At 40.8% G+C, this 288358-nt stretch overlaps 1 protein-coding gene across 1 annotated transcript; it reads right to left on the minus strand.

Moving 5' to 3' along the window:
* Window positions 1-53403: 53403 nt before the first annotated feature.
* On the minus strand, window positions 53404-192688 carry SPTLC3 (serine palmitoyltransferase long chain base subunit 3; the record flags this gene model as incomplete). Its single annotated transcript, XM_079720221.1, has 12 exons — window positions 53404-53719; window positions 59072-59201; window positions 64491-64626; window positions 87723-87849; window positions 96186-96405; window positions 104996-105101; window positions 134649-134742; window positions 137216-137340; window positions 157715-157863; window positions 158503-158657; window positions 168327-168509; window positions 192581-192688. 12 exons carry the CDS (start codon window positions 192686-192688, stop codon window positions 53606-53608), a joined length of 1647 nt encoding a protein of 548 aa, XP_079576347.1. The 3' UTR covers window positions 53404-53605.
* Between the last annotated feature and the right edge of the window lie 95670 nt (window positions 192689-288358).

Genomic DNA, 288358 nt, shown 5'->3' on the forward strand with positions numbered 1-288358 from the left:
GCGCCGCAGCTGGAGCGGGAGCGGCCGCCAGAGGAGCGCGGGGAGGAGGAGGAGGAGGAGAAGGAGGAGGAGGAGGAGAAGGAGGAGGAGGAGGGCTTCAGTGGCGGCCCAGAGTTACCTCCACGCTGGGCTCCCCCGCCCTTGCCGCCCGGAGCCACTCACCCGACGAACCACCTCCCCTCCTCCCTGCGCTCCTTCGGGCCGCGGGCCGCGCCGCCCCGCCGCCGAGTCCTAGGGTGAGCCGGCTCCGGATGGGGGCTCCGGGACCCGGGGGCTGTCACTGTCTGGAGGTGACCTGCGCGCCTCTCCAGAGTCCGCGTCCGCCTGCCGGGCTGTGCGCCACCGCTGCCGAGGTCGCTGTGGGCGGCGAGGGCCGAGCCCTGTGCGCACTGCGCCTCGGGGCTGTGGGTAGCGGGGCGGGGGGTGGGGGTGCCTGGGCGAGTTTAGAAACCTTTATTGACAAGGTGGAGTTGGGAGTTGTGGTGTTGGAGACGGAGAGGGTGCCGGACCAGCCAGGTGTCTGTCTGCGACTGTGCGCCCCTCCCTCAAGCTGGCGTGCGTATGTATGAGGGGGGAAGATAGAGTTTCGTTCCAGAAAGGTCTTGACAGTCGCTCCCGCACGGTGGGCCGCCCGCTCTCTGAGCACCTCTGCTCAGGCGCCCGCGGCGCGTGGTAGAGCCTGGGAAGGCAGGCGAGTCCGATTCGCTGGGCGTCCGTCTGGTCCAGGGCGCAGGTGTCTCGGCGGGAAGCTGCAGGGGCCGAGTGCCCGCGGGCTCAGGCGCGCCGAACGGAGGTGGGGCACTGGGGCTAAATCTCAGCTCAGGCAGTCGCGTGTCGGGGGGCTCATCCCGGAGGCGCCGCGCCCGGAGGGGACCTGGGGGCTGCCGTCGCACAGCCGCCGCTCCCGGGCCAGCGCCTCATGACCGCGCTGAAGCCTCGGGCTCCCGAGCGCAACTCATGCCTTGCAGGGGGCAGCCGGCGAGTGGAAGGGCTCGAGGGTCGAGCAGAGGGCAAGGGATCCTCGCCTCGGATGCAAGAGAGTGCCGGGCTCAGATCACCGCAGCGGCACTGGCGCGTCCTGCTCGGGCTCCCGCTTTCTCCAGGAGGCTCGGAGTGGCTGGCGCTCGCTCTGGCTGGAGCCTTTTATACTGCTGTTCCTCCGCCTCCCCCTCGGTTTCCTCCTTCCCTCCTCCCCTGTGCCCGCCCAGTCCTTTCCTCCCCGTGAGCGGAGCCTTCAGCCTGGGCATTCACAAATTTCGCAAATTTCCAAGCCCATCTCGCATTCTGGAATCCAGTGTCCCCGGAATGGATCCTCTCCATTCTCCCTTGGGGACTGAAATTAAATAAATAAACAAAACTTTCTCTCCGGCACGCCCCCTCCCCCCGTCCCCATCCCTACAAACTGAAGTAAGATTTTTAAGTCAACTACCTTCCGAGTTCACGTCTTTACTCAAGGCACCTCACCCAAGTCTTACCCAGATTAAGACAAAAATACACTTTCATCGTTCCGAAAGTTCCTCGGGCCACCGTGGCGGTGGTTAAGGTATGGTATGCAGGTTGGTTTTATTTGTGTCAGGGTCAAGAAGGGCTAGTTGCTGCTCTAGAGATGCGTTGTGAGCATCTTTAAAATCCCAACCAACCCAAGCATCTTATTAAGAAATTGACAGCTTTTTAAAGCATTCGATTTCTTTCCTTTTCAGTAATTTTTTTTTTGTGGGAGACGTTGGGAAGGGGGAGATGTCTGGAGGGAGGGAGTGCTTTAAATGTTTAGGCAGCCGGTCCTGTCAGGCATCTTACTGCAATCCCCAGGCTTTAAGATGCCAATAGTTGTCAACTGCAGCGCTGGGGAAGAATTTGAAACAATACGCGGTCCTTGGTTCAGATGGCAGATCAAAGGGGAGATCGCAGCGGTTTTGCGATCCCACAAGGTTCCTCCAGCGTGTTTTCTAATTAGAATCACTTAGAAAAGGGTGGGGGAGTGCAGGATAATCAGCACATGGATGGAATATATAAATTAAGATGGCAAACTAGAATCCTGTATGCAGAGAGAGTTTAACGCTGGCTCTAACCCCCAGTTGTGCCAGATTGTGATGTGGGCACACAGGGACAAATGACTTTCCTATTGCCTGAGGCAGGCTGGTCTAAATTAGAATCCAGGCGCTGCTGCTGTTATCCTGCATTTCCATCACACACAGTCCCCACATGTGAGCCTCAACGACCTCTACTCTCATCTAAAATTAACATTTTTCTATCCCAAGGAAAAATAACTTTTAAAAAAACCTTGGAAAGAAATCCTTGCAGCGAGTGTAAATTCTTGTAAATTTATCAAAGGAGGGTTGGAGATCAAAGTCTTTGTAAAACGTTGTAAAAATTGTAAATTGAATTTTGGGGACAGAAGTCTTTATAAAATGTTGAACAAATGTATGAATGAATCCTATTAAAATTCTTACATGCTGTGAGATCCAAATTCCAGGTGAGTTTATGTTCTAGTAAGTACACATAACTAGTATTGATAAACCTCCATGCTCTGTGACTACCATTGCCAAACAGGCTGCCAGCAGTGCTTGCTTTTGAGGAGTTAGGGAAAACTAGATTGTAATTTTTGGGAAAAAAGAATTACAAATTTAGTAGCCCAAGCAAATTAAGTTTCAAGCACATTTAGGAAATCATACCAATAGCTGATGAAAGTTTTTAAAATTCCTACCTCCTTCTACAGAGTTCCCACAGCACCTTATTCATATCTTTATTATTGATCTTACTATGCCTTAGTAGAATGGGTCTGTTTGCATGTCTGTGTTTTCACTAAACCTGTGTCACCTTTATGGTAGAACATTCCAGAGTACATCCCCCTTACCCCAGTATCCAGTTTTCTTCTTCCTGTGTTCACAGCTAGAGAACATTTTCCAGCAACACTGGGTCTAGGTGGGACTGTGGAGAGTTCTGTCACTTTCAGGTCTGGCCATAAAACATCCCGAGCGATCATCTATCACACTCTCTCTTTGCTTTCTACATGGCAGAGGACTCAGGTGGAGGGAGCCCAAATCTCTGAGTTACTGCTCAAAAGAGAGCTACCAGGAATACCTGCATTTAACTTTGCACAGTGAATAATACGCTTTGTTGTTCAAGGCCACTGTGAGTTGGGGATGTTTGTTATGCAGCTAGTTCAGCCCGTCCTGACAAGTACAATCCTCAAGACAGGGACAGCTGCCTCCTCATCATTATATTTCTAGAGCTGAGCACAGTGCCTTGCATGGAGTAGATGTTCAATCCATGTTTATTTAATGCATGTAACAAATGTGGTTTTTATACAGACCCTACCCAGTAAATTAACTCTTCTTAAACTGTTCCTACTATAAGTAGCTGACCTATGAATATTAACTCTTCTGTCTTGATTATACTATTATCTCACAGATGTTATCTTTTATTATCGGTCCATTTCTTTTGCAGACAAGCTTATTTGACTGGAATAGTTGGGTAAAGCAAGAGAAATTAATAAGCCAGTGTACCTATAGTAAATGTCACTGAAGAGAATCTTGTAGTCTATTATGGTCAGGATTTTATTGTTTTTACTATGTATTTTTTCTAAAAACTGTTGGAAGACAGCAAAGAGTAGTTTTAGTGTACTCTTTAAAAAAAACCTTTTTATTATGGAAAAATTTTTAAATATATACAAAACTAAAGAGAATATAATAAATAACCCAGCTTCAACAAAACTCATGACCATTCTTGTCTCATTTGTATTCTCACTTTCTATTCCCAGATTATTTTGAAGCACATCCATGACATCATATCATTTCACTGGTACATATTTCAGTATGTATCCCAAAAAGATAAGGACTGAATCAAAAAAATGTTAAACACATGCATACTCTAGGGATTGTGGTGGAGGCTGCTAGGTGTTCACCAAAACCTGTTTCCTCTTCTTCCTCGACCTAACAGTAGACCACATTGCCCAATATCCTCTGCAGTTCGATACAGCCATGTGACTGGGTTCAGGCCAATAGGATGTGAGTGGAAGTGATGGATGCCACTTTCATATCTAGCCCATAAAAATCTCCTGTGTGTGAGCCTCTCTTTTTTCCCTTGTCTGCCGGCTGGATGTTTCTGTCTGGGATGACCTGAGAGGAATGATCAGTTGGAACAGGCATCCCATTCCAACTCTGCCCAGAACACCCTAGCTAGGCTATTTTGTGGTTAGAAATACGCTGTTTTTTTTTTTTTTTTTAAACTGAAGTATAGTTGATTTACAATGTTGTGTTAGTTTCTGGTGTACAGCAAAGGATTCAGTTATACATATATACATATTCTTTGTCATATTCTTTTCCATTATGGTTTATTACAGGATATTGAATATAGTTCCCTTTTCTATACAGTAGGACCTTCTTGGTTATTTTATATACAGTAGTTTGTATCTGCTAATCCCAAACTCCTATCCCCTACCCCCTTTCCCCTTTGGTAATCATAAGTTTGTTTTCTATGTCTGTGAGTCTGTTTCTGTTTTGTAAATAAGTTCATTTGTATCATATTTTAGATTTTACATATAAGTGATATAGTATTTGTCTTTCTCTTTCTGACTTACTTTGCTCAATATGATAATCTCTAGATCCATCCATGTTGCTGCAAATGGCATTCTTTCTTTCTTTTTTATGGCTGAGAAGTATTCCATTGTATATATGTACCACATCTTCTTTTTCCATTCATCTGTTGATGGACATTTAGGTTGCTTCCATGTCTTGGCTATTATGAATAGTGCTGCTATGAACATTGGGGTGCAAGTATCCTTTCAAATTAGAGTTTTCTCCAGATATATGCCTAGGAATGGGACTGTGGGATCATATGGCAACTGTATTTTTAGTTTTTTAAGGAGAAATAAACTTTTTGAAAAATATGTTAAGCCACTAAAATTGGAGGGTTTGCCCCAGGTGCTTACATTGCCCTGACTAATACGTTCTGTGAAGGAGGGGTGACACATCTTTTCTTTGGAGGGCCAGATAGCAAATATTTTTGTCTTTGTGGGTGGTCAGGTCTCTGTTGCCACTACTCAGCTCTGCTGTTGCAGTGGGAAAGCAGTCAAAGAAAATGTGTGAACGAGTGGGTGTGGCTGTGTTTTAATAAGACTTTGTGTACACAAACAGACAGCTGGACCCCATGACTTAGTTCACCAGTGCCTGTTCTAAGAGATGGGCGTATTTTACCACCTCCTCTCAGGGGCCATACATGGAGGAATTGTAGCAAAATGGGGTTGAATGGATTCTACTTACTAGCCGTGTAACGTCTCAGGAAAGTTATTTTAGCTCTCTGAGTCTCAGTTTCCTCATCTGTAAATTGGAGCTAAGAATGCCTCCTCTACGGCTTTTGTGAACTTCCACTATTACTCCCACAGAAGACAAGATGAGTGGTTCCAGGTCACTCTGTCCAATAGACAAAGGACATGAGGGCAGGGAGCTGGTCTGTCTCATTCACTTCTGAAGTCACGTCACTTCATAAATATTTGTTCCATGGAGGCAACTTTTAGAAAACTGCTGAAAAATGTAGCTGTAAGGAGCCCAAGAGGTAAACTCTAAGCCCTAGAGGAAACACAAACAAAAACTCCAAAATGTTCCATTAGAGTCCTTTGAACTGTGCAGGGGTCACAGTGCTCACAAGTGAGAAAATCACCACCCTCAGAGGCTCAGAGGTGCTCCTGGGGACTCTACCCACTAAAGCAACAGCTAGGCTGGTGGGACACCTGGACCTCCAACATCGTTCCAATTTCTGAGGCTCTAACACACACACACACGCACACACACACACACACACACACAACATGTGAGAACCAAGGGGATGCTTGTGTCTCTCTTCACTTCATTATAAGATCCCCTGTATACAAAGGACCCATGACTCCCCTGAGTGTATGACTTAGGAGGTGGAGAAGCTGCATTCCCGGGTGAGGACTGTCCTTCCCAGGCACAGACAGGAGTGGTGGCAAAACAGGGTTGTTTTTTGAAAGGGTTCATGTTGGTTCTTCCTTATGTGGCAGGGTCCTTTACTGCATTTCCAGCGTGATATTAAAATGTGATGTCCTGCCTGTCCACTGACTTCTTCTGCAAATAGCTAGCCCTTGTAGCTCTCATTTGTACTGAAAAGAGACCCCTTTAATACTTCTGCTTTGCTATAATTATTTCTGTGCAAATTCTGGAAAGCAAAATAAAATCTCAGGGACATGTTATAGCTGGAGGAGAAAATGTATAATTTGTATAATTATGATGTTATATATTATATATCCTGACAAATAATTTCCAGGCAAAAAGAGAGCAAACTATTAGTCAGAGTTGAGTCTCAGAGTCTAGAGGATGGAAGGGGCCAACCAGAGTTCATCCAGCTTCCTTTTACAGATGAGGAAACTGAGGCCCAGGGAATTAAATCAACATTTTCAGTATTGCAGAGGGACTTGGTGGCAGCATCAGGTTTCCCAGCTCCAAGGCCATTGCTCTTTCTATTTTCCAAAGTAAAGTTTAAAAAATGAAAGTATGACACACATACAGAAAAGGGTGCATATCCTAAGTGTATGTAGCTCCATGGAATTTTTACTGTTCAGATCAAGAAACAGTATAATACCAGCACCCCAGAAGCCCAAATGTTACCAGTATTCTGACTTCCATCACCATACCTTTGAATTGACTTAGATAATTAATATAAATTTAGTTTTACAGGATATTCTCTTGGTATCTGGCTTCTTGTACTATGTTCCGTCCCTCTCTCCAACTTTTTATGTTGCAAACTTTCAAACCTATAGGAACATTGAAGGGACAACTGGTCCATCCTTGTGGTAGATGGCACAAACAACCACAGTTTTCCCTTCATCATATCCAGGCCCTTTACAATGTGACTTCTCGGCTTTTCCCACTCTGCTGTGAAGGCGTCCACCCCTTGACGCTGTGCTGGCCTTGTGATTGGCTTTGACTAAGAAAACGCAGCACGAGTGAGGCTATGTCTGTTCTGCCATCAGGCCTCAAGAAGCCTTGCAGGCTTCCTCTCTCTCTCTCTCTACCTGTCTTGGAATTTGCCTCTGCCATGTGAATAAGCCAGGACCAGCCTGCTGGAGGGACAGGGACAGGGTCCTAGTCACTGCAGCCAATGACCAGCCTAGTCCCAGAAGGAGAGCCACCCAACTGCTGATCACATAAGGGACCCCAATAGAGATCACAGAACCCCCCAGGGGAGGTGAGTCTAAATGGAAAAATAAACTAAATACATGTTTGCTCTTGTGGTGGTTTGTCACACACAAAGGTGCTCAATACAACCCTTTACCACAAATATTTCAGTGCATATCTCCTAAGAATAGAGATCCTCCTACATCGTTGTGATGTAATTATGCTCAGGACATTTACCATTCATGCAATTATACTATCTAATTCACATCCATATTCAAAATTTTCTAACTGTTCCTACAATAACCTATATAGCTCATGTTTTTCTATTCAGGACTCAGGTGAGAATTCCTTATTCCATTTCGTCTCATTATCTCTGTCTTGAACAATCCCCATTTCCTCCCCACCCCCTTTTTCTTTTGGTCTTTTGTGTCATTAACATTTTTTAAAATTAATTAATTAATTAATTTTTGGCTGTGTTGGATCTTCATTGCTGTGCGCAGGCTTTCTCTAGTTGTGGCTAGCGGGGGCTACTCTTTTTATTTTATTTTATTTTATGTATTTATGTATTTATTTTTTGCTTTATAACAAATTTGATCAGTTATACATATACATATGTTCCCACATCCTCTCACTTTTGCATCTCCCTCCCATCCTCCCTATCCCACCCCTCCAGGTGGTCACAAAGCACCGAGCTGATCTCCCTGTGCTATGCGGCTGCTTCCCACTAGCTATCTACCTTATGTTTGGTAGTGTATATATGTCCATGCCGCTCTTTCACTTTGTCACAGCTTACCCTTCCCCCTCCCCATATCCTCAAGTCCATTCTCTAGTAGGTCTGTGTCTTTATTCCTGTCTTACCCCTATGTTCTTCATGACATTTTTTTTTCTTAAATTCCATATATATGTGTCAGCATACAGTATTTGTCTTTCTCTTTCTGACTTACTTCACTCTGTATGACAGACTCTAGGTCCATCCACCTCATTACAAATAGCTCAATTTCTTTTTATGGCTGAGTAATATTCCATTGTATATATGTGCCACATCTTCTTTACCCATTCATCCGATGATGGACACTTAGGTTGTTTCCATCTCTGGGCTATTGTAAATAGGGCTGCTATGAACATTTTGGTACATGTCTCTTTTTGAATTATGGTTTTCTCAGGGTATATGCCCAGTAGTGGGATTGCTGGGTCATATGGTAGTTCTATTTGTAGTTTTTTAAGGAACCTCCATACCGTTCTCCATAGTGGCTGTACCAATTCACATTCCCACCAGCAGTGCAAGAGTGTTCCCTTTTTTCCACACCCTCTCCAGCATTTATTCTTTCTAGATTTTTTGATGATGGCCATTCTGACTGGTGTGAGATGATATCTCATTGTAGTTTTGATTTGCATTTCTCTAATGAGTAAAGATGTTGAGCATCCTTTCATGTGTTTGTTGGCAGTCTGTATATCTTCTGTGGAGAAATGTCTATTTAGGTCTTCTGCCCATTTTTGGATTGGGCTGTTTGTTTTTTTGTTATTGAGCTGCATGAGCTGCTTATAAATTTTGGAGATTAATCCTTTGTCAGTTGCTTCATTTACAAATATTTTCTCCCATTCTGAGGGTTGTCTTTTGGTCTTGTTGATGGTTTCCTTTGCTGTGCAAAAGCTTTGAAGTTTCATTAGGTCCCATGTGTTTATTTTTGTCTTTATTTCCATTTCTCTAGGAGGTGGGTCAAAAAGGATCTTGCTGTGATTTATGTCATAGAGTGTTCTGCCTATGTTTTCCTCTAAGAGTTTGATAGTGTCTGGCCTTACATTTAGGTCTTTAATCCATTTTGAGCTTATTTTTGTGTATGGTGTTAGGGAGTGATCTAATATCCTACTTTTACATGTCCCTATCCAGTTTTCCCAGCACCACTTATTGAAGAGACTGTCCTTTCTCCACTGTATATTCCGGCCTCCTTTATCAAAGATAAGGTGACCATATGTCCGTGGGTTTATCTCTGGGCTTTCTATCCTGTTCCATTGATCTATCTTTCTGTTTTTGTGCCAGTACCATACTGTCTTGATTACTGTAGCTTTGTAGTATAGTCTGAAGTCAGGGAGCCTGATTCCTCCAGCTCCATTTTTCGTTCTCAAGATTGCTTTGGCTATTTGGGGTCTTTTGTGTTTCCATACAAATTGTGAAATTTTTTGCTCTAGTTCTGTGAAAAATGCCAGTGGTAGTTTGATAGGGATTGCATTGAATCTGTAGATTGCTTTGGGTAGTAGAGTTATTTTCACAATGTTGATTCTTCCAATCCAAGAACATGGTACATCTCTCCATCTATTTGTATCATCTTTAATTTCTTTCATCAGTGTCTTATAATTTTCTGCATACAGGCCTTTTGTCTCCTTAGGTAGGTTTATTCCTAGATATTTTATTCTTTTTGTTGCAATGGTGAATGGGAGTGTTTCCTTGATTTCACTTTCAGATTTTTCATCATTAGTATATAGGAATGCCAGAGATTTCTGTGCATTAATTTTGTATCCTGCAACTTTACCAAATTCATTGATTAGCTCTAGTAGTTTTCTGGTAGCATCTTTAGGAGTCTCTATGTATAGTATCATGTCATCTGCAAACAGTGACAGCTTTACTTCTTCTTTTCCGATTTGGATTCATTTCCTTTTCTTCTCTGATTGCTGTGGCTAAAACTTCCAAAACTATGTTGAATAAGAGTGGTGAGAGTGGGCAGCCTTGTCTTGTTCCTGATCTTAGTGGAAATGGTTTAGTTTTTCACCATTGAGGACGATGCTGGCTGTGGGTTTGTCATATATGGCCTTTATTATGTTGAGGAAAGTTCCCTCTATGTCTACTTTCTGCAGGGTTTTTATCATAAATGTGTGTTGAATTTTGTCGAAAGCTTTCTCTGCATCTATTGAGATGATCATATGATTTTTCTCCTTCAATTTGTTAATATGGTGTATCACATTGATTGATTTGCATATATTGAAGAATCCTTGCATTCCTGGAATAAACCCCACTTGATCATGGTGTATGATCCTTTTAATGTGCTGTTGGATTCTGTTTGCTAGTATTTTGTTGAGGATTTTTGCATCTATGTTCATCAGTGATATTGGCCTGTAGTTTTCTTTCTTTGTGACATCCTTGTCTGGTTTTGGTATCAAGGTGATGGTGGCCTCGTAGAATGAGTTTGGGAGTGTTCCTCCCTCTGCTATATTTTGGAAGAGTTTGAGAAGGATAGGTGTTAGCTCTTCTCTAAATGCTTGATAGAATTCGCCTGTGAAGCCATCTGGTCCTGGGCTTTTGTTTGTTGGAAGATTTTTTATCACAGTTTCAATTTCAGTGCTTGTGATTGGTCTGTTCATATTTTCTATTTCCTCCTGATTCAGTCTTGGCAGGTTGTGCATTTCTAAGAATTTGTCCATTTCTTCCAGGTTGTCCATTTTATTGGCATAGAGTTCCTTATAGTAATCTCTCATGATCTTTTGTATTTCTGCAGTGTCCATTGTTACTTCTCCTTTTTCATTTCTAATTCTATTGATTTGAGTCTTCTCCCTTTTTTTCTTGATGAGTCTGGCTAATGGTTTATCAATTTTGTTTATCTTCTCAAAGAACCAGCTTTTAGTTTTATTGATCTTTGCTATCGTTTCCTTCATTTCTTTTTCATTTATTTCTGATCTGATTTTTATGATTTCTTTCCTTCTGCTAACTTTGGGATGTTTTTGTTCTTCTTTCTCTAATTGCTTTAGGTGCAAGGTTAGGTTGTTTATTCGAGATGTTTCCTGTTTCTTAAGGTGGGATTTTATTGCTATAAACTTCCGTCTTAGAACTGCTTTTGCTGCATCCCATAGGTTTTGGGTCGTCGTGTCTCCATTGTCATTTGTTTCTAGGTATTTTTTAATTTCCTCTTTGATTTCTTCAGTGATCACTTCGTTATTAAGTAGTGTATTGTTTAGCCTCCATGTGTTTGTACTTTTTACAGCTCTTTTCCTGTAATTGATATCTAGTCTCATAGCACTGTGGTCGGAAAAGATACTTGATACAATTTCAATTTTCTTAAATTTACCAAGGCTTGATTTGTGACCCAAGATATGATCTATCCTGGAGAATGTTCCATGAGCACTTGAGAAAAATGTGTATTCTGTTGTTTTTGGATGGAATGTCCTATAAATATCAATGAAGTCCATCTTGTTTAATGTATCATTTAAAGCTTGTGTTTCCTTATTTATTTTCATTTTGGATGATCTGTCCATTGGTGAAAGTGGGGTGTTAAAGTCCCCTACTATGATTGTGTTACTGTCAATTTCTCCTTTTATGGCTGTTAGTATTTGCCTTATGTATTGAGGTGCTCCTATGTTTGGTGCATAAATATTTACAATTGTTATATCTTCTTCTTGGATCGATCCCTTGATCATTATGTAGTGTCCTTCTTTGTCTCTTCTAGTAGTCTTTATTTTAAAGTCTATTTTGTCTGATATGAGAATTGCTACTCCAGCTTTCTTTTGGTTTCCATTTGCATGGAATATCTTTTTCCATCCCCTTACTTTCAGTCTGTATGTGTCTCTAGGTCTGAAGTGGGTCTCTTGTAGACAGCATATATATGGGTCTTGTTTTTGTATCCATTCAGCCAATCTGTGTCTTTTGGTGGGAGCATTTAGTCCATTTACATTTAAGGTAATTATCGATATGTATGTTCCTATTCCCATTTTCTTAATTGTTTTGGGTTCGTTATTGTAGGTCTTTTCCTTCTGTTGTGTTTCTTGCCTAGAGAAGTTCCTTTAGCATTTGTTGTAAAGCTGGTTTGGTGGTGCTGAACTGTCTCAGCTTTTGCTTGTCTGTAAACGTTTTAATTTCTCCATCAAATCTGAATGAGATCCTTGCTGGGTAGAGTAGTCTTGGTTGCAGGTTTTTCTCCTTCATCACTTTAATTATGTCCTGCCACTCCCTTCTGGCTTGTAGAGTTTCTGCTGAGAGATCAGCTGTTATCCTGATGGGGATTCCCTTGTGTGTTATTTGTTGTTTTTGCCTTGCTGCTTTTAATATGATTTCTTTGTGTTTAATTTTTGACAGTTTGATTAATATGTGTCTTCGTGTATTTCTCCTTGGATTTATTCTGTATGGGACTCTCTGTGCCTCCTGGACTTGATTAACTATTTCCTTTCCCATATTAGGGAAGTTTTCAACTATAATCTCTTCAAATATTTTCTCAGTCCCTTTCTTTTTCTCTTCTTCTTCTGGAACTCCTATAATTCGAATGTTGGTGCGTTTAATGTTGTCCCAGAGGTCTCTGAGACTGTCCTCTGTTCTTTTCATTCTTTTTTCTTTACTTTGCTCCGCAGCAGTTATTTCCACTATTTTATCTTCCACCTCACTTATCCGTTCTTCTGCCTCAGTTATTCTGCTATTGATCCCATCTAGAGTATTTTTTATTTCATTTATTGTGTTTTTAATTGATGCTTGATTCATCTTTAGTTCTTCTAGGTCCTTGTTAACTGTTTCTTGCATTTTGTCTATTCTATTTCCAAGATTTTGGATCTGGGAAATAGAATCTTGGATCATCTTTACCATCATTATTCTGAATTCTTTTTCAGGTAGACTGCCTATTACCTCTTCATTTGTTAGGACTGGTGGGTTTTTATCTTGCTCCTTCTCCTGCTGTGTGTTTTTCTGTCTTCTCATTTTGCTTATGTTACTGTGTTTGGGGTCTCCTTTTTGCAGCCTGCAGGTTCGTAGTTCCCATTGTTTTTGGTGTCTGTCCCCATTGGCTAAGGTTGGTTTAGTGGGTTGTGTAGGCTTCCTGGTGGAGGGGACTAGTGCCTGTGTTCTGGTGGATGAGGCTGGATCTTGTCTTTCTGGTGGGCAGGTCCACGTCTGGTGGTGTGTTTTGGGGTGTCTGCAGACTTTTTATGATTTTCGGCCACCTCTCTGCTAATGGGTGGCGTTGTGTTCCTGTCTTGCTAATTGTTTGGCATAGGGTGTCCAGCACTGTAGCTTGTTGGTCATTGAGTGAAGCTGGGTGCTGGTGTTGAGATGGAGATCTCTGGAAGATTTTCGCCGTTTGATATTATGTGGAGCTGGGAGGTCTCTTGTGGACCAGTGTCCTGAGGTTGGCTCTCCCACCTCAGAGGCACAGCACTGACTCCTGGCTCCTGAATTTGTGATGATTTGTTGTCTATTCATGTATTCCACAGATGCAGGGTACATCAAGTTGATTATGGAGCTTTAATCCGCTGCTTCTGAGGCTGCTGGGAGAGGTTTCCCTTTCTCTTCTTTGTTCTCACAGCTCCTGGGTCTCAGCTTTGGATTTGGCCCCGCCCCTGCGTGTAGGTCGCCGGAGGGCGTCTGTTCTTCGCTCAGACAGGACAGGGTTAAAGGAGCAGCCTCTTCGGGGACTCTGGCTCACTCAGGCCGGGCGGGAGGGAGGGGCACGGAGTGCGGGGCGAGCCTGCAGCGTCAGAGGTCGGCGTGACGTTGCACCAGCCCGAGGCGCGCCGTGCGTTCTCCCAGGGAAGCCGCCCCTGGATCCCGGGACCCCGGCAGTGGCGGGCTGCACAGGCTCCCGGAAGGGCGGTGTGGACAGTGACCTGCGCTTGCACACAGGCTTCTTGGCGGCGGCAGCAGCAGCCCCAGCGTCCCACGCCCGTCACTGGGCTCCGCGCTTTCAGTCGTGACTCGCGCCCGTCTGTGGAGCCCCTTTAAGCAGCGCTCTTAATCCCCTCTCCTCGCGCACCAGGAAACCAAGAGGGAAGAAAAAGTCTCTTGCCTCTTCGGCAGCTCCAGAGTTTTCCCGGACTCCCTTCCGGCTATCTGTGGCACATTAGCCCCCTTCAGGCTGTGTTCACGCCGCCAGCCCCAGTCCTCTCCCCTGCGCTCTGACCGAAGCCCGAGCCTCAGCTTCCAGCGCCGCCCGCCCCGGCGGGCGAGCAGACAAGCCTCTCGGGCTGGTGAGTGCCGCTCGGCACCGATCCTCTGTGCGGGAATCTCTCCGCTTTGCCCACCCAGGTATGTGGGGAGTTTCTTGCCTTTTGGGAGGTCTGGGGTCTTCTGCCAGTGTTCAGTAGGTGTTCTGTAGGAGTTGTTCCACGTGTAGCTGTATTTCTGGTGTATCCGTGGGGAGGAAGGTAATCTCCGCGTCTTACTCTTCCGCCATCTTACCCGTAAGTCCCGGGGGCTACTCTTCATTGCGGTGCGCGGGCTTCTCACTGCAGTGGCTTCTCTCGTTGAGGGCACAGGCTCTAGGCACGTGGGCTCAGTAGTTGTGGCTCGTGGGCTCTAGAGTGCAGCCTCAGTAGTTGAGGCACACAGCGGCTTAGTTGCTCGGCGGCATGTGGGATCTTCCCAGACCAGGGCTCAAACCCGTGTCCCCTGCAATGGCAGGCAGATTCTTAAGCCCTGCGCCATCAGGGCTTAACGTGTCATTAACATTTTAAAAAGTCTAGGTCAGTTGATTTTGCAGAATGGCCTTCAGTTTATACGTGTGTGGTTGTTTCCTCAGGATTAATTTCTGATTCTGCACTTTGGGCAGGAATACTGTCCTCTTCTCTGTACATCACATCACAGGGTCCACGTCCTAATTGCCTGGTTGTTAGGGAATCCCTCTCAAGATGCAGAGGTCTTGATTAAATGGGAAGAGGTCCTGACTGAGAATCTGTTGGTGTGTTACTTGTGTTATATATGTCCTATGTGGAAAGAGAGTTCATCTAATTTCCCGGGAACCTACTCCACTTTGTTTTAAATTGTTTGTTAACCTTGTCCAGCCCCCTTGTAACCATATTAGAAGCTGACTTTCCTATATCACTCAGTTATTTATGTATTTGTTTATTTAGTCAAAATATGCCCTTTAACAGTCATAATCAAACATCTTTAAAATTCCGTGGAATATAAAGACACTTGTTTGGAAACTACATAAAATAAGAACTTCTTCATGTAGTAATGTTGACTGGGTTTTTTTGCAGGGAGGGGTACAGGTTTGATTTTTTTAATTGAGATATAGTTGATTTATAGTTGTGTTAGTTGCAGGTGTACAGCACAGTGATTCCGTTATACATATATATATATATATATATAGACAGATAGATATCTATTTGTGAATCAGTTATTTTTTGTTTGCTCTGATCAAAAGTCATTATCAATTAATTCTTAATAGTTTAGCTTCAATCTCTCTCTCTTTCTCTCTCTTCTCTCTCTCTCTCTCCCTCTCTCTCCTTTTCTTTTTGTTAGTAAGCCAGACTTGATATAAGGCAAAAGAGAAATAAACTTATCACCCTTGACTTCAGTGATGACTTAGCTTTATGATGCATCTTTTAAAAAATTGCAGGGAATCTAAAAATACCTAGGGAAGTTTAAAAGAAATGAAGAAAATACCAACAGATTGGTCATGTTAACTCTTTTTTAACAACTAAAGAGTAGTTGAAATATTTTTTCAACAACTCCAGGTGAGGTTATATCTGCAAGAAAGCTAAAACTGGTTAATTTGCATTTAGAAATGAATTTAATGACAGCAGTTCTTCAGCAGAGAAAGATCAAGCTGACACCTCTAAGAAGCCACATCAGAGGCCTCTCCACTCAAAACAGCTTTGCAACCGACTGGTTCTCACATCTTTACTAATAAACACAAGAGCTCATCACTAATGCTTGTGGCCAGGATTTCACAATGACTGGGGATGTTGTGGCTCATTTGTGAACCAGATGTGTCTAAACTGAAATCTGAAAATTCTCACTTGGTAAACAGGATGATGAAAGCTAGATATGAAATGGCCCTGTGGAGGAATAAGCATGGAAAAACTGTTTACACATTTTTGGAGCTCAAATTTGGGGCGGTTGTTATTTTACAAAGATCAGGATTTTTCCTTTATTTACCTGGTGTCTAATTTGGTTCTCAAATTGTAGTTCGGTTTCATCCATGTGACAAAAGTAGCATTTGGGAATAAAGCTTTTATTTGTTGGGGATATGAAAGCCAAATAATCTTTTCAAGGGATGTTTTGGTTACTCACAAAGACTGATGGATAAACTATTCTCACATTTGTGTGTATGTGTATGTGAGTAAATACGGTGATATCAGGCCCAGCAATATTGAAAAACAAAAAAAAATCTACGTATACCAGCTAGGTATAACCAGCCAAAGTAACATTGGCTGCTGTAAGAAACACTCCCCCAAAGCTCAATGACTTAACACAATAAAATTTATTTTCTTGCTTGTACTGTAATACTATGAATACCTTGGTATTCAATACTATGAACACTATGAATACCTTCCTTTGATTAAAGGGCCCAGGCTCCTTTTATTTGGTGGCTATGCGTTTTTTAGAACCTTACTTTGTCCGCCTGCCGATGCAGGGGACACGGGTTTATGCCCCGGTCCGGGAAGATCCCACATGCCATGGAGTGGCTGGGCCCGTGGGCCATGGCTGCTGAGCCTGCGCGTCCGGAGCCTGTGCTCTGCAACAGGAGAGGCCACAACAGTGAGAGGCCCACTTACCTAAAAAAAAAAAATTTTTTTTGAATAAACAAATTATATGTAAAATTGTATAGCTGGAAGATAATGGTATCCCATCTTTACAATTTGTCACATCTACATAACTCCTCCATTAGTATTAACCTAATCCCTTTCTTTGACTTAGTTTTAAATCAGTCATTTAGATCAGTATTTCCACCTACCCATATCCAAGCAATAACATTCATGAAATTAAAGTTTGATGTGTTAAATTTTTCGTATCTATATCGGTACCTGTATCTATATGTTTCTATTGATACATGCTGTGGCAGTTATCATTCTATGTGTGCATTCATAAAAGCTCATTTGTTATTTTCCTGGGCACATAGAAAGATTGCACTTCCAAGCTAGCTGGGGCCATGTGATTGAATTCTGGCCAAGAATGCTTAGATCAAGAATAGTCAGGATCAGCGGTACTGATTTATTCATTTCTAGACTCAGTTCCCGAAATCTCCTGCACTATCTCTCTCTCTTTTCTTGTGTACTGCCCGGATGCAAAGAAGGTAGTTTAGGACTCTAGGGTCCTTGAAAATGGCAGAGTCAGTAGAGGGAAGGAACCCTGATTTTTAAACCACCTTGTAGGTCAGAGGTCTTCCCACATCCCTTCCACCTCTCCTCCAACCCCACCAGCCTGCTCTGGACCATCCAGGAGTGAGAAATGAGTGCTTACTCTGTTAAGTTACTGGGAATTCAGGAGGTATTTGTTTAAGCAGTTAGAGGTACCTATCTAATAAAAATACATAACCCTTAAAATGAGAACATATCCATCCATTTATCGCCTAAGCTTACCTCTGTGCCACCTGTGATCCAAATACCCCACTTTAGAAGCACCGCTTTGATCCAAATCCCCCTTTGACGGTCAAAGAAACTGAGCCCCTGAGAGGGAAGGTGCCACCCAAGAATGCACAGTGAGTTAGAGATGGAGCTCAAGTCGCAGACTGGATATATTCCAGGAACGCTGTCCATGGATTTAGTTTCCTCAGGATTAGGGAAGCGTCGGTCACTGACACTGCCAAAGCCCCGTATTTCCTTGGTGCCACTGATAGATGCCGGGGACTCCCAGCTTTGATCCCCTGTGTCTCTGGGAGCTGCCTTCCAGCAAAGCACACACAGGAGGTGGTGGGCAAATACCACCACTTCCTTCAAGGCCTCTTCTACACAGTGTCCCAGTGGGTGTTCAGAGGGGCTGAGCCCTCACGGCCCCCAGGGGTACCTGCCCTCTGACACCACTCTCCACGCCCTCCCCTCACTCTCACTCCCCCCTTCCCCACAGGCCATGGCAGACAGCATGAAGGAAGGCACCTCACAGGAGGTGATTTTTGAACAGAGTCGAGAATTTGAGGAGATACAGTGTCAGGCACTTAAAAAATGGTCCTGGAGGTGGGAAGGGCCTGGCACACCCAAGGCCTAGCAAGGAGGCCTGTATGGCGGAAGCAAGCAGGTGGACGGTGCGGGGAGCTCTGAGAGAGGTGGGTATGGGCTAGACTGCTGCGCAGAGGTTTAAATGTGCCCTAAGAAAGATGGGAAGCCAGCAAAGCTCCTCAGGTCAAGCAGAGGAGCCATTTAACTTGATTTACATTTCCGAAGTTCAGTGACAGACTTTCCAGAAGACGTGGGACCCAAGGCATGGGCCCTTTTGATGGGAGGCAGCCCTCACTTGCAGCTCCACACATGCTGACCAGCCCCCGCCCCCTGTTCCTTGTCTGCCACACTCACCGCGATCTGTCTGGGGCTCCTTCCAGCCAGAATAGGCAGTAAAAGTGGCCCTGGATGGGCAAAGACACCCCAACTGCTTTCTAACTTGATACCTTGGGCCCTCTTCTGTCTTAAGCCCCTTGAACTGCAAGCTACCTCATAACAAATCCAAAGTGGGCTCAATTCAATGGGGAAGAAAATATGAGCCATGATTAAAAAGGCATTTCCCCCATGCTAGGCCTCACAAGACATAATTATCTTTTTGTACCACACCCTATTAAAATTATTAAAGGAGGCTCCGGCCATATTTCCATGCCCAGGGGAAGAATTCTATTACAAAGGTAGACAGAATGGGCCCCTGAAAACTCCAACAAGGGATCCTGGAGATGGTGGGGGTAGAGGGGGAGGGGGGAATTGTGAGCTGTAGATGTAAAATAATTGACTAAAAGTGGCTCAGACTGACTTAGTGCTCTGAGGGGAGCCTCTGTCACCCCACTCCCTTCCAAGGCGGGGGATTCTGTTATGAAAGCAATTAGGTTGTTCAAGACTTGGAAATAAGACGTCTCAAAATTAAAATAAAACTATGGAAATCCAAAACCAATCAGTACTCAAAAGATAGATTAAATCTGTCTTTAAACGTATAGATGCTGGGGTAATATTATTTGAGTTATTATATTCATGAGGATTCTGAGAAGCCTTACGACGCTGTTAAGGTTTATGCGAAATGATTTTGCAAAGCTGTTTTTGGTGTGAGCCAAAGTGACAAGCCCTTGGATAAACACTATGTTTCCCTCTGAGAGACCCATTTATTGTCGTTTCAAAATGGGTTTAAAGAGTTGGGTCAGAAATTGTTTTAAAAGGTGAGCTTATCCTTGTAGTTCTTGCATTTCTTAGTCTGAAGCTCCCAGCCCCCAGCCCTACTCTGAAGTTTAAAAGGATGGTTTGACAGTACAAATTACTTTCTTTGTTTTCCATGGAAAAGAGCTTCTGGTTTTTATAGGCATATAAACTATTTTTATAACCTAAATCTCTACAAGTTGTGGCATGAAGAGAAATAGTCAAAGGCTATAAAAAATGTATGATAAATCGCTGCTGATTAAAAATGCAAGTATTGGCCATGTTAACTGAATCCAATAATTGGTTTTTCATATTGTCATTTAACTAAATTCTTTTTTTCAATCCGTAAAGGCACATTTTATGAAAAGAGACCACTATTTCAAGAGCACTGAGGCAGTTAAAAATGCAAAAACACTTCCAGTATCTGAACAAGATAGGAAAGTTTGATCTGTGGACATTAAGATGAGTGTTTACATATGAAATAGATACATATGCACATGGATCATCCTGAGACTGCTGAAGGAGAGATTTTGCTTCATTTTTATTTATTTATTTTAACTTTAGAGAAAGGGTTCAAACTGTCATGTTTTCAATCTACTGACATCTGTGCTCCAATTTTCCTCATAAAATGGGGACAGTAATAGTATCTGCTTGTAGTTACTATGGTTGCAGGTATTAATTTGGTTAAAAATCTATGCACAGTAACATTCAATATATGCCACTTATATTCTCCATCCCCTAGTTATTGAGCATGTAGCTAATGCTTAGTAATTGCTTATTAATGAATATTCAGTTAGGATAGATATTTTCTAGAATTCGAATGAGAAGATAGTGAGATGTTTTCTTAGTCCAGGGAGGCCAGTGGTCATTCAACACACATTCATTGGTATGTGTCATGAGTTACAGTGAACGATCAGTGCTGTGTTGGAGAAAGACAGACTGACATGTGACAGTCAAGTGTTAAACTTTCAGGAATTTTATAAGCTTGCTTTTAAACAGGGCCATTTTTAAGAATTTAATTACATAAATGAACAATTAAATAAGTTATATTAAAAGCAAAGGTAATGCTCAAAATTTATTTCCTCATTATTTTCCATTTTACAATTACCTATGGTCTTGAATTTATTCCTACCTGTTGCAGCTATACGGTGGAAATACTACATAACGGTGTGCTTTTGTACATCTCCTCCCAAATCTGTGTTCAGTGACATTATTTATGTCGGTAACTGAAATCAGCCATGGAAGGCATATTTATACCATAGAAATCAGCAAATATACAAGTCAGGGCTCCCCCCATTCTCTACTCTCCCCACCAAGCCTCCCTCCCTCCAAAATAAATATTTATCAGCACACCACTGACTCTGTCTGGGCTGCAGGGGGAATTGGGAGAGGTGGATATCTTCAAAAAGTTTATCATCTAAAAGAGTCTACAATGTTTTATTGCTTCATCCCTAATTTTTCTTCACATTAAGTTTTCACGGGTCATTACATCAGGGAAAACTGAACTCATATCGTGATATTTCTGATAACTCAGAGTGAAATCTGCATGTATTTTCCCTTATTTTCTTTCTTTGCACATAAACATTTAGATAGTTAGCTTTTGGAAGCATGTGAGTAGCATTTTAGGAATTCAGAGGAGAATTGGATATTACATTTCTTTCTTTTTAAATTGATTGATAATGTTTAAAGCTGTGTACTAATACAGGGAGCTATGGCATGGAAAATACAAAATAACATCGAATTAAGCACCACCATCCACCCAGGTACTCACATTTATCCTTCCCCTCACCCTCCACAGCCTATCCATCAGCAAGCCTTGCTGGTTCTTTACCTCCAAAAATACATCTGAAATCCACTGACTTCTCACCCCCAATGCCAGACCCTCAGCCAGACCTCCATCAGCTCTCATCCAGGCTCCTCCAACAGTCTTGACCTCATTTTCATTCTTCCCCTTCTCCAATCCCCTTCTCTCATAGTAGTAGGAATGACCTTTTATTTTTTTCAGAATACATTAATCCTATTTTTTCCATTAAAAATCACTTTATTGAGTAATCACTGACATACAAAAAAGCATAAGTATGCATTTGTAAAACCATCACCACAATCTATGCCATAAACATATTCATCATCTCCAAAAGTTTCCTCCCACCCTCTTTATTTATTATTATTATTTTTTTGTGTGTATGTCTGATACGAACACTCTTGTGATCTACCCTCTTAGCAAACTTTAAAGTCTACAATACAGTATTGGTAACTAAAGGCACTATGCTATATAGTAGATCTCTAGGACTTAGTTATAGGCATGCCAATCAGGTCATGTCACTCCCCTCTTAAAACCCACTGGGGTTGTGAATTGCACTTAGAATAAAATGCAAATTCCCTGTCGTGGCCCACAAGACTCTACAAGATCTGAACTTTGCCTGTTTGCCCCACCTCATCTTAGGCCATTCTCCCCCTGGCTTTCTAACCTCCAGGGTCATTGTTCTTCTGACAGTTCCTGGAACACATCCATTCTCTTCTGCCTTGGGGCTGTAAAAATTAATAAACAGAAACTTCAATTAAAATAGAGTTGGAGGCCAGAAGGGGGAGCTCTCATGCCCTAGGACAACAGTAACCAAGCCCAAGAGAAAGAAGAAAGACTTCCTTTCCTTGCCTGGCAAGAGCTCAGCCAATGAGAGACTGTCACAACCCAGCCAATGAAAAGCCACTATACTTCAAACTTTCAATTCTGAAGTCCTGAAGATCTTAGCTGAAATGTCACCTCCTTGGAGTGGTCTTCCTTGATCATTCTGTATAAAATATGTCCCTCCTCTGATATGTCTTCACCAGAAGTCTATATCTCCTTCATTTACAGCAGATTTAATCATTTGTCAATGTGTATTAGTTTACTTACTTGTCTTTTGTATGGTTCCCTAACTAGTCTGTAAGCCCCATGAGCTCAGGGGCCACGTCCGTTCCATCCGAGCCCACCCAAAGCTGAGCACAGTGCCGGAAGCACGGTGGGCACTTAGAAACACTTCTTGAATGAAAGATGGAAGTGTGGCCACGTGTGAAGATTTTTTAAGCCCAAAGTTACATGTTACTGTAACTACCACTTTCAAATGAAAATAACCCTCATTTTGCTTTTTTCTCTTCTGACAAGATAACAAGAATTTGTTTCCCAACACTTGCATGCATGTCTTCCCACTTTTATATCTCTACTTATCGGCTGCCGCTCCACCCCCTGCTGTCCACAAGGTCCCCTCTCAAAGGCTTTCCCGTGAGCCCACCTCCATGAGCTTTCCCCTGGTCTTCCCTGATGGTGTGCCCTTTATCGAACCTTCCTCCTCCCTCTGGTGCCTTCTTAAAGGCTCTTACCTTGCTGAATGCAATTGTAAAGTGGACCTGAAACTTTTCCAGAGCCCAAATAACCCTACATCCCTGAGGAACCTAGCAGCACGCTTTGTAAATAACCCCGCTCTCAGTAAAAGTTGATCAATTAATTTGTTTATGATGAAAAACTGAAAAACTGAGTTAATTACCCAAATGTTTCCAAATATCCAGGTGTTTATCTTCATGGAAGAAAAAAAGAAAACTCTGAATGAATGATTAGATGTCTTCCTTTTCATCTTGGTGGTTTAGAGCTGTTTAAACACAGTCCCCTGGTTTGTTTCTTTTCAGTTTCTCTTGCTCCAGGAGCACAAATTTGCCTCAGTCTAGAGCTTCCTCTTTAAAAACCATCTTTAAAAAATTTAGGGCTTCCTCTTTAAGGAAAGGCTGAGAAACACTACAAATACTGATATTGAATAATAAATGTCATGAAGTGAAACTCCTTTTGCACATTTTGTAGGAAGAGCCAAGGCAGACCCGCTCAAAGGACTGGCAGTCTCTCTATGTCAGGATCAAAGGGCAGGTGACCTAGATTCCAGCCTGATGTTTGCAGCATAATGTGTTCACTGCTCTGCCTCCAAATTCCAAAGAAGGTCACCGTGAAATGAGTGGGGTTGTGTGACTCCATTTTCTTAACTTAAAATGCTTGGAAAAGTAACTTGCCTCTCATTTTAGAAGTTCCAATATCCCTTTTTATTTTGACCTTTTACAGAAATATCCTATACCTTGGCTACAAAGAGGGGGGCTATGAACTTCCTGGGGTGATGGCAATGATCTCCATCCTGATAGGACTGTGGATCACCTAGGTGCATGTGTTTGTTAGAACTCATAGAATCAAGTACTTCAAGACCTATGTACTTCCTCCTTCAAATATCATACAGCAATTTTAAAAGGAAAAAAAAAAAAAGATAACACATGGGTACTGAAAATAGTCAAGTAGTACAGAACGGGATGAAGAAAAAAAACTTAACAATTAAAAAACCCCCCAAAAACTACAGAGGCAATTATCACACGATGTGGTCCAAGGCCAGCAGCATCCATCGGCATTCCCTGAGAGCTTGTTTAGGCGCGAAGACACTCAGGCCTCACCAGGGACCTGCTGCATCGGGATCCATAGGTTAGCAAGGTGCCCCAGGAGATTTGTCTGCACATTAAATTTAGAGAAGCCCCACCTTACAAAAATGAGGGCTAGTGGTCTAAATGCTGATGTCCATCTGATCAGCTGAGCTGCACGGCTTACCTGTGACTTTGGTTAAAATTTAGCTGTTTCCTCACTTTCCCTGATTTTGCTGAATCTCTCCTACCTCCCCGCCCCCTCTCGCCGCGAGCCTCCCTTGCCTGAGACTGGCTTGGGAGGTCGCCCTTCAGACCCGATTTTGTTCACAGCTATGCAACGGGCTGGCCCTGGCCAAAGGAGCCTAGTGAAACCACTTAACTCCCTGCACTTCTGTTTACTCTTCTTTACAAAAGACATAATGGCACTGAGCTACCAGGAGCTTAAATTAATTAATGTTTATAGAGCACTTCAAGCTTTGGGGATAAAAGCCTCTTTGAAAGTGCATGTAATTATCATTATGGCTAATGAAGCTCCATGCCAACCCCTCCCCCTCACTGGGGGCGTGGAGAGCTGCCGTGGTAACATCCAGAGAAGGTGGCAATTTAACTCAAATGTCACTTTCCTTCTTTGGTCACTCTATTCGTATTTTCAGGGTTTTTTTTTTCTTCTTTTTTTAAGTACACATTGGATGTAGCTGGACTAACTGGGTTTATGGTAAAATAAGCAAAACATGTTTTAAAGGCAGTGCTTTTCTCCAGGCTCAGATGCTGTGATTCCACTGTTTCCTTGGTTGGGAAATGAGATCCGAAGAGCCAGAGAGAGAGAAAGAGAAGGGGGGGTGGGGAGAGAGAGAGAGACAGACAGAGAGAGAGAGAGAGAGAGAGAGAGAGAGAGAGAGAGAGAGAAGCTTTTACTAGAAGGTGACTTGGAGTTTATAGTGATGGTTCTCATCATATTGAGGTTTATTGCTTAGTCTTGGGGTTGACCAACTTCTGGGAGCGTATTTAGTGCTCACTGCACTAGAGGAGACACCCTCAGTAGGTCTCTACTCTGGGAAGATTACAGTTTAACGGAAAAAATGCATCATCTCCAAGTGGGAAACTCAACAACCAACAGCATTCACAGAGAGCCCTGTTTCCTTAACACAGATTATGGTGCAAATGACAATTTTAAATTACCCTCTTCATTTTTTCTCTTTATGTCTCAGCTCCTTTGCTTGATTTTGGAGATCAGGAAGGATGCAACTGCAAAAACGTCAGTGAAGGAGCCACCGTGCCTTTGTGAAATTATTTTAAAATGATTTATTATTTGAGTTTTGGGAAATCAACTCATATTTGAACAAGTTGGAGAAACTTGCTGCTTTCTCTATTTGCAATCATTTTGAAGAGGGACAGTGGAGTTTAAAAGGATCTTGTAAGGATAAATTCACATGCTTGTGAAACTGGGTTTTATCACTGCCGGTAAAGCTACCTAAGTGTAAGAGTTCTCGAATTGGGCCTCGGGACTGGGCCGTGCACAGAGTGGCCTTTAACACCTTTGGTTAAAGGAGTTAATCTACAGCAAGGCCACCCTCGCTCGGAAGAGGAAGAATCTCTGAAACTGGAGTGCAAGCAATGTCTTGACTTGTGAATCCCTAGACTGGGCACCATCTTGGCGGCTTCTTGAGGACAGTCTCTCCCCTCTTCACTTCCTTTGTATCCCCCAGAAAGGTTGAGGACGCTGCCTCGGGGATGGTGGGCTACCGTTCACTGAAAACCAGAGTTAGAGTTATAGGGGCAAATACACATGTCAGTTCTCAACATAAATATCAAATTCACTTACAGGATCTCAGTGAATTTAAGAGGCATTCCTCAGAATCTCCTCTGTCCCACAGAAAGAAAAGGATTTAAGAGGCATTCCTCAGGATCTCCTCTGTCCCACAGCATGAAAAGCGTTCCTCGCCTCAAGGGGCTGGTGAGTGAGCTATGGAGTTGAGATAAATATGTTCATGTTTGTCTCTTCCACTAGAGGAGCTTTAGGAAGGCAGGAACCAGGTCTGTTTCACTCACTGTTTGGGTCTTAGTGAATAGTAGAAGCTCAATACATGTGTTTTTGAATGCATGGAGGAAGGGAGCAAGGAAAGAAGGAAGGAAGGAGGAAAGGAAGGAAGGAAGGAAGAAAATGAATTAAACTATCCATTCCATGCTGTTGTTATTCAAATAGAAACCAGTTAACATGGGCAGGCTTCTAAGGGGGAAGGCGATGAATAAGCATCTAATGGCAGGATGGAGAAACAGATGGGAAAAGGAAGAACATTCTAGTGGAGGAAAATGACAAGAAAAAGAATGAAAATTAATACGTAGGTTTGTGGATTTGTAGATGAGGTGGAGTTATTGCCCCCCAAAAAAGAGAGCATGGGGCCAAGTTCCAGTCATTTAGGTATGACGTAGGAGGAGAGAGTTACACTTTATTAGGTCACGTCTACTTAATAATGAGAATCTAATTAAAACCGAAAAATTAAAAAATTCAGACATTCCCAAGCAACTGAATATTTGTGATATATGGAGAATAATATCAAAATATTAATTAGGCTGAAATTTTCCAGGCTTTACTATTTATATATTCACGCCAGATGGTATTTTCAATCAATTTTTTGGAAATAATTTGTATCTTAGGAAAGGCATAATTATTACATGAAAATCAAATTCTTGTTTTTTTTTTTTTTTTCCCCACGACAACTAAAGTAAGGTCTTATGCAAAAACCCTAACGAACTTTTTGGCCAACGCAAATTTTGGTGTGGGCTTATCCAAAATCAGGAAAGAGAAACAGAAAGGGGTTAAAAATGTGTTTAAAACCTTCCTGTAAATCATTGGCCAGGATAAAATTTGAACCCTAGACTCTCTGGATCTGAGCTGAAAACTACGTACCTTCTCTGTTCTTTGAATATAGAAATCTCTATTCTAGGGTAATAAGGAGAAAAAGTTCAATTTATCACGTAACCTGTAGAGCATGATGGTTGCCTAACTCTTGACTTTCTGTACAGGACAGAGCCAATTCAGTGAACAAAGGATAAGTAGGTTTGACTTGGTCTGGACAAAGTCTTTGAGTCTTTAGACAGGTAAATCTAAAAATAATAGTACTGAGTAAAATGTGAACTTTCCCATTCATCCTAATGGGGTTGTCAACTATGAAGTTTAATTATATCACTGGTAGCCATTTGATGGCAGTTATGGGACTTAGAGGCCAGCAATTAACGGTGACTTCTAGCCCAACGAAGTACCTCCAGTTTCTTGATTGTTGTAATGATTGTTCGCTAAGCAGAAGGTCAGTTAAAGTCTTTTTGATCCCAGTCAATAGCCTTAGTTACTGAGTCATTAGTTTCCTAATAACCAGCAAATCCTCTGCTCAGCTAGGTCTGTCTTGGGTGTGTTGGTCATTCTTACCAGATGAGCCAAATGGTCTTGTATTTCTGATTGCGATTTTATAAAGAAAACCACAAAATAGAATTGAGAAATGGCCAGCGAGCAGGTTCTGTTTCTTTTGTGTGCCTGCCCTTTCTCTCTCTCCAGGGGGATCTGGTCTAGCTCATCAACCTGGTAGGGACTGAATGAAGTTGGGTTGCTATTGACAGGGGAGCTCTCAGGACAACAGAGTGCTTGGTCCATTCATTCCTTTATTCCTTCATCTATTTATTTCATAAAGTATGTTTTCAACTCTCTTGTGTTCTAGGCACTGGTGTAGGGTAAGCTTGGCTGACAAAAATCCTCGGAGCTTACAGTATACAAGTAAACAATTTAGAATGTACTTGTATAATTCTAGTATACAAGCAAATAGTTTATTTTTCAAATTGAAGTGTAGATGATTTACAGTGCTTCAGGTATACAGCAAAATGATTCAGTTATATATATATATATATATATATACACACACACATATAACTTTATATAGTACATATATAACTATACATATATAGTTATATATATATATATATATATATATATATATAATTTTTTCAGATTCTTTACCATTATGGGTTATTACAAGATATTGAATATAGTTCCCTGTGCTATACAGTAGGTCCTTGTTGGTTACCTATTTTTTTTTTTTTTTTTTGTGGTACGCGGGCCTCTCACTGTTGTGGCCTCTCCCGTTGCGGAGCACAGGCTCCGGACGCGCAGGCTCAGCAGCCATGGCTCACGGGCCCAGCCGCTCCGCGGCATATGGGATCCTCCCAGACCGGGGCACGAACCCGCATCCCCTGCATCGGCAGGCGGACTCTCAACCACTGCGCCACCAGGGAGGCCCGGTTACCTATTTTTTATACAGTAGTAAGTATCAGTTAATCCCAAGCTCCTAATTTATCTCTCCCCCCCCTCCCCTTTGGTAACCATAAGTTTGTTTTCTATGTCTGTGAGTCTATTTCTGTTTTGTAAATACGTTCATTTGTATCACCTTTCTAGATTCCACATATAAGTGATATCATGGTGGTATGCCTTTCTCTGTCTGACTTACTTCACTTAGTATGATGATCTCTTGGTCCATCCATGTTGCTGCAAATGGCATCATTTACAAGTAACTAGTTTAGAATTGGCTTGTGTAAGAGTGATAAAGTGCTGTGATGACAATAAAGCAGAGTGCTGAGGCTGGTGTGGGCCTGACTTTAGGTCATCACTGAACAGCAGAAATATCATATGGGCCAAAATGTAAGCCGCATATGACATTTAAAATTTTCTGGTCACGTTAAGAAAAGTAGAAAGAAACAGGCAAAATTAATTTTAATAATATACATTTAACACAATATATCCAAAATAGCATTTCAACAAGTAATCAATATAAAAATTATTAATGAGATGTTTTATAGATTTTTTTTCATACTAAGTCTTTAAAATCCAGTATATGTTTTATGTATATGGCATGTATATGGCACCTATGAAGTGCTCAGCATCCACATATGGCTAGTGGCTACTATATGGGACAGCATAGTATTAGATAGTGGGTGAAGAGGGACTTTCTACCACCTAAATAAGGAGAAAGAGCCAGCCATGCAGAGATATGCACTCCAGATAGAGAGGGATCAGAAAGTGCAAAGGGGCTTCCCTAGTGGCGCAGTGGTTGAGAGTCTGCCTGCCGATGCAGGGGACGCGGGTTCATGCCCCGGTCCGGGAGGATCCCACATGCCACGGAGCGGCTGGGCCCGTGAGCCATGGCCGCTGAGCCTGTGCGTCCGGAGCCTGTGCTCCGCAACGCGAGAGGCTACAACAGTGAGAGGGCTGCGTACCGCAAAAAAAAAAAAAAAAAAAAAAAAAGTGCAAAGGCCCTGAGGCAGGGTTAAGTTTTGAAACAAATTTGAATTCAACTGGAAAATGAGAAAACAAATATAGCTAGACATTCAATTTATAACACTCGTATGCAGCCCTGCTAAATGGTTTAAAACCAAGTTATTTTTTCAAAATGCTCACATAACACAACAGGCCATCATTTCTTATGAGCCTAAATGAAATGGTCTGTTCAGCTCAGTTTAATCACTTGATTATAATAAAAATGAACTCAGTGCAAAACAAAACTTTTTAAAAAAAAAGTAATGGGTAAGTGGATGCATATTGAACATATTTTTTTTTTCTTTTGCCTTCAAACATGCAAATTCATCACAGTCTAGTGTGTCTTTTACTGATAAATATACTAATTATAGATTCTGGGTTCTAATAGCATTATCTATCTTCAGGACAGGACTTTGTAAAAAATACATCTGGGGACCATTGCTTGTGTTTCATCTTTCTCTGGAGTCAGGCCATGTTTGACCCCTCAGTGAGCCTAGCAACATAATGAATTCATTAGTAACAAGGGTACACTATACATAGAAAATGAAAACTCACACAGAAATCACTTTAAAAGAATCATTGAATGTATTTTAAAATACAATGCCTGGAATATACTTTTCATGGCAAATAAGCATTCTCGTATTTGCGTGATACGAATTTGATATATGTCTTCATTTGGATTCCTCTAGAAGGTATCTCTGAGAAAAGGATATGAGTGCATGGAGTTTATTTGGGAGGTGATCCCAGGAAGCAGGGGTTCGTGGGAGGAGTGAGATAGGGAAGGAAGAAACCCAATACAAGGTGCATTAGCAAGCCAGTTACAAGAGCAGACAACTGGAGACACCACTCTGGGATTTGTGCAGAACACGCCCCAGAATATTCCTTCCCCAGGAGCAAGGAATTTATTCCCCAGCTTCGTCAGCCACAGGCTGGGCTGCTTCTGGGCTGAAGAAAAGGATGTTAGTTCCCCAGCGCTTGTGACCTGACAACCATATGGACAGAGTGGGCTCTGGTGCCCAGAGAAAAACCTCAGGCAAAGGTGTGGCCAGTCGGAAGGTGGATGGTGTGAACAGGAATGGGAAGGGCCAAAAGAAGCAGGTCAGTTACAGTAGCTGCTCAACGTGTATAATGGAAATTCATCCAGAAGCTTACCTTTAGCGCTTCATAATTTATGTATGTTGTAGCATTGAATACTTTACTGCTTACAAAGACCTCCATTTATGTTATCTTATTCAATCTTTACAAGGACTCTGAGGGGTGGGTTGAGCTGGTGAGCAGGTTTTACTAGTCATATATTATAGAGGAGGGATCTAAGGTTCGTGAAGGCCCATGTTCACAGATGGTAAGGAAGCAGTGCAGGGATCTGGCTCTAGTGGAACTTGTGGTTCCTCCTCCTCAGCAACCACAAGTTGGCTCCCCCCTCTTCTCTCTTCTCTCTCTCCCACTGTGCAACTATGCACTTTGCACTTTGTGTGGGATTGACCCCAACCCCAGCTGTGGAGATGGGCCTTGATTGGCTGAAGCCAACCAGATCTTTGTGTTCTTAATCGATACAGTGACTGGTTCAGTTTCAGTCAGAGCAAAGTGAAGGACTGTAGCAAACTAAATGGCCAGGATAAGAGAAAGATATCTTTAACTCTATCTTTTTTATATTTTACATATGTATCAGAAAATATGTTGCCCTGTAGTTCTTGGCAGCCATTATGTGAGCATGAGGCAACTCAGCCTGAGGGTAAAGCCAATGGAATCAATGGTAGAAAAGACATTAAAAAAAAAAAAAACCCAAAAGTGAAAAACAAAAACAGCGTCCTTGGTGACATTCTTGATTCAGTGGATAAAACTGCTGAAGCTGAGAAACTCCATGTATTTTTTAAGAAAGCCATCTGAGTTGGATTTTCAAACACTTACAGTTGAGACTATTCTGAGAACACCTGGTTCGGTGCTCCACACCAAATGCCCCATGTCATCTTAGGATGAAATAAGTTAAACCTCATGTATGCAGAACCTAGAGACATTTTACTTATCATTTGCACAACATGTTCACCTAAATTATATCTTTTCACTAGAAGTGTATATTATAACCCATGGAAGTATTAATACAGTCCAGGTTAGAGCTTGGAGATCAGCTCTATGTCAGAGAATGAAGGGCACAAGAGTTAAACAGATGAAAAAGAAAGATGTTTTAGTTTTAAGTGAAGTTGTGACTCATATGGTGAATATTCAATGCAACCATTTTTTTTCAAGAAATCCTAAGTTCAAGAAAACAAAAGAAGAAAAAGTAAACCTAATGATAGCTAGAAAATCAGATTTTCTCTTTTTATTTGGATATGCAATGGTAGCCACTATAAGGGAGTTTGTTTACCTTCTTTTTCCTCACCTACCTCACTTATATACCTTGGAAAAACAAAATTCTCATTTTCTTAACCTCTTGCAGCAACAGGTGGTTATGTGATACAGTTCCAGCCAAAAAGATGTAAACAGGTTCTCCTGAGAGAATTTCAGGGAAAACATTTTCTTTCCTTTTAAAATGGGCCATAGACTACCAGCATGCCTCTTTCCTCTGTTCCCTGCCTTGAATGATGATGTGAAATCCAGAACTATGGCTACCATTTTGTGTTAATTAGGCAACAGACACGAGGACAAAAGCCAAGGGAAGTGAGTTGAAAGGACAGGAATAATCTGGCTCCCAGATGGCACTGTTGAGCATGCTAGAAACTACCTGTCTCCTGACTTTCTTTTAGGTGAGAAATCTAAACCCTATTTGTTTAAGCCAGTAATTATTGGGTATTTTTTTACTTTCAGCCTAATGCATTCTTAACTAGTACATGCAGTCACTTTAACAACTTTTTGAATATCTAGGTTTATTTCAGATTTCTACTCTTTTTTTTTTTTAATGTTTTGGTGGACGTAACTTAACTCAGGAGATATTTGTATATCAAATGTGTCAGTGCTGAAATTTTTTTTTTTTTTTTTTTGTAAAAGAAACACCCACTCTGATAAAGCAGAAAGAACCTCTATTGTGGATTCAGTCTTGGGAGCATATCTGATCTCTTCCACTTACCACCTCTTTGATCTTTCAAATACTGTGACAATCTCTGTCTTTTAATTGATGTATTAGAGCATTCACATTTAAAGTGATTATTGGTATAATTGGATTAACATCTACCATGTTTGTTTTCTTTTCATTGTATTGTTTTTTGCCTCTTTCCCCTTCTCTTTTTCTTCCTTCTCTGTTTTAATTGAGCATTTTACATGTTTAATCCTATTTTATCTTCTTTCTTAGCATATCAGTTATACTTAAAACATTTTTTGTGGTTTCCCTGTAGTGTAAAATACACCTTTTAAAAAAGAGCTAATCTAAATCCACCTTCAAATAACTCTATAACACTTCACATGAAGTGCAAGTACCTTTTAGCAGAATGTTCCCAATTCACCTCTCCTATTCTTTGTGACATTGTTGTTATTAATTTCACTTATCCATATGCTATACTCACTGCAATACATTGTTACTATTATTACTTTAAAAAGTTATCATTCAAACTGGTTTCAGAATAATAAGAGTAAAATATTTTATTTTATGTCTACTTATTCCTTGTCCAACACTCTTCTGTTTTATGCAGATCCAAGTTTCCTACCTGTATTATTTTCCTTCTGTCTGAAGAACTTTTAACATTTCTTGCAGATCAGGTCCACTGGTGATGAATCCCCTCAATTTTTGTTTGTCAGAGAAAGTCTTTATTTCTCTTTCATTTTTGAAGGATAATTTCACTGGACAGAATTCTAAGTTGGTGGTATGTTTTCTTTCAACACTTCAAATATTTCATATCACTCTCCTTTTGTTTGCATAGTTCCTGATGAGAAGTCCACTGTAATCCTTATGCTAGTTCTTCTCTAGGAAAGGTGTTTTTTTTTTCCTTTTTTTCCCTCTAGCTTCTTCAAGACCTTTTCTTTGTCTTTTTCTGCAGTTTGAATACATACATACATAAGATTTTAATTTGTTTTGTTTGTTTTGTATTTATTCTTTACCTCTGAGCTTCCTGGATCTGTGGTGTTTTACTGTTTGTCATTAGTTTTGGAAAGTTCTCAGCCACCCTTACTTCAAATATTTCTTGTGCTTCATCATTTCTTTCTACTTCTGGTACTCTAATTACCTGTATGTTACCCTTTCAAAGTTGCCCTGCAGTTTTTGGATGTTCTGCTCTGGGAAGTTTCTATCTTCAAGCTCACTCATTCTTTCCTCAGTCATGTCAAATCTACTGATGAGCCCATCAAAGTTGTTCTTTATTTGTGTTACAATTTTTTCCCTAACATTTCCTTTTGATGCTTTCTTAGAGTTTTCATCTCTCTGCTTATATTACCCATCTGTTCTTGCCTATTTTCTACTTTTTCCATTAGAACCTTTAATATATTAATCACAGTTATTTTAAATTCCCTGTCCTATCATTCAAATATCTATGTTATATCTGGGTCTGGTTCTGATGATTGCTTTGTTTCTTCAGACTGTGGGGTTTGTTGTTTGTGTTTTTTTGTATGTTTTATTGGATTATTGGACCTGAGGTAAATAAGGCTTTACTGTGAGGATTTACATTTTTCTGGTTAGGAGTTTGAATTTGTTTAAGGCTTGCTGTAGCTATAGGTTCAAGAGGTTTTAAATTCCTCTGGTGTCCTTGTTTTTGTCTTGACTTTGGGTTTCCCTAAGTGTTCCTTCTCAGAGAAATTCTGGGTCTGCACTTTCAGCTGTAACCCACTGTTGTTATACGGGAGTCTTATCGGTGTGCTGATAATGTGTTGAGAAGGGGGAATGTTTTATAACCTTGCAATTACATCTCAATGTTTTAGTCATCCTGTGTCTTTGGGCTGTGACCTTCACAAGTGAGTTACTAGTGGTACAGCTACTTTTTCCTCTGCCCTCTACTTCCTTCCCTGGCTGTGGCATTCCCAATCTATTTCTTCAGAGCCCTGACCTCTGTTGACCTTGCCTCTCCCCCACATTAGATAGAACAGGAAGGCTAGAGGGGACTGGATTGGCAGACATGCCCCTTCTCCAGATGGGACAAGGCTCTTGCAATATTTTTTCCCATGGAGAGTTCATCTTTGTGGTGGAAAATGTTCTGGACATATTTTCACAAGGATTCCTCTTTCTCTCCCTGGCTAGAGCCAGGAGGAGATCCTTCTCAGATCTTCATTGTGAGGACTTGGTGGACTTCATGGGGGTAAAAAGCCATGAAAATTGCCCCCTGCAATACTGGGGACCTCAGAAGTTTCTCATTCCCTTGTTAGTCCACACTCAGCTTCAAGTAATTCATCAAAATTACCATTTGAATGTTCCTACTGCTTTATGGCTCCAGCAGCTTGTGATTCAGGTAAGCAGATTTGACCGTGACTTTCTGGATTCCCTTGTCTCTTCAGATTTCAGACTGGCTTTTTGCCCTGCCACCTCAGTTCTCTGATGGGTCCAAAAAAAATCAAGTAATTTTCGATCTGCTTAGCTATCTCCTGTTGCAAGGGTGGGAGTGACAACTTCCAAGTTCTTTACATATCTGAGCCAAACCAGAAGTCCTCCTATCTATTCTTTGAATCTCACTTTCTTCATCTATAAAAATGAGTACTTTTTTTTTTTTTTTTTTTTTGGTGGTACGCGGGCCTCTCCTGTTGTGGCCTCTCCCGTTGCGGAGCACAGGCTCTGGACGCACAGGCTCAGCGGCCATGGCTCATGGGCCCAGCCACTCCGCAGCATGTGGGATCTTCCCAGACTGGGGCACGAACCCATGTCCCCTGCCTCGGCAGGCGGACTCTCAACCACTGCGCCACCTGGGAAGCCCAAAAATGAGTACATTTATGGCTACCTTGCAATGTTATTGCCATGATTTTATGAGACAATAATCTACAAGAAAGTAATGGAGCACCCAGAGGAGATGATCAATAAAATGACATTCCATACTTAAATTTTAGAGAGGATTCCAATGTCATAAAGAAACAAAGTGGAGTTGAACCATGCATACACTTAATATTACATGAAATCAACTAGACATGCTCAAAACAAAAATTAACAAGTAGAGAGAAAATAATTTAAATAATGTGGTCATTTCTGTCAATCATAGTACACTTGTGTCAATTAGAAGAAAGGAGCAGTGAAGAGCTGGGGAGTAGGAGTGAGGAGGAAGAGGAAGGAAAATTTCCAGGCAGAAGGAGCAATGTATTGTGGGGGTGGGGGGCGTGGCTGCCTGAGACAGGAAGAAGCTAAGAACATTTAAGAAATATGGCAGTGGAGCTGGAAGGGGACAGAGGTGGTCAGAGGGGAGGACTTGTGATCACTGTGGAGTGCTTGGACTCTGTTTTAAGAGCAGTGGACTAGTATCTTCAAAACTCAATTTCTATCATCCTCATATTTAATAGGTAGAAACTGGAAATGGTGCCTTCCTATGAATTTATTTTATATTTCTTTTTATTGCTGTCCAAATTCAGTACTTTATTTATTTATGTGAAATTATTATCTCATGTTTTTTATATATTAGTTCTTTTTGATATTATTACCGTTTGAGGGAAAAAAAATCTTCCTCAATTAAAAAAAAATTAGTTCTTACCATTCAGTTATTTTAAATGTATAGGTCTTTCCATCTGATGGTGTGACAACTCAGTGGCTTAAGCATTTATTTCTCATTCATCTGTCTGGGGGTGAGCTGAGATACAGCTGACCTAGCCTGGGCAGATGTAGTTGGTGGCATCTCTAGAAAGATGGTCCTCTGGAAAGGCCAATGTTTGGTTTCTTGGGGAAGGTTGTAACAATGTCATACTCAACTGGGCAAGTTCTTGTGACTCCAATAAGATCATAGACCTCAAGATTAGGTGTTGGTGGGTCAAAGGGAAGAGGTGTCTTGCTTGGGTTCATCCAACAGCAGACACAGGGACAAGGATTTGGGTGCTAGGAGTTTATTTGGGAGATGATTCCAGAAATATGGTGAGAGAGTGGGGAAGGGAGATGTGGAAAAGAAGACAGTGAATAAAGGGTTCGTTGATCAGCAGGTTACCACTGTGGGCAGCTGGAGTTCTAGCCTGTTGAGGACAGTCTGAGAGACTGTGTAGAACATGTCTTCAAATTACGCCCCCAGATGGTGAACAGCTCAAGGTTCTCATCTGCCAACTCCCATCACTCACTGAGGAGGGTTGCTCCTGGGGTATCAACTCTCGCTTCCTGTAGGTGGGGACTCCTGGGTCCACAGAAAAACCTTAGACAGAAAGATGCAGACACTTGTAATAGAAAGCTGTCAGTGTGCCTGGTTACTTAGACCATAATGTTGCCAGGACTAAAGTTTGTCCTCACTGGGATATCTTATAATTCAAGAACACAATAATGAACACAGGATAGCTTTTAAATAATTTCTTAGCTCTTCGGTTTACTGAATCTGTGTTCAACTTTCCTGTCTCTCCTTTTAAGCATCTTTTTATTAAAACTTTAATTTTTTTCCCAGAGGCAAAAAAAGCAAGTTTCAAAACGTGAAGCTCACTGTTAGATTTTTGTTTCTAGTACCTTCCCCTTTTCATAGAACATCTGTCTCATCATGAACTTTGGAAGTATAAATTTAAAAGAACTGAACATGAATGCTCTTGGAATTCTGATGAACAAGTGTTTTCTGAAAGTCTGTCACCCCACCCTTACTTCTGCAAGGTGAGGACCTACCACATACAAATTCCATTTTCACATCACTCACATATATTCATATTTAAGGCTGAATGGTGAACATGGAGGAGGATACTGCATAGAGATGGGGGCAGGAATGAATTGCTGTGCATGCTGTTATTTTTAGTGGCTACCTCTCATCGTCCTTAAACTGTCACTGAAGAATAGCTTTTAACAAGCTGCAAAACCCTGAAAGGTCATAACCCAGGAGCGAAGAGACCCCAGGAACGTGCACCAGGGAAGATGCAGTTGGATAAACAAGCCATAAAGTGCACCATATTTTCTCGTTTCCAGCATTTCACTGAAGAGCTGACCCCAGGCTATTCCCCTGTGAAAGTGGGATTTTAAAAGAACCATCCCCAAACAAACCTATACTAATCCCCAGTTGGCTGGCTTTCCCCATCACTAATGAAACCCAGGAGGGTCCCTAAGTGAGGTGTGACAGTTTGAGAGGCAGAGTGAAGATCACAGAGGTGAGAAACCTACCACCTCTCTTTTCATAGCCTGAGGAGCATATGGGCCAGACTTAGCACGCTCGAAGTTCTGGTGGCCAGGACAAAGTTCCCACTGCCTGAGAGCTTCGTGTAGATGGACACCCACCGCTGCGACGCCCCCTCCTCCAGCCCGGCCCAGCCCAGCCATTTCAAAGATGCCTTAGCTGAGAGTGTTGCACATATTGTTTTCTGAGGAGTGAGGTGAATGTGTCCACATGAGACGAAATTATGGGAATGAGACATGGGATAAGGGACTGGCTGACCTTCTCACCAGGGGCTGGGGGGACAGGGCTCTGGACTCTAGGACCAGAGTATGGATAGAGCTTATAATGTCTCATCTATCAGGCAGAAGTAAAGGGGGTTAGTGTTGGAGCAGGGTTGGGGGAGGAGGGCTGGATCTCTAGGAACTGAGATATCAGGGTGCTATCTGCAGCAATTCTGCTTCTTAGAGATCTCTGGATGCTCCTTTTGGGATCGTGGAATCAGGGCCTGTCATCCTCCTTGGAAGGTGTCCAAAGGGTCAGAGTTAAGTCTAGCATCAGACAGGGCTAAGAGGTGGGCCTCCTCCACACTCACCTTTCCTTTCTCACAGGTTGAAATCTGGAGCCTCAACCACACATGACATGACAAGGTCCTAGGGCTTGGTGGAGCCATAGGTGGGTGGCTGAGAATAGCCTGGGTCCTTGAAGTACCATGTGGAGGAGGGTGCTTGCCACCCAGAGACATGACTTTTGACTTCCCTATGAGCAAAAAAACAGCCCATCGCCTTTTCTTACAAATGTTTAATTTACTTTAACTAATAAATTACCATTTTGGGATTTTTAAAATTATTCCTGGGTTAATTCTGCTCTTTTCTGGATAATATGTCTTTCTTTTCCTTGGATGTGTTTATTGGAGTATTGGGTAAGGAATTTTTTAAAGAAAGGGTACTGAGGAAGTAAACCTTGTGAACATTTTATGTTAAAAAAAAAAAGTCCCGGACTTCCCTGGTGGCGCAGTGGTTGAGAATCTGCCTGCCAATGCAGGGGACACGGGTTCGAGCCCTGGTCTGGGAAGATCCCACATGCTGCGTATCAACTGGGCCCGTGAACTACAACTACTGAGCCTGTGCCTCCGGAGCCTGTGCTCCGCAAGAGAGGCCGCGATAGTGAGAGGCCCGCGCACCGCGATGAAGAGTAGCCCCCGCTTGCCACAACTAGAGAAAGCCCTCGCACAGAAACGAAGACCCAACACAGCCATAAATAAATAAAAAAAGCAAACTGTCAACAATAAAAAAAAAAGTCCCTATTTTTCCCTCCCTTGATTAGACATATTTTTCTGGATATAGGATTTTAGACTCAAAACTATTTTCCCTCTGAATTCGAAGGCATTGCTTCATTGTCTTCTAGCATCCGGAAATGCTAATGAGACATTCATGATAGAAAAAGCAGCAGGGGATACAAACAAAAAAATGCACAAAAGACCAATACATACAGCCGTACACACATGAAAAAATTGTATCACTCGTACGTTAATAAGAACCCATTTTCTTCTCCTTCAGGTTGACAAAGATTATAAAAATGGTAATATTCGGCATTGGCACAGATGGGGGAAATGAATATTTTTATACACTGCTTGATGGGTGTGAAAATTGGAACTAACTTTTTGGAGGACACGTTTGTAGTATTCAGAAGTAAAATCTGGTACTTTTACTTTTGTAGGTGAGATTGTTTTGTTTTTCTAGTTGGAAAGTTTTTAGTTTTCTTTATTCTTGGTGTAGCAAAGTTTCATGAAGATGCTTTTAGGTGAAAATCTATTTTTATTCATCAACTCAGTACTTACTGGGCCTTTCTTACCCTCTGTTTTGTTTCAGCCTCAGGGAACCAGTTCTTTTATGTTATTTCTTAGATTATTTTTCCTGCCTTCAGTTTTCCTTATTCTTTCTTTCTCAACTTTCTGTTAGATGGATATTGGTCCTCCTGTATGGCTCTGCTATATCTTTAAAATTTTCTCTCATGTTTTCTATCTCTTTTGTCCTTTGCTTTATATTCTGAGAGAGATTTAAAATTTTGTTATTATTTGCTTTCTATTGATTTATTTTCACCAAACATTTAAATAGTATTTTTAATTTTCATGAACTCTGGTTCCTTTTCATATCAACCCAGTTTTGTTTTGTGGGTGTGATATCTTCAAGCAATCAGCTTGACCCACAAGAATAATAATTAGAATATTTTAAAAGTTCCCTTTTCTATGACTGTTGCTGTTGGTGAAAGTTTTTCTCTGTTTTCATCTTTGCTACTCATTTTGGTGTTGTTGGGTTTCTTCATATATTTGGTAATCCCTATCTTCCATCTATATTCACAGTTGAGGTACATGTTAACAGTTTGAATAGCTGGCATGTTTCTTCTCTACTTGGCTACTATAAGTAATAAATGCATAGTAAAAAATGCAATTTTCAAAAGAGTTAGTGTTCATTTTATTAGAAATAGACCCACTTCAATAAAATATTTTAACTTTTATGTATAATGTGCCTGTGACATTAACTCTCCATAGGACTTATAGAAGTGTCTATGTAGGAAATCTTTAACATTTGGTTCATCCTATTTAGTTGATCCAACTTAATGAGTTGTCTCATTAATATAAAATCTTACATATATATACTTTGAAGTTTTGTCTAAGATTTTTTTGAGTTAAAAACTCTTAGATATTTAGTTGAAAATGTTTTAGGGGACCTGGATTATATTTTTTAATATCAACACACTACTTTATGTGTAAAGAAAAACCCCTTTTGTCATAGGTGTCTATAATTTATGACCGAGATTTATTGATGTTTTATGTGTGCAGAGATGCTTTTAAAAGACTAGCATAAAGTATATGAAATTGATATGAACATTATTAAAATAGTTGCATGACACTACAGTTATGTACAAACTAGATGAATTATGAGGAAATCATGTATTGTTGGCAAAAGAAATTATTTTTCCCTTTAAAAAAACTCAAAGTCTGATTGGCTGCATCACCCTGGTGAAACACCAGATGCCAAGATCTTTTTCCACGATCTCACATGGCTACCCGTTCATTTTTCACACACAGAGCCTTATTCATGGTGGGGATCACTAGTTAAGTAGGCTAGATTGATCTCACCTCACTGAAGCCATTACACTTCTTTTGGTCTTCCTTGCACATTTGGTCCATGCAAGCTTCAAATCTGGAAAAAAAACAGACTCATGGGCTGGAGAAACAAAGAAGCAGCAATTTCCTTGCCTTTTTCCTTGGCCGGTGATGAAGTGGAGAGCATGTGGTGATTGGAGCCAGACCTAACCCTGGCCACGGGCAGTGCACCCAAACCTAATTAAGAAAGATCCTGAATAAACTTGGGTGCGAGCCAAAATCACTAGTCCCTTCAATCAATGTTTTTGATATAGAAATTAGCATCTGGGCTGAATAAAAGAGAGCACTGTTTCATGCCAGAGGGGGGAAAAAAAATCTCTTTCTTCTACTCTGACTCCTCATGTTCGATATTTCATTGATTTGTATCAGTGATAACTTTTCTGAGCAGTTGACTTGCAACGATCAGATTTAAGCCTCTCATCTGGACAAAGGGGTACAACAAGAATGAGTGTGACAGGTTCTACCTTAAACCCTCACAGGCATCACCGTTTTTCAAATGGGTAAGCTGGTCTCACTAGTTCTTATTCCTGCTTGAATCACCCCTGCTGATATATAAAATTTAGCTGAAATAACTTTTTAAGAAACTTGATTCAATAAGGAAGGGGGCATCCTCAGCAAAAAGCAATGCCCCATCAGAGTCTTGGAAGTCCTCTTCAGTCACTGCTAATCCCCTGACGTCTTCAACACTGCTGCTGTCCAAGATGAGTCCATTATTCGTCTCCACGGGAGTCCCCCGAAGATAATGTACGTCAGAGTTCTTGGTACAGTGTCTGGCACATGATAAATGTCCCAAAAGGATTGATTTATTATCGTTCAAGACACCATATACCTACTTTAGAAATAATTCCTACTCTTACTCCAGGAAATAAGAGTGCATGGTATGAGACTGAGAAAGAAAATTTGACTCATTTTGGTGCCTTCGTGATCCTGAAGACTTACCTTTTAATGAGGTTGAAACAAACTAAGACATCTCTACCTTTTAGAGAGACTCAGTGAAATATATACTGATGAAATCATAAGACTTCCAGGGCTCACCTCAAAGCAATCTGGTGGGAGGGGAGTGAAGTGGGGAGAAGGGAAATAGATGAAAATGATTGTCCATGAATTGATAATGTTTGAAGCTAGGTGATAGGCACATGTGGGTTCATTATACTCTTCTATTTTATCATATGTTTAGGTTTTTCCATTATAAATTTCTTTAAGTGTGTAGATTAGAAATAAATTTTTTAAGAGGATGGACTGCTGTCAGCTCAAAGCTGAGTCCCTTCCCAAGAACTGAATTGCCTTCAACTGATCAGAATTGTCTTGCCCAACGTAACACTCTCCCCAACACCTCTACCCTGGTAGCTTGCATCCCGTGAATAGTCGATGGGGAGAAAAGACCTGGCTCTCATGCCTCCTTTTGAGATAACTCTAAAGGCCCATCTCGGTTGCATAGCTTCCCTGGGGCTTACTGAAGTCTTCCTTATTATGACATCACAGTGCAACTTCTCCTGTTTCCAATCCTGTTCCCTCACTCCAACCTAGATATTGCACCATTGTATGTGGTCTCAGTGGTGTGCTGGTAAATGTCTAACCGCCAGCTCTCCAGATCACTGATTTGCAGTGTTTGCCAGTTTCTGTGGTGTAAATACTCCCAATATGGCCAATTTCAAGCCACCTATGTGATGTCACTGAAAACAGAATTGGGAAGAGATGAGCACAACTGGTTCTTGTGACACAGTGCAAACCAGGGCTCTCCACCCTGCGCCAATTTTTCTCAATGAAATTCTTGAAAGCAAATCTCCACCTCAGTCTTTTTTTTAGGGCAACCCAAACTAAATCAACACAAAAACCATCAATTATTTTCTATATTGCCAATTTTGGTGATTTGTTTATTAGAGAAATTAACACATCGCAGGCAGAATGAAATGAAGTTGGTCACCTCATATCTTTCAGTGAAACACACACACACAACATACCACAACACCATAAGACAACGTCCCACAATAACTGCCTAGAAACATTTAAAATACAGTCTCCTTTAAATTTCCTAAACATTACACAGCTGCGTATGGCATTCTGAGAAAACAGACTTCAAATATGTTGTTCTTACTGAGACCAGGAAAAATTGCCAAGAAAGCATCAGATAAGTTCAGATTACAATTGTTATTATTGCCATAAATCAGAGGGTGTATTTAAGAGAGCTAAGGTTTTCTCATCGGAACTTTGAAGTCAGAGCAACCCATTTATAATATTTATCTCTGATGAAAAATACAGAGGAGCATTGCATGTTTGAAGAACTGTTAAGACTTTCACCCAACTCAAGAGCTATTATTGGAATAAATAAATAATCAGAGGTTGAAGATTTTTTTAAGGGGTAGGAAGAAAAAACAGAAACAAGGTATCACATTCAAAGGAACAAGGGCATGAAAAGGAAAAGGAACATCTCGTAGGAAATGACACAGAGGGAGAACTAGAGAAGAGATAATTTTGCTCAAATGAATGGCAGATTATTCTTCAATATTGGGTCCCTTTTTGTAGAAAGAGAAGGTACCTGGAAATGGGAACAAATGTCCCATTAAGGTGAAAAGTTTGAAATAATTCATTTTATTTTAGTAAAATAAACACTCAACCATCAACAGAGAATCAGAACAAAGTTCCTGGTATGTTATTAGCACTGACCAATCTACCAAAACAAAAGTTCCAATAGTGGTTCTCAAACTATGACCTGGATGAGAATCCCCTGGGAAGCCTGGCTGAAATGAAAGATTCCTGGGCACTGTAGCTGTTCTGATTCAGTGGAGGTCTGGTCTGGGGCCCAGGGATCTGCGTTTTAACAAGCTTACTAGTATGTTCTGAAGTCCATGGCCTCTGCCAAACCAAAACATGCTGAAAGGGGAGATAGCCAAACACCCAGGATATTGCATTCCATAAGATTAGGAAGGTGTCTACACTATTTTGCTATTATGCAAATGTATCCTCCTTACAAATATCAGTCTGGATCTTTTATCTTCTGCTTCCCTGAAGGTCATTTTCAGAGAGAGCATCTTCCATCTATCTATCAGCCAACCAAATTCTCATCTCTGTATCTTTATACTCTTGCTTGATCTGTTAAGGAAGGGGAAAGTGTGTGTGTGTGTGTGCGTGCACGCACACGTGTGCACACCACAACTGGGAGGGTTGGGGGTGCATAACATTATGTTCTGTTAGAAAATTACCTTTCCAAACAGAACCAACCAATGGGACATTTTTGGCTCTGGTATCGTTTTTGAGGCCCAATAATCCCTATTGAATTGAAATCATGGTTTTACTAACCTAGCAGTAGATTTTTTCTTATAAAAAATTCTCACAAGCACCCTCTTGACCAACCCTACTCTACATGACATACACTCTTATATTACCAGCCCTTTGGGACCTGAGCCCCTCTAATATGCTCAGGAAACATTCCACTTGGATTAAAGTTGTTCTCCTAAGTGTATATTCAACACAGACTTTCTGACAGAGGTATGTCCTTGATCTTGTATTGGAGAATGTAATCAATTTCCCAGGACTCTGGGATCTTGATGAAGATGCATTTTGGACAATTAACTGAGATCAATTTCATTTAAATGTACATTTTCAAGAGAAAAGATCTATGTGTCTTGCTTTTCTTGGCACATTTAGACAACATACATTTTCTTTGCACAAGGAAAGCTGCAGTTCACTGAGAAGAGTGGGAATTTAGTCTCTGTTGGAATTTAGTTATCAAAATCAGTCACTGGATTGGGCAACTGCATTTTTAGGACCCCCTTCCTCTCCTCTTCTGCTTATAGGACTCCTTGCAAATGTCCAGGAGGAGCTTTACTATGTGATCCACTTTTAAACTGATGTACCTACTGGGGGTTATAATCTCCCCATAAAAATCTTTCCAAAAGCTGATCACCTTTATATATATATATATATACATATATATATATATATATATATACACATATATATATATATATATATATATATTCCAGCTTTATTGAGATATAATTGACATACAGCACTTCATAAGTTTAAGGTGTACAGCATAATAATTTGACTTACATACATCATGAAATGATTATCACTATAAGTTTAGTGAACATCCATCATCTCATACAGATACAGATTTAAAGGAATAGAAAAAAAATTTTTCCTTGTTGTTAGAACCCTTAGTGTTTCCTCTCTTAACAACTTTTATATGTAACATTCAGCAGTGTTCATTTATTTATCATGTTGTACGTGACATCCCTAGTACTTATTTATCTTTTAACTGGAAGTTGATACCTTTAACTGCCTTCATCCAATTTCCCCTCCTCCACCCCCACCTCTGGTAACCACAAATGTGATCTCTTTTTCTGTGAGGTTGTTTGTTTGCTTGTTCCTAGTATACAGCATAGTGATCCAATATTTCTATACATTTCAAAATGACCACCAAACGTCTAGTTACCATCTGTCACCGAATATATTATATAAGAATTGACTATATTCTCCACATTCTGCATTTCATACCAGTGACTCATTTATTTTGCAACTGGAAGTTTGTACCTCTTACCCTCCCTCACCTATTTCTCTCCTCCCCCTATCTCCCTCCCCTCTGGCAACTACCTGTTTGTTCTCTGTATCTATGACTCTGTTCCTGTTTTGTTATTTGTTCATTTGTTTTGTTTTTTAGATTCCACATATAAGTGCAATCATACGGTATTTGTCTTTCTCTGTCTGACTTATTTCACTTAGCATAAAATGTCTAGGTGCATCCAAGTTGTCATAAATGGCAAGATTTCATTATTTTTATGGCTGGGTAATATTCAATTGTATATATATACCACATCTTCTTTATCCATTTATCTATTGATGCACACTTGGGTTGCTTCCATATCTTGGCTATTGTAAATAATGTTGCAATGAACATAGGGGTGCAGATGTCTTTTTGAATTGGTATTTTTGTTTCCTTTGGATAAATACCCAGGATTGGAATTTCTGGAGCATATGTTTGTTCTATTTTTAATTTTTTGAGGTATCTCCAAACTGTTTTCCATCGTGGCTGCACCAATTTACTTTCCCACCAGCAGTGCATAGGGGTTACCTTTTCTCCATATCCTTGCCAATATTTGTTATTTCTTGTCTTTTTGACAATAGCCATTCTGACAGGTGTGAGGTGATATCTCATTGTGGTTTTGATTGGGATTTCCCTAATGATTAGTGATTTTGAGCATCTTTGCATGTGTCTGTTGGCCTTCTGTATGTCTTCTTTGAAAGAATGATTTAAACTTTTTTCCTTAACTGACACACCTGAGGGACAGAACGTTTTCCAATTAGTGGCTCTTTACTGTAGTGATTTAGAACCAGGAGGAACCCCACCTAGACAGGATATATATAAATGTTGGAGGCACGTGAATCTCCTGCAAGTGCCCCTGATGCCTCTTGGTGATGTTTGTATTTCTTCTCCCCCAAGTTGACAAGTGATGAAGACATAGTGATTAGGAGGACACAGGCTATTCTAAATCTCAGAGGAGACCTCAGTGCCCTCATCTCTACTGTGGGGATACAAATAAAACAAAATTACAGAGTTATTTTGAAGATTAAAGAAGTTAATTTATCTAAAGTTTCTAGCATAGTACATTATACATGGTAAACATGCAATATGTGCTATCTATTGTGATTATTATTTTATAGTTAGTATTATTTAAAACTTTAGCTCAGTATATCTGTGTTGTTTTAGAAATACTATTATTGAACTCTTTGGTCTTATTATCTCAGCTTGAAATGAATAGTATAGGAGTGTAACATTTGTTTCTATATTTTTCTTCTTTTAAATTTAATTTAATTAATTTAATTTTTGTACATAGTGATCCAGGTTCTTATTAGTTATCTATTTTATACATATTAGTATATATATGTCAATCCTAATCTCTCAATTCATCCCACCACCACCACCACCATCTCCCCGCCCCCCGCTTTTCCCCCTTAGTGTCCATACGTATGTTCTCTACATCTGTGTCTCTATTTCTGCCTTGCAGACTGGTTCATCTGTACAATTTTCCTAGATTCCACATATATGCGTTAATATACTATATTTGTTTTTCTCTTTCTGACTTACTTCACTCTGTATGACAGTCTCTAATTCCATTCACATATCTACAAATGACCCAATTTCTTTCCTTTTTATGGTTAATATTCCATTGTATGTATGTACAACACCTTCTTTATCCATTCATCTGTCGATAGACATTTAGGTTGCTTCCATGACCTGGCTATTGTATTTTTTTTTTTTTTTTTTTTTTGCGGTATGTGGGCCTCTCACTGCTGTGGCCTCTCCCGTTGCAGAGCACAGGCTCCGGATGCGCAGGCTCAGCAGCCATGGCTCACGGACCCAGCCACTCCGCGGCACGTGGGATCCTCCCGGACCGGGGCACGAACCCGTGTCCCCTGCATCGGCAGGCGGACTCTCAACCACTGCGCCACCAGGGAAGCCCCCTGGCTATTGTAAATAGTGCTGCAATGAACATTGGGGTGCATGTGTCTTTTTGAATTATGGTTTTCTCTGGATATATGCCCAGTAGTTGGATTGCTGGGTCATATGGTAATTCTATTTTTAGTTTTTTAAGGAACCTCCATACTGTTCTCCATAGTGGCTGTATCAATTTACATTCCCACCAACAGTGCAAGAGGGTTCCCTTTTCTCCACACCCTCTCCAGCATTTGTTGTTTGTAGATTTTCCAATGATGCCTATTCTAACAGGTGTGAGGTGATACCTCATTGTAGTTTTGATTTGAATTTCTCTAATAATTAGTGATGTTGAACAGCTTTTCATGTGCCTCTTGGCCATCTGTATATCTTCTTTAGTGAGATGTCTATTTAGGTCTTCTGCCCACATTTTGACTGGGTTGTTTTTTTAATACTGAGCTGCATGAGCTGCTTATATATTTTGGAGATTAATCCTTTGTCCGTTGATTCATTTGCAAATATTTTCTCCCATTCTGAGGGTTGTCTTTTCGTCTTGTTTATGGTTTCCTTTGCTGTGCAAAAGCTTTTAATTTTCACTAGGTCCCATTTGTTTATTTTTGTTTTTATTTCCATTACTCTAGGAGGTGGGTCAAAAAAGATCTTGCTGTGATTTATGTCAAAGAGTGTTATTCCTATGTTTTTCTCTAAGAGTTTTATAGGGTCCAGTCTTACATTTAGATCTTTAATCCATTTTGAGCTTATTTTTGTGTATGGTATTAGGGAGTGTTCTAATTTCATTCTTTTACATGTAGTTGCCCAGTTTTCCCAGCACCACTTATTGAAGAGACTGTCTTTTCTCCATTGTATATCCTTGCCTCTTTTGTCACAGATTAGTTGACCATAGGTGCATGGGTTTATCTCTGGGCTTTCTATCCTGTTCCATTGATCTATATTTCTGTTTTTGTGCCGGTACCATATTATCTTGATTACTGTAGCTTTGTAGTATAGTCTGAAGTCAGGGAGGCTGATTCCTCCAACTCTGTTTTTTTCCCCTCAAGGTTACTTTGGCTATTCGGGGTCTTTTGTGTCTCCATACAAATTTTAAGATTTTTTTTGTTCTAGTTCTGTAAAAAATGACATTGGTAATTTGATAGGGATTGCCTTGAATCTGTACATTGCTTTGGGTAGTATAGTCATTATCACACTATTGATTCTTCCAATCCAAGAACATGTTATATCTCTCCATCTGTTTTTGTCATCTTTGATTTCTTTCATCAGTGTTTTATAGTTCTGAGTACAGGTCTTTTACCTCCTCAGGTAGGTTTATTCCTAGGTATTGGGGATTGTTTCCTTAATTTCTCTTTCTGATCTTTCATTGTTAGTGTATAGGAATGCAAGAGATTTCTGTGCATTAATTTTGTATCCTGCAACTTTACCAAATTCATTCATTAGCTTTAGTAGTTTTCTGGTGGCATCTTTAGGATTATCAATGTATAGTATCATGTCATCTGCAAACAGTGACAGTTTTACTTCTTTTCCAATTTGTATTCCTTTTATTTCTTTTTCTTCTCTGATTTCTGTGGCTAAGACTTCCAAAACTATGTTGAATAATAGTGGTGAGAGTGGACATCCTTGTCTCGTTTCTGATCTTAAAGGAAATGCTTTCAGTTTTTCACATTTGAGAATGATGTTTGCTGTGGGTTTGTCCTATATGGCCTTTATTATGTTGAGGTCGTTTCCCTCTATGCCCACTTTCTGGAGAGTTTTTATCATAAATTGGTGTTGAATTTTGACAAAAGCTTTCTCTGCATCTATTGAGATGATCATATGGTTTTTATTCTTCAGTTTGTTAATATGGTGCATCACATTGAGTGATTTGCATATTTTGAAGAATCTTTGCGTCCCTGGGATAAATCCCACTTGATTGTGGTGCATGATTCTTTTAATGTGTTGTTGGCTTCTGTTTGCTAGTATTTTTTGAGGATTTTTGCATCTATATTCATCAGTAATATTGGTCTGTAATTTTCTTTTTCTGTGGTATCTTTGTCTGGTTTTGGTATCAGGGTGATGGTGGACTCGTAGGACTTCCAAGTTTGGGAGTGTTCCTTCCTCTGCAATTTTTTGGAAGAGTTTGAGAAGGATGGGTGTTAGCTCATCTCTATATGTTTGATAGAATTCACCTGTGATGTGATCTCGTCCTGGGCTTTTGTTTGTTGGAAGATTTTAAATCACAGTTTCAATTTCATTGCTCGTGATTTCTCTGTTCATATTTTCTATTTCTTCCTGGTTCAGTATTAGAAGGTTAAACCTTTCTAAGAATTGTCCAGTTCTTCCAGGTTGTCCATTTTATTGGCATAGAATTGCTTGTAGTAGTCTCTTATGATGCTTTGTATTTCTGTGGTGTCCGTTGTAACTTCTCCTTTTTCATTTGTAATTTTATTGATTTCAGTCCTCTCCCTCTTTTCCTTGATGAGTCTGGCTAAAGGTTTATCAATTTTGTTCATCTTCTCAAAGAACCAGCTTTTAGTTTTATTGATCTTTGCAATTGTTTTCTTTGTTTCTATTTCATTTATTTCTGCTCTGATCTTTATGATTTCTTTCCTTCTACTAACTTTGGGTTTTGTTTGTTCTTCTTTCTCTAGTTCCTCTAGGTGTAAGGTTTGATTGTTTATTTGAGATTTTTCTTATTTCTTGAGGTAGGATTGTATTGCTATAAACTTCCCTTTTAGAACTGCTTTTGCTGCATCCCATAGGTTTTGGATCATTGTGTTTTCATTGTCATTTGTCTCTAGGTATTTTTAATTTCCTCTTTGATTTCTCTTGGTTATTTAGTAACATATTGTTTAGTCTCCATGTGTTTGTGCTTTTACGTTTTCTTCCCCTGTAATTGATTTCTAATCTCATAGCATTTTGGTTGGAAAAGATGCTTGATATGATTTCAATTTTCTTAAATTTACTGAGGTTTGATTTGTGACCCATGATGTGATCTATCCTGGAGAATTTTCCGTGTGCACTTGAGAAGAAAGTGTAATCTGCTGTTTTCAGATGGAATGTCCTATAAATATCAATTGAATCTATCTTGCCTATTGTGTCATTTAAAGCTTGAGTTTCCTTATTAATTTTCTGTCTGGATGATCTGTCCTTTGGTGTAAGTAAGGTGTTAAAGTCCCCCACTATGATTGTGTTACTGTCGGTCTCCTCTTTTATAGCTGTTAGCAGTTGCCTTATGTATTGAGGTGCTCCTATGTTGGGTGCATATATATTTATAAGTGTTTTATCATCTTCTTGGACTGATCCCTTGATCATTATGTAGTGTCCTTCCTTGTCTCTTGGAACATTCTTTATTTTAAAGTTTATTTTATCTGATATGAGTATTACTCCTCCAGCTTTCTTTTGATTTCCGTTTGCATGGAATAACTTTTTCCATCCCCTCACTTTCAGTCTGTATGTGTCTGTAGGTCTGAAGTGGGTCTCTAGTAGACAGCATATATATGGTCTTGCTTTTGTATCTGTTCAATGAGTCTATATCTTTTGGTTGGAGCATTTAATCCATTCACATTTAAGGTAATTATCGATATGTATGTTCCTATTACCATTTTCTTAACTGTTTTGGGTATGTTTTTGTAGGTCCTTTTCTTCTCTTGTGTTTGCCACTTAGAGAAGTTCCTTTAGCATTTGTTGTAGAGCTGGTTTGGTGGTGGTGAATTCTCTTAGCTTTTGCTTGTCTGTAAACCTTTTCATTTCTCCATCGAACCTGAATGAGATCCTTGCTGGGTAGAGTAATCTTGGTTGTAGCTTCTTCCCTTTTATCTTTTTAAATATATTGTGCCACTCCCTTCTGGCTTGTAGAGTTTCTGCTGTTAACCTTATGGGAGGTCCCTTGTATGTTACTTATCATTTTTCCCTTGTTGATTTTAATACTTTTTCTTTGTCTTTATTTTTTGTCACATTGATTACTATGTGTCTCAGCATATTTCTCCTTGGGTTTATCCTGCCTGGGACTCTGTGCTTCCTGGACTTTGGTGGCTATTTCCTTTCCCATGTTAGGGAAGCTTTTGACTATAATCTCTTCAAATATTTTCTCGGTATCTTTCTCTCTCTCTTCTCCTTCTGGAACCGCTATAATGCGAATGTCAGTGTGTCTAATGTTGTCCCAGAGGTCTCTTAGGCCGTCTTCATTTCTTTTCATTCTTTTTTCTTTATTCTGATCTGTGGCAGTCAATTCCACCATTTTGTCTTCCAGGTCACTTATCTGTTCTTCTGCCTCAGTTATTCTGCTATTGATTCCTTCTAGTGTATTTTTCATTTCAATTATTGTATTGTTCATTTCTTTTTGTTTGTTCTTTAATTCTTCTAGGTGTTTTTTCTTTCATTCTTCTAGGTCTTTGTTAAACATTTCTTCCTTCTTCTTGATCTTTGCCTCCATTCTCTTTCTGGGGTTCTGGATCATCTTCACTATCATTATTCTAAATTCTTTTTCTGGAAGGTTCCCTATCTCCACTTCATTTAGTTGTTTTTCTGGGATTTTATCTTGTTCCTTCATGTGGTACATAGTCCTCTGCCTTTTCATTTTGTCTTTCTTTCTGTGAATGTGGTTTTCGTTCCACAGCCTGCACAATTGTAGTTTTTCTTGCTTCTGCTGTCTGCCCTCTGGTGGATGAGGCTATCTAAGAGGCTTGTGCAAGCTTCCTGATGGGAGGGACTGGTGGTGGGTAGAGCTGGGTGTTGCGTAGAGCTGGGTGTTGCTCTGGGTGTAGAGCTCAGTAAAACTTTAATCTGCTTCCCTGCTGATGGGTGGGGCTGAGTTCCATCCCTGTTGGTTGTTTGGCCTGAAGCGACCCAACACTGGAAGCTACAGGTTCTTTGGTGGGGCTATTGGTGGACTCTGGGAGGGCTCATGCCAAGGAGAACTTCCTAGAACTTCTGCTGCCAATGTCCTTGTCTTCACAGTGAGCCACAGCCACCCCCCCCACACTTCTGCAGGAGACCTCCTACACTAGCAGGTAGGTCTGGTTTAGTCTCCTATAGGGTCACTGCTCCTTCCCCCTGGGTCCTGATGCCTATATACTACTTTGTGTGTGCTCTCCAAGAGTGGAGTCTCTGTTTCCCCCAGTCCTGTCAAAGTCCTACAATCAAATCCCGCTAGCCTTCAAAGTCTGATTCTCTGGGAATTCCTCCTCCTGCTGCCGGACCCCCAGGTTGGGAAGCCTGACATGGGGCTCAGAACCTTCACTCCAGTGGGTTGACTTCTGTGGTATATGTGTTCTCCAGTTTGTGAGTCACCCACCCAACAGTTATGGGATTTGATTTTATTGTGATTGCTCCCCTCCTACCATCTCATTGCAGCTTCTCCTTTGTCTTTGGATGTGAGGTATCTTTTTATGGTGAGTTCCAGTGTCTTCCTGTTGATGATTGTTCAGGAGTTAGTTGTGATTGCAGTGCTCTCACAAGAGGGAGTGAGTGCACGTCCTTCTATTCCACCATCTTGAACCAATCTCCATGCTTCTCCATCCAACACAGGAGCTGTGGGTGGAGTTTCTATCCCAACTCACAGCATGAAAGCCTTGGTCCATCTGTGTCATGCAAAGTCAAACCTCTCTTGAAGTGATTTGTTTATAGTGTCATTTGATGGAGTGGAATGTTCTGTAACTCATTCGAACTATTACAGAAGCTTTGCTAAAAGGTCACCACTGCTTTTTAGCGTTTCCCAATCTGGGCACCATCTGGAAGCTTGATAAAGATAAGGTTTTCCCCTGGCTTCTTCCATACCAACTAGATCCAATTAGCAAAGTGCTACTTTTGCAGAGAAGTTTGTGTTCACATTTGGAGAGAGAGAGACAGACAGGCAGACATACAGAGACAGACAGAGAGATAAAGAGAGACAGAGACAACTCAAGTAAATTCCAGTTAGTTGCCCCATAGTGTGCAAGCCCACTTAGCACCAAATTGGAGTGCTTATGCCAGAGGAGAGTAGTATTTAATAGGCCTGAATGGGGAAGGGGGTCAGAATTGAAAAGTGGAATAGCATTTACTTTTAAATGTCATTTTTGAATCAATATGTTCTTCAAGTGTAGTCTTGAGAGGCAACTCTAAAGGAACTTGAATTTCCCCATGTACCCCAAATTTAATAGAAAAATGACCACTCAGTCATTAAAGTAGTAAAAGCGATGCTAAACATTCAGTCTGCATGGCACCAACAACATTCAAGTTGTTATAACTTTACAGTTTTAGTCTAGGCCTACTATTGGCTTGCTTGCTTTCTGCCCTCTTCCTGATGAAACAAAAGTCTTGCATTTTCCAAACCTCAAAACTCAGCTGTAAAACTGCAGGAGACCAGCAAGCGGAAAAGGAAAATTTCCTTTAAAGATGTTTGGTCGCTGCTGGCCAGGCCTGCACTCTCCCTTGAAACATTAACTATGGCTTTTGACACTTGTCCTTGGAAAAAGTCCAAATGTGGCAAATGGTAAAGGCAACATTTCTTTACCCTCCTGCCTGGAACTCTCCGTGATACGGATGAGTTCTAGCTGGTGTTTCATGGGTAACAAGGAGTCCAGCTACTGCACACCGCCCTTGCCCCCATCTGCAGATGAAATTAGCAAACACATAATAAGATCTACTGAGCTAAAAAATTAAAACCCTCTTATTTGGTTGGAACTCCTGAAAGGGTCTGGATGAAAGAGACTGCACAGTAGCAACTAAAATACAGGCTCTTTGTTATTAAAAATATTCTAAGAAGTGTGTGTGTGTATCTGCAGCAGGATACTTAGGGGAAGAGAAAATTAAACTCTGGAACCATAGTTTTGTCTCTGCAGAGATATTAAAAGCACAACAATCGTGTCTCCCTTGGCTCAATGAAATTGGTTTGGAAACCAAAACTGTCCTTAGAAAGGAGAAGAGATCTATTCATATTTCTTTGGAGGCAAGGAGGGAAGTCTTTCTGGCAAAGTCTTTAGGCTCCATTCAGGTCCAGGAAACTCAATCCTCAAGTTCAAAGCTCGTCTCGTCGTAGAGTTCGGGGCGTGCTGACTTCCTGTTCCGGGAATATTTCACATGCAGGAGGTCACCCATCTCATCCAGGGCTTCCAAAACCTGCAAAGAGATTCCTTCCATCAGTCGTCTTTAAACCCCCAAGTGGCCTTGCTCTCTGGGGGGTTCACAGAGAACCACACTCTTCTTTTGCCAGCTTATTCGATTTTAAAGAAAAAGAGAAAGATCCAAATCATTAAGCTGTGGTACATAAGCCAGCCCTAGAGGAATGTTAGAGGCTAATGCATTTTATTTTCATATTCTTTAATAGTCTAACTCCACATTATGAATCTTTAGTTTATTTTGGGGGTGAGAGGAGAGGAATAAAATCATCTGATCCATGCTTACCCTTGAAGGATTTATTTTAAAGTTTAATGACATATATAAACTTGTGGAAGAAAAAGAAAACTTTGCAGATTACATTTGTGTTAATTCTTCATGACACAGCAAACCAACCTGGCCAGGAAGAAAATGGAACATTATGGGAGCTAATTAGGTTCCTCCTCTCTCTCCCATTCTTCTGCTGCCCCCCTCCTCCCACACCCAACTTTTAAATACTCATCTCTATGCTCCATAGAATAATAGAATTTAAAACCACAAGAGACCAAGAACTCATCTATTTCAATTCTCTCAATCCAGGCAGGTAAATGTATTCCCAATTTTACAAATGAAACAACTGAGATCCAGAATATACAAAATGTAAGTTTTTCCTTCCAGTCTATCACTAATCCTACTGAATTGGGCATGCCTTTTCAACATTTTGGGCCTGTTTTTCTCAACAAGTCAAAAGAAAAGGGAAATGATATTAGAGTCCAATGTTTTGAAAAAGGTAAAGTGAGAATCGTTACCATCAGAATGAATGACTCATGGGGCATATGGATTTTCTCCATTGGGAAATCTTGCAAACTGACATTAGTTAAGATCCCTACCAAGATGTTAAGAATAGTTTATTTCTGGGTGGTAGGATTATGGGTAATTAAAATTTTCTTTTTACTTCAATTTATTTTCTTAATTTTTATACCAAATATAAGCCCTAGGAAAAAGTATCAGGCTTTACATTTTAAGTGGCATCAATCTGGGATAGTTTCTGTTGCTTTTCCTAAAGGTGGGGGATGGAGTAGCTCTGTGACTTTGAAAGTGAAGGACCCACACACCTGGGGGAGAAGTACCACAATTCATGAAGGATGTGGGAGGAAATCATAGGATTTTGATTCATTTTAATCTCAACCTTTAAAAAAATTTTTTATACAATTTTAAAGGTTACTTTCCATTTACAGTTATTACAATGTATCAGCTATATTCCCTGTGTTGTGTACAATACATCCTTGAGCCTATCTTATACCCAATAGTTTGTGCCTCTTGCTGCCCAACCCTTATGTTACCCCTCCCACTCTCCCCACTGGTAACAAGTAGTTTGCTCTCTATGTATGTGTCTGCTTCTTTTTTATTATATTCACTAGTTTGTTGTATTTTTTATATTGTACACATAAGCAATGTCATACAGTACGTGTCTTTCTCTGTCTGACTTATTTTACTTAGCATAATGCCCTCCAAGTCCATCCATGTTGCTGCAAATGGCAAAATTTCATTCTTTTTTATGGTTGAGTTACATTCCATTGCAAATACATACCACATCTTCTTTATCCATTCATCTATTGATGGACACTTAAGTTGCTTCCATATCTTGGCTATGGTAAGTAACACTGCTATGAACATTGGGGTGCATGTATCTTTTTGAATTAGTGTTTTTGTTTTTTTCATATGTATACCCAGGAATGGAATTGCTGGATCATATGGCAGTTCTATTTTTAGTTTTTTGAGAAACCTCCATACTGTTTTCCACAGTGGCTGCACCAATATACATTCCCACCCACAGTGTACGAGGGTTCCCTTTTCTCCACATCCTTGCCAACATTTGTAATTTGTGTTCTTTTTGATGATAGCCATTCTGACAGGTGTGAGGTGGTATCTCAACATTTTTAACTTCTTTTTTTGTGTCTGTTATAAAATGTACATAATATATTGGTAATGCATGTATTATTTCTAAATGGATTTATGTTGAGGCCCACTAATCAACTACCTGAAACACACCAGTACTCAAACAAAGTCGGGTTTATTCAGCTTGCTGCAGCAGGGAATATGCACTCCAGAAGAGCCATCTTTGTAACAGGGAGTTGAGAACGGCTACGTATCACATCTGGACTTATGCACGAGATGATTCTAAGGAAGCAGGGACCAGTTCTGGCTTGGATGCTGTCAAGAAGCTGGAGCAGTTCAGTGTTGTTTATATTTAGACTTCTTATCTGGAAGGCGGGAGGATTATAGCAAAGCTAGAGCTGTCCTTGGTAACAGAGCAGCTGCCACTCATGTTAGAAGAGGGACCTTTTAAGTCATTTTGCATTTGTAAAGTGTCCTCCTTTTTGACTTGTTCCAAACATGGTCACTGAATAGACTTCTCTAATATTGTATATTTTCTGCGACTGTCATTTATGTTCAGTTGCTACCTTAATGCCCTGACTGTTCAAGGGGTCATTTTTCACTTCTCTTAGAGTAAGAAACTTGCTCAAATTTTTGTATTGATTTGATGATCTCAAAAGTTTAGAGGCATTTGTCTAGATGAGGTTTCCGTGCTCCTTCCAAACCAAGTAATCCACAGGAATTAACTCATGAAAACAATCACAAGGTATGATATCTATTGAATTGGGTATTCATGAGTGCCTCCATGCCCTTTGGATCAGAAAAAAGATGCAAATCGACCCAAGCTGTCCATCCCCTCCTGCCGTCTCTGGAGCGTGTTTCTGGGCACATCCTCTTCTCCCCATGCCTGCAGTGTCCCTCTCTTCACTCCCTTTTCCCTTGATGTGTAAACATGCTCAAGTCTTCCCCCACTTTCAAGGGCTTTTTCTAAACTTAATTTTTGCCTTTACACACTTCTCAAAAGACTTGCCTACCATTTCTTACCACCCACTCATTACATTTAGAAGAAACAATTTGTTAAAATTAATATTCTCTAAAATATACTCATTTTAGAGAATCTGGACAATATATAGAACAAAAACAGCAAAGTTCTCCCATCATCTCAAAATCTAGAGTTAGCTCAGTTATTAACATGTTATCTAATAAATTGTTATTGGGTACCTACTATGTTCTATACATTGGTTTAAGTCCTAGAATATAATGGTGATGCAGAAAGATATGGACCCGTGTGTGTGTGTCTGTGTGTGTGTGTAATTTGAGCTCAAAGTATCCCTTTCATTTTTAAATTCTTTGTATTCTTATTTCTGTTCCCTGCACTCCCCTAAAACTCTCTGTTCTGAGCAACAGCAAGATCCTACTAACTAACTGCTAAACCAATGGTTTCTTCTCATCTCTCACCCCACTTGGATGTTCTGCTGTTTTGTAGAGACATTTTTAAAAATTAATTTTTATCAGAGTATAGTTGATTTACAATGTTATGTTTGTTTCAGGTGTACAGCAAAGTGAATCAGTTATACATGTACATATATTCACTCTTTATTAGATTCTGTTCTCATATAGGTCATATAGTATTGAGTAAAGTTCCCTGTCCTATACAGTAGGTTATTATTAGTTATATATTTTATATATAGTAGTGTGTATATGTCAATCCCAATCTCCCAATTTATCTCTCCCCCCACTTTCCCCCTTGGTAACCATAACTTTGTTTTCTACATCTGTGACTCTATTTCTGTTTTGTAAATAGGTTCATCAATAGAATATTACTTAGCCATAAAAAGAACAAAATAATGCCATCTGCAGTGACATGAATGGACCTAGAGATTGTCATACTGAGTGAAGTAAGTCAGACAAGAAAGACAAATATCATATGATATCGCTTACACGTGGAATCTAAAAAAATCGCAGGGACATTTGATCCTCCCCCTCCTTGAAGCTTTTTCCTTTTTACTCTGTTGAGCACTACACTAGCTTATGACTTTTCCAATTGATCTAGCTCCATCTAAGCCCAGTTCCTCATCTGTGATTCCTATATCCAACCAGGGATGTAAGGGGAGTCTGTGCTTGGCCCATTCACTTATATTTGGACAATTATATCTTCTACCATTGACTTTAATGATCCCTTCGTTCCTCAGATTACAGCAGCTCCAGCCTTGCATACTCTCCTAAGCTCCAGAATTGGATTTTATTTTCTTTAAATTTTATCAAAGTATAAATGACTCAGTTACACACATACACACACACACACACACACATATTCTTTTTCATATTCTTTTCCATTATGGTTTGTCACAGGATATTGAATATAGTTCCCTGTGCTATACAGTAGGACCTTGATGTTTATCCATCCTATATATAATAGTTCGCTTTTTCACAGATGGCCCATAGATTTGTAATCCCAACATGTCTAGAAGTGAGCTCGTTTTATTCCCCCAGTCCTGTTGATGTTATGTTCTTCCTTGCCATATACCTTATCTCATATATGTGCTTAGTTTTGCTGTTTTTTATTTGCTAGAGGGCTAGAGACCTCGGATTATTCTTGATTCCCTCACCCCATATGTGCCCTGCATCCAATATTTGTCAAGTCTTGGCAGCTTCATGCATACATAACGTCTATTCCTAGATCCATTTCTTTTGTTTCCGTTGCCCTTGACCTTGTCATCTCTTGTTTTGTTTAAATAGCTCCATAATAACCCACTCCACCTTCATGCAGTTGTCTATATTTCTTTTTTGAGATGAATTTATTCTGTCTGATATTATTATGAAGTGCTTATTTATAGTATGTTCTCTTAGACTTTTTGCCCCAGGGTTTTGCATAGAGCAGACACCTGATAGTGTTTGCTAAACTGCATTGATTTTATAAGACAGTTTCATCAACCCTAAACTGACTGACCTGGCTTGGTTCTCTGATATTATTCATTCACACAGAGATTGAAATCTAAGGACAATGAAATGTGGCTTTGAAGTCCTTTACACCTCATGTAGGATGAGCTTATATGATAGATCTGTCTTTGTTGTTGGTTTTCCAATATGTGGCTTATTTGGGTCATATTTTCTTATGATGGACGTGGTGACTGTGAGCAGTGCCAGGATGCAGGCAGTTACTGCTAAAATAGCACGTGAGATCAGTGTCTGCATTTAAGAACAAGCAAAGAGCAGGATGTCTGGCTACTCAGTGGGTCTTTGCTATGAAACCAAAACACCGACTTGACTCATGTCTTCACTGAGCTGATTTTCTTTTCTATCTGCCGAGTTGATCACATTGTTGGGCATTGTTAGGATACCCTTATTATTATTATTTTTAGCAGTGAGTGTTATTAGTGTTGTTTTCTCAAACCATCCAAGAGAAACCCAGGGAAACCCAAGCGAGCTCAGTAAAAGAACGTGCTCGGAATCCAAGGACCCCATCCTGTTGCTTCTGCTGGGCTGTGGAGTACTTACTGCGTCTAACATCTCCCGGGTATGTGCTGCTGAAACACAGAACCGAGCCCGGGCTTCTGCAAGGGGAGTAGCTGGAAATCCAACGACCACCACGCCGATTTTTCTCTTTAACAGATGCCTTGCAAAAGCCCTAAGGGAAATGTTAAAAAGGAGGTTAACTGAGAGATGACAAAATTACACTGCAAAAAAAAAAAAGAAAAAAAAAAAGGAATGTGGCTAATTGACTTTTTTTTTTTTTAATTTATATTTATTTTGGCTCCACTGGGTCTTAGTTGTGGCATGCGGGATCTTTAGTTGCAGCATGCATGCTTCTTAGTTGTGGCATGCGGGATCTATTGGGTTGGCCAAAAAGTTCTTTAGGGTTTTTCCATAAGATGTAACAGAGAAGCGCGAACAGATTTTTTGGCCAACTCAATAATTCCCCGACCAGGGCTGAACTCTGGCCCCCTGCATTGGGAGCACAGAGTCTTACCCACTGGACCAACAGGGAAGTCCCTACTTTTTTTTTTTTTTTGAGGTACGCGGGCCTCTCACTGTTGTGGCCTCTCCTGTTGCGGAGCACAGGCTCCAGACGCGCAGGCTCAGCAGCCATGGCTGACGGGCCCAGCCGCTCCGCGGCATGTGGGATCTTCCTGGACCCGGGAACGAACCCGCGTCCCCTGCATCGGCAGGCGGACTCTCAACCATTGTGCCACCAGGGAAGCCCGTCCCTACTTTTTTAAAGTAAGTAGAAGATGACTGAAGTAATGAAATTTCCCTTAGATACAACCGATAAGGAAATGTGGCAGCCAGTCACTTGATGTTACCCATAACTGAGTGTGTATACTGTGGGGTATGGTGCACTCATTAGACAGTTACGTGTACAGAGTCTTTGACATTGAGCAGAAAATCCTGGTGCATGTGACCCTGGTTTAACAAGCCTGCACATATGTAAAATCTTCTGTCTGCAGGGTTCCTAAGGAATAAAAACCATTACTCAATGCAATTACCTGAAGAAAGAATATGTTAGATTCATACCTATATGCTTTAAAAACTTAATACTGTAGGGAGGGTGGGAGGGAGACGCAAGAGGGAGGGGATATGGGAACATATAACAAAAAAAAATTAATACTGATAATACAGTGTGGAAATTTTAAGAAGCCTCTACTTCGTGACTATAATTTCAGGATCCGGATCAGAGGGTCTGCGGGAGCCAATCCCAAGCCATGTTATCTTTCCAGTGACAAAGATTTTATTTTCCATCAAGCCAAAGATAGGAAATAGCAAGGGTCTCCTCATTTGTTATGTGTATGTTCAGGGATAATAAACCCATTGGCTGGATTAAGGGGGGATGGGGAAGGAGGGAGGGAGAGAAATGCGCACACACAGAGGCTGGTTGGTAGAAGCAGCCTGGAAGCTGTAGGTCATAGAATTACAAAGCTCTTTCATACTGAGTAAAACCTTTTTAAGCTATGATTCCTTCCCCTTAACTGCTTCTAGCCTCTTTTTATTTCAGAGCTAATCTCAGTAACCGTTCTAGAATACCCAGCTCTCAAAGTCTGTAAACTTCTTGCTCTGAGATCCAATGTCAGACACAGGCATGTGCACCCAAGTGAGCCTTTTCCCCTTTGTGCTCCATCGCTCCCCGCAGGAATCCTTAATCACTAAGATGCTTTGCCCTCAAGTGGGGTAAACGTCTCAGATCTGTTCTTAGCATTAAGAGGTTGCTGGTGTCTTATGTTAGGCTGGAAGCTGACAGCACCACAGAAACCTTGAGTCGTAACTCAGGAAGAATCTGCGACGCAGGGGTCTTTCATTCTCCTCCCGTTTAGCTGTCTGCCTTTTGGTTTCCTCGTGCAGAATGCAGGTTATCAAAGAAAGCGATGGAGATTGCAAGAAATACCAACCACACAGCCTCTCTGCGCCCCTGGCTTGGCCATGGCAAGATATAGCCTTTGATTTGGATTGGGAAGTTTACAAGGAGATGGAGCTTTCTAACTGAGGAAGCTTGAAAACAGCCATTCTTTCTTCTTCTTGATCACCCTATGGAAGGCTGCCCACGGAACTGCACAGGATGAGAGCTCGTAATTGTCTGAGAAACAAGTCAAGTGCTTTTATTGCTAGAGTACAAACCACCTGACCCATGATCGGGCCGGTTTTTGGGACTCCCCAAAGACCATTTTCACTGTCTGCACTCTTCTCTTTGTACCAGAGGAAGTAAGTTTTGCCAAAGAATGTAGAGCGAAATATATGACTGTTGATTCATTAGGCTAACCTGAGGCCTCCCCGGAGCAGTTCTAAGTTTAAAAGTTACACTACTAAACCTAGCCTCCTTCAGCTAATGCATACGGTTGCCTCTGGGTTTGTATTCCCCAAAGCAAACTAGAGCTGGCATAGTCTGAAAGAAACTAAACTATGTGAATAATAATAATAATAATAATACAACATTAGCATTGCATTGCACGCAGCATCACTGCATTTTCTGCACCACCATCCTCCAAGTGTATGATGAGGCCTGAGGACAGAAAATGTCAACCCTGTACCAAATAGTAAATACAATATATTCTTGATTATTTAAGTGAATGTTTTATGGGTGAAATCGCATTATACTAAACTCCATAGAAGATTCCAGTGGTAGAATTGCAACAGGACTTTATCCAAAAGGATACCTGGCTGGAGATAATGTCTCCATTCTGTGGTAGGTGGAAATGTGGAGAAATCACAGTTCTTTGAGAAAGATCAAAAGTTTTTAAATGAGCAAATGAAACAAGTGCTCATACACTGGCTTAGCCAATTAACTCCGTTTCAAAAGGTTCTCTGCCTTCAACTTTCCATTGAAGAAATATCAGCGCAGGAAACAAGATTGGGCAGCAGTAACTCCTGCCAACATTAGATAATATTACCTTTTGTAACTAACCTGTTCTAAGTTTTCTTAACAACCCAAATAATTAGATTTTTTTCCCATTGTCATAATGGATGCCTTTTGCTTCACCAATGATGACATTAAAGAGGGTTAAATTATACTCTGCATTGCTTTAAAGAGATGTGTATTTTTCCCCTATGGGCTGTGCTGTGCGTTGAAAAGAGCACTGGTTTAGGAGGCAAATGCAACTGGTTTGAATTCTGGCCTCTAGTACCTACAATGTGAGTGACCCTGAGAAAGTAGGTTGACTTTGCGGTGTCTAGGTGTCTTCATTTGTAAACCAGGGCTAAGCACCCCACCTTCAGTGGGTGATCACTGGTTTTAAGAGCCTTCCTTAGCATATAAGTAACATCCAGCAATGTTAGCACCTCCTTAGCCATGCAACCACGATGACTCAATCTTATACTTACATACTTATATACTTATATAGTTATATACTTATATAGTTTCAACAAAACTAACAATTATCATCACTGTAGCTATAGTAAAAGTAGTAGTAATAATGGTGTCTACCACTGAATGAGTGCTTACTCAATTACTATATGAAGTGCTTTATATACATTATTAATACTATTAATAATAACAGCCAACACTGAGTAGCTCCTATGTAAGACACGACATGCCAAATGCTGATAGACTTCATCTTGTTTAATCTTCAAATGATCTTAGGAAATAGGTCCTATTCTATCCCATTTTCAATATGAGAAAAGTGGGGCTTCAGAAAGTTGGTTAACTTGTCCTAGATCCTCCAGCTAGAAAGAGGCAGGGTCCAATTTCTTTTTCACTCCAAACATCTCATTATACCTTAGAACATAACTTTTCCAGGAAACTCCCTCTCAGTTTAATTTTCCTTTTTCACATTAGCTTTGTCTAGTCGGGACTCCTGGCATATAAAGGAGGAGGGGAACTCCCTCTTTCGTTCTGTCATCGTGCACTTGAATTCTTGCATAGAAATGCATTTGTTTTTATTCTTCATGGACTCTTCTCATTGGATGGATTCATGTTCCCAGCCTGTTGAGGTTCTAATTCCAGCTTCCATCATCAAAGTCAGAAGTATCCAGCACACTCCCTACCGCCACCCTCTGGTGTTGACACTCTCTAAAATGAAACAAGTTTACTTTTGGTGTCTTCATTTGAGCTAATCATAAAATATTAGATAGGCATGGGCTACGTGTGGGGTCAGAACGTACCGTTTCCCCAACCACTCAGAGTAAACGTGGGTTTTCTTTCCTGTCATCTAAGATCAGATGGTAAAGGGTTTTGGGTTATCTGCCAGTTGGAATCACCATTGTCACTCCTTCCTGCCATTAGCACAGAGCAGTATCCTATGACATTTCTGAAGCACACTGTCTTCTTGGCTACTCCAGGCATTGATTTCCTGATCCAGATCCATGAACAAAGTGTTGAGTGTTGGACGGCTGTGGTGCATGAGGCAACTCATGTGTGTGTTTTAACTGCTTATTATTTTGCTGTGGTGAAATGACACAAAAGTGTACTCTAAAAAATCCATCTTTTAGGAACATATAACTCAGTCCTATCCACCATGAGTTTTCAACTAATAGCTCCAGAACTTCTTTTCTATACTACATCTAATACTCTGCCAATCTACTTCGACTGTTAAGAGAATCAAATGGAAAGTTCCAACAATGGGGCTGTGTTAAAGGAGTGTCAGGATGTCTAGAATCTGATAAACATTTGTTGAGAATTACTTTCTACCATGTGCTTCATCAGACACACAAACATTTTATATTAGAAAGGAGTTTAATTAACTTCCTTTTAACAACAGAGTTAATTATTCTCTAGCAGATTGGAGATGGCTCACGTATAAATTCATCTGTGCCATACTGAGAAAAAGTCATTTTTCCTCTTTATGCAGTTTTTACTAATGCTCAACCTCAGAGTTGCAATTGATGGAAAACAGCCCCAAATAAGCTTACAGGAGTGGTGTTAACATTTTTTGTTAAGAGCAAGAGCTTTGGAGTAAGCCTAGGTTTGGGTTTGCCTCTCGGTTTTACTACTGCTTGACCAGTATGGCTTTGGGAAGCTATTTAACTGCTCTCAGCCTCAGTTTCCCCACACATGAGGGTGACTTCTTTTGAGAATGGCCGTGAGAGTGCAATGGGAGAAAGCACAGAACCTGGTAATGTTGCTTTTGAATGTTGGGAGAGATGGTTTTTTGAGGTTCTCCCTGAGAAAGATCTTGGGAGAGGAGGAAGTGCAGGATCATCATCAATTTACAGCTGAGGCCTGAGATAAGTGACTCCACCCAATTCACAGAGCTTGGAAAGGATGGTCCACAGTACCTGGCTCCCTTCCCACAAGATCTGTGAAAAGGTCTTGCTGATGGGCAAGGCAGGTAGCTTCTGTGAACCTGGACAAGTGAATTCTGAATTCGGTGTCCCGCTCAAAGTGCAAAGCAATACCTATGCTGAAAGAGCCCCCTGGTGTCAAAAGCACCATCTCTGTCCGATCACCTTGGAGCTTAGGTGTTATTCTGGGAGTCCGCTGGATACTCACGCTACTTTAGCAGGCATGTAAAGGAGCAGGGGAACAACGGGAGATTCCTCATTGCCATAGATAATGAATCCCATTTCACTCAGTCTCTGTCTGAAGTATCTTGTGTTTTCTGCAAGTTGCTGTACTCTCTGCAACCCTGAAAGGAAACAGGCATGAAATCCATCAATTGCCACCTGGCAGAGGGAAGCAAAGGTCAGCCTGTCTTGGCAAGTGTTCCTAAGTCTTTCTGCAGTCCTGCATTAAGAGTTGGAAGGGGGTCCAAGTAGGGTAGGGAAATATCTCCTGGTGAGCAGGTGTGAGCACTGATGCCTGGGATCTGCCCTGAGCCTAGAAGGCAGGATCCTGGGGAATGGTGCTGCTGGGTACTGCTGGCAACCAAAGCCAGGCTAGGCTGCAGGGCAGTAGAGGAGCAGGAAGGGTGTCTAGCAAGAAGGAAGAAGATGAACTATCATTGACTAGACACCTACTGTGTGTGGATTCTGCTAAGTACTATAGGCACATTAGTTCAGGGGAAGAGAGTGGGACAAGAAGTCACACATACACACACACACACACTCCACCCCATACCAGTTGTTGGTTGCGGCATTTTAGCCAAGCTGAACTGGCCCATTAAGTAACCCTTCATCTAGGTCTCTAATCAAAGAACACTTCATCCAATCTGAATTAGAAGGGGTAGCATATCCTTGGACAGATAGATCCATTGGAGACGGGAACTATTTTGTGAGGCACCCAGTGGTGATAGAGTAATAGAGGAAAGGGAAGAGGGGGCCCTCTGCTTTCTCCAGACAGAAAAAATGACAGGGTTGGCCCCCAACAGAAGGTCAAGCAAGGTACACATGCCCATTTCAAGGTTATTGGTACTTCAGCTCAAAAGCTTGTCTTCTGTCTTAAGTGCATATCCCAGTGGGAAGGTCACACACATTATGAGATGACCAAAGGGAACTGAAGAGTAGAAAGAGTTCTGGAGATATCTGTCTACTCACTTCTGCCTCTAATCAGGTAAGTGAGTAAACTAGCCAAAGCCAGAGAGTGTTTGCTCAATGAGGAAGCTTGAATAGGATTGGATATTTAAGTCCCTGAGAAATCAGTCCAATGCTTGCATTTGATGCAGTGTTGCCATTCATCAGGAATTTGCTGACACAGCTGACCTCCATTCTGATTGGTCAGGCATCCATTCAACCTGATCAACTCTTACTTTACCAGTTATTCAATTTTTTTTTTTTTTTTTTTTTTTTTGCGGTACGCGGGCCTCTCACTGTTGTGGCCTCTCCCGTTGTGGAGCACAGGCTCCGGACGCGCAGGCTCAGTGGCCAGGGCTCACGGGCCTAGCCGCTCCGTGGCATGTGGGATCTTCCTGGACCGGGGCACGAACCCATGTCCCCTGCATCGGCAGGCAGACTCTCAACCACTACGCCACCAAGGAAGCCCTTATTCAATATTTTGAACATCACTCCTGAGTGTGTTTGTAACTCTTTAGATGGAAAATGGATAAAAATTTCAATAAACATGTCATCACGATCTTCTAGTTTCTTCTTGGAGACATGGCCCCAGACCGTGCTTTGACAAAGGGTTGAGCAGTGGGTATCTCCTGCTCAGCATCCTTCCTCCAGGGGACCATGATGTTCAGGTAGAGTTGGCTCCACCTTTCCTCTTGGCTACAGGGGTATTGTGTGACCCAGGCCTGGCCTATTGGAATACTCCACCCCCCTGATAATTGGGTCATTGATGGAACACAACCAGGGCCTACCAGTCTTTCAGATCTACTGAGGAAGAAATGTAAAAACAAGGTCAGCTTCAAGCTACATCCTTGCCACCATGGAGGAAACCTGCTTGAGAATGATGCTGATTCAGAAGAAAGCCAAGGCACAAGACAGCAAGAGTCTTGATGGGATCATTAGAACTCTTGGATCTAGCAGTGCCTAAGTGAGTCCATCCTTTGGACTCTCCCTGTTGTGTGAACCATTACATTTCTTTTTCTTACTGAAGCTACTTTGAGCTGAATTTCTACTACCTACAACCTGATACGTCCTGATTAATACAGGTGGCCAATAATTGGATGAGGGGACTTCTTAAGGACAATAGTAATATCAACAGCAATAATTATTTTAGCTTACAGATATGTAATGTCAACTTTGTTATAAGCACTTGGCATTTAATGATTTATTTAGTCCTCACAACAACTCTGTTGAGGTAGATGCTATAATCTCATGTCATACACGAGGAGGAGACAAGTAACTTACCCAAGTTCACATAGTTGGTAGGTAGCAGGGCCAGAATTTGAACCCAGGCAGTTCATCCCACCCCCCAACCTCCCATTTGCATAAATTTTGTTGCATAGACACCGCCTCTTTTGTGCTTAAAAGGAAAAAAGAACAGTTTTGTAACATGCTGAAGTGTCCCTTGAAAACTTGTATTTGTACAGAGAGCAACCTATTTGAAGGACAGAACTAGCAATGAGGAAGGAAAATATTTGTCATTACTTAAAAATAAAAATATCATCCATACACTTTGAAACTGTGTGTATTTAGGAAGATGAGAACATAAGGAGTAGGGAGAGATTGGGGACTGGAGAAGGAAAAGAAAAGAGGGGATGTGTGTAGGCATAAGGCTGATTCACTTCGCTGTGCAGCAGAAACTAACACAGCATTGCAAAGCAATTATACTCCAATTTAAAAATAAAAAGCCCAAAAAACAGAAGAGGGGCTAGAGTATGACTTGTTTTAAAGAAGGTGATTCAGATAAAAATGAACGTATTTACAATACAGAAACAGACGTACAGATATTGAAAACAGACTTAGGGTTACCAAAGAGGAAATGTGTGTGGGGGGGATAAGTCAGGAGCTTGGGGTGAACATGCACACACCACGGTATATAAGAAAAATAACCAACAAGGGCCTACTGGATAGCACAGGAAACTCTACTCAGTATTCTGTGATAACCTATACAAGAACAAAATCTAAAAATAATGAATATATGTAGAACGGAATCACTTTGCTGTACACCTGAAACTAGCACAACACTGTAAATCAACTATACTCCAATAAAATTAAAAACAAACAAACAAAAGTAAAGAAGGTGATTCAAATGAAGGCACAGATATACATCCCAGCTACCAAAATGTATTCCATATGGCTTGTCCCCTTGTGTGTTCAGCTCTTCTGTTGATTGTTAGTTGCACAATGAATAGATGAGTTCATCAGGCTGAGTCTGATGATTCCTAAATGATCCCCCTCACAGACTAGAAGGATTTCCTGGCCTGGAAGTGCATGAGTGACTTAAATTGCTTTTCCCAATGGCATTATCTTTGCACTTGCCCATAATGACTCATCCATCATTGGGCTGCGCAGCTACTTAATTGGCCCCGTCTGTCCTCTCTGCCTTGATTAACCCAAGTAACTGGATCACGAACTAATGTCATCATTTTACTGCTTCTAGATCCCTTGGAGAGTTGACCAAACAGATCAGAATATCGATTGCAGGGGCAGCTGACTCTTGAGAACTGAATGTTTTATTCTTGCCCTGTCTTCTCCCTCTTTGAACGATTTAGCACAGCATGGCTGACAAGCCATTATGACACACTTCGTGGTCACCATGTTTTCTCACATAGGGTCACTATAAATGCCTTGAGGTCTTTTGAGTTGGCAAAGACACAGCTCCTTTCAATTACTCTATTGCTCACTCTGGAAAATTGGAAACATTCTCCTCCTCTTGGAGGGCCTGGGGGCAGAGAGAAATTTGTACATATAAAATGCTATTCACCTACAGGATGTGGGTGATTTTATTAATTATGTTGTGCTTTGAGATCCTTGTTTGAAGAGGGCTTTATAAAAGTAGAAGGAATTTTTAGCACTTGTTCTTTCGTACAGGGATGGCCACGCCAGGATGGCATGGGGACTGGGCATGGCAGTGACCTTCCCTTTGCAATACACAAAGTCCCTAATTAAATAGTTCCTGATTCTTCTTCCACTTATTGTAATACGTAGAAGTCAGGGAAGGCTCCGCACCGATAAATAAGTGAAGGATCAGATCTCTTATGTAGAGTGCTGGAGAGTTTATACGAGTGTCTTATTTTGCTGTATTCTGGGTTCTCTGGAAAAGGAATAAGCTTTGGAGTTAAATGGACTAGGAACCAAACTCCACCTGGACAATGTAAGGCTTTGAAACCTCAGTTTCACCTAGCGATACATAAGCTTATCTCACAGGAAGATTGGGAGAAATAAAGGGTTAATGCAGGAACATGCTTAATACTGTGTCTGGGAAAAAGGTACTTGAAAGGTTAGTTACATTTTTCTGTTAGCAATAGTTCTGGGTAGCCTCAGTGGCACCTCGAAATCATTTGGAGAGCTTGGCAAAATCCCATGCCCAGACTGTACCCCAGACCAATGAAATCAGCATCTCTGGTAATGAGATCAAGCATGAGTTTCGGATTTCACCAGGTGCAGCCAAGGAGACTCAGATGTCTCAGAAACAATGGCCATTACCAGTTCACCCCCGAGGCCATGCATGGCTGTGTTAGGTGCCTGACTGTGTCTTGGCTGAGTCATGCTCCTTGTTTGGACATGGAAAGTAAAAGATGGGCATATGTCTTAGCCTCTTGTTTGGCAAGATGACATCCCAGCATTTACTGAATGCTCGAGGTCTCCAATGGTATGTTTGTGGGATCACTTGCTCCCCTGACAGTTATCGGCTCCAAAGTGCTCACTCGACTTGAGACCAACCTCACTGTCAACCTTGCCCCTCTCATGAGGCTGGATAAAATCAGGGATGGACCCAGCTGGGCAGATGACCTGTAGGTTGCCATTCTACCCACTTGGATTTCTAGCTCTGCCAGTTTGAGAGATGGACTAGGTTTAACCTTCTCTCCAATGTTGTTAAAACAAAAACAGCTGGGGCAGGGGAAGGTAAACAAATAAAACCCAAAGTGTCACCACTACAAAGCCATGCCATCCCCAAATAAAAACAATCATCTGTGGCATTTCCAAAAATATGCTCAGGTCAACTCAATCTCCAGAGGGCCAGAAGGAATTGTGGACAGTAGACACTCCCAGAATGACCTGTCAAAAGCTAAAGAAGGAAAATATCTTCTCTGTCGAACCATCGAACGATCATCTGCTGGCAAAAGAGGACAAAGGCATTTCCCCCTGTAAGACTGAGTGAAAGAGGCGGATTTGATGAGTTTGCAAGACAATACCAATGACACTATTTTCTGCAGACTTTGCAAGCTTGCTCTCTAACAGAGGAAACGTTCATAGACCCAGATGGCACGGAGCGGGGGGGGAGGACTTATTTTATTATTCCCCAGGCTGAAAAAGGCACATACAGAAATACACACCACCCTCCTTGCACCAGTGCGGAATACAGGCTGGGCAACCTGGAACATGCTCCTAAGCAGTGACGCTTGGGAAATGCGGTTCTCTTCTTTAGCGATAGGAAGAATCTGTCCCTAAAACGTATCTCACAACTTAAGAAGTCGATCTTTCTGAACAACCAGTTTGATCCTCAAGAGTGCCCGCAGTGGTCTGAGAAGGGCTCCCTCCCCCCCACCCCTGCCCCCTTGCCTCCTTCCCCTTCTTTGTCTGGTGCTCACACTAGGCTTCTGCTCCGGACATGGGGAGGGGCCGGGAGCAGGGGTGCCGGGGAGAGACCTTGGAGTAAAGTTTCAATGTGGCAGCAGGAACCCAGCATCTGTTATTTTAAGCCCTGGACAGCAGACAGGACATTTTGTTTCCTACACACTCGGGGCAGAGAGATCTCAGGAAAGATCAAGAGGCTACCGAGCAGCAAGAATCATAAGAATCACATTAGCAGTGACAAGCTTCCCAGTGGGATGGAGAAGACAGCGTTTGGAGTGGTTTGCTGAGAGGAACACATATTTTTATCAGGCACTGAAGCGCTCCCTTTTGATGTCTGGATTCCAAGGTTACAGCATGCTTTATAGTCACATACTCGTGTGCCAAGGACGGTCCAGGCTGCTCAGTCCAGCCCCTGTGGAATGCACACAGGAGCGGAGTGGGCAGGCCAGACGTCAGCGTGGACGGCTGTCTACACGACAGGATTTCATGCCCCTGTTGCCACCTCCCCACCCACTGCTCAGATACATCGTCAGGGGCTTAATCCACAAGGAGAGGTGACAATGGACATGTCTTGTGCACCTACTATGAGCCAGGAGCTGTGCTTTTGGGCCCCCTTCACAGATGAGGAAACCAAGGCTGGGAGACTGTTCATGCATTGCACAGCTGACCCGGAAATCGGCGGTGCCTAAGAGTCTATCAAAGTCTGCTCCTTGTAAGAAGCTCGTAAACTCATTTCTGATGAGGTGTGAGTCCCATGATTCATGGATTCATACATTTCACAAATGAAAAGCACTCACTATGTACAAGAGCCAGCTGCTAAGATGGCGGAGAAGATGAAAAAATTCTGGGGCTATTTGGCAAGAAATAACCTAACAGTAGAGAGAGCAGATATCAGATAATATACACATGAGAAGAGCCATAAGACGGATATAGACAGAGTCAGCTGGCCTGTCACATAGTAGTACTTCTTGAATCCTTACAGAATGAGTGATAAGATTTCACATTAACTTGCATTTAAGTAGAGAGCAGTATCTTAGCAAGTCTCGAATGATGGAGTTTTACACATCCAATGGGGTAATTTGGGAGGCTGGGGCCTTTGGGAGCCTTGCGAATTGGTGATTCTTAAACAGGGGAACACACCAGAGTCTTCAGGGAATAATTTTTTTTTCTGGGATACTCACAGGTAAGCCTCTTCTGCAGAGATTCTGCTCCAGAAGGACTGGTGTGGACCTTTTACAAAACCTCCCCCTGGGTAACTGCAGTGTGCACCCCACTTCTGAACTATCACTTGTAGTCATAAACTGTTGTGGTTGTTGATTCTATGGAGATAATAAGGCTGATTCTAACTGAAGCCTCCAGAGAGCAATTTGTCTCCAAGTATTTTTGCATTTTTCCCCTCCAACAACAGGTCCGTGTGTCAGCTCCCATCTGCCCTTTTCTTTTTTCTATGGAGATGAGGAAGTCACTCGTATCTGAGCCTTAATTTACTGATCTGTTAAATGGGGATGATAACAATCTACTTCCCAGGACTTTGGGGAGAATGTTATTTCATACTTTTCTGTGTGAGTGGCGGTTGTGTTCAGGGGAGAATTAAAAGATGAATATGTCTATTATTTTCAAGGAGCTTATAGCCTAGATAAAGTATGTAATAATCACAGACGGTAGAAAATTGAATGCCCTGTGGAAGAAATGCTCTGGGAGTTTGGAACCAAGACCTAGAGGTGGTAAGTGAACACCTTGTGCGCCAGGAGGGATGGTTAGCTCACTTGCCTAGAACGTTTGGTTTACAGTCATGAGAAAGATCAGTGGAATCAGACCCAGAGGGCTGCAGATGCCATCCTAAGAGGTGGTGGACACTAGGGAGCCAGGGCAGCATCACGAGCAGGATATGCCAAGTTCTGAGGGGGTTTAGGAATAGGGAGTTATAGTGTATAGTACGTGGAGTAGGATAAGGAGAAAACCAGAGGTGGCCAGACACGTAAGGAGGCCAGAGTGGCAGCAGAAGTGGGTGAGATGTGCTTCAGCAAAGATTGTGGCAAGAAGGCAAAGGAGAGGTCCTGGCTGAGGAGTTGGGTTAATGGGGTCCCCTGAAAGCGCTCTGAGAAACAGTGCAAATGAAAGTAGCCTCTAGGAAGCCCCATCGAGGCAGCGTGTGCATGATTCAAACCTCTGGTTTTCAAAGTGTCTGCTGGGCAGGGTGTGTACTGAGGAAGCCTCAGGGAGTGGGTGCAGGGAGAAACTGAGGGAGGGGCTCAGCGGCTAGGAGATTGGACCACTCCACCCTCCAAGCTGTCTCCATGACAACAGCATCTCTGCCAAGTGCTCAAGGACGGTGAGCCTAATTTTCCTGGGTTCAAAATCCTCTCTGCCATCTTGGGCAAGGCATTTCATCTTTCTGCAGCTCAAGTTTTTCACCTGTAAAATGTGAATAATGACAATGACAATAATAATAAGAAGGATTGGGGCTTCCCTGGTGGCGCAGTGGTTGAGAGTCCGCCTGCCGATGCAGGGGACACGGGTTCGTGCCCCGGTCCAGGAAGATCCCACTTGCCGCAGAGCGGCTGGGCCCGTGAGCCATGGCCACTGAGCCTGCGCGTCCGGAGCCTGTGCTCCGCAACGGGAGAGGCCACAACAGTGAGAGGCCCGCGTACCGCAAAAAAAAAAAATAATAAAAATAATAATAATAATAATAATAAGGATGCCCATTTCATACTGTTATGAGGATTTGATTTTAACCACTTTGGACAGTGTCTGGCACACAATAAGTCCTATAAGAGTGTTGTAAAATTTTAAAAATTTGTATAAAATGGACTTCCACATACATTTCATTTGAAAAAAAAAATTCTGTGGTTCAAAAAAATATTGAAAACTATTCATTTCCAGTCTTCACCAAAGGCTGAACTGACTTGCTGGGATTTGCCCTCTAAGGCTGGGCCTCTGTGATCAATGGAAGTGACCTGTGGTGTCTACAGCCAATCTGGTTGTTCCTGTACCCTCCTCAGTTTCTTTGGTTTTTTTGTTTTGGTACCTAGGACATGCCTTCTGATATTTTCTTAACCCCCAGAATTAAATATTCACCAGAATAATGTTCATTCTCAGTATTCAAGTTGAAGCATATGACCACTGGAAATCTAACTACATAAAGTCCTATTTTACAAAAACGAAATACATTTTAGTGACATTAACCAGTACTTAAGGCGTAATCACGTGAGCTCTTAGAAAGGACTGGGCTCTTTCTGAAGAAGGAGATTCTCCACTGCTGGCTTTGAAGATGGAGGGGGTCACATGGTAAGAAATTCAAGTCTCCAGGAGCTGAGAGGGGCCCCAGTTGACAGCTGACAAGCAAACAGGGACTTCAGTCCTGCAACCCCCAGAAACTGAGTTCTGCCACCACCACATGGGAGCCTGGGAGAGGAGTGTGAACTGCAGAAAAAAGCTGCTGACACCTTGATTTCTGCCTTGCCAGGGCCTGAGCAGAGAAGAAACTTCCCAGACTCCCGACCCCAGGAGACTGTGAGATAATAAACGGATGTCATTTGAAGCCCGAAGTTTGTCGTCATCTGTGACGTAGAAATAGAGAACTAATACATTCTGTCTAGCCTAGAGCACACGCTGGCCTTCTCCAGCCACAAATCCACCTGCTTAATCCTCCCTGGCTGTGGCTGACCTGATTTTCTCCCCAGACTTCTCCAAGACAAGAGTTGGGCTGGGGTACGGCACTCCCCCGCTTTTGGGGTTTTTGCTGCTGAGCTGAAAATGAACCCGTGATGGAGAAAACAAAGATCAATGGGGAACAGTAACTCCCCTTCCCCCTCAAAGATCCTGCAGTTGGGGCTTCCCTGGTGGCGCAGTGGTTGAGAGTCTGACTGCTGATGCAGGGGACACGGGTTCGTGCCCCGGTCTGGGAAGATCCCACATGCTGCGGAGCGGCTGGGCCCATGAGCCATGGCCGCTGAGCCTGTGCGTCCGGAGCCTGTGCTCCACAACGAGAGAGGCTACAACAGTGAGAGGCCCGTGTACCGCAAAAAAAAAAAAAAAAAAAAAAAAAAAAAAGATCCTGCAGCTGGAATCAAGTTCTTCTCCAGTTGGACTGAACCAGCAGAGAATTCCATGTGTGCTACATCACAACTCCCCCATCTCCGACTCCATCCACCCAGAGGAAACAAGAGTGAAGAGGTAACTTCTGTAGGACTCAGGGTGTAAAAGGATATCTTGTTTGTAGGATGGGAGGAAGGAAGTGGCCATGTTATCCTTTTGCCCCAGTGCCATCTAAAAGACAAACAGATTCTCTTTACACTCTTGCTGGGGAAATCTTTTAAGGCCTCAAAGCAAGTGCGGAATTTACTGAACTGCCATAAAATTCTGCCCTTGGCTAACTCTTAAGGCGAAGTATATGAAGGGATAGAACGTTGTGGAACATTTTTCAAGCCATTTCTGCACAACCAGACAAACGTCCCCTCCTAGCTGGGGCTCCACAGGTTGGCTAATTCTGCGTTTATTGGATGCCCACCCCCTTCCCTGCAGCATGGTCCTACAAGCACGTGAGCAGCGATAGGGCAGAGAGGCAACACCTGTCATTTTGCTTGCTGACCCCAACCTTAGGTCCCCCCCCTCCCACAAACAAAAACCAGGTAGAACTTTCTTACCCCCCAGCACAGGTGATTAATCATGGACAGAGGCAGCCCCTCAGTTGAAAGCCAGCCGAGCGTAGCACCGCCATCTGTTCTGCGTTAGCTCTTGTTGAAAGGCCAGTGGCTTGAAACCATTTAGAAAACGCAGCCCTCCGTGCCTTCTGTCTCTTTCTCTGCCTCTCCTTGCATCTCCAGCTGGTAACCAAGTGGCAAATATATTTAGGAAGCAGCGGCTGGGTCCCCCCTCAATAATGCCATGGGCCTTGGATGCCAGGGGCCTCAGACGGCCCATTATGGGTGGGATTCTCTATGGGCTCCTCTGCATTCACGGAGGGACTTCAGAGGGAGAGAACCAACGATGTGTGACTGGGTTTAGGGGGAGAAAAGAACTTGGAGGAAGTCAATTTTGTATTCGCTGAACTCTGTGCCAAGGTAGATGCTGAGATGACCTTTAAAAACGCCGTGTCTAATTATCACAGTATCATCTCCCTAATCACAGTCCTTTCTGGTTCTCACTGTCTCTTCCTCACAGAGATTCTGGGTGAAGAGTAAGTCAGTAAGAACAGCCACGAGATAAGCTTGATAGTTTGGATGGATAAGTGTAGTTTGCAGCCCCCAAAGAGCTTGCCCTGCAGGGAAGCAACATCTTACGAGAGATGTTTGTGAATGGATCTCGTGTCAAATATAAACAGTAGGAAAGTGAGAAAATTCCACTCTGGAGAGTGAACTGCTGCCACCCAGTGCACTCCTTTCCTTCCCCCCTCAAAGCATTAAATCTTCCCAGTTAGTCACTCCCGTTTTTAAACCTATCAAACTCAAGTGTAAAAATATGTGTGCCCTGGTCCAGGGACCAGAGCAAAGGTCCAAGGTCACAGCTGGAAGGCGCGGGGGCCACTTTCTCCAAGTCCATGTCGGGTTAGAAGCAGGGTCAGTACCTCACCTGCCAATCTCATGATAAAATTTCACAAATGATCAGGATGAATGAAATAATCCAGACAAAATAATTTAAAAATGAGGCATGGTTGTATTTTCCAGTGCGAATGCATTACATTTTAAGTCTCACTCATTTTTCTTTTATCTTCAGTTTCCTCTCCAGAGGGTAAAGAAAAGAAAAATGATTGAGGTTCATAAATTAATGAAGTTATTTGAAAGACCTTGCCATTTTATTCAATTCCTTCTCCTAAGAACTGAATACAAAACAGAAATTTAAGCCTTTGGAAAACATTTTTATAAAATCCCAGATATGGTACAGAATGAATTATGTGGAGTGCATTTGCCCACATGTACATAACAGAAGCACACAGCTTTTAGTGCTTCCTAAAGTAGATGGAATGCTTAAGGCAATGTTGAGTAGAATCATATTTTCATATAAATTCAATCTCGATATGAAGTTGCTAGTCCTATTTTTCTACGTGGGCTTAGAATTCAGTTTTCCCTTGTGACTAGTTTACCTTGATTAGTCACATGCTGGGTGCTGATGTGATGAACATCAAAAGGTTGATACTTTTTAAAGCCTCTTAGCCTCCTTTTAGTCCATGGTCTCAAAAGAACCAAAGTGTGGCTGAATAAGAGAGCTGGGGTGGGGGCTTCCCTGGTGGCGCAGTGGTTGAGAGTCTGCCTGCCGACGCAGGGGACACGGGTTCGTGCCCCGGTCTGGGGGGGTTCCGCATGCTGCGGAGCAGCTGGGCCCGTGAGCCATGGCTGCTGAGCCTGCACGTCCGGAGCCTGTGCTCCGCCATGGGAGAGGCCACAGCAAAAGAGAGTTGGGGTGACTCAAAATAAACCCATCTGATTCAGATAATTAACCTAAATGTCCATGTGTTTAAATTGTATGTTTTCAATTGCAATTTATAATTTTCTGATAATGATGCAACTTATAATTTTCTGCCTCATCACATCCTCTCTTTCAGAAAAATGGCCTGATTTTCTGAGAGTGTGTTACTACTTCCAAAATATACATTCTCTCCTGTTCTGGCCTGACTTCCAGAGCTGTTCCAATTTCATGTCTTTTTAGCTTCTTCGGGAAAGCACTATGCCCAGGGTCCATTTGCTGCCTCCAAAAAGTACACAGCATTGGGGAATTGAGCACCATCATAATGATAATGATCTCAATATCTGCCATGGCCTGGGACTCTGTTCTACGAGAAAGAAGCAGAAGTGGTTATGTAAAAGCCAGACTAGAAGCCCCGAGAGTCCCTATAAAAGGAAGAGATTTGTCTTCAGTCTTTTGGACTTTGTTTTTCTTTTTCCTTGAGCTACTTTTATTCCACTCCAGGTCAAGAGTTTATTTTTTAAGTCAATAGAGAAAGATTGGGAAACTGTCTAAAATATACAATGTCTTCCCACAGTATACGTCCATCAGAAAGACTGGGGAAAGAATGTCCTGGGCTGAGGTTAAGTCCTGTGGCAAAGACTGGCTGGCTATTCACCAATCCCATTTCCCCCTCCTAGGCAGGCGGTTAACTTCATTTCCCAGGATGCTTTGTGGTTAGGCAAGGTCCTGTGACTGAGTCCCAGCAATAGGATGTAGGCAGAAACGAAACATACCATTCCAGTTATGGCCCCTGAAAGCTTCACACACACAATCCTCTTTGCTCCTCACCCCTTTGATGGCAACCTTGGAAGCCATAAGTTGGAGGAGCCACAAGATGGAAGGAGGCTGTGCTGACACCAAATTTGGGCTCTATATGAGCAACAAAAAAATGTCTATTGTGTTATATGTTGGAGTTTGTTACAACAACTAATTAACCTTAACTAATACTGACCTTGTAAGAAAGATACCATGAAAAATTTTCAAGGATTCAAAATCCTAATGCCCTTTTACTTTTCATTGGCTAAATGGTGCCCTGGTAAAGGGAAACTCTAATTTTTCAGTGTTAATTTTATTTTTTTCAACCTCTCATTACTAGTCACCAAACAATGTCATGAAAACCTGAAGTCTCTTGATTGGAAAAGACCCTAAGTGCAAATCATCATTAAGATGGAGAAGAGGAAGGGAGGAGGTCCCTCCAACATACTCAGTGGAAGATGCCATTTTGGATGCTTAAGAACACCTGCGCGCCTCTGTTTTGGAAATGTACCTCAACTCGGACAGAGAGGATTAGTTGGTGCCCAGTCTTTGCTGATGACTGTGTGAGTCAAATGCATTTATGAGATTGGGATGGTGTCTCCCTAGGAAACCTTAAGTGAGGGATTCAGCTAACTGCTTGGATAATTAAAGGAAAAACTCCATTTTTGCTTCTGCTATTTGGTAGTAATGGCTTGAATTATCTGACTTACTCACCTCTATATTAGATGGTGTCTAGACAAAGCCTTAGCATATGTAATCATGTAAAACCATTCATTTCTCAAAAGAATAGGAAAGGAACTCTACATTTTGGCTTATGCATGTATCTACCAAGGAAGTGATTATAACTCCAGTATTTGAACCAAAATAATTCCATAAGTAACCTCTAAAGAAATGATATTGTAGTTGTTTATAGAGAGTGATTAGAATTCAAGCCTTGTCCAGGAAATCTGCTTAGCCCCAAATTCGGTCATTCCGTTTTCATTCCTTCACATATTTGATGTTTAAGGCACAATTAATTAATTAATCACTACCCATTTGGAGGACTAGGATTAGGGTATGTGTGACTAACATAAGAGCCAAAGATTTCATGAGACAGAGGAAGGAAGGATTATTTCTTGACTGTGGCCACTGTGAGAGGACTTAGAAGGCTGAACAGAGATCCAGGAGATAAAGAATGGGTGTAGTGGGTTTGTGGAGAAAGATGAGAATCTTCTAGATAGAGGGAATACCAATTGGTGGTACCAATGCCTTATGAATAGTTGCTGGGATACGGCCAAACCTTACACTGAATGGGATCATTCATTCAGCCAACATATACTGTTTGAAGTTGGGGGCAGTGTCCCTGCCCTCATGTCACTTGTATTCTCCTGGGGAGACCGAAAATAACCAAGGAAACAAGTACATAATTCCAGGTGGTGGTAAGTGCTATGAAGGAAAATGGTGCAGAACAAGGGAGTAGATAGAGTCACCCACAAGGGAGGGGGTGATAGTTTAGAAAGGGTGGTTAGGGATGGTCTCTCTGGGTTGGTGGCAGGTGCTAGAAGGCTCACTCCAGCAGGAACCCCCATTCCAAGCTGTCCTGAGTGCAGATTTCACCTGGTCTCCAAGTTTGGGTCTGAGCCTGTTCTGAGAGGTGAGCTGGAGTAGCAGAAAATACAAGGGCATCTGTGTCCGGGGTCGGGAACAAAGAAGGTCTGGGTGGTGGTCAAGGGGTGAAAAATGCGGGAAGGTGGAAGCTGCAGGAAATCATAGAGGACTCCAATTGTTTTCTTTCATTTTGACTTATCTGTGTTTTTGAACATGATCTGAATTTCATCCACTAACAGAATGCACTTTTCCACTGCTGTTCCTTTTTGCACAGAAACCACAGTGGTCTTTAACTCCTCAGATATTCTCAGGGACTAGAACCAGGGATTTTGCAGTGGAGCGACAGAATACTCAGTTTTAATTTTAGAATGGGCAGTGTCACCATAAAGTAGTGACACTGTAATATAACCAAATGCACATTTAAAAGACATCACCTCCCCAGTTCAGGAATGGAGAGCCTCACTACCCCAGAGGCCGATACTCAGAAGAAAAAGAAGAACGATCCCATTAGCTGAGGGTCTTCACTCCTCAGTCTCGCCAAAGGCAGCATGAGATGTGCAAGCAGAATTCTAGGGCCAAAGTAACAGCTTCTTCACAGATGGAATGTTTTGAATACCTCTCAAGTCATGCAAGAAATAAAAAAACCTCACAAAGTTAGTGTGAGGAGGCCCTCTGTTGGGGAGCATGTCTATTTAATACTTCCTCCTCAGATCTTGGGCTCATCACAATTCTGATTTTCTAAAGGGCAAAGGAAGCTCAGCTTGAGGCAAAATTCCTGTACTGGCACAATGGCTGGGGTACTTAGCTCTAATTTTCGAGTCAGTTTCCCCATCCTTCTCTTATTGGCCTTCCTGCTATAGTTCACCAAAGCCTGTGTCTCCATATTGAAATATTGAAAGTGGAGAATTGAGGAAATTATTTGGATAATATCTAATATGACTGAGGAAGGATGATGGTAATACTATTTGTCTCATCTTTTTGTAGCAATAATCCCAGAATACTATATTCAGAAAATATATTAAATTAAAAAGGAAAAACAGCCTATTGTATTCCATCCTGTCAAATTCCTATATTTTTTTTGAGGATCCTGTATAGCTAATTCCTTTATTTCCAGGAAGAACACAATTCATTATTCCATCTTGATTTTACCTTTAGTTTTTCTCTACCTATACAACATCCAGACACGTCCCCCACCCTGCCACCCAGAAACTCCTTCTGTTTACAGGCAAAGAGGGACAAGTGTGACTTTGAAGAAAAATAGAAAATTCTATTTTTCTTAACTTTATTGTTTAAGCATAGGAGATTTTATTAGCAATGATGAAGGTGTGTTCAACTGAAGTTGGATATTATATGTTAGGAATTGGAACTCTGTATTTGTTTTCACTTGTAAGTAAATTTCCACTACTCTTTTCCCCTCTAGGGAAACACTACTGACCACTCAATTATAAACAAATCAAATATTTCCATGTATATGATAGCAAAAAAGGGTTTTGTGATTCACAGCATTGGTGATTATCCCATCAGCCTAGCACTGAAGTAACAGTAGGAAAAGTTGATGAAATCACAGAGATTCTTTTTCCTAGAGCCATTTTGGCCAGATAAGGAATGCCTTAGCCAATGGAGTGATCTATTGTCTGTTCTGAAGTGGAGAAGTTTTCATCACCTTTTCATGAGACACTGATACAGGCTCAAGTTTGAGAAGCACGTTTCTACATCACAGAAAAGAAAAAGGGGGGCATACATGTGCAGAGGGGAATGTAAAGAGAGCAGAGGATGGAATTCTGGCAAATGCAAATGGGAAAGAAGAACTAGCGGAGAAAGGGAGGAAGAACAGACAAATAAATAAAAGAGAACCAGAAAAGAACAGCGTCTTCCACAACCAAGGGAAGACTGTTCTCAAGGAGGGAGGATGAGGCGGAAAGGTCAGTCAAGTTCAGCTGGAGAAGGACTAACAGGGTCGGTGGGCAGCGGCGGCCTCTGAGGGAACAGAGTCCATGGAAATGGGCAGAGGATGAGGGCTGATGGCTGAGGGGGAGGAGTGGGGGGGCAGGCAGACGGCCATTCTTCTGAGACGATCTGCAGCAATGGAAGGTGTGCGACTTGACGGCTATTGAAACAGAAGGGGTGAGGGGAGGCTTTTTACGATGAAGGAGATGAACAGGTTCCTGGGTGAGAAAAGGGGCCGGTGCCTTTAGAAGGTGGGAAGGGAGAGAATCAAGCACAGAGATGTGGAAGAGATAAGGGTCGTTTATTTGCTGAGCTAAGAGGGAAAGAGAGAAGGATTCAACAAATATTTGTTGAGAACTTGTCATTGCCAGGCACTGTTCTCGGTGTCAGGAACAAGACAGCAAAATGCTTGCTCTCCTGGAGTTTACATCCTAGTGGGAAACCAGAAAATAAGCAGATACGTGTGTAATTTGTCAGGTGCTCATAAATGCTACTAAGAATGAAGCAAGGTGAGGAGAATTAGAGGGACAAGAAGGGGTGTGCAGGGCTTCCCTGGTGGTGCAGTGGTTGAGAGTCCGCCTGCCGATGCAGGGGACACGGGTTCGTGCCCCAGTCCGGGAAGATCCCACATGCCGCAGAGCGTCTGGGCCCATGAGCCACGGCCGCCGAGCCTGCGCGTCCGGAGCCTGTGTTCCACAACGGGAGAGGCCACAAGAGTGAGAGGCCTGTGTACCACCAAAAAAAAAAAAAAAAGAAGGGGTGTGCAATTAAGGATACAGCTGCTCCTCTCATGAGGCTGATTTTGAGCAAAGATGTGAAGAAAGTGAGGGAACAGGCTATGCATGTGTTAGCTGGACATGATGTTCTAGAAAGGCCAGCAAGTGCAAAGGCCCTTTGTGAGAGCTGTTCCCTGCGTTCTAGGAAAAACAAGTATGCCAGCTACTTGGAGTGGACCAAGCAAGGGAAAGTGTGGTGGGAAATATGGAAGACCACATCAGGAGAAGCCCGGAAGGTCAAAGTCTGGACTTTACACTGAGAAAGATGGAAAACAATGAAAAGTTCTGAGTGAAGGGGTGATATGGTCTGGGTTACATTGTTTTAAAAGATAATTTTGGCTTCTGTGTGGAGAACAAGTCATAAAAAGGCAAGAGTGGGGAGTGGAGATCATTCCAGTGATCCAGGTGAGAGGTGATGGAGGCGATGGTGGAGGGGGTGAGAAGGGACCTGATTCCTGGGATATGTCAAAGGAAGTGCTGCAGGATGTGCTGATGGAGTAAGTGTAAGGCCTGAGAGACAGGAAGATTCCAGGGTGCATAAAAACGATTGGAAAAATTAGAGAAGGAAAGGGAGAAAGCAGCTGAGTTAAAAATAATAGAATTTTCACCTTTATTGGGTGCTTACTATGCATCAAGTATCATGCTAAGTTCATTATCTACATTACATCCCTTAATCCTCCCTACAACCCCAGTTTACAATGAAGGAACTGAAGCTAACAGAGGGTAAGCAACTTGCCATTCATGGAGCAAGTGGTGGGTCGATGATCAGGCCCCATGCAGTCTGGCTGCAAAGCACGCACCCTAACCCCTCCACGCGATACAACTTCTATTTTCTCTGAGAAGTGAAAGGTTACCCAGAGTTGGGGGACAGAGAGCCCAAACTGGGGGTTCAAAAAGAATGTGGACTGATTAATTGAAAAATATATCAAAGATTTAAATAAATAATAAGACAGTTGTTGACGATGCTTTCTTTAGGGGAGTGGTTGTTGTCTCTTGGGCCTCACCCTCTGGCCTGGGCCATGTCTTGATGAAGAAAATGACAGAGTGTCATCTTTCTGGACCTCTTCAAAAGTGGTGTTCATCACTGAGGTATCCCCATCACTGAGTCATCCCTTCAGCTGCCACAACTGGTGTGGGACTGACTCTCAGCTCCCAGTCCTATGAGATAAACATTCCCTCCATCTTGGAGCCTTTCAAGGCTCCTTGTTTAGCATAAACGCTGACCTGAAATCGAGTGGGTCTGCAAGATGGAAATTGAGTCATGGCATATTTATTAAGCTGAGCACTGGGCTTGGCACTCAGAGGGACACCACATTAATTCATGACACAGCTCTTGCCCTTGAAGGGCTTACAGAATTGGTTTGGCTGGGGGACCACCCAACATCCATTAGGATGGAGAAACCAAATCTCCACTTTGGGTTCATGGTGCTGCACGAGGTGACAGGACAGGAGACGAGAAGGGCCTCGGTGCCTGTGGAAGCCCTGGGTGGCTTGCAGCCCCTCAGCTTGTGGTGCATTAACTCCACGAGCAGGCTGGCTGCAGAGTCAAGGTGGCTGTTTGTTCATAAACATTGTCATTTCACTGGGACTGCTATTTCATCTTTGAACCTTGGCTTCAAAGAACACTGACCTTATTCCTGTAGTCTGCCTTTCTTTGAAGCGTATGGCTTTGCCTTGCAGATTAAAGTGAAGACATTCATCAAGCAACAGATCTGGCCAACCGCTCCCCAAACTCAACCCAAAACAAAGCCTTGAAAGGCTCCAATCACAGCGGCAGGGGAGCAGCCGAAGATCAAGGCTCGGAGCGGGGTGCTTTCTCAGATCCCGTAAGGCAGCTCTGGCTCGACAAAGTGCAGCCCTTTGAGCTTTGGGCAACTTTACCCTGAGAGTTGGTCTATCTCTGCAGAAAGGGGTGAGTTACTGCAACGTTCCCAACCAGACTTGTTTATCTTATTTAAAGCAGGCATTGTTGTCAATGAGGCCAGCGTGATGATTCACTGTGTGCTTTTGAATTCTTCAAAAGCCATGTCAGGCTGAACCATCTGAAACTTGGCTGATGATTCAGTCAGTTTTCTTTTTTATCACTTTCTTTTGTTAGTTCCTTTGAAAAGAAACTGTCCGATCTTTCTCCCTGATTCCCCTTAACTTGACTCTGAGAACAGAGACTGAACACATATCCTTTTCTCATTTCTTTCTTTTTTCCTCTTAAGATGGCAAGAAGAGTGAAGTGAGACCCTTTAACTGGGAGGTTAAAAATAATGACCAGGCAATTCTTTAATTATAAGGCAAGAGAGAGAACCAAGGGAAATACCTCTCCCCTCAGAGGAAGAAAAACTGACAATAGATAGCTATCAAAGTTCTTATGATCATGTCTATAAGTGTAACTTTTCTGCAGATCTTTTTGGTCAGATAAACAGAGTGAGTTCTGTCTGTGATGAAGTGGTAAAGCCTTCCAGAGGTGGGAAGGAAAAGATTGTCAAGTTGGGGACATGTTAATCACCAGATGCTGATAATATATACACTACAGGGCTTAAGAAATTAGTGATCTTTATTAAGACATAGGCTAATTTTCAGGGTAACTTTTTTCTAGTTATTCATCTTGAAAATATGACCAATGGATAATTCTGGTCATCATAGGACAATTCATTTAACTGGCATTTTAGCTTTAGTCTCAAATAATTGTTTTCCATTAAGAAATGCACATAGTCAAGAAGATCATTAAGATGACTTTGAGAGAGTTCCAGTGATTCTGGACCAGTTTTTTCACACAACCGGACAGCTCATGTGGGAATGGAGACAGGTCTATTTCGAGTTTCATCTTTAGAAGGTTTAAAGATATCTGCTTATTCATATCTATATCCATATCTCTTAGTTTACCACCACCATTTCCCTAAATTCAGGTGGGCGATGTGACTAGTTTTGGCCAATGCATGGTAAGCAAGGTGATGTGTCACTTCCAGGCTGATGTTCTTTCTCTCTACCATGGCGATTGTGGAGGCCAGGTGCTGAGATGGCCAAGCCTCAAGCTCACAGAAGCCTGAGTCACTTCCTACGGAGACGAAGTGGGCAGGGAGATGTCTGATTTGTATTAGATCTGGTATTAGATCTGCGAGCAAGAAATAAACCTTGATTCAGTTAAGTCACTGAGATTCTCAAGGTTTATTTGTTACACTGGCATAATTTAGCTTATCCTGACTAATCCAGGACTTTGAAGGAAATCTAGTCTTACCTCACTTGCATCACAAGAATCCTTCCTACAGCTTCTCCAAGACACAGTCCAAATACTTCTTGAACACCTCAGGAATAATACCAAGTAATGTAGCAAGCAATTATACAATGCTTACTATAGATGGAATTGTTTTCAGTCATAATGAAGCATTTTATATGTCTTATTTTACCTAATTCTCACAAAAACCTTAGTTCATCAATATCCCTTTCCTTATTTTACAGCTGGAAGAACTGAAGCACAGACAAGTAACTTGCTCAGGGTTGAGCAGATAGTGAAATCACTTGCCTAAGACCACACAGCATGTTAAGTAGTATCCCAGGAGTCAAGTCCAGGCAGCTGCTTTCAGTTTATGCCCTTAAGCATTGCACCATGGATGGACTGGATTCGCATTTCCTTTTTTTTTTTTTAATAGATCTTTATTGGAGTATAATTGCTTCACAATACTGTGTTAGCTTCTGTTGTACAAAAGTGAATCAGCCATAGGCATACATATATCCCCATATCCCCTCACTCTTGAGCCTCCCTCCCACCCTCCCTATCCCACCCCTCTAGGTCGTAGCAAAGTAAAAAAGAAAAACAAATACCACATGCTAATGCATATATATGGAATCTAAAAAAAAAAAAAAAAAAAAAGGTACTGGTGAACCTAGTGGCAGGGCAGGAATAAAGATGTAGACATAGAGAATGGACTTAAGGACACGGGGAAGGGGAGGGGGAAGTTGAGGCAAAGTGAGAGTAGTGTCGACATACATACACTACCGAATGTAAAATAGTTAGCTAGTGGGAAGCAGCAGCATAGCACAGGGAGATCAGCTCAGTGTTTTTTTTTTTTTTTTTTTTTTTTTTTCTGTGCTGTACGTGGGCCTCTCACTGCTGTGGCCTCTCCCGCTGCGAAGCACAGGCTCCGGACGTGCAGGCCCAGCGGCCATGGCTCACAGGCCCAGCCGCTCCGCAGCACGTGGGATCCTCCCAGACCGGGGCACGAACCCGCGTCCCCTGCATCGGCAGGCGGACTCCCAACCACTGCGCCACCAGGGAAGCCCCAGCTCAGTGTTTTGAGATGAATTTCTTTTTCACATGGACTATTCAGTAAGACACAGAATCATAAAACCCAAAAGACATGGCTGGAAATGACCTGAGAGGTCAGTCAATCATTGCATTTTACATAGAGGAACAAAGTCACCCTCCAAGCCATTTTCTTGCTTTAGCGAAAAAGAAAAGTCTATCCTTTTCAACCCAGTGACTGAGGAGCACGGGGGCTCAGTGGAAGGGCTTCAGGGACCATTGGCTTGGAGGTACATAGAGACACTACATTATCTGCACCAGCCCAGTTTTAATCTGTTTTATATATAGTAGGCTTCTGGGTAAAATGTGTATATGAATAAAGTATTCTGCTGTTTTAATAAAATTGAAAAATGATGGATCTCTCCATATTTCTACTGAAAGAGTGGGCTTGGAACATTGCACTAGACAGTATAGGGTTTCACATCAGCTGAGAGGTGGGTCAGGGCACACGGATTGTATAGTCCAGTGAGCAGGTCTGAGGCCAGGGTAATTTGCTTCTTCTGCAAACACACTCACTAGATTGCCTGACAGCAAGAACTGTCCTAGTCATCACTGTCCCCCATTGTGATAAATAGTAGAAGCTCTATAAACTGTATATGAAAGATGGAGAGTTCCAAGAGCCTCTGATGAAACCATTTTTCAAAAAAAAGGTTAAGCTCATTTGAGCTGAACAAAGTAGCACACCTTGGCTGTGGTGATCCAACACCAAAGAAATGGCTGGTAAGTTATCGTTGTGAGTGTTTTGTCCATATATTCTTAAATGGACAGTGGTGAATTTCTTCTCCCCAGCTCCTGGCTGGTAATGAATGAATGAATGAATGATGAGATAGATGGGTGGGTGGATGAAAAAAAACGAATATTAAATTGACTAGTTTGTTCCCAGGGAAACACAAGTGACAGTCCCAAGAAAGCACAGGCAAACACACACCAAGTTTGGCTTCATAAAAAAAATTATCCACATTTGCTGATCACATTGAGAGGTGAATTAGAAAGTTTTCATTGCTTTAAAAGAGCATCCTCTGGGGCTTCCCTGGTGGCGCAGTGGTTGAGAATCTGCCTGCCAGTGCAGGGGACACGGGTTTGAGCCCTGGTCTGGGAAGATCCCACATGCCGCAGAGCGACTGGGCCTGTGAGCCACAATTACTGAGCCTGCGCGTCTGGAGCCTGTGCTCCGCAACAAGAGAGGCTGCGACAGTGAGAGGCCCGCGCACCGCGATGAAGAGTGGCCCCCACTTGCCACAACTAGAGAAAGCCCTCGCACAGAAATGAAGATCCAGCACAGCCATAAATAAATAAATAAAATAAAAGAGCATCCTCTGCTTTTTTGTGTGCTGATGGCAGTTCTAGTACATTTATGTACTGTGTACTCTTATGTATTATGTACTATTGATGTGCATATGGCTTGATTTACAAATTGGTTAAGACAAAGGTGTATAGGGACTTCCCTGGCGATCCAGTGGTTAAGGCTCTGCACTTCCACTGCAGGGGCAGTGGGTTCAGTCCCTGGTCCGGGAACTAAGATCCCACATGGCACGTGATGCAGCCAAAAAAAAAAAAAGAAAAAAAAGTATATTTGAAAAATATAAAAAAATATAAAAAAATAAATATAATTAAATATATAATATAATAAAAATAAATAATAATAATAAATATAATAATAATAATAAAAAATATATAATATAATAATAAAAATAAATAATATAATAAAAATATAAATATAATTTTATAAAAAAATATAAAAATATATTAAAAAATGTATATTTGAAAAGTGGGGAGGTTGATGGGGCAGAAGGGAGACAGGGAGAGGTCTAGGGAAGGATTTCCCGGGAGACGTGCTTGCTGCAGACCCTCTTACCTTGCGTGGTCCCATCTAGTCCCATGATGAGTTTCATTGCTCTGATGATTTGCTCTGCTATCGGGGGGCTCATGGAGGTGGCATAAGCAGCGCTATGTGAGTGAGCCCGTAAATAATCCACAAGGTCCTTTAATACAGGAGGGAAATCCAAAAAGAAGGCAAATAAATCTCAGTGTTAGTGGCCCCATCTCCACCCATCATAGCACAAGACATTTGATTCTCGAATGTGGTCTGATTTTCAATGGGCATCACCAAACTTATCCCTCCTTCTTAGTCTCTCCCTAAACAATCTAGAAGGTATACAAAAATGGGATGCTGCAAATGTGGAGTTGAGTTCTGTAAGGCAAAACCAGATGTGTAAAGGAAAAGTGGTTTCCTAGACATTTGTTTGGGTACCTAGCCCACACGAGCACTGGTTTAGTATTCAGGAGGGTCCAAAGAAAAATCCAGGACGTGTTTTTTGCCCTTGAGCATATTACATTAGCTTGTGCCCATGGAGGAGTAATGGCAGGAAAAATAACAAGACATGCAGACTAGTTTATGCAGTGGGGCTACCAGATGGCCGAGGAAGGAGAGGGGATATTACCAGCGGGAGTAGATAAGGGAGGCTCCAGTGAGGAAGCAGAATTGTCTTGAAGAAAGAAGACAGACAAAGATAAAAAGAAAACTTTCAGGGGAAGGGAGCAACAGAAGGGAGAGGAGAGAGATTAAACCAGTGTGGAGGTGAGGACCAGATAAACTCTAGTTGTGCCTTGAGCAGGAGACAACTATTGGGATTTTTGTGTAACCCTATTTGGAGCGCTGACCCACTGCAGGATGCTGGCCCGTACCGTGGTAGGAATGATTCTCCACCTGCATGTCTGACCCTTGAGGCCAAACCTGAGGTCCCAGGTAAGCATGCTGAGAGCCTGAAGAAGCTCCAGTCACCTCATTCTACAGCGATGGTGGGGGACTCAGAGCTGGTACCTGGAGGCACTCAGCCCTGGCCGGGCAGACCATCCATTGGCCCACCTGTCCTGACTCATAGTCCAGGACCCTCGGGGTTGTCCTGCAGAAAAGCTAGTGGGCCCATAGTGGCTCTGCATTAGCAGTGGGGTCTGTAAAGCATCAGCCACCTTCTCTTCCAGGATAATGAGACAGCTTAGGATCCCACTTAGGATCTACTCTGATCATTCCCTGGAAGATGACCTGGGGAGAGCTCTGCTTTGGGCAGACCCATCTCATCCTAACTCACCTTCACCGGCCACATCCACTCCCACCTCCGCACCTGGGACTGTGCCCGCCTGTCACTTTTCTCCCTCGGGTTATGGGTGTCGTGTTTGCTCCCAACCATGGGTCGTTACCCAAACATTTTAAATGTACATAGTTTATCTTCCTATGAACTAGTAACTAAAGTTAATAGGTAAGTAAGTAGAGAGTACTTAAAGTTACTATGAACTTTCCTAAACGTTCATAGTAAAGTGAGTGGCCTGCCTTACAGGTGGTTGGTGACATGATGCCTCTACCTGGCCCACAGGGGGCACAGGTAACTCCATCCTGTCCTTCCTGCTTCCTTCAATATGTCCTTCATCCTAAATCCCCTCTTCCAAGCTCCTGCTTCCCTGACTTCCTTTCTCCTTCATTTCACACTCTTCATTCCTTTTTGTTGGTTTGTTTCTTCTTTTCCTTCCCCATTGCTTCTGCTCTGGTTCCCTCTCTCTCTCTCTCTTTTTTAACATCTTTATTGGAGTATAATTGCTTTACAATGGTGTGTTAGTTTCTGCTTTATAACAAAGTGAATCAGTTATACATATACATATGTTCCCATATCTCTTCCCTCTTGTGTCTCCCTCCCTCCCACCCTCCGTATCCCACCCCTCTAGGTGGTCACAAAACACCGAGCTGATCTCCCTGTGCTATGTGGCTGCTTCCTACTAGCTATCTGTTTTACGTTTGGTAGTGTATATATGTCCATGCCACTCTCTCACTTTGTCACAGCTTACCCTTCCCCCTCCCCATATCCTCAAGTCCATTCTCTAGTAGATCTTCATCTTTAGTTCCCTCTCTTTAGTTATTTTAATTTTAAATTCTCCATTCAAATCCTTTTTCTTTCCATTTCTAAGTATTTCTTTCCTTCCTTTCTCTCTCCTTTCTTCCCTCCCTCCCTTTCTCCCTCCCTTCCTTCCTTCCCTCCCTCCTTCCTTCCTTCCCTCCTTCCTTCCCTCCTTCCTTCTTTCCCTCCTTCCTTCCTTCCCTTCCCCTCCTTCTCTCCCTATCCCCCACCTCTTCCCTCCTTCCATCTTTCCATTCAGCAAGGTTGTACAAGGATGTGCTTGGGCTACGTTCTGAATGCCGGAGCCCAAGAAGAGGAGGAGGATAGAAAGCCTAGTCCCTGGCAGCCATTCTCCACTTACATTAAAATCAAAATTAACTTTCTGTCCATTATTTTGTTTAGTGAATCTCATAAAAACAGTGTTTTCACTGTATCTGAAGAGGATGTGTGTGATGTTGGCCTGACTGAAGGCACTGGCCACATGGTATCCAGGAAGTTCACTTTGACAATGGAGGATGTGGCGGGAGGGTCAGACAGAGAGAGACAGTCATTTTCCAGAGTAGCTGCACCCAAGCTGCTCTTCACAATCCTCTGTGAGCAGAAGTAGGTGTTTTCTTTCTCTGCTGAGAGCTGGTGCCTTCCAGCAGGATGATGGGGAAGCCAGTGGAGAGGGAGCGGGTGGGATGCAGGAAATGGGATGATGGGGCTCATGTGGTCAGGAAAGGTCTGTTTTGAGGAGATGATCTGACCTTGAAGGATGGGTAGATTTGGATAGAGGAGGGGAGAGGCATGGACACGTGCTAAAATTAGTAATAAAGATGGCATCCTAATCAGCACAGGATGGAGGAGTCAAATGGGGGCAGAGGGAGAAGCTAGTGCCTCCAAGAAAAGGTGATGAGGGGTTGTTCCCTCAAGGGGAGTTCTGACCACAGAGTTACAAGACAGGCTGTGGAGACTAGGTCACTTGGGTTCAAATCCTGGCTCTGCCACTTAGTGATACGTGACCATGGGCAAGTTACTAAGCCTCTCTGTGCCTTAGTCTTCTTCTCTGAAAAATGAGATAAGGGTAATACCTCAGGGTCCTTGTGAGGATTCAATGAGTTAATACATACACAGTGCTTAAAAAGCATCTGGTACATAGTGAATACCTGATGTTGTTGGCAATTATTGTGAATGGATTGCCATCTCAGAGATTCTTAACACTGGGAGCATGGGTTGGGAGGAGGGAACCAAAATATAAAAGCTTCTTACAGTGTCTTTATTCCAGCTCCCTTGTAATGCTGTAAGGTTACATAACTGCATGTTGGTAGACCCGGGCATCAAACCAAAGATTTTCAGCCCAGCACTTCCTGCATCCTTATTGGGTGGTCAACAGTAGGAGTGAAAAGAAAGGAAAAGAGAGGCATTCTAAAGAAAGGAGAACCCAGACTTGATGGCAGATTGCATGACTGCAAAGATGGTAGAGCTTACAGTTCATTGATAGACCCAGAGCTGATATTCACTGGCTGCTTGAAGATCCATTTTAAGAATTTTATGTGTATTTTACATGTATATTTGCAAGTATTAACTCAGCTTCACAATAACGTTATGAGATAAGTATTATTTTTACCTCCATTTTACAGGTGGGATCATTGAGTCATGGAACAGATCAGAAAATTATCCAACCAAAAAGTGCAAAAAGTGGCTGGATAATAAGGATTTGGACCCAAACAATCTGTCCCAAGATTACCGCCCCCCTGCACCCCCCTTAGCTCTGCACTGTATTACTTCTTCAGACTAGAGGAGCTGTCTTGGCACAGGGTGGGAGATGGCCCAAGGAGCACAGAGAAGACCACCTTCACTGCTGCTTATCCCTGTGGTGCTTTCCCTAATCCACAGAGATTGCACCTCTGGAGGAGGAGGGGAAGAGGAGAATTCCTAATATACTCAGGTGTTCATAGTTCTAAACCACAGATTGAATTGTATCAGTCTCAGAATGTTTCCTGTCTATTACATTTATTTCTCCAAAGAAACTGGAACCTCCTTGAGAATAGGGAACTGAGTCATATACTTTATTATACACTCTCTTATAATCCATAGTGGTGGGTACTTAGTGGGGTTCTTGTAAATACTGATGGTCTAATGGAAAGCAGAAGGGTTTAGGGGCTAAGAAAGGATGGTGAGGGTCCCTGAAGTATAGAGGGAGGTATTAAGCTGCATTCTTAGGAACAGGTATAGCAATATTCTCGTAGCCTTGGGGCATTGCTGACAAAGATCAAAGAAACAAAACAAAGCTGCCTTTGATCCCTAAAGGGGTCTTTATGTCCCCAACCCCCAATTTTCCTATCAAATTGAGAAATTTCACAAAGCCGAGGTCACATGCATCCTTAGTTTGAAGAGATGCCTCATCGGCACAGTATCACTTCCTTTTAACAGTAAGACTGTCTTGCCCATAATCTTATTTCTTTCAGACTGAGTCCACTTTCTCTCAGAATCTGAGTGTGTGGATAGGAGGTAATTTACCTGTGTGGTTCAGAAAGTGGGACTCTTGGAGTCCCCTCAGCAGAACATCAAGGAAGCCTTGGTTCCTGGTTTTCCCATTTCCTCCTATCACTTGCCCACTGGATGCCATGAGCCATGAATTAAGGGTTAGCTTTGGTCTTAAGGAGAGACCGTGTTGTGTTTTCCTTCAGGCTGGGTTAGAGGTCTCTTCAGACCGAGGTTTCCAAGGCCATTAGTAAATGCAAAACCCTGAGCCTGGAGTTCAAGGACAAGGGTGGCCTTTCTGAGAAAGTTAGACAGGAGGCTCTTAGGGTAAACATCTTGGCGTTCATTCCATGACCCCCATTTACTTCAAAGGGCTGTTAACTACAGCCAGGGCTGAGCACGCAGGGCAGAGCTGGCTTCTGCCTTCGTCTGGCGCCCAGGCTTCTGGGCTAACACTCACGCCAAGCTTGGCTGCCCAGTCCTCTCCTCCAGAATCTCAGCCCTGCAACCTCTCAGTCAGGAGGGTCACCTTGGCTTCATTCATTTGCAAATCTCTGGTCAGCCAGTGGAGGCTGTGAAAGCCAGTGCTCAACCCCAGGCATGCAAGAGGACTCAGGATCCTTGCCTGAGAAAAACCGGGATCCTAGAAGCTGGGATCTGTAGTGTTGACCCCATCTCTTCAGCAACTGAATTAATGCAAATTAAAAAATAAAACTAAGGAACCTAGCCCCATCAGCTCAGGCTTTCCTCCAAGAAGCCATTCATGGCATGGAGCTCTGATAGGTGGAGAGAAGTAAGTACCTGACATTTCACCTGAAGGTCTTGAAAGGAGAGAAAGATTCACTGTGGGTTGTTCATGGATCAGCTACAGCAGCTCCGAACTCACAGTGGGCGAAATGGTAAAACCTTGCTGGCTCTTGAGAGACTGTTTTAGCAGTTTCCCTGAGGTTGGGAGAGTAGGTCAGGCCAAGGCAGTCAACTCCAAGAGTGGAGATGCATTTGTAGGACATTTTGTTACAGGAAGGCTGAAGTGAGGACCAAGACCTCTACTCTCTGTAGTTGTGTCTTAGCACCAAACCAATTTTTCTTTCGTGTGTTTCCAAATATTTTTTCTTACGTGACGCATCTGCCTTGACTTGCCCCATAAAGATTTCTAGAGCCTCCTAGAAACTATTATTAGGAATATAGTCCCTGTGCCACTAACACTGACCTTGACATTTAAAAAGAGAGTTAAGAGCTAGACAGTTTTATAGTTTTCTAGATTTTGGGACTCAAGTAATTATTTTCAAATCTCAAGATTTACTAGGAAGCCCATGAGCAGAGTAAACTTGAAATTATTAAGATTTCAGAAAAATATAAAGTCCTAGTGTGTGCACGTTAACGTTTTTTATGGTTAATTTTGTTGCTTTTGCAGTATTTCGTATCTAGAATGCTGGATATTTTGCAGTACTCCCCCAAATTGAGATATATACTTTAAAATATCCAGAAAAAATATGTACGATGAAACTCTGAAAACTGAACTCAAATTATTTAAACAGGTACTAGAAAGATTTTTTTTTCAAGCAAATCTGTAGCATTTGCCCAATCCTATGTCCTATCAATTAAAAAGCATAGTTTAAAACAAACTGAAAGTGAAAATTCTTCAAAGTCCAGGGGGATAAAAATTATGATTTAAATGGAAACTATACATAATATAAAATTAACTTAATTTAACAAATTAAATGCACAGAGGAGCAGATGCATAAGTTCCATTAACTCATGGGCTCATTAGGCTAGAAAGAAACCACAGTTTATCTGGGTGTATCACAGTCTCACAAAAACGATTCCAGACAGGTGTTTATCTGACTGATTTTTAAATCATCAGGGAACGGCCCATGCAGACACTTTCTCAAGTGACCTCCTATCTCCTGCTGTCCTTCCACATCTTGAAAACTGTCCTGTGTTTTCTAGGTTTTGCATCTTGCTGTTTCAGGACAGTAGGTCTCTGCATGGGTCAGCCAAACACTCTCTAATGCTTGCTGCCACCTAGTGGTAAAATCAGAGACTGCAGCGTATTTGTGGAGGGAGTGGGGGAAGGGGAGGGGAGGGCGGGGAGGGGGAGAGGGGAAAGAGGGAAATGATGAAGCCCTCTGGGTCTAAGTATGAACAAAATGAGTTTTTTTAAAGAGCAAAAAATGATCTACATACTTTTATCTTCCTCTTGATTAATGTAAATACTAAATAATTTTCACAATCGTTCAGTATCTAGCCCAAATCAATAGAAGTTACACAGACAAGAGCAAATACACTTTTAAATAGTCCACCTGACTTCAGGATGGAGAGTATGTGAGAGAACCAGACTGAGCTGGTCCTAAACGGGCCGTCAGGAGCCTTTGTTTAAAGCAGGTATCACTTGAAGGAACTCTAAGGGCGACATGATGACAGCTACCAAATTTGACAACATTTCAAGGATCCACTTGCTTCAGTTTATTCAGGTGCCTTTGGTTCAGGAAACAGAGTTACGCTTGGTTAAAAATTTTGTAGCTCAACTTCTGCTAAAGTAATCACAAAGCCAAGTAGCCTGGGTCGGGGGCGTGCCTACTTGGAGAGCCTCTGATCCCATTGCTTTGACAGTCGAGGAAGGGAAAGTTTAACCTCTCACCAGATTTAGCTGAGTTTTGTAAGATCCTGGGCATTCCCTATGTTTTTAGCATCACCCAGCGAATTCCCACAGACCAGTGGAAGGACGCTGAACAACAATGCTTTGAGATCGGAAGAAAGTGATGCTTCTTGAAGGGTAAAGACCACTAAAAGCTCTGGACGTTTTAAGCATTTGCGCATTTCATGGCAGGGTCAGTGGCCGTAATAAAATCTGTTGTTTTAAATCATGGGCTTTCCACAACCAGACTGTTTTTGGCCGTACTCCCTGGTTTTGTCTAACTGGTTTACCAGGAGTCCGATCTCCTGTTCCTGCTGGGGACAGTGAGTGAGGAATCAGGAATTTTAGAGAAGCCATCGAGCCACCTGCATGCACTGCTTTTGGGCCTTCTTTGCCCTCTTGGGTGGAGCCAGCTACACTGTCACAGTCTCGCTGGGACAGGTGTAGGCCTGGGGGAGACAGCTATCAGGATTTGGATTAGACTGTCCTATAAAGGAGCATATTAACTGGCTCTTTGAGCCCTGAAACCCAGGTTTTAATATTTCATTTTCTTTCCCTCCGCCCCTTCCCTCTTCTTTTAAAATCCTTGCAAGCATTTGTTTTATTTTAGCAAACCCCTTGGTGACATTGGCAGTAGAATGACAGGGATAACACTTAACAGTCTGATTCCTTCAGATCAGAATCTCAAGTCACCCAGATAAGGTATCAGAGGATGACAAGATTTGACCCATGGCTTATCCAAAATTGTGGAAGAGAATTATTTTGCAGAGAAAATCTCTAAAAAAGACATTTCCGATCTTGCTACTAATTTGATTAAAACTCTGAAAACCCACAACCTGTAGCACAAGGTCAGTGTCCTTAACCTCTGACCTCTGTTCACTGTTTCTACCACCCACCTTGCGTTTTTCACACCACAAAACCCAAACGACTTACAGTTCTGCAGCATCACTTCTGTGGCTTGTTAGACATCATTCCCTCTTTCTGAAATATAAACCCCGCCACCCCATCCTTTGTCTACAAGACTGACATTCATTCTAAGATTTCCTAGGTACTGCCCTTTCCTTTGTACTGTCTTTGCCTGTGTGCACAGCTGGTGTTGTCGTTTTATGATCACGTGATTACTCATCACATGCTCCTCTGCGTTATCAGAGGATGAGCTCCTTGACCTTCTGGGCCTGCCATGGCTGTGAACACACGGTGGCAAGGCTGCCCTCATCAGTCAGGTGTGCTGAACTGAACTGGAGCTCTCAGGGAAATCAGAAGACCCCGCAGACTACCTTCCGAGGACATTCAGGTTTTAAACAGACACAAGGGATCTGTCTCTTACCTTCCTTCCAGCTATGTAACCTCCCGAGGCGCCAAAGCTTTTGGTGAATGTGCCCATAAATACATCAATATCTCTGGGGTCCATTGCAAAGAACTCCATCACACCCCGGCCGGTCGGGCCCACGGATCCAATACTGTGAGCTTCATCTACGTAGAGGTAAGCCTTGTATTTCTTCTTTAGAGCCACGATCTGGGACAGACGCACGATGGAACCTTCCATGCTAGGGCATAAGAAGAAATGCTTGTCACCCATGTGTACCCTCCGGGGAAGCTCTGTGTCACTCTCCCTTTCAGTACTTCTCAGACAGCCTGTCCTGACACCAGACGGGGATGACAGGGACATGCCATTCCTTTCTTCTGAAGGCATATTTTATTTGGTGGAGACAACCCTCTCAATCTTGTAAGGCTGCTCTGGCATTATTTCACTTGGGGAAAAAAATAATTTACATTCAGTGGATTTAAGTGCTTTGAGTTGTTATAGCTAATTCCCAAGTAAACAGCTCACTGCATTGTTGATCAATTTATCAATATTAGTAAAGCCGACTAGCATAACTAGACTGACCATGTTGGATTCTAGGTATTTTGCTAGTTTTAATTAAATTGCTCTATGTTGATATATCTTCATCCGCCTGCTACTGTCTACTTGGTCAGTTCTGTCTGACCTAAACTCAGTGCTTGAATTGCCAAAGATTAAAAGAAGGAGTTAAAAACGCACAAAAGAACTTTAAGACATCATCAATTTATTAAAGCATGGGGGAAAGTCCTTAGGGTCTCCTGTCCAGTCCTCACTGAACTCAAAGGCTTATTCGAGGCTTCTGGTGGTGTCCCTTCTTGTCCTTTAGGGCAATGGCTCTCAATCTTGAGTGAGCATCAGAATCCCTTGAATGGTTTGTTACAACACAGGTTGCTGGGTCCCACCCACAGAGTTTCTGATTTAGTAGGTCTGGGATGGGCTTTGAATTTGCATTCCTACCAAGCTCCTGGGAGATTCCCCTACTGCTAGTTGGAGACAGCACTCTGAGAACCACTGCTATAGATCAACTTTTGTTTTAGCCCTAAGTGCTTAATTCTTCATGGCATTATTGTAATTTGGTCAATTTACATGGTATTTTAAATTGCAAAAACACTTCTAGTCCTCCAGCAAAGGGAAAGACAGGAAGAAAATAAGCAAGTGAAATGAACATTGGTATTTACATGGCACCTCTTGGAACCCAATGGATTTAGAAGAACTCTTGCCTTTAATCAGTTCTCAGAACACTTCGTAAGCTGTGTCCACAGCTCACACAGTTTTGACTGCACTGACAGGCGAGTTCTATGAAAACACACAGACTCACCCCCTCACCCCCATGAAGGAGCTTGTCAAACAGTTCAAGCAACACATCAATTTAGTTCAAGAACTAGTCAATTGACACAAACAGAGTTGAACGTCTCCCTTCTTCTTTATTAGTTTATGTATTTATTTAATGTATTAAAAAATAATTTAAGTGTTAGGTCGATTCAGTCAAAACAGTCCAGCTGTTATGTAGTTACCCAGACCAACAGGTGTTGGATGCTTTTTCTTTTTTTAAAGGACTTTATTTTTCAGAGCGGTTTTAGGTTCACAGCAAAATTGAGTAGAGGGTACAGAGATTTCCCATATATCCCCGCCTGACATAGGCATACCCTCCCCCATTATCAACATCACCCACCAAAGTGGTACATTTGTTTCAACTGATTAACCTACATTGGTGCATCAGCATCTAAAGCCCATAGTTTATATTAGGGTTCACTCTTGGCATTGTATGTGAAACCAAGCAGGACCCTGTGGGGCTCCTGGGCACAAAAGCCTTCTGGCCCCTGTTTCTTATTTGTAGGAAATAGGTTTCAGCTTTCATGACCTACCCTGAGTTCCAAAGGGCAGGTTCAAACAGCTACTATTCAGGGAAGAGAGGGGACGCAGAGACAAGGGAAGAGCAGTCAAGAAACAATAGTGCGGCCTTGGGTCAGGGTCCCAGTTCTGCCTCAAGGGATACACAGAGCAATATCTTTGAGCTCTTCTCATATTTATCCATTTGCCAACGGAAGGACATTTTGGTTGCTTCCAAGTTTTGGCAGAACTAAAACCCCCAACACATGGAAGATGTTAACTACTTGATGAAACACTCTTCATTCCAGAGAGGTCAGTTTGATAACCTCCAGAACTACAGAAGCTCATCAAAAGACCACCAAAGGCCAGATTAAAGGAATGCAGGCCCTGCATACACCCTGATCCTTATCAGCAACTCCATCCTTGAACCATTGTTATAAAACTCCTCACCAAATCCCCCCAGGTTGGGACACACAGTTTTGAGGGCATTAGCCCCTGTGTCCCCCTTTGTCTGGCAAAGCAATAAAGTTATTCTTTTCTACTTCACCCAAAACTCGGCCTCCAAGATTTGATTTGATATTGGTGCAGAGGCTGAGTTTTGGCATCATACATTCTATGGGTTTGGACGAATGCGTAATGACACGTATCCATCATTATAATATCACACAAACTACTTTCACTGCCCTAAAAATCCACTGTGCTTACCCACTTATCCCTCTCCACACCCAACCCATGGCAACCTGGGATCTTTTTGCTGTTTCCATAGTAAGGCCTTTCCCAGAACATTATGTAGCTGGAATCATACACTATGTAACGTTTTCAGATTGGCTTCTTTCACTCAATAATATGCATTTAAGTTTCCTCCACATCTTTTCATTGGCTCCACAGATCATTTCTTTTTAGTGCTGAATAAAATTCCATTGTCTGGATGGACTACAGTTTATTTAGCCATTTGCCAACTGAAGGACATTTTGGTGGCTTCCAAGTTTGGGCAATTATAAATAAAGATGTTATAAACATCTGTGTGCAGGGTTTTGAGTGGACACAAGTTTTCAACTCCCTTGGGTAAATACCAAGGAGCATGATTGCTGGATTGTATGGTAAGAGCATGCTTGTAAGAAACCACCAACCCGTCATCCAAAGTGGCTGGACCAATTTGCATTCCCACCAGCACTGAATGAGAGCTCTTGGTTACTGCCCATTCTCACCAGCATTTACTGTTGTCAGTGTCCCAGACTGTGAACTTCTAACAGGTGTGTAGTGGTATCTCATTGTTTTAATTTGTATTTTCCCTGATGGCATATGATGCGGAGCATCTTTTCACATGCTTATTTCCATCTGTAAATCTTTGGTGAGGTATCTGTTAAGGTCTTTGGCCCATTTTTTAACCCAGTTGATTGTTTTCTTATTGTTGAGTTCTAAGAGTTTTTTGTGTCTTTTAGATAATGATGCTTTATCAAATGTATCTTTTGCAAATATTTTCTCCCAGTCTGTGGCATGTCTTTCTAATGCTCTTGGCATTGTCTTGCAGAGCAAAAGTTCTTAATTTTAATGAAGTCCAGCTTATTACATTGTGCTTTTTACAAGGTCATTCTGAAAGGCTGTTTTCAGATTTTAATGACATGAAGACCAATAAGAGTCATCTTCTCTTATAGAAGTTTGCAAGTTAATTCCAGTATTTTCTTAGAGTAATTCCTTGTTAAAGTTGTTTCCATTGAAGGGAAGGAGGTCCAGCAGGCTGACTGACTAAGCTGAGATGGTAGCCACACCACTTACTAACTGAGGACTTGGCAACTTATTTGATGCTCTCTGCCTCAGTTTCCTCGGATATAAAAATAAGCATGATGATGGCACACTGCATAAGGCCTTTATTAGAATGACTAGAAATAATACTTGTAAAGTGTCTGACGTATAACGAGCACCCGTTGGGTTGTTCTTGTTCTCAGGTGGAGCTTAGGAGGAAATGGTAGCAAAGAGGCCTAATTTGAGAAATTGGGAACTCTTGACAATGCTCTGTGTTGAATTTTCCAGGAAGAAAGCATATGGGTGTCATACATAATAAATGGCTGTATGCCCTCAAAATTCTAGAATCTTCTCATCTTTTAAAATGTTCTAAATTGGTAACACAAACATGCTAAAAGCCTGACATGTCACAAATAGCCATTCTTTGTTCTGGAACTGAGTTTGACAAGAACCGGAGTTAATGTTGAACAGTTTGCAGACACTCTGGGCAGCTAATTAGCCATTTTTGCTTGGTCCGATCTAGCTGATGTTAGGAGACTGCTCACCTGGTTTATATTTCTTCTTCGAAGATTAATGACTCCACAATACTGCTGATTTCAGGAGTTAATGTAGGGCACACATGAGTCCTAGAGGGAATTCAGTTTTCATAAAGAGCTATATTTACCCACACTAAGTTTTCATTCTCTCAATGTGACCAAATTTGAATTGAACCTTTCCCTGTAGTGGGATATTGAGTTTGGTGTTTACATGAAAAGGCTATCTATGTTATTGCTGCAAATTGCTGTCAAAGAACACTGTGCCAGAAACGATTTAAAAAAAACCCCAAACAAACCCAAGAACAGTGTTTTACTCTTTCTTCCTGAGTGGAAGGTTGTGTTTTCTTTTGACTTGAATAGAAAAAAAACCAACTAAAATACAACTGTAGGTAAAGATAATTCCACCAGTTAATTTGAAGTTCTGTGCAGGGACTTGAGTGATTCTTAAACCAGCAAGCCAGTGAATAATTTCTTTATATCTTTTCTATTACATAATGTATTTGCTAAGTGACAAGACTCGTTTTTGAAATCTCCCTCTCACCACCTTCTCCTCCACCTATAAACCATATTACCCACTGGCAGGATTGGGATTTAAACCACTGGTTTGCCAACTTACATGGTGGAAAAATCTCCTTGGTGGGCCCTGAGTACAATCCAAGGGGAGAAAGGAAGGTGGAAAGAAAGGGGAAAAAGGAACTAAGCTTAATTAAAAATAAAGTAACTACTGTTTTCTTTTTCTTTGTCTTTGTTTAAACCACAGAGATATAGGTGAGAGTTTACCACTGAAGATCTCAGTCCTTAAACTTACATTATTTTGGGCAGGAGAATGGCTTACATTCTTAGAGAAAATCGCATTCTGAGATTTCAACATTTGTTTATATGTATATTTTTGGAAAAGGTTGGATAGTATTTCCTGATTAAGTTTATTTTGAGAGTTTGGGCTCCAGCTATGCTAGTTTATATCCCCATTTATTTGGGACCTCTCTGCCCATCTCTAGTGTATTTTTGAATAATTTTGAGATTTTTCGACCACCATGAATCAACCACTAGGCTTCTCAGAGACACAAAACTAGAAGACTGTGACTTTAAAACAATACTTAAAAGAAAATGCAGGTGAGAACACTAAAATAATACTATTGTACTTCTAAACCCCAAATCATGGAATCATGGAACTCTACATTTCAAGTTTCAATCTCCCGATTTTACCGATGAAGAAACGGAGCTCTAGACAGGTTGATGATGAAAGTCAAATGGATGACTTGCACTTTCCACATTCACTTCATTGGATGTGGACACATGGGCTGATTCTTCTGTTTACATTGGGTCTCTGTCCCAGCAGGGCCACCTGGTTTGAATCCCAGCTCTGATTTATCTCAGATATCTGCCCAGGGGCAGGTCTTGGAACCTGAGTGAATTCATCCTCACAATAAACTTAGGAGAACTGGAGGCACTTACTCAAGATAGCACATGTGAAATGTTTAGCAATAACACATGATAAATGTGAACCCTGTCCTCTGACACCCATCCTTCAGGAGTCAAACAGCTTCGCCATGCAGATGGCTTATTGTTTTCTGAGTTGCAACTTCCTCAACTGAAAATAAATTTGATGATGAAGACAGCTACCCTTGGTTGTGGGTTTACTATGCGCTGGATTTCTCGAAGCACTAGCTTATGTGATCTCATTTAATTCTTACAAAAGAACCCTATGAAGGGCACATAGTTATAGGCAGCAACACAGGATCTACACCCATGTCCCAGGCCTTCCTCCAAATCCTGACTCCCCTATAGTCTATGTATAAATATTAATACATACTTGATCTATGGATGATGATATTATTATTGCTTCTATTATTATTATCATAACTGCTTTTGTGGAGTTTACTGACTTCTTGGATTTGGTATCTAGCCTTTTCTACCTTGATACCTACCTGAAACTGTCTGATTTGGCTGACTGCTCTTTTTTGGAGTTTTGAAGAAATTGATTTATGTGAGCTGTCTGTGGTAGGCAGACTTTGCCCATGGGGGCAAACCACAGCCAGAGATAAGAAAGATCTGGGAGTGAAACTCTAAGGAGGTTTTGTGTGGATTCTAACAAGGTATACATCCATAATACATCACTGGAAAGTAAAAGTACATTTGTGAACTACTGGTTTCACATTCGTAACCCTGGCCCTTTGGAAAATCTTGTGGGAAATAATTTCATTTTCTGGTGAGAGCAGCAAATGAGAACATCCATATGTTCCAGAACTCTACTCTAGGCTAGTCTTATTTTACGGACGAGGAAACTGAGGTCCCAGGAGGTACTGAGGCCTGTTTAAGAAGGGTCCTGTTTCCTATCTATGAATGAGTGCCTTTAGGTCACAGTCTCATTTAAAGACAAGATTCCTGTGCAGGTGAGAGAAAAGGAACATCTCTGAGAAGGCAAGTCCATGGACAGTGGAGACTTCTCCCCGTATACATGTCGGGTTGATGGAGCTGCTGTGGTAGATTGCCTCCAAAGATGGTTTCCTGTAAGTCTTCCCCTCCCTGTATACACAAGCCAATCCTCCCATCAAGAGGTGGGGTCTGTTTCTCCTCCCCTTGAATCTGGACTAGGCTCGTGTAATGCTTTGACCACTAGAATATGGCATAGTGATGTACCAGTTCTGGGCCCAGCCCTTAAAAGGCTGGCAACTTCTGCTTTCATTCTCTTGGAAGCCAGCCACCATGTTGTAAGGAAGCTCTAGCTAGACTGCTGAACAAGAAAAACCTACATATAGAGAAAGCACCCCAGAGAAGAGGAGAGAATAAGGCACCTCAGTCAACAGCCAGTACCAAGAGCCCACAGGTGTGAGTGAGGTCATTTTGGATGTTCCAGCCTCAGCCAAACACCCCATTGAAAGCAGCTGCATGAATGACCCCAAGGAATGTCACATGGAGCAGAACTGCCCAGTTGGTCCAGACAACCCACAGTAGTGTGGGAAATAATAACTCATTGCTGTGTAAGCCACTGTGCTTTGAGGTGGCTCGTTTCACAGCAGTAGGTCACTGGGTAGTCACCATTGCTAATGAACCCTAGGCTGTGGTTTGTTGCCACCCTGTTTTGGAGCCGAAGTCCACACCTGGCTCCCCTATCCTCCTGATATCATGGTAGGACCCAGGCCCAACATAGCCATTAGCAGAGGGGTTTCTTTGTGTAACTGATGGGAATATTTGACAGTGAAATGCTGGTGGTCCACTTAATTTCAGCCATGATCAAAGTACTTAGAACACAACTTCTCTTTAGTGAAGCCAAGTTCTGTTTATTTGCAGTTGGGTTCTGTTTACTCTGGTTAAAGGAGATGCCCGTCTGCTCTCCCTCTGCTGATCTGTGCTCCCACCAGTCCAGGCTTGATCGACAGGTGTTTAGATAAGGTCTCCCCTCCCAGGCTGGCATCTGGCACAAATCACACTGGGGAGAAAGACCCGTGCTTGAGGCTATGACAGCCCAGAGTCAAGATGAGATTATTTCCTAAAAGTAGCAAGTTCAGGGCCAGTGAGTGGTTACATTATTCTACAGCAGGGTTTCCCAAACTCGGCACTGTTGACATTTTGAGCCGGATAATTCTCCGTTGTAGGGGACTATCCTGTGCATTGTAGGAGGTTTAGCAGCATCCCTGGCCTCTGCCCACCAGATGCCAGCAGTACTTTACTGCAGTTGTGACAACTGAAAATTGCCAGATGTGCTTGTGTGGTGCCCCCAGGGACGGATTCCATTAGCTGTGGAACAAAAGGCTGCTCCTTATCTCAAGCCTCCTTTGCAGCCATGCTTCCCCTTGTTGGGAAGTTAAGCCCTCATTCCCTTCCTTTTAATCTTGTTCACTTTCCCATAATTAACCCATAGGAAACATTGCCCTTGCTTCTTCTAACATTAAGATTGAGAATTGATTTAGGAGTGAGTAACTCTGAAGTCATGTTTCCTTGACTCATGGACTAGGACATCCAACAGAAGACAAACTTGGGAGCAGTTTCTACCTTAGTAACGATCATCAATTCAGACATAGAATGAAGCAAATTCAATCACAACCAGCAATATAAAAGTGCAGCTCTGACTGGCTTAGTGGATGTTTTGTCTGCTCAGCCTAAAAGCTGTGGGAAGACTGACCATGCCTTCAGATGCTAAGACCATCTCCCCCTCTTCCCAGCTCTGCATCAAGAACTGTACTCCAGGTTAGTCTTACCTTGAAGAAAATGTGCAGGCTTTTGTAGTCTGATGCTAACAATTGGTCAAGTTCAGCAAGCCTGGAGCTTGGGTGCACTATTGAGTTAGGGGCAGCTGGGTGCCCATCAGCAGTATCTACTTTCCTGCCTTTGTCATAAAGGCAAAGAGTGTTCTGAGGTTGAATAACCCATCCCCTAAAAGCCTTTGAAATTGTGGGGCAGCCAAAGGTAGTGGAATCAATACAAGTTAGCAATGCTCTGTCAGGATGTTTCTGAAGACACCTTCTTAAGTCCGCCAGCCTCCAGGGTGCTCCGCCATATGTATCGTCATTGAAAAGACAGGTGACCCAAGAACTGATGGTTCACATTGATAGCTCTAACTCAGGTCCCTTAATAACATCTATATCTAACTCATTTTTCCATTTAACTAGGAGAGGTCAGCCTTGCCCCATCTGTCAGCTCGCTGTGGGCCTCAGTGTGTGAATAGGTCTCTGGTTATTTACATACCTGTAGATGCCCTCCACTAGGATTAGAATCTTTTTCCAAGCTCTGCGGGTTCGAGGCTGGCCGTAGATTACAGCATCTCTCAGGAGCTTCTCTAGGCTTTGCATGTCTTTAAATAATACACACAAAAAAATTGAGTCATGAGAGGGCTTTTCTTTTCCTCCTTCATTTTCTTTTTGGAGAAGGCAGCAGATATTTTAGGCTTAGGCTCGGACCCAAACTTTCAGAGAGCAAAGTCGAAGTCAGAGAACACCTTGGGGGAGAGACAGGTCTAGTTTTTAGTAAAAGTTAACTCTGACAAGCTGAGTAGTCAGGTTTGTAAAGCCAGCGGAATAAACCTCTAGTGGAAGCATATAGTTTCACAGGCTCTTCAAAGGCTGTCCTCACCTGCCTTAGCAGAGATTGCAGCTTTACATTAAATGCATTTCTTAAACTTAAGCTTTGTTGCCAGGTGAAAATTAGCCCTGAGGGCTATCATTAACTAACACTCACCAATCGGTGGTTTAGCCACCAGCTTGGTAGAGTTTAGCTGGGTTTGCACAGAACGGCAGCATTTTGGGCTGGCAGGGGTCTCACTGCCTAAGTTTTGGGAAGTGGCTAAATGGATGTGGTGTGGAGGCCATGTTCTGGTACAAAACAGTCCTGGTTTCTTTCAAAACTTTAAGAAAGTTTTGAAAGAATCATCATTTGGGGAATCATCACTTGGGGAATTATCATTTGGGGAACCAGTAAAAATGTAGATTCCTTGTCTCACTCCTAGAGATTCTGGACCAGTTCATGTGGGATGGGGTCCACAGGGGTTCATGCTTGGGGTCTTGGCACTCCTGGGTCCATCACTCAAAGCCAGACCTATATTTTGAGCTACATAACTGTTTTCCAACCACATTTTAGACAAAACCACGGGTATCTAAAACTCAGCATTTCCAAGATAGAACTTGTGGCAGATGGCATCATTGGCCCCAATTCCTACATTCCCCCAATTTGAGTCCTTTGACATGTGACCTCAGAGCCCTCCCACTAAAGGAATGGAAGATGTTTCCCTGTCTCTGGCTTGGGTTCAGCCAAGTGACATGCTTTGGCTAATAGAATCCAGGGAAGAGAGAGCAGGTTAGTTCCTCACCTCGGCCTTAAGAGACCTTACACGTTTTTGCTTTTCCTCTTGTGCTTCTACCAGTAACATGAAAAGAACACTCCCAGGCTAGTCCACAGGTCCTGGGAGGGTCCCAGGAGAGGCTGAGAGACAAGTAGGGCACAGTTAGCCCAGCCCACTTGCAGTCATGAGTAAGAAATAAGTGATATTTGTTGGATGCTACTGGGGTTTTGAGGTTGTTTGTTACGGGACTAGCTAAAGAATGCAGTCTCCAGATGGAAACAACCTAAGTGTCCATCATCGGATGAATGGATAAAGAAGATGTGGCACATACATACAATGGAATATTACTCAGCCATAAAAAGAAATGAAATTGAACTATTTGTAATGAGATGGATGGACCTAGAGTCTGTCATACAGAGAGAAGTAAGTCAGAAAGAGAAAAACAAATACCGTATGCTAACACATATATATGGAATTTAAGAAAAAAAATGTCATGAAGAACCTAGGGGTAAGACAGGAATAAAGACACAGACCTACTAGAGAATGGACTTGAGGATATGGGGAGGGGGAAGGGTAAGCTGTGACAAAGCTAGAGAGAGGCATGGACATATATATGCTACCAAACGTAAAATAGATGGCTAGTGGGAAGCAGCCGCATAGCACAGGGAGATCAGCTCGGTGGTTTGTGACCACCTAGAGGGGTGGGATAGGGAGAGTGGGAGGGAGGGAGACGCAAGAGGGAAGAGATATGGGAACATATGTATATGTATAACTGATTCACTTTGCTATAAAGCAGTAACTAACACACCATTGTAAAACAATTATACTCCAATAAAGATGTAAAAAAAAAAAAAAAAAAAAAAAGAATACAGTCTCCAAAGGCCGTTCCTGATCTAGTCCCTGGCTATCTTCCTCATATGGTTTCTCAATATTCCTCAGCACACAGCCTCCCATCTCTCTTACATGCTTCCCCGCTCTTGTCTGTCTGGAGAACCTCCACCCACCACGCAAGCCTCCACTCAAACTCTTTTGGCCAATAGAACAGATTTTCTTTCTTCTTTGTGTCCTTGATGACTCATCTATCCTGGATTTAAGCACTCATCACACTGCTCATTATTTGAGTTCATGTCTCTCCTCCAGGGAAGGCAGGGACCTTATCTTATTCATCCTTTTAGCCCTAGTCCTAACGCAGAGTGCTAGAGCTAAAGTGATATATGATAGTTGAATCACTTGTCTTTTCATGGAAAAGATTGTAGACCAGGAAACAGGAAAGGGAATGACACTTTGGGATCTAAATAGGAATTATGAGAAAGGATAATTGCCTCATGCCTGCAGTAATATTTCTTTAATTAACTGTGTTTTTAGCTTTTTTAAAAAAACACCCTTATTGGAGTATAATTGCTTTACAAAGGTGTGTTAGTTTCTGCTGTATAACAAAGTGAATCAGCTATACGTATACATATATCCCCATATCTCCTCCTTCTTGAGTCTTCCTCCCACACTCCCTATCCCATCCCTCTAGGTTAAAGACAGGCAGATATATCCTCTGAGTCTTCACGTAAGATGGAGTGTTGTTTTAGTGTCACTACATCACTGACCACTAGATGGCAGCCAAGGAAACAGAAAGCAGCTTTCTTATTTTGAGAATTTCAGGGATAACAAACGTTCATCTTTAGACATTTTGCTTTCGGCTGGGTTCCTAAAATGTTGAAGTAACCCATGTGATTGGGGGAAGCAGCTCCCTTTTCTATACTCCACCACAGGTCTGTTAGTCTCTGAAGGGAATAAAGAGCTGATGAATGTAAGTATACCTGCTTACAGAGTTTTTCCTTCTGGGACTTGGAATTTACAAGTTTTTATACAGAAATGACACATGGTGAGTGTGGCTCCGGTGCCATAGTAATAAAAGCAAACCCAGACTCCAGAGAGTGGGCACAGAGGGAGCCGACCTCCACATAACAAAGGCCGCATACGACAAAGCCGCAGCAGCCAACATCGTTCTCAATGGTGAAAAACTGAAAGCATTTCCTCTAAGATCAGGAACAAGACAAGGATGTCCACACTCACCACTATTATTCAACATAGTTTTGGAAGTCCTAGCCACGGCAATCAGAGAAGAAAAAGAAATAAAAGGAATACAAATTGGAAAAGAAGTAAAACTGTCACTGTTTGCAGATGACATGATACTATACATACAGAATCCTAAAGATGCCAGCAGAAAACTACCAGAGCTAAGCAATGAATGTGGTAAAGTTGCAGGATACAAAATCAATGCACAGAAATCTCTTGCATTTCTATACACTAATGGTGAAAAATCTGAAAGAGAAATTAAGGAAACACTACCATTTACCATTGCAGCAAAAAGAATACAATACCTAGGAATAAACCTACCTAAGGAGACAAAAGACCTGTATTCAGAAAACTATAAGACACTGATGAAAGAAATCAAAGATGACACAAACAGATGGAGAGATACACCATGTTCTTGGATTAGAAGAATCGTTATTGTGAAAATGACTATACTACCCAAAGCAATCTACAGATTCATGCAATCCCTATCAAATTACCAATGGCATTTTTTACAGAACTAGAACAAAAAATCTTAAATTTGTATGGAGACACAAAAGACCTCGAACAGCCAAAGCAGTCTTGAGGGAAACAAACGGAGCTGGAGGGTTTCCCTGGTGGCGCAGTGGTTGAGAGTCCGCCTGCCGATGCAGGGGACACAGGTTCGTGCCCTGGTCCGGGAAGATCCCACATGTCATGGAGCAGCTGGGCCCGTGAGCCATGGCCGCTGAGCCTGCGCGTCCGGAGCCTGTGCTCTGCAACACGAGAGGCCACAACGGTGAGAGGCCCGCGTACCGCACAAACAAACAAACCCCCAAAAAACAGAGCTGGAGGAATCAGCCTCCCTGACTTCAAGCTATACTACAAAGCTACAGTTATCAAGACAATATGGTACTGGCACAAAAACAGAAATATAGATCAATGGAACAGGAAGCCCAGAGATAAACCCACGTACCTGTGGTCAACTAATCTATGACAAAGGAGGCAAGGATATACAATGGACAAAAGGCAGTCTCTTCAATAAGTGGTGCTGGGAAAACTGGACAGCTACATGTAAAAGAATGAAATTAGAACACTCCCTAACACCATACACAAAAATAAACTCAAAAGCAAACCCAAGTGAACTAAATTAGCAGTCACTTAAAAGTGAATATTCTAAGATTTTCGAAAATCTATACACACAGAGATTACAGTACTGTTTATGCAATCAAGAGGGTCACATACATGTTAGAGCCTGAGTTTGGGAGTTTAAATGAACCCCACTAAAGAAGAGAAATTTCTCTCCATTCTTTTAATATCAGGCAGGACAGAAAACAAGCCTGCAAAAGACCTTGATGTGTTTTTTGCATTTTGCAGATGGCAGGGACTCATCATGTTTGTCATGAATGGAGAGTTCGATGAGGAGAAGCTTTTAGCGGAACTTCTGAAAACCCTGTGTCCACACACTGGGATCCTTGAGCAAAGGGAAGATCAATCAGCCACTGTTCTGCCATGGGGGACAAACTCACTAACCTCTTAGAATCACAGAAGCTAGACAGAGAAAGATATGACTTCACTCACTGTGGGATTCTGGACCCATGTTAACATCTGGTAGTTTCTGATTTTTAGGTCCTTGCTCTATAATTCTACAGTGTGTGGGTCACAGACCTATAGGATTCAGAGGATTGTGGTTTATGTTCTTGCAGGCCTTATGAGGTTCTACTGTTTCAGCAAATCACATGCTAACATCTGCAAGGGATTTTCAAATAATGATGCTTATTAAAGCACTTATACCCGCATTATGTTAATCCTCATGACACCTCTGAACGATTAGGTTTTGGGTTTTTTTTTCAGATAAGCAAACTCATGCCAGAAGGTTTGTAAAACCAATAACAACCAAAAAAAAAAAAAAAAAAAAACAAAGACCCTAAGCCCAAACAAACCAGCTTCTTGTCAGAGTATAGAGAAAATCCTGAGATACAGAAATTAAAAGATTACAGTTGACGCCATCAAGGTTCACCCACACAGTGCTACTGTACCATCATGTTACAAAGTTATAATGACACACTGTGGACTTGTAATCACCACAAATTTGAGTACCAACAACGCCTTAGGCATTATTCACCACCAAGTCTGGCTCATCAAGGTGGGGTCCTTTGGTTTGTGATGGGCTGAGAGGAGGGAGCAGGCATGGTGGGTGATGAGACGTGGCCTGAGGTCCATGTTGTGGTGCAAAGCAGCCCTGGTTTGTCACAGGTTAGGGAATTCCTAAATCCCAGGGAGAGCCCAGCTATGTGCCCAAAGCTCCAATCAGGCTTTGGTGACAATGACGCTCTGCGAGCCTGTTCCTGCACCTGTCCTTCAATTCAAAACCCTCATAATATCAGCAAGCCTCTGGGATCTGCAGAAACTACACAGACAGTCCTGTGAGAAGAGAGCCCAAGTCAACAAAGAAGCCGTAACCTTCTCAGAAGGGAGGTTGGTGTAGTTCAAAACGTGTCTTCCTAAAGATAAGAACTAGGTCTCTGGCTTCTTCCTTACTTTCCTGTACAGCAAAAACACATTTCTCCTGCCTCTTTCCTCATCTCTTGTGCAACTGAGCTTTTGTTGAGACACGAGAACTTGGCCGTCCCTCCGTGCCCTGCCCTGCTCTCCATCTAGGGCCCGTGCTCAGGGCTGAACGGCAGCCTCCACTCTCCTTGTGCTGCCCAGTGTGCTTGCTGGTTCACCCTCATCACTCGAAGCTCCAGGAAACCTGCCTCCACCTGCATTTAGATGCGTCCTCTTGCTCCCTGCTCCGTGGGCTTCTTGCCAAAAGCTTTTCATGCCTACACAGGATAGACACTCGACAGCTATTTCTTAAGTGAAAAGATGGTTGGATGATGAAGAAACACTACTTGTTACTCTAATTCCTTGCCCTTCCCCCATCTTTTTCCTGTTCCTCGGGTTCCTTCAGGGATAATCCGTTTCATCCTTCAGTGTTGAGCCCAAATGTGAACTCTTAAGCAGTAGGTACTTAAACAACTGTGAATGATGATAAACTATTCTTATTTTTAAGATGGTTTGTGGGGAACTGCTCCCTTGTGTAGCCTTTGGGGGAAAACATAATCATAATGTCCAGTTCTGGCCAGCAAAGCAAATATTTCTCTCAAAGCGACATTTATAGAGTCTCCTCCATGAGATCAATGAGGACATTTCTGATGCCTTGAAAAATGGGTGCGGGACTTCCCTGGTGGCGCAGTGGATAAGACTCTGCACTCCCAATGCAGGGGGCATGGGTTCGATCCCTGCTCAGGGAACTAAATCCCACATGCATGCCGCAGCTAAGAGTTCGCATGCCACAACTAAGGAGCCCGCCTGATGCAACTAAGACCCGGCACAACCAAATAAATAAATAAATTTAAAAAAAAGTTTTAAAAAAGAAAGAAAAATGGGTGCCTTCCATTTTGCAAGGCAGTTTGGATACATACTTTGGTTCAGGTCCTCCAAATGGGTCTGCAAGTCTGTTTGCAGGTGTCACGTGGCCTTTTGTAGGTCAAAGAAGCAAAGTGAGCTTCCTGGAAGTAGGCAAAGGCAGCTGCGAGCAGAGGAACTGGGCTGGGCAGAGGGTGAGGTAGGCGCTAGGGGCAGGGCCTACTTACCCAGGGGAGAAGGTCACCCCAGAAACTTCTGGCCTTGGGCACCTGAGGTGAAGAACGGGTAGAGCCTAATGCATGGGGACAGAGTGTCCCACGCACTCGGGCTCTGGGCCTGATGAAGCATGGAGGGCTCTGATCCTTAGAGAAGGGCCTGTGGGGCTAGACACAATGCTGAAGAGGATCCCTGGGGAGTGGGGTCAGTGCAGGAAGGTGAGCCTTGATTCAGGGAGCACTGTGGGAGCCCAGGGGTCAGCACCTGGATCCTGTGTCTCAGGTCAGGGTGCAGTCAAGGGCTCCCAGTGAATGCTGGCTGCGTCCGCCTAACCCAACTGCCCTGACCCGGGACAGTTGCATGGGAGATGGAGGCTATGGAGTATTTCATACATCGCTCTACCATCTGGGGGAGGCAGGGAGTGGGAAGGAGGTCAAAGTTCATTGTGTTTCGAAATGGGAACTCTGAAGTCAGACCTCCTCAATTTAAGTCCCAGCTCTGGGGGCTTCCGTGGTGGCGCAGTGGTTGAGAGTCCGCCTGCCGATGCAGGGGACACGGGTTCGTGTCCCGGTCCGGGAAGATCCCACATGCCGCGGAGCGGCTGGGCCCGTGAGCCATGGCCGCTGAGCCTGCGCGTCCGGAGCCTGTGCTCCGCAACGGGAGAGGCCACAACAGTGAGAGGCCCGCGTACCGAAAAAAAAAAAAAAAAAAAAAAAAAATCCCAGCTCCGCCTCTTTCCAGCTGTCTCTAAACAAGTCACCTCACCACTTTGTGCCTCTTTCTTCATCTGTAGAAAGGGGATAATCGGTAGGTGACTTGTTGTGAAGTTGGAGCTAAGAGGAGTGAGTGCATGTGAAAGTTTCATTACAACAAGGGTTGAATACTCTTACTGTTAAAAGATATAAGGGCCATTGCTTCATTTGTTAAACAACCTAGTTCAGGAGTCTTGAGTTTGAAAATGTCGTGGCTTGTAAAGTAATCTAAGTGATGTTTATAGGTTTGACCTTCCACTCAAATGACACTCATGAGCCCTCACTCCGCAGAAGAGGTAAGGCTCAGAGTTTTCCCACAAACACTGCATCCTTTGTTCTTCTTCCTCTCGGCCCTTAAATGCCTCTAGATAGAATCCTGGTTCTTCCTCTCCACTTTTTTTCCCCCTAAACCACTCCAAATTCTTGGCCTGCTCATTCCTCTGACCTCATGGCAACTCTCCTAGCTCAAAAGACTGCTTCTCCTCTTCAAGACCAGCTCAAGAAGCCCTTTGTGACTCACTTCAGTACAGAGATTACCTACAGCCTTGCTGCTCCAAGTACAGTCCTGCACCAGCAGCATCAGTATCGCCTGGGAGTTTGTCAGACATGCAGGTGCTCAGGCCCCCGCCCAGAACCACCGATACCAAGTCTGCATTTCAACAGGAACCCCCACAGTGACTCCTTGTACCTTAAGGACTGGGAAACATTGTTCTAGGATCTACATCGTATGCATTTACCAGTAAAGTGAGCAGATACAGGAAAAAATATAACTCAGTTCTGATTTTCCAAAATCTCTGAAAGAAGTGGTTGACCTTTCCAGAGAGTTAAAATTCACCCAGGGTTTGAGGTCCTGGAATTCTCAGGGTGCTAATATACTCAGCCCAGAGGACATGTTTACCAAAGGCCTCCGGGTGCCCCACAGTGCTTGGACCCGTTTCCTCAATGCACCAGAATCATGAAGGAGACCAAGCCTGTGGGTCCCTGGTTGGAGTTGATGCCTCGGCTTGTGCTGTAAAACGGCTGGAGAGTCTGTTTTGTAGTACCAATGAGTCACAAAGGCACACTAAGGGTTGGCTATTTCCTGAAGCTGCCCAAAGTAGAAAGTGCAAGGAGATATTCTCAGCACATAGCCAGAGGGATTCAGAGGCCAAACTTCAGCTTCTGAGTTAAGATTCATGTTACTAACAGGATAAGGCATCATGCTAGATTGATTTTCACACAAGAACCTATCGCTCTCTGTGTTCTACTTGTGGTCTGGAAGTAGCTGGACTTAGCGAGTGGGTAAGAGTGCCATCTAGAGCTGTCCATGTACCTGCATCCTCTCAGCCCAGCTCCTTATTGCAGACACAAGCTATTCTTTGTCCAAGACATATTTTTCTGGCTGTGGGAGCATACTCAGCCTGAGTCAGGACCAACCACTAGCGGGGACTGGTGCATAAATATCTCACTTCCCACCCCTCAGGTGGGATAACACTGAGGCATGTCTATACTGGCACCCAGAGTTTCCTAGTAGGCTTGAGCTCCAGGTGTTTACTGTGCTAACATGCTTGAAAACACGCCCTTTATTGGCCGCCTCCCCTGCTCTGTCTTCATCCCCTGCTTCTCTGCCTGCGTCCTGGGATCCCTTCCTGAATAAATGACTTGCCTTCATATCCATGTCTCAGGTCTGCTCCTAGGGGAAATGAACCAAGACAAGAGCAACAGACTTGCGTTTGAATTTTGACTCTCACCACCATATGTCATGTGTCTGTCCTTGGGCAGGTCATTCAATCACTTTAAGCGTTGTTTTCTCTTAATAAGTAGGAATAATGAAGAGAAACAGGAATTTGGATTTTTGTTAAATTTAAATGGTTGATTATATAAAGGGCTTAATGTAGTGCTTGGCAGCAGTGAATGCTGAATAAATGAGAGTTAGGATCTCAGTACAGTCGTCCCTTGGTATCCAGGGGAGATTGGTTTCAGGAGCCCCTGTGGACACACGAATCTGCAGATGCTCAAGTCCTTTATATAAAATGGCATAGTGTTTGCATATAACCTATGCACAACCTCCCATATACTTTAAATTATCTCTAGGTTATTTATATAATACCTAATACAATGTAAATGCTGTATAAATAGTTGCCAGCATGCGATAAAGTTTTGCTTTTTGTAACTTTCTGGAATTTCTTTCCCAAATATTTTCCATCTGTAGTTGGTTGAATCTGGTGGATGTGGAACATGCAGAAATGGAGGGATGACTGTAATTGTAACATTTGCAATCCAGGAAGAAATAATCCCTGGTGATAAATTCTGCTAAAACTGCACTTCTGAGTTGTCTAATTTTCCTTAGAGAGTATAGCTTTTGTGTGTTCTGAATTTGTTCAGTTCCTCATTCTGATTTTGTGGGAAATAAAGAAATGATGAATAACTTGAAGTTATTGGTCAATCCAGGTCACATAGGATTCAAAGTTTATTATGATGGTCTGCAATGGTTTGACTACACTTCAGGTATATTTTTCGCATACAGAATGCAAAAATTCAAGGGCCCAGAATTCTGATTTATTTACTATGGCTCTAAATAACAAGTGGGTATCCTCCAGTATTGATCTACATAAAAATAGGACCTCTTCTCCCCGCAAAGTCAGGAGAGTATCCTTAAGATATAAGCAGAGGACACAGGTGGAGCAAAGTCCAGGGAAGCAGAGCAAGTGTAGTTGTATGAAATCCCATAATCCTGATGTTTAAGAACATTCCAGTTTAGGAGGCCATTCTTAAACTCTGCCTCATAAATTATTAGCTCCTATCTGGGCTGGTTGCATGCCTCCTGCACACATAGGAAGGCAACTTTCATCTTCTGCAGATCCTTCAAAAAATCTCCACGTTATCATTTCAGTCTGCATGGATACGTATTAAGGATTAAAGCATCATTGTTCACTGAGGTGTTTAGTATTATCCTGGGAATAGTAAAGCAAGAAAGAGCACCAGCAGCAACTGATGCCTTACCTATTAGGACTCCATTTAATTATTTTCCCCTCCATATGCCATCTCACCTCCAGGACCTCTCAAGTGAGAAGTCGTTTCAAGGACCCTGGAGGTAGCCTTGCTCTCAAAGGTGGCTGTTTCTGTGGTGTAAATACAACAGCAGGGAGAGTTGTTCATGGGTAAAAGTCCTGTTGAGCACATTAGTGAGTGAGAACAAGGGATCTGTGTACCTGAGAATGAAAGTGTATTAGTGTTTTACAGCTGCTGGAAAAAATTAACACAAACGTAGGGCTTTACGAAACACAAATTATCTTACAGTTCTGGAGGCCAAAACTCTGAAATGGGTCTTACTGGGCTAAAACCAAGTCGAGGTGCTTTCCTTTCTGGAAGCTGGGTCGGGGGGGACCCATTTCCTTGCTTCTTGCTGCTTCTCGAGGCTTCTGGCATTCATTGGCTGTGGTTTCTTTGATCTCCAAAGCCAGCAATGGCTTGAAGTTTTTCTCACATGGCATCACTCTGACACTCACTCTTCTGTTTCCCTTTTCCACATTTAAGGACCCTGTGATTACCCTGGACCCCGTGCAATCTCTTTACTTTAAGATTATCTGAGTAGCAACCTGAATTCCATCTGGATCCTTCATTCCCCTTTATCACAAAATATAATATGGTCACAGGCTCTGGGGATTAAGACACAGGCATGTTGGGGGACCATTATTCTACCTCCCACAGAGAACTAAAGAGCCACAGCAGTTCATACATAACAGAGTGTTATGGATTAAATGATGGACTCTGACCCTCACCGCATGTGATTCTTAATTGGGAAAAGCAGGATTTGTACAGACAGTGCCAGGCTTCACCACTGAGGGGCTCTATGATCTTGGACAGGTATTCAACAACCTATTTAGGCCTGAATCTCCTCACCTGTAAATGAGGACCATCCACAGGGTTAAATAAATACATAAGAGAATGTTATTAGCTCAGCATCTGACACAGAGTAAACTCTCAATAAGTGCTATTTGCTGGTATAAAATAACCACAGAGAACATGTATTATAAAGATATAGATAAAAACTGATCTATTATCTGGGGGTATAAAGAGAGAGCGCAAGGATTAAGTTACTGAATGTTTTAAGAGCTGTGTAAAATTGGAAGATAAAATGAAATCCTTGAATTATAATTTCGGCAAAAGATTAAGGAATTACAATTTTGTCTGAAAATAATTTCAAACTTAACAAAAATATTTGCAAGAATAAGAATACTACAAAGAACACCTAGGTACATTTTATCCAGATTCATCTATTAACACTGAATCCCATTTACTTTATCATTCTATCATCTATCTATTATCTATCTATCTATCTATTTACCTATCTACCTATCTATCATCTATCTATCTATCATCATCATCACCTCTATAGAATTTCCAAGGGAAGACTGGTGAATGGTACAATTTGGGCTGAATTCCAAATGATAAATCCAGATAGAGAAGGTGAGATATTGCGATTTGTAATAAGAAATGATGTATTTGGTCTTCATCCACTACACTGTTCCTGGCACATAGCTCCTAAAACACTTAGAATTTCCTAAGTGCTGAAAGCTATATTGGTGTCTTTTGTTATGTTAATGAGATGACTTTTGGAAAGCACCTAAGGATGGAGGCTGGTTGCCAGGGGAACTGACCAATGATTAGAGGGTTGGAATTTTCAGTCTTTCCTTCCAAACTCTGGGGAGGGTTAGGGACTGGAGATTGAGTTCAATCACCAATGGCCAATGGCCAATGATTTAATCAATTGTGCCAATGAGACCTCCATAAACCCCCAGAAGGATGGGGTTCAGAGAGCTTCTGGGTTGACGAAACAAACCTGGAGATTCAGGGAGAGGTTGTGGAAGCTCCTGCATGCTTTCCCACCCACCTTGCCCTGTGCATCTCTTCCATCTGGCTGTTACTGAATTATAACCTTTTATAGTTAGATGATAATCTAGTAAGTAATCTGGCTTCCTGAGTTTTGTGAGCTGCTCTAGCAAATTAGTTGAACCTAAAGGAGAGGGTGATGGGAACTTCTGATTTTTAGCTGGTCACTCAGAAGTACAGGTGACAACCTGGAGGTGAGATTGGCATCTGAAATGGGGACAGACCTGTGGAGTCTGATGCTGTCATCAGGTAGATAGTATCAGAATTAAGTTGAATTGTTGGATGCCCAGCTGGTGTTGCAGAATTTCTTGGTGGTGTAGAGAACTCCACACACATTGGAATTGGTTCCTGAATCATTAAAGGGATAAGAGAACTGCTTTGAGGAGAGCTGATCTTTACAATCCATAAAGACAAATCTTTTCCATCTGATGCTGTTCAAAGTTTTAACTCAAAGTTGCTTGTATCTCTGTTTTCATCTCCCCTGGACACCTGGGAGGGCTACTAAATGCTGTGAGCAAAGCTCATCCCTCCAAGGGACAGCATGGCACACAGCAGAACAGGCACATGTCCTTGCTTCTTGAAGTACATACATCTTGGCTTATATACATGTCTTTGTGGCTCTACATTAACTGGCCAAGGCCTTAATTTTAAGGTTCTTCTCCAGTAGTTCAGCCCCACACTCAGGACACACTTGGGGGTCTTGCTGTCTTTGCACACTGCAGATTAGTCTTCTGTTTGAAACGTCCTTTCCCTCACCCCTGATTAGAATTCTCCTAATCCTTCAAAGTCTATGGCAAATGCTATGCATTTCATGCAATCCCTTTAATGAGATGACCTCTGCATTCTTCTGGGTCACCATAATGTTCTCTACTATCCCTTAGTGGCACTGGTGATGACAATGACGAGGATAATAATAATCATAATAACACAGCAGGTACAAACAATTCAGTAGTTTCTATTACCAGGTATTGTGCTAAGCACTTTATATTCCTTCTCCAGCATACCATGAATCAAGCGTCATAATAGAGATTATTTTTGGAATTAGTAAATAGAGATCCAAGAAGGTTAAGTAATTTTCCTAGGACCATATGATAATAGGCTACAGAACAAGGACACTAATGTTTGGATCAAGGCCTATACATTTTTGAAAAAATACCAAATTGATGGTTTTAAATTTATATATGCTGTATGATAATTAACAATTTAGGAAAATTTATTTACAAGGAAATGTATAGATCTTAAGTACACAATGCAATGAATTTTAATAAGAACGTGAGCATCACCCCACTCAAAATAACAACATTTCTATCACCCCAGAAAGTTGTTCATGCCTCTTCTTACCAATTTTCCTCCCCTACAAGGAGAGGCAAGTATTGTTGTGATTTATATCACCGTAGAGTTGCTTTATCTGGTTTGAGTTTTCTATAAACAAATTTATACTGTATGTACCCTTTTGTATGTGGTTTATTTAATTAAAAATTATGTTTCTTGAGAGTCATCCACTTTGTATCAGTAGTTTATTCCTTTTTCATTGTAGAATTGTCTTCTATTATATGAATAAGGCATTTTTTTTTCTATTCTCCTATTGATAGATATTTGGGTTGTTTCCAGTTTTGAACTATTATGAATAAAGTTCCTATGAACAGTCTTGCACAAACTTTTAGTGGACATATGCTTTCATTTTCCTGGGAATTCTGAGCTGTGGGATTTCTGGGTCATAGCATAGGGATGTGTTTAGCTTTACAAGATTTGCCAAAGGGTTTTCTAAACGAGTTGTTCCACTTACACTTCAGTTATGGGATGGGTGAGTGTTCTAATTGCTCTATACCTCTGACAACATTTGATGTTGTAATCTTTTGGATTTTAACTATTCCAGTGGGTGTGAAAAGGTACATTTGTCAAAGTCTTTACTCTTAACCACTGCCCGATACCACGTGGCCCTTTTTCACTGCAACCCATGATAATTATTTTTGTATATATCTGCTCCTCCTAATAGATTGTAAGCTCTCATTAGCTAAGATATTACCTTATCATTTTTATAGTTCTCCAAAGCCCTAACATAGTGCCTGAATCAGAAAAGTTTTTCTATAAATGCTTAGTGAGTTTTGGCTTAGAACACATTTTCTGCATTTTGTGTGACTCCCTTTACCAACTTTAGACCAGGAGTGTAAAACAGTGCTCATCATGGTGAGAGGAAGCCTGAGGATAGATAATGTGACAATGTGTGTCTGGTGATATATCTCCGGGTATACTGGCAAGATCCAGGGTCAGCTTAGACTAAATGAGGTTAGAAAATAACATTGTATTAGGGCTTATATCCCTAACTGTGCATCAGAATCACGTGGGGAGCTCTGAAGAAATGCAACTGCCTTGGTCCCAACCTGAATATTTGGATTCACTTGGTCTGTAGGTAGACCGAGTCATTGACCTTTCATAGATATTCCTAGATGTTTCTATTGTGCAACTAAGACTGTGACATTCCATTGCCCTCAGTAGAATTGAGTGAAGAAATGAGAGGCTGCCATTGATAGATGGTTCTCTCCAAGAGTGAGATCATCATGTTTAATCATATCCATGGATGCAACAGTTGAATAATTATCCACTATTTCCTTTATCCTTCCTCAAGAAGACAGAATTTTTGATCACCAATTACCTGTCTTGCCAAAGAATCAAAAAGCCATAGCACATAGCTAATGTCAAAAGCATTTTCCTTCATCTCCTAATAAATTCATTTTTTGAACCCCTGAAAGATGTCTACTCCAAATATGAATTCCCAACACTGTGAAGATAATTTGAATCTGGATGTGACAATTGATGATAAATGAAGAAAAAGAAACAGAACTGGAGGAACTAAACTTGGCTTATCAGAGATGAAAGCAAAGACTGAGTGGTTGATGTAACATTAAGAAATGGAGTCAACATATTTTGAATTAGCATTGAGCTAATGGTCAGGGTTGAGCTGTAGGTCTGAGGGGCCTCAAGTCTGGTTCTTGCAGAGTTCCTGGCCCTGAACTTCACTCCAGAGTGTTCTTCTCACACAGCCGATGAAGGGGGTTCAGTAAAGGCATAGCCAGAACTCACCCCACTCAGTGAGAGGAAAATTTTCATCAGAATAACTCTACAAGTTGGAAAAGGGGGGTCAATTTGGAATGCTCCCATGCATTGGCTTTCTTCTCCTGGGGGATAATTGTTTTACAGTTTGAGGTTTCTTTGAGGTGGGCACAACAGAACTGGAACAATTCTTCCTTACGTCTTTGCTTTCTTCTTCTCACTTCAATCTTTGTTACTTCCTTGGAGAATGAAGGGAGAGTGCCAAGGAAGAGGAACAGGGAAAAGTAGAGGGGGAGGGAAAGCAGGAGAGAATAGCAGTGAGAAAGAAGAGAGAGAAAACAAGTGTGTGTGTGTGTGTGTGTGTGTGTGTGTGTGGACACATGCATGCACACAGTAAGAAAGGAGAGTTCTGATGACAGTAATAAAGAATTAGGATCAGGAACTTTGAACTAGGAGGATCCTTACACATCATATAGTTGAACACCTTCATTTTGCAGTTGGAAAACTGAGTACAAGAAAGAGGAAAGGACCTACACAAGGTGATGCAGAAAATCCAGGGCAGGACTGGACGAGAGAACTCAGGTGTCCACCACCACCTCCTTCTAAGTATTTCCTAATACTTCCCATGTTGCCTTGACCTCATCACAAAACCTCACACCCAGGAGCCTGAAAGGGCACTGCAATGACACTGACTAGATGGTTTATGTGTGTGTTTGTGGGGGGGGGGGTTGGGATAGTGAAAGGAGGCATTTAGGCTAAGGAACAAGATCACTTTTTACCTGACAATAACATAAAACTTAAGTCTTCACATGGAAACAACCTAAATGTCCATTTACAGATGAATGGATAAAGAAGATATGGTGCGACTACCAGTGGCTTCTGCATAGAAAGAGTTCCCAAATGCGGCTGCCGTTGGTGCCTGGTCCCCAGGGGACTCCGCCTCTTTGGGGGACTCTCTAACACCAGCAGCCGTGCGGATGACAGGCTCTTGGTGCTCCATCCAGGCTTCAGGGCTGTGCCTCTGAGGTGAGAGAGCCAAGTTCAGGACACTGGTCCACCAGAGACCTCCCAGCTCCATGTAATATCAAATGGCGAAAATCACCCAGATATTTCCATCTCAGTGCGAAGACCCAGCTCCACTCAAAGACCGGCTTGCTACAGTGCTGGACACCCTATGCCAAACAACTAGCAAGACAGGAACACAACCCCACCCATTAGCAGAGAGGCTGCTTAAAATCACAATAAGGTCACAGACACACCAAAACACACCACCAGACGTGGACCTGCCTACCAGAAAGACAAGATCCAGCCTCGTCCACCAGAACACAGGCACTAGTCCCCTCAACCAGGAAGCCTACACAACACACTGAAGCAACCTCAGCCACTGGGGGCAGACACCAAAAACAACGGGAACTACGAATCTGCAGCCTGTGAAAAGGAGACCCCAAATACCATAAGTTAAGCAAAATGAGAACAAAGAAACACACAGCAGATGAAGGAGCAAGGTAAAAACCCACCAGACCAACCAAATGAAGAGGAAATAGGCAGTCTACCTGAAAAAGAATTCAGAATAATGATAATAAAGATGATCCAAAATCTTAGAAGTAGAATGGAGAAAATACAAGAAACGTTTAACAAGGACCTAGAAGAACTAAAGAGCAAACAATCATGAAAAACACAATAAATGGAATTAAAAATTCTCCAGAAGGAATCAATAGCAGAATAACTGAAGCAGAAGAATAGATAAGTAACTTGGAAGATAAAAGAGTGGAAATAAATACTGCAGAGCAGAATAAAGAAAAAAGAATGAAAAGAATTGAGGATAGTCTCAGAGACTTCTGCAACAACATTAATTGCACCAACATTTGAATTATAGGGGTCCCAGAAGAAGAAAAGAAGAAGAAAGGGACTGAGAAAATATTTGAAGAGATTATAGTTGAAAACTTCCCTAATATGGGTAAGGAAATAGTTAATCAAGTCCAGGAAGCACAGAGAGTCCCATATAGGATAAATTCAAGGAGAAACATGCCAAGACACATGTTAATCAAACTATCAAAAATTAAATACAAAGAAAAAATATTAAAAGCAGCAAGGGGAAAACAATAAATAATATAAAAGGGAATCCCCATAAAGTTAACAGCTGATTTTTCAGCAGAAACTCTGCAAGCCAGAAGGGAGAGGCAGGACATATTTAAAGTGATGAAAGGGAAAAACCTACAAGCAAGATTTCTCTATCCAGCAAGGACCTCATTCAGATTTGACGGAGAAATTAAAACCTTTACAGACAAACAAAAGCTAATAGAATTCAGCATCACCAAACCAGCTTTACAACAAATGCTAAAGGAACTTCTTTAGGCAGGAGACACAAGAGAAGGAAAAGACCTACAATAAGAAACCCAAAACAATTAAGAAAATGGTAATAGGAACATACATATCAATAATTACATTAAAAGTAAATGGAGTAAAGGCTCCAAACAAAAGACATAGACTGGCTGAATGGATACAAAAACAAGACCCATATATATGCTGTCTACAAGAGACCCACTTCAGACCTAGGGACACATACAGACTGAAAGTGAGGGGATGGAAAAAGATAGTCCATGCAAATGGAAATCAAAAGAAAGCTGGAGTAGCAATTTTCATATCAGACAAAATAGACTTTAAAACAAAGACTATTACAAGAGACAAAGAAGGACACTACATAAAGATCAAGGGATCAATCCAAGAAGAAGATATAACAATTGTAAATATTTATGCACCCAAAATAGGAGCACCTCAATACATAAGGCAAATGCTAACAGCCATAAAAGGGGAAATTGACAGTAACACAATCATAGTGGGGACTTTAACACCCCACTTTCACCAATGGACAGATCATACAAAATGAAAATAAATAAGGAAACACAAGCTTTAAAAGATACATTAAACAAGATGGACTTAATTGAGATTTCTAGGACATTCCATCCAAAAACAACAGAATACACTTTCTTCTCAAGTGCTCATGGAACATTCTCCAGAATAGATCATGTCTTGTGTCACAAGTCAAGCCTTGGTAAATTTAAGAAAATTGAAATCGTATCAAGTATCTTTTCTGACCACAACGCTATGAGACTAGATATCAATTACAGGGAAAAAATCTGTAAAAAATACAAACACATGGAGGCTAAACAATACACTACTTAATAGCCAAGAGATGACTGAAGAAATCAAAGAGGAAATCAAAAAATACCTAGAAACAAATGACAATGTAAACATGACAACTCAAAACCTATGGGATACAGCAAAAGCAGTTCTAAGAGGTAAGTTTATAGCAATTCAATCCTACCTTAAGAAACAAGAAACATCTCAAATAAACAACCTAACCTTACACCTAGAGCAATTTAGAGAAATAAGAACAACAAAACCCCAACGTTAGCAGAAGGAAAGAAATCATAAAGATCAGATCAGAAATAAATGAAAAAGAAATGAAGGAAACAATAGCAAAGATCAATAAAACTAACAGCTATTTCTTTGAGAAGATAAACAAAAGTGATAAACCATTACCAGACTCATCAAGAAAAAAAGGGAGAAGACTCAAATCAATAGAATTAGAAATGAAAAAGGAGAAGTAACAACTGACACTGCAGAAATACAAAGGATCATGAGAGATTACTATAAGCAACTATATGCCAATAAAATGGACAGCCTGGAAGAAACAGACAAATTCTTAGAAATGCACAACATTCTGAGACTGAATGAGGAAGAAAGAGAAAATATGAACAGACCAGTCACAAGCACTGAAATTGAAACTGTGACTTAAAATCTTCCAACAAACAAAAGCCCAGGACCAGATGGCTTCACAGGTTAATTCTATCAAACATTTAGAGAAGAGCTAACACCTATCCTTCTCAAACTCTTCCAAAATATAGCAGAGGGAGGAACACTTCCAAACTCATTCTATGAGGCCACCATCACCCTGATACCAAAAGCAGACAAAGATTTCACAAACAAAGAAAACTACAGACCAATATCACTGATGAAAAATCAGTGATGCAAAAATAGATGCAAAAATCCTCAATAGATGCAAAAATCCTCAACAAAATACTAGCAAACAGAATCCAACAGCACATTAAAAGGATCATACACCATGACCAAGTGAGGTTTATCCCAGGAATGCAAGGATTCTTCGATATACACAAATCAATCAATGTGATACACCATATTAACAAATTGAGGGAGAAAACCATATGATCATCTCAATAGATACAGAGAAAGCTTTTGACAAAATTCAACACCCATTTATGATAAAAAATCTCCAGAAAGTAGGCATAGAGGGAACTTACCTCACCATAATAAAGGCCATATATGACAAACCCACCACCAACATCGTCCTCAATGGTGAAAAACTGAAACCTTTTCCATTAAGATCAGGAACAAGACAAGGTTGCCCACCCTCACCACTATTTTTTTTTTTTTTTTTGCTTTATCACAAATTTAATCAGTTATATGTATACATATGTTCCCATATCCCCTCCCTTTTGCGTCTCCCTCCCACCCTCCCTATCCCACCCCTCCAGGTGGTCACAAAGCACCGAGCTGATCTCCCTGTGCTATGCGGCTGCTTCCCACTAGCTATCTACCTTACGTTTGGTAGTGTATATATGTCCATGCCGCTCTTTCACTTTGTCACAGCTTACCCTTCCCCCTCCCCATATCCTCAAGTCCATTCTCTAGTAGGTCTGTGTCTTTATTCCTGTCTTACCCCTATGTTCTTCATGACCTTTTTTTTTCTTAAATTCCATATATATGTGTCAGCATACAGTATTTGTCTTTCTCTTTCTGACTTACTTCACTCTGTATGACAGACTCTAGGTCCATCCACCTCATTACAAATAGTTCAATTTCATTTCTTTTTATGGCTGAGTAATATTCCATTGTATGTATGTGCCACATCTTCTTTGCCCATTCATCCGATGATGGACACTTAGGTTGTTTCCATCTCCGGGCTATTGTAAATAGGGCTGCTATGAACATTTTGGTACATGTCTCTTTTTGAATTATGGTTTTCTCAGGGTATATGCCCAGTAGTGGGATTGCAGGGTCATATGGTAGTTCTATTTGTAGTTTTTTAAGGAACCTCCATACCGTTCTCCATAGTGGCTGTACCAATTCACATTCCCACCAGCAGTGCAAGAGTGTTCCCTTTTTTCCACACCCTCTCCAGCATTTATTGTTTCTAGATTTTTTGATGATGGCCATTCTGACTGGTGTGAGATGATATCTCATTGTAGTTTTGATTTGCATTTCTTTAATTAGTAAAGAGGTTGAGCATCCTTTCATGTGTTTGTTGGCAGTCTGTATATCTTCTGTGGAGAAATGTCTGTTTAGGTCTTCTGCCCATTTTTGGATTGGGTTGTTTGTTTTTTTGTTATTGAGCTGCATGAGCTGCTTATAAATTTTGGAGATTAATCCTTTGTCAGTTGCTTCATTTGCAAATATTTTCTCCCATTCTGAGGGTTGTCTTTTGGTCTTGTTTATGGTTTCCTTTGCTGTGCAAAAGCTTTTAAGTTTCATTAGGTCCCATGTGTTTATTTTTGTTTTTATTTCCATTTCTCTAGGAGGTGGGTCAAAAAGGATCTTGCTGTGATTTATGTCATAGAGTGTTCTGCCTATGTTGTCCTCTAAGAGTTTGATAGTGTCTGGCCTTACATTTAGGTCTTTAATCCATTTTGAGCTTATTTTTGTGTATGGTGTTAGGGAGTGATCGAATCTCATACTTTTACATGTCCCTGTCCAGTTTTCCCAACACCACTTATTGAAGAGACTGTCCTTTCTCCACTGTACATTCCTGCCTCCTTTATCAAAGATAAGGTGACCATATGTCCGTGGGTTTATCTCTGGGCTTTCTATCCTGTTCCATTGATCTATCTTTCTGTTTCTGTGCCAGTACCATACTGTCTTGATTACTGCAGCTTTGTAGTATAGTCTGAAGTCAGGGAGCCTGATTCCTCCAGCTCCATTTTTCGTTCTCAAGATTGCGTTGGCTATTCGGGGTCTTTTGTGTTTCCATACAAATTGTGAAATTTTTTGTTCTAGTTCTGTGAAAAATGCCAGTGGTATTTTGATAGGGATTGCATTGAATCTGTAGATTGCTTTGGGTAGTAGAGTCATTTTCACAATGTTGATTCTTCCAATCCAAGAACATGGTACATCTCTCCATCTATTTGTATCATCTTTAATTTCTTTCATTAGTGTCTTATAATTTTCTGCATACAGGTCTTTTGTCTCCTTAGGTAGGTTTATTCCTAGATATTTTATTCTTTTTGTTGCAATGGTAAATGGGAGTGTTTCCTTGATTTCACTTTCAGATTTTTCATCATTAGTATATAGGAATGCCAGAGATTTCTGTGCATTAATTTTGTATCCTGCAACTTTACCAAATTCATTGATTAGCTCTAGTAGTTTTCTGGTAGCATCTTTAGGATTCTCTATGTATAGTATCATGTCATCTGCAAACAGTGACAGCTTTACTTCTTCTTTTCCAATTTGGATTCCTTTTATTTGCTTTTCTTCTCTGATTGCTGTGGCTAAAACTTCCAAAACTATGTTGAATAAGAGTGGTGAGAGTGGGCAACCTTGTCTTGTTCCTGATCTTAGTGGAAATGGTTTCAGTTTTTCACCATTGAGGACGATGCTGGCTGTGGGTTTGTCATATATGGCCTTTATTATGTTGAGGAAAGTTCCCTCTATGCCTACTTTCTGCAGGGTTTTTATCATGAATGGGTGTTGAATTTTGTCGAAAGCTTTCTCTGCATCTATTGAGATGATCATATGATTTTTCTCCTTCAATTTGTTAATATGGTGTATCACGTTGATTGATTTGCGTATATTGAAGAATCCTTGCATTCCTGGGATAAACCCCACTTGATCATGGTGTATGATCCTTTTAATGTGCTGTTGGATTCTGTTTGCTAGTATTTTGTTGAGGATTTTTGCATCTATGTTCATCAGTGATATTGGCCTGTAGTTTTCTTTCTTTGTGACATCCTTGTCTGGTTTTGGTATCAAGGTGATGGTGGCCTCGTAGAATGAGTTTGGGAGTGTTCCTCCCTCTGCTATATTTTGGAAGAGTTTGAGAAGGATAGGCATTAGCTCTTCTCTAAATGCTTGATAGAATTCGCCTGTGAAGCCATCTGGTCCTGGGCTTTTGTTTGTTGGAAGATTTTTTATCACAGTTTCAATTTCAGTGCTTGTGATTGGTCTGTTCATATGTTCTATTTCTTCCTGATTCAGTCTTGGCAGGTTGTGCATTTCTAAGAATTTGTCCATTTCTTCCAGGTTGTCCATTTTATTGGCATAGAGTTCCTTATAGTAATCTCTCATGATCTTTTGTATTTCTGCAGTGTCAGTTGTTACTTCTCCTTTTTCATTTCTAATTCTATTGATTTGAGTCTTCTCCCTTTTTTTCTTGATGAGTCTGGCTAATGGTTTATCAATTTTGTTTATCTTCTCAAAGAACCAGCTTTTAGTTTTATTGATCTTTGCTATTGTTTCCTTCATTTCTTTTTCATTTATTTCTGATCTGATTTTTATGATTTCTTTCCTTCTGCTAACTTTGGGATGTTTTTGTTCTTCTTTCTCTAATTGCTTTAGGTGCAAGGTTAGGTTGTTTAGTCGAGATATTTCCTGTTTCTTAAGGTGGGATTGTATTGCTATAAACTTCCCTCTTAGAACTGCTTTTGCTGCATCCCATAGGTTTTGGGTCGTCGTGTCTCCATTGTCATTTGTTTCTAGGTATTTTTTTATTTCCTCTTTGATTTCTTCAGTGATCACTTCGTTATTAAGTAATGTATTGTTTAGCCTCCATGTGTTTGTATTTTTTATAGCTCTTTTCCTGTAATTGATATCTAGTCTCATAGCATTGTGGTCGGAAAAGATACTTGATACAATTTCAATTTTCTTAAATTTACCAAGGCTTGATTTGTGACCCAAGATATGATCTATCCTGGAGAATGTTCCATGAGCACTTGAGAAAAATGTGTATTCTGTTGTTTTTGGATGGAATGTCCTATAAATATCAATTAAGTCCATCTTGTTTAATGTATCATTTAAAGCTTGTGTTTCCTTATTTATTTTCATTTTGGATGATCTGTCCATTGGTGAAAGTGGGGTGTTAAAGTCCCCTACTATGATTTTGTTACTGTCGATTTCTCCTTTTGTGGCTGTTAGTGTTTGCCTTATGTATTGAGGTGCTCCTATGTTGGGTGCATAAATATTTACAATTGTTATATCTTCTTCTTGGATCGATCCCTTGATCATTATGTAGTGTCCTTCTTTGTCTCTTCTAGTAGTCTTTATTTTTATTTTTATTTTTTTTTTGCGTTACGCGGGCCTCTCACTGTTGTGGCCTCTCTCGTTGCGGAGCACAGGCTCCAGACGCACAGGCTCAGCGCCCATGGCTCATGGGCCCAGCTGCTCCGTGGCATGTGGGATCTTCCCAGACCGGGGCACGAACCCATGTCCCCTGCATCGGCAGGTGGACTCTCAACCACTGCGCCACTAAGGAAGCCCTAGTAGTCTTTATTTTAAAGTCTATTTTGTCTGATATGAGAATTGCTACTCCAGCTTTCTTTTGGTTTCCATTTGCATGGAATATCTTTTTCCATCCCCTTACTTTCAGTCTGTATGTGTGTCTAGGTCTGAAGTGGGTCTCTTGTAGACAGCATATATATGGGTCTTGTTTTTGTATCCATTCAGCCAATCTGTGTCTTTTGGTGGGAGCGTTTAGTCCATTTACATTTAAGGTAATTATCGATATGTATGTTCCTATTCCCATTTTCTTAATTGTTTTGGGTTTGTTATTGTAGGTCTTTTCCTTCTGTTGTGTTTCTTGCCTAGAGAAGTTCCTTTAGCATTTGTTGTAAAGCTAGTTTGGTGGTGCTGAACTCTCTCAGCTTTTGCTTGTCTGTAAATGTTTTAATTTCTCCATCAAATCTGAATGAGATCCTTGCTGGGTAGAGTAATCTTGGTTGCAGGTTTTTCTCCTTCATCACTTTAATTATGTCCTGCCACTCCCTTCTGGCTTGTAGAGTTTCTGCTGAGAGATCAGCTGTTATCCTGATGGGGATTCCCTTGTGTGTTATTTGTTGTTTTTGCCTTGCTGCTTTTAATATGATTTCTTTGTGTTTAATTTTTGACAGTTTGATTAATATGTGTCTTCGTGTATTTCTCCTTGGATTTATTCTGTATGGGACTCTCTGTGCTTCTTGGACTTGATTAACTATTTCCTTTCCCATATTAGGGAAGTTTTCAACTATAATCTCTTCAAATATTTTCTCAGTCCCTTTCTTTTTCTCTTCTTCTTCTGGAACCCCTATAATTCGAATGTTGGTGCGTTTAATGTTGTCCCAGAGGTCTCTGATATTGTCCTCTGTTCTTTTCATTCTTTTTTCTTTATTTTGCTCTGCATTAGTTATTTCCACTATTTTATCTTCCACCTCACTTATCCATTCTTCTGCCTCAGTTATTCTGCTATTGATCCCATCTAGAGTATTTTTCATTTCATTTATTGTGTTTTTAATCGATGCTTGATTCATCTTTAGTTCTACTAGGTCCTTGTTAACTGTTTCTTGCATTTTGTCTATTCTATTTCCAAGATTTTGGATCATCTTTACTATCATTATTCTGAATTCTTTTTCAGATAGACTGCCTATTACCTCTTCATTTGTTAGGTCTGGTGGGTTTTTATCTTGCTCCTTCTCCTGCTGTGTGTTTTTCTGTCTTCTCATTTTGCTTATGTTACTGTGTTTGGGGTCTCCTTTTTGCCGGCTGCAGGTTCGTAGTTCCTGTTGTTTTTGGTGTCTGTCCCCAGTGGCTAAGGTTGGTTTAGTGGGTTGTGTAGGCTTCCTGGTCGAGGGGACTAGTGCCTGTGTTCTGGTGGATGAGGCTGGATCTTGTCTTTCTGGTGGGCAGGTCCACGTCTGGTGGTGTGTTTTGGGGTGTCTGCAGACTTTTTATGATTTTCGGCCACCTCTCTGCTAATGGGTGGCGTTGTGTTCCTGTCTTGCTAGTTGTTTGGCATAGGGTGTCCAGCACTGTAGCTTGCTGGTGGTTGAGTGAAGCTGGGTGCTGGTGTTGAGATGGAGATCTCTGGAAGATTTTCGCCGTTTGATATTATGTGGAGCTGGGAGGTCTCTTGTGGACCAGTGTCCTGAAGTTGGCTCTCCCACCTCAGAGGCACAGTACTGACTCCTGGCTCCTCAATTTGGGATGATTTGTTGTCTATTCATGTATTCCACAGATGCAGGGTACATCAAGTTGATTGTGGAGCTTTAATCCGCTGCTTCTGAGGCTGCTGGGAGAGGTTTCCCTTTCTCTTCTTTGTTCTCACAGCTCCCGGGTCTCAGCTTTGGATTTGGCCCCGCCTCTGCGTGTAGGTCGCCGGAGGGCGTCTGTTCTTCGCTCAGACAGGAAAGGGTTAAAGGAGCAGCCTCTTCGGGAACTCTGGCTCACTCAGGCCGGGCGGGAGGGAGGGGCACGGAATGCGGGGCGAGCCTGCAGCGGCAGAGGTCGGCGTGACGTTGCACCAGCCCGAGGCGCGCCGTGCGTTCTCCCAGGGAAGCCGCCCCTGGATCCCGGGACCCCGGCAGTGGCGGGCTGCTCAGGCTCCCGGAAGGGCGGTGTGGACAGTGACCTGCGCTCGCACACGGGCTTCTTGGCGGCGGCAGCAGCAGCCCCAGCGTCCCACGCCCGTCACTGGGCTCCGCGCTTTCAGTCGCGACTCGCGCCCGTCTGTGGAGCCCCTTTAAGCAGCGCTCTTAATCCCCTCTCCTCGCGCAGCAGGAAACCAAGAGGGAAGAACAAGTCTCTTGCCTCTTCGGCAGCTCCAGAGTTTTCCCGGACTCCCTCCCGGCTAGCTGTGGCACATTAGCCCCCTTCAGGCTGAGTTCTCGCCGCCAGCCCCAGTCCTCTCCCTGCGCTCTGACCGAAGCCCGAGCCTCAGCTTCCAGCGCCGCCCGCCCCGGCGGGCGAGCAGACAAGCCTCTCGGGCTGGTGAGTGCCGCTCGGCACCGATCCTCTGTGCGGGAATCTCTCCGCTTTGCCCTACCCAGGTATGTGGGGAGTTTCTTGCCTTTTGGGAGGTCTGGGGTCTTCTGCCAGCGTTCAGTAGGTGTTCTCCTCACCACTATTATTCAACATAGTTTTGGAAGTTTTAACCACAGCAATCAGAGAAGAAAAAGAAATAAAAGGAATCCAAACCAGCAAAGAAGAAGTAAAGCTGTCACTGTTTGCAGATTACATGATACTATACATAGAGAATCCTAAAGATGCTACCAGAAAACTACTAGAACTAATTAATGAATTTGGTAAAGTAGCTGGATACAAAATTAATGCACAGAAGTCTTTTGCATTCCTATACACTAATGATGAAAAATCTGAAAGAGGAATTAAGGAAACACTCCCATTTACCATTGCAACAAAAAGAATAAAATACCTAGGAATAAACCTACCTAAGGAGATGAAAGACCTGTATGCAGAAAATTATAAGACACTGATGAAAGAAATTAAAGATGATACAAATAGATTGAGAGATATACCATGCTTTTTGGATAGGAAGAGTCAACATTGTGAAAATGACTATACTACCCAAGGCAAGCTACAGATTCAATGCAATCCCTATCAAACTACCACTGGCATTTTTCACAGAACTAGAAAAAAAATTTCACAATATGTATGGAAACACAAAAGACCCCAAATAGCCAATGCAATCTTGAGAAAGAAAAAGGGAGCTGGAGGAGTCAGCCTCCCTGACTTCAGACTATACTACAAAGCTACAGTAATCAAGACAATATGGTACTGGCACAAAAACAGAAATATAGATCAATGGAACAGGATAGAAAGCCCAGAGATAAATTCACCCACATATGGTCACCTTATCTTTGATAAAGGAGGCAAGAATATACAATGGAGGAAAGACAGCCTCTTCAATAAGTGGAGGTGGGAAAACTGGACAGCTGCATGTATAAGAATGAAATTAGAACACTCCCTAACACCATACACAAAAATAAACTTAAAATGGTTTAGAGACCTAAATATAAGGCCAGACACTATCAAACTCTTAGAGGAAAACATAGGCAGAACACTCTATGACATAAATCACAGCAAGATCCTTTTTGACCCACCTCCTAGAGAAATGGAAATAAAAACAAAAAGAAACAAATAGCACCTAATGAAACTTAAAAGCTTTTGCACAGCAAAGACGCCATAAACAAGATGAAAAGACAACCCTCTGAATTAGAGAAAATATTTGCAAATGAAGCAACTGATAAAGGATTAGTCTCCAAAATATACAAGCAGCTCATGCAGCTCAATATCAAAAAAACAAAAAACCCAATCCAAAAATGGACAGAAGACCTAAATATACATTTCTAAGAAGATATACAGATTTCCAACAAACACATGAAAGAATGTTTAACATCATTAATCACTGGAGAAATGCAATTCAAAACTACAATGAGATCTCATCTCACATTGGTCAGAATAGCCATCACCAAAAAATCTACAAACAATAAATGCTGGAGAGGGTGTGGAGAAAAGGGAACCCTCATACACTGTTGGTGGGAATGTAAATTGACACAGCCACTATGGACAACAGTATGGAGGTTCCTTAAAAAACTAAAAATAGAACTACCATACGACCCAGCAATCCCACTACTGGGCATATACCCTGAGAAAACCATAATTCAATTCAAAAAGAGTCATGTTCCACAATGTTCATTGCAGCTCTATTTACAGTAGCCAGGACATGGAAGCAACCTAAGTGTCCATTAACAGTTGAATGGATAAAGAAGATGTGGCACATATATACAATGGAATATATCTCAGCCATGAAAAGAAACGAAATTGAGTTATTTGTAGTGTGGTGGATGGACCTAGAGTCTGTCCTACAGAGTGAAGTAAGTCAGAAAGAGAAAAACTAATACTGTGTGCTAACACATATATATGGAATCTAAAAAAAAAAAAAAGTCATGAAGAACCTAGGGGCAAGATGGGAATAAAGACACAGACCTACTAGAGAATGGACTTGAGGACACTGGGAGGGGGAAGGGTAAGCTGGGACAAAGTGAGAGAGTGTTAGTGTATATATGGACATATAAACACTACCAAATGTAAAATAGATAGGTAGTGGGAAGCAGTCGAATAGCACAGGGAGATAAGCTCCTTGCTTTGTGACCAGCTTGAAGGGTGGGATAGGGAGGGTGGGAGGGTGGGAGATGCAAGAGGGAAGAGATATGGGGATATATGTATATGTATAACTGATTCACTTTGTTATAAAGCAGAAACTAACACACCATTGTAAAGCAATTATACTCCAATAAAAACGTTAAAAAAAAAAGAAGATATGGTGCATGGAATATGCAATGGAATACAACTCAACCATAAAAAAGAATGAAATAATACCATTTGCAGCAATATGGATGCAACTAGAGATTATCATACTAAGTGAAGTAAGTCAAAAGAGAAAGACAAATACCGTATAATATCATTTATATGTGGAATCTAAAATATGACACAGATGAACCTATCTACAAAACAGAGACAGACTCACAGACAGAGAGAACAGACTTGTGGCCCTCCAAGGTGGGCGGGGGGAGAGGTGGACTGGGAGTTTGGGGTTAGTAGATGCAAACTATTATGTATAGAATGGATAAACAACAAGATACTACTGTACAGCACAGAGAACTACATCCAACATCCCGAGATAAACCATAATGGAAAAGAATATTAAAAAGAATGCATATATAAGTGAGTCACTTTGCTGTACAGCAGAAATTATCACAACACTGTAAATCAACTGTGCTTCAATGAAAAAAAAAAAACTTAAGTCTTTAAACTTTCTCAAGGCAGAGTTACAAAAGAGGAGGCATTATCACACTTCTGATAGTTACGTGCAGTCTAAGAGCCCAGTCATGGCTTCAGAGGCCGCACTGGAAGACCACTAATGACAGAGACACTAACATGTTTGGGTTACACTTAGCAATCTGTGTGTTTAATGCAGTTCAACCATTTGTTCCAGGTCACCAGAGGTTAACAAGCCAGTAGTGAGTATAAACATGACTGTGTTTCATTAGCTAAGCTCCCAGGTCGAAGAGCAAGGACTAAGCCCCATCAATAATCTTTACTTTTGTCTAGAAGCAAGAGGTATCTATTGGATAAAAACACAGATACTCACTATTGTGTTTGAAGATCCTTATGGTTGCACCCGAGAGTCGGGCCCCAAGCACAAGAGATGCATGGTTTAACTCATCGCTTAAAATGAGGCATCCCTGGTAGAAAACAAGCACATGAAACATAGGCCAATAAATAAAATGAAGGGAAAACAACATGTGGGAACAGGAACTCACTTTAAGATCTATAACACAGATTCTCCAAAACCCTCTTTAATTTTAAAAGTCCAAGAGTTTAAACTGGTGTCTACGTGGATAAAATCCTCTAGAGCAATTTGCTGATGGAGTTGGGGATCTGTTAAGGGTTAACACTTCTTGAAACATTTGCATATAGTTTTCAGCAGAGGAGGTCATCCAAGATCTTAGTTAAGCACCGGGTAGAGTCTAAAGGATTGATGGTTGGGAGGAAAACTAATATGATTTTGGGTGGGTTGTGGATTTGCTGAGGCTTTTCAATCCCATGCTGGATTATTTGGAATGGTTTCGGGGCACTTTTACTGGAAGGCAGGGATAATTTCTGCAAAACATTTCAAGCTCTTGTTTTCTGATTCTCATTCCCTACTATATTAACGTCCACGTAGACAGAGGCATCACTGCTTTACAGTTAAAAACTTTGCATCTGGAAAAGTATGGATGGCAATTCAGTCTGAGGCAAGGAGAGAAGGTCACTCTAATTTACTGCTTATATAAATTACTGTTTGTAAAATTATTTTTCTTTATTAATTTAAAGATTTCTAAATTATGAAATTGCTCAAGTAGACTCAAAATGCAGAGACATGCAAAAAAATTAAAAATAAAGACCTTTTTTTTATGGCCACCCAGAATCTTAGAGTTCTCCCTTATATTTTAGAAATCTCACACATGATACATTTTTAAGTTTTTGAGGCCAAAGCCAGCAAAATTCTCACATCTCCATACCCCAGACATTGTGTGTGTATTTATAAATTTTTTTTGGTGGACATTTGAGTTACTTGTAAACCTCATGATACCTCACCCTGTAATTCTTTAACACGTGTCTCCTAGGAAAAAGGACATTCTCCTACATGATCACAATGCAATTATCACACCTTTGAAATTAAACATTAATACAATGCTATCATCTAATATACAGTTCAAATTCAAATTTTTCCAACTGTCCTAAAAATGTCTTGATGCCTTTTACAGATGTTACCTTTCCTTCTATTTTTTTCAATGCAGAATCCAATCAAAGATCATATACTGCTTTATATTAGTTGTCATGAGTCAGATTTTTAAAAACATAAATCTGATTATGGCACTTGCTTACTTAAAATGAACAAACTAACTCTTCATTTTTCTCCAGGAGAATTCCCAACACTCTAGCATGATTTACACTATAAGGCTCTTTACAATTTGGTAACTGCCTTCACCTCTGGTCTCTTCTTCATCCACTCTCCTATGTGCTAATTCTTCCAAATCTCAGTGCTTCACACATGCTACTCACTCTTCCTTGTCTTAAGAAAATAACTTACTTATCTAAACATATAAGTAACAGATTCTGTTCTCATGTCACCTACTTTGCACAAGCATCTCAGCCTTTCTCGAGAAGAGTTAGGGGACAACTCTTTTGTCCTTCCCCATTTATGGACACTCCTTTTCTGGGGTATTTATCCTATGTTATTTGGTGTGTTATTACCCCCATTAGAAACTACATGAATTTACAGGGCAAAGGTCTTGTTCATCTCTGTGTGCTCTGTAACTTGCCTCATATGAGAACACAGTAGATTCTCAATAAGCGACTTATTGAATGAATAAAGGGACAAATAACACAAGAAAAATGTTTTGTTAAAATAAATGCTTAATAAGCATTTGTTATGCTGAACATGGTGACTCGGGGGCCTAAAAATTTAATTGATTTTGCAAAATGGTCACTGAAGAGGAAGTTTGACTCCCATCTAGGGCTGCAATTCTATAACCAGATATCATGATGAAGAGATTTGCTGGACTCAGCTGGTACTTAGACAGGCTGGGACCTGGAACCTGGGACTCTTTGCTGCAATGCTTGCACCTGGACAAACCTCTTCATCTCCTTGTGCAACAAAATACAAAGAAACTATATGGGACTAAAAATAACTGTGTGCTTGGGCAGCTGGGGCAAGTTATGGACAACAAGATACAAAAAGACCAAAAAACCCAGCTGCCACTTTGGAAGAGCCGGAAGCAAAAGCAGGGTACCACATATGCCTCTTGCACACAACACCACCAAAGCAGTGGGCAAACCTCCTAAGCCACCCCTCTGGCCTTACCCTGGGACCTGCCCCTATCCTCACCCCATATGAAGAACTAGCTCGACCCCTCCTTGGGGACGAGCTCCCCCGCTGCTGCAGCAGGGGCCCCAATAAAGCCTTGCCTGAATCTCTTGTCTGGCCTCTTATCAATTTCTATTGATTAAGGAGGCCAGGCATCTTGGTCGGTAACAGTACATGTATTCAAAAAGCTGAACATCCAAGCCTAAGAAAAGAAACTTCTCAGTCATACGTCTAACAAAGGACCTGCTCAGAGTTATGTCTTAGGAATAACACAGCAGAAGACAATTATGTTAACAAATTCTCACCTTTCCAACGAGTGCAGGGATATTCATTGAGTTCGTTGCAAATCCCATCCCAAAGACCATAGCAGCTTCTACATTCAGGAACTTAGCCACAAGGTCCTCCAACTCTTTATGTTTATCCAAGGTTCCTGCTCATGAAATGATAGGATGGGTGAATCTCCCGTTCTCAACAAGTCCAAGATTGAAAACTCAAATTCCAATGCTTACCCATTACCAAAAGACACATACAGGAGTGCACATAGCAGGTCTACTTGCCATAGGCCGAATCTAGAATCAACCCAAATAACCACACACTGTAGAATGGATCAATACATATACTGTAGAATTCAACACAGCAGTGAGAAAAAACAAACTAATGTCCCACACAACGACATGGAAAATCTCAGAAATATGTGGTCGAGAGAAAAATGTCAGACATGTATACACTCATATTGTATGAATCCATTTATAAGAAATTTACAAACAGACAAAACTAACCTGTAGTGCTAGAAGTCAGGAAAGTGGTTTCTTTTGTTGAGAGCGTGGAGAGAACTTTGAGATGCTCTGTTTTGTTTCTAGATCTGGGTGCTGGTTACGTGGGTATGTTTGTTTTGTGAAAATCCATTTTATACTTACGATTGGTGCACTTTTCTATATATATACTTTATAATGCAATAAAATTTATAAAAAATGCCGCAGTTCCTCTTTCTTTCCACCTTACATCCCACGAATAATTAATTAAATTCTAACTCCCGCAGAGGGTTCCCGACACTCAAATGCAAACAGAGCTCATTCATGACTTCCATACATGCATTAAGCTATAATTTATTGAACCTTTGGAATGTGCTAGATTTCAAAGCCCATTATTTAGGTTATCTCATTTAAGTTTAAGGACCCAATAATGCAGGTATTATTACTTTACAGATAAGAAAACTGGAGTGGGAAGAGGTCACAGATAAAAAGCAACAGAGATACTCAAGTCTAACTCCAAAGTTCATATTTTTAAGACTCTGCTACCTTTAAATGCTTACTCTCTGACCCCTTCTTATAAATAATCCCTCGTGCCTTACTGAGAGTAAATACTAATGCTTCCCATAGTCTTGTTTGCCATCACTCTAACTTCTAGATCTATACTGTCCAATATGGTAGCCACCAACTACATATCGTTAGTGCAGTAGAGGAACTGAGTTTTAAATTTTATTTAATTTTAGTTATTTTTTTCCACTAAACACAACTTCACTGTTTTGGTAGGATTATTTCTCACTTATTTCACTTTAACCAGTGAAAATTTGGTGTCTGAATTGACATGTACTGTAAGGGTAAAATATCCACCACTTTTTGAAGAGAGAACAAAAACAATAAAAATAATATAGTATAGTTCATTAATATTTTACTTATTGATTACATGTTTAAATGACAATACTTGGGATATATTGGATCAAATAAAATGTATTATGAAATTGTTTACCTGATTTTTAAAAACTTTAAAAAATGTGGCTGTGAGAAAATTTTAAATTACACGTGTCTTGCATTATATTTTTATTGGTCTAGATGATACACTTAACAGAATAGAAAAAATGTACAAGTGGACAGGAATTTGCATCCATCCATATGCAGATTTAACTCAGATTTAAGCTAGAGGAATGTTGTTAGCATATTCAGGACTATTATAAACAAGCTTCTATTAATCTAAAGATTAACATACATTACTACAGAGTGTGATATCAGAATTTTATTTAAATTGGTAAATTAGCTTGCTTATTGAGCTAAAATGGTGAGGAGTTGAACTTTAGAAGGCATTGCATGGTGAGTTGAAGTTTTATTTTGCAGTTAACATAAAAGAGAGCATGAGATGGCCCATCTTTGCCCTTCCCCTCTCCTTGTGCTTCTGGCTGGTGGCCTTTTTCTCAAATCAGAATTCATTTATGCTCCAAACTGTCAGAAAACATAGTAAAACAAACATTCTAGCAGAGTCAATGGGACTCAAGATTTGGGGGTGGGGAATAGTTAGAAATTTAAATTGTAATTTAAAACTTTATTATCCATGATGCACTATAGTGTGAAAAGAGAAACTGAAATTTAAAGATAAAACGTGGGCACATAATCTTTTGTCAGATTTGTTTTTACCCAGCAGAGACTGCATTCCAAAGGGAACGGCTCCAAGAACAGGTAATGAAAAGTCCACCGACCTGGCCGTGAGGAGAGCTGGCTCTGACCCCAGCTCTTCCATTAAACAGCTGGGTGGCCTCTGGCCGCCCCTCCTGGCAGTTTCTGGAGAGACTGGGAGAGGTGCTGTTTTAGGCATCTTTGATCTTGGGAGTGGTCTTTCCTCCACCTAGAATGGTCTTCTGGCAGCTCCTAGTCACTCTTTGAGATCCACCTAACATGGCCTCTTTTCTCGGATGCAGTCTCAGCTTCCCCAGGCAAACTTGGTCATTTTCTCCTCTGAGGTCGCATGAACCTCATCACATAATGATTACAGCACTTAGTAAGTTTCACTGGGGATGTTCATGGGGCCATCTTCTTTATTACAGGAAGAGCCCTTGGAGTGCAGATACTGGGTGTGCAGATACTGGCACTCCTATTGCAGTACTGACACGTAGTAGGTGCTTGCAACTCCTATTGCAGTTCTGACATGTAGTAGGTGCTTGCTGAGTTGCATTCTCGATGGAGAAGGAGGCCAAGACTGAGGCTACAGGAGGGGATGGCACAGAGAAAAACATCAAGAAGTCATGGGATGCCAGGGCAACAAGGTGACCAGGCAGTGAGCACCAGCTTGGAAACACCGATACCTGAAGGTCTCCAGCAAGGATGGAGGGTGCCCAAACTTTGTTAACTTGGTAACTTTCCCCATGAGCCTTTCCTGCTCAGATGTCAGGGGACAACTGTGTCCTGGCCCAGTCACCCAGAAGTGCATGAGTAGACGTTTACGATGAATCTGCGTGATGTCTTCCTCCACCTACATCTTCCCCAAATCTGCCATTCCAAGGCCTTATCTATAATAGTTACATCACTAAAAGTCCTTAGGATAATACAGGATGTCTTGTAAATGATTAAACAGCCAACCAACATGGGTGTGTCTAAGAACACCCTGAGAAATCCCCCCCCCCCCCCGCTATGAGGTCTCTTTCATTATCTTGACTTAAAGAGAGGGAGAAGGGGCGGTGGCGGTGGCGGGGGGGGAAGCAGGTGACCAGATTAGGTCTCCAGAAACCAGCCTTCTTCTGGATTTCCAGTGGTCAGGTGGTTAGTAAAGTTAATTTCAAATATATCAGTTTCTACAAATGGATGCCTCACAGCTGGGTTACGAGTTGTAGGTGGTTTTGCATCTAGGGGCTTACCTTCAATTTGTAGAAAATAATAGTTCCCACTCCCAGACCCCACGATCATGGAGTTTCTCGTTTAGTGTTCATAGCTCAGATTTCATCAACACATCTGAGAGATTCCCAGGATGGCTGGACATTTTCTACTCTAAGAAGCCATGCCTTGCAACGTTAGACTGGGCTGGTCTGGGATGGGGTGGATTTTTTTAAGGAAAAATAGATAATATGTCTCTTTCATATTAATGGACTGCTGCTTTCTGCCTCCTGTTCCTCAAATTCAAGAAATAAAAATGTAGGAATTAACACAACATTGTAAATCAACTATACTTCAATAAAAATATTAAAACTGAAAAAATATGTATAATTGAATCACTTTGCTGTACAGCAGAAATTAACACAACATTGTAAATCAACTATACTTCAATAAAAAATATTAAAACTGAAGAAAAAAGAAATGAAAATGTAGGAGGACCTTGGGGAAACAAAACTGTCACTAGAAACTTAACTAGCTTGTTTCCACCAACATTCAAGCCATACCCTGATTGAATGGAGATGCCTGAGTCCTGTCAAGTTTTCCCTTGGTGGTCTGAGTACTTGAGGAATTCTAGAAATCATATTCAACATTTTGTTGCTCACATATAACTATGGGCCTTTTTTTAAAATCTCAAGAAAGCAGAGCAATAGTCCTAACTGAAGGTACAGATATAGCCACAATAACCTTTATTTGTCTATGACTTTTGTTTTTTTTCTTTAGTCTCTGAAAGTCACATATAGGCTGGTGAGAATGGATCTCCAAATTTCAGTGCTGTTCATATATTGACACTTGTTCTTATCGTGAAGGTTTATTTATCCAGTGGATACTGCAAATCTGCTTTGTGAATAAAAGAATAAATACAAGCTGGGTGTATCCTCTAGCCAGATCTCTCAGCAGTATTTTCACATGCCAAGCACAGGGTGTGCCACCATCAGTCAAATCAATAAAAATCAGACTCAGGAAAAAGTAGCAATATTATGTTTATGAACTCTACATTTCAGCTGATTTTTTAATGATATCGGCCTTCATATTGACACTGATTATAGTAAAGAGTGTAGGTGTTATTAACAAGCCTGTTTCACAACCACCTCTTCTTCCTGTGCAGCACATGTGAAGACTAATTTCCAAACTGTGACAGTAGTCTCTTTTCGTCTAGAATATCCTGTTTGTTGATTGTTCCTTAGATGTGACCTAGGAGTAGGTGGTCATTTATTGTGGCAACCTGCCAGCCATCTCATCTGGCTGTTCCTACTGTGCTATGGCTCTCAGCCCACTTCTGAGCCACTTTGCTTGAACTGGTGATTCCTGCATTAAAATCAGCATGAACCCTTCTGCCTAAAGGAGTCCGCCTTTCAGCTCTTCACCCAAAAGCACTTAGAATACCCTGTTCTTCTGCTTATTCCACTTGTGTACGGTCTGGTAGCAGTTACAGAGCTACTAAGCCTCTTGAGTACCTTTGTTTTCCTGTGAAACATTCAGAGAAAAGTCTTGAAGCCAGATGGGTTGTCTGAAATGGGTCTAGAACACACTGTCACACTGAGCAGAGGCCACCACTCCTGGGTCAAGAGACCACCCATCCTGATGAAGTTCAGTAAAACAGCAGAAACAATTTTTATCTGCCCAACTTTCCAGGCCTTTATTTTTAGCAAACCACTTGCCATCTCTTGGCAGGTTAAAACATTAATAGATAAGTAGAATCCGATGCAAACAAAAACCTTGAGGTGTGGATATGTAATTATGATGAGATTTCCTGTCACAAATCATCTTGATAAGAGAAGAATTTATAAGTGGACCAAATGATGACCTCTACCTCACCTCTGACCACATACTCAATAGAGTCATGTTTCACCCTTCTTTTTTTTCTTTAACATTTTTTTTTTTTTTTTTTTTTTTTTTTTTTTTTTTTGCTGTACGCGGGCCTCTCACTGCTGTGGCCTCTCCCGTTGCGGAGCACAGGCTCCGGACACACAGGCTCCGCGGCCATGGCTCGCGGGCCCAGCCGCTCCGCGGCATGTGGGATCTTCCGGGATCGGGGCACGAACCCGTGTCCCCTGCATCGGCAGGCGGACTCTCAACCACTGCGCCACCAGGGAAGCCCCTAACATTTTGTTTTGATGTAATTTTTGACCTACTGAAAAGTTGCAAGAATAGTACCAAGAATCTCCAAATACTTTTCACCCAGATTCCCCGTATGTTATCATTTTAGTATGTTTCTTTAAATATCATTCTCTCTCTCTCTATGTGTATATATATATATATATATATATATATATATATATACACACACACACGTGTGTGTATATAATTATATGTAATATATACAATTATATGAAATTTTTTGCTGAACTATTTAATAAATTGTGATCATGATGTCTCCTCTTCTCTTAAATATTTCACTCTGTATTTCCTAAAAACAGGGCACTCTCTTATGTAACGCCGGTACTATTATCATTGATATAATACTATTATCTACTGTACAGAGCTAATTCACGTTTGATTCTCTCACTTTAAAAACCCACCTCTGGGGCTTCCCTGGTGGCACAGTGGTTGAGAATCTGCCTGCTAATGCAGGGGACACGGGTTCGAGCCCTGGTCTGGGAAGATCCCACATGCCACGGAGCAACTAGACCCGTGAGCCACAACTACTGAGCCTGCGCGTCTGGAGCCTGTGCTCCGCAGCAAGAGAGGCTGCGATAGTGAGAGGCCTGTGCACCGTGATGAAGAATGGCCCTGCTTGCCAAAAAATAAATAAATAAATAAATAAATAAATAAATAAATAAAGTAACAAATGTTCAAGTACATAAAACCCACCGCTGAAAACAAAGATAGAAGAAGGAGGGGGAATGAAGCAACTTATAATGAGGGTCCACTTATGTATATGGCTATTTAATCATTACACCTCCACACACTCTATAAAATAGGCATCCTGGTCCTTATCAGTGAGGAAATAGATGCAGAAGTGATGCCACTTACCCAAAGGAGTTAGAGCTAATAAGTGCAGGCCACCTACTTAACAACGTGACAACCTGCCCTGCTGAAACATTTCAAGCTTTATCTCAATTAATTGTCATACAAATTTTTGAAGTTGGTACTGCTGTTATCTCCTTTTATAGACAAGGACACCAAAGCCTGAGAGTTTAGTTCACTTTCCCAAGGTCATGCAGCTAGTAAGTCTAGAGCCAAGGTTCAGATTCAGCATGTGTGACTCTAGAGAGATGACTCTTTCCCTTCTCAGAACACTCTTCTGGGTTGGTTTTTATTTGGCTGCATTGGGTCTTCATTGCTGCATGCTCCTCTAGTTGCGGCGAGCTGGAGCTACTCTTTGTTGTGGTGCACAGGCTTCTCATTGCGGTGGCTTCTCTTGTTGCGGAGTGCAGGCTCTGGGGTGCATGGACCTTAGTTACTGGGCTGCGCCGGCTCAGTAGTTGTGGCTTGTGGGCTCTAGAGCACAGACTCAGTAGTTGTGGCGCATGGGCTTTGTTGCTCCACGGCATGTGGTATCTTCCCTGACCAGGGATCAAACCCGTGTCTCCTGAATTGGCAGGCAGATTCTTAACCACTGCGCCACGAGGGAAGTACCCCACTCTTTCGGTTTTACCCGAATCTGTGTTTTCTGAATTACAACTCTTAAGACACAAAATAAAACTCTTTGTTCTTGGCAGCCTTGAAACTAATTATTGTTTGACATTACCAGTGGTTAAAGGATATACACAGATACTGATGTCTATGAAAATTAATCTATATCCTTAGTATATTTGGAAGTAACAGAATTTTTAGTCTAAATGAAGTGAAGGAGGGCTTCCCTGGTGATGCAGTGGTTAAGAATCTGCCTGCCAATGCAGGGAGCACAGGTTTGAGTCCTGGTCCATGAATATCCCACATGCCGTGGAGCAACTAAGCCTGTGTACCACAACTACTGAGACTGAACTCTAGAGCGTACGAGCCACAACTACTGAGCCTGTGTCCAGCAACTACTGAATCCTGTGTGCCTAGAGCCCGTGCTCCACAACAAGAGAAGCCACTACAATGAGAAGCCCGTGCACTGCAACGAAGAGGAGCCCCTGCTCGCCACAACTAGAGAAAGCCTGGACGCAGCAATGAAGACCCAACACAGCCAAAAATAAATAAATAAATAAATAAATAAATAAATAAATAAATTTATTTTTTAAAAATAAATGAAGTAAAGGAGACTATAGTCTGATGTACACTGATGTACACTGGATTTGGAAATGTGGACAATTGTTATTCAGTCTAGGGGATTCTTCTTCCCAAGTTGCTGTGATGGCCGGTACTTACCTATATCAGCAAACTTTTTATGGAGAGGCAGAGAGAAAATATTTTGGCTTTGTGGATTGTGTGGTCTCTCTTGCAACTAGTCAACTCTGCCATTATAAAGTAAAAGCAGCCACAGACAATACACAAAATACTGGGTGTGGCTGTGTGTCAATGAAACTTTATGGGTACTGAAATTGGAATTCAATATATTTCATGTCACAATATATTATTTTTATTTTTTCAGTCAATTAAAACTGTAAAAATGACTTGTAACTTGCAGGCAGTACCAAAACAGGGGCAGCTGGATTAGTTTGGTAACGCCTGATATAGCTGGTCTCTGGTTTAACTTTGAACAGTATGGGGCAGTGCAAAGAGCTCTTCAGTGGGACTCAGGAGAACTGGTATCTAGTCTTCTCAGCCTACTGACTGCATGAACATTGATTGGCAAGTCATTAAAAATCTTTAGTCTCGGGCTTCCCTGGTGGCGCAGTGGTTGAGAATCTGCCTGCCGATGCAGGGGACACAGGTTCGTGCCCCGGTCCGGGAGGATCCCACATGCCGCGGGGCAGCTGGGCCCATGAGCCATGGCTGCTGAGCCTGTGTGTCCGGAGCCTGTGCTCTGCAACGGGAGAGGCCACAACCATGAGAGGCCCGTGTACAGCAAAAAAAAAAAAAAAAAAAAAAAAATCTCTAGTCTTCCTGTATCTTATGGTATTTTTCTAGGTGAAGGGAAATGGTAGATGATGTACGTATTCTGAAAGTCCGTGAGTTTCAACTTTTTTCGATCATCCCAGGTGTTACCCTTCTGGCAAGTATTATACTTATGTAAAATCACTGGCATATCTTGTTAAGTTGTTATGTTTGCTTGGCTTTGTTGAACCTACAGGGCCAAATTCTTCACTTGCAGAAATATCTCTGCTAGTTGAAATTTGGCTGTGCTGTAATTTCTATCACTCTCAAGAGAAGGGCAATTACCTTGTCAGAATTATAACAGGTATCAGGAAATTGCCAGAAGGCTTTCAGAAAGCAAGATACACTTTCACTTTCCTCCTCCCGAACTATTCCCCTGAGGGTCCACCTTCCTTTACAAATATTCTTAAAGGAAAATGAAAAGGCTTGAGAGAAATGCAATGAAATCTCAGTGATCAGAATTTACAACAATTTAGTCTGAAAGGAGCTGGCGCTGTCTATGAATAAAAGTTTTGCTGTGTAAATTAAGAAGGTAATACTAATTGAGATGGAGACCTTTATAGCCTATTTAACTGAATCCACTGCTTTAAAGCATATTTATAGCATTGATTTGCATAAAATCCTGTTAATTAAAGTTGCTTTTCTAAAGAAAGAAAGCAAGATCTCTACTTGGTAGCAATTTCTTAGAAACTGCGATTTCCATAGGAATTTGAAGCTGATATTTATTTGAAATATGCTTTAAGTTACACATTTTGCAAATTGAGGCTGGCCCCTTCTTCAATATTTAGGTCAGCAAGATTGCACGTTGCTGGAATCTAGGTACAAAGGTTTGAGAAAGAAACCCAAGAAGAGCCTAAGTACTCTGAATGAAACAATATCAGAGAACTTGTCAGGTAGAGAAAGAGGGAGACACACTGTCTAAGGGCTAAGAACAATGTTCTCAAAGTGAGAAATAGAAATTTCAGGAAATTTGTACGTAACTAACATGAAAATCACATCCAAAACCTGAGAATGGAAAATAATATCCTATTATATCCAGTTTCATTGATTCCTAAGTCAATGTGTTCTTTCTGATGTTTTTAAGATGAAAATATTTCAAGCCTACTTCTTGAAATTGCAACTATAATTTGAAAGAAGGTTCTCAACTAGGCAGTTTTTAGGTAGATGTACTAATCAGGTTTTCCTGATGTGATGAATCAAGCACAAGGCTTTCCTTCTCAAAGGAAAAAAGTTTCCACGTAGAAATGATCTTTCATTGGCACAGAATTAGTCTTCTGGCATTCCATGAGTTTGTTTTCTTAGAAGTGAACTTCTGACTAACAGTTGCTAGGTGAGACTCTGGCAGCACTTATAGAGCATATAGATTTAGATAATGTACTGTTACTACACATCTACTTTTAACCATCCAGTGCTTAGGGAAAGAAAGACCAAGAAGCTACACTTCCTTGTTGACCAAAAGCAGAGAACAGGGGAGAAAGTGAAGGAAGAAATTTCTACATATTGAGGTATAGAGAAATCATTCTGGCTTATACATAATTTAACAAACTTTATGCTAACTAGAACAATCTGTCAATGGCCTGTCAAACATGCATTGTACATCTGATTTAACCATTTAGGAAAAGAATGCATTAAAAAAAAATGGAGTAACTGTAGTTCAGGCATCTAAAATGGAGCCAGGCAGCTATTGTGGATGTGGTTTCAGACATGTTCCTGCATCACTGAGACTTGAATTTTCTGAACTTTATCAAACTCAAGGACACCACCAGCCATCCTCAAAACAATATCAGCTAAGAGCTGCCAGATGCAAACTTATGGTCTCATGGTCTGCCCTTGTAACTATGCAACCACTTCAGACCTCAGTCAATCCTTACTTAAAAACACCCTTACCTCTTGCCAGTTCTAGTTATAATTCTTGGTAAAAAACTCATGTAACTAACTGGAACCTTGCAGTTTTTGCCTTTATAAGCCTCCCGCATTTCATAGTCTGGCAGGATACAATTCTAGTGCTTCTTGAATTTGTGTCTCCCAGGCTGGCTATAGTCCTCAGTTGGGCTGGAATAAAACTCTTTTCTATTCCTGCTATAGATTGTTTATTGATGCTTTCCAACAACAAACAGAAACAAAAGCTTCTCTCTAGTTTGCCTGAGTTTATCCTTTCCTAAATTTGGAAATCTGGACCAGCAATGTGTGTCAGAATAGACTCAGAGATAAAAATCAAATTGCTTCACTGATTTCTGGATGTATCTTACCTACTTTCCAGTTTTTATTCATAGGCTCCATCCCCCAGGTATATGTGGTATTCATTCCACACAAGGTGAAAGACCATTGCATTTTGGAAAAGTTTTGAAAATTTGGTCAAGAAAGTCAGCCATGCTAGATAGTTTCCAGTGGTTCCCAAAGTGTGGTCCCCAGAGCAGCAGCATCAATATCACCTTGGAATTTGTTAGAAATGCAAAATCTCGGGTCCTATTCCAGAGTGACTGCATCAGGAACTCTGTAGGTGGGACCAACAATCTGTGTTTTTCCAAGCCCTGCAGGTGATTCTAATGCGAGCTAAAGTTTGAAAACCACTGGTTGAAGGTAAAACATCCACATAACCTGCAGCAGAAACCCTCCAGTACACTGAAAAAATCTGGTCAGTCTGATTCAGTGGTGAAGTCTTAGAAGTACCATAACTATTTTCATAAGACTGTGCCTTCATCTTAGGCTCCTGGTGACTTTTAAGGAAATAATTAAACCAAAAAATATGAGGTCATTGTGGAAAAAATAGAAAATACTACACAATAAAATATAACCATCTTTATCAATACAGATATTCATGTAAAATATATTTTTAAAAGTGGACTCATAATATACATACTGCTCTTGTTTTAGTCTCTTAACAATGTATTTTCTTTTTTTATTGAAGTATAGTTGATTTACAATGTTGTGTTAATTTCTGCTGTACAGCAAAATGATTCAGCTATACATATATATACATTCTTTTTCATATTCTTTTCCATTATGGTTTATCACAGGTTATTGAATATAGTTCCCTGTGCTATACAGTAAGACCCTATTGTTTATCCATTCTATATATAATAGTTTGCATCTTCTAATCCCAAACTCCCGCTCCTTCCCTCCCCCACCTCCCCTCCCCCTTGGCAATCACAAGTCTGTTCTCTATGTCTGTGAGTCTGTTTTTGTTTCGTATATAAGTTCATTAGCAATGTATTTTCCATTTTACAGAAGAGAAAATTGAAGACCAGGAAGGTGTATATAATAGTTTATCTCAGGTCCTAGCTAGTTAAAAGTAAGGACTAGGATTTGAATCCCAGCAGCCTCATCCCAGAGCCTTTGCTCTAAATCATGGTGCTGAGCAGCTACATTATAACTTTGTATGGCTAAATAATATTATGTTAAACAGATCTACCAAGTATATTCAATCACTTTCCTTGCTGGAAACGCCTCATTTCCCCTATTTTTCTATTATCAAATACAATGCAATGATTATTCTTGATCATACATCATTGAATACTTACTCAAAATTTTCAAAGCAAAATTTCTCAAAATGGAATTGCTGAGTTAAATGGCTAGCAGTTGATACATTTTCAAATTGCCCTGCAATTTACTCTGTCAATAGTATATAAGGGTGCCCTTTTCTTCACTCCTTTGAAACTTTGGGATATTATATTCTGTCTTTTGCCAATTAGGTGAAAATGGTAACTCTGTGTCTTAATAATTTTTTGATTATTTAAGGGGCAGACTATTTTCCACAAGCTCATTGCCCATTTATATTTATTTATTTTTCTTAATTGTCCATTTATGTACTGGATCTACTTTTAAAAGTAAAATTTTCATTTAAACTAGAACATAAATAGAAAATGGGAAACAAATTGTACATATGGAGCTCTATGAAGTTTCATAAAGTGAACTCACATAACTGTATCAAGGTTAAAAAAAACAATATGAACAGCTTCCAGGAAGTCCCTTTTTACCCTCTTTGGTCACCATCCACCTCCCCCAAAGGTAACATATGCATTCTAAACAGGGGTGATATTGCTCTCAAAGAGGTGAAAATTGGTTTTTGGAGGGGGAATATCTTACTCTATTTATGTGTAAAGCAGAGATATCCATGTACTACATAGACAAATATATAGTGTATCTGTGGTATTAAAGTATCATGAGAGGAAGTGATAATGAAAAAAAAAGGTTGAGGGACATCACACTATCCTACTCTGTAGTTTTGCCTGTTTTGAACTTTGTCAAAATCTTGGCCCACTTCTTAAACTGGAATGTTCTTTTCCTTTTGATTTGTAAGCGTCTTTACACGTTAAGAATATTAACAATTTGTTAAATATAAGTGAATAATTTTTTCTAATTTTGTTCTTTGACTTTTAACTTTGTTGACATTGTTGTTGGTTTTTGTTTGTTTGTTTGTTTTGTTTTGTACAGCAGTTTAAATTTTTCATTTTGTTGGATCTTTTCCCTCCATGTTTCTGGGAGAGCTTTCTCTGGTTCCCTGGAGTGTGAATACACAGTAGACTACTGTCTGAGTTAGGCTTGTGAAATCTGAAGGGCAAACAGCTGTAGCTACTGGTTGGGTTGGGAGCAAGCTGTCTCTCCTAACAGGGAGAGTGCCTGTTTTCCATGGACATGAGTGGCCTGTGTTGCTAGGAGTGAGCCTGGGCATCATTTAAAATGCATCCCTGCTGTGTAAGAGGGTATCTTGCCAGGTGAGGTGAGTTTTGCTGGAGAGACTGGAGGTCATTATGGGTTGTAGAATGGAGGGGTGATCAGGAGTGACAAGCTAGAGAAGAGGCTGCTGTGGTCTGGATGTTTGTGTCCCCCCAAATTCATATATTGAAAACCTAATGTCCTAAACGATGGCATTTGGAGGTGGGGTTTTTGGGAGGTGATTAGGTCTTGAGGATGGAGCCCTCATAAATAGGATTAGCGCCCTTACAAAAGAGGCCCAAAGAGCTAGCCCACCCCTTCTGCCATGTGAGGACACATACAAGGAGAAGTCTGTAACACAGAAGAGGCCCCGCTTGACCATGCTAGCTCCCTGATCTTGGACTTTCAGCCTCCAGAAAGGTGAGGAATACACTCTGTTGTTTATAAGTCACTCAGTCTGTGGTATTTTGTTCTATCAGCCCAAATGGACTAAGACACAAGCATTGCTCACATCAAGGAAGCTGCAGTCTGACATTTCTAGCAGGGCCCTTACCAAGGAACACACACAAGTGCATCTTGTATTTGAATTGTCTGAGTAGTTTTACTCTGTTCATTTGTTCATTCATTCATCCATTTAGTCATTCACAAAGTTTCAATTTTATTTATATAGTTATTTCTGGTGGTGATTGCTTTTGTTTTTGCATTGCAATTGCAAATGCATTTGCAATTTACCTAAGTGTAACTTACCTAGATACAATGTGTGAGATACGAATCTGGCTTATTTCCTTATATGATCAGCCAGTTATCACAAAACTAATTGTGATATAATTGATCCTCTTCTAGATGATTTGAAATGTTGCTCTTTTTATATACAGATGAGTGGACCAAATTGTGTTTGTCTCTAGACTTTCGGTTGAGACCTCCCACCACCTGTCTTGTCTATTAATGTCACTGGATTGTGTTCAATTTACATATTCATTTTAAGGAAAATTTGATCGAATTGTAATACTGAGCCATTCCCTTCTAGGATATTGGTGTCTCTCTCTGTTTCTTTCAAGTATTATTTTTGGTCTTTTATAAAAATCTTATAGTTTTCTTCAAATAGGTTCTAAACATTTTCAAAATAAGCTTATTCCTTAGGTCTGTGCCATTTTTCCTCATATTTACTAATAATATTATTTTCCCCAGTATATCCTCTTATTGATTGTTGATTATAGACTTCCTGAATTTTAAAAATTAGTGGTTTTTGAATGTAGCTCTTTATTGAATTCTTTATTAAATGTTTATTATTTCTAATAAATTCTTGATAGTTTAATATGTAAAATGGAAGAAAGTGTACTAAAACTCTGTCCCTCCTGTTCAGCAGCCCCTCATCTCTACAGTGGCCTCAAGAACAGCCCCTTCTGAGGATCATTTTACTACTCACAGATCATGTTTTAAAAAATAGAGAAAGGAACAACCAGATCGTCTGCAAATAATGATGAGTTCACCTATCCTTTTATTGCACATATATTTCTTATTTTGTCACATGGTAGTTATTCAATAAATATTTATTGATGTAAGGAGTAAAAAATAAATGAATAATTATATTGCCTAGTACTTCCAAAGGATATTAACATGGTGGTAAAAACACATCTTCATATTTTCCCTGACTCAAAGTGAAAGCTTCTAGTAACTAGAAGTTTCATCACAAAGTGTAGTACAAGTCTCATTGTTTGAAGTAGATATTTTTTACTCCATTCAAGAATCTCCTATTTTTATTCTATTAAAAGTTTTATAAGGAATGGATACTGAATTTTATAAATGTTTTAGTGACATCTATCAAGATAATCATATGTTTTCCTTCTTGGATTTTTCAAGGTTACAAATTTTTTTATTGAACTCACTATCCTTATAGTCCCTGCATAGAACTACTTGATCATGGTATCATGTTGTTTGACTACACTGTTGAATTTGCAATGTCAATTTCTTGTATAATTTTTTTCCCAAGTAATATTGTCTTAGAATTTTCCTTTTATTAAATGCTCATTTGTCAACTTTTGGGATCAGGGTTATGCTAGCTTAGTGGTTGTCAACTCTGGCTGGTCATCAGAATCACCTCTAGTGACTTATTAAAATTTAGGTGACTCAGCCCAATAGAAATTACTCTTCTCTAATTTATAAGTTCCTGTTTATATCTTTAATAGTACAATACTTTTGCTTTCCTTTTATTCCTTACTCCATTGGTTGTTAGTTTACTAGTTTCAATCTTACTTCTTTAGTAAAGTAAGAATACACCTTTTCCTCTGAGTACACAACTAGTTGGATCCTATGGTGTTCTCATAATTGTTAGTTTCTAAACATGATGTAACTGTAACTTAATTTCCCTGTTGATTCAAGAGTTACTTATGAGAGAGCTTTAAAAGTTTCAAGTGATTTTTAAAAATGGTTCATTTCTAATTTTGATATTAATTTTTAGCTTTATTTCACAGTGGTCCAAGAACGTGACCTATGTAGATTTCACTTTTTGGAATTCAGTGAGGTTTTCTTTGTGCATAATATATAGTAAATTTATATGAAAATTCAATAAATATTTAAAAACATATTGTCTACTGGTAATATGTTTTAAGGTTCAGCATTCAATATATAAATATTAAACTAAACTCAACAATTACATTGTTAATGTCTTCTGTGTCTTTATTTGCTTATTTTTTTGTCTTCTTCATTTTTCAAGGCCTGGGAGGAACTTAGGGTTTCCTATCACTATTTCACTTTTTATTTTTCTCACTTTTGTTTTTAATCAAGTATGTTAAGTTGACCCATATGATTTTTAAAGCCTCCCATAATTCATTGTCCTACTAATTTCCAGTTTGTATAGAAAAATAAAGAGCCATATGTGTCTCTGCTGTGTTACTTAATGCACAGAGGCTATAAGAGTTGCATCAATCTTCATTATGGGCTCTCCACATAATTTTTATAAGGTGAATCTCTCCTTATGTTTAATAATTCATACATTAAGCTTAACTTCTGCTTTCTTTCTGTTTACATTTGCACCACACCTTTAGGTTGTTTGTTTATTTATGTTTAAATTTCAGTTTATTCTTCACTTGAAGCTAATTCATATGAAGGAAAAACAAGCAATTCTGCATTGACTTTGCGTAAGGGGTGGCTGCATGAATGTCTTCCATTGTTAAATCAATATATTCAAACAAACACCTTCCACGTACAGCAAAATTAAATAGTTCTTTCAAGTAACGAAACTCAAAGATCATATATAGAAATACCTTGCATAATGAAGTTTTACTGATTGTTTTTTTCATTTTATTTACTTATTTATTTAGGCCAGGCTAAGCAGCTTGTGGGATCTTAGTTCCCTGACCAGGGATCAGACTTGCGTCTTGGCAGTGAAAGTGCTGAGTCCTAACCACTGGACCGCCAGGGAATTCCTGAAGATACTACTGATTGTTTGATGTTACTATTCAGACATTATGAACAATTTTTACACAATTCTCAATCCTAGTGCTAAAAATCTAAACATCCGTGTAGTTTTAGAATCTGTTTCTAAACAAATTATAGTAGTTATTCTAGCATTTTTCAGCTAAGAGAGTTAACCTACAGACTTTGCAGCTAAAAATTTGAAGGCAAACCAGCTTAAAGAGTACCAGTTTCAACACTTGATAGGCTGTTCACTCCAGAGGTCCCTAATTCACAATGTAATGTCACACACACCTAAACTAAAACATTTCTAATCTTTCACAACACAGTAACAACATTATTTAAAAAAAAACAAAACTAAGTTGTAATTACCAAAGATGTCACATATAAGGCATGCAGTTTCAGGGAGACAGCCTGGATCAAGGAGCATTCTAACAAAAACCCACACGAGTATAGAAGATAGGAATTTAAAATGTGTCAGATATTTAAAATGCTTGATGATGACTCCGATTTGCCATTTCACTCTGTCTCATATTTAGGATGTATGAAAAGGAAAATCATCCCACCCATATCAGCATGTGAAATGTTAAATCCACCCACAAGAGGGTCAAAGCCTCCCCTAATTCCATATTCTGCTATCTTTTAGTTGTACAGGAAAATAAACAGCAGCACATCATTTTACATCTTAAAATATCACTTAAAATTCTGTACATATCTGTCTGGAAATGTGTCATTTCCAGCTCTATTTTGGGCCTAGTTTTAACATTTGCAGGTGTAGATTTGGCAAACAACCTTACTCTAGGGCACTTTTTGCCACTCCTTCCACTGAATTGACCTCCCTCTTGGGCACTGAGGGTACTTTGTTGTTGGTTACAATGGGGAGGTGGAACCAGGTGCCTGGCTGGGACCTATCTTTCTTCTTTTCATCCTTTGGAATAACTTTAATTTAGTTGTATTTATTTTTGATTAAAGCACATAACTGAGTTTAGTTTTTGGCCAAATCTCAGTCTTTTGCTTCTAGTAGGCAAATATGTTCTAGTTATATATTTTTGGTAAAAATAAAACGTGATCTTTTATCTTTTTACTATATTTTATTTTTATTTATTTATTTTTTACTTGTGACTTTTTGTGTTGGGCCATGTTGTGCAGCATGTGGGACCTTAGTTCTCTGACCAGGGATCGAATGCTCGCCCACCCTGCATCGGAAGTGCAGAGTCTTAACCACTGGACCGCCAGGGAAGTCCCTTTTACTATATTTTATGTGTTTCTTCTTGATTTCTTTTTCACTGATTTTTCCTATTTTGGAATATGATTTCTGTGTTCTTTTCCCCCTGGAACATTGGAAACTACTTTTAAAAGCTCTAGGAAGTATTTTAAGTGATTAAACGTCCCTAAACATTTACTTTGGGTTCCTCAAGAAGCTATTTTGGTTACTAAAAATTCTTAAGCCTCTATATTACCAAAGTTTCACTGTTAGTCCATTGGCCCTGTTAAATATTTTCTTAAGACTATGTAGTATACATTTTCCAAAAGTTACTTGTATATCTTGAAGTAAATGGCATTCAAAACTATACAGCAGAAACTAACACACCATTGTAAAGCAATTATACTCCAATAAAGACGTTAAAATGAACAACAACTATATTACCAATTCTTGACTGCTATGTTCAGGTTACTATTTACCTTGCAGAAGACTTTCAGATGTACCCTGTTTATTCATTTATTTTTGGACTGCTTATATTCTTGTTTTCAGTTCTTCTATTTGCCTAAAATTACTGTGGGTGGTTTTTACCTTGCTGTCTCACTGTTTCCTTGGAAGTTGTTAAAATCTTCCTAGAGCTTGAGCTGGAGAGCTCACAATGAAGCAAGTAAATATTAAAAGCCCAGTGATTCAGAAGGATGAGTAGGTGGAGAAAGCATGTAGGCTGTAGGCAGTCCAAACAGGGATCTTCATCTCTGCCTGGTTTCTCTGGGTTTGTTGAGTCTGCAGAATCAGGGACCCTTATTCTGTATCTGTCTTTACTGGGAGCAAACCATCACCTGTGTCAGGCTGCCTCTCTTTAGTTTCTGGTGCTGTGACTGGGGACTGTTCTGTCTCAGTGAGTTGGGGGTCCTCACCTTCAGGAGTGTGTTTCCTGATGAACAACCCTTGTATTTGGTGTCACCAGCACCAGAGGCAACATCCCCAAAGGTTGCTGCCTCTGTGTCTCTTTTGATGGGTGTGTCCTTCCAGTCTCGGTCCCACCTCCAAGTGGGGTCCTGTGGGTGACCCAGCTCTTCTAAAGGAGTAGAAACTTTCTTTCACTCCCTTCTTATTTCTCCAGCCCTCATGCATCAAAATAAAGATACCGTGTCTTTCCTAAGAAATCTGGGCAACTACTTATACACTCTGGAGTTTTAATTAAGTATTTACTGGCTATGTGGATAAGAAGGTGATTTTGTTCAATCTGAATGGCTATTTATTGCACAGGTCTGAATAATTACATGTTTTTAAAGGCCTTCTGCCAAGGGGTTATCTGAGAGAGGCATGCGGCTCATTTTTCATGAATGGAAAATCCATTTTTAACAGATTTACCTCTGATTCTTAGGCCTGAAACTGACCTAGTGAGCTCTGCATATATTATCCTGGTTGGGAAACTGCTTAGTAGGAAAGCTGAGCAACCCCGGGAGTTAGGATGGGTCACTGGCCACCATGGGCACATCACTGAGTCACTGTGGTCCTCAGTTTTCTCCTCTGGAAGATGGGAGTAACACCACCTGTGCTGCCCTGCACAGCATGGGGCTTTGTGAGGAACACATGAGATAATATAGGAGAAGACAGTGGGCCAGGAAGAGCGAAGCAGGCCACAGGAACAAGCTTGCTCTGCTCATCCTCCCGGAAGTGAGGTGAGCAGAAGTTTCCTTCTCAAAGATCTTACTCCTCTAAGAGAAAAATGTTTCAGCTAAAAAAGAAATAAATAGGCAGTCCTGGGTTTCCCTGGTGGCACAGTGGTTGAGAGTCCACCTGCCGATGCAGGGGACACGGGTTCGTGCCCCGGTCTGGGAAGATCCCACATGCCGCGGAGCGGCTAGGCCCGTGAGCCACAGCTGCTGGGCCTGTGCGTCCGGAGCCTGTGCTCCGCAACGAGAGAGGCCACAACAGCGAGAGGCCCGCGTACTGCAAAAAAAAAAAAAAAAAAATAGGCAGTCCATTTCATCTTTCCCATTCATTAATTCATTCACCATTCATTCATTCATTCATTCAACACAAGACAATAAGACCCATTCCTCCCTTCATGGAGCTTATGTTGCAGGAGCAGAGACGGGCAATATACAAGTACAAAAGCAAGATCAGTGATAGGCATCATTAAGAAAAGTGGGAGAAAGAGCCAAATCCAAAGGAGAAGTTGTTGTTCAATGGGTACGAAGCTTCTGTGATACAGGACGAGTAAGTTCTAGAGACCTGCCCTATCACACAGTTCCTGGAACAATTCTGTACTGTGCCCTTGAACATTTGTTAAAAGGGTAGATCTCTAAATACAGAATTACTAGGGTTTCCCCTGAAACTAATATAATATTATAAGTCAACTTTACTTCAATAAGTAAAAATAAAATAAAATTTTATTTAGGGGAAAAAATAGAAAAAAGGATCGATCTCATTTAAGCATTCTTACCATAAAAAGGAGGGCGATATGACACTTTCTGAGGTAATGGATATGTTTATCACCTTGATTGTGGTGATGGTTTCACAGGTATATGCATATGTCCAAACTCATTAAATTATATATACTAAATAAGTACAATGGTTTTCTTTGAATAGCAATTATAACTCAAAAAAGCTGTTAAAAAGAAACGTGGAAGAAAAAAAGACCCAGAAAAGGACCAGATGGAAGAAACATTATAGCTGTTTTTTTAGATAATGTGGTCAGGAAAGAACAATTTTTTTTTTTTTACTCTGGAGAATTAAAATCTTTAATAACTGCCTAGTAAGAGCATAATGTGTGAAATTTCCAAAAAGACCGTTATATACCTTTTCCTTTTTATAACAGCATTTTGAGGCACACAGTCTAGATATGATCTAGATTTGAGAAGTAGCCACAAGGAATCTGAGACCCAACTGGAAAAATATTTCAAAATAGTGAATGTACATACCCATTTCATGTCTGGTGCTGCCCACGCCCAGGCCATACGTCTCTAAAACATCCTTTACTGTTTTCATAGATTCATCGTACTTGGCTGCCAGGCCAAGGAAGTTATAGGAACCCATATTGATGACATCTTTGATGATCCTTCCAGTAAATCTGCAGAGAGAAGAGAAGGTGAACACAAAGGGCTTTCTCATTTAATATCATCCTAGCGCCCCAGAAAAGACTCTCACAAAGAGACCTTGAGTTTGGCCCAAGTCACATCTTTTCTTTTTGATTTGCCTTGTTGTCACCACAAAATGATTTGTCCTTAGAGGAGAGTCACCTCATAATGAAGCTGGACAGAGAATTAGGAAAAGGTTTCCAGGCCATGGAGTATTACTCAGCCCTGATTTGTCTTGGGTGCTTGCTTTCGTGACATCTGTGCTCTGGTTTAAATTTCAGCAAGGACTTTCTAAATCAGGAAGAGCCATGGCCATCACTGGCTCCCTCAGCAGGAAGTAGGAGGGTACAATTTGTCAATAAAGCTGAAAAGGACTCTCCCCGGCTGGCTCTGCGTATCCTGCAACTTCTGCCACTGATTCCTCTTTAATCGCAATACAGGTAAGCTGCACTTGGCAACTTAATTACTGTGACTTCTCCCGTTGGCATCATGAGGGCTTGCAAAGGGCTGAATGATGGAAGAGCAGCTGTTCTATTGCTTTGTGTTTTTTTCAGATTTGTAATCTGGTGCCCATGCTAGAATTTCCTTGAAAGGATTTCTTTTAACCAAGCCCCTCCAGGTGGCTGCCTCACCTAAACGTCCAGTTGTAGTCATCTGACACCCTCTCCATCACATCGAACAGAGGCCCTGGGGCACTGCAGATGGGCCGGTTCCAGTTGTCTCTGATTCTCATGTAAAGGTTCCGTGTATAAAAATTCTCAAAGCTTTGATACAGCGGCACAAAATCCTGTTATAACAGAGGCAGAAGTTTACCTTTGGTCTCTTGCTTTTTGTAGTTCATTTGCAACTGACACTAAAAGACGTGGAGGAGCCATGAAAATATTCCATCAAATATTTTGAGCAAGGTTCTTGGGTAAGGGGTTGGGTGGGGTCCACAAATAACTCTGTGAGTCCTCCACCTCCAAAGAACTTACCTTTTAGGGGGGGAAGTAAAACCTGTGACAAATAAAAGTAACAAAAATGACAGCAAAATACAAGTCCCCAAATGAGTGCTGGAGACAACGAATCCCAGTGTTCCCGAGAGGGAGAATTGAACTTGGGAACCTTCTTAGAATTCAAGAATATGCCATTAGCCGCAACGGGGATGGACCTGGAGATGATCATACTAAGTGAAGTAAGGCAGACAGAGAAAGACAAATATCACATGATATTGCTTATATGCTGAATCTAAAGAAAAAAAAAGACACAGAACGTATTTACAAAACAGAAACAGACTCACAGACTTAGAGAACTAACGTACGGTTACCAGGGGGGAACGGTTGAGGGGAGGGATAGATTGGGAGTTTGGGATTGACATGTACTCTCTGCTATATTTAAAATAGATAACCAACAAGGACCCACTGTATTGCACAGGGAACCCTGCTCAATACTCTGTAATAAGCTAAGTGGAAAAAGAATTTGTAAAACAACAGATACATGTATATGTATAAAACTGAATCACTTTGCTGTATACCCAAAACTAACACTACATTGTTAATCAACCATACTCCAGTATGAAATAAAATAAAAAAAAGATCTGGTCCAGAGAAGAAGGCCTGCTTTGAGGGTACAGTTCTCCTATTCCTCAGCACCGGTGATCTTCCTGCCTCTGTGTGGGTGTATTTTCACCCCAACCCATTCCTTTGAGCACCAGTGAGGTTTCTTCAGGAGCAGTCAATGCCTTCCAAAGGTCACTGTCTTCTAGTCTCAGGTAAGCCTCCCACAGTTTTGTAATTATACCAAAAAATGAAACTGGACTAGATATTGAAAAAACAGAAGCACTGCAATGGGATGTATCCTTATCTAGCTGAAGATTTAACTCGTCACATGGCCTACTCACTATATTTTTCTTCCTGACGCAAAAGGCTAAATGTGAGAGTGAACCCCAGGCCACAAGGACATAGTCATTTTTGGGAGCAGGATATAGGATGGTTGAACAAAACCTAATAAGGCAGCCACAAAAGTGCCTTTGTTTCTCCTACAATATGACATTCTTTCTTTTTCCACTGTTAAGCTTGTAGCGTACCTTATCATTTTCCAAGTGTTATAGATATATCAATCTTACTTTTATAGACAATTCAACAGAAAGTCAGAAAATCTGAGTGGACGGATTGGGATTTGTACCCAGTTCTATAACCAATGCTCTTTTGAATAAATCATGCTGCAGGGATAGGTATTTAAAAGGGATTGAAGAGAACATATCCATGGCACATTGTAAAAAATACTACAAATTTGGAAGCATATCCCTTCTTTTTTTGATTTAACTACTTGCCCATTCAGTAGCAAATAGGATCATGGATTTGTAGAGAGAGAAAGAATCATTATCAAACATAGTTTTTCATTTGTGCCTACATTGATGCTTCTGTTCTCACCTAATATTTCATTTTTTATCATTATTTCCTCTTGAGAAACAGCTGTTTCTCCTACCAGGGTTGAGCTCAGAATAATAATAAAATATGTTTGTGTTTTCCTTTTTGTTGGGAAGGGTAACTGTATTATAGACAGTTCTTTGAAGTATGAGAAACACAAAGTAAGGATGGCTAAATTTAATTTTTCTTATTAAGAAATTAGAGGAAGGTTGAATAAAGATGGCAGATTCAGTGCTTGTATGTATTCTACCAATCATCTAAAAGCTCTGTGAAATGACAAAAAGTAGATACTTAAAAACCAAAATAAATTTATAAATTTATAAATCATCAATGAATCAGAAATATTGAAGGATCACAAAAGATAGAACATAAATAAGATCTGCTCAATGCAGAAATAAGACCACAGGAAACCATAGCTCTAAAATATTTACAGAGAAGACTGGTATAGACATACACTAACTGTAGGGATCCTTAAAGCCAAGAGTCGATAACTACAAGAAGTTGATACCCTGGGTGATTAATGAAGCAATATCTCTTTGTTCTTCTTTTATTGGGTTAATAAGTAAGAAGCAGTTGCATTGTCCACAGCACAAAGCACCGTGATGGGCAGCAAGAACTGACTGGAAGAACAAGACCCCACTGTAGAGAGGTGGGGAGACCACACGGCAAGAACACAAGCCCCTGGTCCAGGCAGCACATTCCATTTTCTTTCTACAATCACTCAAGACAGGTGAATGTGTAAGCAAATAAGGATTCCTAAATTAAAAAATGAGTGTAAAACAAAATGTCATCACTATTACAGGAAAACTAGCACAATAAGAGGCACCAAATTCAATAAGCAGAGCTGACATTTAGTGAAAAGACTTCATAGAGCAAACAGAAAAAGAATTGAAAAATATGTAAGTAACGTGTTTAGAAAGACACAACAAAACAATGGATCCTTTTAAAAAATTAAATGTTCAAAAGTACAATGAACACAGCTGAGAAGTAAATTAATAAACTAGCATAGTCAGTTGACTGATCATTCCAGGACACAGAAAAGAAAATATGAAGGAAAAGTCAAGAGGTATGAAGGACAGATTCAGAAGGTCTAATATCTCCCTAGAAGGATTTGCAAGATTGAAGGAAGGAGGAGATGAGGTGAAAGAGGAGGAAAAGGAAGTTAAAAAAAAAAGGAGGAGAAGGAGGGGCAAGTTCCAGAGAGGAAGGAAGTTTTGAATCCTACGACGACGTAAATAGTCTATCAGGTCCTGAATAGAGCAAATAAGGAAAACCCATGCCAAGCTACATCCTGGTTAAATTTCAGAAGTCAAAGGGAAGAATCTCAAAAGGCTTCAGAGAAGGGAGAAAGGCAGTTTATAGATAAGGGAATATGAATTAGACGGCTTTGGACTTTTCTTAGGTGACAATGGTGGAAAAGAGTATGAGGGAAAATTATTTTGAACTTAAAATCCTATAATCAGCCAAGCCAGCAAACAAATGTGAAAATCCAAGTAAAAACTTTCCAATATATGTAAGGAGTCTTGAGTTTAACTCCATTTTCTATAATAATTGAGCATGCACTTCAATAATACAATGAAATAACTATGGAGGAAGACAGATGCCAGAAAAAATAGTGAGTGAAGAAACTGATGGAATATGGTTTAACCCAAGTAGTGTTATATTTGTAGTATAAAGAAACAAAAACTAAAAATTCACAAATAAATGACAACGTGGAGAATGGGTATGTGGAAGAAAGAAAGTGAAACTTTATTAAATTCTTCTCCTGGTCAGGGGAAGACTCTAGTTATTAAATAATGGTAACTAAAGTCTAAATATATGTGTTAAATATTCTAAGAGAACCATAAAAAACCAGTGAGGGATATATTATATATAACTTCCTAATAGGGACAAGGAGAAAAAAATGCAGAACAAAGAAAACTCTATCAAATGTACCAAAAATATGAAAGGAGAAATATTAAAATTTTAAAATAAAAAATAAGCAACAGAAAATGTGAATGTAAAATATAAAGATGGCAGGAATAATTTTAAGCAAATGAGTAATTAAAATATTAGGTTCAACCATATGGAATTGCCGAAGTTTGACTCTTTTTGACCTATAAAAATAGCAATTTCATATGGTTCAAGTAAGTAATTGTTCATAGGTTATATTATTAAAATACGGAAGCTTTCACATTTGTTTTAAAAATAAATCTATATGCTTCTCATAAGAGACATACATTTCTGAAATTGATGAAGACTGAAAATAGATGACTCTTGAAGAAAAAGCAGATATATACATATTAATATCAGGCAAAATAGAGTACAAGGTGAAAGCATGATAAAAGGAAAAAAATCCACCAAGAACTATAAGAGCCATGGTCTTTTGTGTACCTGACAGTTACGTTGAAACACATAAGAAAAAAAAAAAAGACTAACAAATCCACAAACACAGTGAAAGGCATTAATATACATTTCTCTGAAATTATAAGTTTGAGTAGACAAAAAATAAATCTAGGGGATTCGAGTAACATAACAAGTTTATTGTAATAGACCAAAAGACAATACACAGTTTTTCATGGCACATGTGGGAAATTACAAGAAATTCCAGTACGACTATCTGAGAAGCTGTGACAACTAAGGTGACAGCATTTGACTTAAAATATGAAAATATAAAGAGCTTTCCTATATGCCATCAATAACTAATTAGAATATGGGCTAGGGAAAAAAGATAGTATTCAAATATCACCATCATCAAAAAATTGTACCCAAATAATAATCATAAGAGGAAATGGTAAAGATCTCCAGCGTATAGTTAGGTGAAAAAAAAGGCAGTCACACAACATTATGTATGATATGAACCCATTTATGTTAAGGAAAGGACAGGGTAAGTGCAAGTGAGCATATGTGTAAATAAGTGCATGAAAAAGAAAGGAAGGATGAACAAAGAAATCGCTTTTGCTGGCTATTTCCACAATAAAAAGGAAAGGGAAAAAAAGACATGAGAAGGGGCTTGTCATAAACCATTCATTTCACACATTGGCTTAGCACTAGTTGATAGACATTAGCAAAGCTCTACCTTAACGAGATCAATCAACCTCGCTACTATTCTTGCTACAAATCTACTTTTGCAGATTCCTTCTTGCTAAGGGAAGCAGAGAGGTCTGTATTGTAAAAAAACTATAAAAATGATTTGACTAACGTTTTAATGACACATCAGAAATTGTGTGTGTGTGTTTGGATATTTGTATATTTATATATATCCAAAGAAATGTTGACCTGAGGACTCACTCTAGGAGGCTGTAATCTGATTTTACTGATGGTTTTATTTTAAAAAGTATTTCTCAAACTTTGCTTTTGGAGATTTTTCCTGACCTATGACACACACTCTAATGCTAGATGCAGTCATGGAAAATATTCATTCCTTGTGAGGGTGCATTTGCTTTTTAGAAGCAGCCAGAAGGTATCTGGAACCAAGCCTGGTTGGGGAGATTGGGGATACCACTGCTAGTGATTCCTGCTGCATTTAAAGCTGTTGATTTCTTGGTGTACTTAATCAAGGAAGTGAGGGAGTGAGTCGTGCTGATACCTGAGGGAGGACCACTCCAGGCAGAGGGAAAGGCAAGTGAGAAATCCAAGAGGTAGGTGTGGGTGGGCTGTGTTTCAAAAAGAGCAAGGAGGCACTAGTGTTTGAAGAAGAGTGACAAGGCTCATAGAGGGGGCTTCATTCTATAACACCTTGGCTAGTTCTGGCTCTTACTCTGAGTGAGAAGGGAAGGCATTAAGGGGTTTTGGCCAGAGATACCATGGGAACCCACTTAGGTTTAAAAAGATTATGTTGGTTGTTAGTTGAGAAGAGACTGAAGGTATTGAAGTATTCCCATCCTACAAGCTGCTGGCTAATGGGAAACCACAGGGAAACTCTTTCATTTTGGACCCACCCAGATCCAAACAGGAAGCCCAGTGCTTGGGCGGTCGGTTTGCTTTGGACAAAACCATATCTCATACCCAGTGACCTTCATGGACCCCATCCTTCAAAACACTCGGAAGAAAGTCCCTCTGGGTGAATCCTGCTGTTGTTTCAGAATGCCAAGTGTGGATGCAAAAGAGCAAGTTTTACTTCATGCAAACATTTGGAGATTTACAGTTTAATCTACAGTTGCAACTTGCTGAACCCCCTTTGTTTCATGTGTGAGTAAAAATCTCTGGGGATGGGCCAGAAATGTCTGGGATTTACTTGTAGGGGTGCTGGGACTAACTGGATCTAATGTGAATGTGTAATTGCAACTGATATGTTTTATACCAGCTGGGGCTACGTGGAGTGGGTCTTGCTGAACCTACTATCAAGCCATCAGGATTGAGACATGTGGTTGTGCTTGAAGTTTTTAACATCTCTGACGATGCTTGATATTCCTTTGATTATATTTGCTGACATCCTTTTCTGGATTTAGCAAAGGTGGGCCATGACATCATTGAGAAAGTAACGTATCTAGAGATCTTTAATAAATTGCAGTTCAACCCTAAAGTTGCCTTTGAAGGGTTAAAGGAAGAATTTAAGCAAAATGTTGAACCGTTGTATCTGTCTGGGTTGTCTTTTTCCTTGTTAGTGTCTTCTGATTATTAATGAAGTCTATTGAGGTAGCAGGTGCTCTGGGTCTGTGATTTTTTAGTGCTCTCTTGGAGGGAGATTTTTCTTTTTTTATTCATTTCACTTAGTCTTACTGATTCAGTAATCAAGTGACGGGTATGCCAGTACCATTCTCATTTCTGACCAAAGTAGAAATTTGGGATTATCCTGGTTTCCTCCTCTGTCTTATTTTCCATACACTCAACCACCAAGACTTGTTGATTCTACCTCCTAACTGTCTTTCTAATTAGTTCCTTTTTCTACCTTCCATCTGCCTCCTCCTCAACTCAAGCACAAATTATCTCTTCCCTAACTATTACAAGGCTTTTTATTGTCACATTGTTTCTAGTCTTGAATTGGAATTCCATCTCTAACGTCTATTATTTTCTCTAAAGTTCTCTGTCCTCTTCTCAGCCTTTCTTTTTTTTCTTCCATGGACTTTCCCTGGGAGATCACATCCACTCCACTTCTATGGCTTTGATTAATTTAATAACACTCCAGATATACCAAAGATGTCACAATATGCATCCGAAACTTTTCTCTGGAGGTCTAGACCTCTATAGCTGCCAGTTCTTTAAACTCAACTTGTCAAAAAGTGAACTGACCACTTTCTCCCTCCAACTGGATCTTCCTTCTCTATTTTTCATCTCAATAAATGATACCTCCTTCTTTGTACCCAGTTGTCCAAGTCATAAACCTAGTGTGGGCTTTGATTTGTACATCTCCCTAATTTCCTGAGTCTAATCAATCATCCCTAACTCCATCTCTTTTCTTTTTTTATTGAAGTATAGTTGATTTATAAAGTTGTACTAGTTTCAGGCTTACAGCAAAGTGATTCAGTTATACATATATATATATATATATATATATATATATATATATTCTTTTCAGATTACAGGTTATTACAAGATATTGAATATAGTTCCCTGTGCTACACAATAGGTCATTATTGTTTATCTATTTTGTATATAGTAGTGTGTATCTGTTAATCCCAACCTCCTAATTTATCCCTCACTGGCTCTTTCCCCTTTGGTAACCATAAGTTTGTTTCTGTCTGTGAGTCTATTTCTATTTTGTAAATAAGTTCATTTGTATCATTTGTTTAGATGCCACATATAAGTGATATCGTATGATATTTGTTTTTCTCTGTCTGACTTACTTCACTTAGTATGATAATCTCTAGGCCCATCCATGCTGCTGCAAAGGGCATGGTTTCCTTCTTTCTTATAGCTGAGTAATCCTAACTCCATCTCTTAAACCTCTCTTGGCCTTGTCTATTATCACCATCCCTATTATCACTACCCTGGTCCCAGCCCAAGGGCTCATCTAGATATTTTTTTTCAAACTGGACTTCTGCCTCAGCCTCTTAACTGGTTTTTTTGGCCCCTATATTGTCGTTCTGTAAATCCATTTTTTATAAGGCAGTGAACATGATCTTTCTAATCTGCAAATCTGCATTCCTCTGCCTGAAATCCTTCAATGCCTTCCCATTGTTCTAATAAATGTCCATGGCTTATAAAAACCCATTATAGTATGGTGCCTGCTTGCCTCTCAAGCAATCTTTCTCCCCACATGCTCCCACTCTCACTCGCAACACTCTGGTCATTAGAATTCATTGGTTCCTTAAACGTACAATGCTTTCTCTGACCTCTGGGCCATTTTGCACCATATTTCCTCTCCCTGAAGACTCCTTCCAGCTCATCTTGCCTCACCCTTTGCCTTATTACTTACTCTTCAGCCCTTAGATGTCAATTTACCTTTCTCTTCCTCCCAGAAGTCTTCCCTGAACACCAAGTTCAGGTTAAATGTTTCTCTTCTTTGCTTCCTTGATGTCATCTACTTACCACTATGGTACCTCTTATCAAATTCCACTGCAACTGCTTTTTTTAATGGTTAACTCTCTGAAGGCAAGAACCACTATCTGCCTTAGTTATTCCTATATTCCAAGACTGTAATACAGTGCCTGTCACAAGATACATGCTCCAAACGAACCTGACCTGATTAGTGAGTTAATGAATGCTTTGACACAAGCAGTGCCCTCTTCAGAGAGTGTCTTCCTTCTCACCCTTGCTCACTAGGCAAACTCCTGCTCCCCATGCAAGCCCCAATATCATGCCTTCCTGACTTCTTAAGAGAATCACAGGGCACAGATCCCTGTTTCCTTTGTCACCTTCCACCCCATCATCACTTTTTATCATTTGTTTTGCTGGTGAGTCTGTTTTGCACACCAGACTTCAAATTCTCTCATGGAAGGACCTATAGTTTCTTCTCTATTAGCCTCCATTACTTGGTAGAGAGCATATACTCAAATACTTGCTAAAGGTAGGAGAGAGTACAATAATAAAGCTGGGCCTGATTTTCTTCTGAAGGTGATGGCTTGACTTAAGGTAATTGCAAAATAAGTGTTCTACATGATTTGTTCATGGTTATGTTACTGTAACAAGAGTTTAGCTTACCATGGGTACTAGTCACTAAGTTACAAGATTTGAAGTTCTCTCATTATATTGAAGTTCATGCCTTGCCTATGTTCTTTGCCTTGATGTGTTCAAGGCTCCATCATGTGGAATAATCTATGGCCACAGTCGTGTATTCCAAAGCAAGTTTTAGGAAAAAGAGATTCATGGCATCATAAATCATTTGAACCAATTTTGGAAAACATGTTAAAAGGAAGCAGGCTGCTCACAGGTCTCTTAATATTTTCCAGGTTGTCCTGTTAGCTCTATGTGAAAATGGGATGATGTAGATTTTTATAGGTTAATTATTGAAAGTATCTAGATCAGTGGTTCTACACAGGGTGATTTTGCACTCTGTGAGGAATTTGGCAATGTCTGGAGGCATTTTTCATTGTCACAAGTATGTGGGGGAGTGCTAATTGCATCTAGTGGGTAAAGGTCAGGGATGCTGTTAAAAATTCTACAATGCACAGGGCAGCCTCCCATATCAAAGAATTATCCAGTCTGAAATGTCAGTAGTGCCAAAGTTGAGAAACTCTCACCTAGATGAAATAAAAGTCCCACATTTCACTCAAACACACTTTCCTCTTCCAGGATAGAATGTAAATAATACTCAACTGACAACTAGAAGACCAGAGTACGGTTCCACTCACGTGTCCTCACTCTTATATTTTGATTTTTCACCTTTAAAATGCTATTCTAATGTCTATATCATGGGATTGTTATAAAAATTAAATATGATAATGTACAAGAAAACCTTTAGTTCAGTCTGGCAAATAGTAGTTGCTCAATAAATGTTTGTAAAAAAACAAGTGCGTGAATACACAGGAAATGTTTTGGGGTTTATGGGGTGCAGGGGAACAGAATTTACCCTGGATAGTTCCTGAGTGTATCACTCTTTTTATGATCTGTACACACATCACCACTCGTGAAAACACTTTATAGAAGAATTGGCATTGACATAGACCCAGGGAGGTGTTCATACGTACTTTTTGCTCTTCTCTCTCTATGGCTGCATTGCATTTTTCTATTCCCCAGTTTCTCAAAAAATCTCTGAGATAGCCAAACAGCGTTCCAATTCCATATCCCAAGTAAGTGAAAACCATAACATGTAGAGGTGCTTCCTCAAAGGATTCAACAATTGGCCTATAAAAAGTTGAATTTCCATTTTGCTGAAAAGACAAAAGAAAGTGGAAAATTACTACTCTTCCATTACAATAAACTATGATATTAAAAATTTTGGACTTTTGACCTTTTACATTTCAAAGAACATATCTAAGATTGGAAAAACTGCTTGGAGAAAATTGGAAATTGATCATTGAAGAGGGTAATCAGCAATGTACATTTTATTTCACAAATCCTAATGAAATAATTAATTCAGGCAAAAATTCTCAACAGATTCTAAATCCATTAAGTGAAAAATTAATAAGCAATAGGGCTTTTGCAAGATGCCAAAGTATAACCCTATTAATTACTCCCCAAACACAAACTTGGGGTTACACCTTAGCCAGGTGATCAAATTACATCACAGATGTTAGAACAACTCACCACTCTATGCTTTTGTCATGATGTAATATTTAATACACTGATGACATATTTAACCTGAATTTAGTCAAGCTCTAATATCTGACTTCCATTTTACAAGCAATATCAGGTAAATGACTTCATGAGGAAACAGATAATCCACAATGTGGGACATTTTATATGACAACTGGCTTGGTCTTTAAAAGCAAAACATAAACAAGTGGGACTACATCAAACCAAAAAGCTTTTGCACAGCAAAAGAAATAATCAATGAAATGAAAATGCAACCTACAGAATGAAAGAAAATATTTGCAAACCACATATCTGATAATAGGTTAACACCCAAAATATATAAGGAACTCATACAAGTAAAAACCAAACAAAAAAATAATCCAATTAAAAATGGGCAGAGGACCTGAATAGACATTTTCCCAAAGAAGATATCCAAGTGGCTAACAGTTATATGAAAAGGTGCTCAACATCACTAATCATCAGGGAATGCAAATCAAAATCACAATTAGATATCACCTGACACCTGCTAGCCTGGCTGTTACCAAAAAAAAGAGAGATAACAAATGTTGGTGAGGATGTGGAGAATATGGAGCCCTTGTGGACTGCTAGTGGGAATGTAAATTGGTACAATCATTATGGAAAACAGTATGAAGTTTCCTCCAAAAATTAAAACAATTACCATATGACCCAGCAATCCCACTTCTGGGCATATATTCATAGGAAATGAAATCAGTATCTTGAAGAGATATTTGCACTTCCATGTTCACTGCAGCATTATTCACAACAGCTAAGATACAGAAATGATCTAAATGTGTATTGATGGATGAATGGATAAAGAAAATGTGGGTTTTGTACACACACACATGAATATTATTCAGCCACACACACAAAAGAAAATTCAGTCATTTGTAAAACATAGATGAACCTAGAGTACATTATGCTAAGTGAAACAAGCCAGACTCAAGAAGCCAAATACTGCCTTATCTCACTTATATGTGAAATCTAAAAAAGCTGAACTCACAGAAACAGAGAGTAGACTGGTGATTACCAGACAGTGGGTGGGGAAAACAGGGAGGTGTTGGTCAAAGGGTACATGCTTTCAGTTATAAGATGAAGAAGTTCTGGGGAGCTAATGTACAGCATGGTACCTATAGGTAGTAATATTGTATAGTATACTTGAAATTTGCTAAAACAGTAGATCTAAAGTGTTCTCATCACACACAGACACACACACAGACACACACACACACAGGTAGTGAGGTGAGGTAATAGATGTGTTAATTAGCTTGATTGCGGTAATAGTTTCATAACGTATACATATATCAAGTCATGTACACCTCAAGTACATACAATTATTAGTTATTAACTATACCTCAATCAAGCTGGAAAAAAAAGAGTAAAGAGTGGGGGAGGGAACTTAACAGACACCCAAGTGCACTGTGTGTTCTTTCATTAGATACTCTTTTTTTGTTTTTTGTAAAAAAAAAACTGGTAAAAAATACATATTTTGAACAACTGTGGAAACCCAAATGTGGACTCGAAATATATATTATTGAGGAGTTAATTTTGTTAGGAGTGAGAGTAGTAGTATAGTTATGTGGGAAGATGCTTTAATCTTTGTCAATGCATGCTGAAGGATTAAGGAGGGTGAAGTGTTATAACAGCTCTAATTTTCTTTCAAGTGGTTCATCAAAAATTAAACACATACATAAAGCAATTTTGGGAAAATGTTGAATCTAGATGGAGGTTATATGGGTGGGTGATTGTTATATTATTTTTTCATTTTTTTGCATGTTTTAAAATTTTCATAATAAAAAGTCAAAGTAAATATTTCTCTCATTTATTTTAGGTGTCACCATGTCGGTGGAAAGTAGAATTTTAATATCAAACCATTCTTATTCCTGCTTAATTGATTTTCACATGGTAGCTCAATGTTTGCTCAATGCATTAGTGAATAAATTATTCTTAACACTACTAATTAAGTTTTTGTCTTTAATAAATATTTATACATTTATTCATTTTTTAATTCAACAAATATAATACAATCCTTGGATTCCCCATTTCCCAATGAGATGATCCATAAGAAGTGTTTTGACCATTTTTAGTGATTTATAGGAAACTGTCAAATGTCTACTAATAATTTATTAATTTAGCTTACACATATATATTTAAAATGATGTATTATATAAAAATTATGTTAATTAGAAATAATGTTTTTGTTACTCATACTATAAGCACCATTAGATTCCACAAACACAGTTTTCTAGACTCTATTGCCTTTATTTCCTCTATTCTGTTTGAGATGCAGTATTTTTGGAATCTGTGTGACAGTCCCTGGAAGTTTTATCCCAAGCCACAAAATATGTGACAATCAAAAAAAAATCTATCTGATAGATGAATATTTTTTATTTATATTACTTGTTTTTAAAGTAATTTTTAAAAAGCCCTTTTATAATGAGATTTTACACTTGAATTGCTCAGTCAAAAGCTCACAAAATATTATTAAATCTTATTAAAATTCCTTAACTCCTTATTATCCATTATATCAGTGTTGTAACTGAGCAGGGCCCTATGAGGCCTTCCCAGAATAGACCCACCCCATGTCGTCCACCTGCTGTTTTTCTGTAGGAAAACTTTAGTCAAAGAATAAGTTTAATCAGAGAAGTGAGAAAATGCAGAAAGAAAGGAAAACAGTCAAGCAAGACAAAATAATAATACTTTAGCCATTAAACAAACTCAAGGACCTTTAGTTCTTCCTCAAGGACTATAGATAATATTCTGAGCCATGTCCTTTGAGCTGTTTTGGAGATACTGAAGCCCCCAGCAGGTGGGAGCTGTTAACTCTATGTTGCCCACAAGCACGTAGGCCCCAGACCAGTTGGAACCAGGAGGTCGATGATGCTGATTCCTCATTACCTCACCACCGACCAGTCAGAAGAACGCACATGAGCTTACCATGCCCTGCTTTTTGAGCACTGTAATACTCCTCACTACCCCTTCCAGGGTGGGACACACAGTTTGGCGGGCATTAGCCCGCTGTGACCCCCTTTGCCTGGCAAAGCAATAAAGCTATTCTTTTCTACTTCACCCAAAAGTCTGTCTCCACGTTTCTATTCAGCACCAGAGTACAGAGGCCGAGTTTTGGCAACAGTGTCTTCTCCAGACAAACCAAGTTAACATTAATGGACGTTGCTTTTGTCTAATATCTTCCCCAAATGCTACCGGCTGGTTTAAAATAATTAAAGTGAGAGAGCATTGCATAATATGAGGTCTTGAATGGAAGGTGGAGGAAAGAATATAACAAATACCTTGTATTTGGGAACATAGGACACTAATTGGATGTCTTGCATGAACCGGCAACATGCTAGGTTCTGGGAATTCCAAGATGAATGAGACAGACCCCGTCCCTGCTCCTGAGTTCTTGACCTCTCTCTACGCCCTCACACCAGTCGTAGGTCTGATGGATGGCCAATCTTCCTAGTCTAGTGTGAACCTTTGGCTCCCTTCCTGGGTTCTGTTCTGTCTGTGACCTTTGAACTGCATCCATCTCTAGCATGCCTGGTGACTTCCTGGCCCAGTTAAGATCCACCTTCTGGTCCTTTCCACATCATGAGGATACCCAAGGGGCTTCCCTCTTTCCTGGAGTTGTCCAGACTCTAGCAAAAGGGGCTGAGAGCCTCATGAAAAAGGTTTGACGAACTTTTGTGACTGGTTTGGTATGAAGTCAAAGAAGAGGTCATGCCAGTATCTGCGAGGAGTGTTATAGGAATGTGGATAAGAAGAAAGCAGAGATTAGAAGGAGGACTGCTTGTGGGGGAAGACAATGAGTATGCATGGGACCTGCTGAGTTGGGGTGGTGTCTGCTTGCATAAGTGGGGCTATTTGGGGGCAGTTAGAGATGCAGGAAAAGAGAAAAGCCTGGCTGAAGTATACGATCTAGGACTCAACTACTCTGAGGCCCAGCGTGAGCCACGGTTCAAGGCAAACGTAATAAAGCACCAAATAAAAAGAAGAGCAGGAAGCTTGGGACCAACATTTGGGACCCCCTGATTTTAAGGGCACCGTAGACAAAGAAGGGTGGGTGAAGGACATCCAGTGTGGGTGACTTCAGAACCTGGATTTAATGTGCTCACAGATGAACCCCTTGGGCTGACTTAGAGGATGGCTAAGTCACATAGGCACATATAAAAAGAGAAACTTCCAGGACATTCAACGCCATCCTGTGAGGATCAGTGGGTTTTCCCATTTTCCTTACCTGGCCCTGTAGCCATTTCTGAGCTCCATATATGGCCAAATCAATGGGAACTTTCTGCTTGAATTGGGTCTCAGGCAAAGCTGCACTGTATATAATAGACTGTCTACCTAGATGCAAATAGAACCCTCAGCTGGGTGCACAGACTGGGCTTGTGTAACTATTTCTTTCTTTCTTTCTTTCTTTTTTTTTTTTTGCCCCTGTGACTTGTTCTGGGAGATAGTTATATCACAAAGGAGAAGTTTCCAACAATGTCTGTCGGTGGCTGCTGCTACCTACTTTACTCTCTCACATATAACTTTATTTATTTTTAATTTAATTTAATGTAATTTTGTTTGGCAGAGAGAAAAAGAGATACCTTCATGGAGAGCAACATTATTTGGAAATGTATAGGTCTTTCTTAACAGATGAAAATTGACGCATTTACCGAAATTCTTTACTTAAAATTGAAATAGGTCACACCTCTTGGAAAGGGTTTCTCAGTCTGGGATTGGATAGATCTTTTGAAATATGAGAATCGGTCCCATCAAAGTAAACAAAGCCTAAAATCTTGCTTAATACATTTGCTAGCCAAGGTCAACATGGCATGGGAATCTGTAATGCACTCCCTTTGTTCTACCTGCTGGAAATACAGCTTTGATGTTCTACTTTTTCTTTCATAGTTTGAAAATAAATAGATCCTGAGCCACCTTTCCCAGAGCTCCCGGTCATCTGGGACTCTGTGACACCCTGGAGGTTGTTTACATTTTGTAATACTGTCACATCTAGAAATAAACAGTGTTGGGATGTCCTGGAAGGATGATTACTCTTCCATTTAAATTAGCAGGTCTTTTACTGGCTGCCTGTTTTACACTGTCCTAGGCTAATATTAGAGGGGATAGGAAATCAATAAATATAGTCTCTTTCTCCCAGAATTGGCAGCATAATTGTGTATGTGGTGCGGGGAAGGGAGCGAGCATAATCATAACATAGAGCAAAAAGTAAACGTCATAAGAGTGACACAAATGGAGGGACCGTATCACATTGGGCAATCAGGAATGGCTTCCTGAAGGAGGGGGCATTTGAGCCCAGTGTTGGTGGGAGGCAGAGCATGATGGTGGAGAGAGCTTAGGCAGGAGGGAGATTGCCTTGGTTCAAATCCTGGCACTTTCACTTGCTGACTGTAAGATATTGTGCAAGGCAGCTAATTTCCCTCGTTCTCAAATGCCTCCAGTGGAAAATGGACTAGTAAAGTTTGTTTTGAAAATGGAATGAGATAATATATGCAAAGTACCTGCCCCAGGGTAAACACTTAGTAAATGTTCAGATTTTCATCAAATCTTCTGAGTAGAGAAGTTAAAAGAAACTGTTAGAATGGATGATACTGCTTTTAGAGAAATATTTGGGAAAGAAGAGAAAGAATAGGTATAGAGCCTTGGCCAGTACCCACACACAGGGAGAAGCGGGAAAGTGAGGATCCACTGGAGGCAGTAAGTGTGAGGGGGAAGAAGTGGTGGGGATTAGAGGCGTGGGGGGCTGAGATACTGAACTTGAGAGAGACCATGATGCTTGGGTCATCTGGAATTGCAGCAACCATTTGTGGCCACAAGATGAAGATATTTAGTTACACACAAAAGATGGTATTGATAGAAAGAAGAGATGGAATGCCCTGAGGTCCTTAGTGACATTGTTAAGGGACCAAAACAATTGACCCAGGGACCACCCAAATGTAGACTCTTCCCAACTCTAGACTCTTCCCAACTCTAGACTCTTATTATGTGAGAATAACAAAATCTTATTTTTAATCTATTTATATTTGAGTCTTCCACTACTGGCAGCTGCAGGGATCCCGTCAGGTCAGTTCTCATCCCCAGTCAAGGGAGCAACAAGATTGTAGACTAGAAGAGAGGCTGGTGGAGAGGGATGGGACTGATGCTCATCTTGTACACATGATATACTCATTTCAGTTGTTTATACCAAGCATCCTTTCTGATTGGTTAATGAATGCCCTGTTCTGACTGGTAAGTATACATTCCTTACTCTGTGTGTGTGTGTGTGTGTGTGTGTGTGTGTGTATATATATATATATATATATGTATGTATATATATGCATGTATGTATGTGTGTATATATATATATATTTAATTTTCATCCCTAATGGCAGGTAAAATTCAAAGCAGCTCTTTCCTCAGTGGAATCCTCTACTTTTACTCTAAAACTTTTGAGAGTCTTATTGGTTTCAAAGTTACCATTTATTTCTCTTCTAAAATACTTTGGAATGTCAATTAGATCTGGCTGAAGTTATACAAAATGATGCAGCACCAAAACTCGTGAAAGTGGAATGATACATGAATGATGAGAATACACAGCTCTACATTAGTAGAAAGGGTACATAATGCCTTAAAGTTGTCTGGGATTTTAAGAAATAAGTATTTTAACCACAGCATTCTGTCATGTATTTTGTAGATGTAAATGTTTAGAAATGCTTTATGAAGTTCATATGCCTCAGTCTAGTCTAACTCATATCATCTTGTCACAAATAGGTGAGTTTTGCTTTCATTCCAAACCTTGATTTTTATCCCCTCCAAATCCTTCTTTCGCGCTGCCACTTTCCTGTAATTTCTTCAGTTTCTACTCCTTTTCCTAACTGTTCTCTGCTGCACCTCCCCTCACCTCCACCCCACACACATAGACACCTTGGCTTGCCTAATATCCACTGTTTAAGACCCAGTTCTGGCTTCACTTCTTAAAAAGATACAGGTTAGGTGTTCTCACTACATAATACCATTATAACACTCACCACATTGTATTACAATAATATTTTTAGGAAGACAAGTTATTTAATAAAAGGACAGAAAATAAAGGATCACTTGCAAAAAATAATAGCTTTTATTATCTCTCACTCAGGTCTTTTGAAGATTTCAAATATTTTCACACTATTGTCCATTGTGGTGGAGACTGGCTGTGCATCAGACCATTTCCCTCTCCTCTTTCTCATGGCCAGGCTACATGCCCCATGTCCCTTGCAGACACGTGTGGCCATACGACTGACCAATGTGAAGTTGGTAGAAGTGAAATGTGCCATTTCTGTGCCTGACCCACAAGAGCTTCTCTCATGATCCATCTCTTTCTCTCTTTCACCTATTGTCATCTGAATTCTGATGGCCAAGGTGACCTTGGAAGCCACACAGTGTCGTCTGCAGAGCTTTGTCAGCCTGGTGCCCTGAATTACCGTGTGGAGCAGACTCTTCACCTCCTCCCCCTCCAGCTTCTTGCCACTGCTCATAAGACTTAATATGAGTGAGAAATAAACTTCTATTGGGTTACGCCACTGAGATGTGGTGGCTCATTTTTTAGGTCATCTAGTCTTACCTTAATGAATAGATACTATAAGAATTGTGTTAAAATTCTTTCATGTCTAAATCTTGTTTAGAAGCGTTTGGAAGAAGTCTGAGGACTGAGTTACCTCCCCAAGCAAAAGGGTGCATCAGGACCTGTCTGCACTGGCCAACATTCAAATTTAAGTCTGGGGAATGTAAACTGGTGCAGCCACTATGGAAAACAATATGGATGTTCCTCAGAAAACTAAAAATAGAACAACAATATGATCCAGCGGTCCCACTCCTGGGTAATTATCCAAAGAAAATGAAAACATTGATTTGAAAAGATATATGTACCCCAATGTATGAATGTCTATATATATATATATTATATATATATATAGTATATATAATATATAAATATATATATATATATATAATGGAATATTACTCAGCTATAAAAAAGAATGAAATTTTGCCATTTGCAACAACATGGGTAGATCTGGAGGATATTACACTTAGTGAAGTAAGTCAGACAGAGAAAGACAAATACTGTATATTCTCATTTATAAGTGGAATCTAAAAAAATAAAACAAATGAATATAACAAAACAGAAGTAGACTAATAGATACAGAGAACAAACTAGTGGTTACCAGTGCAGTGGGGAGGGGCAAGATAGGGGAAGGTGATTAAGATGTATAAACTACTATGTATGAAATAAATAAGATACAAGGATGTAATGTATAGCACAGGGAATATAACTGATATTTTATAATAACTTTAACTGGAGTATAATTTATAAAAATATCAAATCATTATGTTGTACACCTGAACCTAGTATAACATTGTAAATCAACTGTACTTTAATTTTAAAAAAAGATAGAATGAGATAATCAATCAGTCAATCAATAAATCTGGTGAAGTTGTCAAAGATTCAATTCTTGAGTTACTGAGCATCTCTGAGTGTTAGGTGGTGCATGACAGAAAGAAGTACATTATAAGACTTAGGCTTCAGGGACCACAGAAGTCAGCGATAGAGAGAGACAGACAGATTATAAACATGGAACTTTTTGAGGGGACAATTTCTTTATGTATTAACTACTCCAAACTTTATTTGTAGTGATGCCCAAGTTCAGTAGTTGAGAGGCTCAGTTGCTTTCCCATCATCTTGATTTTTCCATCCACCACCAGAGAAGTTAGCGAAGAAGTCAGGGAAGCCAATGAAGAGTCCCACCTTCCGCACTTCCAGATTGGGAAGTCAGGGATTCACAGAAAAGGCAGGATGGCTTGGAGAGGACTAAATGGAGTCCCTAGTAGTGTGCCCCATGAACATCTACTGTAGGATTTAGTGAATGAGAGAGAAAAAGAGAGCCAAGACTGGAAAATGTTGAGGAAGGAGGTGAGGGCCTTCCAGGACAGGAGAACCAGAATGGGCACTTGTTAGTGAGTAGAAACTAGAGGAACGGGACCTTGCAAGGACTTCTGGCTGGGCCTCATGTGTTGCCTGCTTGGAGATGTGGTGTGTAGTGCCTGCTGAAATTGAACAGGCTTTCTCTGCAGGGTAAGCCAGACTTTCTGTTTCAAAGAGCAGTGAAAAAGAAATGCAGGGAAGAAAGATTTGTAGGATCCCAGGATCCTACCTGGGATGACAGCTGGGGTGGAGGCCCTAAAGTCAGTTGGACATAATTGAACTTTGGAACAAAGTGGCTGTCCTTCACCACCCTGCAATGACTGCAGTCTTCGAATTTTACTCACAACCAGCTGGATCACTTGAGAGGCACAGAGCTTTTCTGAAGTTATCCTGATAAACCAGAGAAAACAATGCATTGTTGTTTTGATATCATTGAAATTAACTACTACCTACTATCTTGTTCAGTTATGCTGTTCTCAGTCCAGGTGAGAACAGTGCTTATCTATGAGGTGCTCAAAGCTTTTGTGGCCATGATTTTATTTACTTACATGATATTCCTAAGAGGTAGGTTGTGGATAACTGTAATAGAATTAGAATTATCTTCACTTAATAAGACAGTCACAGGGCATTAAGCAATTTCCCCAAGGTTATAAAGCAGGCAAAGTCAGGATGAAGTTGAATTTCTCAAGTCCATAGCACCAGGGTTGAATCAGAAAGAAGCTTTAAGTTAGACCTTTGAGATGTGATAGATTGGAACATGTTTCAGAAATAGCCATGGGGCTGACTCTTTTTCCTTCCCAGGTGGGTACTGGCAGCTGTCAACACTCATGGGATGGCTGACTACCACGTGCATGTACCTGTGCTAGGCACTGGGTCATTCAGGTAGTTTCTCTTATGGCTTCCATCCCCATGGAACTCATGGACTAAGGCGGAGATAAAAAGTGTGTACAGAAATACAACACTTCAGGATTAGAGAGCAAGAAGTCTCCAGTGGCAACGTCCCAGAAGTCTAATGTCATTCCATATTTATACATTTGTTCATTTTTTTCCTTCCTTTATTTATTTACATTTTTAATTGCAGTATAGTTGATTTATAGTGTTGTGTTAGTTTCAGCAAAGTGCTTCAGTTATACACACACACACACACACACACACACACATATATATATATATATATATTCTTTTTCACACTCTTTTCCATTTTAGGTTATTACAGATATTGAATATAGTTCCCTGTGCCATACAGTAGGTCCTTGTTGGTTATCTATTTTATATATAGTAGTGTATATCTGTTAATTCCAAACTCCTAATTTATCCCTCACCCCCATGTTTCCCCTTTGGTGACCAAGTTTGTCTTTTATATCTGTGAGTCTATTTCTGTTTTGTAAATGAGTTCATTTGTATCCTTTTTTGAGATTCCACATATAAGTGATATCATATGATATTTGTCTTTCTCTGTCTTACTTCACTTAGTATGATCATCTCTAGGCATATTTGTTCGTTCATTCAACCAACAAATACATATCGAGTACCTACTCTGTGCTAGCTGCTGTGCTCTGTCCAGGTGACACAGTGGTGACCAGGAAGGACAGAACCCCTGACTGACCTCATGACACTCATGGTCTATATGTGAACCGTCCAATACAATAATCATTAGCCACATGTGGCTTCTTACATTCAAACTTAAATCATTCAAGTTAAATACATTTAGAGATTTAGGTTCTCAGTTGCATGAGCCACATTTCAAATGTTGGACAACCACATGTGGCTGGTGGCTACCTTACTGGGTGGGACAGTCACACAGTATTTCCATCATCACAGCAGGTTCTGTTGTTCTGAGGTCTGCAAATTATGGCCCACAAGCCAGATCTGGCCTACCCCTTGCTTTTGCTATTTTCTTTCAAAATAAAGTTTTATTGGAACACAGTGACACCCATTTGTTTATTGTTGTCCATGGCTGCTTTCACACTGCAAAGGCAGAGTTGAGTAACTGTGACAGGGACTTCGTGTCCCAAAGAATTGAAAATATTTACTGTCTGGCCCATTACAGAGAAAGTTTGCCAGCCCCTGGTCTAGATGGAAATACAGACCAGAGCAAATACTTACAAAAAGGGAAATGAAGAATAAGTCAGGGACCTATGGAGTGGATAGGATGGGATGTGACCTAGTCCAGGAAAAGAGAAAGGCCTCCCTAAAGAAGATGATGCTTAAAATAAGATCTGAATAGTCAGTAGGAGTTGATGAGGTGCAGTGTTCCCAGCAGGAGGAAGACCCCGAAGAACTGTGGGGAGGGAAGGGGGTAGGGTGGTGGGCTGGCAGGGGTAGTGAGGGGGCAGGCATGGCTGTAGGTCAGTTCTAAAAGGGGAACTCCATCCACTTTGCCCATCATTAGTACTCCAGGGCTTAGAAGGGCATCTGATACAAAGTAGGTATCCAATAAATCTTTGATGAATCAATGGATGAATCAGCGGGGAGGTTGTGCCAAGCTCGTAAACTGAGCTTAGGACCACAGCCTTGATCCTGACAAGGGAAGCCATTGACGAGCTGTAAGCAAATGCCGGCCTAAAAACCTGATCTGATACGTGTTTTCAAAAGGCCCCCTGCAAAGCCATGCATGTGAATGGGTCTTTGGGGAGCCCCGACATACCAATGATTCACAGTGATTCATGGTTGTATGGTCGGTAATTTTGAGAAAGATAAATATCATATGATATCTCTTATATGAAGAATCTTAAGAAAGATTATACAAATGAACTTATTTGCAAAACAGAGACTCACAGACTTAGAGAATGAACTTATGGTTACTGGGGGAAAAGGATAGGAGGTAGAGGGATAGATTGGGAGTTTGGATTGACATATACACACTGCTATATTTAAAATAGATAACCAACAAGGACCTACTGTATAGCACAGGGAACTCTGCTCAATATTCTGTAATAACCTAAGTGGGAATAGAATTTGAAAAAGAATAGATACAAGTATATGTATAACTGAATCACTTTGCTGTACACCTGAAACTAACATACCATTGTTAATCAACTATATTCCAATATAAAATAAAATAAAGTTTCTCTTGTATCCCTTGCAGAAGAATATTTGATGAAACATACTCATTCCATTGATCCTGAACTTTTGAACCTATGACCAAAAATGAAAAGGAAAGTGTTTCCTGAGCTGCATGAGAATGAACCAACACCAGAGATGTGCCATGGAAGTGAGGTGTGTACTGTAGCATTTCCTTCCCGTGCCAGGCAGCTGATGACTCATAGGTGAGTTAAAAAAAAGGGTGGGGCTCTGGAAGCACACAAAATGTGGTTGGCTGAGCTCAGGGGACTGAACTTGGATTAGAAACAATGGTTTTTCTCTTTGAATCAAATTGAAACAATTTCTTCTTGCACCTTGATGATGCTGAACTACCATCTCTGGACCCCAGCCCAAACTTCTCATTCCCTGAACATGGACCAAGGAGTGCCTGCCATTCAACAACCTGAAGAAGCAGAAAACCCCCCGACCCAGAAAGGGAGAAAGTTGCCGAGGATTCCATTTTTCTTCCTTCCCTGTGTGTTTATCAGGGTTTGGCTCATGGCTGTACAGACTTATTCTCCTTGCCTCCTTCTCTCCTCTGCCTGTCACCCAATAAAACCACTAACAACTTATGCACATCAAGAGCAGCCTAGGTTCATCTTCAACCTATAACCTGGCTCATCTTTTGCCTTTGAAGACAGAATGCCCTTAACGAGATGATGCTTAGCTGAATGTATACAGTTTTTTTGGCTGGAATCTTTGGTGTTCATGGAAGGCAGAGCATATTTGATTTTCCATGAAAACATTTTGCTTCTTGGGAAAGTAAGCATAATGTCTCCAAACAACCAATTCCCCAAGAGTATGACAACATAACAATTTGCTTCCTTGCTTCCAAAAAATCTGATAACATCCATGGTCACAGCTATAATTATCTGATTAACTTTTCTTATATGGCATATAATGTTGAAAAAAAAGTAACTTCTCCCAGAGCAGTGCTAGCCTTGACTAATTTTTACCTGTACTGCTGAATCAACCATTTAAAAATTCCAGGCATTATTTTTTAGCCATCATAATTTATGAGCCCTAAGTAATGGCTGGGTGCAAGGCATGAGTCATCTGATTGGTATAAAGATTGATATTACACTTAAAGAAGAAAACTGACATTCGTGACCTATTTATTTCAGCCATTGTATCATCTTCCCAGGTCACTATGTGGAGAACTTCTGTATCTTAGTCTGTAGACACCTGATTCAGTGGTTTTGCAAAGAACTGACCGATGGGAGGCACAGCCTCATAGACAAAATGCCGGCCCCTTTTGCATAACCTTACAAACCAATCCGTCAAAACTTACGTCGGTTGTGAGATTTTCCCAAGTACCCCTAAGTTATTTGCATGGTTTGGCAAAAGCTGTTATTGCCAAGGGCTCCTTCGGGGTTTGTTTTGGATTCTGTAATATGAAAAACAGTATTGTGTAGAGGCTCTAGAAACTGGCAGTGGACAGGTGTGAGTCTTGCCCTGGATTGGCCATTTTGAGATATGGGCAAGTGTGCCTCAGTTCTGTTCTCTATTCTATTAAGTGAGAAATGTGTCACTAAGATCTAGAAAATAAATAACATGCTTCTCTGAGATCTGAGATCATTTCTGCCATGATTATTCCAGTGTTTGAGACGACCTGGAGCCTAGTTTCTTTCAGACTATCAGAGTAGGTGACTGGGAAACATGCCATGTTGCAAGACCTAAGAATCCTTAACGCATCATCAATGTCATTGCCTCGGGGAGGCTCAGCAAAGGAACCAAGAAATTAATTGACATGTGCTCCCTTGCTGGGTCTGGAAGCAAACCTTCATGATGGCATGTGTTTGAAAATGAAGTTGAGGCTGTACAAGGGCTCAGAAGAAGGTAATTCTGGGGAGTACACATGCTACATGCCATAAGGATGTAAAGACAAAGGTCAATGATTTTTAAAGAAAGATTTATAGGAAGTTGTGCTGTCCGGTGTGCCATGTAAAATCACTTTGCTGCCTGGCTATGGAAATCTAAGGTAGAAACTACCATTTTGCAAGACTTTTAGAATCTTACAGATTTTTAAAAATTACTAAAACTGACTCCCAAATCTGCTCTTCTGAGTAAGTGTAATAACCAAAATAGCACTTTTTCTCTTGCTGTGAGTTAATCTGCTGAAGAATAGAGGTGCTGATTTTTTTTTTACTTCCTACCTGTTCTTGTAAAGGAACAGTTGACAGAGCTGTATGCACTGAGTAAGGGCTTGAAAAATATCTATGTGTCCAGTTCTTTGAGACATTCCTGAACTTAGAGTTAAAAATGTCTGGGATTCTTGTCCAGCTCTGTCTCCATCATCCATGTGTCTTTGGTCTCATTATTTTTCTTAGCTCTGTTTTTTTCATCCCTAAAGTTGGTCAGTAGCACTCAAAACTTCACAGCATTGCTGTGAGAGTCCAACGAGACGTTGGATCTAAGGATCATTATAGTTGATGCTGAAGGTTAAAGGGGCAAAACATTGGTTGCTTTTTAAAGAAATCATTCTAAACCATGCATGCGCCACCATATTTACTTCTTACAACGACTCTATTGGGCAGGCACTACTATTATCCTCATCGTCCAGATAAGGAAACTGAGGCACAGAGATTAAGCCGCTTGTCCAAGGTCATAGAGCGACCGATGTGAAGTTGAAATTCAAACCTAGGCAGTGCGAAAGGGATGTCCTGCTCCCAACCTCTATATGATGGTTCAGTTTACTAGGACAGTAGAGCAGGAGGTGGCAACAATTTATGTGATATTAGGGGTCAGAAAATCCTCCTATTACTTGCCACCTGTATGGGTGATTATCTAACCTCTTTGAACCTTGGGTCCTTATTCGTGAAATTTGAAAGCAATAGGTGAGAATTAACAATACTTCAAAAAGCGTAAATACGTGATGGGCAGCAATCATTAACTGTAATTAATACTGATTTCTCTGACATGCTTTTCTAAGATAGGCAAAGAAGGAAGCTTTCTCCACGTGGCTCTTATTTTGGGAAATAGGAGAGGTCTTTACATCTTCCATGAGACAAATGCAACTTTGCATCATCAATTTTGAAATTGAAGCTAAAGAATTTGCAATAGCAGATACCACTCTGAGCCATCAAATACTGTAGTCCCTGGCTGTTTGCCTTCATAGGTTGGAGGTTTCAGAAACAAATGCACCTTTCCAGAAAGGGCCTTGGTCTGGGTATCAAGAGACCAAAGTGGGGGAGGGTGCCTCACACTGGTGTGACCTCTGAGACAGTCACTTAGTTTTGTTGAGCCTCATTCCTCCATGTGTAAGAAGACAAGGCATGGTATGGAATTTTAAGAATTTCTACAGTGAGTTCCCTTCCTGTCAGTTGGATTATACTCCAGACAAAAAGGGAAAATGGCTCTTGAACCCGTCAGAATTATAGGTGTACAACAAGGGAGTTTCTCAAGTGAGGTAGCCTCCTACTGAGTCTTTCATCTAATAGATGAATTTACACTCGATTCAGCTCACGGTTTTATAAAATCTTTGCACAGTCAAAACTATATAATGAAACCTTTTCCAGCAAGAAAAATCGAAAGGTAGTGTAGGTCAAAATTCACTGAGTGGAATTATCTGCACATCTTGTCTCAAAAGAAGAAAAAAGAAAGAAGGATGGACAAATATTGAAATCTGGTTAATAATTTGCATGTGGAAGAGTTTAGGGGTGAAGCCTATTGATTCTCCAACTTTCTTTGAAATGCACCAAACATATGGTTTGATGGATGGATAGAGGGACGGATAGACAGACAAACATGTGATGAAACAAATATAGTAAAATGTTAATTGCAGTTTCTAAGTGGTATGTATATGAGTATTCAGTGTAGAACTCTTTAATTTTTCTGTAAGTTTGCAAATATTCACAATAACATGTTTGAGGAAAAGGCTTTTTTTTTTTTTTCTAGTGATAAATACATAGACCCTGGGGTCAGTCTGCACTAACTAGAGGTTTAATCTTAGACAAACTTACTTAACTTTTCTATGACCAGTTGCCTCATATAAAAAATAGGGATAGTAATAGTATTAAAGTCATAGGGTTGTGAGAATCAAATAAGTTTGTATTTAGAAAGTTCCTAGCATATAGTGTGGTGGAAAAATTTGTTAAATGAAATTCAAAAAATCATTTCATATACAGGGTCATGAATGGGAAAGCAGATTACTCTGATTTTTCTTGGACATTCAACCCTGAGAATGCAGAATTTTATTAAAACCAGATGACAGGTCTATATACCTTGAGGTATTAGTCATTTTCCTTCTAATCCAGGCATATTTCATCTCTTATTAAGAGGTAGTAGAAGCATCAGGATAAATCAATAATATTTAATTTCTATTTTCATCTCCTTCAAAAAGTTCCACCTCCTTAAAGCATGTTCCCTGACCCCAAACTTAGAGTATACATAATATCTGGATATTGATATAAAAGCATGTAGCTACCTGGTCACACAAAAATCTAGTGATTTAGTAATTTTTAAAAAGAAGGCAGTGAATAGTAGTCATGTTCTCCAACAAAGGATGGGAAACCTTTAATTAATATTAGGTAAATTACTAATAAATTAGTAATTAATTAGTGTATTAATTATTAAGAGGTTATACACCTTGAAATCTGCAAGAAGCTTGTGTAACATATGAGTGGGGCCTTTTCAGTCTTTTAAAGAACCAGGCCTGTGGACAGCAAATGGCAATTGAAATAAACAAACTGAAATCCGACTTCTTACAAACACTAGATTAGTAAAAACAGGTGGTCTAACCATTGCACAACTATTATTGAGCATCTATTGTGTACAGGCTCTGGTCTATGTTCTGGGGATTTGGCAGTGAGATAGAAATCTCTGCCTGGGTGGAGTTCCCATTCTAGAGCCAGAGGCAGACAATAGATAGGAAATAAATTCAAGTGTAAGTGTGTGTGTGTGTGTGTGTGTGTGTGTGTGTGTGTGTGTGTAGGTGGTGTTCAGCACTAAAGAACCAAGCAGGATCAGGAAAGGGAGTCAGGAAGAAAGCATGTTGCAATTTTAATAGGATTGTGAGTAACATTTGACTTGAAAGGAGGGAGGTGCAGGCACCTGGATTTCTGGGAAGCGCAAATGGGAGAGGATGTGGGAATGTCCTGAGGTGGTAGGGTGCAGGACTGCTGGCTCTAGTGTGGCTGGAATACACTGAGCCCTGAGAAAAAGGGGATGAGTCAGTGAGGACCAAGCCATGGCTCCTTGTGGCCACTGTAAGAATTTCAGCTTTTACTCTGAGTGGAATGGGAGCCAGGGGAAGGATTTAGGCAGAAGAGTGAGATCTTGATATGATTTCAACAGGATCATTCTGGCTGCTGTGTTGAGAATAGTCTTGCTGGTGGCAGTGGATGGGATGGCAGAGGTAGAAGCAGCTTATGGCAATTTAAAAATATGACCATGAGTTCTTTAATAATCTTCCCATTAAGAGTTGGGAGGGTCCTATCCCCTTGAACCTGGTGGGCTTGTTTGTGACTGCTTCAACAGGGTGGATGTGAAGCTGACCTCTGAGGCTAGGGTACAAAAGGCCATGAGACTTCTTCACTTACTAGAAAACTCTCTAGAGCCCTCCCTGCTGTAGAAGCTGCCTGAGGCAATTCTGCCCACAGTCCTGGCTTGTCCTTTTTTTCAGCCGACCCAGCTTGGACATGGTAGTGAGGACACCATCTTGCAGGCAAATCCTCCTGGCTCAGCTGTTCTAGGTCCAGCCAATTGTGGTCCCAGATATCATGGAACAGGGAAGAGCTGTCTCCACTGAGTCTTTTCTGGATTCCTACCCAGTGGAATCCATGAGCATAACAAAATTGTTGTTGTTTAATGTCATTCTGTTTTGGGATGGGTTGTCATTCTGTAATGAATAACTGGGACACAGGGAAAAGGCATGAGGCTCCCATAAAAATCAGGGTGAGAGATAGTGGTGGCTGAGACCAGAGTGGGTGCTGTGGGGAGGTGAGGAGTGGTCAGGTTCTGGATATCCTGTGAGGGTAGGATCATGAATTTGCTGAGTCATTGAATACAGAAGGAAAAAGTCATGAACGATACCCAGGTTTTTGGTTTGAGCCACTGGAAGGATAGAGTTGTCATTTACTGAGATGGGAAAGACTATAAAGGAAACATGCTAGGGACAGAGGGAGGGAGTATCAGGGACTCAGTTTTGGACATGTTAAGTTGGAGAGGCCTTTGGTCATCCAAGCGAAAGATCAAGGAAGCAGTTGGAAATGACATATATATATATATATATATATATATATATACACACACACACACACACACACACACACACACACACAACTGCACATATACACATGTACATATAGTAATGAGACAAGGTCAGATCATCAGGAGAAATCTGCAGTTAGAAAAGAGAACAGGTACAAGGACTGAGCCTTGAGTCACTCTATTGTTCAAAGATCAAGGAGTTGAGGAAAACCAGGAATAGACACTGTAAAGGAACAGCTGGTGATATAGGAGGGTCATAACCTGGAAGCCAAGAGAGAAAAGTGCTTGAAGGAGGAGGAGTAATTATTTGTGTCAAGTGCTGCTGACAGACCAAGTAAAATGAAGCCACCATTGGATGTGGGAATTCAAGGATTTACGACTATCATTTATTGAGCACCTATTATGTGCCAGGCATTGTACTGAACAATACAGTAGCAGTAGAGGGGTAAGAGCTGCAGGCAGATTTTAATAGATAATAGTCACTATTTATCAAGTATCTACTACACATGTGATAGTTACTGGGAGCCTTACATACACTCTCTCATCTAATCTTCACCGTTGCCTTGTGAGGTATGGATCAGAGCCGTGACGCTACTTCCCCAATGTGGCACAGTTAGTAGGGAGCAAAGCTAGTACTCATACCCAATTCTGCTGATGTCAAAGCTTGTCTTCCTGCTATCATTCTTCCTTAAGTGGTTCCCTGGGAAATCCTGAGGGGTGCTGGGGTATGAAAAGCCACCAGGAAAGAAATATCTTCCTGGGGAGTTCATTTATACTCAAGGTTTTCAAGGAGGATATAAAAGTAGTTTTATAGTAAAATAAATATTATTAACATAGTATTATAAAGTGGAGTACAAAATTCTAATATAAATTTTAAAATAAATTAATACCACATGTGGGCTTGTGGTCTGAGTCACTTTGGCTTATGTTTGGTTTTCTCTCCTTGGTAGATCAATTTATGAATCCCTTTACCCTGTCTTCTCTGGAAAGGCTGATTTGTTGGTTTTTCTGAGCAGGGTGTGAGAGCTGGGGTTCTTAACCTGGGGATCTGAGAAAGTCAGGGAACACATGAATCCTCTACATGGAAAATTCTGTAATACAGAAAGTATCTATCAGCTTCTTACAGGATTTTTGACTTCCAAAAGGATTAGCTCCACATGGCAGAGAAAGAACAGTCAGGTATAAGTTGTAGTTGACAGGATAATCATAATTTACACATAGCCTTTTCCTGGGCAACTTTTGAAGGCCCAGTTATACCACATCTAGAGAATAATAATGGTGACCAAGCTATATGAGCGCATTGTCTAACAAAAGGTTTGTGGATCACTTCCTACAAAGTCTGAGAGATGAAGTTTGAGCAGTGAACTGGTATCAGTTCTATGACATTTTGTCATCTAATATTTGGAATCAGGGTTAGTCAGAGAAATCTAGTACAACTGGTTGGGTCATAATTGTTCCTAAAACTTGCATATTCCAGGATCAAGTATTAATATAACAACTCAGGAAAATTAAGATGTAAGACACATCTATTGCTTTTAAAAAATATAAAGTAAGCCTAAATTAAGAAGATCCAAATTCCCTGAATCACTCTATTTATGACCTCTTATTTTTCTCATCCTATTTGCCTATAGTTCAGAGATTACAGATTTGTGGCTGGTAGCAATGTCTCATTGAACTCTACACTATTGGAAATTTGAAGCATTAGATGCCAATACTTAAAAATCAGATATTCTCTCTCCCTCCCACTCCATCTGGATTTCCAGTTTCTTTTGAAAATCATAAGATCTGTCAACATAGGACCTGCTTTCTCTCATGGTGACAATGAGCTTTGTTCAGGTAAACCCATGCTTACCACTTCCTGTTGTCCACACCAGGCCTTACCAGCCTGCTGGGCATTTGTAATCTTAACCTCTGCTGTAATCAAATGATCTTCAATGTGGCAAAACTTTTGGTTGGAGCAGGATTTAGAGGGGACTGTGATGGATGAAGTACACTATGGGGAACAATTCTGAATACTTCTCTGAGCTATGTTCATAGTGTTTGTTTGTTTGTTTTCAAAGGTTTAATCTAAATTGTGAATTACTGGGCCAATGACTTTCTTTCTAATATGGTGGCAACAACTTCTTCTCACATGAATTTGCAGGTTGATATACTTTAGAATTCCAGTAAAACTACATAAGTTCAGACCAATTGAGACAAGGTGACAATACTTAGTAGAAAGATTAAATCAAGTGTATTTCAAAATAAATGTAGTGGATTTCTTGAGAGTAATTAAGTTAATGTCAATCTACCTCTACTTGTGTTTCTAAAGAGAATCATTTTCTAGGAAGCTTTAACCAATGGATAAAATCAATTAATAATTAGCAGATATTAAATATACTTTAAAACATGTATTCATTTAATTAACAAAACATCTGAAGCAGAACACATACATGCTTCTTTGCCTGCTCTTTCTTCATAGATAAGGCAACAAGTTACAGACCTCCTCAGATTGAATAATTACACTTCAGATTTGACAACATTCAAATGATTGTGCTTTTGTATAGTTGATATTTGAGTTCATTGTATTTGGTTTTACCAGCCAGACACTCATCTTAAGCATACAATCCTTATGCAAAACACAAAATAAAACACAACAAAAGTGTAAAGCTTAGGGAAAGGCATCTTTGCCAAAGATTGATGGCTAAGACAAACTCTTTCCTCAAAATGAAAGCACTGAAAATGGTTGTAATGAGACTGTACAATGATTTTTCTAGGCATTTAAAAAAAATAGAATATACATGTGTTTACATGTTTATTGTTGCTTAGCAAACCACCACCATACTTAAAACAACAATCATTTGTTTGCTTGGGACTTCCCTGGTGGCACAGTGGTTAAGAATCCACCTGCCAATGCAGGGGACACGGGTTCAAGCCCTGGTCTGGGAAGATCCCACATGTCGCGGAGCAACAAAGCCCGTGCACCACAACTACTGAGCCTGCGCTCTAGAGCCCATGAGCCACAACTACTGAGCCTGCATGACACAACTACTGAAGCCCGCGTGCCTAGAACCCATGCTCTGCAACAAAGAGAAGCCACCTCAATGAGAGGCCCGTGCACCCCAGCGCAGTGTTGTTCCCACTTGCCGCAGCTAGGGAAAGCCCGTGCACCGCAATGAAGACCCAACGCAGCCATAAATAAATAAAGGTATTAAAAATAAAAAGCCTGATAAACAAACCCAGCTTTAAAAAAAAACAACGAATCATTTGTTTGCTTAAGAATCTGTAATTTGGGCAGACCCCAGTGGGGACAAGTCATGTATACTCCATGAAGTATAATTGGAACAGATAGACTCCAGGAATGGAGGATCCACTTCTAAGATAGCTGACTCACACAGTTTACAAGCTGGTGCTGCATCTTGCCTAGGCTCACAGCAAGGATACTTGGTTTCTCTCTACTTGGGCTTCTCTTGAGCTGCTTGGGCTTCCTTCAAGTGTGGTGGCTGGGTTCCAAGAGTGAGTGTTCTATGAAGACTGGGTTCAAGCTTCAAGGTTTTTGGTAAAGATTCAGTTTGTTTAAAGTCCTCAAAGCAAAATGGACTAAAACCAGTGACTAAGGATCATGATAGTAAAGACAACTTCATCCATATCACAGAGGGGAAAACAGGCCTTTGTCTGCCCTACTGCACTAAGAACTCAGCAGGGTTTCTTCTTTCTGGAACATACTTTTTAAGCCATAATTGAGGCTCTCAGTGGGAGCCAATTTCAACTTAGTAACACCTAAATATATCTCAGCAAATAGGTTCTGGATGGTCCTTCCTTCAGAAAGAGCTATTGGAAAAGGCAGTAGCCTCCCTGATATTTCCTGCCACTCTTAGGGAAGCTTCAGTGTCCAAAGATATTCACAGTCTTGTAGGAGCACTTAGTAATGAACCTTTAGGATCCTGGCTCTTGTCTTTAGGAATGGTTGTAACCATTTAGCTAAGTCTCTAACCTCAGACGCTAGAAGGTGGTTACAAAACCAAGATAAAGTAGAGAGAGAGAGAGAATGGCTTTGAGGGCATCTCTACCCAAATGAGAGCCTTCAGGGTCAGAATGGTCCAGAGGGTGAGAAGACCAGTGGCCAGTGTTACAGCCATTTTAGGGGCAAAGAGTGTCTTGAGTCGTAGTGGTCTGATTCGATACAGCGACAAATAGATGGTGGGTATTAGTATGATTGCCCTCGTGCAAAGAATGAGAGTTGAGTATTTTCTCTTCACATTATACTCATCTGGGAGAGGCCAGACCTGAGGTTTTAGGTAGACAATTCCAAGGCTAGGGCAATGCCTTTTGTTAAGAGGGGAACCTATCTGGGGGACCACAGCCTATTCACACACAACCCGGGCTCCAGAGTTGCGTCCCCGCCCCCCCCGCCACACACCTCTTTCATTCCACTGGACACACAAACTTCCTTCACTGAATGCTGGGCTGGCCCCCAGCCAGCCCCACCTGTCCTGTGATCTTAGAACAATCTCACTGCCCAACCTCCCCACCCACGACCCCGCTTCTCCCGCACAGGGTCCTTGCCCAGCTTCTCATTTTGCAACAGTGAAGCTGCCTGTTCGGTTATGCTAATCTGCTCCCAAGCAGGTGAACTCACCCCTGCTGCTCAGAGCAGAGCGCCTGGGCATCCAATAGGAAGCTGGCGATGGCCTGCCTGTTCGTAAGCAGCTTGCAGACCCGGCTCCCTCTTTGAATGAGCTGACAACATTTCTTGGGTTCCTCCTCCTCCTCAGTACATTCCCCTCAAACATTCTGACAGAGCAGGAGCCAAAAATTTTACAAAAAAGTATCACATGGGAAAACAATTCAAAGTCTGTTTGGTTCCTGTGTGCAGCCTGTAACAATAAGCCGCACTTTCTGAAGCGTCTTAAAAAGGAATGCTTGTGATGTCAAGTTTCAAAGAAAGACTTTGGCCCCGAATCAAGCTGTAAGCTATGACAAGGCCCCACCAAACACCAAAAAGAAGTCCCCTTTTAATCAGAGAGGCATTCCTCACGTACCAGGGGAAAATGCCACCTACTCCACGTAATCTCAGCAGCGTTTACTTTCACTTCCTCTTTTTTTCCCCTATGAAGTATGATGCATGGAGTCTGTTGTGATTTCCTGATAGACTGAAATTTAGCTGGAGAGTTTTAGCCTTCACAATTGTTTTCTCCAAAATGCTTGAGAGAAAACAAAAGTCTAGCAGGGACATTTTTATGTTAAGGGTTTAAGGCTCTTGTATCTACGTGTGTCCTCTCTTGTACAGAGAACAAATTCCCTCCTTAACCCACATCCAAACTTTTCAGTAGCCAAGCATTTGAAATTAGCTGAAGTGAGAGTCAAAACACAGAAAACACTTCCTGCCAAGAACTTTCAGCTAGGACAGCTTTACAACAAATATTGAAATGTTCAGGTCATTCAGAGTAAGGGGGAGGGATCTCCTCTTACCTGGGCTTCTTTCACCATCCCGTTCCTTGTGCAGTTTTTTCTGTGACAGTGGTCACTCTGATTGTGAAGTGTTCCATTGCAAACAGCACCACCTCCAGGATCAACCATTTGTGTGAAATTGATGGAAGCGGCAGGTTTTCCTCCAGGGGCTCTTGGCAAGCTTGACTTTTGAAGCTGGTGAGGGAATGGGATAAAGCACTTCAGACTGAGTGCTTGAAGGAATCCTACCAATCAGGCTTTTCCAGAAGAAGAGCGACAGCCTATCTTTTGGGAAGATCTTTGAAACTAAAAACAAATGATTACCTTTACACTCTTCAAATCAGAATGTGGCCTCCATGGTAACAGAACTGCTCCTGAAACTACAAAGGAGATTGCCAGCTCCTTGCCTGGACTGAGGCAACCAGGAGGCTGCAAAGCCAGTGGCAAACTGCGAGGAGGCCAGCAGGGAGGTGGAGAATCTTTTAAAGACACACACACACACACACACACACACACACACACACACACGCCACTGTACACTCCCCACGTGTCTCCTACGGAGGACAGTCAGTGCCAAACTGACTTCTATCCCCTTCTCACCTCCCTCCTGCATCTAATTACATTTTTGTTTGTAAACCAAGGTCAAAGTCAACACTTCTTTGTGCGGTTAAATAACATTCAGAAGTGGTTGCCAGGGGCCACAGGGAGGAGAGATAGGAAGCTACTGTTTAATGGGTAAAAGTTTCTGTTGGAGAAGATGGAAAAAGTTGGGGTGATGGATGGTGGTGATGATTGCCATGTGAATGCCACTGAACTATACAATTCAAAATGGTTAAAATTGTAAATTTTATGTAATGTATATTTTACCATAATACAAAAATGGCAAAAAAACAATTCAGAACCCACCTTATGTTAAAACCAGTGACATCGGGACTTCCCTGGTGGCTCAGTGGTTAGGAATCCACTTGCCAATGCAGGGGACATAGGTTTGAGCCTCGGTCTGGGAAGATCCCACATGCCATGGAGCAACTAAGCCCGTGCACCACAACTACTGAGTCCGCGTGCCACAACTACTGAAGCCTGCATGCCTAGAGCTCGTGCTCTGCAACAAGAAGCCACTGCAATAAGAAGCCCGTGTACTGCAACAAAGACCCAATGCAGCCAAAAATAAAATAAATAAATAAATAAATTAATTAAAAAATAAGTTCTTGGTGAAAATGAAAACAAACAAACAAAGAAAACCCCATGACATCAATGAGAGGTACTGACTCATCCAGAATTCCGGTAAGACAGAAGTCTGGGAGACAGGATATTTGGTTTCTCATTATGGCTGCATCACCTTGATCATGTGACCTTGGGAAAGTGATTTTTCTCTCTTTTTGCCTCAGTTTCTCCAGCTGTAAGTTGAGATAAAATATTTTTTTGTGGGCTAACGTCTGATGAAGTAGTTTGTTACAGACACAGGTGTTCTGAGGCAGCATCCCAGTCCTGACACCTCTGGTTTACTTATCAACTCTTATCCTCTCAATGCACCAGTCACAAGAGAGGTCTGTTTTCTCCTCTCACCATCTAAAGGCATTGTGGTGACATGGTTGGTTGGACAGTGTCAATCATTTACAGCCTGTTGAGTCCTCCCAAGCTCACCCGCATGGTTCTCCTGAATGGAGCCTTCTTTAACATCAGGCACTCAGAAAAAAAACCCATTTATTGGGTCAGTAGGCACAAACAAACAAGAAACACAACAAAAAGACAGACATAGTCCTGTTGCCAGAGCCTCATTTCCTGGTTCTCGGTCCTCTTGGGCAGGGTTTGTTTCCCCTCTAGGAAGATGTAGCAAACAGAGGAAGTGATCATAATGCCTCTCCCAAGCATGATTAGCCTGTGAAGATGTCCTTTTCCTCCATCCCACAGAGACTTAGAGGAATCAAAGAAGGTCTTGGGCCAAATGATGGAATAAATACCAAGTGTGCCCTCCCTTTCATGTCTCAAGATGAGAGTTTTTATTGCATTTCTCCCAACCTTTGTCGTCAGAGCAGAACTTGTCTCTTAAGTGGCTGTTACAGTAGGATTTGGGAGTGAACCTGTGTTGGCTTATTTCCTTCTAGACTTAACACAAAAAAGAGAAGAAAAGGGAAGAGGGGGCACTGATAACTGCCGGCGTGACTGCCTCAGTTTAGAAAGACACACTGAAGACATGGTGTTGTTTTGACTGAGCTCTGCTGACCCGTACAAAGTTATTTTTTGAATAAGGATTTTGAGATAAAACTTATGAATCTTTTTTTTTTTTTTTTTTCGGTACGCGGGCCTCTCACTGTTGTGGCCTCTCCCGTTGCGGAGCACAGGCTCCGGACGCGCAGGCTCAGCGGCCATGGCTCACGGGCGCAGCCGCTCCGCGGCATGTGGGATTTTCCCGGACCGGGGCACGAACCCACGTCCCCTGCATCGGCAGGCGGACTCTCAACCACTGCGCCACCAGGGAAGCCCAAACTTATGAACCTTCTACGCGTCTTCCCCTCCTCCTTTTTTCCCCCTCTTCTTCCCTCATCACTGTCCTCTTCTGAATTTCCTCTCAGCCTTCCTCCTCCTCTTCATCTTATTCTTCTCATTTTTCTTTATCTTTTTTTTTTTTTACAAGGGGGCAAAAACCAAAAATAAAGAAAACATGTCAAGGGGAAGGGAGAGGGATAAATTAGGAGTTTGGGATTAAAATATACACACTACTCTATCCAAAATAGTTAATCAACAAGGACCTACTCAATAGCACAGGGAACTATAGTCAATCTCTTGTAATGACCTATAATGGAAAATAATGTAAAAAAGAATATGTATATTTATATATACATGTATAACGGAATGATTTTGCTGTACACCTAAAACTAACACAACATTGTAAATCAACTGTATTTCGATAATTTTTTTTAAAGAGAGAAATGAAAACATGTCATAATGCTGAAATCTTCTTCTTTTTTTCCCCTTCCTAATCTCAATTGCCAAATTTAGGTAACCATACATTAACCTTCAGGGAGTATCTACTACATGTTCTCACTTTTGAAACTTGTCTACTTGCCATATTGGAACATGTGACTTTCTGTGTGCACAGAATCTTCCTAACACTCCAACCATCTGGCATCAGGTGCCGTGGATGTGTACAATCAGTGTGCCTCTTGTTTCATATCACCTCCAGTCAAAATAAGTGTGGAGGTCTGTTTGAGTGAGTGGTGGCTTTCAGTTTTAAGATATCAATTGCTATTGGTCTGAATGTTTGTATCCCCCCAACATTCACATGTTGAAATCCTGACTCCCAAAGGTAAAGCTATTAGGTGGTGAGGCTTTTGGGCGGCCCCTTATAAGAGGCCCAAGAAGCTCCCTTGGTCCTTCAGCCATGTGGGGTTACCTCGGAAAGGTGGCTGCTTAGGATGCAAACCCTCACCAGACACCAAATTTTCTAGTGCCTTGATCTTGGACTTCTCAGCCTCCAGAACTGTGAGCAATAAATTTCTGTTTTTCAACAGCTGCTTAGTTTATGGTATTTTGTTACAGCAGCCCGAGTAGGCTAAGTACTCAATCAACACTAATACACAAACTAAATATCGAGTATGATTCTGTGTCTCTGAATAACTAAGTGTATTTCAGATCAACCAGTAAACTCAACAGATGTTTGAATAGCTACTATATATTGGGCTATTTGCTCAGCCTTTTTGCACAACAATGAAAAAGACTGTTGCAATCTCCACCCTCACAGGACCAAGAGCAGCACCTGCATATCTTCTATTTAAGAGATATCTTAATTGAAGCAGCACTATTTACAATAGACAGGACATGGAGGCAACCTAAGTGTCCATCGACAGATGAATGGATAAAGAAGATGTGGCACATATATACAATGGAATATTACTCAGCCATAAAAAGAAATGAAATTGAGTTATTTATATAGAGGTGGATGGACCTAGAGTCTGTCATACAGAGTGAAGTAAGTCAGAAAGAGAAAAACAAATACCGTATGCTAACACATATATATGGAATTAAAAAAAAAAAGTTTCTGAAGAACCTAAGGGTAGGACAGGAATAAAGATGCAGATGTAGAGAATGGACTTGAGGGCACGGGCACAGGGAAGGGTAAGCTGGGACGAAGTGAGAGAGTAGCATTGACATATATACACTACCAAATGTAAAATAGATATAGCTAATGGGAAGCAGTTGCATTGCACAGGGAGATCAGCTTGGTGCTTTGTGACCACCTAGAGGGGTGGGATAGGGAGGGTGGGAGGGAAGCTCAAGAGGGAGGGGATATGGGGATATATGTATACATATAGCTGATTCACTTTGTTATACAGCAGAAACTAACACAACATTGTAAAGCAAGTATACGCCAATGAAGATGTAAAAAATACATAAACCTGCCCATTAGTGTATTAGAGGCAAAGATCTAATTAGTTAATGATGACCTTGTGGTATTTCCTGAAGGGATGTTTCTTCTTGCCTAGATACCAGCTTCTAGGGGTAGACAAGAAAGGGGTGCTCAGAGGCTTGAAAATGTGTTCTGAAAAAGCTCTGAGAACAACTTAGAGATGGAAAGTTAGCAGAAAATGGAGGAAACAAACAAAACAAATGGTAAGAATTATACAATGTATAGTAATCCATTAATTCTCAGTGATTCAATCTTTACTCATATAATAGAGGATGATGCTGATGAAAAAACTAAAGTTCCAACAAGTTAGATGACTTTTCCAAAGCCACATGATTATGTGACAGAAGTATGTTTTGAATCTAGAATTTCTGGGTTCAGAGCAAGTCCCAGATATGACATCTCTCTTTCAACTGTTATCTTGAAAATCATCAACCACCAAGAAGAAAAGAAAAACGGAAACTGTTATGATTTGGGAAATTTCATTGAATTGGCCAAATAATAAAAAATATTTTATTTTGCGTTCCTGATCCATTAAAATCCTGTGATTTATTAAAAAGGTGTAATGACATCACAATATCTACTGGAATTTGATACTCTGGGATTCCTCTACAAGGAAGTACATTTCTCAAAGAATTCAGTCTGGAAAAATTATCAATGTAGAGACCATTCAGTTCCAAAGCTTTTCTCATCCATAGTTTGTAAACACCACAACAGAAGGAGGCTAGATACCAACATTACAGATGTCAGATATTAGTCTGTTTTTTTTTCTATCAAGACATACACTAATAAGATGGAAATGCTATTTTAAGTTAAAAAAAAACAGTTATTGATTACTATCCCAATGTCTGCAACAGTAGGATAATTCGGCTTTTCTTCATGGAATAATTCTCCAGGGACAAGTGTCACCCAAGCCCTTATAGTGGCAATTACCTTCAGAATGTCCCTTACCAAAGAACAGGCAGCTTCTCCTACCAGTGGATGTCTCAACTCCTTGCTTATGAAACCAAACATCTATCAAAGAAACCCGAAACCTTCAGGGCTCAGACTCTCAAAACATAGACTTGGTACTTCTAAGAAGTACTTGAAAGCCACTATTATAACTCTAGATACTTGGGGATGAGCTTCTCTAAGTCACTGTATTTTGGAGGCAGGGGACAGCTACCCAATTTTGTTAAGCCCTCAAGCATTTTTATTTCTGTCAACATGACTTTCTTTTTTTCCGTAGGGGGTTCTTTTTATAAAGGCAATGAGGACTTACCTACTAGGATTTTATTTTTATTTTTTTGAGTTTTATTTATTTTTTTTATATAGCAGGTTCTTATTAGTTACCTATTTTATACATATTAGTGTATATATGTCAATCCCAATCTACCAATTCATCCCATCACCCCCCACCCCGCTTTCCCCCTTTGGTGTCCATACATTTATTTTTTCTACATCTGTGTCTCTATTTCTGCCTTTCAAACCCGATCATCTGTACCATTTTACTAGATTCCACATATATGCATTAATATTTGATATTTCTTTTTCTCTTTCTGACTTACTTCACTCTATATGACAGTCTATAGCCCCACCCACGTCTCTATAAATGACCCAATTTCACACTTTTTATGGCTGAGTAATATTCCATTGTATATATGTACCACATCTTCTTTATCCATTTGTCTGTCAATGGGCATTTAGGTTGCTTCCATGACCTGGCTATTGTAAATAGTGCTGCAATGAACATTGGGGTTCATATGTGTTTTTTTTTTTTTTTTTTTTTTTTTTGCCGTACGTGGGCCTCTCACTGTTATGGCCTCTTCCATTGCAGAGCACAGGCTCCGGACACACAGGCTAAGTGTCCATGGCTCACGGGCCCAGCCGCTCCGTGGCATGTGGGATCTTCCTGGACCGGGACACGAACCCATGTCCCTGCATCGGCAGGCAGACTCTCAACAACTGCGCCACCAGGGAAGCCCCATATGTCTTTTTGAATTATGGTTTTCTCTGGGTATATGCCCAGTAGTGGAATTGCTGGGTCACATGGTAATTCTATTTTTAGTTTTTTAAGGAACCTCCATACTGTTCTCCATAGTGGTTGTATCAATTTACATTCCCACCAACAGTGCTAGAGGGTTCCCTTTTCTCCACACCATCTCCAGCATTTGTTGTTTGTAGATTTCCTGATGATGGCCATTCTAGCTGGTGTGAGGTGATACCTCATTGTAGTTTTGATTTGCATTTCTCTAATAATTAGTGCTGTTGAGCAGATTTTCATGTGTTTCTTGGCTATCTGTATGTCTTCTTTGGAGAAATGTCTATTTAGGTCTTCTGCCCATTTTTTGATTGGGTTGTTTGTTTACTTAATATTTAGCTGCATGAGCTGTTTATATATCTTGGAGATTAATCCTTTGTCCATTGATTCATTTGCAAATATTTTCTCCCATTCTGAGGGTTGCCTTTTCATCTTGTTTATAGCTTCCTTTGCTGTGCAAAAACTTTTAAGTTTCATTAGGTCTCATTTGTTTATTTTTGTTTTTATTTCCATTACTCTAGGAGATGGGTCAAAAAAGATCTTGCTGTGATTGATGTCAAAGAGTGTTCTTCCTATGTTTTCCTCTAAGAGTTTTATAGTGTCTGTTTTTACATTTAGGTCTTTAATCCATTTTGAGTTTATTTTTGTGTATGGTGTTAGGGAGTGTTCTAATTCCATTCTTTTACATGTAGCTGCCCAGTTTTCCCAGCACCACTTAGTGAAGAGAGTGTCTTTTCTCCAAGGTATATCCTTGCCTCCTGTGTCATAGATTAGTTGACCATAGGTGGATGGGTTTATCCAATCTGAATTGGATCCTTGCTGGGTAGAGTAATCTTGGTTGTAGATTCTTCCCTTTTATCACTTTAAATATATCATGCCACTCCCTTCTGGCTTATTGAGTTTCTGCTGAGAAATCTGCTGTTAATCTTATGGGAGTTTCCTTGTATGTTATTTGTCATTTTTCCCTTGTTGCTTTTAATAATTTTTCTTTGTGTTTAATTTTTGTCAATTTGATTACTATGTTTATTGGCGTGTTTCTCCTTGGATTTATCCTACGTGGGACCTCTCTGCTTCTTGGACTTGGTGTCTATTTCCTTTCCCAAGTTAGGGAAATTTTTGACTATAATTTCTCCAAATAATTTCTCGGGTGTCTTCTCTCTCTCTACTCCTTCTGGGACCCCTATAGTGCGAATGTTGGTGTGTTTAATATTGTCTCAGAGGTCTCTTAGACTGTCTTCATATCTTTTCGTTCTTTTTTCTTTATTCTGTTCCATGGCAGTCAGTTCCACCATTCTGTCTTCCAAGTCACTTACCCATTCTTCTGCCTCAGTTATTCTGCTATTGATTCCTTCTAGTGTATTTTTCATTTCAGTTATTGTATTGTTCATCTCTGTTTGTTCTTTAATTCTTCTAGGTGTTTGTTCTTTAATGCTTCTAGGTCTTTGTTAAACATTTCTTGCCTCTTCTCGATCTTTGCATCTATTCTTTTTCCGAGGTCCTGGATCATCTTCACTATCATCATTCTGAATTCTTTTTCTGGAAGGTTGCCTATCTCCACTTCATTTAGTTGATTTTCTGGGGTTTTATCTTGTTTCTTCATGTGGTACATAGTCCTCTGCCCTTTCATTTTGTCTATCTTTTTGTGAGTGTGGTTTTCATTCCACAGGTTGCAGGATTGCAGTTCTTCTTGCTTCTGCTGTCTGCCCTCTGGTGGATGAGGCTATCTAAGAGGCCTGTGCAAGCTTCCTGATGGGAGGGACTGGTGATGGGTAGAGCTGGGTGCTGCTCTATTGGGCAGAACTCAGTAAAACTTTAATTCACTTGTCTGTTGATGGGTGGGGCTGAGTTCCTTCTCTGTTGGTTGTTTGGCCTGAGGTGACCCAGCACTGGATCCTACAGGTCTTTTTGTGGGGCTAATGGTGGACTCCAGGAGGGCTCACACAAAGGAGTACTTCCCAGAACTTCTCCTGCCAGTGTCTTTGTCCCTGTGGTGAGCCATAACCACCCACACCTCTGCAGGAGACCCCCCCAACACTAGCAGGTAGGTCTGGTTCAGTCTCCTATGAGGTCACTGCTCCTTCCCACTGGATCCTGATGTGTACACTGCTTTGTGTATGCCCTCCAAGAGTGGAGTCTTTGTTTCACCCAGACCTGTCAAAGTCCTGCAATCAAATCTCGCTAGCCTTCAAAGTCTGATTCTCTTGGAATTCCTCCTCCTGTTCCTGAACTCCCAGGTTGGGAAGCCTGACATGGAGCTCAGAACCTTCACTCCAGTGGTGGACTTTTGTGGTATAATTGTTCTCCAGTTTGTGAGTTACCCACCCAGTGTTATGGGATTTGACTTTATTGTGATTGCACCCCTCCTACCATCTCATTGCAGCTTCTCCTTTGTCTTTGGATGTGGGGTATCTTTTTTGGTGAGTTCCAGTGTCTTCCTTTGATGATTGTCCAGCAGTTATTTGTGATCCCGGCCCTCTCACAAGAGGGAGTGAGTGCACGTCCTTCTACTCCACCATCTTGAACCAATCTTTATCTCCTGGGATCGTCCTCCCAACCCAGAAGAGGTCAGGTGTGTGGGTGGGCTAATGCCCTTCTCCTCAAAAACCATCCTCACATATTCTTCATCCCAGATTTCCATAACTAGGTTTTAAATTAATATTTGGCATATTAAATTACAAATTGGGACCCTAGTAAATTTCAATCTATAAACCTTATAACTTCTGTGTGAAATAAGAGCAATTACTCTTGTGATTGTTAATTGAATAATATGCGATTGACATATGTTGAGTAGGCTAAATTCTTAAAGGAACAGTGCCATTTATAAACTTAGTTAATGCACTGCCTTAAAACATTTAAAACTTAATTAAATGGCTTTAAAATTTAAAACATAAAAACACTTGAATGTATTTTATTTTCTTTTAAGTACTTCAAATGGCTATTGGGGAAACTTTTATCCTGAGCAAGCAAAACCTTGCCAAGTACAAACATGAATCATCTAATTTTAATATATTTAAATAAATTTATATGGTAATAAAATTCTCCTCAATGTTGGGATACTGTCTATAAACTAGTTAATAAACTAGTTAATATTATAAACTAGTTAATATTCTGTTACATATACTAACTTAAATATTATAGATTCTTTGGCTCATTCACACACATACCTTATTCCTAAACTTAATAAGCAAGTATTAATACTATGGGTTTAATTTTCTTTATCATGTCCCTATTCACATCCATATTCCCAAGATTGAAAATGCAGTCACCCGACTTTAAGGAACAAGTATACCCACTCGGCAAAGCTGAGGTTCCTGATATCGTTCCTAAGGGGAAAGAGAATTGACACAGGTGTGAGGGCTCCAAGGGCCTTGGAATTCAGGAAGGCTGACCCAGAGCCCCAGTGACTGGCTGGCCCCATATTTGCCATCATGTCAACTGGGAGCTCTGAGTTCACACTGCCCAGCAATCTGCTCCTGGCTCTTTACTTAGGAAGAACATATTCTGTAATCCTCCACCACTCATCTCTTTATTGTCACACTGTTTCTTGCAATGTTTTCACATTCTTCTCACTTAAAAAATCTAAAGTCATTTTACAGCATCTTCATGGATCCTGCTTCTTTTCACACAGTTGTTCCATTGTGTGTTCAGGCCTAGCTCTTTGGTTGTTCCCAAGATGATTTCAGTTATTCTGGTTTCATGTATTGCTGTACCACAGACATCAAGTTCCTTCATTAGCTCATACAATATAAGATCAGTGTGTTTAATAAAGCAGAACTGTGATAATCAAGTCATCTATAAGTCCTTTAGATATTTTACAGCCTCAATGCTCATTATCAGGCTTATGTGGGCATAAGGAACTGGACTAAATAGATATCAAATTGATGTCAAAATATGGATTTTAAAAAATTAACCCCCTGAGATAAACTTATTTTAATTATATTTTCTTTTTAATTTAAAAGGAAAAAGCCATAACCAAATTACTGGACAGTGTTGACATGGTGTATTGATAAAGTTTTACTTTGTTATCTCTTTAATGGTTGAAATAAGATGGATAATATATATGTGAAACCATTTATCCCGTAAAGAAGCAGATTCCTAGTAATAAAGAAACTCTTTAGATGTGTCTACTAGATGCAGTTTAATCAGATTCCTCGCAAATTAATGATTGCCTAAATGGGCCAATTGCTGTTCTTAGCTCTTAGGAAATAGAGATGAATCTGACACAGTCGGTACTTTCAAATAACTGTGGGCAAGAGAGACACGTCAAGAGCTCTAGTCCAATGTGAGGGTGGTAAGAAAACCAGGGAGCATAAGTAAGGGAGCACCTAATTTTGCCAAGTCATGGTAAACCACACATTGGAGGCAGTATTTGAATAAGGCTTGGAACATGAATAGACGAGGGTCAGGAGACAAGATGGGGAAAGAATGTTTCTGGTAGAGGGAGTGGCATGAATGCAAAATGTGAGGCATATATGAGAAAATATGTGAGAAAAGAGACCTTGTGAGAGTGAGGAGAGACAGATCTACTTTCTCCAAGTGAGGGGGTAAGTCTGGAGTCCTCTGTGAATGGCAGAGGGGATGTGGAGCTGGGAGAGCATGAGGAAGGGATGAAGGCAGGTGGTGGAAGGAAACCTCACAACCCTCTTTTTTTTTAAAAAAAAATTTTATTGAAGTACAGTTGATTTATAATGTGTTAATTTCTACTGAACAGCAAAATGATTCTGTTATACATATGTATATATTCTTTTTTATATTCTTTCCCATTATGGTTTATCACAGGGTGTTGACTATAGTTCCCTGTGCTCTATAGTAGCACCTTGTTGTTTATCCATCTTATATATAACAGTTTGCACCTGCTAATCCCAAACTCCCAATCCTTCCCTCCTCCACACTCCCACCCCCTTGGCAACCACAAGTCTCTCCTCTATGTCTGTGAGTCTGTTTCTGTTTCATAGATAAGTTCATTTGTGTCACATTTTAGATTCCACATGTAAGTGATATCATGTGGTATTTGTCTTTCTCAAATCCCAGGTGTGTGGAAACCTGGCAGAGCAGAGATAAGATTGCTCACTTTCTACTCCCTCCAGAGTGGGCTTTTGTGTGAACAACCCCAGAATGGAGAAAGAGAGAGACAAGGGGAAAAACATGCTACATGTGACCAAACCAGAAGCCTGAATTGACCAAGAAGTAATTGAAATTCTTGGAGAAAATCCAGAAAGTGACCACATCAATCTGTCTGCTCTCAGATGGAAATTGTTACTTTTAACCAAGGTGAAGTTAAGTTTTTTACATCTCTGGGTTTTGTGCACTATTGTGATTGAGAAAGTCAGGAATAACACATCTTTACCACCACCTACCTTTGCTTGAACCAGGTCATACCCACCATAGCGGATGCAGTCAGTGCCTCATTCACAACTTTGAACCCCGGGGTCCCCGAATGACAGTTCCCTGACTTGCCAGCTGCCTCCTGCATCTCCCTGTGCCTGTGCAGGTTCTCTGACCATGGGGTGTGCTCTCTGTGCAGTGAGGTCCGATGTGCTGGGGAGTCACGTCCCTAGGAGCAATCCTCAAACAACGAAGGAAAGGAGTTGGTGTATAAATGCCCCATACTTTTTCTTCTCTATGGGACAATTCTGAGGTGTGTCCACAGTCTCCCCAGAGTCCCCAGTGGGAATGCACCCTGGTTCCCTCGGTAGTAACCGTCATGTGAAAGCATCCCTTGTTAGCTTTCCACCTTTCCTCGTTTTACTTCTCTTCTTGAAAACACCTCCAAATAAACTGCTTGCACCCAAACCCTTTTCTCAGAGTTTATTTGGGGGAAACCTAAACAAAGACAAACAAGTCCCAGTTAGTCTATCAGATCTACTGATTGGAGATCCAATTAGCTCTTTTGAATTATCAATAAGAGATGGTACATGAAACGAACTCAATACGTTCATTGAATAAAAAGCATCAATAAATTTAGGAGAGAGACAGGAAAGCTGTGCTCTTGTGCCTCCCATAGGAAAGGTTTATGGGATATTTGTGAGAAGAGGGTCTCTTACACCCTAGTTAGGGAAAGGAAAGTCATGCATTTTGAGTTATAATATCATAAAAGCACTAAACATCTGAATGAGGAACAGGCTCCACAAATTCTTTTAGCATGTGTTTTATCTGCAGAAAAAGTAAACTGAACTTATCCGTTCTTTAAAGATTTGATGGACAGAAATCCTGTTTTTAGCTAGAAAGGGATGATAAATGGAAATTATATGTTCAGTATTTATTAGTTTTCTATTGCTGTGGTAACAAATTATCATAAACTCAGCTGAAACAACATAGATTCATCATCTTACAGTTCTGTAAGTCAGGAGTCTGACATGGGTCTCACTGGGCTAAAATCAAGGTAACAGCAGGGTTGCATTCCTTTCTGGAGGCTCTATGGAAGAATCTGTTTCTTTGGTTTTTCCAGCTTCTAGAGGCCACCTGCATTCTTTGGATTATGGTCCCCTTCCTCCATCTTCAAAGTCAACAATGTTGCATCTTTCCAACTTTTATTCAGTTGTACATCTTTGACTGACTACAGCTGGGAAGGTTCTCAGCTTTTAAGAAATTATGTGATTAGATTGTGATGATCTGGATAATCCAAAATAACATCAGAATAATGCCAATTGCATGTGCAAAGTCCCTTTTGCCATGTACGATAACATAGTCACAAGTTCCAGGGATGACGGTACAGACATCTTTGGGCGGGCCATTATGCTGCCTACCACAGTACCTATTACTACTAACTTAAAATATATAAAACAATCACAGATGGTAGCTTTCGTTTATTGCTTTTATTTTTTAAAGAAGTATTATAAATGCGTATTTTTAAAGGCTTACATAGGTTCATTCTCAAATTGACCATCCCAAACCTTTTAAAAGCATTTTTTAATTGCAATCTAATATTCATAGACAAAAGAACACTAAGTGACAGCTCAATAAATTTTCAAAAAGTGAACTTACCTAGGAACTACAATCAGATCAAGAAATAGGACACGTCTAGCATGCAGAACACTTCTCATGCTCTGACCCACTCACCGTTCCCTTCTTCCCCCAAAAAACTGGTATCTTGATTTACATCACCACAGATTAGTTCTGCCTCTTAATCTGATACAAAGAGAATTATACAGACTATATTCTTTTGTGTCTGGTTTCTTTCACTCAAATATTGTCCTGAGAGTTTTCTGTGTTGTACCAATAAGTTGTTCATTGTCACTGGTATAGAGTTTCCATTTTATGAACATATCATCATTTATTTATCCATTCTATGGTGGACATATGGGTTGTTTCTAGTTTTTAACTATTATAATTGTCACTACTGTGAATTTTCCAGTATATCTTTCGGTAACCATATATGTACATTAATGTTGGGTATGTACCTAACAAACCCAAAGTGTGCATGTGCTCATCTTTGGAAGATGTTGACAAGTGTTCCAGGTGTTTGTGCCATGAGCATTCCAGTGGTTCTACACCCTCACCAACACTTGTTATTTTCTGTCTTTTAAATATGTTAACCATTTGGGTGAGTGTATATGGTATCTCATTATGATTTGTTTGTTTGTTGTTGTTTTCTATTTTTAAAGGTAGAATTTACAGATAGTGAAATGCACAAATCTTGAGGGTACAATTCAACGAATTTTATCAAACTCGAAGCTTGTTTGAACTTTAAAATTCTACTTTGTTTGTGCATTTTTCTATCAAGAGTGTTTTGGGAGAATTAAATCCCTTGTGGTTGAAGAGGGAAAACTGTGTTTACTTCATGATCCTAGCCCACTACTTCTAGAGCCAGGCATAATAAGGAGGCACAAGCAGGCATCCAATCGAGTCTGTGGACCGCTGGACTGACTGATTTCATAGGTCATTTACCTACTGACCTGAGGGGACACGTCCAAGGAAAGGAAAGGCAGAGCCTCAGAAATATTACATAGCAGCCTGGCATCATGAAAGTTTGCCTATTTGGGTCCAAGCTCTTGTTGATGGTGCCAAACCACAAGTATGTGATAAGAATGAACTCAAGAGCATTCAGACTTCAAAATAGTCTCTTTCTTACTTTTTTTGGCTCTTGTTGCATTCCTGTATGAGTCACATACCACCAGGTATTTATGTCATTGTTAAAATACGTTCTTCTCCCTGCCCCTGGCACACACAGTCTTGATGATTCACACTACAGCAAATGTGCCATGTATCTTTAATTAGCCTGCAAGTAAAGAAGGTAGAAAAAGTAGTTGGCTTGTGAATAGACAGTAGCCTGGATGTTCTCTGTCCAATGAAACAGCCTCAACTTTTATTTCAGTAATACGCATCTTGTGGAGGCTGGGTGGTGTAGGTAACAGGCTTTGCTGGAGTTGGGCAAATTGATTTCTCTGAATCTTGTTTGTTTCCATCTATAAAAGATGATAACAACCTCGAGGGCTGTTACAAGGATTATGTGAGAGAACATCGGAAAGCATAAGGTACAAAAGTTTTGAGTCTCTCTTCCTCTTTTACCCACGGATACTGTTAGCGATGATATAATGACATTCATAGAGTTAAGAAGAAGAGGTTCAAAGACAACATGCTAAGTTTGACTGATGATATAAAGTCATCCATCAAGAAGGCTCCACAGAGTGACTGTGACTCCAAATAATCCTCATCCTCTCATCACTTCTACCCAAGAAACCAGGAAAGGGCCGGGCATTGACAGGGACCACATTACCCAGTTCAAGTGTGAGGTCCACACTGAAGTCACCCAGGCCATGTCAGACCGTGACCTCCAAGACTGACCGTGGTCAGCTCCCTTTCCTTGGCCAAAGAAGAAAAGGCATAGAACAGTGTCCCTGGGAGCGTTTTATGGGCCAGGCCTGGAAGTGGCACATATCATGTTTTCCTAATTCCACTAGCTGCAACTCGGTCACCTGGCCACATGTAATGACAAGGGAGGCTGGGAAATGCCATCTAGCTGTGTGTCTGGGAAGAAGAGGAGAATATAGATTTTGATGACCATTAGCCATCTCACCTCAGATGGTCCATAGTCTGAACCAGGGTAACCATTCTCACCATCATGGCAATATAGTCATTGCCATATTGCTGTGGCAGCAAAAGCAGGTAAAGATGAGAAACTCTCAAAAATGTTTATCTTGTTGCTTAAAACCTATTTCTAGATCTCTTGAATGCAAAGACTCAGTGGGAGACATTTACGTCGCCTGTCTCTCACTTTGCTAGGCAGTGTATTTGGACTCCTAAGTGTGACTGGATCATTTTACACCCTTATGGGGCATGATCTGGTCTAAAAAGCCCACCTGGTTCCAGACACTTGAAGGATAAATCTATCCTCGGGTTGCCTGACCCTGGAGGTATATCCCAAGGTGATTCTGTGCCTTGGGATGGAGACATTTTCTAAGCTTCCAAGGGGCTTGTGGCTGAGCCTTTCCCATGCTGGTAATAGGTTCAGGATCGTGGATCCTTGGAGATGACATGCATTGGGACTGTTGGGGGGCTAAATGTCTCTAGGCACAGCCATCGTATAGATAGCACACGTAACTCACAGCGCATGACTCAGCTGTGCCCAAAATATAACTTTTTCTTACAACTTAATGTTAATTTTGAGGACCTTCCCTCATTCCATCAGGTGGTTGAGATAATCTCAGTCCATTGATCTAGTTATGAGGAGCTTTCATTAAATCAGGTTGGTATGGAGACAGCAGGCTTGGAGAGTGTCAATGTCCTTGGTCCTTGACAGATGCACCTGAGTATCTTCTCATTCTGCCCTCTGCCCCTTTCAGCTCTGGCAGATTTCTCTCTGCTTTCCCTGTGCCACCTGGGAAGGCAAAGGAGTCATTCTTCTCCTTCTCTTCCAGGTTGGGGACCAGGGATCCTTACAAGTTTGCCCAGGGTCCCATCCTCTTCATTTGTTCTCTCTCAAGGGAGTTTCTTCCTTTAAGGGGGCACTGCCTGGGGGGCAGGGCAAGCGCCTCTCACGGCCACTCACCTGTGCTTCCTCTCTCCTTACTTCCCTTCGTATCACCCTCTCCTCAACCTGGAAGCATCTTTCTTCTAGTCCCTCAGAACATCCCTCTCTCCTCAAATCTGCTACTGTCATTCATATGAGTCTTTTGTGTTCTCCCAAAGACTTCACTTTTGGAACACAGAATTCCAAAACAGGTTATTATTATCATTTTTTCATTCCTCTGCATTCTGTTCTGTAAGCTCTCTCTCCTAGTTCAATGAGAATAAAGCATCTTAACAGCTAGGATGAGGGATGAGGAGGAGAGTGATGATGACCGTTAGTCAACACATTATTCTAATAATAATCCATATATATTAGAATAATATATATTAGAATAATACTCTACAACAATAATTCACCTACTTACCTTACCACATAGAAACACATACATACAAAGAAAGCAGGTGAACATAATTTGCCACTATGGTATCTGAAATAGATGTGTGTGAGCTTAGGCACTTCACATTGTTTCCATTCAGCTACATACATACATACACTGAGGTATACTGTAAATAAACTTGTAAGAAAAAAATGGTCATGACTTGGAAATGAATGAGAAAAATTATGCAGTGTCCTTTCAGTGGATTGTAAGATACAGTCTAGAGAACTCTGAGGAGATCATCTGATTCTGTAAGTCTTTTGATTGATTTTCTGTTGTTTATTTTACAGTTCTGTAGGGATGGAAGTTAACGTGTAGAAAACTGATAGCAATGGTAATGATGATTCTTGTGGCTAGCACTGCAAATGAACATTGACTGGTAGAGATACATCAATTTCTGCCAATTTGAAAAGATAACCCCAAACGTTATATTGCATTACCTTAGAGGACACTCTTCTGTTTTATATTTATTAGAACATTCATTTCTGTATGTATCTATCTATACCAATATTTGTTCTTCAAATTCTTCTTTGATCCAGTTAACATAATACTGTTGATTATTAATGAATAAGTTGAATAAAATCCCTGATGTGTTCGTTTTATATTTGTTTGAAAGTTAAGTTTTTACTTTTGAAAATTATACAGTAGCTATTTGTGATATAAGCTGTTTCTTTGGCATCTAAATGGCCATTCTCATCCTCTCTTTGCTCCATCAGCAATATTCCAAACAGTTTCTCAAGGTTCTTCCACATTTCGTTTAGTCTTCAAAATAATCTTTGCAATAATAGGCAATAAAATTTCCATTTTACACATTAAAAACTGAGGCTCAGAGCATGATTTGTTTAATTGTAGGTCTCAGGTAGTTAAAAAGTCATCTGTAAGACAACTGTGTTTTCACTAATTATCGAGCATGCTTCAAACCTCTTTACCCTTCTTACACTGAACCATTTTAAAGTAAAAAGTGCTCAGGATTATGCAATCCTCCTGTAAAGTTAAAAGTAATGGAAGACCTTATGGTCCTCATTTTAAGCCTTTTCAAGAAAAAGCAAACTGTTAACTTTGGAGGTTTAAATTCAAAGTGACATTTGGTAAGAAATCAAGACTGATAAGCCAATAACTTTTGCATCTCTACTTTATAGAGAGTGATCTGTAGGACGCTGGGTAATGTATGTCAGTTGCATCAAGAAATATATAATATTTAAGTGGCTAGCAATCAAGAATCCAACTGTGAAGGTAAGGAATGTACATGTAAAATATCAATAGAATATGTCCCTTAAGATGAAAAGACCTAAGCAACATTTTTCAGAAAAGGAATAGTTGACTTCACAATTAATTAGTAATCGGTGATCAAATGAATTCTTCTTCTCCTCGGTGGAAAGAGAAAAGCACAAAAGATAATGATTTATATCAGCTTGGTGTTCAGATTCAAAATCGGTCAGTGAATCCTGATTATTTTCCTTTTTCTCACTACTCCAAACCACAAGGAAGGGGTAATTCAAAGTCGAATGGTACCAGTAATGATGTACTTCTTATAATATATATAATAATTTTTGCTTTCTTCAGACTGGCTTGTCTTCATTGTTTTTTTTCCTGCCCTGATCTCTTGGTTCCTGACATTTTGCAGAGCTGCACTTCTTCTTGAACTTCCAGATAGAGAAAATATGTGGAATGACTAGACCTAAGGACAATCCTTCAGCCCTGTGCCCTGTCCAGTCATAACTTTCCTAAGGGTAGTCATTATCCTGACTTGTACCAGCACAGATTAGCTTGCCTTCTTTTTGACTTCATATTAATGCAACCATGCAAAATTTACTCTTTTGTGTCTCCTTTCTTTAACTCAACATTATGATTGTGAGATTTTTCCATATAGTTTTGTGTAATGGTAATTTATTCATTCTTATTGCTGGATAACATTCATTTTATAGAATCTTAAAATTGTTACCGCTATTATCATAGTAAGTTTCCTTTTCCACCAGATTTGTCCTCTGTCATGTATGCACATACACAGACACATTGTGATGAATTCACTCTACTCTGAACAGAAATGGGGAAGGTAGGGTTGTATATTAACTGGGTTTTGACCTTTGAATAGGGTGTTAGTTGCCCAGTAACCACAATTGGTTAAATATCCAGAAGATATTGGTTGACACATTTAATCACATCATCTTCTCTTCCAAATGGCTACTTTTTTTTTTTTTCTCCTGTGAGTGAGCTAGTGCAGGAAACTTAAGCTGGCAACATACCAAATCTATACTCAATCTGTTTTTCCAGGTCTGGGAACCTGACAACTTTCCCTCACTCCATTCCCAGCTAGTTAATATCTAGTGCTTACCATAGCAGTATGATGATGAGTATGAAGAAATCACGTACATAATGAAATGTGAAAAAATTCACAGAAACATACCACAGGTAACATGGGCATCAATTATACCTCAGCTTCTTTTGAATGCAGAGGTAGGTCATCAGATATTTTCTTCTAAAGTTTTGAAATTGAATATCACACAATTCACTCATTTAAAGCATACAATTCAATGCTTTTCACTCCACCCAGAGTTGTGCAATCATCACCAAATCAATGTTAGAACATCTTCATTACTCTAAAAGGAAACTCCACACCCATTAGCAGTCACTCTTCATTTCTCCTCAGTTTCTCCCTCCGCCTACCTCCCCAACATTTCCCCCTAGCTAGACAACCATTCATCTACTTTTTGTCTCTATAGTTTTACCTTTTCTGGACAATTCATATCAATGGAATCACACATGTGTGTTCTTTTGAGAATGGCTTCTTTCATTACTTTATTCCTTTTTAAGGTTTAATAATATGCCACTGTATAGATATACCACATTTTGCTTATCCACTCACCAGTTGATGGATATTTGGATTGTTTCCACCTTTTGGTAATTATAAATAATGCTGCCATGAACATTTGTGTACAGGTTTTTATTTCTCTTGAGTATACACGTAGGAGTGGAATTTCTGGGCCATATGTTAACTCTATGTTTAACATTTGAGGAACTGCCAGACTGCTTTCCAATGTGGCTGCACCATTTTACATTGCACCCAGCAATGGATAAGGGTTCTAATTTCTCCACATCCACACTAACAGTTGTAATTATCTGTTTTTTTTAATTACAGATATTCTAGTAAGTATGAAGTGGTATCTCACTAGTCATTTCCCTGATTGATAATGATTCTGAGCATCTCTTCATGAGCTTATTGATTATGTGCATATCTTCTTTGGAGGAAGGATTCTATTCAAATCCTCTGTCTACTTTTAAATTGGGTTATTTGTCTTTATTATTAAGTTGTAAGAATTCTTTATGTATTTTAGTTACAAGAACATATATGTCATATATATGATTTGCAAATATTTTCTCCCATTCTGTAGGTTGTCTTTTTTTACTTTCTTGATGGTATTCTTTGAAGCACAAAAGTTTTAAATTTTGATGAAGTAAAATTTACCCGTTTTTCTTTTTCACTTGTGATTTTGGTGCCTTTGAACTTTGTTCTTAAGATTTCAAAGCATTTTTGAATTGATAATGCTTAAAAATTCATTGTATTTTTTTTCCTGAAACTTGATATGTTTACTATCATTTCAGGGAAGAATTTCTAATGGCAAACCAGTCAGTGATTTTCTATATGTTTTTGGGAGGTTGGAATTCCCACTTCTGCTTAGGGCTGGTTTGAATTAAAAATTTGTTTAAAAAATGCAATGGAATTTTTTTTTTCTAATAAGAAAAATAAGAATGACCAGGAAATGAATGACCCTGGAATCAATCTTAGGAAAAGAATGTTTGGTTGCCATTGGCATCTGGTTATCTTGGTGGCCAAGATGAGATGATCCTAGTATTATGTACTTACTTATTCCGGGCCCCAGGCTGGGCTAAGCACTGGGGGAGACTGACAAGCAGGATGAGCTCTGTTCCACTTAGGATCTTACAAAGTAAGTGGAAGAGACTTAATCTAACACACAGGAAGCAATTTATAAACAATCTTTCTAATTCCCAGAGTATCCAGTTTAATGCACTTTGAATAAGTACTAAGTAAATGTGTAGACAATTAACTAAAAGATGTTATAGAATCAGAGACTAAATTATATGGTATGGATTATAATCATAGTGTGACCTTGGGCAAGCCTGTTCACCTTTCTGAGCTTCAGTTTATTCATCTATAAGTGGGGGCAATAATAATGCTTAGTTCAGAGGTTTGTAAGGAAGGGCAAAGGAGACTTTGCCCATGCAAGTGTGCATGTAACTAACAAGACTCATAGTTGTTATGGGAACAGAGTGGGAACAGAGGCAGCAAGGGGGAGGAGTTCAGACATGGGGTCTAGAATTAAACAGAATTGGGTGAAAATTTAATATCTGTGTGCAGTGGGACAAGTTGTTATTTGTAAAAATTACTTTATTAGATTGCTGTGTGGAGGTTTTTTTTTTTTTTTTTCTGTACGCAGGCCTCTCACTGTTGTGGCCTCTCCCGTTGTGGAGCACAGGCTCCGGACGCGCAGGCTCAGCGGCCATGGCTCACGGGCCTAGCCACTCCGCGGCATGTGGGATTTACCTGGACCGGGGCACGAACCGTGTCCCCTGTATCGGCAGGCGGACTCTCAACCACTGCACCACGAGGGAAGCCCTGTTTTTTTTTTTTAATTTAATTTAATTTTTTTTATACAGCAGGTTCTTATTAGTCATCAATTTTATACACATCGGTGTATACATGTCAATCCCAATCGCCCAATTCATCACACCACCACCCCCAATCCCCCTCCATTTTCCCCCCTTGGTGTCCATACGTTTGTTCTCTACATCTGTGTCTCAATTTCTACCCTGCAAACCAGTTCATCTGTACCATTTTTCTAGGTTCCACATATATGTGTTAATATACGATATTTGTTTTTCTCTTTCTGACTTACTTCACTCTGTATGACAGTCTCTAGATCTATCCACGTCTCAACAAATGACCCAATTTCGTTCATTTTTATGGGTGAGTAATAGTCCATTGTATATATGTACCACATCTTCTTTATCCATTCGTCTGTGGATGGGTATTTAGGTTGTTTCCATGACCTGGCTATTGTAAATAGTGTTGCAATGCACATTGGGGTGCATGTGTCTTTTTCAATTATGGTTCTCTCTGGGTATATGCCCAGTAGTGGGGTTGCTGGATCATATGGTAATTTTATTTTTGTTTTTTAAGGAACCTCCATACGGTTCTGCATAGCGGCTGCATCAATATACATTCCCACCAAAAGGGCAAGAGGATTCCCTTTTCTCCACACCCTCTCCAGCATTTGTTGTTTGTAGATTTTCTGATGACGCCCATTCTAACTGGTGTGAGGTGGTACCTCATTGTAGTTTTGATTTGCATTTCTCTAATAATTAGTGATGTTGAGTAGCTTTTCATTTGCTTCTTGGCCATCTGTATGTCTTCTTTGGAGAAATGTCTGTTTAGGTTTTCAGCCCATTGTGGGACTGGGTTGTTTGTTTCTTTAAAATTGAGCTGCATGAGCTCTTTATATATTTTGGAGATTAATCCTTTGTCCATTGATTCATTTGCAAATATTTTCTCCCATTCTGAGGATTGTCTTTATGTCTTGTTTACAGTTTCCTTTTCTGTGCAAAAGCTTTGAAGTTTCATTAGGTCCCATTTGTTTATTTTTGTTTTTATTTCCATTACTCTAGGAGGTGGATCAAAAAAGATCTTGCTGTGATTTATGTCAAAGAGTGTTCTTCCTATGTTTTTCTCTAAGAGTTTTATAGTGTCTGGTCTTACATTTAGGCCTCTAATCCATTTTGAGTTTATTTTTGTGTATGGTATTACGGAGTGCTCTAATTTCATTCTTTTACATGTAGCTGCCCAGTTTTCCCAGCACCACTTATTGAAGAGATTGTCTTTTCTCTGTTGTATATCCTTGCCTCTTTTGTTATAGATTAGTTGACCATAAGTTCATGGGTTTATCTCTGGGCTTTCTATCTTTTTCCATTGATCTATATTTCTGTTTTTGTGCCAGTATCATATTGTCTTGATTACTGTAGCTTTGTATTATACTCTGAAGTCAGGGAGTCTGATTCCTCCAGCTCCGTTTTTTTCCCACAAGACTGCTTTGGCTATTTGGGATCTTTTGTGTCTCCATACAAATTTTAAGATTTTTTGTTCTAGTTCTGTAAAAAACACCATTGGTAATTTAATAGGGATTTCATTGAATCTCTAGATTGCTTTGGGTAGTATAGTCATTTTCACACTATTGATTCTTCCAATCCAAGAACATGGTATATTTCTCAATCTGTTTGTATCATCTTTAATTTGTTTCATCAGTGTCTTATAGTTTTCTGCATACAGGTCTTTTGTTTCCCTAGGTAAGTTTATTCCTAGGTATTTTATTCTTTTTGTTGCAGTGGTAAATGGGAGTGTTTCCTTAATTTCACTTTCAGATTTTTCATCATTAGTGTATAGGAATGCAAGAGATTTCTGTGCATTGATTTTGTATCCTGCAACTTTACCACATTCATTGCTTAGCCTTAGTAGTTTTCTGGTAGCATCTTTAGGATTCTCTATGTATAGTATCATGCCATCTGCAAACAGTAACAGTTTTACTTCTTATTTTCCAATATGTATACATTTTATTTCTTTTTCTTCTCTGATTGCCGTGGCTAGGACTTCCAAAACTATGTTGAATAATAGTGGTGACAGTGGACATCCTTGTCTTGTTCCTGATCTTAGAGGAAATGGTTTCAGTTCTTCACCATTGAGAATTATGTTTGCTGTGGGTTTGTCATATATGACGTTTATTATGTTGAGGTAGGTTTCCTCTATGCCCACTTTCTGGAGAGTTTTTATCATAATTGGGTGTTGAATTTTGTCAAAAGCTTTTTCTGCATATATTGAGATGGTCATATGGTTTTTCTTCTTCAATTTGTTAATATGGTTTATCACATTGATTGACTTGTGTATATTGAAGAATCCTTGCATCCCTGGGATAAATCCCACTTGATCATGGTGCATGGTCCTTTTAATGTGTTGTTGATTCTGTTTGCTAGTATTTTGTTGAGGATTTTTGCATCTATATTCATCAGTGATATTGGTCTCTAATTTTCTTTTATTGTAGTATCTTTGTCTGGTCTTGGTACCAGCATGATGGTGGCCTCATAGAATGAGTTTGGGAGTATTCCTTCCTCCACAATTTTTTGGAAGAGTTTGAGAAGGATGGGTGTTAGCTCTTCTCTAAATGTTTGATAGAATTCACCTCTGAAGCCATCTGGTCCTGGACTTTTGTTTGGTCAAAGATTTTTAATCACAGCTTCAATTTCATTACTTGTAATTGGTTTGTTCATATTTTCTATTTCTTCCTGGTTCAGTCTTGGAAGGTTGTACCTCTCTAAGAATTTGTCCATTTCTTCTAGATTGTCCATTTTATTGGCATAGAGTTGCTTGTAGTAGTCTCTTAGGATGCTTTGTATTTCTTCATTGTCTGTTGTAACTTCTCCTTTTTCATTTCTAATTTTATTGATTTGAGTCCTCTCCCTCTTTTTCTTGATGAGTTTGGCTAATGGACTATCAATTTTGTTTATCTTCTCAAAGAACCAGCTTTTAGTTTTATTGAACTTTGTTATTGTTTTCTTTGTTTCTATTTCATTTATTTCTGCTCTGATCTTTATGATTTCTTTCCTTCTGCTAACTTTGGGTTTTGTTTGTTCTTCTTTCCCTAGTTCCTTTAGGTGTAAGGTTAGATTGTTTAGTTGAGGTTTTTCTTGTTTCTTTAGGTGGGCTTGTATAGCTATAAACTTCCCTCTTAGAACTGCTTTTTCTGCATTCCATAGGTTTTGGATCGTCATGTTTTCCTTTTCATTTGTCTCTAGATATTTTTTGATTTCCTGTTTGATTTGTTCAGTGATCTGTTGGTTATTTAGTAATGTATTGTTTAGCCTCTATGTGTTTGTGATTTTTACATTTTTTCCCCTGTAATTCATTTCTAATCTCATAGTGTTGTGGTCAGAAAAGATACTTGATATGATTTCAATTTTCTTAAATTTACTGAGGCTTGATTTGTGACCCATGATGTGATCTATCCTGGAGAATGATCCATGCACACTGGAGAAGAAAGTGTAACCTGCTGTTTTGGGATGGAATGTCCTATAAATATCAATTAAATATATCTGGTCTATTGTGTCATTTGAAGCTTGTGTTTCCTTATTTTCATTTTGGATGATCTGTCCATTGGTGTCAGTGAGGTGTTAAAGTCCCCCACTATTATTGTTTTACTGTCATTTTCCTCTTTTATAGCTGTTAGCAGTTGCCTTATGTATTGATGTGCTCCTATGTTATGTGCATATATATTTATAATTATGTCTTCTTCTTGGATTGATCCCTTGATCGTTATGTAGTGTCCTTCCCTGTCTCTTATAACATTCTTTATTTTAAAGTCTATTTTATCTGATATGAGTATTGCTCCTCCAGCTTTCTTTTGATTTCCATTTGCATGGAATACCTTTTTCCATCCCCTCACTTTCAGTCTGTATGTGTCCCTAGGTCTAAAGTGGGTCTCTTGTAGACAGCATATATATGGGTCTTGTTTTTGTATCCATTCAGCAGGCCTGTGTTTTTTAGTTGAAGCATTTAATCCATTCACGTTTAAGGTAATTATCGATATGTATGTTCCTATGAGCATTTTCGTAATTGTTTTGGGTTTGTTTTTGTAGGTCCTTTTCTAGCCCTCTGCCTTTTCATCTTGTCTATCTTTCTGTGAATGTGGTTTTTGTTCCACAGTCTGCAGGATTATAGTTCTTCTTGCTTCTGCTGTCTGCCCTCTGCTGGATGCGGCTAAGAGGCTTGTGCAAGTTTTCTGATCATAGGGACTGGTGGTGGGTAGAGCTGAATGTTGCTCTGGTGGGCAGAGTTCAGTAAAACTTTAATCCACTTGACTGCTGATGGCTGGGGTTGGGTTCCCTCCCTGTTAGTTGTTTGGCCCGAGGCAACCCAACACTGGAGTCTACCTGGGCACTTTGGTGGGGCTAATGGCAGACTCTGGGAAGGCTCACTCCAAGGAATACTTCCTGGAACTTCTGCTGCCAGTTTCCTTGTCCCCACGGTGAGCCACAGACACCCCCCCGCCTCTGCAGGAGACCCTACAACACTAGCAGGTAGGTCTGGTTCAGTCTCTATGGGGTCACTGCTCCTTCCCCTGGGTCCTGATGCACACACTACTTTGTGTGTGCCCTCCAAGAGTGGAGTCTCTGTTTTCCCCAGTCCTGTCGAAGTCATGCAATCAAATCCCACTAGCCTTCAAAATCTGATTCTCTAGGAATTCCTCCTCCCACTGCCGGACCCCCAGCTTGTGAAGCCTGATGTGGGGCTCAGAACCCACCCCAGTGTGTATACTTCTGTGGTATAGTGTTCTCCAGTCTGTGAGTCACCCACCCAGTAGTTATGGGATTTGATTTTACTGTGATTGCACCCCTCCTACCATCTCATTGTGGCTTCTTGTTTGTCTTTGGATGTGGGGTATATTTTTTAGTGAGTTCCAGTGTCCTCCTGTCGATGATTGTCCAGCAGCTAGTTGTGATTCTGGTGTTCTCGCAAGAGGGAATGAGAGCGCATCCATCTTGGTTTCAAGTATTTTAAATAAGGTAAGATATTCAAAGAACTGAACACAGGAGGATCTTCTAGGTGAAGGAGGCAACAGGTGCAAAGCATAAAAGTCCATGGGTCTCCTAGCAGGAGAGTATAGTTTTCAAATTAACAAAGAAGTAAGGTTGAGAATATCTTGGGGAAGGACTAAAAATACACCCAGAGAGCTTAAACCGGGGCCTGTTGGAGTTCACTGAAGGGCTTCAATCTACAACTTTTTGTCTGACACTGGTCTCAGGCTGGGGAGAAGGTTGGGAAAAAACCCCATTCTGGAAAACTGGAGGCCTGGGTTTAGTTATAGCTCTACCACTAGTTAGCTGCACGTCTCAGAACAGTTATTTAACCTTCCTGGGCCTTGTCACCAGGTAACTTCCCCAAAGTTTAATTTGAGAAACAGTAAGCTCCAGATTGATAGATCTGGTTTTCCTAATGGTGCCTCCATCAGACTGTTGCCAAAGTTTAGGAAACAAAGAATGTTTGATCATCTGGGACTTGTGGCAATTTCCTAACACCTGCAGGACTTGGTGCTTTGGAACACCCTTGATGGTACGTAGCAAAACATATGATGTATATAGATAATTCAAATCCAATCCAAAGTGGTGCCTGGCAAAATGTTCTAGAGCGTTCATGTGTCTTTCTGCAATGTGACAAACATTCTCATGAAATTCCTGCAACATGTTTCTTGGACAGTTATTGATGTATGACGTGCATAGAGAAAAGTGCTCCAATCTGAAGGGTACTGCTCTCCTAGTCTTCACAAACTGAACACATCTGACTAATTGGTTTCCAAATCAAGAAATAGAACATAGGGCTTCCCTAGTGGAGCAGTGGTTGAGAGTCCGCCTGCCGATGCAGGGGGCACGGGTTTGTGTCCCGGTCCGGGAAGATCCCACATGCCGTGGAGTGGCTGGATCCGTGAGCCATGGCCGCTGAGTCTGCGCGTCCGGAGCCTGTGCTCCGCAATGGGAGAGGCCGCAACAGTGAGAGGCCCGCGTACTGCAAAAAAAAAAAAAAAAAAAAATAATAAAATAAAGAAAAGAAAAAAAGAAATAGAACATAAGCAGGGCCACAGAAACTTGCTTTCTTCCTATTCCAGTCATTTCCTCGCCCAAGGATAGCCACTGTTTCTAATGGCATAGAGTGGTTTTAAAATGTCAAAAAAAAAAAAATGCCTGATGAAAAATAGAGATTGCCAGGTTCTAATTTAGAGATCTTGACATGTCATTCAGAAATTTAGACATATGTATATGTATAACTGGTTCACTTTGTTATAAAGCAGAAACTAACAGACCATTGTAAAGCAATTATACTCCAATAAAGATGTTAAAAAAAGAGAAAGAAATCTAATCCTTTGCTTATGCCTGGATGAATAGGTACTACCCTTTTGGAAAACAGTTTGGTACAGTGTCTCAAGATCTCTTAACACATTTATTCTATTCCATTCTTGGAAATTTATCCAAGGAAAATATGCTAAAAAAGGATGACTTCATATTTATGAATATTTTCACTTCACAGTTATCTGTAATTATTAAACCAGAAAAGTAGCTCAGACATTCAACAATGGGTGAATCATTAATGAGTTCACAGATACAAACCATGAAACATTAAGCAGCTGTTAAAAGGGAAGACAGAGAAAGTATTTATCTTGTAATGTATAGTAAAAAATTGAAAGTGCAAAATTACACTATGCTAGAACCATATCTTTGTAAAACTGAAATGCATATGGACAAGAACTGGACAATATTTATGGAGAGATGTTGGTTGCTTTCTATATCTGTTACGCTGTAAAATTGTTATTGTAATAAAAGTCTGATGGGGTAAATAAGAACATGTAAGCTTTTCTATTTAAAAGGAACATTTTATAATAGTACATCAGGACTCTTAAAGTATAAAGGAACAAGAAATTACAAATCTATCTTTTTAAGTCTAAAAGTCCACTGACAGCTATGAGAATGACAAAAATGCTAAAGTACAGCGACCTCCAACGTTGGCAATGATTCAAGCAAATAGGTACTTTCATACATTGATGCTGAGTGTAAAATTGCTGCTACCTTTGGAAAATAAACAAGCGTTAACCGGTAAAATAAAAATGCTTGTGCAACTTGATCCCAAATCTTGCTTGTAGAAATGTATCTTTTGTGAATAAAAGTACCAGGACTCAAAGACATATGTATCACATGTATCAAGTTGTTCACAGCATTGTTTGTAATAGAAAAACAAACAGCCACAAACACAAAAAAACGAGGACACAACCTGAATGTCCATTAGCTGTGCAATGATTGGGCAAATTGTGATACATCCATAGAATGAACAATTTTGCAGCTATGATAAGGAGGGACTTAGATCTCTAAGACTGACTTGGAGGAACAGTCATGAATGATTGCTAAGTGAGAAAAAGAGATTGAAGACTAATATGAATAATACTGGTTTTGTAAAAACATTACAAAATACCATACACACTTGTGGGGCATAGAGAAATATACAAAATTATTCTCTGGTTTGCCTGGGAAAATGGGATGAATATTAACTTTCCCTTAATGTATCATCAATGAGTAACTAGGTTACTGAGTAGGTGTTATTGGGTAATTTCTGAAAAGAAATTTGTTAGAAAACATTTTTAAATCAATGATTTTCCCAAAGCACTTATACTTGAATACTGATCAAGAACTTCTCTGACATAACAAACTGTTAAGTATACAATTATTACTAATGAGGCTATTTCATCTAATACCAAATGGCATATAAGAATCTACAAGTGATTCCTCTTGTGCAGTTTCAAGAAGAATCCAAACACTTCTAGAGCAAATGTAAAGCTAATTATGAATATTCATTTTATACAATGCTCATTTTTGGTGCTTATAAGGACTATTTGTTGTTTGATTTTTTAAAAATGAACTTATAGCATCCTTAACATTTTTATTAAATATTTTCCTAAATATTGTTCAAGAACAACAGCGTGGGATAAAGTGAGAGTGAGAAGCCTTTCTTGATTTCCGACATCTCCCAATATCTAAGCCTCACTTTCAGCTGGAAAATGCTGTCCCTCCCTCCTTTGTTCCCTTAGAATGGGGTGGGGCAGAAACTTGAACCAGCATCCAGATGTAGCCACTGGCATTCTCCAATTCTCAATCTTGTTCACATCCTCCAAACTGGCTTAACTGGAGAGGCAGGACTCCCTCCCACCAGCTTTGTCCCCAGCAACCACCTGCTTCATGGTAACAGGTGGGATAAAAGCTCTTCATTCTTCAGTAAGTACAGTGTTGGAGCCCGAAAGAGAACAGAGGAAACACTTCTTGGATGCATTACAACTGGGTGTCTGGCTCCCAGGGTCTATCACAGGCAATGTCCTAAGAGTCACATGTTCCTCTTGCCAAAAGATTGTCTGACCACGGGCCTCATGCCATTAGCCAAAGGCACTGACAGAGCATTGTTGATGCACCAGAGACATTGTTACCTATGGGCACAAACTTGGTTAATTTTTTCTTAACCTACATTTCTTTTCCAATGTTTACTATTCAGGTGAAAAACTGACGTGTGATTTCTGCCTCTTTCTCTTCCAAACGATAGGGTACAAACTCAGTTGTACATTGCACTGAGTTATGAAATGCCCTAATTACAGCAAAAGAGGAGTTATTGCCTTGAATCTCAGGGAACATTTGACCTAAACATCTTCCTCCTGTCCCACCAAATATTCCATACAGGCTTTGTTCCCAAATTTTGTCAACTACTTTGGAATTCAGCATTACAGTATTTTAGGCTGTGAGATGGAGTCACCCTAAAAGGGACCTTACTTAATTCTTTTTTTTTTTTAATTGTGGTAAGAAGCGATAACATGAGATCTACTCTTTTAACACATTTTTTTTTTTTTTTTTTTTTTTTTTGTGGTACGTGGGCCTCTCACTGTTGTGGTCTCTCCGGTTGCGGAACACAGGCTCCAGAGGCGCAGGCTCTGCGGCCATGGCTCAGGGGCCCAGCTGCTCCGTGACATGTGGAATCTTCCCAGACCGGGGCACGAACCCATGTCCCCGGCATCGGCAGGCGGACTCTCAACCACTGCGCCACCAGGGAAGCCGCCCCCTTTTTTAAAAAAAATTTTATTGGAGTATAGTTGATTTACAATGTTGTGTAAGTTTCGGGTGTACGGCAAAGTGAATCAGTTATACATATATCCACTTTTTTTTTAGCTTCTTTTCCCATATAGGCCATTACAGAGTATTGTGAAGTTCTCAGATCTCAATATTTGAAAACATTCCCCACACTTCCTTCCCTTCATACTCACTGAGTTTGTATCCATTGGGCCTCTTACCACTAGCACCTTCCTAAATAATGTCAGACATGTGCCAGCTCATTTCAGTCCTAGGTGTTCTGATCGCCATTGCCCCAACTGTCTTTATCCTAGGTGTGGCATGCAGCTGTGAGTGTTCTTGGGCAATCATTTGACTTCTCTGGGGTGATTCATCTTTTTCTGACCTACTGAACTGAAACCTAGGGAAGGCACACAACAGATATCCAACAAAATTTTGCTCACCGAATGAATGAGCCTCAGTTTATTCATCTGTGAAGCGAGGAGGTTGGTGTAGACCTCTTATACGTTCTTGTTTAGTCCAAACATTTGAAGATTCTTTAAGTCTTTATTATTGTAGCTGCCTAGGATACTGGGCCATATGTTGTATAAACAGGTTAGACATGACACACCCTGCAATTAGCTTTCTACTTTAAGCGGGAACATTGATACGTACATATAGTTACTGTCACAGAATGAAGACACATTCATTATACACCAAATGGGCCTCAGGATAAAAAGCTTTCTTTTTAAAAGTATACAAATATTTTCAGAACATTCTTTAAGTAAATTAATGAAAAGATAATGAATTTTTTTAAAGTCCTTTTTTTTTTTAGAGAAAATAAAGCAGTTCTTTATTTTAACTCAATATTTACTATTTTTTCCCATATGGTTAAACCCAAAAAGTGGTAGAGAGGACTGATGGAGATTTATTCAAGTATGTGGCATAAATATTGATATGTCCATTTTTTTTCTTATACAGCGGGTTCTCATTAGTTATCCATTTTATACATGTTAGTGTATACATGTCAATCCCAACTCCCAATTCATCCCACCACCCCACTTGCCCCCTCCATTTTCCACCTTTGGTGTCCATACATTTGTTCTCTACATCTGTATCTCAATTTCTGCCCTGAAAACTGGTTCATCTGTACCATTTTTCTAGGTTCCACATATATGCGTTACTGTACGATATTTGTTTTTCTCTTTCTGACTTACTTCACTCCATATGACAGTCTCTAGATCCATCCACGTCTCTACAAATGACCCAATTTTTTAAAAGTCTTGAATCACTTTCAAGGTGAGTTGGTTGCTGTCTTGGTATTTATAAGCTTTCGATGAGAAAAAAATATACAGATGTGTTAGGAAGCTGGTTCTAATTTGAAATGCTTATACCTAATGTGGGACAAGATACATAGACGAATATGGGCTTCAATTCTGGATCTGATCTACTCCTTACCCAACTCTGAGCTCTCAGCCATTCAGAGACTCAATTTCCCCATCTGTATAATGTACAATAAATATACCCTTTCTCCTATGCTTCCAGACATTTGGACACTCCGTGGTATATTTATTATATTTGTTCCAACTAACTATTAGACACATTGTTTTAAATGCAATGCTTATTATTTGAAAAAGAAACTGACATGCTGTTTTAAATATGTTTATTCTATGGTTTCTACCTTTTTTTTTTTTTTTTCCTCTACGCGGGCCTCTTGCTGCTGTGGGCTCTCCCATTGCGGAGCACAGGCTCCGGATGCGCAGGCTCAGGGGCCATGGCTCACGGGTCCAGCCGCTCAGCGGCACGTGGTATCTTCCCAGACCAGGGCACAAACCCGTGTCCCCTGCATCTGCAGGCGGACTCTCAACCACTGCACCACCAGGGAAGCCCTGGTTTCTATCTTTTTAAGTATCCTATAGTTGCAAGGGATTTCTGTTTATGGAAGTGAAATGCATATTAATGGGAAGTAAAATACTGTCCTTACAGAAAGGGCACAAACCCCCCAAATTGACCCAGAAACACTCTCAGGAACTACAAGCATTTACTCTTCCGTAAAGTAGACAACAGGTTATTGAGGATAAAGCTAGAAGGACCAAAGGTAAATACGGTTGATAATGATGGGTGTGGAAGCAAGATGCTTATAGTGACACTGAGAGCTCAAAACTGCCATCGACCACGGCCAGGCTGAGAAGCTCCCGATGTAGCGGGGATGGAGCTCCCCATGGGGCTGCCAGCCTTGTGCTGCCTTTGTCCACATGTGATTGAGGAGTCTTCTGATAGACAGTGAGAAATGGCATCATCTGGACACAGAACTGTATCCTCAAAGTCCCTAACATCATCAAGGTACCAGTTAGCAGGTTGGTTTTCCTTTTACTGGGATGACCTATTATGAGCATCCAGCAGCACAGAAATAGAACCATCCACCTGTCCCATCTCCTACCTATTTACATGGGTCAGTTCTGGGTGAGGCAACCTTTCCAGTTAGACTGCAGTGAGGGATCCTAATGTTGATGTCGTAGAATTGCTCCCCCTTTTGCAGTTGGGGGAACTGGGGCCTAGAGCAGTTGAGTGACCTGCACAGGAAGAACACAACTGGCTAATGGCAGAACTGGGGTTAAAGCCCGTTTCCTCTGACCTTAAGTCCAGAGCTCTTTTCACAAGATTACGCCTATCCTATGCAGAATATAAATCTAAAAGAGGAACAGTTTATATATCCATCCATATTCTTAAAAGGAAATATAAATTTTGTGTATCTAGTGACAATAACTTTGGGGAAATCACTCTGTGGATGGGTCTACTGCTGAATGGATGCTTCCCTGATGTTCAAAGAGAGGTCCAGTGCCACAAATAACAAAAACAAGAGGCTGCTCCGTGAGAGCTCAGCTGTGAATATGTGCTGCCTTTGGCAGGAATTCAAGAGCCAGTGAGAGTCAGACTCACTCGTTAGGGCTGGTGGTCAAGACCATTGAAGCTGAGATAAGATTTATCCTAATGAAACCTTCTGGGGAGTGCCTCATGCCATTTACTGTACTGTTTATGTTTTTTGACTTGTGCAAACCTACAAACTATGCTACTTCCTTTGCTGTGATGTAGACAGGTGGATACCACACATCCAGAAAAAAAAAAAAAGAAAAGAGAGAGAGGAAAGAAAGAAAGAAAGAAAGAAAGAAAGAAAAGAAAGAAAAGAAAGAAAGAAAAAAGAAAATGAGGTCAGAAGCTTAGTACTTTCAGGAAGAAGACTGGCTCTCTTTTAAACTTCTTTTATACTATTTTTTTCCTTTGGCTATGGCATTCTGAATCATGTAGCCAAGAATTCTATCTCCTGATTTATATATGATTCTAATAGTTATACCTCATAAAAGCATTTTGTATGGATGAATAAAGGTCTATTTCTCTTCTGTTCTGTTTCTCTTCTTGTAGACACTAGCCACAAGTGGCTATTTAAATTTGAAACAATGAAAAGGAAATGAAAATAAAAATTCACTCCTTTAATCACATGAATGGCATTTCATGTGCCCAAAAAACACATGTGGCAAGTGGCTTCCATATTGGCCAGTGGAGATATGGAATATTTCCATTATCACAGAGCATTCTGTTGGGACATGCTGGTCTATTTGGTAAAGATCTATTAAATAATAGTGAAAGTTGTGAATTAAGTAAAATACCTAGGATCATCTAGGAGATAAGAGAGAGTGCTAGAACTGCAACTCATTTCCACCAGGTCAATGGCTTCTTCTTCCACATCCATTCCTCAGCATGAATTCTAAGAAGTGTATTTCCCTCCTCACCTCCTTCTCAGTCATCAATAATCCTTAATATGTTCTCTATTGTTGAGGAATCTATGGATATCTCTTACCCTTTATCTATAATCTCACTCCCTTTTCTCTTCATTGTTTTAGGATAATACAATCACACACATACACACAAATTGACCCCCGGAGGATACAGAGATAATATATGGCACAGAGGAGGACTTTGAGAAACATACAAATTTAAGAAGATATTGTATCTATAAAACAAGAACAGGATGCTGAAAAAAGGAAAAAAGTGTATAAAAGAATCCTTTTGATTTAAAAAAGGGAAAAAATGAAAAAAAATCAAAATGTGGAGCAAGAAGAAGAGAATATGGAATATTTTAGAGAAATAGTAAAAGAGGTTGAATAGCCAGCAAGTAGTAGTGCCAGAAAGATAGAACAGAGGGAATAGAGGGGTCTAAATGGTCTAAGAAGCAACATGAGGATTTTTTCTGAGCTGAAGGGGAACCAAATTCTTTAAACTGAAAAGACTCACATTTAGATCCTGATTATGAAATATCAGAATAAAGATAAAAAGAGCAAAATATATTTTGACAATAGAATTATCATCAGAAACATCAGATACTAGAACAATAATGGAACAAGGCCTTCATATTTCTGAAGAAAAATAATTTTCCTTCCTCCCTTTCTTTTCTTTTCTCCTCTCCGTTCTCCATCCACCAGTCCATCCACTCATCCATCCATCCATCCATGTTAACCCATCTTTCCTGAATTTTCCATTACGATCCACATATTTCCTAAGCCATCTCCTTATAGCAGTTGACATGTACATTTTAAACAGATCTGTCAAGTTTTCCCTCTTAAACCTGAACAATATTAACTCTTCTAGTATGGTATTTGTTGGTATGTTTTCATACCATATGGGGAGTTTTTCCCTTTTGAATTGTTTTTACCAATATGAATACTCACAATACACATTGTTCTAAAATTTTCTTTTTCTCATTTAACATACAAACAGTACACAATGTCAAAATGGATCTAATTAACTCCACCTATTAGCGGTAATATTTCCTTGTAGATATTTACCATGATTTATTCAACCACTTGCCCATTGAGTCATTCCATTTATTTCCAGTAACCATGTGCTAGTCTCTTAGAGTAGTAGAAGCCAAGAGAATTAACAAGTATTCAGAGTGGGGAGCTGGGGAGACCCAAATTATCCTGGTATATTTCAAGAGTTTGCATTCTGTTTCACTCTCACACACTCTCACCTTTCTACATGGTATCTGCACAGAATTTTGGTATTCCTATACAGAAGTATTATCTGCTTACCACTGGAAAATACACTTCCAGGTAACAGCTTAACTTTCCTCCTAAAAAGAGGTATGTGAGTTATACACAGTAGAAGGCTATATTTTCCTTCTCAAACGGATTTTGTATTGCCCTTAACTCACTTTTACTCCCTAAGCAAGTCACAAGAATAACAGATTCTACAGATTTCTATCTTACTTTTGAACAGTAAATATAATTTTTGACTTCCAAAACAGGTAACCTTAAGTATACACTTCTTAGAGCTTATCTGGGTGAAAGATAATGAATCGTAATTTAATTTTGCTTCCTAAGCTAATTACATAAAGCTATAACGACATATTTTTTACATGAGCTCTATCTGCCCTACAGATAGGACACATTTCTGTAAACACTATATTACTTCTCAGTGTGAGAACAAATCAGTTTTGTCCTAAAGCAACTTTTATGAACCATGAACTTAATTGAAACAATATTCTTTTAAAAGAGTTTACAATGAATACTTTTGAAAATATGACATTTGAGCATAATACTGGCTTTTTCTACAGCAGGACTTTAGTCCTTTTAATTAGAGATTTCTTTAAACAAACCACTGCTTTATCTTTTTCCACTGACTTCAGAATTTTGGGCCACAATTTAGCATTTGATATATAGGCTATTACTAAAGTGTTAATTTTATAACATTCACTATCTCTTGCAAAAATAATTACATTAATTTAAAAAATCTGAGCATATTATTTTATCTTTACTGTAGGTTTTTATTGGTTTTATTGCCTACTCTTAGGTCTTTTTCAACCATTATTTCTGCCATTTTATTTTGATTCATTCCTCAGATAAAGTATTTGATTGTTTTGATTTGTTAGGTGTTTTTCTCGGGGAGGTTGAGTGGAGGCTACATTATCAATGCCCTAATGTTTTTAACTGAGATGTAATTAACATAAAGTGCAGAGTTGTCACATGTTCAGATGATGAGTTTTGGACAATTGTATAATATGTGTAGCCACCACCAAAAATAAGATGCAGAACATTTACACCATCCGAGAAGTTCCCTCATGTACATTTCCATCCCATTCTCCATCCCTCCCTTTCTTTTTCTCCCTTAGCATCCACTATTTTTTTTATTTCTGTTTCCATAGATTAACTTTCCTTGAATTTGGATTTCACATAAATGGAATCACATGGCTCAGACTCTTATCTGGCTTCCTTAACATTAAACTTTTGCGATTCAACCATGTTATTGTGTATGTCAGTAGTTCATTCCTTTTAATTGTTAAATAGCATTCCATTATATGAATACACTGCAATTCGTTCACCTAATTTTTTGTTGATGGACAATATTTTTAGTAAGCCTGCTGGAAATATTCTTATATCAGTCTTTTAGTGGACATATGTTTTCATTTCTCTTGGGTAAGCACCTAAGAGTGAACTTGCTGGGCCATAACGTAGAATTAAACTTTATAAGAAATTTGCCAAACAACTCTGAAAAATGATTGTTCCACTTTATACTCTAACCAACAGTGTACCAAGATTCCAGGTGCTGCACATCCTTGTCAATACTTCCTCTTATAATGCATTCCATGATAATTGTAATGGTTTCCTGGTTGTTCTACTTTTTATTTTTACTTTTTCAGTTTCTCTCACTCTAATGGATCCTACATGCTTCTCCAAGGCTCACTCCCCTCAGGCTCAACTCCAGTGAAATAATACTCAGCTCAAATTCTTTGAATGGTATCCTAGTCACAACCTCAGCCTGACAAGTGAAGGTTCTCTGTGATCTGACCCTTACTTAAGTTTCTGATTTTATCTCCCAATCTCGAATACATAAATTCTACACAGCTTACATTCCAGCCAAATCAGCTGTCTCCAATCCTGCTGAAAGATTTCTTGCCTCTCTGCTTTTTTCATGCTGTCTGTTCTCCATGCTCAAGTTTTCCCTGACATCTCTTATCTCCACAGACTGTCCATTCCCTAGGACTCAACTCAGATCATAACTTTCTAAGACATCCACTCCCCCAAACATGAAATTGAACTTCAAAATCCGATTAGAATTTGATGTTTACCTTTGTTCTAGGATCTTTCAACTTTTATTAAGTAATTTTCTCTGTCTTTAGGTCCTTTACTAGTTGCAAGCTAGTCTGAAGGTGAGAACATATTACATTCCATTTCTTCTCAGAGTAAGTCCTCAATTACTCTTTTAAAAACTTTTTGACATTTAAATTGAAATATAGTTGATGTATAATATTATATAATTTACAGGTGTACCATATAGTGATTCTAGTTTTTAAAGGTTATACTCCATTTATAGTTATTATAAAATATTTACTATATTCCTTGTGCTGTACAATATATTCTTGTAGCTTATTTCATACCTAATAGTTTGTACTTCTTAATCCCCCACCCCTATATTGCCAATCCCTACTTCTCTCTCCCCACTGGTAACCATTAGTTTGTTCTGTAATGTCTTTGAGTCGGCTTCTTTTTGTTATATTCACTAGTTTATTGTATCTTTTTAGATTCCACATATAAGTGATATCATACATATTTGTCTTTCTCTGTCTTACTTATTTCACTTAGCATAATGCCCTCCAAGTCCATCCTTGTTGCTGCAAATAGCAACATTTCAATCATTTTTTATGGCTGAACAGTATTCCATTATTTTTATACACATACCACATCTTCTTTATCCATTCACCTTAAATGAAGGAATGAGTAAGCTGAGTGAATTGTAATGAAAATGGTGAATGCCGTGTATGACCAGTGGTGAACATTCCCTTTTAATTTAATTTTATTTTGATGTCAGCTTATTTAAAACTAATTATTCAGAGAGGTTATCAGACCCACTTATCAGATACTATTTGTATAAAAAACAGCAGAAGTGACAAAAGTATGGGCTTTGGGATCAGAGAGACTTGTGTTTCTATCCCATTTACCAGTGGTAAGACTGTGAGAAAGTCACTGAATACTTAGAGCTTAAATCTTCCTCACTTAACAAGTGAGAATCATATTACTTTATTGTCTTCTTTGACAATTAGATGAAACGAAGTAAGTACTCAAAACATGTTAGAGTTATCGTCTTTTCTTTAATACAGCATACCTAAGGACTAAGTGAGGTATTACACACCCACCTTCTTAAAAACCGCTGGGACCAAGCCCCGCTCCAGGTTTCCCACGAGGAGACACATCATCCCTACTATCCATCAAAGTCAGCGAGTGCCCCTTCCTAGCCCACTAAAGAAGCACTGCGAGGGCTTCCCTGGTGGCGCAGTGGTTGAGGGTCCACCTGCCGATGCAGGGGACACGGGTTCGTGCCCCGGTCCAGGAAGATCCCACATGCCGCAGAGCGGCTGGGCCCGTGAGCCATGGCCGCTGGGCCTGCGTGTCCAGAGCCTGTGCTCCGCAGCGGGAGGGGCCACAGTGGTGAGAGGCCCACGTACCACAAAAAAAAAAAAAAAAAAAAAGAAGCACTGGGAGAAGTGGGGGATTCATAAGAAGTGTGGGTGTCAGTCTGGTGAAGCACTTGTTCATGACAGCGATGCTTTTCGATCTCCAAAGCCAAGTGATGGGATTTCTAAGAAAATTGCTCATAAGGAGGGCGGATGCCTGCAGAGGGGAAAGGCTGAATCTCTTCCCCAGATGGACATCTTCCCAGGCAAGCAGGCTTTCCCATCAGTCCCAGCCTAACTGAAGATGGAGAGAAGAGGCAAGGGGGCAGGAGAGAGAACAAGGACCGATGGTGGAGATGTTTGCACACCCATAGTTGGAATGCAGAGTTGTCTTCGGTGACATCACAGAGAAGAGCCAGTTTTGTGTCATCTGATTAATTCTCCACTGAAGATGGCTGTTCATATGATATTGCTTATTAGTGGAATCTAAAAAAAGGGATACAAATGAACTTACCTACAAAACAGAAATAGAGTTACAGATGTAGAAAACAAGCTTATGATTACCAGGGAGTAAGGAGAGGGGACGGATAAATTGGGAGATTGGGATTGACATATACACAATACTATATATAAAATAGCTAACTAATAAGGGCCTACTGTATATCACAGGGAACTCTACTCAATACTCTGTAATGGCCTATATGGGAAAAAGATCTAAAAAAGCGTGGATATATGTATAACTGATTCACTTTGCTATACACCCGAAACTAACACAACATTGTAAATCGACTATACTCCAATAAAATAAAATAAAATAAAATAAAGCAAAGTCTGCTTACCAGGAGCGAGTGTTCAGGATTTTCCACCAGGAAAGCAAGATAAGGGAAAGTGGAAAGGAGTTGAAGTGAGGTACACATCAGCAAATAGTGTAGTAAGGAGACTCCAATAAAGCGTTTGAAAAATGTCATGCATGAAATCTGTGAGAGGGCCAGCGTTTGAAAGTCCCTTTCTCTTGGAGTGTTTGGTGGCCAGTCGGTGGTAGCTCAGAAGCAGCAGCCACCACAGAGAAACAATGACAAATGTACCCGGGAAAAAGGCTTTTACTATTTTCCCTGATCCCTTCTTCCTCACCCAACACCAGAGTATCTTGAGGTTAGAAGAGAACCAAGGGCGATCCCAGAGGTCAACGGTGTCTTCCCATTACCGACTCCAAGGTGCAGGAGTAGAAGAAAGGAAAGAGAGGACCACGGTCTCATTCATTCTGAAGTTGGGGCCTTTGCTTGGAGAAGGGGAGAGAAGGGTAGACATGGATATAGATACAGATATAGATATGTTATGTATACATTTATATATTTTAATTGAAGTATAGTTGACTTACAATGTTGTGTTACTTTCTGGTGTACAGCAAAGTATATATATATGTATATTATATATATATATGTATGTATGTATATATATATATATTTCAGATTCTTTTCCATTATAGGTTATTACAGGATATTGAATATAGTTCCCTGCACTGTATAGTAAATCCTTGTTGTTTATTTTATATATATAGTGGTGTGTATCTATTAATCCCATACTCCCAATTCATCCCTATCCCCCCCTTTCACTTTTGGTAACCATGAGTTTGTTTTCTATGTCTGAGTCTGTTTTGTAAATAAATTCATTTGTATTATTTTTTAGATTCCACATATAAGTGATACTTATATGTGATGATGTTTTTCTTTCTCTGACTTACTTCACTCAGTAATCTCTAGTTCCATCCATGTTGCTGCAAATGGCATGATTTCATTCTTTTTATGGCTGAGTATTATTCCACTGTGGTATTATTCATACCACATAATTAGATATTTAGATAAAAATTTTAAATGAATATAATCTTCGTAATTGAAAGTGACTAGGAAGTCATGGGATCTGCCCAAGATGTACCTAAGGGACTAGACAAAGAGATCCAGCAGAGTTCCAAGCAAAATAGTAGTGTGGGAGATAGAAAACACCTTTTCTTGTCCGCCCTCCCCCCCACCAAGTTGAGATTTAATGAACTGGACAAAAAATGCATTCCAAATAATGAAATTCTCACAAATCAACCTTGCGAGTAGTCAATAGAGGTACACAGAATTTTAAAAATGTTTCACTATAAGTTACCCACACAGTATACACACTTTTAAATTATTTACTGAGAAGAGAGTGTATTCTCCTGTGAATTTTCGGTAGGTCTTTTTGTTTGTTTTGGATCAGTTTTTTACCTAGTGAAACAGATTCTGCTAACTGCCTCCACAACAGCCTTGGTTACAGAGCCCCGTTTGGGAGTCTGGGGCAGTATCCTTCTCTGGGAAATGGGTCTAACCCATCTGTACCCATCATGGTGTCCCAGCTCCTCTGACTGGTGACCTTACCAGGGATAGGATGATCCAGGAGCGAGTTGCAAGCCTATATCAGCTGGGACATGTCTGGAAGAGGTTATTTCCACCCTCACAAAAATCCACAAGGGGGAAAAAACAAACAAAAAAGCAGGCCTCCGCCCCTTTTTTTGCCTTTTCTGTGATGTGGCAAGAACCTGATTCTAGGAGCTCCCGCAGGCATCTCGCACCCACAGGGAAAGTCCTGCGGACACCTGTGGGAGGATGGGCTACAAGAGGGAAAGCCATTTTCATCTGCGAGCGCATCGCGGAGATGCTGAGCCGCCTCCGCGCACCTGTTGGGAGGCAGGTACGCGGCGTCCTCCCCGCGGGTCAGGACAGCGGGTCCTGTTCTTGCGCAGGAAGCTGGGGGATGCGCTCGCCCAGCCCAGTGGCCTCAGGGCTCGGGACCCGGGGTTGGGGGTGGCGGGAAGGAAGGGCGGCTCCTCCGGAGGCTGCAAACTGCGGAGAGCGGAGGCCCTTTGAAGTGCTCAGAGTTCAAGGGAACGAAGGTGGTTTACTTAGTGCCCCGATCCAGAGATGCTTCATCTGCTCAGAGCCACGAAGGCCATGGGTCTCACCCAGGAAGAGCGTCCAGTGGCCTCTGTGGTCGCTGTATCTTACCCTGAGGGTCTTGAGGATCTCTAAGTTCCTCCTGGACAGAAAGAAAAAAAAAAGCAGCTTTATTCCGTGGGCCAGGAAAATGCCGAGAGGGCTGAGCTTGGACTGACACCTGGTGGTTGACCAGGAAACAGGCGCGTCACTAAGAAACGACTCCCGCAGGCTGGCGAACGGGTGGGAACAGAGGTGCCCTGAGAATGGAAAATAATACAGACCATTTAATTTTTTTCGGATTGTGTGACGCTATTCTTTAATAGGATTTAAAGGGTATCCAGGAGAAAGCTAATATAATATTTAGCTATAATCGATTTTTGGCTAATCCAAATGGCACAGGTTAAAGTTACCTTCAAATATGACTAATTCTGCATCCAATTAATTTCCAGTATATGGGAGGTCCTCCTTTACTGTTCAGTGGTCCCTGAACTGAGCCCCCCGTGGGTGCTGGAAGATATTTCTGAGAACCCCAGAGGAGTGCTAGAAAGTTCTTCAAGCTCACCTGTGCCCCTCACACCTCAGGCTCCAGGCTCAGTTCCCTCTGTCTCCTCCTGCGGGTCTCTGATCTCCTTTCCATGCTGTAGTTATTCTCTCAAGTCTGTTCTGTCAAAGAATGTGGACCAGGATGATCCTTCCAAACATAAGTTAAAAAGGGCTGTGAATTAGACAGACTCTCCTGACACCTGAGGATAACATATAGGAACTACCATGCCCAAAGGGAAAATTTTAAATTCTATATATTTTCCTAGAATTCATTAGCCGCAGTTTCCCTTTGATTGCTCTACTGACCATATCTCCTGGCCTGATGCTATGTCCTTGTGCTTTGTGCCAAGAAAAGCACAAAGTTTTAGTGTCCTCCAGAATGGAAGAGCCCGAGCACTGCCTCTGGTCCTTGTCTGACCAAGCAAAGCATGAAACCACATCACACTAAGCTCTGCAATCATGTACCCGCCCACAGCCATGCTGATCACATATTTCAACAGGGCACCTACCATCTCATTTTGAAGCACTTTGATTACATCACCAATGTTCAGTTTCCCAAAGAATAATGGGACCCTATTTGTTACACATTTCATGACAAAAGTGGTTCAGAAAGATGGTTCTTCTCAAAGCCAAGTGAGTCTATCCTGGTCCCTAATTTAAACTGTTACCTTCAGAGCTACATGTATTTTAATATAGAAGTTTTTTTTTTAATCTCACTATATCACTATATGCTGATGGCAGAGTTTTACTTCCCTAGGCCTCCAAATGAAGACAGTAATGCAACCTTCATTGAGTAAGGATAAAATGAGATAATTTATGTGAAAGCATCTTGTGAACAATAAAGGGTTATATAAACACAGATATGCATTAAGTTTTATTTTCAAGTCTCGTGAACTCAATACTTCTGAAGCTGATACATTAGAGGTCTTTAGCTACAGTGTATGATTCTGTGTTAGTGCAGGGCTACTGGGGGAAATGCTAAATTTGCTCTTCATGTATTTTACATTAATTTATTTCAGTATGTTAGAATTAACATTTTGAAATATATGAATGTGCTTTTCTATTTTATGATTCTGTATATATGGCCTTCTCCGTAGTCACCTGAAGTACCCTGTCACCTTGGGCAGATGGGTAAAGTGAGGGTTTGGGAGGATGGGGAGAGATGAGAATTGTTACAGCAGAAATTGAAAGAGAACAGAAGATAATCTGATACATAAAATGATTGTTGCTGTTGTTTTTAAATAGGAGTCTAGAGAATCAGTCTTTATTATGGAGAAAGAATCTTCTAAAACTCCTGTTAAGTCCCACTGAACAGATCAAGATTTGGACCTGGAGGCTTGGATCATAGAGTTTCTTCTGTACCCCTTCCATCTGTGACCACTAGGAAGGGGTGAATAGGTAGACAGTAGAAGAAAGAAAAGCCCAGTGGGAAGGTTACTGCCCTGGGTGGGATGTAATATTGAAGAAAGAAAAGCCTGAAGATTGTTGCTTTAAATACTCAAAGTTTGCTTTAAAGAGAGGGAGGAAAGGAGATGCAGGGAACATATCAGGTGTTGAAGTTCTCATTCCTAGTAATGTGGCTGGCTTTTTTAAAGTTCAGGCCTATGGCTAGGTCTGGGATAGCCCAAGAAGGTTGTAGCTGTGGCCTGCTTCCCTTGGCACACTGGGTAGAATCTGCAGGCCTCTAAGAAAAGCACTGCATGTAGCCACTTCCAACCTGGCAGCGGGCAATGGTGCTCCTGCAGGGGCCAAAGACTGACACAGTGGGGAGACAGGGGATCAGACGTGTGTCTGATAGCACTTTCAAGACCAAGTTCCCATTTATGACCCTGGAGAAGATAACTTCACCGTGTTGAAGGCAGTGAAATGCACTTATGCCCTAGGAAAGGGCTTGAAACTGGGTACCCCTAAGCTGTCCTCAGTTCCTATGTAGTATGGATGGGACTGAGAAGCTCCGACAACCCCCTTCAGAGGAGAAATAGAGAAAACTGGGCTCAAGGTCAAGGCTCTGGCCTGAAGGTCACTGTGGTGGAGAAAGAAGCACAATGTTGGAACCATTTGGGCCAAGATCATAACCATATACCGGAAGGGATTCACAGCGCCCTCCAGAGCTGATGTGCTGATGGCGGCCCAGTTAGCAGGGGCAGTAACCAGGCGCTGCTCAGCTGTGCATTACCTGAGTGACAGATGCCAGCAGCTGATGACAGCAGGGTGAGTATTGACTCTTGTCCCAGAACCAGTGTGGAATGCAGATCTGAGACCCTCCTGCCTTCAAATCACGAGGTCACTTCTGTCCCACAACCTCCTTTAGATGCTCTCTTGCTGAGCACAGAGAAGGGAGAAAAGGGTGCAATGTGACAGATTGAGCATTTTACATAATGGATAATTTTATGCACAGCTTAAAATATTGAATTTTAAGAGATTGAATTGAATCTTAATTGAATTTTAACAGATTGGGGTTACCAGATTGAATTATATCAATTACCCCCCACCCCCAGGTTTAGTAACAGGGAGGTGGCATGATGCGGGTGGTTTTGGGGTCCTGGTAATGTTCTATTTCTTGATCTGGGTGTTCACTCCATAAGTGTGTTTACTCTGTGAAAATCCATGCAGCTGTACACTTAAAATATTTGCATATTTTTTGATGTACGTTGTTCTTCAACAAAAAAGTTTGCTTGAAAATTCTAGTGCCTCTGAACTTCCATGCACAATCACAAGCGCACATACAGCCCAGCAGGTGGCACTTGTGAGAAACAAGTCAATTTTAGAAAAATAAAGATGCCACGTTTCCCCATACATCTGAATGCACTGCAAGTAAATGTGTGAATTCATTTCATGTGCTTTTGCTAATGAAAGTGGGTCAAAATCCACGAACCTGGAAGACTCCCCAAACAGTGGCTGTAAGGAAAAACTCAGGCTAGTTCTACATTTAATACTCTCCAGAGTAGTAAGTTAAATGGGATCAATTTCAGGTCACAGAAATTGAAAAAGAGATTTAGTCATCATTATATCTGCATACAAGCATACCTCAGAGATAATGCAGGTTCGATTCCAGACCACTGCAAGAAAGTGAGTCACATTAGTTTTTTGGTTTCTCAGTGCATATAAAAGTTATGTTTACACTATACTGTCATCTATTAAGTGTGAAATAGCATACACCTAAAAAACAATGTATGTACCTTAATTAAAACTACTTTATGCTAAAAAATGTTAACCATCATCTGAGCCTTGAGCAAGTCTTTATCTCTGCAGTAGTAACATCAAAGATCACTCATCATAGATCACTGAAAGAAATATAATAATTATAATTAAAAGAGTTTGAAATATTGCGAGAATTACCTACATGTGACCCAGAGACATGAAATGAGCAAATGCTGTTGGAAAAATGGTGCTGACAGACTTGCTCGATGCAGGGTTGCAGTAAACCTTCCCATTTGTATAAAATGCTGTATCTGTGAAGCCCACATATGATGGCTGTTCTATCATATGTGTTAGTAGCTGAAACACATTTCTTATATTTCATTGCTATTTTGATATATTTTTGGAACTATCACATCCAATGTCCTTGGTGATCTTAAATGAACTTTAACTAAAATCTTCCCCAAACTGGCATTAGTCTTATAGTACAGCAAGGTCTAGTGGAAAAGAGAAAAGAGAAAGAAGAGAGTGGGTCAAGTCCGTAGCTCTTAGCAGTCGTAAGGTGAAGGACATGATCTCTCAGGCTGCTTCCTCACCAGTGAGATAATCCTTATTCTCAGAGCCTCATGAGACTAAAAGACATGGAAACTGCACTCACAGGACACCTCTGGGTGATTACAGATCTGTCTCGAGACAGAAAGACAGAACCTCCATGATAATCTCATATTTCTGGTGCTTTGGTACCTCGCTAGAAGGTCTAAAGGAAGCAGCACTGGCAATGTTAACACTCAGTTGGCCCCTGATTAATGATGCATAATAATCTGTCACTCAAAGCAATGTATCTGTAAAACAGCTTGTGTTATGTGGAAGTCAACTGCTGGGTCTGATACAAAGTAGGAGTATGGTAAACAATCCTTTCTTTCCATTCAGCCCTGACACTGTTGGTGCCCATACAATTCCCTCTCTCCCACCACAGATTCCAACTCCCAGCTCTTGTGTCACTGTACAAGGGGGGCTTTCTCTAGTCAGTGAGGCTGGCTCTGCCTGCCCATGGAAGGTGCTGGAAGCAGCACTCAGTCGTCAGTGTCCCAGCTCCCTTGCCCTTGGAGAGAGAAGACATTGAAGCATATGTTCTACACTGCCTTCCAGAGCCCTGCAATGGGACTGAACAGCAGTTACTCCAGCGATAACTGGCCTGATATCATTATGGGGTTACTTCCCTTCTCTGTCTCACTTCCCCACTGTCCTACCCATGTTTCCTTAACATCCCAGATGCACTAATTGCTTCAAATTCCTGTCTTATTGTCCACCTTTGGAAGATCCCAAACCAAGACAATAATATTGACTCCAATTTTTGTCTCTTGAATTATTGCCTCATTGTATTTTTTTCCCCTACTGCCCAGACTCCAGACCAAGGATCAAAGGTTGTATGACTGAGCTGAGAATGAGGTGTTGCTTTATTTTTGTAGATACATGTATGTATTCACTAGCATATTTTCTAAAATTCATCATTATTGTTTAATACCATTTTGGTTGCTTCTCCTCCCCAAAATGCTGATTTTTTTTGGAGCTCACCATAACCCCAAAGAAATAACAAGAATGTGTAAAAGGTAACAAAGATGCATGTTTTGTTAAGGTAAATAGATTTCTGAATGTGCTGATCTATCAGGGAAGGATGAGATCATTTAACACTAGGATTCATTCTACTGTGCAATTCTTCTGTCTCTCCTATTCAACCTTTCCCCCTTTCTTTCCCTCCCTTTTATTCCTCCACATTCTTTCCCTAATCTTTTGGTTTCTCTTGGACCCCAGCTTCCCACCCCACTATAAAAAAAGTATCAGAGAGATGGACAAGAGGCACATGAAAAGATGCTCAACAGCACTAATTATTAGAGAAATGCAAATTAAAACTACAGTGAGGTATCACCTCACACTGGTCAGAATGGCCATCATCAAAAACTCTACAAACAACAAATGCTGGAGAGGGTGTGGAGAAAAGGGAGCCCTCCTACACTGTTGGTGGGAATGTAAATTGATACAGCCACTATGGAGAACCGTATGGAGGTTCCTTAAAAACACCAAAAATAGAGCTACCATATGATCCAGCATTCCCACTACTGGGCATATATCCAGAGAAAAACGTAATTCAGAAATATACATGTACCCCAATGTTCATTGCCACACTATTTACAATGTCCAGGACATGGAAGCAACCAAAATGTCCATCGAGGGAGGAATGGATAAAGAAGATGTGGTACATATATACAATGGAATATAACTCAGCCATAAAAAAGAATGAAATAATGCCATCTGCAGTGACATGAATGGACCTAGAGATTGTCATACTGAGTGAAGTAAGTCAGACGGAGAAAGACAAATATCATATGATATCACTTATATGTGGAATCTAAAAAACTGGTACAAATGAACCTATTTATAAAATAGAAATAGAGTAACAGATGTAGAAAACAAATTTATGGTTACCAGGGGAAATGGGGGGGAGGGATAAATTGGGAGATTGGGATTGATATATATACACTACTATATGTAAAATAGATAACTAATAAGAACCTACTATATAGCATAGGGAAGTCTACTCAATGTGCTGTAATGACCTACATGCGAATAGAATCTAAAAAAGAGTGGATAGATAGATAGATAGATAGATAGATAGACATAGATAGATAGATAGATGTATATGTATAACTGATTCAGTTTGCCGTACAGTAGAAACTAACACAACATTGTAAATCAACTATACTCCAATAAAAATTAATTAAAAAATAAAACAAATATCAGATGACTCATCCATTCTGAAACCTGTCACAGAACAAACATACTCACTCTTGGATGACAACAAGTCTTGCAAAGTCTTTTTTTTTTTAAGTACTAAGTTAAATTAAAAAAAAACAAAACAAAAAACATTGGTTTCTAAGTACATCATGAGCTGAAGTCTTGCTAATTAGAATATTCTTTAGTGGGACGGGCTCTCCAGGAGTCACATGTTACAGTTTGACATCTCAGATACCTTAAGAGAGCTCAGACACAGATCTTATGGAGAGCAGACACACTATGGCTTAATCAAGACAGAGATGAAGAGCAGTATTTTTAAAAAATGAACGATTTTTCTTTTAATCTTCAATTTGAATATCTGCTATCAAGTAGTTTTATGTGAGAATAAGGACTGGCTTATAATCACTACATCACTTGGAAACTGAACCCTCCATCACCAAGAGTCTACCATGAAATATTTTTTCTTTGTTCTAGGCAAGAGGAAAAGACATTCTATCCTGAGGCCAGGGATTTGGTCAATAGCAGTGACACTAAACCTGGGCTTCCCTTTATAACTGAAATGCCAGGAAGAGAATTTTTTCTCTCATTTGTTTCTTCTAGATAATCCAGGTTGATGTTTGAAGAACTCAGAGACCTTTTCTGAAAGGGTGGAACTGAGAAACAAAAGGAAGAAGCTTCTGTTGTTACTGTAAATGTTTTCTCTGGAACAGCTGAAACAGAAGGGGTGGTTCATGGCTCCATAAAACTTCTTCTGTACAATTCAATAAAGAATCAGAATTCTCAGAGTTTTGAAATGCTCTCTGAGGATTAGGGGCTAAGGTTTTACAGAGGTGGTAGCACCTCTAATTTTTCTGTAGGGAAAGGAGTTGACCATAAAAACATAGGATATGTGACTAAAATATAGTGTGTTTTGCTGCTGTGAGCATCTCCTAAATTTTTGTGGCCTGAATTTTGTTCCTTTGCAAAACAAGTCTTACACTTTCCTCAGTCGGGTGTGTTTGCATAGGTCCCTGACAAAAATGCTAGGGTTTCTAAAATCTGCTGAGCACAGAGGGGCCCTTTGTTGAAGAGGGACTTGGCAGTCCCTGTGGTGAGAAGCCCACTTCCCACACTGTGGGAATTTTCCATTCAGTGGGACTTGAAGGTCCCTGGGTGCTTGAAGTGTTAATATAAGTGTGTTTGTTGAAGACGGCATTTCCCACAACCTCCATGAACTGGAAAGTTTTATTTTTATCTACTTTGACCACAGTTTTAAAGCTCCTTAGTCTTCTTGTGTTCATAATTTGAGTAGAGCTCTCCATCAATCCAACATACATAACAAACATTCTTTTCTTTTGTAGGAGATGTAAGAAAAGTGAATCAATTCTGTAAAAAAGGAAATATTTTTGGTTTAAAAAAAGGTACTGATTTTCTTCATGTTATTCAAATCATTCACAACTAAAAAGAGAACGTTGAGGTGTTCAGGACTCATTACTCATCATAAAGTTGTAATGTCCAGGCTGAGAAAGAATTGAAAGTTAGAGACAAGACTTTCTATGCTCTGATTTTTAGTTCAGACTTTCCCTTTAGTGTTCAACAGTCTTATGAGCTCTCTCCTTCTGCTTTAATAACAAGCTGCCTTATGAGTTTGAGAATTACTTCCAGTTCTAGATTCTACTCTACTATAAGCGGACGTGGGTAATACCTGCAGGGATCTCATACAATACCTCTGACTTTATCACCAGCAGGTACAAACAATTTCTCAAACAACCACTGAAGCAGTCACTGGGTGATCTGAGACCTGGATATCTGGTCCTTTGAAAAAACATCAGAGAAAAATGGCCCTTGACCCTCGAGGAGAAGAGGGTCCTGTATTGTAAATTACTGACAGAGTGAAAGTTCAAGGTGATGGTCTTTAGGCTTGTTTCCCAACTTAAAAGACATGTCACTTCCTCCTGTCTACTGGATGTCACTCCCTTAGGAGACCTGAAACTGAGGGTTCTTAGGAATTCTCAAGATGTGGCTGAGTGCAGAAGTGGATAGCTTTCACCCAAGGTGTCAGAATAGGATACATTTTCTGACCCTCAGCACCTTTTCCCGTTCTCTCCTCTCCTTCAAATCAAATCACGCCTGGGGTTGTCCTCTGACAACATCTTAATATGATCTTCCTCATCTTCATCCTGTCACTTAAAAAAATTGTATTGGAGTATAGTTGATTTACAGTGTTGTGTTAGTTTCTGCTGTACAGCAAAGTGAATCAGTTATACATATACGTATATCCACTCTTTAGATTCTTTTCCCATATAGGTCATTACAGAGTATTGAGTAGAGTTCCCTGTGTATACAGTAGGTCCTTATTAGTCATCTATTTTATACATAGTGGTGTCTATATGTCAGTCCCAATCTCCCAATTCATCCTGTCACTTTTGACCACTCTTCCCCATGCCATGATCTTCTGCTACTTAAGAAAAAAACAAACCACTGTGGTATATTTTTCTCTTCTGGACAAAAATTTAACAACTGTTCTTGTAAACAATTAAGGTAAATTTCCTTCTACAGATCTTTCTGGTACAGGTTTCTCTCACATAACTGATCCCAAATTCAGTCTTATAAGAATTGAACCTTGACCCATGTCAACACAATGTTTCTGCTAAAGGCTGTTACAACCCTCTCAAAAAAGCCTACCCCTGTGGGGACTAGTGTTAGACTCTGGTTCAGTAGTCAGATACACTCCAGGCTGCTTTACAGGAACTGCTTAATTCCTTGAGGGATAAAATATTGGGTCAATACTATTGCAAATTAATACCCAATACTCCCAGTACAGTTCATGCCCCATTAGTATCTGCTGCTTCCGCGGCCATCAGGATGATCCTGAATACGAGTATAGCTTAGTGTGTATTGTCTGCCTCATACTCATCCTGCATATTCAGGATAATTGTTAAGAGACTTTCAGATATTTAAAATTACTACCCCTCCAGGAGACCATGTCTTCCTGAACAAAAAATATCCAGAAACCTCCAGAAAGAGGCCAACAGAGACTATTTGGGAGAACTCCAAGAGGGATAACAGACACATACAATGGGGTAACACACATACATTGGGAATGGCGACTCCCATGGTAGGGATAATGCAACTGGAAAAGTTGCATTAAGTTCAAGACTTATTTCTGACCCTAGCAGATGTTGTGGATGACACCATTTCTTCTTTGGAAGCCCAGCAAACCAGTTTAAATTTATTGGCCAGAGTTGACATGAAGAATCACACTATGTGAACTTTCTCTTCAGTAGCACTATAGCAAACACTTCTTGCTGCACCGACATACTCCAGGCAAGGAAAATAGCCTGTGACTAGGCTGCATCTCTGTCCCTCCTCCCCATCTCATCGTGGTTCCTTCCTTATATCTTTAGTTGTAGAAGATATTTCCTGCTAGTCTTCAGATTGTTCTCATTGACAGGTGTTCTGTAAGTAGCTATATTTTTGGTGCACTCGTGGGAGGAAGTGGGCTCAAGCTCTTCCTACTCCACCATCTTAGCTACCTCTTAGCCTTCTGTTTTGAGCTGCATGGTTTTTATTTTATTCTCTCACTGTACAAGATTCAACGCCTTCCTGGCATTGAGTGGCAATAGCTCAAGGTGATAAGCAGTGAATCACACCAGATTTCATTGAGTGTATTCTTACAGCCTGTGATTGCTCTCTTCAATAGCCTGCTGCTGGGTTCTGTTTGCTCACTTCACTCTACCAAAGGGGCAGAAAAGATGTCTCCAACACTTGGCACTGCTGACAATTTTTCAGAAGTCTTCTAAAATCTGTCCATGGCTGCGCTCCTCTTCCCCACGTGATGGGGGACTCAATGGGCAGGAGCCCGGGCTGGCTTCCGCTGGCAGGTCTCTGTGGCTCCTCCCTGCCTGGCACCAACTCAACAGTAGAGCCTGGGGAAGAAAAGCCTTCCAAATTTTAAGTAAGATTTCTTCAAGCCATACAATCATAGAATCGACTCTACTTCCTGACAGCATCCACTGCAGAGCAAAGATTCAATTCCTTGAACCTCCCCCTAGACCACCCAACTCAAGCCCAGATCCTATAGTATAGAAACTTGCAAACTTATCTTGCTTTTAATGAGGACCTCAAACTTCTTCATGGTGTTTCCCTTGTTTTAATGAGCAATAAATCAACTTGTTCAACTATAGTCTGTTCCTGGTGCTCACTGGCTGGAGAGCACTGACAATGTAGAATGAAGAACCCTTCTAGGGGTACGTCCCTGGAAATCTGGTTAGAGACACACTTCCAAGGACTGTGGCTTAAACAAAAATGGAAATTACCACCAAAGAAGATAACTTCAAGTCACAAGGTCAAGCTGTGACCTCCCACTGATTGAACTGCTTATTTTAGTTTACAGTCAGCCCTGTGTAGTCATGGGTTTCATATCTGTGGATTCAACCAACCGTGGGTTAAAAATATTTGAAAAAAAATTCCAGGAAATTTTAAAAAGCAAAACTTGAATTTGCTGCATACTGACAACTATTTACATAGCATTTACATTGTATTTAAATACCCTTGAACAGCACAGTTTTGATAAATACCTACAGGGATTCACAGATATGGAGAGCCAACTGTAAAAATTATACTCAGATTTTCTACTGTGGGGGGGGGGGGTGGGAATTGGTGCCCCTAACCTCTGCGTTTTTCAGGGGTCAAATATACAAGCATTTACATTGCATTAGGTATTATAAATAATCTAGAGAGAATTTAAAGTATATAGGAGGATGTATGAAGGTTATATGCAAGTACTACACCATATTATACAAGGGACTTGAGCATCTGAAGATTTTGGTATCAAGGGGACCACTTTTTCACCCAGCCCCTGGGAGACAGGCCAGTGTCCTAAGTTCAGATTCATCACCCCAGGTCCTAGAATTCGGCCCAAATTATTGACCTCTGCCACAAGCATTGTGTTCAAGGAAGGTAGACACTCCTCATACCCAGGGCAAAGAAATGCTTCTTTTTTGTTTGCTTGTTTTTGCCTTCTCTGTAGTGTGGCAAGAAAGTGATTCTACGAGCTCCCGCAGCCATCTTGCACACACAGGGAAGGTTCTGCTGACACTTTGGGGAAGATGGGCTACAAGAGGGAAAGCCTTTTTCATCTGCGAGCGCATCGCCGAGATGCTGAGCCCGGCCGGGAGTCGCCTCCGCGCACATGCTGGGAGGCAGGTGCGCGGCGTCCTCCCCGCGGGTCAGGACAGCGGGTCCCGTTCCTGCGCAGGAAGCGGGGCGGATGCGCTCGCCCAGCCCAGTGGCCTCCGGGCTCGGGGCGCCGGGGGCGGGAAGGAAGGGCTGCTCCTCCGGAGGCTGCAAACTGCGGAGAGCGGAGGCCCTTTGAAGTGCGCAGAGTTCAAGGGAACGGTGGTGGTTTACTTGGTGCCCGTGAACCAGAGATGCTTCATCTGCTCTGAGTCGAGGAAAACGAAGAGGAAGGGAAAAGAAGGAAGAAGTCGGTTCAGGCTCCGAAAAATGCAGACAATGGCTAAGCTTAGGCTGACACCTCGTGGCTGCGCTGGAAAAAGGCGTTTCACTAAGAAATTAGTGGAGTCGTTGGGGCATCTGTGCGGGGCGGAGGGAAGGCGTGAGGTCTGAGAACAAGAAGCTTGAAGCTTTAAAATGTCACCCACACTTTTTCTCCATTTCCCTTTTTTATTAGATGTCATATTTCTTCGAGTCTTTTTCAGTATAGCTATAAGAAAGGTACTATTTAAACTATAATGACTAGAGACAAACTTATTTCTGGCTAATAATTATTATGACTAATTCTGCTTCAGATGAATAAACCATTCGCCTAATATCAATTGATGACTCTTTCATTTCAATGGCCAACACAATGCAGTCAGCTTGAGTGATTCGTGTTGTTTTCTAACTAGAAGTTAAAAAAAATATGCCTCATACATAACCTTTTTTATGGGTAGGATGTGTCCACATTTTACCTTGATGGACGTCAAGCAATGCCTGAGGTCACACAGCCAGCAAGTGGCAGAGGAGGCCTTGAACCCAGATCCCACAGACTCCAGAGCCCAGAGTGGAGCTTATGGCTCGACTTCCTTCTAATGGGTAGGGTGATAAGCAAGGTCCCCACTCGTCTCATTTAATATTTGAGATCACCCTATAAGATACACATTGTCACACTCTTTTTCAAATGAGGAAGCAGAAACTGAGGGCCATGGACGTGGGTTTTGTGGGGATCTGAACCTTGTCCTATGTGTTCCCAGAGCCTGTCCTTCTCAGGCCTCCCCATTTAGAGATAACCCTTCTCCCCAGGCCTTCCTCCTTAACTTCTGTACGCCTCTCCTACATCCCTGGGCTGCAAGAAATTGCTCTTAGCCTTTGATGCTCTGGTCCTCCTTGAAATATGGGTTGATAAAGAATTATTTTTTTCCCAGAGACATTTGCATTATAATAGATAAGGAGCTTCTGAACACAGAAAGCCTTTGGGATTTAAAGGGAGCATGTCAGACTGCAAAAAATATATGAGGTAAGGACGTTTGGGGGCGTGTAACAAAGATCTCCTTTAAAAATAACCTTGCAAAGACAGTTTTGTCTTTGGTAGCGTAGGGCTCCCAGACATCAGATGACATATCTGGTCTAATTGAAAATCCAACTGGAGGCAATGTCTTGTTTACTCAGCATCCTGGACGGATTTACCACCGGACCAATGCAAATGCCACCTGTGAGGAGCTGGAAGCTGACCTTAAAGCAAACAGAAGGTTTTTTTTTTTTTTTTTTCCCATCATTTTGAAAAACAATGTCTTTATAGTGCCAAAATACAAGGGGCCAGAACATTTTATTTCCCATTAACTTGTAGTTTTCATTTTTCCTAAAATAAATTTGAAAACCAGTGGCCAGTTAGCTGGTATATATACAATATTTGTCTTCAGCATAGAATGACATTCATGGCACATTTATTAAGGGCCAGTAAGATTCTGAACCCAATTCCAATGTGGTGGGTTTTCTTCCACACTAAGCAATTTTCTGACACCACCTCAGTGTCTTACAACTCAGTTCTGACACTATCTACCTGGAAACAGCATCAGATTCCCAAGATGAAGGGCTCAGTCCCACAAGATTGCCCCCCCACTCCAGATGCCAATTGTAAGTTCAGGTTGTCACCTGTTCTTCTGATCAACAGAGTCCCACAACCCCCTCCCTTCCTTGGGTTCAATTAATTTGCTAGAGCAGCTCACAGAACTCAGGCAAGCAACGTACTCACTAGATGACCAGTTTATTACAAATTAAAAGATATAAATCAACAGCCAGAGAAAGAGATGCATTAGGGCAAAATATGGGGAGAAAGTCACAGAGCTTCTGTGCCTGACACTCCTCAAATTATTACATGTTCACTTACCTGGAGGCTCTCTGAACCCTGTCTTTTGGATTTTTATGGAGATCTCATTACAAAGGCACTGTTGATTAAATCAGTGGCCATTGGTGATTAAACTCAATCTCTAGCCCTTCTCCCCTCCCTGGAAATCAGGGGGTGGGACTGAAAAATTCCAACCCTCTAATCATGATTGGTCCTCCTGTCAACCATTCCCCATCCTTAGGCACAACGATGACTGTACCTTTTTCCAATCACCTTTCCCTGTGCTACTCAAGCCTCAGGCCACCGTGCTTCTTTATTCTTTATCCCGTAAATACCTGAGTCCCTCGCCTTTAGGGAGGCGGATCTGAGATTGGTTCTCCCATCTTCTCTCTGGATGCTTTGCAAATAAACCCTCTCTTTGCTGCAAACCTCAGTATTTGGGTTTGCTGCACATCTGGGTAGCATTTGTACCCAGGTGTCCTGTGCTATGGGAGGCCCTCTTTCTTTCATCATCCAGTGGTCCCAAGTTGGAACCCCCTTTGGGTGTGAGCAGGTATTTCTGAGAACACTGGAGAGCAAGGGAACGTTTCACGGGTCCACTTGTGCCCTCAGCAGCTCATATTCCATACGAATGCTCATCCCCACACCTCCTTCTGTTCTTCCAGGTCTGTGGCCCCCTTTTCCTCTTTGTATGTAGTTATCCTCTGTGAAAGGGAAATTAAGATGGAGTCAGTATTGCTCTAAAATAGAGCCCTGAGACCATGAAGGATGCAAGTCTCAGCCTGGATGGGTTTGACCTGAAGACGTCATCCAGACATCTGACAGCCTATCTACTTATCAGACCTTTTCCCTAAAGTAACTCATGATTCCTTAAGGACAAATATTTTCTGACTGGAATCAGAGTCAATCACGATTCTTATCAGGCAAATTTACAACCTTGTTGCTTTTTGTCTTTATAAGCCTCGACTCTCTCACTTCCTTGGAATACTCCTTTGGTTTTACCTGAACCTGGGTCTCCCAAATTACAATTCTTAAGACACCCAAATAAACTCTTTTCTTATTTGCAGCCTCCTGCATCATTATCATTGTTATTATTTGGGGTTGACATCTCTCTGGTCCGTTTTGACCAAGAATGTGGACAAGGATGATTCCTCAAAGAACAATTCACATGTGCTTTTTAAGTTCAACAAACCTCACTGATGCTTGAAGATAATATAAGGAAATCACAGTGCAGAAAAGGGAAACTTACAATACCAGATACCCCTTGCCTAGAATTCATCAATTTACTTCTGCTCTGGGACCCTCCCTGCCTCCCATTTCAAGAGTTCAGGTTTTCAGGATCCTCCAGAGTGCAGACCTACAGCCTCCACCTCTGATCCCTGCCCAGGAAACAACATATCAATTCACGTAAGGGGAGCTCTGTTCTGGGAGGATGGTGGCTTCTTATTTCTAAACAGGACACTTCTCTCCCAGAAGAGCATCTCATTTCCGTTTCTTCACTTGTTGAGTGTTTCTCCAGGGCCCTGGAGTGTTTGGTTACCATCGAAACGACTTGCCTAAAATGTCTCCTCCAAAAAGCAGTCGTTTGCCCCCAATACGCATTCCATTTCTACCTTTAAATCCACAAGAAAGACACACTTAAAATGTGTTTTGTTTTTGTTTTCAAATTCTAGCTCTATATTGGTTGGTGGCAAATAGATGAACTGCTCTCAGCCTCCAAGTGAAGACAGGAAAACATAGCCCACAAAAGTGCTATAAGGTTAAAATAAGATAAGTATTCAAAAGCATCTTGCAAACTATAAAACACTAAGTAAATGCAAGCTACTAATGTCTCTTTTTTGTCTTCAGAATTACTTGACCCAATGCTTCTGAAGTTGATGAATTAGAGTTCGTTAGTTACCAACTGTGGTTCTGTTACATGCAGACATATTGGAAAATGTGCCGACATTGCTTTTTGTGTATTTTGTATTAATGCACTTTGTGTCTCTTGAGATTAGTATTTTGAAATATTTGAGCATGCTTTTTGAGTCTGTGTTTCTGTGTGTATGACTTCTTCCTCCTCTAAAGGAGATTTGCTTTCTGTGTTTTGCTTTTTTTTTTTTTTTTTTTTTTTTTTTTTTGCTTCTAAGCAGGGGAATGAATAGAGTCCGGGGAGGAGGGAATAAGGAAAACAGAATAGGATTAGGTCATTATAGCCAGTATTTAAAGAGAAAAACATCTTCAGCTCTTGACATGAAATACAGGGTCCTCCTCACCCTTCCCACAAGGCAAGAATCTTGAAAATCGGGATTTTGAAGGCCAGAAAGTATTTTCTAACTTTGAAGGACTCTGCTTTTCTTCCATGGTGGAGAAGATACCCCTTTTGTTATAACCACTGGGATAGGATGTAGATAATCCACAGTGAAGGAAAGAAAAGATCAGCTAGAAGAGTTAATGCCCTAGAGGAGAAGGATATGATGAGGAAGAAAGGAGAATCTGAAGGGAGATGGAGAGGCAGTAATAGGTTAGGTGCTGGAAATTGCTTCCTAAGCTGAAGTTGGATCTACTTGTGGGACAAGTTTTCACTAACCTCATTCAGCTGGGTGTGCAGCATCCCAGGAACACTAGGGCTGGGCAAGCCTGCGAGGGAACCCCTGTTTCTGCGTATGGCCACTGCCAATGTTGTTACTGAAAGTGGGGTCCAGCTGCTCATGCTCAAGAGCCAATAAAGAGCAAGCTTGCTGGAAAGGAAGGTTTGCTTTATTTTGGATAACGGCAATTAGGGGAGGGGAGGGTGGACACCTGTCCAAAGGCTGACTCCCCCCAACTGACAACCAGGGGGCAAGAGCTTTCGTAGACAGAGGGAGGGGGCTACATGCAGAGCCAGCACAGTCAGCTCTGACAGTCATCTTGAAATTGGTCATGCCGTGGTCTGATCAGCGTCACCTTGATTGTTTTCAGTACAATTACTCTTCAGTTCCGGGGTCAGTTTGTTCCCATCTCCTTGAGGCCAGTTCTTGGAATTGTGGCAGCTTCTGTCATGGCTACACTCTGGCCATCATGTAGTCAACTTCTTCCACCTGGCGGGGTTTTCAATATGTACAAGACAGCTCACAGGATATGGCTCAGAATATTATCTATAGCCCTTGAGGAGGAACTAAAGGTCCTTAACGATGCTTAGAGACTAAACTATTATTATTTAGTCTTGTTGGACTGTTTCCTTTGTTTCTGCATTTTCTCACTTCTCTGATTATACTTACTCTTTGGCTAAGGTTCTTCCACAGACAAAAGGCAAGCAGAGGACATGGGGGCAAGGACCATAGGGTCCTGCTCCGTTTCAATGTGACATTAGACCATGGAGTTGACAGCAGGAGCAGAAGAGGGAGTTGGTGTAGACACATGTATCAGACCTTCCTTCTTAGACTAGCAGCTGCTTCTCAGGATGCCCTTACCCCAGCCCGGCGCAGTCCCATCTATGACATTTTCCTGGTGCAGTCTTTTTAGGCAGGCAGAGGGAGAGTTTGAGTTGGGGATGGCATGGATGGGACCTGAATGCTCCCACCCCCCCTTACTCTCCTCCCCAAAGAGGGGAAGGAAAAATAGTTGGCAGAATGGGAGAAGGTCCCACCAGAGAATGCCACTACGGTGGGGCAAAGAGGTTCTGTCCTTGAGGGCTGCAAAGTGACCACATGATCCAGAATCACGTTAAGAGTCACTGCAGGGTGCTGGGCATGTTCTGTTTCTGGATCTGGGTTCAGGTTATGGAGAATTTTGAGAAAGTTCACCCAGCTGTGCACTTATGATTTGTACATATTTCTGTATGTACATTATACTTCAGAAGAAAATGACTTTAAAAATCTGTACAGATCATCTGCACTCTACCCCACAAAATGAAATCACACACACACACACACACACACACACACACACACACACAAGCAGGTTGTAAGAAGCATAAAGTCCATTACAGAGAAATTTTAAAATGCATTATTTTTTCCTGCACAGTTAATATTAGTGTGAACAAAAGTGTGCTTTTACTAAAGAGGAACACAAATCAGTGAACTTGGAAAACTCCCCAAATACAGTGGCTGTGATACCATTAGGAAAAAAATCAAACTGCCTGGATATTTAATTTTAGAGCAGTATCAGCCAAAGTTCTCTAGATTAAATTCCAGGCTACAACAATTTAAGGACAGATTTAGGCATTGTTGCATCTAGATGCCTTTTTAGATAGATTGCTTGTTGAAACAAATTTCATATATATTTTTAGTTATTTTTCTATATCTTTGGAAGCATCACATACTTTATAATATGCTTAGAGGTCTTAAGCCAGCTTTAACTAGAATCTTCCCTAATCCTAAACTGAACCTTCCCCAGCATAGGCTAAAATTCAGGAGGGTGTAGTGGAAAAGCCCTGTAATTAGAACAAGCAGGGTCTGTACTGGAGTTCAGAGGACCTTAGGTGGATTGCATAACTTCTTGGGCTGTGCTATGTAATTCTGACTCTAAGTCCCTGAAATTAGGTCAGATTTTGCAGGTTAAGGGCAAAATTCCCTATAAGACTGCCCTCATTTCAGACACCAGACACAGGCTCAGGGCTTCCTAGGCCATCTGTACTTCCAACCAACTGGATACAAATTTAGGGGTTCCCAGTGTCCCCTAAGGTTCTATAATTTGCTAGAATTCCCTCAGGACTCAGGAAGGGGCTATACTTATGATTAATTATAGTTTTTATCAAAAAGGTTACACATGAGGAACAACTAAATGAACAGATGCACAAAGTGATGTCTGGGAGGATCCCAAATGTGAAACTTGCATGCCCTCAGGACTGGTTACCTTCCTGACCCATTGATGTATGATCACCATCCAGGAAAGCTCGCTTGAGATTCGGGTGTCCAGATTTTTTACAGGGATTTCATGATGTTGGCCTGATTGATTGAATCATTGGCCACATGATTGAATTCAATCAAGCTCCCCTCCTTCCGAAGAGGTTATGCTGATATCATGTGACCTTCAAATAACATGGTTGGTCTTTCCAGCACGGAGGACCCCCATCCTGAAACTAGGGTTCTACTGTGAGTTACCTCAATAGCATAAACTAAGGTGTGGCCCAAGGCTCCCCACCATAAACAGCAAAGGCATTCGTATTACTTGGGAACTTCCAGGGGTTTAGCGGCTCCCTCCCAGAAACCAGGGGCAAAAACCAGGCAAATTCTTGATCAAATAACAGGCTGTTTGTCCCCACGGTGTTGATGTGAAGATATCTATGAGATGAGGAATTGCAAAACAGAGAACACCTTTTCCTGATTATAGATCCATCTAGAGGAACGAAAAGACACAACTCTGTAACCTGAGTGCAGCTTCCTCATATTCTGTTTGGGCATCTAGTTAGAATGTCAAAAGGAAGCTGAGTTGGCCACATACAGCTGAAATGTCCCCCGACTGTGGTCCCTCAATAGCCTGCCTTTGAAGGAGAGGATCTTAGTGTCTCAGTGGGCTGCTCTGTGGAATGCGAGGGCCAGATAATCCTTTTTTCAGACTCGGCACTGTTGAGGTCCTGCCTGATGGTAAGCAGATGGTGTTGGTGTCCATTGTATCTTCTTGTCCTGACAGCCTCAGTTCACTGGCCTTCACCTGCTGGTGCCCACATTTCTTTGTCTAAGGGCTTTCTGTGGCCACTGAAGCCTGTTTTGCTCCCAGGAGGTGCTGGGAACTAACACCACACTCCTCACCCCAGCAGCCTCAACCAATGACTTACAAGACTTGGTGTGTACATTTCCCAGCTCCCTCACACGCTCAGGTGGTTTATTTCAGAGGTGCTATGTTCAGTACTGGTCCCAGACTTCCTGGAGTCACCCTGGTGACACCTGGCTTGACAATAAATTCCTTACTGGTGACAAACTTCCTCCCTGTCCACTGTCCCCATTCCTTCCTGGTGTTTATCACCCAAATAAATGCCCATAAATTCTTGACTCAGGGTCTGTTTCTGGGAAAACCTGCACTAAAACAATGACCAATAATGTTAGTTTCCCTTACTGGCTCCAGATAAGGTGCTCTTGATAAATGACTCTCATTTCTATTGTCCCTGAGATCTAGCCTCCGTCTTCACAAGCGGCCACACAAGAAAGCTGAGGAGGAAGTGGGGTCTTGGTTTATTTTGGTGTGTGTGTGTATGCACAGCCTGTTTATTTTTCAAAATTAAATATTTCTTCAGCATTTGAGGGACAGCTTTTTCCTTACTGATATTCTGTATATTGATATATCCATACGGATATCCTGGAGTTTAGTGTAGCCCCAAAGACATAAAACTAAAGTAGGTTAAAGAAAGAAAAACTGTCGGTTCCTTAAGGAAAATGATCAGATTTCTTACCATCTTCATTTATCAGGGAGAACTGTGATTTTATGAGATGAAATACAGCAAGTGTTTGTTCAGCTCTCTCCATTGCTCCTTCCCCTCCTTTATCACTTTCCATTCCTTCCCTGCAGGTGGTCTTTTCTGGACCTCTCTCACCCCCTGCAGACACCTTAAAATACTAAGTGAAGTAAGTCACACAGAGAAAGACAAATATCATATGATATCACTTACATGTGGAATCTAAAAAAAAAAAAAGATACAAATGAACGTATTTGCGAAACAGAAAGAGACTCACAAACAGACTTATGGTTACATTGTGGGGAGGGCTAAATTAGGAGTTTGGGATTAACAGATTCACACTACTATATATAAAATAGGTAACCAAGAAGGACCTACTGTATAGCACAGGGATCTGTACTCAATATCTTGTAATAACCTATACTGGAAAAGAATCTGAAAAAGAATAGATTCATATATATATATATAACTGAACAACTTTGCTGTACACCTGAAACTAACACAACATTGTAAATCAAATACACTCAAAAAAAAACCAAATAAATAAATAAGGAAGCCAAGCTTTAGATAACACCTCCAGACACTGCCTCCAGACAGGGCTAACACATTTCTACATAACAACATACCTCCTATATTTTTACCTTTTGCTGAATTATTTGGAAAAAAGAGTTCAAGTATTGGTAGCTAGAATATTATTTAGAAACTGTTGGGTGTACTTAGAGTCATGAGTTATAGCTGTAAGTCTTGAGTAACTTAAGTGGCTTCAGGCATAAATTTCCTAATGGGGAATAGATACAACTGGACTTGATCAAGAGTTGGATGAAGAGAAATATCTTTTAAAATGTACAAGAACTCTTTTGTTTATTTGTTTGTAAATCATGGCAGATGCCATCTACCTTTAAGAGGTTTCATGCAAGAATAAAGCCTAGCTTATAACAGTTAAATGGCTTGAAAAGCTTTTCAATAACCAACAATCTACTGTGAAATATGTACTTTGCTTCAGGGAAAAGGGGGGGCAGGGATAAGGCATTCTTTCTGTCACCGAGCCTAAGTGGTTTTGTCAGTGACACCAAGCCTGGGCTTCTTTTTGAAACTGAAATGCCAGGGAGAGGTATTGATTTCTCTCAGTATTTCCCATTGGATAATTCAGGTTGGTATTTTAACAACTCAGGTTGTTTCAAAATGGATGGGACTGAGAGACAAAAAAGGGAGATATTTCGGTTACTGTTGATGTGTTTACTGGAGCTGCAAGATCAGAGGAGATGGTTCATAGCCAGTAAAAATTCTTAAATTAAATTTAATAGGGTTTTGGGATTTTCAGCGTTCTGCAATTCTCCCTTTGAGAATTAGAGTGTGGTGTTTTATGGCGGTGATCGTGCCTTGAAGTTTTTCTGTGGAAAAAGGAGTTTGCCATAAAAACATAGGATGTGTAACTAAACTATAATTTATTTTGTTGTTAGAGCCTGTCTTCACTTTTTATGGCCTGCATGTGTTTTTTAGTAAAACAAGGCAAATCCTTTTATCCAGTCAAGCATGTTTTCATAGCTCTCTTGCAAAAATGCTCAAATTTCTGCAATATGCACAACACAGAGGGCCCTTTTATGAGGAAGACGTTTGTAATAGCTGTAGTGAAAAGCCCACTTTCCACACTATGGAAATTTTCCAGTTGGTACCACTTTCATGTCCCTGTGGACTTAAAGAGTTAATGCTAATGAACTAGTGAAAATTGGTGTCTCCTGTGGTCTAGTAAACTGTTTTTTTGGGAAGAGGGGTTTGTGGGTAGAGGGATGGTCTGATTTGCACTAAAGACTTTTAATCTTCTTGTGTTCATAGTTTGGGTGTGTTTTCCCATCGATCAAGCATACATAATAAACATTTCTTCCTCCTAGAGGACACAAAAGAAAATGAATGAATGCTGAAAAGTGATAACTTTAGGTTAAAAAGGGTGTTATTGATCTGCTCTGTGCTGTATAAAGTATTCATAACAAGAAGGAGAAAGCATAGGTGCTTAGGGATACAACATTTATTAAAAAGTCATAATGTTAAAAGTAGGGAAGACTTGGGATTCCCTGGTGGCACAGTGGTTGAGAATCTGCCTGCTAATGCAGGGGACATGGGTTCGAGCCCTGGTCTGGGAAGATCCCACATGCCGCGGAGCAACTAGGCCTGTGAGCCACAACTACTGAGCCTGCACGTCTGGAGCCTGTGCTCCGCAACAAGAGAGGCCACAATAGTGAGAAGCCTGTGCACCGCGATGAAGAGTGGCCCCCGCTTGCCACAACTAGAGAAAGCCCTCACACAGAAACGAAGACCCAACACAGCCCAAAATAAATAAATAAATTAATTAATTAAAAAAAAAAAAGTAGGGAAGACTTGAGAGTTAGAGATAAAGGAATTTTCCATTCTCTGATCTCTAATTCAGATCTCCCCCTGTAGTCTTTTACAGCCAAATGAGTACTGGGTAAAAGAAGAATTAGCACATGACGACTCTATTGCTTGGAAGGGTGTGTGCAAGGCTATCAATTAGGCTTAATGCTTCAGTTAGGGTGTTTTTACTGAGTTTTCAACCTCTAACTTATTTGACTGCTTTTCCTGGTTCCTTAAATAGGTTCATCTTTACTCTGATTTCTCTCTCTGTCTCTATCTCTCAATCTTTCTTGATCTATATTTCAAATAGTCTATATTTCAACGAGTATAGTCTTTACTTACCACTGTTTATATACATATTTGAAGACAAATTTTAAATCTGACAGTGCCAAGTTTTGATGACAATGTGGAGGAACAGGAACTTTTCTATATGCCTAATAGCAATACAAATTTGTATAATTTGGTAAAATTTTTTTTACAATTTGGTAATATTTTATAAGGTAGAAAATTTGCATTCTATAACTCATTGATTCCCCTCCAATGTCTTCTTAATTGGTGAATGGAGTTAATGATGTATCTCCTTCACAGAATTCTTAGCAGTTAATGAATTAGTAACTATAAAAACAAACTAATAAAATTTAGCTCTTAATATAATCAATAGTAGTAGTTACAGTAATGATAATAGTATCTCTATTATTCAAGTTAACACTGCCTCATAGAAAACTTGTACATATCCCCAAAGAGACCCAGAACATCATTGTTTACAATAGCAAAAACTTTTGAAACAACCTATTCATCAAAAAAGTAATGGATACGTTAATTGTGGTGTATTCGCATAATGGGATACTATATAGACAGTACTTGGATCAACAGGGATGAATCTCAGAAATACATTGTCAGAGGAGGAATTTCCCCTTCTACTCCTCTTGTGTTCTTGTAGGCAGACTAATAATAAAATTGATACAAAACAGATTAACAGGAGAAAAAGAAATTTAATTCCTGCACACAGAGATCTCATATGAATTGGACATAGGAAGTGGCCAAAGCAGGCAGCTTTCATATATTTTAGACAAAGAATAAATTTGAGAGGAAGTGACAGGACAAAGAAACTTAGACATGAGTGTTTAATTAGTAAGGAACTTAAAAGTTTGGGCTTGGGTAGTAAATTAGTAAAGAAGTAACAAAGTTTGTTCCTATAGGCTTCTCAGCCCTAAATTCCCCATCTCTGGGGCTAAGGATGTCTTTCTACCTCCTGGTACGGAAAGGGCACCTTTCACATGGGAGATTTATTCCCTGTTTTCAGGGAAACAGGAGATTCAAAGCGTCCCTTTTGCATTGGCCATTTCTTAACTAACTTTAGGGGTGGCCCGCCCTGTGCCACAACAATATCATCGATTATTTAAAACTTCAGAAAAATAAAGTATGATACCAGTTATATTCAGGCTACAATATGCAAGCAATACTGTATATCCTTTGTCAGGGATAATTGCAAATCTTTAAAATGCTTAAGGAAGATTTGGAAATAAAAATCACCAAATTCAGGATTGTTGATTCCTCTGATGGGGAGAGAGGGATCTGTAATCAGAGATGAAATTTCGATTGGATGGTTGTTTTATTTCTTACACTGGGTGTTCCCTGTATTGTTCTTTATGTCTTTTGATGTATCCTAAATATTACCCCCCTCCCCAAATAAATTAACAAATAGCAACAGAAAAGAACAAATAATATAATTAATGAACCAAACATTTATCTATTTTTTGTGAATAATTGTTGTTTCTTAACTTAGTAAGACGTTGTGAATTGAATAGCAGGTGTGTTCATACGAAGAAGCCTGGATAGAGCTTGAGTCTCTGCTGAGGTTGGAAGGAAACCATACACTGGAAGTTCTTGTCTCCAGAGGACACAGTGAACACTCATAGACTTAAAGAAAGCAGATGAACTTTGCCAATCAGCGAGCTGAATTGCTCTGTCTATCCTGAACTTTACAAACTTTTTTGTTCCTGTGGCCCTAGGGCAGGCTTTGTCTATTTATACCTGAACTATTTTTACGCTACTGTCTGTATGCCCTTTATCATGCCCATGTCAGCATTTTCTCTCCTGTTTACATTTCTAGAGGGTTGTATTCTGTCTGAAGCTCACATCAGAGCCCATGTGTTTATTCAACAGATATTTGTTGAGAGTCTATTACGTGCCAAACGTTGCTAGATACTGACTCAGCTCTTTCAAATTGAGTGTTTGATGGAGGTCTTTTGAATCTATTTCTATGAATATTAATTACTCAAACGAGAGATGGTGCCTAGGTGAGCCAAATGGTGGAGATGCTCTCAGGACCTCTTTCTGATACTTGACATTCTTTATCCTCAATAGGTCCTACTTGAACCTCAAATTGGTGCCTGGCATATTTCAAAAAGATCCCCTCAAACCTTTCACATTATGCCAGGATTACCATGATTATTATTAAAAATATAAGCATTTTACATTTTTAGTAGGAAAAAGTGAGCAATATTTCCAAGATCAACTTACTTTTCCACTTAGCATCAGTCATAGGGCTGATTTCAAAACAATTTTAAAGTCTTAACATGTTGTGGCTTAATTGTCCTAACTCATAGTCCCAGAGAAGTAAACTTGGGGCCACGCTGAGTGTTGAAGAAGTATTTCAGATGATTGAGCAGATTCTGCCAGCACCAAGGGTGCTGCCACATGACAGCAAGTGAGGTTTCTGAAGTGGAAATTTGCCTTTGGAAAATCCCTGCAGTCACAGAGATTTCTGCAGACACAGTGTATGGTGATTTGTTTGTTTTTTTTCCAATCGGCTTCTTCACAGCTTCTATCTTTGGCACTGCATCATTGCCCTTTTATTTGCATTTACCCACAGAGTTTATGACATAATAATAATCATGATTATTATTTTTGTTATTACAGATAAGATTAAATCAAGTATTGTCATGTGCCAGGCTCTCTTTTAAGCACTTTATGCTGTTCTAGCCCAATCAGTCGAAAACCACCTGGGATGAGCCTCGAGTTCTATTTAAGTCAGATTATCATTTCATTGCAGCAAGAAGGAACACACGCTGGAAGAAGTGTGGTGTGAAAGGAAGGAAAACGTGCAGATATTATAGGATTTTGGAGAAGAGTGGAGTTTAGTCATAACTGAAGCCGCATCTTGATGGGCTCAAAGCAAAGCAGGCTGTGTGTGAGGGGTCAGCATTAGGTTTGCACACCAAACAGACCCAGTGTCTTTTCACTTTGAAACAGTAAAGTTAAGGTAGGTGTGATGGCCAGAAGCCCCTTTATTTGAAGACCCACACATGAAATCTAAGTCCAGGCTGTTTTCCTGTATCAAAGTGATGAAGATTCTCTAGGTAAGAGGTAGAATGCTTTTGTGGGAAGCCTCCAGAGCAGAGACCAGACTGACTGACTGCCAGCAAGGAAACCTTAGTCCTGCAACCTCAAGGAGCCAAATTCAGCTAGTAACCTGGATGAGCTCGGAGACACTCTTCCCCAGAGCCTTGGTAGGGGGCTCAGCCCTGCCAATACTTTGATTTCAGCACTGTAAGACCCTTAGCAAAGGAACCAGGTGAGCCTATCTGGGCTTCTGACCTTCAGAAATGTTTTTTTTTTTTTTTAAAGCACCAAAACCAAACCAAACAAACACAGAAAATAGGATGTTTAATTCATACCGTCTGATTCAAACAGCAGTGTTTCTAATAGTCTATGATTTTAGAGAACAAAGTTTCTCAGTAAGTGAGAAAGCAGTTGTCACCCGACGAGGAGTATTTTATGACACTTTACTACTGTAGTGTGTCCTTGGGAGGGAGATTGTTTGCTCTGAACTTTGCAGCTGGTTTTCTCTTGTCTGTTTTTTAAGCCTGATGAAAGGCCAGGCAGATTTTTTTTTTCTTTCTTAGTCCAAGCTAATTATTACTTTCTCAAAATGTTAACTTATTTAATCCTCACAACATCCCTATGAAGTAGGTAGTATTATTAGCCCATTTTATAGAGGAAGGAACTGAGGCACTGGGAGTGATAAGGTGCACAAGAGGAGGAAAAAAGATCATAAGATACAATATTTGTTTTTCTCTTTCTGACTTACTTCACTGTGTATGACAATCTCTAGGTCTATCCACATCTCTACAAATGATCCAGTTTCATTCTTGTTATGGCTGAGTAATAGCCTATTGTATATATATGCCACATCTTCTCTATCCATTCTTCTGTTGATGGACACTTAGGTTGCTTCCATGTCCCTGCTATGGTAAATAGTGCTGCAATGAATATTGGGGTGCATATGTCTTTTTGAATTATGGTTTTCTCTGGGTATATGCCCAATAGTGGGATTGCTGGGTCATATGCCAGTTTTATTTTTAGTTTTTTAAGGAACATCCATACTGTTCTCCATAGTGGCTGTATCAGTTTACATTCCCACCAACAGTGTAGGAGGGTTCCATTTTCTCCACACTGTCTCCACCATTTATTGCTTGTAGATTTTTTGATGATGGCCGTTCTGACTGGTGTGAGGTGATACCTCATTGTAGTTTTGATTTGCATTTCTCTAATGATTAGTGGTGTTGAGCATCTTATATTAACGCAAATGTGTGGATCTAGAAAAGTGGTATAGATGATCTTATTTGCAAAACAGAAATAGAGACACAGATGTAGAGAACAAATGTATCGACCAAGGGTGTGGGTTGAATTGGGAGATTGGGATTGACATATATACACTATTGATACTGTGTATAAAATAGATAACTAATGAGAAGCCACTGTATAGCTCAGGGAACTCTATACTAAGTGCTCTGTGGTGACCTAAATGAGAAGTAAATCCAAAAAAGAGAGGATATATGTATACGTGCAGCTGATTCACTTTGCTGTACAGTAGAAACTAACAACATTGTAAAGCAATTATACTCCAATAAAAATTAATTAATTATAAATAAATAAATAAATAAATAAATTTTCTCTTAAAAGAAAAGATTATAAGAAGTGGTACCAGCTTCCATCCAGACCATCTGTCTTCAAAACCAGGTGCTTAATTAACCCTCATGCTGTATTGCTAAGTCAACCTTTACTCTCAGGCCAGTAACAAATATTATCTTAACAAATGGAAATAGAATTCCTCATGGGGAAGAAAAATTTGTTTCAAACATTCCTCAGGCCAGAATATGAGACATGGGTTAGTCCAAGTGATGGGACAAATAGAAAGGGTAATTGCACTGTTCTGTATAATAACACCTGTACACATTCATTACATGCTAGGGGCTACCTATGTATATTAACTCATTAACTCTTACAACAACGTTGCGAACTGGGTGATCCTCATTTTATGGATGAGTAAGTTGTGGTCCACAGAGGTGAAGTAACTTGGCCAAGATCACATGGACTGTAAAGTGTTGGGCTGGGTCCACACACCAGAGGCCCAGCTCCAAAGCTGCATTTCTTAACTATTTTGTTATATATACAAAGGAATACACATGAATTAGGGGATGCAGAGACAAAAAGAACAGGTATAGAAGTAGAGATGATGCGTTGGCTGAGCCACACTGAAAGGGAGCAGAAGGACTTCTGAGCTCAGATGGTAAATATTCATTTTGTAGTTGTTTGCATTGCTGTGATATTAACATCTGTCCCTCCAAGTCTGCTATACACATAAAGGTCTGGTGTAAATGGGATTCTTTGGTAATAGAGTTGGGGATCAGGGAAAGAAAATGAATTTATACTTGGCTTTTTTAAAAAAGTCACAAGGTGTATAACAGATGGTATCTAATTCATGGGAGGCTAGAAGTAGTGGCCAGAAGGAACTAGAAAAACATAACCTCGGACATCTACAAATTTTTAGGAGGAGGGGATTTGGAACTTTCCAGAGCATGCAAAGAACTTTCCAGAGCATGCAAAACTCCATACTTTTTTTTCTTTTTGTAGAAAAGAATATTTTACTGAAACAGCTTTTCAATTAACAATGGAGCCAAGTACAACTTGACTCAAAGCTGTCCAACCAGCTTCAACTGCTAGTGAAACAACTCAAACATACAGAACAGGGTAGGACACATTCTGCCAATGTGGCAAAAAAAAAAAAAAAAAAGAAAAAAGAGGAAAAAAACACAAGAGACAGACACAAGCGGGCTCTCCCTTGCCCTGGGAGTTGGGGTGGCTCCCTGCCTCCTGTTTGAGTCAATGTTATTGAGATCTTAAGGAGCTAGAAAGTTTTAGTTGATGTCCATTAAGCAGTTTCGGAGAGAACATTTGAAGAGTTATATTTAATCAAACCAATGGGAAATGATATACTATTAACTGTCAATCATTTCTGGCACTAAGCATAGTATCAGGTACATGGTTGTCCCTGAATAAAAATAGTGGATAAATGAATGAATGGTTGTTTTTAAACAACAGTAATTAACGGACAACGGTCAATTAATCATTTTGTTCTCTTGTGCTTATAGAAAATGTAAAAGTCTTTCCACCCCCTACCCCCCCACACACAATTATTTTGTGAATTAGAGTGAGGCTACAGATGGTTGCTGATGCCTTCCAGTTTAGGAAGGTGGCACCTAATGTATGTGTCATGACTGAGATCAATGATTAGGTGGTACTTGATTCATAAAATTCCACGTACTGAAGTCAGTTTGATGAGATAACATACATTAAATGCAAAGCACCAAGTCTGTCATGACTGGCATTTATTCTTTTTCTTCCCAAAATTTTACATTAACCATTTTCTAAAATGGAAAACTTTTTATAATGTGTCATAAATTTTAAGCCCCAATTTTCTGAACACATGGAACTCTTTTTCTTTTGTTGATTTATTTTCATGAGCATTCTTTTACCTCACAAGTATTTACTGAATGCACATTTTCGGTCTGTGATGCCATGTTGGTCTTGAGGGCAAACAATAAGGCAGTATTCTTGGTTGCAAATAACAGAATCCACTCTCCTAGTTAAGTAATAAAATAAACTTCTTCCAATTTATTAGATAGCTCATAGAATGACAGAGGGCAAGAGAATTAGGTATGGAGACTATGCAGCAGAAATGACACCTAAATGGTACCACTGAACACTCTAGGGGAGACCCAGGTGCTGCCACCATCAGGCACCAGCTCTGTAGGTTTCACCACAGGTGCTCTGGGCCAGGTGCTATTCCCATGACCTCAGGCACTGCTCCATCTGAAAAAGGAGTTCTCTCTGCTATACTCAGTCACCCTCAACAGAAAATGGATTCCACATGTCACCTACTTTCTCTTCCAAATCCAAGTTGGGAATATGTGATTGGTGGAGTTGAGGTCACGTGTCTGTGTCTTAGTTATAAGAGAGTCTGGAAGAGTAAATACATGAATTCTGGCTTCTACCTGAGGGAGGCAGACTTTTATAGTGTGGGAAATTCTCCAAACACAGAAAGTCTACTCAAAATGTTCTGTGTAGCTACACACATGGCTTACATCCACCATGGCCATGGAATCATGTAGGACCATATTTTGAGGGATATCTTGGATGAGGAGGAATCTCCTCTAAAGGATCTCAGCCTTCTGCCCTGTTTTACTTGGCCTGTCTTGGTCCCGTGTCTCACTCTTAGTGATTTCTTCCCACAGCTGGTTACAAGAAAAAAATGTTATTCTTATTATTCATGATAGGTACAAAATTTTGAACTCCTAATATGTTCTGGGCTCTGTGCAAGAGTTATATGTATGTTTAATTTTGTTCTTCATAAAATCTTCATAAACCAATGAGGTAGATAATCTCTCAGCCTTAAATTCTACAGGTGAGGAAACAGACTCAGAGCCATTTAGGTGTCTTGCTGGGGTCTATGGTGGGACACAGAGTGAGTGACAGAGCTGAAATTTGAGCCCAGCTCCCCAGGACTCTGACACTAGCGCTCCCCTTGCCAAGTATGTTAAATCTTTCCTTTAAATTCACACATGATAGTTGGTCAGTAGACTAAGAATTGTCCTCCAGATTGATGAATTATTTACAGATAACAAGATTGATACCTCTTTCTTCTACCAAAAGAGAAGCATTCTGCATTCATATAATTCATTAAAAATATGAACAAAGTGATTGTCACACTGTGACACTAGGCAGCTGAAGCTGCCTAGTGTCAGGGTCATTCTCATGTGAGTTCTGAATGAAGAAAGTTAGGAATGCTGATCTCACAAGAAATGCATCCACCCTGTACCAATTCCTAGGGATTCAAGAATGAGCATGGCTCAGTCTCCACGCTGGGGGCTCAGAGTCAAGAGGGGTCTGAATTAGTTACTCTGTGGGTCTCATTTGATCAGTGTCTTCTAGTAACTCTAACTAGTGTCTATCTTTGACTCATCCCTGATCTCCTTCACTTTCATCTTCTTCTTCTTCTTTTTTTTTTTTTTTTTGCGATACGCGGGCCTCTCACTGTTGTGGCCTCTCCCGTTGCAGAGCACAGGCTCCGGATGCACAGGCTCAGTGGCCATGGCTCACGGGCCCAGCCGCTCCGCGGCATGTGGGATCTTCCCGGACCGGGGCACGAACCCATGTCCCCTGCATCGGCAGGTGGACTCTCAACCACTGCGCCACCAGGGAAGCCCACTTTCATCTTCTTAACCTAATGCAAAAGTGAAGTTGCAGCTTTAAGACTTCTCTTTCAAACTTCAATGACTACAGATTTGCCCACCAACTCACTTACCTAACGGATAAAGGCTTAACACAGGTTAGTGTCCACAATAGAGAGGATGATTACTACATCTGTCTTGAAAGGTCATTATGGATATGCAAATATACTTATCAGCATGGGTTTTGCTTTGACCAAAGATGTTGGTTTTTGAGGATATTAGCAAAGTCTGATTCCCTGTAAAATTCACATATACTTTTAAAATTCAAAGACTCTTTTTCTTCCTATCAGCCACTAATGTTTTTTATCTTGGGAAAGATGTATTGTTATTTTTACAAAAATAGGTTTGAGAAAAGAAGTGTAAAGCAAACTCCTTAATATACTTCCCTCCACACAGCCTACATTTGTGTGTTTGTTCAGACACTCAAACTGTCCCACGACACACACAGGACACATCTGAGGGACTCCCAGGGGCGTCATAGCAGGGGAAGAGTTGGAGGTACCTGCAGGCTCATCCATCCTTACCTCTTTCCCAAGGGCCACCCTGCTTGAGCCTTTTTGGTATTTGGAGCTCCAGGTCAACTTTTATTTGAAAAAAGGATTGCACTGCTTGCGTGAGTTTGGAAGCCACTCAAGTAGAGAAGTGCTGAGAAAAAGCAATTTGTTTCTAGTCATGGATGGGTTGAAGGGTGTAGGGCAGCCTGCACCTCATGACCTTTTCACAGTTGAATTTCAATTATTTTTCCCCCAGGTATGAATTCTCAGCATCCAACATATTCATATTGATTTGTCAATTCAAAAATGTGCCCCAATCAAATGTCTATTACTTGAACAAATCTATCATTTTGGACGACCCCTAAGTGATTTTGTCCATGAAAAAAAATCCTAAAAAAGAGCAGTTTCCCCAAATAATTTGGGTGTGTGATCTTTGCCATAAATTAGGGAGGATTAATAGCAATAATAATCAATGACTATTTTTGTTTTGATTTGGGGCAGAAAGTTATGTAACAATCAATACCCAATATAGAAAGATTCACTGTCAATAAACATGGTCTTTACCATTATTTTACAACCCATTTTGGTTGAGTATATAAAAAATTTTGTGATGATAATATTATCTAACTTTTATCATGAACTTGGTATGTTTCAGGCACTGTCTTAATTCATGCATTGCATGAATAATCTTATTTAATTGTCAAAGCAACCCTATAATCTCAAGGTTAAAATATGAGTAAAAGGAAGCAGAGAGAGATGAGGTAACTTGCTTGATGTCACACAGCTAGTAAGTGATATATGAGGAGTTAAAAAATCAAGTACATGCATTAATCCATCAAGTCTAAAATCACACACAGTCATACAGAATCATCTTTTGAACCATGCCGGAACTTCATAAGAAAAGTGGGATTTGTAAACAAGAATGTCTGCTTACAAGTACTACCACTTGGAGAGGAGAAATTGACATCAGTATTCCTCATTTGGGGACACTTTAAATAAAATAAAAATGAAGTTACCCAGGAACTTAGACTAGCATCTGTTTTACAAAGGGATGTTTACATATTTTGAATAAATAAATCTGGCTCCATATTCAACATGCTTGTGTAAAGAACAACGCCATGCAATACAGACATTGTTGCTCAACACATTTAATAACTACAAAGATTTGTCTTTGGGACCAAGAAGTTATTCATTATGAGAGATCAAAAGAAAATTTTAAAGAATTGTAGTATTTATTGATTAATTAGTAGTGTTTTTATAGTCATTTTCTCATTTAATTTTCCTAGCAATTTTGGGAGAATTTTCTTTTTTAATTTTTTAATTTTATTGTATTTATTTTTTTATACAGCAGTTTCTTATTAGTTATCCATTTTATACATATTAGTGTATATATGTCAATCCCAATCTCCCAATTCATCACGAGAATTTTCTTATTTACCTCACTTTACAGAGGAGTTTAAGTAGTTGGCCCAAAGTCCTGGAACTAGAAAGTGGCTGAGCTGAGTTTAAACCCAGACCCCAGAGAGTCCAAAGTCCCAAAATATAGTTCTTGCCTCCTTCTTAGTGTAGAAGAGAGCTGACCACCCAACATTTCATGTTTGCAAATTGAGTTTTGTCATCCCCTTGGGGGGCTGTTTGAATGTTTTTTACCTCCACAAGAGAAAGGAAAGTGAGACACTTTAGGCAGACAGAGTCTTCCTTTTTTCATGTTTCTGACAAATTTGGTCTTTGTAAACCTTAACAAGGAAACAGATTTCCTTTTCACATTCCTTACCCAGAATTCTCCTCACCAATCTTCCACCAATCAGCTCCCCATCTGTCTGGTTCCTTTGTTGAAGATTCAGCACCTCTGGGGTCTTTCCTGACCCCTCCTGACATCAACCACTCCTTATGGTCAATTCCCTCCATATGTAAATATATCTCTGCACAGTATCAGAGTAGCCCATTTTTGTTGACCTTCTCCACAACTGACCTGGGGGCTGCATGAAAGCTGAGACTGTCTGGTTCACTCTCGTTTCTCCAGGGATGGTTTCTAGCACAGAATAGGTGCCCAGAACAGTTGTGGACTAAATGAATAAAGGTGAGTTTTTACATAAAAGGGAATAAGTGTTATATGGTATTGTACTGCCATTGCTGAACTGTGTCTGGTGTATAACAAGTGCTCAAAATGTTTGCTACATGAATCAGTTCAAAAGATTAGTGGTTTTAGCTAGAGTTCTTAGAAGTAGCAGTTTTATGGAAAACTGTAAGCCTAAGTATCCCCAAAATGAACATATTTCTTTTAAAGCAGCTTTAAGGAATTAAATGCCCCTGCATTCTGAAGGGAACAGAGATATTTTTATTTTGTGCCTTAAGAGGAATTAGATGTTCTTTTGACTTTTTTCCCTTTTAAAGCCGATGCATTCACCTACAACACTGGTCTACCTGTTACTTGGACGTGAAATTAAGCTTAGAGCCGTATCCTTATTCTTCTGGCCTCTATTTTATGTTAAAAGAAAACAATCTGGATTCCCATGTTCAAACTCCTAGGTTGCTAGAGGCTGTCTATGATGAGACAGCCATGTGGGCCAGGGGGAAATACATGTACTCAACTTCATGGTCATGACAGTTGGCCATGATAATTTGGCTGGTACCAGATCATCCGAGAATGATGCTCCTTTATAGCTATGAGGCCAGAGTGTGATCACATTGTCCAATTCTCTCATTTAATAATTGAAGGAAATGCAGACCCAAGGAAGTGAAATTTCTTGCCCACGGTTACACAGTTAGTAGCAGAGTTAGAACTAGTCACCGATTTATGGAATCTAAGTGTCATTCTCACTATATCAACATATTCTATTGTCCTTAAACCACTGAATGAGTTGACTACAAACTTCTTGGCTGTGCTTCTCTCTCTTACTATTTTTCTGATGTCAAGGATCAAGCTCTCTGTATCCCGGACTCAGCTCATCATGTGTCTACTCAGAACAACAGCAGAGGGGTCCCTGGCACTTCCAAGCATTACCTCCAAGTGCAGGTCTCCTGGTCTCCTGATTTTCTGCTGATGAAAGAATTCTCCCAGGTTCAAAATGGCCAAATTCCAGTTTAGTTAACCCTCTTAGCATAATCCTATGGCCACACATAGAAGCTGCCTGTCCTGAGGGAGGATCTGAAACTGGAAGAGAAAGAAGGAAATGGATGCCCTGGAGTCTTCTATTTGAAAACCATGGAAAGTCCATGTTTAACTAAGGCTCCCAGGTGTCAAGTCTGCTTCTTTGCTGTTTTACTTTCAGGGAATCGTTCCTTCCTGTTTTTCAAAGAATGCACCTACTCCCTTCACTCCTCTCTGACTCTCTATCTGTCAAGTTTCTTTGATATAACCAACTTTGGCTAACGTAAGAGGATGTGATTCTTTGGAAGGCTCTCAGGGACTCACGGAACCCAAGGCAGGTGGAGCCTGTGAGATGCTGGCAGGAGCAGTGGGGTCACCAGGCTGCCCAGAATCAAGTACTACTTGGTTTAAGGCCCTTTGTCTCTCTGTTTAAGGTTCATGCTCCAGGCTGCAACTGCCTGTTAGATCTGGCTTGAGTCACCTGACCCAAGGGAGGGATTCTAGCTCAGAAAAGCAGGGCTGTCATCACACTTCATCTTGGTTTGAATTCCTTGGAAAGCAGACCATGAGGCAAGGATTCAAGTACAAGTAGTATATTTGGGAGGTGATCCCAGGAGGCACCTAGGGGGCAGTAGGAAAGTGGGACAGGGAAGGGAAGGCAGCCAGGTGCCTGAATAAGCCCGCTAACATACCGGGCACTTGGGGCTTCATCCCACAGGGGAACTCGGGAACATATGTGGAACCCGTACCGCAGAGCATGCCACCTAAGGGCAAGTGGGCTGGGATTGACGTCCACCGGCTCTCTTCAGTGATTGCTTGATAGCTGTGGAGGGAGGTGGTGGGAGTCCATCCCTAGGCGCTTCTGGAATGCCACAGGGAGGAGTGGAGTGGTCTCGGGAAATGAAAGCAGAATCTGACAGCTGCAAGCCAAGCAGTCTTGCGCTAACATAGTGTATTAATTTCCTATGAATTTCCGGATTACTACAAACCTAGTGGCCAAAAATACAAATCTATATACTGGAGATTAGAAGTCTAAAATCAAGGTGATGATGGGCTGCATTCCTTTTGGAGGCTTCAGGGGAGAATCTATGTACGTGCCTTCTCCAGCTTCTAGGGGATGCTTACATTCCTTGACTCGAGGCCCCTTTCTCCACCTTCAAAGCCAGCAGAATAACATCATCTCCCTCTGACTCTGCATCCCTCTACTTCCGTTGTCATATGGTCTTCTGTTACTCTGACTCTGACACTCTTGCTTCCCTCGTATAAGGACCCTAGTGATTACGTTTGATAAATGGAATATTTATAAATGGAATATTTCCTGCCATATCAATAAACAAAAGATGTCACAGTCATCAACGTCGCAGCCCTCCAACGGGAGCCGGTGAGCGCTGAGGAAACTCAGGGCTGAAAATAATACCTGCCATCTAGCAGCTGTCAGACTGTAGCCACTCCCTGCTGTGAGCCCTGAAGAAACACAGGTTGTGAAAATACAGGATACAGGCTCCAGATAGCTGAGGTGCACATCAAAGGAATGATTTCAGTGAGCCCAGACTCTTGCATCTTCCCATGCGCTAAATCCTTAACTGGACATGTCTGGTTTTCTTTAATTAACAATAGTCTTGTGACGTTCCCGACTACCTGCCCTTTGTTGCAAAACTCCTGTATATCCTGGCTCTTCCGCTCGCCTCTTCCGAGCAGTTTTTCAGTTATCTGAAACGTTGTCTCCCGGGCCGCAGTCCTCATTTTGTCCCCAATAAAACTTAACTCGCAACCCTCACACTGTGCATTTTTTTGGTCAACACGTTGGTCCCACCAGGATAATTCAGGAGAATCTTCCATCTCAAGGTCCTTACCTTCATCACATCTGCAGAGTCTCTATCCACCTATGGAAGGTAACGTATTCACAGGTTCAAGGGATTAGGATGCAGGCATCTTTGAGGGACCATTATCTTAATGCACAGGATAAGATCTCAGACCAGCCAGCCTTTTTCCGAGGGCAGGGAGGGACTGTTAGGGAAGGGAACGTAGACAATGACCAGCCATGAAAGGACAAATATCTTCTCCAGAAAACATTTTCTCCTTTTTAAATAGAATAAATTGTCCTCCCCGCGCTCTCTACTTGGTTTAAAAATAAAGTCAGAAGAGGGAAAATAAAAGGCTCTGAGTCTTTGATCCCAGAGCTTTGGAATGATGAGACCTAGTAAAGAGCCCATAGGATTCTCCCATTGGTTCCCACATGGGTCCAAGTCTGTCTGCAGAGCCTGTCTGCACCCACTTCAACCACCAGCTCCAAATTAACAACTTGACTCTCAGATCAAGTGCCTGGCATACAACAGGAGTTCCCCAACTATTTGCTGGAAGAAAGAAGGGAGGAGGAGGAGAATGTAGTTAATGATGGAAACTTGTGTGTGTGCACGTGTGTGGATGTGTGTGTGTGTGTGTGTGTAGCCCTGTGTGTGCACTCACATTTACCTTCTCTGACATCAGAATGAACCCTAATATAAACCAAGAGGTGAGGCTGACCTGAAATCTGAGTCCAAGCGAAAGGGACTGTGATTAATTTTGAGTCAACCCTTGGCAGACATCATCTCCTCTTATGCTTCTTCCACGCTGCTGACATGCAGAGTGCTGAGGGCAGGCGGGGGAGTCGGGGACCCCCAGCCCCTGACCTGTCTGTCCTGCACTTTGGTGCAGCTTCCACCTCTAGTCTGAGGAAAATGCTGACACCGTCTTGGTGATATGATGGGTCTCCCCAAGGCCTGGTGTTTCCAGAGTGGCTGAGTTTCAGCTGCAGGGCAACGCTCTCATGCTGGGCTACTTTGGGAACCAATTATAAGAATGCCCTCTCTTGTGGGAGTTCCCACACAGTCAGAAGAAATGAAAGGAAATGAATGGAAGGAATGAAGTGAAATGAAAGGAAATTCATTCCATTCGTGTCTGTGTCAGGCTCCTAAACCCCTTGGAGCCTCCCATACCACATGTCCCATCCCTTTCCTTCTGCACACGGCACCATACACCACTCTCCAGACCTGGTTGGGACAATTTTATTTGTATTTAGGGAACTAAAAACATACCTAAGCCGTGTGTTTGTTTATCAACAGAAAGCTGTGCTGCCCAAATGCCAAATTTTTGCTAAGGACAGTTTCTTCTAAATATAACATTCTGGGTGGGAGAAAAAAAACCCATCTCCCCCTCCAAAAAAAAAAAAAAAATAACAAACAACACTGCTGACTTTTTTTGAGGTCCTGGCTCTAAGCTATTACATGGAAAAGCCTTCTGAGGAATAAATGATTGAAACTAGAAGGTATTTTTCGAGTTGCATTTTCTATAGGAATTACATTTTAATTTTATTTTTCTCGTTGCTTGGGCCCCCATGATACCTTATGAGCGTCAGCTAGACCTGGACTTTTAGGTTTGCCTTATTCATTCGACTGATGTAAAACGAAAAAGGAGATGAGGGTTTGAGTCCCTTTTCTAACTCCACGCAGCGGCTGGGTGCAGAGCCTGAGTGTTACCTAGGAGTCCCCACGCCGTGTCCCCTGGTGGTTTTCAGAAACGCCTTGGAAATGCATGGCTAATGAATGGCCGTGCAGAAGAGGTGCTTTATCACAATGCAAGGACTTTCCCTCCCCAGTCTTTCTTCTTTTATAAACTTATTTGTTTTCATTGAAATATAGTTAGTTTATAATGTTGTGTTAGTTTCAGGTGAACAGCAAAATGATTGTTACATATATATATGTATATACACACACATATATATTGTTTTTCAGATCCTTTTCTATTATATGTTATTACAAGACATTGAATATGGTTCCCTGTGCTGTACAGTAGGTCCTTGTTATTTATCTGTTTTATGTATAGTCGTGTGTGTATGTTCATCCCAAGCTCCTAATTTATCTCCCCCCCTTCCCCTTTGGTAACCATAAGTTTTTTTTCCTGTCTGTGAGTCTATTTTTGTTTTGTAAATAAGTTCATTTGTATCATTTTTCAGGATTCCTAATATAAGCGATATCATATGATATTTGTCTTTCTTTGTCCAACTTACTTCACTTAGTATGATAATCCCTAGGTCCAGCCATGTTGCTGCAAATGGCATTATTTCATTCTTTTTTATGGCCGAGTAGTATTCCATTGTGTATCTATACCACATCTTCTTAATTCATTTATCTGTTGATGGACACTTAGGTTGCTTCCATGTCCTGGCTATTGTTAATAGTGCTGCTGTGAACACTGGGGTGCATGTATCTTTTCAAATGAGAGAATTAGCGTTTTCTCTGTATATATGCCCATGAGTGGGATTGCAGGATTGTATGGTAACTCTATTTTTAATTTTTTAAGGAACTTCCATACTGTTCTCCATAGTGGCTGTACCAATTTACATTTCCCCCTATAGTATTCCTTTTTCTCCACATCCTCTCCAGCATTTATTATTTATAGACTTTTTGATGATGGTCATTCTGACTGGTTTGAGGTGATCCCTCGTTGTAGTCTTGATTTCTCTAATAATTAATGATATTGAGCATCTGGACAAGGATATATTTCCAAAATATACAAACAGCTCATGCAGTTTAATATCAAAAAAACAACATCCCGCTCTGTCTTGAAAGAAGTGGGAGTGTAAGAGGGGCCTGCATGTGGTCTCTGGGGTCATTGTTGCCTCAGCCACGTGCCCCTAAGATCCCTAAAGCTGTTTCTGTTCTGCATGGGGTGTGGCCAGAGATAATCTTTCCCACTTAGGTTTGTAAAAATGTAAGTGCATTCAAATGCTCTTCAGCTTGAAACCCTACAGAACAGGAGAGAGCTCGCAGAAGGTTGTGGAATTTGAAGCATTCAGGAAAAGCACTGCAGCTAAAGGAGAAACATTGCAGCCAAAACACATGGTCCTGCAACGCTGCCCCTTTAATGGATCCGACCACGCTTGGAATAACATGGGAGTCCTTCCTGCAGTTCTTGAGGCTCTAAAGAGCCCCTTGCAATTCTGCTTCTTACCTCTCATCACACTTAACCCGCTTCGTCAATGTCTATCTTGTCTATTGTTTATAAGCTCTGAGCAGGAAGGGACCATGCTTTTCTCATTCACAGCTTCATCCCCAGGGCTGAGCAGAGTTCCTAACACATAGCAGGTGAGCAGTCATTGTTGGCTGGATGAGTGGACGGGATCAAATCACTTCTTCGTTGACTGGAGTGTGGACAAATGGCTGCATTCAGGAGGGTGTGGGGAAGCTCAGATCACTGGCCTGGGTCAGACCGCAGTTTTGTGGAAAGGAACTCAACTGAGAGGCTCTTGCTGTGCTGACTCTGAGTCCACAGGTGCTCAGGGAGAAAATGGTTTAACTTGCCTGGAAAGAACAAGGAGGCTAAAGTTTCTTTCCAGTTGGGTTTATCTAAGTACATGTGGCAGAAATGGCCACCCCAGGCCTGATCTCCACCAGATGTAGGTGGGTGAAAATTGGCCTAGTTTCTTTCCTTTTCCTGAAACAGAGTTTTGTCTAATCTCCTTTGTGAATCTTTATGCTGGGGTGGGCTCAAGTCAGGTAATACTGCTCCCCAAAGAGTCAAAGAGCAGCTGCTGCTAATCAAAACACCAGTGACAGCTCCTATACCCCTGCCACCTCCACCTCTGCAGGTGCCCATCTGCCTGCCGACATTTCTGCTCAAACTTTGTGTCATCATCCACTTCAGATGGTCCCAGGGAAGCAGAAGCCGGCCAGTAACAGTCAGGATCCATTAGATGGCTGTATTGCATTTCTTTCCATTAACAGAGGTTTCTTCTCCTGGTGCAGATGGAGAGCTCTGTGGCTCCCTGGGGGGAGGCACATTCCCAAATACCAGGGAAACCAGACTGGAGCTTTCTATCAGACCTGCGTGCAGCACTGTGGTTCCGGTTTCATCCCTCTTTGCTGGCAGTCAGTGTGAAGATGTGCTGGAACTTTCCTCTGGAACACAGCTGTGGTCTCTTGGCTTCCAGACCACGCGGAGACAGTGTGGGCTGATGCAGAAGTGCTGGGCTAGTTGTCGGGAGACCTGGCTTTTGTCACCCCTCTTATACTACCTGGAGTCAGTAAGATTGTACTATGTGCCCTCCCTTCTCTCCTCCCCTCTCCACCCTTGTCATGGGTCTTGGGGGTGGAGTATCCTTCCTGTCCTATTGGCTTTGGACTTGGCCAGGTGACTGGCTTTGGCCAATGGAAGATGGACATGACAGGATGCTAGTTATATGCTGAGGGTCCAAGGGCTTTCACTTCCCACTGCCCTTCTGCTTTTGTCAGCAATGAGAAGAATTTGCCCTGGGTGGCTGGTAGAACCTCCAGATAAGACAGGTCCCACAGGATGACCAGCCAACCTGCATGCTTGTGAGCAAGAAACAAGTGTTGGTTTTTTTTTTTTTTTTGCGGTACGTGGGCCTCTCACTGTTGTGGCCTCTCCTGTTGCGGAGCACAGGCTCTGGACGCGCAGGCTCAGCGGCCATGGCTCACGGGCCCAGCCGCTCCGTGGCATGCGGGATCTTCCCAGACTGGGGCACAAACCCACGTGCCTGCATCGGCAGGCGGACTCTCAACCACTGCGACACCAGGGAAGCCCGTGTTGGTTGTTTTAAGCCACTGAGCCTTGGTGTTGTTTGGTACGGGGCATTATTGCAGCAACATCTGGTTAATGTAAGGCCTTAATTTTGCTTGGATTTAGGGTTTTTTTTGGGGGGGAGGTGTCTGAGGTATGATTTGTGCACAATATAATGAACAGATTTTACTATTCTTATTGTATTTAATGAACTCTGACACTCATGTATCAGGGACATCGTGAACTAATGTCATTTCCACCCCAAATAAGCTATTGAGCATTTTCTAGCCCTCCAGCAAGTCCCCTCATGTCCCTTTCCAGAAATTCTACCTCCCCAGTCAAAAGGCAACCATTTTCTGAGTTCTAGCCCTACAGTTTAGTTTTGTTTGTTCTTGGGCTCCATATAGTATAGTCTCTTTGTGTCTGGATTCTTTTGATCTACATAATGTCTTAAAGATTCATCCATGTTGTAAGCATACGTAGTTTGTTCTTTTTACTACTGACTAGTATCTCATTGTATGAATATACTGCGATGTACTACAATTTGTTTCTCCATTTGTCTGGTGATGGACAATTGGGTTGATTCCAGATTTGGGCTATTGTGAATAAAGCTACGTTGTGTGAACATTGGTTTTCATTTCTCCTAGTAAATAGTTGCCAGTGGAATTCCTGGCTTATAGGGCAAATTATTTTCCAAATTGGTTAAAACTTCTTACATTTGGTTAACAATGTATTGTGTTACAGTTGCAGTGCCTTCATGTGTTTGGTGACACGGCATTTCCAATCTTTTTAGTTTTAGGTCTTGCAGTGGATGTGAAATGGTCTCACCACGGTTTTAATTTTCATTTCCCTGGTGAGTAATGGGAGTGAACGTCTTTTCTTGTTCTCATTGTCCATTACTGTATCTTCTTTCATGTGTCTGCTTAAGTCTTTTGACCCTTTTATACACTGGATTTTTTTTTTTTTTTTGGTCTTATTGAGTTGTAAGAGTTCTTTATATCTTCTGGATACAAGTCCTTTATCAGTTACGTGCATTGCAAATATTTGCCCCTAGATGGTTCTATCAATAACTGAGCTAGCATTGACCTCTCTATTACTGTCGTTTTGTCTATTTCTTCCTTATGTTATGTTAGTTTTTGCTTCATGTGTTTTGAAGTTCTGTGATTCAATGTTTCCCTTATTTAGGATTGTTTCTGTGTTCTAGATAAATTTCTCCTTTTATGATTATAAAATGTCCCTCTTTATCTCTTAGAATAGTTTCTGTCTTGACGTTTACCTTGTCTGATATTAATACAGCCACTCCAGCTTTTGTTTGCTTATTGTTTGTATGTTAGATCCTTTTCCCTCCTCCTCCTTTCAACCAATTTGTGTTTTTATTTTTAAAGGCATCTCTTTAGACAGTAAATAGTTGGGACTTCCTTTTTGTTCTCTCAGATACTGTCTTTCAATTCCTGTTTCGTTGTTGTTGCATATTTCAATTAAATATAATTATTGTTGTGGTGGGTTTATGTCTATCGTTTGATATTTTTATTTTCTGTGGCCACATCTCTCCATATGTCCTTGTAAGAATTAGAGTTAAATTTACTCCTCTCCTGCCCTCTATGCTCTAGTCATTTATTCTTACCATGATATGCTTATAAGCCCTACAGAATACTTTTATTTTGTCTTAATCAATATACTTTTAAAGAAATTTAATATAATATGATAATTAAAAAAAATGTTTTATGTTTACCTTTCTGGTATTCGTCCTTCCTTACCAGTGATCTGAGTTTCCACCTGATATTTTCCTTTGTCTATACAACTTCTCTGAGCTTTTCTTGCAGTGCACTTCCTGTGTTAAATAAAGAGGCCCCTCCTCCTCCACCCTCTGCTGGGGATGAACAGCCTTGACTCTCTCCTCTCCCAGGAAGATGGTTGCTTTCGACATCTTAGCTCATTTAAGCTTCTTTGTGGCCTCAGCTCTCCAATGAGTTTGACAAAAATGATTTTAGAGCTTTTTATTTTTGTCTTCTTAGATAAGGTGGGAGCAACAGTGTCTTGCAATTTTCTTAATCCGAAACAGAAGTCCAAGATTTAATTTGTTCATTTTAAAATGAGAAGTTTAAACTCCATCCATTTATTTGACCAATAAACCTTTCTGAGCAGCCCTTCCAGAAGCTCGGCACACAAATGATAGAGTGGCAAAGAACTTTCCTTTTACTCACTCCTTAGGATAAAGTTTTATGTCTTTAATGTGACATCTCATTTTTACATGCTATTTGTACTTTGCACTTCTCTATCTTGATGTTTGATAATTCTTGAGACGTTTTATTATTTGTATTTCTGACTCATTTTCAACTGCATAAAGGAATGCTCCATTCATTTTGAAATGGTCGATCTGTGCTTTCGTATGCATTATTTCTTCCCACCCTCCCTCTCACCTGGAAATGCCTTTTCCTTCCATGTGTGTATTCAATGACCAATCTCCTTTTTCCTCTCTTGAAGGCACCCTAAGACATTTGTTTCCTCCATACTCCACTCCCCAAATCCCAAAAAGGCCCTCATTTGGATATGGGTGTAAATATTTTTGGTTTATGCCTCATTATTCAATTGGTTCCAAGTTTGAAAGAAAGTGAATTCTAGGATAACTCAACTGCTTGTGAAGGGTTGGGGTTCATTTTGGTTGGTCAGTACCTGTGCATGACTAGTTATTATTTTGTCAGTCGCTTCAACAGGATTATCAGTATTTTGCAGGGTGCCTACCTCTTCGTATATGCTCAGTACATATTTGTTAAATAAATTAAGGGTCTCCAGAATGATTGCATCATTTGGCACAGGTTTTCCAGCTGCTAGGCCCTGTTCTACACACTAGGATTCAAAGATAAATGATGCACTGCCCCTGGCCTTAATTGGGATCCAATTAATGTGTGTTGGACAGCTACCTCCTCCCATCCCATCATTTTGTTTTGGCCACTGCTATGGACACCTGTTGCATACCAGTGTTTCCCAAGGGCACGTGCTATGCCCCATATCTCTTGCTTTCTGCATTATTGCCAATACTCTCTGAATTCACCCTTGCTCATTGTGGGGAGAGGACTTGGAGCATAACTACTCTTCTTTTTTTTTTTTAAGCAGACTATTCTTTACACAGTCCCTCAGAGGTTCCTGACACAGGCTGGGACCCGGTACCTGAGACCCTTTGCTGCAAAGCTTGCACCTGGACAAATGTCTCCTCCAGTGATAGAATACAAAGAAACTATAAGGGACTAAAAATAACTGCATGCATGCACAGTTGGGGGAAATTATGAACAATAAGATACAAAAAGATCAAAAACCCAGCTTCTGAGGAGTCAGGAGCACAAGCAGGGTACCTCACATGATCCCTGAACACAGCACCCCCAAGGGGGTGGGCACACCACCTCAGCCACCCCTCTGGCCCGAACCCACCCTCAACCCATTTAAGGGACCAGCTCTCAGGGAGCGAGCAAGGGAACCTGTTACTTGTTTTCGCTCCCTTGTGCTGCAGCTTGAGTCCCAGTAAAGCCTTGCCTGAATTTCTCATTTGGCCTCTGTAAATTTCTACTGATGAAAGAGTTCAAGAACCCAGGTCTGTAACAGTCCCAGTGGATGGAACCCAGCTGCCTACAGTGTTGATCAGTTCAACGGATTACCTCGTGGATTGCCTTTGCCTCCTCTCATTCTTTCAGTCCCCACTCCTGTTCCTTGGGATCACTTCCCACATTAAATTCCCTGAGGGCAAGCCTGGTCTCTGCATTTTGGGAGATCCCAAAGAGACCCTATAAACAAGTATTCACAGTATAATGTGATCAGTGTGTTCATAATCGTCAGGATGATGAAAACCAGGGGATTCTTTACAGAAAAAATTACATTTTAATCAATCTTTAAGGATGAGTAGAAGTAAGGCATGCTGACAAGATGGATAAGGGCATTCTGTGCTGAGAGAACAGTGGAGAAAGGCAAGGATGGTAGACAGCTTCCAAGACGGCCCCCAGGGATCCCCACTTCCTTGTACTCACACTTTTGTGTAGTCCCTCCTCCCACATTGTACCAGGACTGATCGGTGTGACCCAGAGGATACGACAGAGTTGATGGTATGTTTCTCCTGAGATTTGGCTATAAAAGATTTGAGCTTCCATCATGGGTCATGTGCAGCTGCCATATCATCAAGACACTCAAGCTACTCATGGAGGGGCCATGTGGTGAGGAACTGCCCAGATGGGAGTCACCTCACAGCACGTGGAGACAGAACCGCCCCCTCACAGGTGTCCTCCTGTACTCCTGGGGGCCGTGCCTGCGTTCTGCGAGGCCGGGGTAGAAGTGGCCTGCTCCTTGGCCACTCTGTATCTGAGTAATCTTGGAAAGGATGATCTTGGAGGTCAAGGATGTCTGTTTTCACTGATGTCATCTGGTCCACCACCTAATGCCATGAAACTTGTACTTTCTGACTGCTGACTTCAAGGACAGTGTGCGATTCCTAAATGTGCTTTAGGGTGACCATCAGCACCACTGGGACACTGGTGGAGTGGAACTAACTCTGTCTGGAAAGGGATGTCCAGACTTGGCTATGACACACTGGACTCTTCTGAGCCGCCAGGCCACTCATGTCAAATGAAGGCAGAGATTAGATGAGCTCATTCTCCCCTTGCTCCTTCCTCAGTGTTGAGATTTACTTTACATCAGCTCTTTGTAGATCTAAATTATGTGGGGAGGACAAACGCATTTCTGTGTTAGACTTCAACCTTTGGAATACACCGGCTTCCTGGGTATTACTTTTTCAGCATGCGTCATGATCTGAAATCTTCTAACCAGCGTGTCTTGCTCAAATCATACCCAGAGCATCTTAATTTATGATTTCTATACTGTTGGAAAAAATATGAGTGATGTCTATAGAAACTTGAAACACCATCAAACACTTGCTCTCATGTATATATAGCTATGGGCCCATACTATTCACCTCCACAAGCAGATTAGGGAAATGAATCATTATCCAAGCAACATAACATCAATTAGCTTCCACTCATGTAAGGCTTTCAATATGCCAGGCACACATGCCGTGTGCTGAATATATATTAGCTCTTTTATTTCTCACAATGACCCTATAGAGTAAGCTTCATCTTTTTCAGGTGAGGAAACATGCTGCACATGGGCAGTCAGGCTGCGTTGGATAGTGCCTCTGGGTTCCTCCGGACACACCCTCCCATCTCCACAATGCCTGGAATTCAGGTTCACTGCATCCTTCTTTAGCCAAGCAGAGGATCAAAGACTTTGGGGTCACCTAGTCCTGGGTGTGAATTCTGACTCCACTTATAGCTGTGTGATTCCTGGTATGTTTCTGAAACTCTCTGAACTTCAGTTCCTTTCTCTGTAGAATGAAGGTCATTCCATTTCCATGTCAAGTTGCAATGGGGGCTAAATGGATTAATGAGAATGTCTGACACAATGAAGTTTCTCAAATAAAGCTGCTTTCTTCCCTGCCTTGCACCTTATTTCTCTACCATTCCCTCTCCCCCCTTCCACCTGGTTCCCTTTGCTTGCTAAGTTGTGCATTATTCTTTTCTTGTGCTTCCCCAGAAAAAGGATTATATTAGCTTCTTCTCTGTAAGCCCCTTTTGTGATTTGTTCTCTCTTTTCTACCCACAAGTATTTCCTTTTTGGATTCACCAACTTCCTTAGGCTGGGAAGCCCCAACCTTCACATTCTTTGCAGTGCCTCCCATGGGGACCCATCCTGGGGCTTTGAACATTGTCCCTCCCTGCTCAGGACAATCACATCCCATTATCCAAGAACAGCCATGTAACAGCAGCAGAGACAGGAATCAGAGGAGGTCATTGGATTCTAATTATAACTAAAACAAGCAGGAGTTGTATAATGAGGTTGGAAGGAACAGAGTTACAGCTGTTTTAAGGGTTGTGACCCAAACTGACAAAAGATGGGAAACTCAGCGAGGCGAATGCTTTATCAAACTTGCCTTTGAATAGCCCGGTGTGGGAGCTGATATACTGTTCCCCTTCAAGGTATTTTGAGCTTCTAATTTCTGAATGTTCATTTTTAAGGCATTCACAGAACGTTATACCTAGGAGACTGACGAACATCTTTGAAACTTAAATAACGCAAAGGAACCATCCAAATCTGTGGATGGAATACATATTCATGTATTTTTAAAAAGGCATATTATATACCTCAGAGACTTGGATGGCTCATTAGGAAGTGTTTGGTGGAGTATGTAATTCAGGATTTAATGTGCTGTCCATGGACTAAGCTTACTGGGGCTGTGCTAAAGCTGTTTTATTTTCCTTTATTTCCCACAGTAACATCTAAAGTCTAAAGCTTTACACAAAATGACTGATTAATCATTTGCATAGTTTCATTTTTGAAATCTAAGCCTTTTTCAAGTTAGATGAAAATCAGACGTACCTGAAGCCAACCTTGGTAAAACATTCTCCTTTTTCTTCTTTTGATTTACAACTAAGGTGAGAGTGAGTTATTTTAACTTTTGTCTTTGGGGGATTTTCTGTGCTTGGATCCCTGCAATGCAACTTTTGGGATTCCTCATAGGAAACACTTTTGAGTTGAACTACGCTCTACAAGCATTTATTAATATTTTATTCTTTAGCATATTGACTAGCCTTTATATTTCTCAGGATTAAGAAAAAAGAAAGGTGATGAGCAGGATTTAGAGGGAAGCCAATGTGATGCCCAAGATTTTGGGAATTACATATTTAAGATATAAGAGAAGTAATCATCAGATCAAGAGGGGTGAAACTCAACTCTCTGTACCTTTTGTGGATTCCAGGATCTGTACTTTCCCCAGTCTCTGCACATTACACCTCTTTTCTTCATTTTTGTCTGCCAAAATTTATAGACATAAAGCATATTTCTCATGTTGTTGCTGTTCCAACTGGCCACATAGAAATATCCAAACAACTAGGGGGTCCATATGGCTACCAAGCATCTCTGAAATTCATTTTATTCTGGACCCTGGGGAGCTGCAGAAAGAAGTGAATTCAGTTCTCATCTGGAGAGAAGCAATCTCTCCCCTCTTAGTCTGTGAAGAACGGGTTGTGTTGAGGATGCTGTTGACAGCCTTAGAGCCACAAGCTCTTGCCCAGGGCCTCCTAATCAAGCTAAGGGTATCACAGCTATGAGCAAAGGTGCAGGGAAAGGTGGGTTTTTAAAGCAGTATTTAAGAAGCAACATAAAGCTATTTAATACTCCAAACTATTTAATACTCTATGGATGGAACGTAGAGAAACATGCTTCATTTGAAATAGGAAGTGGAGGTGTGTGAAAATTCCCTTTCCTAGATACCCTTAAAAGTGGAAAAGGGTTTGGGTTTTCTTTAATCTATTGTTTCCGACAGCATTAAGTACAGCATCATGTTGTGGGTAGCAAGAAAGGGTGAATGGGAAGAGGATAATTTACCGAACATGTGCCCTGTGCCAATCATGCCAATCACTGTGTCAGGCATTTTACACACATCCATGATTTTGTGCCCTCGTCCACCCACCAAGGTGACCATGATCATCCCTACTTACAGATAAACAAATTGAGACAAAGATGAGAAACTTCATCCATGACCTCATGCTGGGTTTGCAGTTGTTGTCTTGATTCTGCAACTAACTAGCTGTGTGACCTGTTCCAACTCACCAGGTATCTCTGGCTCATTTTTCTCCTTTGTCCAGTGAGTGAATTGGACTAAGGTTCTTGTGGATTCTGGGAGGAAGGTTCTGGACTCTAATATTCCAAGTATTTTCTGTGGATTCTCTTGTGGTCTCTCTCTTGTGGTCTCTTCCCAGAAGAATAGGTGAGATGACTTTCAGAGTTCCACGGAGTCTGTCAACCCACCTGGTAGAGCAAGTCCACAAGGTCCCCAGCACATGGGGGAGACCAAAGTGCCATCTGGAACCTTCACTGTTAGGAGCTGGGGGAACAACAGTAAAGGAAGTTTGTCTTGTTCTGCCTGGAGAAAGTGAGGAGTCAGGTTATGGGCTTTTGAAAAGCGAGGGGTGAAGGGACTGCACGTTACTTTGCTCAGAAAACATGAGGTGTGAGACTTGTGGTCAGCAGCTGAAGCCACATCTTGGTCACTTCTCAGGTGTCCCTAACTCCCTTCCCTAGTTGCACAGGGTGCCACATCCTTCTACTTGCTTGGAGACTTAAGATAGCTTTGCCTTTCTTGTCTCATCTCCACCTTTTCTTGGTCTTGTCCAGCCTTCTCTCTAATACTTCCTCTTACCTCTGGTCTCATTTATTTTACATAAACCTCTCCTATACATCTCAAGACTACTTTGCCACGCTTAAGCATAAACTGGTATGCTCAGAATGAAAGGCCCTGGTTAGTTACTCTGTGTGAGACATAAAAGCTACATCATCTAGAGACAGCCCTCTCTCAATCTCCAGATCCTTGTGTTGTGAGAAAGCATTACCAGTTAGAGCCCTGGGGTAAATTATTTTAAAGTACATTTTCTGCAGACACTGTGGGTTCTGGTTCATGGACTGCTCCACTTACACTCTTAAGTTCGGAAGAAATACTGAGCTTGGCTTTGAGCTTTTCTCTTACCCAACTACTAATATATTATCAGACAACCCTGTCTCTTGTGTAATTAACCCCTTTTATTTTTTAGGCTGTGTGAGGATCTTCCCTTAAATTAGAAAAGTAATATGTTTATAGATTAATTCATTTGCGATGTTACTAATTTGTGGGCCAGTTTCCTCCAAATTTTATAATATACTGATAATGCTAAGAACTTTTCAGAAGTATTTTTTTAAAAAATCTTTGACCACAATTGAAAAGCACAAATTAAGGACTTACTCTGAGCTAGATACTGTGTTGGATGCTGCACAGAATACAGAGTTGAATAAGGCACTGTTTATCCCCCAAAGGAATTTACATTCTTTTAGACAAATCCACAAATTGCTGCTCTGAGAAACATGCTGCTGTAGTGTCACTGGGGTTCAGAGCTAAGGGGACTGCAGGTTTTTGAAGTGTGGGCAGGTGAGATCATTAACTGCTTCCCAGCTCAGAGACCCACTGCCCATGGGGGTGTTATTCTCTGCGGACACTCAGGAATCTCTATCTGGCGTATATATATATATATCTTATTGCTGTGCTATGAAAGACCCAGTCCTACCCTCAAAGTTCAACATTCAATCTCCTCGTGCCTTCAAAAGGATTAAAAATATTTAACAGATTGATGGAGGTAAAATTGACTGTTTTTTCCTGTGTTATTTGGTTGTTCAGTAACACTGGACACAGTTAGCACTCTTCCTGGGAGCGACAGTCTCCCGTTCTCTTAGCAGCAGTGACATTTCCCCTCCCGAACGCTCCTTCCTCTAAGGGCTGCCTTTCCTCCCTCCCCATTGGAGGGTCCCTTTCTTTCACTCAATCCAATTTTGAGATTCCTAGAGACTAAGAACAGGGCATGCTGCCTCTCTTCTCTCCCTTTCCCTAGATGACCCAATCCATTTTCATAATATAAATGCCGTCTTATAATGACAGTGCCCAGTTAACCTCTCTCTAAGCCAGATCTTTCCTTTGGGCTTTAGTCTTACATTTCCACTTTTGTCTATGTGCTACTTCCATTTGGATATCTCTCAGGCATCTGAGACATACAGGTCTAAAATGGAATGTTGGATTTCTACTCCAACTCACCCCTGTTGTTGCTGTTCTCAGTATTGGTTCTAACGACCAGCCACCCAGACACTCAAGCCAGAAGCCTAGGGGTTCACCCATGAATTGTCTCCTCCCTGCATATGATCATCAGTGACCCTAATGGACTTTTTAAATAAATGTCTTGAAGCTGACCATTTCTTGCCATCTCCCTCAGCATGCCTTTGGTCATGACCTTCATCTGGATTAATGCAGCTGTCTCCCTGCTCCCCCCAAGCAGTGAATAGCTTGAAAATATCACAGTGTTATTTTCACCCTACACAAGTCCCTCCAATGGCACTCTTTTTCTTATATCCCCCCCCATATCAGGCAAAAAAGAAAACAAAATACCTCTGTGTTTAAACTTTTTATTTTTTTGCATACAGAGACACAACCATTTTTCTCTGTTGCTTGGGTTTCTACTTTTGATCTTGTTTCTGACCCCATGAGGTTACCAAGGGGTTTTCCAAAACAAAGACAGCTTCCTGCTTCAGAGAAATTCTGGTGAATTTCTCAGAATAATAAAGTGTGCATAACATCAAAAATGGGAAGAAATGGAAGAGGTCCTTTGAAAGGTCCCAGCCCTCTGTTCACCAATATTTCATAAGTCAATCTGGCTAATAACAGGTGTCAAAAGAGGAGCATTTATTTTCACCACAATAATGATATCAATGTCAGGAATTCAAATGGCAAATATTTCAAGGGCAGCAGATTCTGTAATACAAGAGTGAGAATTTACTGTTTTTGTCTATATTCTCCCTGTGACTGGCCTTCTCTTTCATTTAAATTTCACTATTTCTGGGGGGAGGATGGGGTGTTAGTTTGGTTCCTATATGGAAATTAATTTAGGTTTTTCCCCACACTGGGTTGGATAACTTAAAACTTAATACACTGTGCAGACAGCAGTGCCTAAAGGTTGTAGAGGCGGACTGGTGAGCTGCAGGCATTTGAGTCTGCCAAGCAGAATAAGAAATAGATAAAGCTAAATTACAGACCTATTAAAAATAAATTAGTGGTGTCAAAAAAGCAAATTAAGATGCAGATAATCAATCTAATTTCAGGGTCTCTGGTGAGTGTTAATGCTTAATTCTTCTCATGTTTGATGAAGCAGCTATTAATTAAAAATATTTATATAAAAACGAGCCTGCACAAGGTCTTAATTTCAAGAGGGACCAACTTCAACTGATATGACTCTCAGAAGATGGACTTGTATTTATAGCAAAAGGCAAGACCTGCCTTCACACCATCTAACGTAGAACCCACTTTCCTAAAATACCTTTGCCAACTGGAGAGAGCATTTGCCTCACTTCCCTCTGCTTTTCTTTTCCTCCATTTTCTCATCTGGCTTCTTGTGACCAATCCTGAACCATCCACCAGCTTCCTTTGACTCCATGCTTGTTCTTAATGCGGGGGTTGCAGTTGAACATCCAGGGAGAGAAAGGAATTGGATTCATGACTGCTTTGGGGGAGGAAAGTGAACAGAGAGATTGTGAACTAGGAACAGGGAAGGTGAACTTAGACACCTGAGGGGACATAGCCAGATGCCGAGTCAGTGAGCAAACATATGGGAAGGAATTGTGGAAGAATGTGAAGTCCTGCGACTGTTAGCAGAGGTGAAACTTCTGGATCAGATGAAAGAATGGGTCACCATTACATAATTTACTATCTGATAGCATTTGGCTGCTTTCCACTCAACGTATCGGGAAAGAGGTTTATGACACAGGTGCGAGTAGCATAGGCCAAAATGAAGTTTAGATTTCATATCTGTCCCTCTTAGCCAACCTCTGACAGAGGATCAGAGAATTGCTCAGCAGGGAGGCCACACGGAGCTGTGTCCTGCACACTGGTCCTTCTCCAGTTCAAGGAGCTCACAGTTTTGCAGCACTGGAACAAACCGAGCAAAGGAGACCAATCTTGCTGCTGTACCTCACTGCCCTACTTGCAGCAGAAAAAGGGGATGGAGTCAGAGGCTGGGATCAGAGCAGATCTTCCTCTCCTGCTGTCAGTCTTGCTCTTTCAAAGCTAGTGCCTGCTAATAATGGCAGGAAGATGGTGGCAGGCAGCATGCAGATTTTTGGTCTTTTTAACTTATTTTTTAATTGAAAGGTCACAAAACACACAGGAAAAAGTGGGAAAAAAATCCCTTAAGAAAAGTAGTAAGTATAGAATGAAAAGTCAAGTCTTCCCTTATTCTCTCAACCCGGGTCTGATTTTCACAGAAAAAAAGGGGTTTGCCTGGCAGACAGAAAAAGTAAATGAGTAAGGAAAGTGACATGCAGCTCTGACAAAACATTGAGCGTCCAGAGTTCAGAGTGATCAGTGTCGAGGATGCAGTCAAATTGGCAAACCCTTTAGTATTCTTGTGGGAACAGAGATGGGACATGTTAGCAGGACAGAGCCCTGATCTTGTGGCATGGGCCACGCACCTGTCCAGCCCTCTCACCTGGCGACGTTGTCAGGGACAAGCCACCCATTTGTTTCTGTGATTGTCTCTGGGGACATGCTGGCCATACTTACCAGGCCACCCCCATCTGGATCTCCGCCCAATGATCGCAGGCAATGGTCTCTTCCCCCTCAGTGACTCCGACACCTGAGCATTTTGAGTTTAGTATTTATTTTATACTTAGTTTATGTGACAACAACGACGGACAAGTCAGAAATTATTTATTGAAAGTCTGTTATGTTCCATCCCCTATATATACATATGCCTCCAAGGGGGAGTTAGGGGTCCCTAGGACCCTGTGCTCCCCCATTTCTTAGCATTTATCATGCTGCATGTTAATTCTGTGTGTGTGTATATATATATATGAAATAAGGAAAGTATATCATATAAGAATATATATCATATATATACTTATATATCTCTCTTTATGTATATATCCTTATAATATATATTTTCCTTATTTCATAGATATATAAAAGAATAATATATATAATTCTTTTATTAGCACCTATGTGCTTTTCTGTATTTTTCTCTCTTATCCCTATTTGCCTTCATATGTCTATAAG

Source organism: Hyperoodon ampullatus (genome assembly GCF_949752795.1).
Source record: "Hyperoodon ampullatus genome assembly, chromosome: 14".
Classification (NCBI taxonomy): domain Eukaryota; kingdom Metazoa; phylum Chordata; class Mammalia; order Artiodactyla; family Ziphiidae; genus Hyperoodon; species Hyperoodon ampullatus.